At 45.2% G+C, this 248,891-nt stretch overlaps 9 protein-coding genes, 1 long non-coding RNA gene and 1 other non-coding gene across 17 annotated transcripts; 4 read left to right on the forward strand and 7 right to left on the reverse strand.

Annotated features, from left to right (window-relative positions):
• Nucleotides 1-268: 268 nt before the first annotated feature.
• Nucleotides 269-14,333, reverse strand: ATP6AP1 (ATPase H+ transporting accessory protein 1). The gene is made up of 10 exons (XM_020792930.3): nucleotides 14,042-14,333; nucleotides 11,620-11,746; nucleotides 10,319-10,393; nucleotides 8,040-8,233; nucleotides 7,404-7,444; nucleotides 4,878-4,963; nucleotides 4,030-4,265; nucleotides 2,869-2,916; nucleotides 1,829-2,063; nucleotides 269-1,109 (listed from the first exon to the last, which is right to left on the reverse strand). The coding sequence occupies exons 1-10, from the start codon at nucleotides 14,131-14,133 to the stop codon at nucleotides 900-902; spliced, it is 1,344 nt and encodes a 447-aa protein (XP_020648589.3). The 5' UTR covers nucleotides 14,134-14,333; the 3' UTR covers nucleotides 269-899.
• Nucleotides 14,289-27,389, forward strand: LOC110078606 (uncharacterized). The gene is made up of 3 exons (XR_012084094.2): nucleotides 14,289-14,418; nucleotides 17,319-17,384; nucleotides 27,042-27,389. It is a non-coding gene; the product is annotated as an uncharacterized LOC110078606 (long non-coding RNA).
• Nucleotides 19,432-34,125, reverse strand: TAFAZZIN (tafazzin, phospholipid-lysophospholipid transacylase). 4 transcript variants are annotated; one of them, XM_020792939.3, is made up of 11 exons: nucleotides 33,861-34,125; nucleotides 31,922-32,076; nucleotides 31,068-31,196; nucleotides 30,501-30,546; nucleotides 29,943-30,028; nucleotides 29,054-29,134; nucleotides 28,889-28,930; nucleotides 28,742-28,804; nucleotides 27,244-27,296; nucleotides 27,018-27,095; nucleotides 19,432-20,084 (listed from the first exon to the last, which is right to left on the reverse strand). In XM_020792939.3, the coding sequence occupies exons 2-11, from the start codon at nucleotides 32,028-32,030 to the stop codon at nucleotides 19,980-19,982; spliced, it is 792 nt and encodes a 263-aa protein (XP_020648598.1). In that variant the 5' UTR covers nucleotides 32,031-32,076; nucleotides 33,861-34,125; the 3' UTR covers nucleotides 19,432-19,979. The 4 variants fall into 4 exon arrangements, with proteins under 4 accessions (XP_020648598.1, XP_020648599.1, XP_072847523.1 ...); XM_020792940.3 differs by having other exon boundaries at nucleotides 31,950-32,076; nucleotides 33,861-34,074; XM_072991422.2 differs by having other exon boundaries at nucleotides 33,667-33,865.
• A 10,244-nt stretch (nucleotides 34,126-44,369) lies between these two features.
• On the forward strand, nucleotides 44,370-61,650 carry DNASE1L1 (deoxyribonuclease 1 like 1). Its single transcript, XM_072991421.2, has 9 exons — nucleotides 44,370-44,591; nucleotides 46,234-46,418; nucleotides 47,530-47,618; nucleotides 49,096-49,185; nucleotides 54,640-54,752; nucleotides 56,185-56,297; nucleotides 57,857-58,014; nucleotides 58,611-58,707; nucleotides 59,051-61,650. Exons 2-9 carry the CDS (start codon nucleotides 46,272-46,274, stop codon nucleotides 59,183-59,185), a joined length of 942 nt encoding a protein of 313 aa, XP_072847522.2. The 5' UTR covers nucleotides 44,370-44,591; nucleotides 46,234-46,271; the 3' UTR covers nucleotides 59,186-61,650.
• A 1,941-nt stretch (nucleotides 61,651-63,591) lies between these two features.
• On the forward strand, nucleotides 63,592-71,873 carry LOC110078652 (deoxyribonuclease-1-like). The gene is made up of 7 exons (XM_078384071.1): nucleotides 63,592-63,732; nucleotides 66,177-66,265; nucleotides 68,893-68,990; nucleotides 69,914-70,026; nucleotides 70,136-70,293; nucleotides 71,470-71,566; nucleotides 71,685-71,873. The coding sequence occupies exons 1-7, from the start codon at nucleotides 63,592-63,594 to the stop codon at nucleotides 71,757-71,759; spliced, it is 771 nt and encodes a 256-aa protein (XP_078240197.1). The 3' UTR covers nucleotides 71,760-71,873.
• Nucleotides 71,874-72,681: 808 nt separating this feature from the next.
• RPL10 (ribosomal protein L10) lies at nucleotides 72,682-76,451 on the reverse strand. The gene is made up of 6 exons (XM_020792941.3): nucleotides 76,268-76,451; nucleotides 74,559-74,617; nucleotides 74,209-74,316; nucleotides 73,985-74,123; nucleotides 73,500-73,662; nucleotides 72,682-72,916 (listed from the first exon to the last, which is right to left on the reverse strand). Exons 1-6 carry the CDS (start codon nucleotides 76,288-76,290, stop codon nucleotides 72,761-72,763), a joined length of 648 nt encoding a protein of 215 aa, XP_020648600.1. The 5' UTR covers nucleotides 76,291-76,451; the 3' UTR covers nucleotides 72,682-72,760.
• Nucleotides 73,799-73,932, reverse strand: LOC140705272 (small nucleolar RNA SNORA70). The gene has a single exon (XR_012084700.2). It is a non-coding gene; the product is annotated as a small nucleolar RNA SNORA70 (small nucleolar RNA).
• A 2,325-nt stretch (nucleotides 76,452-78,776) lies between the features above and the next one.
• Nucleotides 78,777-91,414, forward strand: IDH3G (isocitrate dehydrogenase (NAD(+)) 3 non-catalytic subunit gamma). The gene is made up of 14 exons (XM_072991423.2): nucleotides 78,777-78,934; nucleotides 79,922-79,963; nucleotides 80,558-80,569; nucleotides 81,170-81,267; nucleotides 81,928-82,040; nucleotides 83,516-83,576; nucleotides 83,953-84,085; nucleotides 85,069-85,202; nucleotides 85,728-85,830; nucleotides 86,353-86,499; nucleotides 89,043-89,137; nucleotides 89,427-89,487; nucleotides 90,359-90,454; nucleotides 91,189-91,414. The coding sequence occupies exons 1-14, from the start codon at nucleotides 78,863-78,865 to the stop codon at nucleotides 91,189-91,191; spliced, it is 1,170 nt and encodes a 389-aa protein (XP_072847524.2). The 5' UTR covers nucleotides 78,777-78,862; the 3' UTR covers nucleotides 91,192-91,414.
• A 918-nt stretch (nucleotides 91,415-92,332) lies between these two features.
• SRPK3 (SRSF protein kinase 3) lies at nucleotides 92,333-121,786 on the reverse strand. Its single transcript, XM_072991419.2, has 16 exons — nucleotides 121,655-121,786; nucleotides 120,985-121,072; nucleotides 118,392-118,528; nucleotides 117,708-117,816; nucleotides 115,936-116,023; nucleotides 114,497-114,584; nucleotides 113,013-113,119; nucleotides 112,428-112,593; nucleotides 110,339-110,364; nucleotides 104,987-105,140; nucleotides 102,932-103,210; nucleotides 101,416-101,513; nucleotides 99,809-99,916; nucleotides 97,437-97,506; nucleotides 96,775-96,867; nucleotides 92,333-95,118 (listed from the first exon to the last, which is right to left on the reverse strand). The coding sequence occupies exons 1-16, from the start codon at nucleotides 121,695-121,697 to the stop codon at nucleotides 94,934-94,936; spliced, it is 1,839 nt and encodes a 612-aa protein (XP_072847520.2). The 5' UTR covers nucleotides 121,698-121,786; the 3' UTR covers nucleotides 92,333-94,933.
• A 4,043-nt stretch (nucleotides 121,787-125,829) lies between these two features.
• On the reverse strand, nucleotides 125,830-200,920 carry PLXNB3 (plexin B3). Of its 4 annotated transcripts, none has more exons than XM_072991415.2 (35): nucleotides 200,780-200,920; nucleotides 193,721-193,820; nucleotides 187,761-188,849; nucleotides 187,457-187,636; nucleotides 167,125-167,250; nucleotides 166,207-166,307; nucleotides 165,418-165,550; nucleotides 164,259-164,415; nucleotides 161,742-161,850; nucleotides 160,995-161,106; nucleotides 160,291-160,419; nucleotides 158,296-158,506; nucleotides 157,491-157,663; nucleotides 156,385-156,536; nucleotides 154,718-154,823; nucleotides 154,091-154,221; nucleotides 153,729-153,905; nucleotides 151,976-152,174; nucleotides 151,621-151,860; nucleotides 150,777-150,938; nucleotides 147,379-147,527; nucleotides 147,144-147,244; nucleotides 146,674-146,891; nucleotides 145,791-145,969; nucleotides 144,935-145,001; nucleotides 144,008-144,329; nucleotides 143,118-143,221; nucleotides 142,762-142,849; nucleotides 141,429-141,598; nucleotides 139,154-139,314; nucleotides 138,843-138,990; nucleotides 132,831-132,895; nucleotides 130,570-130,645; nucleotides 126,916-126,990; nucleotides 125,830-126,683 (listed from the first exon to the last, which is right to left on the reverse strand). In XM_072991415.2, the coding sequence occupies exons 2-35, from the start codon at nucleotides 193,754-193,756 to the stop codon at nucleotides 126,579-126,581; spliced, it is 5,751 nt and encodes a 1,916-aa protein (XP_072847516.2). In that variant the 5' UTR covers nucleotides 193,757-193,820; nucleotides 200,780-200,920; the 3' UTR covers nucleotides 125,830-126,578. The 4 variants fall into 4 exon arrangements, with proteins under 4 accessions (XP_072847516.2, XP_072847517.2, XP_020648578.3 ...); XM_072991416.2 differs by lacking the exon at nucleotides 200,780-200,920 and adding an exon at nucleotides 200,059-200,156; XM_020792919.3 differs by lacking the exon at nucleotides 200,780-200,920 and adding an exon at nucleotides 196,662-196,781.
• Nucleotides 200,921-221,090: 20,170 nt separating this feature from the next.
• On the reverse strand, nucleotides 221,091-243,441 carry ABCD1 (ATP binding cassette subfamily D member 1). The gene is made up of 10 exons (XM_020792957.3): nucleotides 242,373-243,441; nucleotides 238,378-238,558; nucleotides 235,566-235,708; nucleotides 233,125-233,293; nucleotides 230,891-230,985; nucleotides 229,005-229,150; nucleotides 226,057-226,202; nucleotides 225,725-225,809; nucleotides 225,228-225,353; nucleotides 221,091-221,444 (listed from the first exon to the last, which is right to left on the reverse strand). Exons 1-10 carry the CDS (start codon nucleotides 243,309-243,311, stop codon nucleotides 221,237-221,239), a joined length of 2,238 nt encoding a protein of 745 aa, XP_020648616.2. The 5' UTR covers nucleotides 243,312-243,441; the 3' UTR covers nucleotides 221,091-221,236.
• Between the last annotated feature and the right edge of the window lie 5,450 nt (nucleotides 243,442-248,891).

Consider the following 248,891-nt stretch of genomic DNA (forward strand, 5'->3'; position numbering starts at 1 on the left):
GTTAAAAAATCATCATAGACATACGCTGCAAGCTAAACCACAAAACCCGGCATGCAACAAACATTGCCTATTATGATTTCTCTACTTGGGGCAATACACCATCAGAATTTATGGGATTTTTGTTACTCCAGCATGCCTAAACAAGAGCATTTCTGCAACTGAGTGGTAACTACTGCTTGGAGATTCAACACAAAGAGGTCACACATCTGTCCTACAAAAGAACAAGTTCCCAAGACTTCCTCTCCCACTCTCACAACTACATCACAGATCTCAGTAATTCAATTTTATTCATTCTTTTTCAAGTTGATGGAACAGTAGTTATAGGAAAGGAACCTTGCCCACCCCTCATCAGAAGCAGCAAAGTCCAAAATACTGAGTCACTGTAAACAGAACTATTCACAGGTATCACATAAATAAATAATAATGATGTGGGGAGAGAAGGACCACCTAGGATACAGCAGAAAGCCTGCAAAAACAGTTTCAGGTGAGAGGGTAAGAGAAGAACGGACACAGAGCAAACTGGTAGAGAATGTACAGCACATTAAAGGGAACAATTTTCAGTGGAAACTGAAGGATGGCAACATCCCTGAAGAGATCTGCCCTCAACATTGCAACATGCACAGGATCTGCATCTCTGGCCAGTAGGAAAATTACACCTCAATTGTATTTACAACCTATCCCACTGTAAAGGAAGTTTAGGCTAGAACAGCTAGAAATGATCAAAAGGGAAAGAAGATCAAGGAGTATTAGTAGGGAGGTGGAATTGGAAAACAGAAAGGGAAAAGACTGGGACCAAAAAAGATTTAATGCTTTGTACTGGGGTTGGGAGTGGTGAAGATGTCACTACAGATGGAATGGACAGAACAAGCCCAGCACTGTAAGGCTTCCAGGACAACGAGTTACTCCGTCTGGGGCACAGAGATGGTAGGCCCCTTGGGATCATCAAAGCGATCCATAGTCTTGAGGCTCATGACCATGTGGAGGCCGTAGGTGAAAATGGCCACGAGAAGCAGGGAGGTCAGCAAACCCATCCAGATTCCAGGAGAGAAGAAGCCCGCACAGTCACTGGCATAGGAGAATCTTTCACCCGTCACGTTGAAGCTCTGGATCTGGATTGGACAGCAAAGCATTAGTGACAGAAGCTCATTTCTGCCTCCTCTTCCTCCCCCAATCTGAATCGCAAACATATTTCACTATCCAGAACATGCAAAATTTGGATTTTTGGATGGAAGCGTCCTCCAACCATTACATAGGATTCTGGGACTGTAGACAACAAAAATAAATGTTCTACACAATGTGTTGTCACAGCACAGAATGACAACTAGAACTTGTTCAGGTGCCAGTTACAGAGCCTGTACCACAGATGATTTTGGCCCAGCGCCACATTCCATGGCTGAAAGAACATGTAAGATAAGGATCTGGTCCAAGGACAGAGTACAGAGGAACACACTGTTTGGAAAGCATGGCTGGATTCTCTTCCTTGGCAAATGGAGGCAACTCTGGATGGTTTGAGGGCCAATTTGCAGCCAGTTGTTGGAAAGTCACATCCAGTTTTATTTTCTGTGAATTGAACAATTCTTGTGAGACTGAGGAAAATCCTGCATGCCATGTAATTGCAACACCATCTCTTGTAGGGGCTTTCATGAGCAATAATTACTTCTGCTTTTTTTGCTTTTTCTTCTCTCTTTTTTTGGGAAGATTTATTCTTTGTGAGGGAAATAGCAATGTAGGTTGCATGCAGCACTTTGCTCAGCCCTGTCTTAGAATATTAAACCTTCTGCCAAGAGACAACCCACTAGTCTAAACTTCCCATAACACCACAACATACCTGAAAATTCAACATCTGCACCTTCCAGTGGTTGGCATTGCTGTTGGGTAGCAAGATGGCCCCTGAAGCTGGGTGACTGCTGACATGGGCACAACTGAAAGAATAGTTACTGGGGGCCGTGACCTGGGTAGCATTGAAGATTGCTGGTGGGTTTCGAGACCTGATGAACTCCACAGTCCGGAGGGTAAACCAGTGCCGTGCTGAAACTGGGTAGCGAAGGTTTGTCATGCGGAACCTGGAGCAGAAGGGGTGTAAAGATGGTGAAGTGCAGCAGTGGATAAAAGATAACCAGAAAGATTTTTTTAAAATCCTGTTAGGATCCTAGACACATTCATCTCATCCTCACTGCTCAGTGATTTCAAGATGCAGTTCCAGCATTTCTTCAGATCAACAGGGGTTACCCCATATCATGAAACACATCAAAACCCCAAATTTGGAAGTGTTGCTTTTATTTATTTTAACTACAACTCCCTAAATTTTTCCAGGCAGTATAGCCACTACTTGTGGTGGGAGAGCTGCCTATGCTAGCTGGGGGATTCTGGGATAGCAACCTTTTCAAACTCTGATAATAGCCACAGAAATAAGTCATGTCTCTTTTTTTGAAGGACTGGCAGACCCCGCTTAAGCTCATCATCACCAAATGCTACACTGACTCCATGAAGGGAAACAGAGCCTGCCTATCAATTCATTTGAGCCTGGGGCATGGAGTGCTGAGGGCTGTTCAGTGCTAAAGTACATAGGGAAGCAGAACTCAACTTCTTCCTTTCTAGAATATATAAAAAGTAACTCCTCGGCCTTGTAATGCAAAAATAATGATGGAAATAAAACTTCATGAACTAGTATGCTTTAAATAATTTGGTGGACAGCTACCTTTAATAAAATATTGGGAAAACATTACTTTTTTAAAAAACATGTCTAATCCATTAGCTATTTATCTCCCTCTTAAACCAATTTAGCAATTTGCCTCCCCAGATCCACAGAGATTGCCAGGTGATGACATCTGTTAACATAAGATCAGAACCTGCATCCATCGTACTTACCTGACTGTCAAGGGCTGCCCACCTACATTGGAATATTGAAGTACCAACCTACAATATGGAAATGAAAAAAATTAGTGTTCTGAAACAGTGATGCTCATCATGCTTAATTAGCTCTAGGAGGGCAATATTTTCTTCTCCACTTCCCCCACTTTTCTAAAGCTTCACCTGACATCAGTTCATAGGCAAAACTGCATGGGGCCTAGCTATGTGAGGGATTGTCTCTTTCATTATGAGCCTGCACTGTCTTCAAGATATTCAGGAGAGGTCCTCTTAAAAATACAGTGGTTTCAGAAGCCCACCTAAAAAGCACACATAAGAGGGCCTCCTGTGTGGCTCTCAGACTATGGAATAACCTCCCTTCTGAGTTGTGGTCTCTGCCTGACTTTAAATAGGGAGTAAAACCAGATCTTTTGTTAGGCATTTGATGTTTAACCTGCCCTGCTGCGTTGCTTTTAATCTGTATCCTTTTAAATATTAATTTTTAAAATGTACTTGCTTGATTTTTTTTGTAGTAGGTCTATATATTTTATTAACATTTCAGCTAAATGTTGGTTTAATTTCTTTTAAAGCTTGCAAGCCACCTTGAATGCTATCTTTTAGCAGAATGATGGGGTATAAACCTATTAAATAAATAAATAAAACTGTGGGAAGTCTAAACATGCCAGTTGACCATGCATATGTAGACACTGGCACATACGTACTGAGCTATGAACAGTCCCCCATGGTATTTAAACCACGATTGTAGTTCAGGAGAGTCTGGGAAGATAAGGTTGCAGGGGGAAATGCAGCTACTGCTGGATGAGACACAGAAATTATGTTCTTAGCGGCTTTTCGCCAAAGTGTCTGAAATGAAGGAGGCTGATCCAGTAATGTGAATAGTACTAGACTGGGAAAAGATAAGACAGGACTCGTATCCTCCGCATGCTGAGAAGCATGATCAGAATGACATCAAACAGAAGTAAATATATGCCAATTTGTACATACATAATTCATTCAGATCAGAATTTGACTGAATGTTTCTACCCAGCACATACGCAGTTTTACCTATAGCACCTCTGACTGTCAAGGACTCAGCTGACCCAGCTCATAAGACCACCTCAAACTTCTTTTCTTCCATCCCTACTGTCTACGGTCCATCCATCCTCCTCACCCTGTACTCACTCAGAAGCATTGGTATTCCAGCTGGAGTTCTCTACAGTGACGGAGGCACTGGCCCCAAATGTGAGGTTTGTAAGGTCATGCCACGTGTCATTGATTGCCACCGAAAAATTGCTGGCCCAGAAGAGTATCAGCGGGTTTCCAGTTTTAGGGAAACGGAGCGGCGCCACCACAGTCTCCTTTTGGAGCAGCTGTCTGCCTAGTCTCGCAGGGGCCAAATCAGACACATCCCGGACAACCTGGAGAAGAAATTATTTTACACACTGCACAGGCTGCCCTGTAGCCAAAATTCTTACAGACCTTAGTGCAAACAAAATTGCAACAGAGCTAAAACATTTGTGACCAAAAGCCCCCAAAAAAGTACTTTTAAAAAAGAGAAGGAAAAAAACTGAGGAGGAGGAAGAAAAAAAATGGGGACAGAGAAGAAACCACCTAACAGCCTTGCTCACAAGTGCAACAGACGCAATAAAGAATAAGGTCTAACCTTAACGCTCAGACTAGAGATGGATAACAAGATTCTTTGCTGCTGGTATGTAAATAATAAATAAACAGACACTAATAAAATCATTTCAACAAGATATTTGATATCTGTTGGCTTCTTACTTGAGCTTCTTAATCTTTGTAATTAACTTTAGCCTATTATATTCTAATTGGTTTTAATATTTATAATACATTCATATCACTTTTTTATAATACGTACTACCTTTTTAAAACTTGAGTTGAACAAATGAACTGATACACATGGAACAAATTACATCAATGACATGAGAGCTATATGTATTTCCTGGACTCAGAAAAAGACAGAGCGGGAATTGAACCACAGCTGCACAGGGATCAGAGCATCCACATACCCGCGAAGGCCGTAAAGCAGTCAGGATGGCTGTATAGGGAATGTCCTCTGACTGAAGGGCACTCAAGACTTGTCCCAGGATTTCATCTGTGTAGAGAACTCATGTTCAAGAGAGGGGAAAAATAGACAGAAGAGCTCCACCCCTTAAAGCTGTACCCACAGGACATGCCCATGAACAAACTTTTGTCTCAAGTGGGATCAGGTTGAGTCCCAGTCCCTTTTCCCCCTCTCCTCAAGCCAGTCCCAGCCTCACAGTACACTTTCTCATTTTCACACAGGACTGATGTTCCTTCTCAGAGAACCCTTAACTACTTCTCTTTCTGAGGGGGTGCAGACAAGGATTGAGCCTTACTCCTAAAAAATTGAGCTAGGAAGCTATAAATTGCAGGATGCATTGGCCAATTTGTCTGTATTCAATGGTGCAAAAATCAACTACCTATGATTTTAACTTTCATGTTCAGGTCCAAACTGAACATGGCAGCACCTCCAGAAAAGTTCAATGTGGAAGAGCATAGGACCATAATCAAGTGTCTGTTTCTCCAAGGGAAAGGTGCAAAGCAGATCCATGATGAAATGTCACAAACTATGGGTGACAGTGGCCCTTCATATGCAACAGTTAAATGTTGGGTTGTCAATTTTAAAATTGGCCATTTCGGTGCTGAAAGTGAGAAACCCAGTGGAAGAACTGTTTCTGTCTCTGTGCCTGCAAATGTGAAAGCCATGATCATGGAGGACCGCCGAATATCAGCCAAAAGTATTGCTATATTTCTGAGAATATCATGTGAGAGTGTTAGTGCCATTATCCACGACTTGGAAATGAGAAAGCTGGCAGCAAAGTGGATCCCGAAACTTTTGACAACCGAAGAAAAGAGGAAATGTGTGGAGTCATTGGTGGCTGTTTTGGGACATTTTGCAAGAAATGAGTCAGATTTCTTGGGCAAACTGGTAACTGGTGATGAGACATGGATCTACTGTTATGATCTGAGACAAACGAACAGTCTAAGGAATGGAGGCACAGTGGTTCCCCCAGGCCAAAGAAGTTCCGAGTGCAAAGGTCGGTGCAGAAGCAAATGGCAACAGTTTTTTGGGATAAGAAGGGAGTTCTGCTGGTGGACTACCTCCAACAGGGTTCAATCATCAATGTAAAATATTACTGTGCTTTCTTGATGAAGTTGAGGCAAAACATCAAGGAAAAACATTGAGGAAAGCTCTCCAAAGGTGTCATCCTGTTGCATGATGACACCTTCTCACACACTGCAGGTGAAACAATGACAGAACTGACCTGCTGAGGCTTTCAAGTGATGCCACATCCTCCCTATTCTCCCGACCTGGCTCCTTCTGACTATTATCTGTTCCCCAAACTCAAAAAACACCTAAAGGGACAACAACTTGGGAATGTTCTGGAGGCAACTAATGCTTCAAATGAATGGTTACACCAGCAGTCGGAAGAATTTTATTTGCAGGGACTTAAGAAGCTGCAGGACAGATGTTGCAAGTGCATTGACTTCCTGGGGGAATACATATGTAGAATAGTGTGGCAGTTACAGCTTCTTAGCTCAATTTTTTCTGGGAAAGGCTCAATACTTGTCAGCACCCCCTCGTACTGGGACACACCAATCAATCCAGTGACATGCAAATTATAGCATTCAGGAAATAAGAATCCATCCAGAAAGTGAAATACAAAGCCAACTTCCAAGTCAGCGTAACACCAACTGAACATTCACTCCAGTGAGCCCTCCAAATACAGTGGTGCCTCACTTAGCGATGTTAATTGGTTAAAAAAAAATCGCTATGGGAAAACATCGCTAAGCGAAACACCATTTCCCATAGGAATGCATTGAAAACCGGATAATCTGTTCCAATGGGAACGGATTACCGTCCTTAAGCGAAAATCGCCGTAGGAAACATCGCTAAGTGAAACGTGGTTCCCCCATTGGAATGCATTGAATAGGTTTTAATGCATTTCAATGGTTTTGACAGGTCCGTTTTCACTATTTTTAAAGTGTCTTAAAATGTTCAAAAACTGTATAAAATGCTTGGAATCGTTAGTGCACCTTGTAAAACCTTTGCTAACTTAATTTGGCTTTGTTCTGACTCTTTGTTAATTTTTGGTGAATTCCCCCCCCCATTGCAATGCATTGAACTGTAAGTTTGCAACAGTTCAATGCATTCCAATGGGGGGGAAAATTCACAAAAAATTAAAAATAGCGAAAACAGACATCGCTAAGCGAAACAGGGGGACCCAAACTGTCATCGCTATGCGAGGCATGGTCCTGAAGATCGCTAAGCGAAAATTGCCCATAGGGAACATCGTTAAACGAATCATAAAATGCTCCCAAAAAAACAATCGTTAAGCAAATTCTTCATTAAATGAAGCAATCGCTAAGAGAGGCACCACTGTATTCCAAATCGTGTCAGGAAGCAGAAATTTAGCCTGGCATGCCCATTACCATAAAAGGTCCTCAACACAATCATTATTCCAAATGCCTTTTCACCACTGAGTTACAAGTCCCATGCGGCTGCTCACCATTGCTGGTTAGAACTTCTTTCGGGGCCATCAAGCTAGAGCTGGAAAGGGAAGGGAGAGAGATATAGTACAGACAGAAACTGCTTTGTTAGCGTGTCTTAGATGTAAACCTAGACTTTGACCTAGTATCAATGTCTTCTTGACTGGAGAAGCAGGGCGTGGTTATTAGCATTTGAGAACTCACTGCCATCTCATTGCATAGAACAGAAGTCAATCTACACCCTTAGACATCCAGGACCAAGCAGAAGTGATCAAGGGGTTTTTGAAGGGGCAAAAGAAGCCTAACATTCTTGGGAACAGGCAGATTTAAAGCAAAAGGGTAGGGACACATCCCTAAACATTGGAAGGATCAAGAAGCCCAGACCAAGAGATATGGACAGACTAGAAAAAAACTGTAGGCACTTCACAATATGCCAAACCTGAGATCATAGGAAGCCTCAGGTTTCAAATTCAAGCAACCATGAAATATTATGAATAGTGCTTTTAAAGAAGCAGATTATTCATATTCTGTGTGCTATGCTCAACAGCACATTTTGGGTTTCAAATCCCCCTTGAAGACACAATTATACAACATCCCTGTTTGCACCCAGTGACAAAGCTTGAAGGTGGGCAATACAGTAAAGGCTGGTTACATACCCAGTGGTATACGGCAGCCGTATCAACAGCAGAGCAGGTAGGCTGGCATTGAGCCGCAGCTCCTGCAAGGTGTTCTGATCCACGTGAAGAGGCGAAATGCCCAGCTTGGCCTTCAAAAAGGCAGGGACCGCACTGGCTGCAAACCAATCCACGGAAGGCAGCACTAATGAGGAGGGAGCTGCATGTAGGGCATTCTGTTGGGAAGAGGGCAAAGAGTCAGAGCTATTGTCACAGGTTAGTAATTGGGCTCTCAGTGTTTTGCTCATCCTGCCATGCCCTTCTCCAACCTCCTACCTGCTCATGTTTTCAGTGCAAGAATGGGCAATGTGTAGCCCTTCAAACATTGTTAGATTCAGCTCTCTTTCCTCCTCACCACTGACTGCGCTCGCTAGGGCTGGTCAGTGCTGTAGCTGAACATGCACAAAATCATTAATTCTGCATCCTTGGTTCAGGCAGACTAACTTCATTGATGGGCAACTGTGAACAAGACTGGCTTAGTCTAAGCCCTTTTCCTGGCCTGCTTCAGACCCATATTCCAGATATTGCAGGGTTCAAGAGTATAACAGCTGAGAAGGTAGGGAGGGATGAGGTTTGGGCCTCTTGATAACCTTCAGTTTAGATTTCAGGTTTTTAGCATGCTGCATTGTCATTTTTTTTAATGGACATCATCACACCTCCAGACAAAGATTACAGAACTGTGCTTGCATTCTATGATCATGATTACAGCTATTTAAAAAAAAATCCATATTGCTTACATTTCATTAAAAAATGTTGCTTTCCAGAACAATGTTATTGGTATTTTGGAAACATATAACGGCAAATGCTCCCTGTAGAGCTTTCCCTCTCATCAAGCGAGTGCTATTCTATTTCGATGCTTCCAGATGGTGGTTTCTCCTGGCAGTAGCGTAACCAGCATAAAAGCAGGAAGGCAAGCTGCCAGCATTTCACCACTATTAACGACCAGAACAGCCTTCAAGAGTCCACAGATCAAAAAGGTAAGCAGCTCAGCTTTATCTATTGCCTCTGAATCCCAGGATATAATTGCATGTGATGATTAATCATTTCTATCTCTACAGAGAGAGTCTATAAAGCTATGAGTTAGATTTTTTTTGCTTTGCACTTTTGCAGCATTTAAGTGTCTTATCTATGGGGTTGACAAGTGGTACCCTCCAAGTTAAGTTTCATGACAATTGTAGCATAAAACATCTAGGCAGTGTCAGGATGTTTACTATTGGTCTTTCCACAGTATGTCATTTTAAAGTATTTTCAACAAAGATATTATGTTTTATGCTTCCTTTCGCAGTTCCCTTTCCTAAATAAGGGGGACTATGTGCCATGAATTATTTAGAAGAGCCAGTAACTAGATTTATTGGTTGTTGTAAATAAATTATTTCATCATTTTTAAATTTAATACAGAGGGGAGGTGAATGCCACAGGTGGAAAATTACAACACTAAAAAAGGTGTGCGCAAACTTTGCAGGCCTTACAGCTAACTGCTGGCATCTTCTCAATGCAACCTCACCCTTTACCCAACATGTAAAATCAGCTCAACTTTGTAAATACTAGTCTGTAGCCGTGAACCAAATGTAATCTAAAATTTATTCCACTGTCCCATCAAGGTGTTGAGGGAAGTAATTTGACCAGAGCCTAGAAACAACTAGTTATAAATAACGAGTGTACATAAATAGTTTTCTCCCAGAGGTTTTTTTTTATTACTATAGTAACTTAATAATAACCCCACTCCTTTTGCAGAGTGACTACTTTTTAGTTGGAGGAGCATGGCCTCCCTCTAAATGGCATCCAGATGTTGTTCTTCTAAACCAAAAGTAGCAATTTCTGTTACTTCAGAGAAATGAGAACAAAAGATGTTTGTATTTTTTAATGCAACTCTACAGCTCCTCTATAGATCCTAGGTAGTCCAACTTACTAGTTACTGCACTACATTGGTTCACCAGGCCTTTTGAAACTAAAAGGGAACCTTTCCTCTCCTGTAGTGCAACAGCTTGAACTTAAAAATTTTACCTTGTTTTCAGTCCTCTAGTAGCAGAGTAGCTACAGTGAAGAAGCCAAAATCATGCTCCAATGCATGCGACCAATGATGGAAAAGAGTTTTCACTGGCTGGATATGCATTTAAACTCATAATAACATTTTACATTCTGCTTTTTTGCACCCTCTTTTGATTATGCAGAAATGCTCTGGAATGTATCAAGACCGTTCATTATACAGATGGCAGGCAGGAAAAATCAGCAACTCATTTCAGCCCACAGATCTCACTCACCTCCAGGTTGGGGAAGGCGCTATCTGGCTTGTTTCCAAAAACCCCTCCATAGGCTGTGAAATCTTCAACACTGAGCTGAGAGAGAAGGCCAATTTTAGTACGAGTTTTTTAAAAAATTGAAACAGTCATCTTTCTGTGCTACATTTTCGCATTTCTTTCCATCTTGAGGATATGCAAGCTGTCTCAATTTTAGTTCAGACGTATAGATTGAATAAATGAAATACAACAGAGAATCTGAGGTGGTGAAGAGAGCTTTTGACAGCAAGCACTTCCTGGGTTCCAGCAGTCTCCAGATCAGAGATGAACCTTCACTCTATATTTCTTTTCTGATCACATCAAGACATAAGACATAAGAAATTTATTTGTCATTGCGCTCACAAGTGGGTACAACGAAATGAGGTGCTCTTCCCCAAGGTAAAAATGGACAACACTACAAAAAAAAAGTTAAAATATACACAACTTTCACCATCCAAATATAGATACCCCATTTTCTCTCAGCAATTAAAATCCACCAAAAACCTATGGCCCCGCATTTAAACTCAATACTGCACTTGGGTAAAAACTGTTCTTGAATCTGCTTGTCCTTGCTTTCAATACCCTGAATCTCCTTCCTGATGGTAATAGTTTAAAGAGCTGATATCCCGGATGAGAGGAGTCTTTCAGTATGTTAGATATCTTCCTATATCAGAAATTAATATAATTTTTTAAAAAATACACTCAAGATAGACTTTCAATCAGTGGAAAGCTTAATAAAGAGAGCATCAGAGAGTGCTATATGGAGACAGAATGAGGAAGTGAGAAACAGAGTCATGAGGTTTCCATCTCACATGACCAAGGCAAAGAAGCCGTTTCTTCTTTACTGCTATGAGTGCTCTGAAAATACTGGGACCTCCTGCTGAATCCCAGATGGGATGGGAAGGAGTCACTGGACAGAGAGCTCAATGGTAACATATTTAAAGGCCGAAAAAAATCTACCAGAACATCCTGAGAGCAGGCGTCACCAAGTGAGAGCTTTTTGGTTCAAAATCCTATCATCACCAGTGCAACGCATCTGAAGGGAGGCTGCCTTTGGGAGTATTTCCACACCACATGTTTATTCATCCACAGCAAAATAAATAAATATAATTAAGCCATGAATTCTTAGCCAAGGAATCTTGAGCACTGCTAGTTCTCTGAAGGGCCAGACGGACTTTCACAGATGAGGAATTCCTAGTTTTGTAGCAGAGGGGGAAGCTGTTTATTGAACTGAGGTTCAAATCTGTGGCCAGCAGTGTCCTTGGCCAAAGGAAAGAAATACTCACTTTCTCCTGAAGGAAGAGCAGCACATTGCGGGGCCCACTGTCTAATGCCGAATCCAACAAAGCTGCAAGTTGAGCTTCTGTAATCACATGCCCCTCATGTGGAATGGCTGAAGGGGACCACAAAGATCTGTTTCACAGAAGGAAATCAAGAAAAAGATCAAAAGGAAATAAATTTCTATTCGACAGCCACCCATAAGACCAACTTCATTTCCACATGTGTGTGACATACGTAGAAGTGTTTCAATCCACCATTCATTGCAGAAATCTCTCTAAATTTACTTCCTACAAAAGTCAATTAAGAACAAATTACAGAGTTCAAAGAGCTAGAGCAACTTCCCCGTGAGGAAAGGATACAGTGTTGGGGGCACAAAAAGTCAAGGAACAAGGGAATGGGACAATACAATAAAGTGTAAGAGCAGCATTAAAATTAAGCAGAGTTAAAATGTTACATTTTTATCAGCTGGATGGAAATGGAGACTGTTTGCTGTCCACATAAAGCAGAATAAAAATGATCTTGCCTCCTTCAAGAGGGAATTTCTGCATCAGAATGCTAGTATTGAAAACAACTTTCTCAAGAATTTGCCAACCGGTCATTTCTAAGATGATGGAACAAGGCATCCAGTGATGACAGTAATTTACAGGCAGGTTCCTGTAGAAGGAGATAGTCCTTTGGACGTAATGTCCTCAAACCATTTAAATATTTGTAGGTGAAACCTACAAAAGGGCACAGCAGTAGTACATTACAGGAGAGCCAATGCAGCACAGTGGATAAGGTGGAAGACTAGAACTTAGGAGACCAGAACTTAGGAGACCTGGGTTCCAAACCCCAGCTTGGCTATAGAAACACCTTTAAGAATAGCAAGGGCAAACCACACCCTGACTATATTCTTGAAGGCTTTCATTGCCGGTTGTTGTAACTGTAGGTTGTTGTAGGTTTTTCGGGCTCTTTGGCCATGTTCTGAAGGTTGTTGTTCCTAACGTTTTACCAGTCTCTGTGCTGGCATCTTCAGATGTCAGGAGTCAGAACTCTGTGCTCTGGTGCAGTTTGTGGGATGATTATTTATAGCTGTGGGATCAACTTTTTGTCCTTGTCAGGAGATTGGATGATCATGGTGATCAGGGTTTTTTTTTCCTTATGGGTGTATAGTTGTGCCAAGGAGGGAGATGATCTGTCACCGTGATTGATGGGTGTCGCTAGCGGAAAACACCCTGATCACCATAATCACCCAATCTCCTAGGAAGAAAAATCTTCAGATCATGGCCAAACAGCCGTAAAAACCTATAACACCCTGAATATTTTGCATAGGTTGAAAACCTCATTAGAGTAACTATAAGTTGGAAGCAACTTGACTGCAGAAAACAAGCAGCACATTACAGGATCTCTTGTTCAAAACCAAGACTCTACTTCTGTTAATGGATATGGGAAGGAGCAGAGATGAGAACCAGATGCCAAAGTCTTCTCATGGCCTCTGCTCCCAAATGTTTTGGTTCCTAAATATCTTAACAGAAAAAACACTTCTTTACCTGCCCACTTCTGGACAGCAAATCCCTTCTTTCTTAGTTCCTTTCAAGCGCTGTTTACAGTAGTAGAATCTCTGCTTTTCCGCTAAATTTCAAGGGTGGGGAAATTTTTGCCCTCTATATGTTCTTGACAATTAGCCATGCTGGTTGGAGCTGATGGGAAATGTAGGCCCAAAATTTCCCGCCCACCTTATTTAAACCTTCCAATAACCACTCACCCTTGTTCAGGCTGGTAAGAGTTATATTTTAAAAAATAACTTCCATAGATAGGATAAAGGCAAAATCAGAGATCACCCCAGTTTCCTCTACCATGCCAGAAACCTTACAATCAACCTAGTATTCCACACAATGTACATTTCTAGCCACTACCCTTTATTCCACACTATGCACCATGTTATCCAGACACCCTTTCATCTCCCCATACTCCAAAGCTTGTTCTGTAGCCCCAGCACTCTTCTGTAGCAGGAACACACAAATACACCCAATCATTCCTCAAATGCCTGATCCCAGCTCTGAATTCACTACCCAAGACTCAAATTAAGATCTTGAGTCAACAGTCCACCCTTTAAATATTCAATAAGTCAATGTAACAGGTCAACATACCACCCATTAGCCAAGGATGCACCACTTGTTAACCACGTCCCTCTAACGAGTGTACCTCCATGAGATACCTGTTCACCCAAACGTAAGGGCTGCATTAACACCTTCGTTTTAGGCCTATGCATCGAAACCTTCTTAAGTCGTAACGTGTGAATTAACTGACCCAAAATGACTGAAGAACTTTTAGGGGTCGATGATCTCTAACAGAAACAAGGTCTACCTTGGGGGATCTCTAAACCCCATATTCTGCGACCTTATTCCATATCCCATTCCCAGAGGGCAGCCCAAAAGCTCCGCGTACCTGTGGCTGGACCACGCCAGCAAAGGGACCTGCCCCGTCTGCGCGGCCACCAGGCCCAGCAGAAGAAAACCAGCCACTTCTCGCAACGCCATCTTCCTTCCTGTTCCTTTCGGAGACGGCCCTCCGGCTCCAGCTTTCCCGGCCCGCCCCAGCCAATCAGAACCCGAGGGGAAATCCTCCTGCAGGAGAGCTTGGGGCAGACGGCCAATTAGGGCACAAGGCAGGCTCAGCCAGAGCCAATCGGAACCGCCTTCAGGTAGTTCCCGCCTTCCTTCCTTCCTTCTCAAGGAACTCGCCCTCCCCCTAGTTCTGCAAAAGCGGCGTCCAAGGGAGCGGATGGGCGAGTTGACTCAGAGGAGGAGTCCCGGGGAGGTTCGGTAAGACTCCTCCCAGGTGAACGCGGGGGATCTCTCGCCCGGTCTGGGACGCGAAGGAAAGGTTTGGGACGTGGAGAAACCCAGTGTTTTCGCGGATGGGCGAACCTCCTCCTCTGCTCCCCAGGGAATGGAGATGGGGCGGCGGCGGAGACTTGCTGGAGGTCAGCCTTGGCTCAGCGCGGGTTGCTTGAGCACATGCAGGGGGAGGCATTTCCCCCCTCTCGCCAGAGGGCATTGCAGTGTTAGAGCACAAGTGTTATTTCCATGTTGCATTATATCTCGGGACACCAAGGTTTAAATTTCTCTACACCTCTGAAGCTTCTTGGGCCAGTCACAATTCTTCGGCCTGACTTATTTCACGGGACTACGGGGAAGATAAACAGGAGGGCGTCCTCCCCCCCCCTTGTAAACTGGCTTAAACTCTTTGGCAGACATGCAGGATATGAATTATTAAATACAACGTTCTGCAAATACCTTACTTGGATACCGCGATGCGCTCTGCATGTCGTTCCTCTTGAGGTAACGGTCCTCCAGGTGCTGCAGGACTGCAAAGCCTGTTGTCCCAGTAGAGTTATGCACCACCTGGCTCCGATACCCCCTTAGCCTATGTCTGCCTGTCTCCTTCCTTATGACCTACCCATTGGCCACAAACTTCCATATTGCTGCATGCCTCACTCTTATATTGTCAGGCCAACACCCTACAAAAACTTACACTGGTACAGAAATGGCATCCTCCCCCTCCCCCCGCTGCCCCTTAAAGCCATGGGAAGTTTCTCAGTCCATAACAAGCCAATGGGGAAGGTGGAGAAGCAGGGAATACAGTAGGTCCAAACACACAGGCCTGGTAGATGGACTCTTATGGAAAATATACTTATCTTTTGTTACTATGCTAAATAATGTGGGGTGGGTTTGTGGATTGCTATGCCACTGCTTCTTTACTTTAAATTTTGCATTAACCTTTAGAGAAATCTTTCTGTCCCTGTTCTAGTAAAAAGGGCAAAGGAAACCTTTCACTTATAGTATTTTATTTAATATGTGGGGTTCATCAGTGTAGAGAGGAAAGGGACTTTGAGAAGCAATTCATCATTTTATGTGATAACAGGAAGAGAAAGAGCAAATAAAAGGGATTGCTTTTTTGCTGAAAAAGCCCATGCCCTTAATCACGAGTAAATCTGCAACTATTTTGGGGAGCTGTTTATAATTCCTAAAAAGACAAGTGCACAGAATGGAGTGAGAGAGAACCCTGCTCTCTGTCTTGTCATCCCTTATGTCTCTAAAGCCTGTAAAGAGTATGTTTCTGGACTACAGTTCCCAGATTGGTTTTACTGGCTGAGGGGTTTTGAGAACTATAATTTTAAAAAGCCTAAATTTTACAAACTCAGTGTGTATAAGAGAAGGAAAGGAAATGGTTAAGGCTAGTGTTCCATGCTGCATGGAAATTCAGAAATAGGCCACTTAGATAATTGAGAATAGAGATGGCAACTTCCAGAGGTCTGTTGGCTACACATGCCTGATTCCAAACTCAGAGGACTAGTCTTATTTGATTTCACCTCTCCCCTTCCCCTTCCCCAAATATATTTCTTTTTAAAAGGCTTTGAAACATCCTCAGGGTCTCTCTCTCTCATGGACATATTTTTTTTACATTTTACTAATTTTTGGATGTGTGAGCCCCCTTGCCAGAGTGGGCACAAGAAGACTTCTAAAGCTTTTCTAAAATTTAAGGCTTAAAACAAACAGGACAGGGATACTGGGGGGATCATGTTTGGCCCCCTGGGCTACCCATGTGGGCTACACTTTGCCCATCCGTGCATGCTAAAAAGAATTGTGGTAGGCCAAAAATCTAGTTCCCAGGCCTGGCTGGAAATAATGACTAGGACAGAGGCAACACTGCTTTCTGACTGTACCCTAAAAATAGCTTCAGTCTGAGTCCTGTAAATCTCACAAGATCCAGAGTCACTTTAAAATGAAAGAAATAAATGAACACAAACCCTCCTAAAGCTTCTACCATGTGGTTCCAGCCTGCCAAGTTACAGAGGGCAACTCTGGAAGTTGTCTTCTCTGTATACATGTGTTTGGCATTGGTCATGAAGCTGTGCAGTGTGAAGCTTGGCAAAACCCTCTCCCTAGGCTTGCTGTTTCCTATCTAATAATTGTGGCTTCACAGGAAGAGAGGATGGCAGAGGCTACATTTCTCACCTAGGAGAAAATCCACTATGGTTAAGTGTGGAAGTCTACTGAACAACCACAAAACTATTCAGCAGTTCACTTAGATATTAAAATAGTCCTGCCCTGTCATGGCAAAGGAGGAAGAAGGGAGCAAAAGGAGAACTCAGTGGCTCTGCTTGCTGCTGGCTTTAGTCACACCTTCTGTCCTACCAGTCCTGTTGCAACCCTCCCTTAAGGCTTAACTATACAGAGCCTTCAGGGTCTTCACCCGAAAGAGTTAAGATCCATAGAAGTAATAATTGGCTGTTACACATTAACAGTAATTGGGCTCCAAAGATGGGAAGTAGTATTAAGCCTGCAGTTTTTGGGAAAGCATACAGTTGAACAGAAGAAAAAGCGCTGGAGAACTCTATTCCCTCCAGTCTGGTACAGAGTAAGTAACATACACCTTGGTAATCTAAACAATGACTCCTCTTTAGGACTGTACACCAGGTATGAACAATTTTGGCAGGTCCAGAGGATGATTTTCTGCCCCCCCAACCCTCGGCAAGGGGAAGCACAAACTGCCAAAATATGGGAAAATAAAAACGAAGTGTCTAGAAGTCAATTTCCAGTTTTGAAAAATGGGTAGAATTACAGAATAATGGAGTTAGAAGGGACCACTGGGTCCAACCCCCTGCTTGATGCAGGAATCCAAATCAAAGTATATCTGACAAACAGTTCTCTCTCTTCAGATTACCAAACTCTGTGGAGTGATCAAAGATGAAGCACCACTCTTGAAGCCTTCCAGGAGCACAAAGGTTACCTTTTTCTGACAATTAGAAAAAGCTGGGGGGGGGTATTCCAGGAGGCCCCATGCTTTGCCTATTCCTGCTGTATGCTGATGGTCACGAGAGGTGAATCATTCCATGACTAAAGAGAGATTACTTTATCAGTCCTCTGGTGGAACTGGGCAAAGATTCTCGTATGCCTTCAGAAATCTGTGACCTGCTGAACCAGTGAATTCATTGTTGCTTCTTTAACTATGTATCATATATGCACAGCTAATAGTGTATCTCTGCTTTGTTTCATTTTGAATTATTTGAACAGGAATACAGTAACTGTAAATGGCATGCGCTCAGTTGCAGCTTTTACTGGGGTGTTGATTATTTTTGACATACTGTACTTGCCTGCAGTACAAAATGGGGAGACCCACCAGGACAAATTCACCTGTGTCCCTGGTTTATATAATCAACCACACTTTTTATTTAATAAATAGCTACTCAGCACTGGGTTCTCTTCTCCGTAGGATTCAATAGTCCACATAAATCATTCTTCATAGGTAAGTCTGTCATGTTTGTAGCTGAGGGCTTTTACTGACACTTCCGAAGAACAAAACTGACTCAGGAGGAGCCCTGCGGATTATCTGTTCTCTGCAAGGCATTGCTTTAGTGCCTCGTTCTTCCCACATGGGACGTTCATGGGGTGCGAAAGAAAAAACATGGATTGAGGCCAATTCTATGTTTAAGCGGGGAGAAGGAATGTTTCTGCATCTTACTATTTTTAATTTTACGCTCAAAATGCACAAGGCCATGGCCCTGTACTTCAGCCTTCTACCCTCACTCCACTCTTGATAATAAAAGGAACAGACCTAAGACAAGACACAATCCTAATAGACTATTGTAACATGAGATCATCTTGGCTAGCCCCTGTAAGACATTTCAGAAATATAATAAGTGAAGTCCCCACCCCATGCCTCAGAAGGCTTCCTACATGAAACCCTCCTTAAAAAGAATGGAACCTGCATCGCCACAAATAGGTTTCAAGAAGGCAAGAAAAGGGACTTTGTTATCCTGTAGCTTCGTTTCACTTAAGCTTGCAGAGGACAGCCAAGGCGAATTCTAGTTGTCTTCCACTCTGCCATGCTTTCAGGCACCAAGAGGTTGTCCCTCTGAGGTGGCTATCTTTATTTGCTGTGCTTTAGACCAAGACCCTTGTCTGCTTTGTCTTAGTGATTTGTATGAGATTTACTGCAACTTGTTCTCCCCTCATGTCATAAATCCTGGGACGAAAGGTCATCAAGAATCACTGTCCCTCTAACAGCAGTAGCCAAGGATACTCTGTGCATGTGATGCTCAGTTCCTCACAGAGAGCTGCAAAAGGTGGTGTTGGACTACCATTCTTAAGATTTTTCACCATTTGCTATGGAGTCTGTGGTGTCGGCCCAGGTCATGAATATTCATATGCTATCTGCATGGACCAATGAGAGTGCTGGAGAGGCGGAGTCACAAGATGCAAGATTCTCTGCAGGATCAGGTGGAGATTAGATAGGAGTTTTAGGAAGTTTGGGGTGGATAGAGAGAGGTTGGTGGTTGAGGGTGGATGAAGTGGGATGTTTTGTTAAGAGTTAAAGAATTTGTACCTTCATCACCCGAATTAATAACAACTATTTGGTTCTATTTAAAGGGACATATTGCATAGACCACTATTATTAATAATACATAATGTTGTAATCAACTGGTGGCAGCTGAAAGACACGTAGTTTGTGCCCTGTGTTTGGTGAAACAATCGAGGGCCAGGTGGGAATGTGACAGGAGTCCAACACTACCTGGTAGGAAACGTGTTCCCCACCTCTTCATCAAGGAGATACACAATTCAATGGGGTGCCTTACCTCATTTGGGCAAAATGTCTACTGTACGGCACAAGGAAGGCCTTTTCTCTGCCACTGTAAACTGAAGCGTCTTGCCAGAAAAAGAGACTTGCCATGCCCCTGTGGATGTACACATTGCTGCACAAAGTTAAAATATGTGCAAAAAACCAGCCTCGGCTTTGAACACACATACACACTCCAGTCTCCACAGAGCGCAGCAGGGTTTGGAATAATTTATTGGAAAAGTGCCAAGTATAAAAATCACCCACAGGTCAGTATTCTACAAAAGAGATGGTCACAGAAACACCACACACCCTTTTGCAAGCGGAGGATGAGAGGCTAATGCGGAGGAGAATCACAGCAAAGGGTGGACCTTTTCAGACCCTCTAGTTCCTCCCCTGTCTTCTGGGCACATATCACCAAATTGCAGCTCCAACACCACTCGGCTCTGGCAACAGGGACTTCCTTAGACAGAAACAGGTCCAAGTCCTTCCCTCTTGGAGACAAGCGTAACCACAGAGCAAGCTCTTGGAATGTGAGGATCAACAAACATAGAGGGAAGTGCTTTTGTCCAATCCTCTGCATGTGACAATGCCAATTCACTTGCGGTATGGCTTGAGCCGTAGGTGGAGGAGTGGGTTCATTTCACTCAAGAGCTGAGGTTACGGGTAGTCCATGCTGCAACCTCTTCCCCTCGCCATGTCCCAGGACTGCACACTCTCTTGTGTCTCACTGGGATGGCCTCCAAGGCTCACCTGAGCCCCATCACTCGCCCTGCAGCTTGAAAGTCTGATGGAGCCTCTCAGCCTGATCCTTCAGCGTCTGGATCTCCTCCTGAATAAAATCAGTCAATGCTTTCCGCATCTCTACCTGCAAGGAGGAGGAGGAGTCATGAGCAACAGGGTCATACAAAATACACAGACAGAGTACACTGGGGGAGGGGTAGTTGTGCTAGCATGTTGTAGTAGCACCTTAAAACTTAACAAGTTTTATTTCACCTGAGTTTTCATGTGGGCTGTAGCATACTTTAGAAGATGTGGGCTGCACACAAATGGACAGGCCTAAGGCCAATACTTAAACATAGTTTTGTACCCCAAATGTGGCCTATAAAATGATTTTTCCCCCAAGCCAATTCACAAAACAGACAGGAGGACAAATTCTGAACTGAATTCAGATTCATTCTCAGTTGAATTTATCTCTTTTGCAGCTGGGATATTCTTCAGCTTTTCTTATTAGTCTTTTTAGTCTCACTGCCCCCTTTCCCACCATTTGGTAGCATGGCTCCAAGTTCACAATTTTTTAATAGACCACAGTCCCACGCCTCTGAATACTTCTGAGAGAGGCCGCCATAAGAAACAAGCTGGGGACAAAATCTTAGTGAGAGAAATCTGGTCTTTACCCATCACAGCAGCAGCCCTTGTTTTGTTGAGGACTGCTGGGAGGTGTATGTGACAAACCCAGACCTACTGGGATCTATCACACAGTTACTAAGCTGCCACCAACCATTCCCTATAATAAGTCACACAGACCAGGGATGGATTTTTAAACAACAAAAGAATAAGGTTTATTTTAAATACAAACAGGGTAAATAAAACAATCAGGTGAATAAAATAAAGTAACGTGGCTTATTCTCACACACACAAGCATACAGTTTGGTTCACCTAGAACCTTTAACTTAAAGCACAGACCCTGAACCCATCAGTTCTGGCTAACCCACAGACCCCTGAACCTTTCAGGCTGGTACTCTGACACACAGTAGTACCCTGTCAGACACCCAGACTCCCACAACAGCTTCTTCTTCCCCAGCTGCTGCTTCGTCCCAACCCAGTGTCTCACAGTCTGTCTCAGCATCTCCTTTCACCACACAGGCATCACATATTTATACAGTACAGCCCCTCCTCCTGATGTCCCGCCTTCCACTCCCCATAGGATGGAACTTTCCCTCCAAACCCATGACAGACAGGTAACATCAGTGCTGTTATGTAACACCTCCCCTCTTTATAAGTTGTTTTGTAGGGGGAAAGCTAAGGTGCTTTTCACCAAAAAAACAACCTTGATAAAACATACAACAACAGTTATACATTCAATACCATATAATACTTACTTATTCTTACACTCTAAGTTAACCATAGCAATTATGCATTTAAACATTTACCATATACATTACATCAATTTACCTTTATTCATACAAACCAATTTAAAACCAGGTACATTTTAACTTTTTGTTTTCATTATATACATATAGTCCATGTTCTTTCGCCGTCTTCAGTCTTCAGGTCTTCTTGATAAGGCGTCAGCAACACAGTTCACTGACCCTCTGACCACCTTCACTTCAAAGTCATAGTCCTGTAGGTTTAAAGCCCACCTCATAAGTTTGCTATTGTGGGTTTTCATTGTCTTTAACCATTGCAATGGTGAATGGTCAGTACACAGAACAAAATGTCTTCCCCAGATGTAAGGCTTGGCCTTCTGGATCGCGTAGACTATGGCCAAACACTCCTTCTCCACGGTTGCCAAATGTCTCTCACCTTTTTGAAGTTTCCTACTCAGGTAGGACACTGGATGCTGGTCACCATTCTCATCCTCTTGGCACAGAACTGCTCCTACCCCGCTGTTAGACGCATCGGTGTAGATGATGAACTCCCTGTCGAAGTCTGGAGCACGCAGGACAGGATAGTTGATTAACGCCTTCTTCAACCTCTGGAACGCCGCCTCACAGTCGCTGGTCCACGGGATGCGGTCATCAGCCTTCTTCCTCGTCAGATCGGTCAGCGGAGCCGCAATCTCGCTAAACCTCGGGATGAACTTTCTGTAGTAGCCCACCAACCCAAGAAATGATTTGACTTTTCTCTTGGTGGTGGGTCTAGGCCAATCACGAACTGCTTCTATTTTGGCCTCCAGGGGTTTTATCACTCCTCCCCCTACCATGTGCCCCAAGTATTTTATTTCTGGGCTACCCAGCTGACACTTGCTGGCCTTTACTGTTAGCCCTGCTGCACTTAACCTCTGCAGCACTAACTCCAGGTGTATCAGGTGATCTTCCCAGGTATTACTGAAGATCCCTATGTCATCAATGTAGGCCACTGTAAAGTCACTGAGCCCTGCCAAGGTCTGGTCCATCAGCCTTTGGAATGTGGCTGGTGCATTTCTGAGACCAAAGCTCAGGACTCGAAACTCATAGAGACCAAAAGGGCTGCAAAAGGCAGTCTTTTCTTGATCCCTGGGATCAATTCTTAATTGCCAATATCCCTTTACCAGGTCCAATGATGAGATGAACCGACAACCCCCTATGGTTTCAATCAGGTTGTCTAGCCTGGGCATTGGGTAGGCATCAGGAGTGGTTACACGGTTTAATTTCCTGTAATCGACACAAAACCTAATGCTCCCATCAGGCTTGTCCACCAGGACTATCGGAGAGGACCAAGGGCTAGAAGAGGGGACGATTATGTTCTCCCTCAGCATCTCGTCCAGCTCCTTCCGCACCTTGTCCCTATAGGGTCCCGTTACTCGGTATGGGGATACTGCCTGCGGGGGTGCATCCCCTGTGTGGATCCGATGCATCACTCCCTTCACTATCCCCGGCTTGTTGGAAAACACCTGTTGATATTTACTAAGCAGCATTTTTAGTTCTTGCTGCTGGTCTTGGGTGAGTGCAGGACTGATCTTTACCTCCTCTGGGTTGTATTTTACTTCCCCTCTACCCTCCCAGAAGGGTAATTCAGCTTCCTCACTCTCAGCTGCTTTTATCGCGAATAAAACCCTCTGTTCCCCTCGGTAGTAGGGTTTTAGGGCATTAACATGAACCACCCTCCTTGCTTGGTTCTCCTCCTGCTCTATAAGGTAGTTCAGGTCTGACATCTTGTAAATGACCCTATATGGTCCTGCCCATTTGAGCTGCAGTTTATTCTCTCTGCAGGGCCTAAGCCAGAGCACTTCCTCCCCCGGGTCAAAGTGCCTCTCTCTAGCTTTGCGGTCATACCATGTTTTCTGTTTGACCTTCTGCGCTTGCAGGTTTTCTGCTGCCAGCTCTAGATTTCGCTTTAGGTCATTCATCAAGGTGTCTATGTAAGTCACAACGTCTTGTGGGTCATCCTGGGTGATCTGCTCCCAATTTTGTTTGATCAAATCAAGGGGCCCTTTCACCCGTCTCCCAAATAGAAGTTCAAATGGACTAAACCCGGTACTGGCTTGTGGCACTGATCGATAAGCAAACAAAAGGGATTGCAGCTTCTGGTCCCAATTGTTTGGATTCTCTGCCAAGTAAGCCCTAATCATGCGCATTAGAGTCCCATTGAACTTCTCAGTTAACCCATTGCTTTCAGGATGATAAGCAGTGGTTTCCTTGTGCTTAATTCCACAGATCTGCCATAAGCGTTTCATGAGCTTTGATGTGAACGATGCGCCCAAATCTGTGATTATCTCTGAGGCAAATCCCATCCTGGACATATACCCCACCAAAGCATCGGCCACTGTGTTAGTTTCAATGTTAGTCAGGGGTATGGCTTCAGGATACCTTGTGGCATGGTCCACAATTGTTAGGATGAACCTGTTCCCCCTCTTTGTGGCCTTGGGCAAAGGTCCCACAATATCCACCCCTATGCATTTAAACGGAGTGTCAATCACAGGCAAAGGGCACAACTTTGCTTTGGTCCTATCGCGGTTATTCCCCTGCCTTTGACACACATCACATTGTTTACAGAACTCCCTGATCTGTTTCCCTATGTCAGGCCAGTAGAAATTCTGTGTGATTCTCTGCTGTGTCTTGTTGACCCCTAAGTGTGCAGCAAACATGTCAGAGTGCCCCCTTTGTAAGATCATGGGGCGATACTTTTCAGGTACCACCAGCTGACTTCTGATCCCATCTCCCCCTTTTGAGATATTCCTCAGGGTTTCTCTATATAAAATCCCCTTTTTCTCCAGAAATCTCACTGGGGTCTCAGGTGTTAGCTGGGCGTCAGTCACCTGTTCAAAACACTTTTGGAGAGTGGCGTCTGCCTTTTGCTCCTGTCCAAATCTGCTGTCTGTGGTTAAGGTTTCCACCACAGCTTCTGAACTTCCCCCACCTGCTTCCGTCTCTGGCTCATCATTACCCCCCTGAACTGTCCCTGTGGTGGCTTGTGAGCGTGTAATCACTAGCACCCGTTTCACATGTTCAGCCAGGTCATTTCCCACGAGCACGGCTGCTGGCAGAGTCGATGAAATCGCTATCCGCCAATCTCCCCTCCAGCCTTGAAAGTTGACAGGTACCTCTGCTACTGGCAGAGAGATTATCTGCCCCTCAATCCCTGCCACCTTCATGCTCTCATTTGGGATTATAAACTCCCTAGGAATAATATCTGGATGGCACAGGGTTACCTGGGAACAAGTGTCCCGCAGCCCCCTATACTGACGGTCAAGTATTCCTACGTCCACCCCGGCTGTCTCAAACAACTGAGAATCTGTTTTTACCAGCAAGCAGCGCTTTACCTCCCCAAGAGGACCATTTTCCTCAGCCTGATCAGCATAGGTAGCTGTTCCAGACTGAGTAGTCATGGCAACAGGCTCCCTCTGTGACAATGAGCTTTGCTCTTTCTGGACACAGAACACAGCTTTTGGCTTGGTTCCACTAGACTCCTGAGGCACCATTCCTTTTAGCTTCTTTAATTTCTCACAATCTGAGATTAGATGACCCTTTCCCTGACAGAAATAACATTTTCTGGTGTATTTTGATTCCCTCTCATCATGTTTTGGTTTTCCCTCCAAAATCTGAGGTCTTTGTTTCATGTCTGAGGGCTTCCCTTCACCATGGGCCCCTCCCCCTTGCTGGCTTTTCCCTGGTCCCTGAGAGTACTTGCTGTAGGTTTCTTTGGGTTTACCCACAGATTTCCCCTCACCCAAGGGCTTTCTTATTTGGGAGATAAAATCTGCGATCTCTGCGGCTGCTGCCACAGATTTCGGTTTCCTTTCCCTCACCTGGAATTTCAATTCCCCATGCAGGACTGAATAGAACTGTTCCAGGGCTATCAAGTCTTTAAGCTGTTCATAGGTCTCTGTTCCCTCCTGCGACAGCCATTTCTCAAGCAGCCTCACCAATTGGGCCCCCACTTGGGTAAAAGTCTGTTCTGGCTCCTTGGTAAGGGACCTGAACCTTTGTCTCAGCTGCTCTGCATTTATCCCATGTCTTGCAAACACCAGTTTTTTGAACTCTGCAAAATCTTTCATCAGTTCCTCAGGCATCTCGGCATAAACTTCAGCAAGGCTACCACTGATTAAAGATCGCATGATGGTCATCTTCTCAGTTTCCCTCACTGAGAAGTCCACAAACGCTCTTTCCACTAAGGAAAAGAACACCTCAGGACAATCTCCCTTGTGGTACACAGGGAATTTCTTCAGGTCAGCCTTAGACAATTGGCCTCCCTCAGAATCCTTATTGTTATTATTGTTCTGGTTCATCATTTCCAGTTTTCTTAATTCAAACGCCATTCTTTCTTTTTCCAGAGCAATTTTCTCTCTCTCTAATCTTTCTTCTTTTTCCAATTGCCTCATCCTCAGTTCATGCTGTTGGGCTATGAGCAATTTTCTGAGTTCTGGGTCCTGCTCTCCTGTGCTGTCACCTTGCACTGAGCCAAATTCATCCTCAGAACCTTGGTCAATCTGGGGGTCTTTCACTTCACTCATGTCTGCTACTTGGCTTCGAGTCAAGGGCATAATCCCCCCTCAGAACAGGCTGCTTTAAAAAGTCAAGCCTCAGAATAAAACGACCACTTTTTTTCCTTTTTGCCTCAGAACCAGCTCCCCCTAGAGATTGCTGCTGTTCTTCAGCACTAAATTGCAACAGTATCGAGTCAGAGCCTACCCCCCTCTGCTGGGCCTCTCAGCTGGCAAGCTAGCTCGCTGTTGCTATGCAGTTTTGCCTCAGCGTTTTCCCGCCAAAACTAGGCTGCCTCAGAGCACCTTAATCTAAGTCTCCCCAGTTGGCACGTTCTTCTACTAGCGCACCTCCCCGTGAGGTACACCTAGAAGATTACCTACGCGCCTCAGACTGTCCCTGACTAGACCCCCCTTGCTCTGGGCACACTTGCCAAGGCTTTGCTGGACCGCTGGACAACTGGACCAGTCGTATCCCACACGCTGGACACCAATCAATGTGACAAACCCAGACCTACTGGGATCTATCACACAGTTACTAAGCTGCCACCAACCATTCCCTATAATAAGTCACACAGACCAGGGATGGATTTTTAAACAACAAAAGAATAAGGTTTATTTTAAATACAAACAGGGTAAATAAAACAATCAGGTGAATAAAATAAAGTAACGTGGCTTATTCTCACACACACAAGCATACAGTTTGGTTCACCTAGAACCTTTAACTTAAAGCACAGACCCTGAACCCATCAGTTCTGGCTAACCCACAGACCCCTGAACCTTTCAGGCTGGTACTCTGACACACAGTAGTACCCTGTCAGACACCCAGACTCCCACAACAGCTTCTTCTTCCCCAGCTGCTGCTTCGTCCCAACCCAGTGTCTCACAGTCTGTCTCAGCATCTCCTTTCACCACACAGGCATCACATATTTATACAGTACAGCCCCTCCTCCTGATGTCCCGCCTTCCACTCCCCATAGGATGGAACTTTCCCTCCAAACCCATGACAGACAGGTAACATCAGTGCTGTTATGTAACAGTGTAGTCCAACAATACCTGGAGGACTGCACTTCGCTTGCGCCTGCTGTAGAGCTTGTTGCCTAGAAGTTAATCTAGCCTACCCCTTTTCTTGCTGTACTTAGGAAGCCCCTGGTGCTCCTCCACCTCTGAACTCACCGCTGACTTGTTCTCTGCCCGCAGGCGTTCCAGTAAAGGCCGGGCAGTGAATGGTTTCCCAATCAACACCGTGATCTTCTGCAACGGGACAAGAAGTCAGCATTAGCAAAGCTGGAGATCACTTATTTCTCTTGCATAACTCCTCAATCCTTTTTGCTGCTTGGAAGCCCCTGGCCAGTTCTTTCTGCAACACTAGTAACTCCTTACCCTGTTTGAAAACACTTACCTGTCCAATACGGGGTATATAAGGGGGTGCATTGGGGAGGACATCGTTCATCCCTAGGGCAATTGAAAAACATGAATGTCAGTCCGGACCCCAACTACATAAAAACCTCTAATAAAAATACCAACAATGATAGCAAACTGGAACAAGATTCCTCTGCATCTTAATGGCTGGACTGAAGGGATCATTTTGGCAGGGCTCAAGTGAAGGGCTTGTGGTAATAAATCCACAGCATTTAATGTTGTTTATACCAGCTGCTACACAGCACTGTGGGTTCAACAGCTTATGTGAAAGGCTGCCATTTATAGTATCACAACATGTTCCTAAAAATGAAATTAGAGGTAATCTTTAATGTCTCACATCAGTTTTGAGGGATGCACACTTTCTATTCAATGATGACATTGTCCTTCTGAAACAGGTAGCTTATAACTTTCCTCACCGCAATGACAGGCTAGACAAATAAAGCTGCAGATGGGCTGCAACATTCCAGCTCCTACCTAGTATCATCAATACGGAGAGCCCATTAAACCTAAAAGCCTAATTTGCTCACTCTGGGCTAAATCAAGTAAAGGAGGAAAAAAGAAGACAAGAGGCTTCTTAAAAAGTCAAGAGCTCCAAAAATGGAGCTCTGGTGGAGCCTTCAGAACCTGGAGGGAAGACAGAGAAGCTTCTCTCAACACCAAGTTTTAACTACATCTGCCTCTAAAAGCAGATGGGAGGACTTCGTCGTACCAGAATTCCCTTCTGTGCAAAGTGAGAACAAGATACCATCATTGTATTTCAGAACTTTCCCCCAAACATTGCATTTCAGTACTCTCATCAAATTATTTCTGAGAAACCAAACAGTGAAAATCCTGTTGGCAGAGCAGCACCAGACAAAGAGGATGACATCATCAGCCACAGCTGGACTGCACCCATTTGGAGCAATAAAAAGCTTCCTAGAGCCCCACCACCCCAGTTTCAGGAACCCCTAGGGATCCCTCTTGTCTTTTGAGACCGGTGGAACAAAAGAGGGAATGATTTAAAGTCAGAAAATCACCATCATGTTTGTTTCCCCTCCTATTCCTGAAGGCTGTCCCAGGATAAAAGTGATTTCCAGAGAGCTCCAAAATGGGAGAGGGGTCTCTAGGAAACATTTTATTGCCTCTAAACAGTTGTGGTGTGGTCATGACTGAAGATGTCATCCTCACTGCATGGTGTAAAGTTGTGCAACAAGATTTCAGCCAGTGATCTGGCAACCAAGTTGAAGAGCTAACTTGCATCAAATTCTGCCAGCCTTCCATGTACACACTCCAATTGTTAGCTTTGATTTCAAAGCCAGTGTAGCAGTGGCTGGCAAAAGTGACCACTGGCATAATTAATCTCTCTATACAGCTAGTAAAGGAAGTGGAACCCTGTCCCACACATTGAGTCTGATATCTCTAAATCACATGGACCATCATGGTCATTGGCACTTGTCTACTGTCAGACTCTGTTCTCCCCCTTTTGATTCAGGTCTCACCTAGATGCCAGAGTGGCACTATAATAGGGTGCAGGCGGCACTCTGCCAGAAGACGCCCAACACCTGGAGGAAATGAAAGGGAAGGGGTATTAGAGAGGATCAGCTGCCCAACTATGCACCTTTCTTCGTCAAAAAAAAGGTACCTACCCCATTTGAAGCGCACAAACTCCTGGGTCATGTTTACTTTCCCTACAAGAGAAAGAGAGAAAAATTAGAGGGATTGGGTGTAAGGTTCTGCCCACAACGTCTTAGGGAACACCATTCTGGCACACACACATGCTTACAGAATCACTTCCAAGCACTGCGACCTACCTTCTGGGAATACATGCACCCAATCTCCATTGTTAAGTTTGTCAAGGATGTAGTCCATGCCTTTTTGATAGACCCCATCTCCTACAAAGAAGAACATACATATTAGGGACTGTTCCATCACACGTGTGGTGCAAGGTCCTCTCTCTAACCAGGTGTCAAAACAATGAGGAGCATCTGGCTTTCAAGCTGACCTACAGTCCTACAGTCGCTCACCACTGACCATGCTGGGTGGGTCTGATGTGAGCTGTAGGATTATACATCTGAATTAAGGAATTTTGCCTGCTATTATACAGAATAACTTGCCTGATTCAAGTAGGAGATTCTATATCATAAAAGTGTGGCAAATTGTTAGGGTTTTTGTTGCCAGAAACAGGAGGCCCATAGAGGTTTTCCTGTCTTATGCCCCTACAAAATTTGTTTGGTTTGGGGTGGTATGAATGGTGGGAGTCAGATCCTACTCAAATGTGTTGGACTGGTCCTGATCTGTAAATACGAAGGTTTCCCATCTTGACTTAAGTCTACTCAAACAGCTCAAACCAGTCTTTGCATCCCCTGCCTGAAAATATATATATATATATTTAAAAGCAGCTACAGTTTGCCTGGAAGAGATCTACTTATATAGTCTTTTTTATCAGCAAAGAAATTGAGAAACCTTGAAGGATCTTTAGAACTCTATTTGCTCCTTACGTGATAGATGGCAGGGTAGGAACCTGTGGCTGAGAAAGGGAATATCCAGTGCTTTCCCACTCTCCCAACATAAACAAACAGTAGAGATCTTGAAGAAATGACTTCTCAGACCCAGAACTGAGTCCTGCTATCCAAGCCCCAGCCCTGTGTGGACAGCTACCTAATTCCTGTTCCCCAACATCTATTCAGCAAACCTACTTACCACGACAGACAGGAACACATTGCCCAAGACTGAAGAAACGAGAATGCAACTCCTTGGTGAAACAGATATCAGCAGCTGTTGGGGTCCTAGGGAGTTCAAAAGGCATTCATGATACAAAACACTAGCTGTTCCTTTGCAGTCCCAGCCTTGCAGGCCAAACTGAATACTGTACTGGCAGAGACCTGAGAACTTAAAAACAATGGCTCATTCCTTCCTCTTAGGGCAGTGGTCCCCAACCTTTTTAACCCCACGGATCAGCTGGGGAAGGCAGGGCACCCCCCTGCGCTTGTGTGCATGCGCGAAGGAGTGTGCACGCTCATGTGCATGCACAAAGGGCAGTGCAGTGCTCGTGCAGGGGCACACTCATGTGCATGCACAAAGGGTGGTGCAGCGCTTGTGCGGGCACAGGTTCAAATGGGCTGTGGGGGGGAGTGTGTGCGGGAGGGGGAGGTCTCTCTCCGCAGCTCAGTCCGGCTCAGGCCACGGACCAGCACCAGGCCACGGACCAGGGGTTGGGGACCTCTGTCTTAGGGAATAGCCACTCTTTCTCATACTTACCATCGCATCTTCTGCAAGTTCCAGACGTGCCTTAATTTCAGGATTCCTGTGGGAGACAGCAAAATAATGAGGGAAATCTAAACCAAATCACAATAAATCCATAAAAAGGGAGAACCAATGAGATCTAGCAATTAGAATGTTCAACAAGAACCATGGAATTGCTGTTTCAAAACCCCACTCGGTAACAAAGCTCAATGGGAGACCTCAGGCCAGTCAGTGTCTCTCAGCTTAATCTACCCGGCAGCACTGATGTGAGGCTAAAAACGGTTGGGCTGGTGAATAAAACATGAATGCCACTTTAAGCCTCTTGGAAAAAAAGGTGGAGTAGAAATGAAACAAATAAATAAAATGTTGTCTATAAATGAGGCATGGGACTTGCACTTCTAATCCTTAACAACAGTAAATTAAGCCTTCTTGATGCAGGTTCCCAGCTGGGGGTGGGGGGCTGAAGTACTTCCTCTTGTCCACTGGGGTTCTAGACCCTGGCCCAGTCCCTCCAAAGCAAGGCAAAGTAATACTATCCTACTCCACCCACCAGGGAGAAGCACTGCCCTCCCAATGCCATACCCCACAGGTGTGGATCATCCATACAGGACTGATGATTGCAGACAGTGAGCAGAGGGGTGCCTGGCTCCCGTTTCTCTATCAGCTCATACAGGACTTCTTTGTTATGGATGTTCAGCTGGTTCACACACCCTGAAAAAAGATTAGCAAATAGGAGAACTCTGTAGGCATCAAAAGCAGAAAAAAGGTGTGCAGGGCATGGGGAGTTTCTAGGATCCAATTCAGTTTGGAGCAAAGATGAAACCAGCACATTCATTTCCCTTCTTGTACCTATTAATATTCATACTTAACATTCATATAAGGTGTTTGAGAGTCTGCAGCATTTCACATAGCCCTATGCCAGAGCTTGGAAAGGTAACTTTATTTAATATAACTTCCAAAATCCCTCAGGCAGTCCAGCTATTGATCGTGCTGGCTGGTCAAATCTTGGAGCTGCAGTTCAAAAAAGTAACTTTTGCAAGCTCTGGATGTACTAGCCTATCCAGTTTCTTATTGTCAACACTGACTGGCAGTGATTAACCACAGTTTCAGGCAGGGATCTTTCCAGACCAGCCTGGAAGCTAAACCTGAGGTCTTTTGTATGCAAAACACATCCTCCACCACTGAACTAACCTCTGACAGCTGCCCTACATACACTGTCATCTTGTAGCCTGGAAAAAACACTGTAAGGTAAAACAGGGCAGGAAAGATGATGGAAGAGTGAAACCAGATGCATTCAGCTGGCACTCTGAGAACTGGGTAAATCCCTAGGAAAACTGAAAGAGCTCCCCAAGTTCTGGCTGAATCGACTCTGGTTTTAAGCTTTTGCCTGAGACATAGCAGCCTTCATGCAGAACATGAAGGTTAGTTGTACTCACTGGTCCAGAAGCAGCTGTAGGTACCCACCAATCCCATGACCACCCTGCTGGCCAAGGTCCAGGGTAGATGTGGAGCCTGGGGAAAGGGCCATTTTACCTCAAGGGGCATCTTCCCATTCCAGGCAATCCTTCGGAGGCCTTAGTGCCAGCCCTTCCTGACAAACAAGCAAACAAACAAAACGTCAGAGTGCTTTTCAATCCATCAATCTTCGTACAGCTCACCAAATCCGTACAGCTCACCAAATTTGCCCAGGCTAGATGCCTTCCATGTGAAGAAATCAGACCCAACCAACAGCTGGCACCACACACCCTCAGACACGCCTGCACCTACGGATTGTCACAACATTTTTTAAGACTGTGCTACATTTTTGCCAAGAGCTGGCACACCCTATTCTTTTTTATCCTCCTCCCACCAGGATCATCTTTCTTCTTCTCAAATAAGCTAATCATAATCAGAATTAAGTAGAAGCATGCTGTGGTAAGAATGTAAAGGAAATACAATCAAACCTACCCACCCCCACATAGGCCACTATTATTAAAATAATATATGCACTGTAGAAACCATTATTAATTCCATCCCAATGAAAGCTATTGCCAAAGAGCTTCAGTTGCATGAATCCACTCCACCCCAGAAAACCTGGTATGAAGCAACAGAAGAGTGGTAAAGACCAAGCACCCAGTAAAAGTATTTTTTTGGACTACAACTTACAGAAACCCTAAGATGCTTGGAGTTGCAGTCTAAATATATCTTGTCCAAGATTTGTAAAAATGATTAAGGCAGCAAACTTTTTACAAAATATATGAAATTAAATATATAGTGAATGAAAGCTGGGGAAGCAGAAAATTGTCAGAGAATATCGACAATACACCAATTTATTCATAACCGCCCCCCACTTCTTTAGATTGTTGATTTGGACTTCCTATCTGTGTATAAAAGCATTACAGATTCCTGAACAATTCGGTTGTTATGAATTTTAGGTAGCAAGTGGAACCCTCTGCCCTCAGCCTTTTCCTACGCCCTCAGCTCAGATTGCCCTGCTTTCTCTTACAAGAAAGATAAATGGCCTCACAACCTTTATCAATTGCTTCTGTGTGCTTTGCTCAAGATATCAATAATCAGCAATCCGTCATGGGGGGGGGGAATCTGGAGGTTCACATTTTCTACAGAACTGCACATTTTCACTTTGCATGACTGATAATGGAACAAAACATATATTGTTTTAGAAATGTGCACACTCCCAGAGATTCCAGTTAGGCTTCATCAAACACAACTGGAATCTGGCAATATGATCAATGAGACTGGGAGAGGACCAGAAAGCAGCTACATCTTTCTATATGTAGCTGCAGAACTGCTGAAAAGACAGGCTGGGATTCCAGCTGTCAACTGGTAAGTCTAAGAGGGCTTCTATTTCTTTCCCTTTGTGCAAGCAAACCACTGCACTTCTATATTGTGTGTCAGGACTGACTTACAGCAACCCTAACAAGGCTTTCGAAGTTTGTGAGATATTTAAGGAGAGGCTTTACCAGTCTACCCCATCCTTGAGTTTCCATGGTTGAGTGGTCTCTGCATCTCACCATCTGCTACATCATACTGGTTCTTTGCAAGATATATGATCTATTCCCAGACCTATGACTTCCCTTACATCACTTTGCAATGCACTTATTATTCTGCTGAACCATAAGGTGTTGCAGTTGCTACCCTTCACCAACTCAACAGGTGAAGCTTCTCCCATCTCTGTACCTACATGTCCTCAGAAACGCTTCCTGTTTGAACTTCTGCCCGCCGTGCAAGAGTGACAGCCAGGGAAACCCAGTAAACGCACCCAAGACTCCACATGCTGCAGCTCTGTACAGTCCGCCCCCTCCCCAGCTATGTCCCGACCCTTTTCTCCCCGTTTACGTAAATCTCAAGCAGTCCTACGTTACACCCCTTACTCACTAGTCGTCTTCGATGCTGCCGTCAAGCGCGCCTGCCTTCCATCGGCTGTTGCAGGAAAAGGTGCAAAGTGCCTTTTTCACCCACTGCCTGCCAACAAGCACCCCCGTTTTGCAATCTCTCCTCCCACGAAAAAATGTTTTCAAGTAACATTTAATAAGAGTCAAAGGCCCCCACGAGAACACAGGCCCAAACTGTCGCAAAAGCTTGCTGGAATAACGCACTTCCGGTCCTGCCCACGAAAGTAGGAAGACATTAGGCGGGACAGGTGGAGTTTCCGGTAAACATTGAAGACGCTCTGTTGGGCCAGCAGCGAATACCGGAAGAGAGGCGCTCCGTCCTTTGGTAGCTCTATGGTAAAAGCTTTTACGGCTTTCGAATTTGCATCCGAAATTATAGTTTGGGAAACCACGGTGTTGAAAATAAAAGAGATGGATTGGAACTAAATCACGTTATTGTTTTTGATACAGAAACTTTATGTAGGTCCAAACAGCACCTATTTAGGACATTTAAAATTTGTCGCTTTTCATTCCTCTTTCACGCGTTTTATCTGAATCAAGAGAAAGTCTTGCAGAACTTTTAATGACTAACAAATTTTTGTTGGGGGGGGGAGGTCAAAAACAAAAATGGGTGAGGCTGTGTTCATCCCCAGGAGCAAACAAAATTCGCAGGTAGGCAATAACGGTCTTGGGATCAACAGTATATGCACAAAATATGAAAGCTTCCAAGCTCCATAAACTCTTTATCAGGCCAGCTGGTAGAAATGTAGCATTGGGAATAGAAATCCAGATACATGGCCAAGTGTTTCAAGTCTGTGAGAAGGATGGCAGAATAGACAATGTCCGTGCCAGAGTGACATCCCTCATCCATGGAGCAAGTGGGGAGCTCAAGATCCCCTTCAACAGAGGCGCAAGAACCGAGCAACAAAGGAAAACTGCTAGTGACGAGGATGGAGGAAGTCATGGAACAGAGACCTTTGGGTAACGTGGGTGGCATATAAATTAAATAAACAGAGAAGTTGAAAGGTCTAGGAGAGGAAATGAGGAGCCCAGAACAGGGAATGAGGGACAAAAAACCAGAGAGGCCAGGTCAAAAAGGGGTGGTGTCAGAGAGTGAGTTGGAAAAGGGGTAAAAGAAAGGAGGAGGAGGAGGTGGTGAGGAGTGGCAGGAAGGGAGAGGAAGAAAAAGGTTGGTGGAAGAGGGGGATGCTGAAACACATAGATGTGGTAAGAACCTTCTCCCAGGATGGGAATGGATCTGGTTAGAAGATGGACAAAGAAATGGGAACGGCTCATGGTGCCCGGAGAAGAGGCTGAGAGGAGATGGAGGGAAGCGTTCTTATTGGGGTGAGAAAGAGGCTCGAGAATGAGCAAGAAAGATCAGGCAGGAGAGAGCTTGGCTGGGTAAGGAAAGGAGACAGAGGGGTAGTTGGCAGTGGCCCTCAGAAACAACAACACCCGAGACCCCAACATTTGGGAATACTCAGGAGCAGGATTCGACAGGTCTATGCCAAGGGCATCTGGAGGGAATGGAGTGCCCTTGCTGTCCATTCCACAATATGCCATATGGATGGGCTTTTCCTTGGCGAAAGGTTTTGAACTGTTGGACTTTAAGGTTTCAAACCCATTTTGGAAACCAGAAGCTAATCCCTTCCTCACACCATTATGTGAAGAAGAGAAGTTACATATTCCTGTCACTATTGAAAGTTTTCTAGACATACCTATAATAAATCCTGTTGGTACAATCCATGGTTGAGAGTCGTGTGTTGCCGGGCTAAACATGGAAGTAAAGGGAAGAAACCCTTCTCAAGGTTAACAAACCTTCACAAAGTCCTGGTGAACTGTGCGTTCATACAAAATTTCCATCATTTGAAATAATCTGGCCATTATCAAAGTCTCCTTTCTTTTTCAAAAGCTGTTGCTGACGTCTACACCTTTGACAATCCAGGTGGCAGCAAGAAGTCAACTTAGAAATACTGGGGTCCCTGAATGATCCATCACATGAACTAGGACAGCTGAAAAGATATGTGTGTTGCAAAATTTTTTATTTAAACAAATTTACCACCATGCTCACAAACTCCATGGCTGTAGAGAAACTGTTCTTTAGCAAGGGACGGATGCTGGAGACCAAAAATGGCCCCTGTTCATGAGATGATGATGTTGTAGAAAAGCCTCTCATTCTTGAATGACACATATTACCTCTGGTGTCCTGTTCTTTTCCCTTGTTCTCCACATGCCCTGCCTTTGGAAGAACCATTTCCATATTGCTTCATCTGATGAGACATTCACAAACTTAAGTCACATTACCCTTGGGCAGTGGTCTGGGAACAGGGGTAAATTACCCCAAATGGGGTAAAAGTGAAAATCCTGGGGGTAATGAGCAGAGTGCCACCCCCACCCCCTGCAGCCCAACCTCAAACTGTAAGCCACCTCTCCCTTTTACTTCCTTGGTTGCAGCAGGGCACTTGTAAATCCGTTCATTCAGAGATTGGCAATAAGCCTGCTTGATTGCTTACAGCTGTGGAATAGCCCCGGGCAGTCAACAAATCTGGGGCTTGTGAATGACTGCTTCCACCAGAGATGACAGCAAGCAAGCAGGAGGAGGGAAAGGATCCAGTTAATGAGGGATGGAAGGTGCGAGAGACTAAGGGCTTTATCAAGCTTATTTAAATGGATGGAGAAAATGGATGGAGGGTGGGTGGGCGGATGTGTGTGTGTGTATGTATGTGTGTGTGTGTGAGAGAGAAACTGACTCAAAACTGAAAAAAGGAATAGGCAAGGCCTGAATTAAGGTGGGAAAAAAGAGTGGCTTCATCTAGCTTGTTTAAATATTTGGAGAAAAATCGAGGGGGTAATGTCGGCTTATATAAATTTTTTGGGGGGTAAAAGATAAAAAAGTTCCCTGATCCCTGCCCTTGGGTATCACAAAGAATTCTGGGATGTGTTGAAGGCTTCGTCGTCAGGAATAGCTCTGCATAGGTAACCTGTAGTCCAGGCAGAAAGAGGGGCAGCTTACCTTGAAAGGTGAGCCGCATTTAAGGCATCCCTGTAATCTGAGAGTCTGCTCTAGAATCCGCAGCTATCTTACTTTATATTCTTCTGAACCCCTAGTTCAGTTTGTCCCTGGTAGCCTCCTAGTGTACCCCTATGGTAGGGCCAGTCCTGGGTACACTCAGCTGATGGCAAGGCCGATTAGCCATTGAGTTTCGTTGTTGCTCTCTGCGAACTGACAGCATTGCATTTGTACTCATGTGGGTAAGGCATTTTTCAGGGCAGGCTGCCTCACCACTGCTCCTTGTGGACTGCATGCTAAGATCCTGTGTGTTTGAAAACTGCTACTGTAGAACACGACTTCTGAAACTAGCCAGAGTAACTACCTGTTGCCAGCAAAAAAAAAACAACAAAAAACTTTTCATGTGTTAGTTTTCTCCATTGTCATTTAAGAAACGATTGTTTTGTGGACCTCCCTATAGTCCAAGTAAAGACCATTCTGAGACCTACTGCCAGAGAGTGAGAGAGGAGGGGAAATATAGCATCTTGGCTTTTTTTAAGTGCAAGAAGTATTATTTGCCTGCAGAAGGTCCTCAGTTCAATCCTGAATATATCCAGATATACATGACTCCTGCATGAGACTCTGAAAAATTGTTGCTATTCATAGTCCTGGGTTAAATAGACAAAACAGTCTGTTTTGGTGTAACTTAAGCCTGCTTCAAAAGGCCATCCTCTGCTGTACAGCAGGAGATAATAAATTTGATCCACCTCACAGGACTGTTGGAAGGTGTTCTGAGATAAAATATGAAGAGATTCAAATACTTTCAAAGTGTATTCTTGAAGGCTTGCAAGGCTGGGATCCAATGGTTTTTGTAGGTTTTTCAGGCTATCTGGCCGTGTTCTTCAGGTTTTTCAACTTACAAAGTGGTCTATAAATGCTATCTATTACTATTATTATTTGTCTGTGTACTGTAGCAATCATGTCATCAACTCTCCTCCTGGATTTGCATTTTTCTCTGTGTATTTGTTTGTTTTTACTAAAATTGTGTTTATAGCACATTTCTCTGTTTAAATTACACTACATGTTGAATAACAAAACTAAACAAAAGGCCACAAGAAATGAAGCAAACAATTGAAATACATTATAGCACAAGATGGAACAGTTGGAGGGCAAGGCAGTAGCTAACCCCTGGGGGAAAATCCCTCTCAGAACATCAGATTGTAATTAAGCAAAGAGAAGAATACCAGGATGTTGAAAGGTGAGTTTTTCTGGGCAAGGAGTTCCCCCAAAGATGGTGCCACTGCAGAAAACTCTATTCTGCATTCAGACCAATTTTACCTCATAAAAGAAGACACCCCCCCCCCCCCAAAGCAGGGTTGGAATTAACCTCATAGGATGGGGAGGAATATATGGGACAAGGTGTGCCTTTGGGGTGGCTTCTTCTCCATTCCAGCCAAAATCTTGTGTACGGAAGCAATCAGACAGCCGGTTTCATCTTATATCGATCAACACTGGTGACTCAGGAGCAGTCTCTACTGCACCTGAGAGTGCAGAAAGCTGTAGAGGAGCAAAGTGAGCCCCATAGCTTGTGCTGCTCTATTGACAGCTAGCCCTCGCACCCCATCTGCAACCTGAAGCAGCCACCTCACCATGGCCAGTGGTAAAAATGGGTCTGAGAGGGCACAGGCCATTTTGGTCTGAGGTAAAAAAATAACCACCACCATCTTTAACTTGGCTTAGAAACTAGATGCCACCCCTGATTTAAAAACAAAATGATTATTTGCCTTATTTTATATGGTTCTATGAGTTGGAACTATTGTATTTTCAGATCCAGGTAAAACACACTGAACTTTCTAGTTTTCTTGGAGGGTGGCATACCTGGTGCTTCAATGCTTTTTATTCATGTCAGCAAAGATGTATTTCACAATGGAATAATGGCAATCCCGCCACATCAGTTTCAAGGAACATTGCCCAACTGTTCCTTGAACTGCAAAGAATATTGTGTTTGGATTTATTCATATCTCCATTCACATCTTTGCTGGCCATATTTACATTGGCCATTTCTATTAATATCAGTGGTTAACAAAGCAGGGCCCCTAAGTGTTCTTGAAATCCCCACTGTCTGTGTGTGCGCGTCTGTGCATGTGTGTGTGTCCCCATCTCTTCCTCCTCCCTTTTAACTCCCTTTCCCCTCGGGATGGACAGCATTCTGGCAGAGATGCCTTCAAATCCACCCTTAGGTTCACAATATTCCATAATCTGAAAACAGCTACTGAAATGGTCCTCTCTTCGATCTCCATCATTTGTAACTCTAGAAGTGATGGGATTGAGAGGAGGACCTCAGCAGATCCTAAGACCTGAGAATGGTTGAATGGGGAGATACACTTCATCAAATAGCCTGGATCCAAACTGTATAGGTCTTTTTAGGTCATAACCAGCACTTTGAATTGACCTGGGAAATGGACTGGTAGCTAATGAAGCTGCAGGAACAAGGTAATCAAAAGCTTCCTGTAATGTACACCAATTAAAACTGTTTTGCACCAGCTGAAGTTTGTGAACAATCTTTGAAGGAAGTCCCACACAGAATGTTTTACATAATCCAAGTGAGATGTAAGTGGGGTATGCTGCTTGCAATAGTCAGGGCTTATGGGAGTTGTAATTCAAGAACTTTTGGGTCTCAAGACTGGGAACCACTTATTCACAAGGACAGCAAAATAAAGTGGGATTACATTTGTCCCTGCACTAATTCTCCACTGGGGGTGGGAGGAGAAAAAAGAACCAGGGGTGGTGAAAGCTGGCCATATGTTTTGTAGCCATGGTGTTTTTTAAGTAGCCTTTCTTCCAAGATTCCGCATCTCAACAGAACAAGTGCTGTCACGGTCCCTGTTAACAAAGACAAGACCACCTTGATCCATAGCCTTGACTGGCAAGTATGAACGTTCACCTTCCTCATTACACTGCCAAGCAACACTCATTCATCAGCCAGAATGGGTAGCACTTCAGGGCTAAGCTAGTGCATCCCACAACAAAAATCCTACAGTCTAACAGAGCAGTATATACAGTGGTACCTCGCTAGACAATGTTAATCTGTTCCCTTGAAATCGCTGTCTTGTGAAAACATCATCTAGCAAAAAGCGTTTCCCCATTGGAATGCATTGAAACCCATTTAATACATTCCAATGGGGGGAAATCGTCATCGTCCAGCGATTGCCCATAGGAAAGCCATTTTCCGAAGCACCAATCAGCTGTTAAAATCACTGTCTTGCAAAGCATCGGTCCCGAAAACACCAGTTTTGTGAGCACCGATCAGCTGTAACATGAGCGGAAATGGGTCTTGAAAAAATACCCATCTTTTGAAGCATGGACTGAATCATCGTATAGCGAAAATCACCCATAGGAAAACCCATTTTGCGAATCGCTATAGCAATCGCAAAAAGTCATCGTCTAGCAAAAAAAAAAAAAAACATTCTGCAGGGTACCACTGTAGTATCTTATATTTCCATGACCCTTCTCCCTACACACCAGCACTTAGAAATAGAAATAACTCTTTTGCCTGCCTGTCAAGTTACTGCATTTAATTGTGTGCCTTTTTATTCCAGCATGCTGAAGTATATGGATTTGTTGATTTTTATTCACTTCAGACCAGTTAAAGAGGGACTGGTGTTGTCTAGTCACAAAGGGTGCCTTGGGATACAATGAAACCTGTGTGAATCCTGAAGGTGAGAACAAAAAAAGAGAAGGAAGCAGTATGAGGAGTGAAGCAGTCACAATTCCTGCTTTACTGGTTTGAGATAAGATTTAATGTAAGGTGGAAAACCAGGAGAGGGATTGAGAGAGAGAGAGAGAGAGAGGGAGGGAGAGAGAGATGGAAATTCTTGTTTTAATTAACACTGCTTACAATATAGTGATCTGGACATGAAAGACAAAACCAACGCCCATATTCAGAGAGCTTCCTATTTATGCCATTTAATTGTGTGCTACCTTTGACATGGGAGATGACTGTTTTGTTTTGTTTTGCTTTGTAAGGAAGTAGGTTTTGCTAACAAATGGATTGCCTTCTGGGGACTGACAGCCCCAGACATTTTGGTGCATGAGATGCAGCAGTAATGGGTGCTTCTTTCCCCAAATTCATGGTCCATAGTACCAAAGGGCGTCCAGGTTGTTTTAACCACTGAGGCAAACAACAGCAGCAGCAGCATTTCAAACTTTTTAAAAAATAATAACACTAATAAATTATTAGCTAACAATTTGCTAACTTTTCAGGATGCCAAAGATCTATAGCTTGAGGCAGCCACTTCACTCTAGCTAATGATAGGGCCAGCTCTCATTGCTTCATTCCCCCCCCCCATCCTGAAGCCAGCATACCCAACACACACCACTGTCTACCAGTCTATCTGTACATTTTCCATTCCCTACCTAAGAATTGACTGGGCGAAAGGAAAGAGAAACACTGTTACTTTTTAAAAAGTGGCTACTAACTATTGCAAAGGAGCATTTCAGTTTAAACATGTTTATAAGGGAATAAAATTAGGGAGGTTGTGGGCACAGGGGTGGCCCTTTAGCATCTGGGAAGGTCTGTAATTGCCCCCCAGATCTTTGAAGGCTGCCCTTACTTGTCAAGAGATGGGAGGAAAACATCAATTCAAGAGAAACTTGATCCCACAAGGGGATGGAAGGAGTCCGGAAAACCTCATCTTGGGATATTGCTTTTACACAGATCTTGATGATACAGCACCTGGTCACTTCCCTGCTTCTCCTTTCCTTCAATCTCTGCAGTGCTCAGCCTGAAGAAGGTTCCTGCCAGATGTGAAAGCTTCCCTGTTTTAACATGTTAGAACTCCAATAAAGGTATTGTTTTTGGACTTTGTACAAGGACAATGAGTCTTTTTTTCAGTTGGTGTGACCCACCAAAATTGGGATGGGTGGGTGGGTGGATGGATGGATGGATTTACTGATTTACCACCCATCTAGCAGCAAGCCACTCCTCTAGGCAGTTTACAAAAGTCAAACACAAACCCACAACATAAACCCCAAATTATACATACAGTGACAATAACCTGAAGGATCGCCTCCTTCCACATGAACCTACCTGGCAGTTAAGATCTAGCCAGGGGGCCCTTTTGAAAGAGCCGTCCCTCAAGGAGGCAAGAGGGGTGGCTTGTAAACAAAGGGCCTTTTTGGCAGCTGCCCCAGACTATGGAATGCCCTCACAATTGAATTTCGTCTGTCTGGCGCCGACGCTGATGACATTTTGGCGTCAGGTCAAAACCTTCCTGTTCCAGAAGGCTTTTAATTGAAATAATATCAACTGTGGGTCCTGATGGCAATTTTTAGAGTACGTATTTTAATTATATTTTAATTGTCTTATCTTTTTATTGTATTTTAATTGTTGTAAGCCACCCAGAGACCTTTGGGTAGTGTGGGCGGCATATAAGTTAAATAATAAATAAATAAATAAAATAACAAAATGAGACATAAGCATAATATAGCAAAACACACACACTGGGTGGCAACAGCTAAATAAATAAATACAAAAACCCAAGACAGGTCAGGAACTCTCTCATTCTCTCATACGGGAAGGATATTCTGGAATTCCTCTTTGAATAACATCATTTTGACCTGATGCCTGAAGGACAGAAGGGGAGGGGGAGCTTGGCATACATCAACAGGGAGTGAGTTCCACAATGCTGTGGCCATCGCCGAGAAGGCCCAGTTCCTGATGCTCATTTTCTAGGCCTCCCTCGGGGTCTGCGTAGAAAATCTTAGAGAGAGATGTTCCAACAAGTCCCAAAGTCCCAAACCACTTAAGACCTTATAAGTTAAAATTAGCACTTTGAATCTGGCACAAAAACATACAGTGAGCCAATGCCGGCTGGTATCTTCTGGCAGCTTCCCATGAACCTGAGAATTTCTGTAGGCTGGCAGCCTGAGAGACAGAGTATAAATGAGTTTTATCCTGTCTCCATCAAGCTCTGTGGTGCATGGGATAACTCACTTTGGGTTTATTGGATTATACAACATGCCACAAGTATAGCCTATATATTGCTGTTTGCTATAACAGGCTGGATGCTAAGTGGACCATATGGGTGACTTAAGAGGACTGAGCAAATATTCAGGATAAAACCATGTAATTTGGGAGTGCTGATATTCTGTGCAAAGACAGGAATGGTCCAGATACCTCTTTTATGCAATGTACTCTATCTGTCTATCTGTCTGTCTGTCTGTCTGTCCGTCCGTCCGTCCATCCGTCCGTCCGTCCGTCCGTCCGCCCGCCCGTAAGGAATAGGAGCATGACTGATAAATGAGCATAATATGTCTGCACAAATCATAAATGCTGGGAGGCTTCAGCAGCCAATCCAAATTTTAATACACATATTAATGAAGGTCCTGTCTCGTTAGACCATGCATTTGGGCTAGCATTTGAGTTCATGCTCCCATGAAAATACCTGGAGGTATCCATCGTAGGAGGTGACATTTCCACATGTGGACTATATGCATGGAGCATTGAGCGCATCTCCCACGTGGAGGCGCTGCTTCATAAAGTCAGACTCTGCCTCAACCTGCCTGTGGGTAGGGCTGAGCAGTTTCCCAGAAGACATGCATGGAACAGCACTCCTCTCTGTGTATATGTTGTTATGTTTGGTAGGAAATTTTGCTCCTTGGTTGTAGTGACAGTTTCATCCTAGCAAGATGTGGCCCATAATCCTGGCGGTAGAATAGCGGGACATGTCTGGCTCGCTCGTGTGTGTCTGTGTTGTGGGGGTGTCAGGCAGGTACATTGAAACCATACCTCCCTTGAAGCAAGGTGGGGCAGCTGCTTCAGGCAGTAGATTTTAACTGTCAAGAAATACTGTATCGGCTTGTTAGCTCCTTACTAAGGCTTATTGTGCTTTTACTGCTACGACTGAGGAGATGTGCGGGTGGTAGTGGGTATCTCACAAAATAACTGGCCTGGCTTTAGGTAACACGCATCGCGACTCACAAGGGGGGGGGGAGAGAAGGGGGCATTTGCTGCTCCACAAATTACTTGAGCTAACCTTTCTCCTCAGGAAGTCTTTGCTTTAGTGATTACTGACTAGTTGTTTTTTTTAATGGATTGCTGTGCCTTGTTGCTTCGCATGTGTGTTGGTGTTGCTTTTGTTTACCGTTTTAGTGTGGCACTCGAGTCTTTCGTATTATTTGTATACTTCCTGTTTTTAGCTTTTAAACATCGTCTTCTACTTGATGCAAGCCACTTTGGGTCCTTTTTTTAAAGAAAAAAAATGCGAAATGCGGGGTAAAAGTATGTGAAGGAAAGAAATGTTTAAATAAATAAGCCTTATCACCGCTGACCCTGATGCTCTTTCTGCACAAGCTCAGGAAGGCTTCACCCACCACGGGCTAGACTGGGTGGCTGGCTCGGAGCCTTATCGGGGGATCAGGGCCCTGCATGGCACCTCTCCGGTTTCCCCTACAAGTCGTGGGCGGGCGGCTGAGTTTCGATCTTCCAGTCCAGCAGCAGCAGCAGCAGAAGTAGCCGGGAAGAAGCCTCGGGTCTCTTCGGGACGCGGTGCTGGGGCGTCCTGCAGAGGGAAGTGGAAAACACGGAAGGAGGCGACTGGAAAAAAACACGAAAAAAAACCGGGGGGGGGGACACAGAGCGCGAGCGCCCTTTCCTTGTTGCTGTCTCTGTCTGGTGTGTCATGGCAGACCCGAGTCACCGGCCAGGATCCGTCCCGATCTTTCTCCCGGAGCCCGCAGCCTGTGAGTAGCCAGGGGCCGGGGTGGGGGGTGGGGGTCTCTGAAGCAGCGTTTCTGTGGATCAAGGACGCCCCTCCTCGTTTTCTCCCGGCAGGTTGAATAACGGTCCGAAGTACATCCTGCAGTAATGCCCACATAAACATGGCTAGGATCGGAGTAGGAGCCTCCCTGAATTCAAGCAGGCTTCCTTCTGAGTAAACAGGACAGGGCTGCCAAAGTTCTTGGATTTAATTGGAAGGTTGTTCTATCAATAGATTTTGGCAACTATCCGATACGCACTCAGGCGCGCACACGCACGCACCCACGCCCACCCACACCCTAATCAACTAACTGGGCGGGTGATCGAGCTTGGTGAAGAAAATATATCCGGGGGGGGGGTCGTTTCTGATCATCAGCGCAGCGACTTGTTGAACGTCTGGTGCGATTTCAACGGGTGCTGTGGGTACACTTGGAGACTCTGTCCCCGGTGCTGTTATTAAGCTTTCTTTCATATGTTGCTGGTCATCGTCTGGTGATTTCTGTTCCTTGGTTCCTTAAAAAAAATGCAGTGCTTGCTCTTTAGATATGTAGTTCCTCTTTGAAATAACACCCACTGGTTTCACGGTTGCAGTCCTGAATTACAGACCGATCTGTGCAGGTAGGGTGGCCCTTTAAATGGGAACCAAAAGTGTGTGTGTGTTGTTGTTTTTTAATTAAAGGCTTTTTTAAAAAAAAATTGCATTTCAAAAGTTATATTTATTTACTGTAACTGAGAGGGAAGTGTCCTTCTTACAGAACCCCCAGCCAGCATGATAAGAGGCTATGGAAAGGAGAGGTCAGAAATGTGTTGGAAGGCTAGAGGTTTACCATCCCTACCATATCTGAGATGCACATTTTCCAAGTCACTCTTTCCAGTCCTTAAGATCAGCAGGAATGGCTCCATGTTTGAAGGGATCTGGGCCCAAGTGTCCCTTTGCTCTGTTAGTAAGCCCTGGAAGGTTTACCTAACTGCAGAAGGTATGCTTCACACTCCACGGGGTTAGAGGTGTGATATCTGTCTGCCATTTCAATTTCCCACAAAGCTAAATTCAAATATCTCCTCCACTATAGTCAGCCAGTTTGTTAGGGATGAGAGAAATGTATTCTGAGGCCTACAGCTGAACAGAGGTTCTCAGGGCTTTTCAGATCAAACTACAGTATACATTAAATCAAATGTGTTCCCACACTTCATTACATAATTTTATTTTATTTTTATTTTTATTGGAAAATGCGGCAAAGGGCCACATGCAGAATGAAGAGGTTAACTGTCTCCCTACACTCATTGTCCTGAAGAAAATGGACTTATTTTCCGCACACATCCTGAAGCTACTAACTCAGGTTGAAAGGGAAAATGCCAGTGATGCTCCACCCGAAATTTACTGAGGACTGTTGGCACATGGAGTATTAACCATCATGCTTTTCACTGATTTTAACCATCATGCTTTTTTCTGCTCTTCAGTTTGTGCCCGTCTTTATTTAGAAGGACTTCTCTGTATATTTAGCCTAGCCCAGAGGTCTCACTCTGGGTGTCCATTGTTGCAAACAGTTCATATGCCTTTTTCCCACCACCACCAGCTCCCAAATCAACCTGAGTAACCATTTTTCTCTCTTTTATTAATTTGCCTAGAATATATTTGTGGAAAGAATCGAACAGGAGTCCTCAGGATGGTGCCCTTCTCCCACCTTCTGCCCATCTTGCTGCTGTGGCTGCTGTGCCCTGCCGGAGCCCCTGTCCGGATCTGCGCCTTCAACACTCAGCGTTTTGCCCAAGGGAAAGCCGAAAAAGCCAACGTCATGGACGTTCTTGTCAAGGTAGAGTGTCAGATCTGTGGACAAGCTGGGTCTACAGGGAGTGGAAGAAAAGGAAGAGGGAAGAGACTTTCGTTCCCCAGCAAAACCTGATTGCTGTAGGGATCCTTCCTGAACACAGCAGAGCTGCTCCTATCAAGCGAACGATGTCAACAGACAACCTGAAAAACAGGAGGAGGAAACCTTTGGACCTCCAGCCTCTTGGGTTGGGGGAGGCAGTCAGTCGATCTCTTACCATTGGTCAGGCTCAGTGAGGTTTAAGGCTTATCTCTCAAGTGAGGTTGATGGGAACTGTAGGCCAAAAGTATCCAGAAGCCCCAAAGTTCCTCACTTCTCCTCTAATGCCTGTGGAAGAAATAGACAGGACTGCTTAAGAGCAGAAGGTATGATTTCAGGCCAAGGATTCTCAGTGCCACCGGTTGAAAACCAACGCGCAGTTAGTTTTGTACTTTTCCCTCCTGAATGGATACTTTTTCTGGCAAAAGAGAAGAAGACAGAATTCGCAGGGAGAAACATGTGAAGGTTAAGAATTCTACACCTCCTCCTTTCTCTCCCCCCTCCCCCGCTTGGCTTTATTTCTGGTGCCAGAGTGTAAACAGGGCAGGGAGGGCCAGCCTCATGTGGCCTGGGAGGCTCCCCAGTCTGGCTCGTGGCATTTTCCTGCCACCCCGTGGCACACTTTTTAGTCCTTTCCAGCACACTGGAGGGAAAGGCTTAAACCTCTCTATGCCGTGTGCTGTGATAGGGATTAAAATGAAGGCTTTCTGACTCTTCTTCTGATCTTTGTGGTTTGGGGTTTAAATAAAACTCCCTTCCCAGGGCAGAATAGCAGGTGAAGGAAGTATCAGCAACACTTCCCTCCCTTTTCACCAACTGTCCTGTTGAAATTAGTTCCCCACCAAACTCTCTTCACCCTCAGCCCAAGTGAGCCGAAGCTGCATTTTAAAAGGCCTTTTAGGTGTCTGCCTCCATCATCTATCCTGACCTTCTGGCAATGCAAAGGCCTGTGGGTGGCTTCCACTGGGAGGAGAAATCTGAAAGGAAAACAAAACGGGTCCAGATGCACAACGAAGGCCCCTCTGCCTGCTTCTTTCTCTTTCTATGCACTCCACAGATCCTGTCTCGTTGCGATATCGCTGTCCTGCAAGAGGTCATGGATGCGAAAGGAAAGGCAGTTCCTGCCCTGGTGGATGCCCTGAATCGGTGAGTGTGAGGAATGTGGGAGAAACGCGACCCCTGACAAAGGGACCGTCTTGCAAAGACAAGGCTGACCCAAGACATTTTGCTGGCCAAACATCCCACAGCCCGAGACTTGGCATACAGTGTATAGTAGTAACAAAGTAACTGACAAATCAACAGCGAACTGTTGATTTGTCAGTTATTTTGTTAACTGACAAATCATTCGCCTTCAGCAGTTCGCTGTCTTTTCACCTCACCTAAAATCTCTCTCAGGGCCCCAACTACACATTATAGTACTCCTGTTTTTGTGTTGAGTTGCATATGCTTGAAATCCAGTTAAAAATCTCCAACTTCATGATGTATATCTAAGAGTGTGTTTTAAACACCCATGTGGCGTTTGTGTACATGCTGGTGTTGTTTTTTTTTTAAATTTGTTTTAGCACGTGTGACTGCCTGCGTCAGATTAAATTGTGTCCATGAATTTTTTGGTCCCAGGTTCGAACTACCTAGGGGGGAAAATACTGTATTTAAAAAGGCAATTTAGAGCACTGGTAAAGAATTCTCTACACAAGGACAAACACAGCACAACACAATGGCCATACAGAAGAACAATAACAACTTTCGTACATGATGACTCTTAAAGAGGCAGAGGAAAAATCGGGACTTGGAGGGCCAAAGTGCTACGTTGAGTATAAATACAATGATTGTGGTAGACTGACATACCACACAGAAATACAGTCAGACATCAAGTTATCTCATCACAACACACATGCTGAGACAAAGACGAGGTGACATTAAATCAATTTCTAAAAATCCCAAACCAGCTCCCAATTTATTTCAACAGTGTAGTCACACCCTTAGTAAAGGGTGAGTAGGAATTTGAAAAGTGTGCATGTCATAATGGGAAAGGTAGATCATTAGGACAGAAGTTGGACGGCTCCCTATGAGAGCCGAGTGGAGCTGACCCAGACGTTTTTAGTGACTGAGCTGGAAAACAAGTGAAATGGACACATGTGGGGGAGCATCAACAAAAACAGCAACCAAGGGGCACTGGCTATCCTCCTGCTCAAACCTCATTGTAATGAATGAAAGCAATGGAAATCAACAGCAAGGTTCCTTCTAATTTCTTCTTCCCCTCTGTCGGAGGGGCAGGGTAAGGAAGAAAATGTTTCTGTAAAAGACTATTAGGAAAGTGCTGATGTGCTAAACCTTTCAGAAAAAAATTAAAATAATTGAAAGCTTCCTCCCAAAAAAGAGGAAGAGAGAGGAGAGGGCAAAGAAGGTGTTTTGTTGTTGTTTTCATTGTTATATTAAGAGAGGTAGGCCAAATAGGGTCACTTGAGGTGCATATACCATATGGCTGCAAGGATCACACCATGGCATACTAGACCTCTCCTCGACCTTAAGCAACCATATTGAGCCCGATCTGTCCTTATATATATTCATTTCCCTTTCAAATGAAGTTAATTGAATTAATTTGAATGGTCTCTTCTCCTGTCAGGTTTGAGGGGGATTATGATGCTTATAGCTACCTCACCAGCCCTCTGCTGGGCCGCAGTAACTATCAAGAACGCTATGTTTTTGTGTACAGGTGAGTGCTCCCTCTTTCCCCCTTATTTTAGCTATTGCTCCCATTGACTAGCCTTTATATGCTGCTCATTAGTTCTCAAATCACTGTGGTATAACATCTCAGATATGAATACTATAAATAGGTCAGTGATATTACAAACACCCTGCATTTAGGAGAGCAGGGGCTGAAAGTGTTGTGGGGGGGGGGTAGACTGCCCAGAAACCATATCACACCTTACTTCATTTAAAACAAAGACATCGTATTACCTGCACATTATCGTTTATTTTAATTAACAGTCAGTCTCATCCATATCACAGCTTTGCTACCTGCTTTCCTAATTTGGGGTGGATGACTCTGGTTTATACCACTCTGAGGAATGCCCCTGCTCCCAACAAATCCAGGAACGAGCAGATGTTTATTTCCATTTTTCAAAAAGAACATTTCCCTCCAAAACAAGGTGTGGAGGGGGTGAGCTTTGTTTATAGGATCATTGCATTCCCTGGAAACTTCTGGAGGGCCAAATCCCTCCTTTTTTCCACCAACATTTTTGGGGTGATTTGAGCCCCCTGGGGGGTTCCATGAGCTGTAGCTTACAAGCCATGTGAGCTCTCACTCCTGCCCTACTTGATGTTTGAAAGACTTTCTTAAAAGTGGTATGAAACTCCTTCACTCTGCCTGGTAGTAAGGCTGGCCCTACATTTATAATAGTATTTAATGCATATGTTCTGCTATTGGCACCTTATATGTGAAAACTGAACGAGTAAACAAGTTTCAGCAGAATACTATACAAATTAATAATAAAACTAACACTAGGCGATTGTAATTTTGCTTTTCCTGCTGTGGAGTTTCTCTACCAGTTACCGATATTTTAATTTTTGTATCCTGAGAAATGGCAACTTCCAGGTGCAGCAAACTGTGCTTGTGATTTACATTTAGCTCTTGGAATCCCCCCACTACTACCCTCGATGTAGAGAGTGATGCAACGAAGAACCAACCACATGTATCATCATGATCAGAATGACTGCAAAAAAATGAGGAAGCAGTTCTTATGTTTTAGACACCATGTGAATTGATTTGTGCCCTATTCCCTGGAATGGGGAACATACAACTGTCCAGAAGCGGATGGACTCCAATTCCCATCAGCTCTAGCCAGCATAGCCAAGAGTCAGAGAAGTGATGAGGTTTGTAGTATAATAGTATCTGGAAGGCCAGAGCTTCCCCCCTAGCGCCAAGGGAGTCCTTGCTGAAGCCTGTGGGGCAATCACTGTCAGGCACTTCGTATCACCGTGTTCTGCTACCACAATCTACATCAGAGGTCTCCAAACTTCTCTGTGTGAGGGCCACATCATATATTTTACACATTTTTGAGGGCTGAAGGAGGGAAGGGAGACTCAAGCAAGGACAGCAGGGGTGGAGGATTGCTTAGATCAGGCTTTGCTCCTCTTCCTATCCCCACTTAGGCATTGAAAGAGGAGGGAAAGGGGACACAAGTGATTCCTGACCCCCACTGTCTTTGGGTCCCCCTTCCCTCCTCTTCCTATGCCCAGGCTGGATAAAAAGACAAGGCAGGCCAGATGTGGCTCATGGGCCGTAGTTTGGAGACTCCTGATCTATGTAATGCCTGAATTCTGTAGTCAATATTCAACAGATAGCACAATCACACTCAAGCAATACCATTCTCCTCTTTCTTCCTTCTAGAATAAAGACTATCCCATTACTTCCTCGCTTTATGGATTCCTTAACTTTCACTTCCTTCATGCCTGCATCCTTCCTATAACTCTCCCTGGGAAAAGGATTTACACAATTCCTCCAGAAGAGGGAAACATAAGATACTGCATCAGCATTTTGGCCTTATTACAAACTGCTTGAAGTCTCTAAAAATAGCACTTAAAACCTGCCCTGTTTTTGAGATTTTAGGGGGCGAATACAAATATTACCTACCCTTGGTTTTGGGTTTCTTTCTTTCTTTCTTTCTTTCTTTCTTTCTTTCTTTCTTTCTTTCTTTCTTTCTTTCTTTCTTTCTTTCTTTCTTTCTTTCTTTCTTTCTTTCTTTCTTGCTCATGAGCCACCTAAAAAAGTGAAACTGACAGCACATTACTGAAGGAATACAGTAGGACCCTTATATTTGTGGGAGATTGGTTCCAACTCCCACAGATACTGAAAAACATGGAAGATAGTGAACACTATGATCATCGTTGTTTAGTTGTTCAGTCGTGTCCGACTCTTCATGACCCCATGGACCAGAGCACGCCAGGCCCTCCTGTCTTCCACTGCCTCCCGGAGTTGGGTCAAATTCATATTGGTTGCTTCGATGACACTGTCCAACCATCTCGTCCTCTGTCGTCCCCTTCTCCTCTTGCCTTCACACTTTCCTAACATCAAGGTCTTTTCCAAGGATTCTTCTCTTCTCATGAGATGGCCAAAGTATTGGAGCCTCAGCTTCAGGATCTGTCCTTCCAGTGAGCACTCAGGGTTGATTTCCTTTAGAATTGATAGGTTTGTTCTCCTTGCAGTCCAGGGGACTCTCAAGAGTCTCCTCCAGCACCACAGTTCAAAAGCATCAATTCTTCGGCAGTCAGCTTTCTTTATGGTCCAGCTCTCACTTCCATACGTCACTACAGGGAAAACCATAGCTTTGACTATGCGGACTTTTGTTGGCAATATGATGTCTCTGCTTTTTAGGATGCTGTCAAGGTTTGCCATCGCTTTCCTCCCAAGAGGCAGGTGTCTTTTAATTTCATGGCTGCTGTTTCCATCTGCAGTAAAATCTGTCACTGCCTCCATATCTTCCCCTTCTATTTGCCAGGAGGTGATGGGACCAGTGGCCATGATCTTAGGTTTTTTTTGATGTTGAGCTTCAGACCGTTTTTTGCACTCTCCTCTTTCACCCTCATTACAAGGTTCCTTAATTCCTCTTCACTTTCTGCCATCAGAGTGGTATCATCTGCATATCGGAGGTTGTTGATATTTCTTCCGGCAATCTTAATTCCAGTTTGGGATTCCTCCAGTCCAGCCTTTCGCATGATGTATTCTGCATATAAGTTAAATAAGCAGGGAGACAATATACAACCTTGTCGTAATCCCTTCCCAATTTTGAACCAATCATTTGTTCCATATCCAGTTCTAACTGTTGCTTCCTGTCCCACGTATAGGTTTCTCAGGAGATAGATAAGGTGGGGAGGCACTCCCATTTCTTTAAGGACTTGCCGTAGTTTGCTGTGGTGCACACAGTCAAAGGCTCTTGCATAGTCGATGAAGCAGAAGTAGATGTTTTTCTGGAACTCTCTGGCTTTCTCTATAATTCAGCGCAGGTTAGCAAGTTGGTCTCTGGTTCCTCTGTCCCTTCAGAATCCAGCTTGTACTTCTGGGAGTTCTCGGTCCACATACTGCTGAAGCCTACCTTGGAGGATTTTGAGCATAACCTTGCTAGCGTGTGAAATGAGTGCAATTGTACGGTAGTTGGAGCATTCTTTGGCACTGCCCTTCTTTGGAATTGGGATGTAGACTGATCTTTTCCAGTCCTCTGGCCACTGTTGAGTTTTCCAAACTTGCTGGCATATTGAATGTAGCACCTTAACAGCATCATCTTTTAAGATTTTAAATAGTTCAACTGGAATGCCATCACCTCCACTGGCCTTGTTGTTAGCCAAGCTTTCTAAGGCCCACTTGACTTCACTCTCCAGGATGTCTGGCTCAAGGTCAGCAACTACATTATCTGGGTCGTCTGGGATATCCAAATCTTTCTGGTATAATTCCTCTGTGTATTCTTGTCACCTCTTCCTGATGTCTTCTGCTTCTGTTAGGTCCCTACCATTTTTGTTCTTTATCATGTCCATCTTTGCACAAAATGCTATGAGAAGCTGATGATCAGAGCCACAATCAGCTCCAGGTCTTGTTTTTGCTGACTGTATAGAGCTTCTCCATCTTTGGCTGCAGAGAATATAATCAATCTGATTTCGGTATTGCCCATCTGGTGATTTCCATATATAGAGTCGCCTCTTGTGTTGTTGGAAAAGAGTGTTTGTGATGACCAGCTTGTTCTCTTGACAAAACACTATTAGCCCTTGCCCTGCTTCATTTTGAACTCCCAGGCCAAAATTTCTTGTTGTTCCTTTTATCTCTTGACTCCCGACTTTAGCATTCCAGTCCCATAGAATGAGAAGAACATCTTTCTTTGGTGTCAGTTCTAGAAGGTGTTGTAAATCTTCATAAAACTGGTCAGTTTCAGTCTCCTCAGCATTGGTGGTTGGAGCATAAACTTGGATTACTGTGATGTTGAAAGGTCTGCCTTGGATTCGTATTGACATCATTCTATCATTTTGAGATTATATCCCATTACAGCTTTTCCCACTCTTTTGTTGACTATGAGGGCTACTCCATTCCTTCTACAGGATTCTTGCCCAAAATAGTAGATATGATAATCATCTGAATTGAATTCGTCCATTCCTGTCCATTTTAGTTCACTGACGCCCAGGATGTCAATGTTTATTCTTGCCATCTCCTGTATGACCACCTCCAGCTTACCAAGGTTCACAGATCTTACATTCCAGGTTCCTATGAAGTATTTTTCTTTGCAGCATCGGACTTTCCTTTCACTACCAGGCACGTCCACAGCTGAGCGTCCTTTCGGCTTTGGCCCAACCACTTCATTAGCTCTGGAGCTACTTGTACTTGTCCTCCACTCTTCCTCAGTAGCATGTTGGACGCCTTCCGACCTGAGGGGCTCATCTTCCAGCGTCATATCTTTTAGCCTTTTGTTTCTGATCATGGGATGTTCTTGGCAAAGATACTGGAGTGGCATTGCCAATTTCTACTCCAGGTGGATTACGTTTAGTCAGAACTCTCCACTATGACCTGTCCGTCTTGGGTGTCCCTGCACGGCATAGCCCATAGCTTCCCTGAGTTACTCAAGCCCCTTCGCCACGACAAGTCAGCAATCCGTGAAGGGATTGATCATAGTGAATACTATATATAGCATTGTCTCTTGCTACCTCTAGTGGCCCATTCTGGTGACTTCATCTTTAGAAATGTATATTTCTAGGATTTTTTAAAAATATATTTTTAATATTTTCAAACAGTGAATGAGTGAATCAGCAGATACTGATCCCGCGGATAAGGGGTCCTATTGTATATATTCTAAGACGTGAAAATGTTGGGTATGTGTTTGCTGCAAAAAAACCCACCAACAAATATCTAATATTAGTATCCTCTTTGCTGTCCAATATTCAAAGCTTTTTAAAAGGCAAATTGCAAAAGCTGATGTGAGGGGCTGAAAATTAAAGGGATTAGAGTACGCGGAAAAGCAGAGAATTTTACCTGTTGCACTGTTGCTGGAAGGCTGAAGGGAAACCTTTCTCCTTTGAAGCCGATATTAGCTTTGGAGCATCATCCCCCATTGGTTGTTAATGCCGTACGTTCAGTTCCTTCCAGAGGTCAGATCCTTCTCTGTTTACCTCTGGCTTTCCTTTCCCAAAGGAACAAGAAGACACGGATGCTGGATTCTTATAAATATGAAGACAACCATCCTGACCGCCCTGATGTCTTTGCACGAGAGCCCTTCATTGTGCGCTTCAGTCTGCCCACCAAAGGTGAGCACTCAGGGAACGTCAGGATTTCTGACTCTACTTGTACCAAAGGACAGGCTGGATCTGCAGATAGGAGAGAAGCAACACTTTTTGCTAGGAAGCCCCATTTCAAATACTATTCCTAACGCACCCCCTTCACAGTGTTCTGCACCAGAGGCTGCCATATGTTTAAACATTCAATAAACCATAGTGATCCCAACCATTTGCAAGGCACAAAATGGCTGCCCTGGGAGCCTGTCTAGTCATAAAGGACAAGTTACAGACTGTAGAAACTGCCTATAAAACATGGGTTAGTTCCGAGCACCAAACGCCAAACCTTTTATTTGATCCGACAAGGTCGAACAAAATAGCTGTTTCACAGAGGGAAGGTACAGGAAGGAATCTGAGACACTCAGAGGCTCAGAAACACACCTGAGAAACTCAATATAAGACCAAGATTGAGATCTAAGCCCCACATACCAAACAATATTCCCCTCAAAGTATGGCATCATACTTAGTTTGCGGAAGTGAAACTGGTGAAGGTCAGAGAAACAGACAAACCCCCATCTGTCCCAGAAACACAAACATGTGCAGAAATAAGCAAAGCACTCCACAGAATTGAAAACACAGACACCCCAGTATGGGAAGGGCTGAAGACAGCCAGAAAAGAAGAAAACTAAATAAGAGATGGATCCACTCCCTAAAAGAACCACAATGTCAAGAGCTGAACAAGGCTGTTGAGGACAAGACACTGGGGCGGTTGCTCATTCATAGGGGCTGCCATAGGTTGGAGACGACGACACATGACAACAACAGTACCACCAGATTTCCCTCTCCCCCTTTAATTAAGAAAAAGAATATGTTTCAGCATGTTTTTCTACCTGTGAACAGACCACATTGGCCTTGGACTCCCCATTCCTTTCTCTTCCTCTTTTGCATGGCAGAGGAGAAAACTATAGAAGCACTGTTGTTGTTGTTGTTGTTGTGGTGGTGGTGGTGGTAGTGGTGGTGGTGGTGGTGGTTTTAAGAAATGGTCCTCTTTATATCTGAATTCAAGGAATGGTAGTTCATAGGTAGTTCATATCAACCATGCCCCGAAACCTGATGCACAGTTAGCACTTGCAAGAAGCAAATGGCGTAATTTGTGGTGGATTCTTATGGGCAATTAATGAGCCCCTGCTTGGATTTTCAGGTGTGCACCAAGACATCAGGTGGATGCATGGCTAAAATATTTGCTAGTGGCTAGCAAAAAAAAAAAAGGCTTTAAATCCCTCTGTCTCCCTTCCACAGACCTAACTACACAACCAGATGTTGGCCTATGTTTAGTGAAACCAAACCTGTAGCAAACTGTGGTTTCAGTCATCTTAAATTATTCTTAAACCCATGAGGTCGTGTTGAGTCTAGCCAGGCTTTTATGACCCTTGTGGTGATTTTTTTCCACTTCTGTTCCCTCAAGAGCTTCCAGAACTGGTGCTGATCCCACAGCATACAATGCCCTCGAAAGCCGAAACTGAAATTGATGCTCTCTATGATGTCTTCCTCAATGTGCACGCACGCTGGGGCATCGAGGTATGGCACGGAGTGATGAAAGGAGGTAATAAGCTGAAGAGAATAATTAGCTCATTTCTCCTGTCAGTTCTTAAGGATAAAGGAACACAAAGCATGACTTCCAGGGTTGGTTAACTCAGGTATATTTGAAGGTATATATTGAACAAAATGTAGTCCTTGAGCTACCAAGGTCTCAGGTTGTTAACTTTTTCAGGGGAAGAGAAATGTTATGGATTATTATGATCAAAAATTAACAAATGAGCAATGCAGGTGGAACAGTGCCAGATCATTTTGTGATATATACAACCCATTCTGGTTAAAGTACTGGCAGCAGCATAGATGTCCAACTGAGTGCTTTAGAGTAGCATAAAACATATTACAGTAATCCAGTCTGAAGGTTGTTACTTGAATTACTGGGGCTAGCAGTTCCATCTCATGTCTGTAACCAGTTAACTACATGGCTTTAGATAAGTCATTAGCTCTCAACTCCAGGTATTCTGTCAACAATATGAGTAATAATATAGACCAGTGCTGCAGGATTCTTGCAAGAACTAGAAGATAATGGAGATGAAGCCTTTTGAATATCCAAAAAGCAGAATAAAAATACTAAATATATAATTCATTATGTAACAACAATGTCCAGCATCCTCTTGCAGAGTTCCAGTGGCTAAGAGGGAGCGACATCACCAGCAACAGCAAACTGCTGCTAATTAAAGAGTTCTTTTCTTGATTTCAGGTCTGTATAACTTCATCTTGTTGCACACGAGTCACACACACCTCAAAATCAAGAAAGGGACTCTTTAATTAGTAGCAGTCTGCCACTGCCAATGATGTCTGAAAATGAAGTCATTCCTGCTGCACCTTCAGAGCTCCTCAAGGGATTACTGGCTAGTGTCTGGGTGAGGATCAGGCAGCAGAACGGCCCTAAGGCAGCAGATTTGGAGTGTCATGAAAGGGTAGTAAGCTGTTCACTATTTACACTGTTATTATTGCGCTTGGTGGGAAGCAGGAAAGTAAGAGGTATTTGAGACATGCCGCAGAAGCCTGTGCTGCAGGGTCAGAAGACCAAGCAGTCATAAGATCGAATCCACGTGACGGAGTGGGTGCCCGTCGCTTGTCCCAGCTCCCGCCAACCTAGCGGTTCGAAAGCATGCAAATGCGAGTAGATAAATAGGTACCATCTCGGTGGGAAGGTAAACAGCGTTCCGTGTCTAAATCACACTGGCCATGTGACCACGGAAAGATTGTCTTCGGACAAACGCTGGCTCTATGGCTTGAAGAGCGGGATGAGCGCCGCCCCCTAGAGTCGGACACGACTGGACAAAAATTGTCAAGGGGAACCTTTACCTTTTACTGCCTCCAATAGTAAAGTGGCTTGATTACCTTTGAACATTGTACACCTTGACGTGAATGAGCATGTGTTAGTGGAAGGAATTTGCAGTTCTTCAGAGAGGAAAAAAATGTGTTTGTCTGACCCTGACACATACCTGGTATAACTTTCCTATGACCTGTGGAATAACCCACCGATCTTATTGCTCATGTATAGAACACCTAATGGACTTCCACTGCTCACCCCACAGGACATGATTTTCTTGGGCGATTTTAATGCTGATTGTGGCTATGTGGCCAAAAAACGATGGGGAAATATCCGGCTGCGTCAGAAACCTGGCTTTCATTGGCTCATTGGGGACAAAGCTGACACGACTGTTCGAGAGAACACCCGCTGTGCCTATGACAGGTAGGATCATGAATCTGCCAATGCAAGACTTTGGGGCAGAGGTCCAGGGCCTTACTCGTGTCATGAGAGGGGGGGGCTCCCAAATGCATCAGGGCTAGCTTGCTTCCAAAGAAGGGGTACAGTATGCCTATTAAGTCTATGCAAAAAAGGAAAACTTTGAGTCCTCCATGCATTTTGGATGACAACTCTTAGAAGGCTGGCCAGTATGGCCAATGTTAAGGGCTACGACTCATTGGCAGAGCCTCCTCTCTACATGTTGAATGTCTTAGCTCCAATTCCCAGCACCTCTAGCCATAAGTGGTAAAGATTCTTGCTTGGAAATCTTGGAGAGCAGCTGCCAATCAGTGTCAACAATGCTGGGTAAGATAAATCAATGGTTTAATCAAGTATAATGCACCTGTCTATTTCTGACGATGATGGGAGTCATCGCCTGTGATACCTGGGAAGACCAGATACTCATCACTGGCCCATGTAGCATCTAAAATTACCTATGTCACGGTGTCATGAGATCTAGGAACCCAGGCGTGGCTTTGGGGGAAACATGCATGATCCACTTTGCTATCACCCCTGTTTTATGTTTCCTCATCCCTAAACAGGATTGTGGTGCATGGTGAGCGGTGCCTGGATGCCATTGTACCTGGTTCAGCTCAAGCCTTTGATTTCCCCAAGGAATTTGGACTTTCGGAGGCAGAGGTACTGAGGGCTTCTTGCCACTCCCAGTTTATACATGCACAGTCATTTTCCTTTGAAGAATGACTCAATTTGTTTGTTTAATGAACTTAAGTCCTTCTTTTCATTATAAAATAAATGTGAGGTGCTTGCAAAAGACTTAATACAATAAATAAACAGACCTGTCAAGGTCAAAGGGATGACACTCAAAACAAATTGAGATCATTGATTAGGACTGTTTTCATACCATATTTATATTATCTTATACTATATACTCTGTGAGCAGAGGATGGAAACCAGACTCTTTGTCATTTCCTAACACTCTCTTTCTCTCTCTCTCTCTCTCTTTCTCCTTCCACTCTTTCAGGCTTTGGAGGTTAGCGACCATTATCCAGTAGAGGTAGAACTGTACTCATCCTGCTGGAGACTCCAGCCAACCAATTTAGGTGTTCTCGTCCTGCTAGCCTTGGCCATAGTCTCTGGTACAAAGTATGAGATCTGAAGCTCTTCTGATCCTGGGGATCCAGATACTTGTGGCTGTGCTGGTCTTGCAACAATGGAGGTGTAGGATCACCAAGAGGATATACTTCACTGGAGCAATCAATGGCTTAAAGATATTAGGTGCTTCCCAATGGACTACACCTACGGGTAACATTCAGAAGGCATCATATGCAATGATGTCACCTTTCCCCCCTTAATTGTCTTTCTTTTAAGAAGAAAGGAAAGAACATTGGGGAAATTTCTGAGGGTTGGACATCATGACTTGGACCTTGCATACAAGTCTGTGAATGTGGCATTGTGTCATCACACAGTTTGAAAGGACATACAATGCAAGTTTCCAGATTTTGAGAACTATCAGGTCTACGTTGAGGTTCCTTATGTGGTATACATCTGAACTGCAGAAAGCTTTCTCTGCTCTGCCCCTGCTGACTCCTGCAAAATGATAGTTGTTTGTCATCTGGATGGTTTCACCAGTGGAAACCAGCAGGCACCTGATTTGAAATACTGAGGATCACAGCAGATCAAAGTGTATTTTCTCTGCAATGTCCTTGCACCCTCAGTCTTGGGCCTGAAGATAGTGCACAAAGCAGCTGGCCCCCGCTGTTCAATGCAGAGGGGAAGGCGGCTGGGCCAAGAGAAGACAGCTTGCCTAGGGCTGCTTGGTGAGCGTTGGGCCAGGGATTTCACAGTTCACACTCCTAGATGCTACGCTATACATTTCTAATGCTCCTGCAGTCCAGTCACAGCAACCACCTTGTGGATGCCAGATACAGAAGAAAACAATATATTGTTATTATTGAGTGCCCCTGTTGCCAAGAGCAAATGTAAGTCTCACCACGGCTGGCTCACGGTTTCAGGGCTGGCGCTGCCATTTGGAAGAGTGAGGCAGCCATCTCAGGCAGCAAAATCGATCAGTGTCATGAAAGGATTCCTGCTGAGAAGTAGGAGGGGCTGTTGTAAGATTATCTTTCTCAGATGCCAAAATAATGGGACTGTCCATTTGCTATTCCATGTCAGGCAACCAAGTGCCTTCTTTTTATTTATTTGCTTTGGGAGGGGGGGCTGCCACTCATGACTGGACTGCAGCCCTTGCTTGGCAACCTTACAAAGGTGTTGTCTGTGTGTTTTCAAGTTAGTTTGCAATATTGAGGCTCCAAAGACAAGCTTTGGTTATGATATGGCACTCCCATCAGAGAGCGATGCCACAGCAGCTCCGTACATGGTTTGCATTACAAAGGTACTGAGTTCAATCCTTGGCATCTCCAGATAGGGCTGGAAAAACTGCTTTTATCCAGGGAAAGTCAGAACAATAGCCATCCAAGGGCTTGATTACATGTGTGTGGGTGGGTGGGGGAAACTGGGTTTGAATTGGGTTTAGCATGTCTGAAATCAATTTTTAAAAATTCTGACTCCACAACACTTTTTTTTATTTTTTATTTTGCCCAAGCAACATGTTTTTTGGGTTGGTTGTTTTTTTTTTTTGGTTGGAAAGGAAGGTATTTTACTCAGCTGCAAGAGGGCCATTTATTTTAAATTGCTTGCGATATAATTTTATTTTGAATTATTTTGGCATATTGAAATGCCTCTGTGGGTGTAAATTGTGTCTGTGGGAATTTGTCAAGTAATAGATGCGAGGATCATGGGTATTGGGCTGCAGAAAAACCTTGTAGTCCAATATGAAAAGGAAGCCAGCAGAGAGAGAAAAGTTGTGTGGGGGAAAGCACTATCTCTTTAACAAGTCGAAAAGCTGCCAATCTTGTAAATTTTTCTGGTGTGTCTTCTGTTTAGCCACCCTTGTCATCTGCCAGTTGTAAGTCTCCCTGCATGTGTGTAGGGCTGCAGGGAGAGCTTGGACTCTGATCTGTTTTTAAAATGTTTCTATCTGTCATACTGAACTAGTGCTATGTCAGATTGCAATCAAGCAATCAAGCAATCAAAAATGTCACAGCAGCAACATCTAGTGGCTATGAGAGGCAGCCAGTGTGAGGACAGATGGGCACAGAACAAAGCCTCAAATGCAGTTATTCTAAAAGCCCATGTAGTTCCCTCAACCGATATATAACACAGTTTTAAAAGTCATTAAAGGGTTTCCCAAGAGGATGGACACATCAACCCAAAAACCACATGACTACCATGTGTCTTTAAACCTATTTCAAACTGTCTCCCCTTTCATTTCATAGTGTAACCATACCTTTAGGCAGCTATTTCAGAATCACCCTAATGTGCTAATTTTCTGTATGCAAGAAGGGAATATTTGGATTTTTTAGAGGAGAATTACATGATGTGCAGTCCCCTGCCTGCATTTTAGAGCAAAGAGAAAGTCTCAGAAATGCAGGGTGTTGCTTTTTTTCCTTTGGATGTAGGAATAATCTTTAGAAACTGACGTCTCCAAACCTCCAAAATTATCCATGACAGATGCTTTCCTGCTTAAAAGAAAAACCATTTTCCCAATCTCTGATTCTCCCACTACCTAAGAGCTATTTTGGAAAAACTATTTATAAAGTTAGCTAGCTGGATAGTTTAGTGGTTTAGGTATCTGGCTGTAGAGCCAGAAGTTGGCAGTTTGCTTCCCCTCTGTGCTTCCTGTGAGTAGAGCCAGCCTGTGTGGGTTTGGGCAAGCTGCACAGTTCCAGGACACCCCTGTAAGAAAGGAATGATCCACCACTTCTGAGTATTCTCTACCTGAAAAACCCTAAAAAGGTTTGCCATTAATCAGAATTGATTTGATGGTACATCGTAATTATTATTATCATTATTATTTATAAAGTTTACGAGTAACCTAGATCTACCTCTCCCTAGTCTTCAGTGGTGAGGGTTGAATAATTTACTGTTCTTAAAAGTGGTATCATTTCACATCATGCTCTGTAGGGTTCTTCTAAAAGTTATGTGCTCATACATACCATTTTTTCTGAACAGCAGAAGAGTTTGTTTCAAAGGGGAAAAAACAGTAAAGGCTGTAAAAATATGAACCTAGAATGGGAAGTGTTCACCAAAAAAAAAAAAAAAAAAAAAAAAAAAAGGATGTCTAGGTAACTGAAGTTCATGTTCCTCTTCAACTACAGGCACCTATAAAGAGGAGTGAATATGGACAAGACACATTAGCAGAATCCCTGTGTTGTTTAATGAGAATGCAGAATTCTGTGATTTTTTTTTTCTGGAACACTGTGATGTATTTCTGGTGCTCAGTACCTGTTTGTGCCTTTCTGCTTTCACTGTTGCCTGTAGGCATTTCAGACAAATGTAATTCAGTCAAAGTTAATCACTGTTAAAGTGGATTAATTTCATCTCTCTCTCTCTCTCTCTCTCTCTCTCTCTCTCTGTGTGTGTGTGTGTGTGTGTATGAGAGAGAGAGAGAGAGAGAGAGAGATTGTCCTTGCTGAAATTTTGAAGCATCGTTTGAGCTGCTCTAACCAAAGTACTGATTTGAAATTTAGAACATGAGATCATCTAATTATCTTTGCTTTGTGCTTTTTCCCAGTGGTAATTCCTCAATTCTATTTATGGGTGCTTATTGCCACCATTATGTACTGTTTTAAACCAGGAATGTTTTACAAACTGTCCTTCTTTGAATGGTTGTTGTGGGTTTTTCAGGCTCTTTGGCCGTGTTCTGAAGGTTATTCTTCCTAACGTTTCACCAGTCTCTGTGGCCGGCATCTTCAGAGAACAGGAATCACATGCTGGTGTTTTTCCTGTCCTCTGAAGATGCCGGCCACAGAGACTGGCGAAACATTAGGAAGAACAACCTTCAGAACACGGACAAAGAGCTCGAAAAACCCACAACAACCATTAGATCCCGGCTATGAAAGCCTTCGCGAATACTTCTTTGAATGCTTAGACTATTTTTAAAAATCACCAACAGAAAATCCAACATGTCTCCTACGAAATTCCTCAAAAGGATCCTCCATGATGCATATAATTTACACATCCAGAAACACTAGTGTCATCTCAGCTGTACTATGTTTAATGCTCTCAAGACGGAAATATTTTTTGCAAGATCAATAAAAGAATGAGCTGATAAAAGAGAACTGGCATGTGTGGTTTTTATAGGACCTTTGACAACACTATCCTTCCAGAACATTTCTGAGAGCATACATATAGAGAAACATAACTCATGCTGGTGATTTGTTTTTTTTGGACAGATCTAGAAATACGCTAGAATCTAATGAGGCATGGGAAGAGGAAGTGAGTCTCTGCCTTCCCTTCTCCCAGAGCAAGTGATCACGCTGGGGCAGCCCAGCACTTTCTTTGCTGGACTGTCACACATCAGGCTCAACAAAACAGCACAAAGGCCTGTATCCTCTCCTGCCTGGCTGCTGATACAGCAGTGTAGTTCTCTCAGCAAGCATTTCCCCTCCTGGTTAGATGGATATGAACATGCAAACATTTATTCATCTAGGAATCCTAGGCATGACACACACCGCCATCTTGCTGCTTCTCCTGGCAGGTGGACTGCTGACAGCTTCGACCTTCAAAATCTGTGCTTTCAACATCCGCAGCTTTGGGAGAGCCAAAGCATCGAACCGGAAGGTCATGGGAACTCTTGTCCAGGTGAGTCCGCAAATGATCTGGATAGAAAAAAAGGAATGCTTCATTGGTTCAAAGCGGGGTTCCCAACCTGGCTTGGAAACTCTACAGGGAGCTGGAGTGGTGAGTGAATTGGGCTAGGGCGAGTCTCCACTGAGTCGTGAAATTCACTAGATGATCGTAGACCAGTCATTCATTCTCCTTCTAAAATGCCAGACTGGGTTGTCGTGAGGATAAAGTGGGAGGGAGGAGAGCCCTGTATCTGAAACTAATGAGAAAGTGGAGTATAAATGTAATGAATGAAAAAAAAATGGATGAGAGATTGGAGGACAGTTGCAAAGGCACTGCATGCACACAGATACATATCCCCATGCAGGAGCTGCAGACGTGGTTCTTAGGTGGTTCTGCAGGAGATTATAAATACAACATACAAAAGGCAGGGGAAAAATAGTCCAGTAGATCCATGATACAAGGTTGCATAGGAACCTGTAACAAAACTTCTTTTGAGCAAGGATGATGTGTCAATTGAGATTAAGTGTGAGTCACAACAACAACGACATCATCATCATCATCATCATCATCATCATCATCATCATCATCATCATCATCATCATCATCATCATACTCTCTTTCCCCTAAAATAAGACCTAACCTGAAAATAACAACAGCAGCAACGCCTTGGTATAGCACACAGACCACACTTGATCTAGATGGACTGATATCAGGCTCTCTATATAAAGCATTTTAAGAAATATTATTTTTATGCAAAGGAAATTGTACCTTTGAGAATGGCCTGCTTAATTCTTTATCGCCACTACTCTGGATACAGCACCTCTGAGTCAATCACAGCCACTGCAAAAGAATAATTCCAAATGACCTGACATGCCTAGGATGGGGTGGTGTTAGTGACGGGGCAGGGCTTTTCCTAAGAAGACCCTGTGCCACGCCGAGCAATTAAGACCACCGGGTGCACAGGTGCAAACTGCAAATTCTATCTACCTGAGTTCAAAGCACGTTTTACATCCCTACCCCCAGAAAGAACAAGGAGTGGGTGATACCTTTTATTGGATCATACCTTGGGCCATACACCCCTACAGTATCTTCTGTACTGCTGAAAGAGATTAGAGAATATGCATCTTCCCCAATTACAGAAACAAGAAAATGGTAGTTTTTTTGAGGTTAACAAATTGATTTTAGTGTGAGTTGTTGTGGATACAGTCCACTTCTTCAGGTGCTTGCTTGAGTTTAAAGGAGTGGATTACTGTACATCTACTAAAGATTACATTGAAATGTATGTGTTAGTCTCACAATATTTCTGTTTTTGCCTTGTTCAAGCTTTTGCTGAAACAGGCCAATAGGGCTATGGCTGAAATCTTCCCCAATTGGACTTAGATGTCCTATGAAATGTGGCTGCCTCTCAAAAGGACTGTGCCATTCGAAGTGGTTTAGAGCACGGAGGAGCCACCAGTACTGCCTATTGACATCAAGGGTTGACCCCAAGGTTCAATAAGTGAGTAGCGTGGCTCAAAGCGATGCCACTGCACTTGTACCTTTAATAACTGTCTGATGAAAACGATGAACCAGGGAGACTTTTTACAGGGAGATGGTGAGGGTGAGCTTTAAAAACAAGAGCCTGCCCTGGTGCATCCCATGTCTGCAAATGTAATTAGTAAATTGGTTGACAGGTAGAGCAATCCTCTGGGGGTGGGGAGGAGAGAGGAAGAACACATCCCAACTGTTTACAGTGTTTTGTCTGATGGCTAATATGTTTTCGTAGAAAGAGGGAATAATTGTGCAATAGACAGAGGGAGAGGTGTGAGCTTCCTAGTATTCCTCTCAGAAATATAATCACTCACAGCCTGCAGGTTTCATGGACACGTGCTTGACAGCACTTAAAACAAGAAGATTGGTTGCTCTAGGGACACAAGGATGAGGAAATTAGGCTCTCTTTAGACACCCAATTTTTCATCTGCTCAGAGACTGTGTGAGAAGCCACACACATAATTTAAGGTGGTTCACTGTGGACATGGAACACCAGTCTCCTTCAGAATTTAGAGAAAATAATACCAAACTTCTCCTCTTGACTACATAACAGGGCAGCAAGCCAGTTCTCATACACGTTTCTCAAGCGACATGGTCTGTGTGCTCAGTGCTCTTTCCTGGGCTGAAGGCAGTTGTTTGTTTGCTGCTGATATGTTCAGGTGGTCGCCGAATATATGTGTAGAAAAGAAAGCAGCATGCACAAGTCTGTAATTTCAAGCTACTGTAAGTAACTTTTTAAAAAATTCTTCCTCCAAATGTTTCAGAGTAAGTTTCTGAGACCTCAAGTGCTAGTTAATGAGAAAGAAATGTGCTCTGGGGAACTTGTAGCTATTCTCATTTGTAGATCTCTGTACCTCTACTGCATAGCAAAAAGAAATTTTACCAGAAATTCAGAACTCTGCAATACATGGCTGTTCTATTACCAGATTCTTTCTCGCTGTGATATCTCTGCTGTGCAAGAGGTGCGGGACGCCAGGGGCTCAGCTATTCGGATACTGCTTCGGGAGTTGAACAGGTACTAGCTGATACTTCCAAACACAAGCTCAGTCTGTGTGTGCAGGAGCACAACGGGCAGAACCACTTCAGACTGCAATGTTGGCCTCCCGCTGCTATGAGCACATGAAGAAAAGGGCTGAAATACAGGGCTGTATTAGGAATACAGGGTCTACTTGACAAAGCCTTCCCCAACCTGGTGCCCTCCAAATCTTTGGGATTTTCATTCCCATAGCCCTTCTCCATTGGTTATCATCTGAGTCTTGTGGGATTTTCAGTTCAAAACATTTGGGGGCACCAGGCTAGGGAAGGTTGGGTTTGTTTGTATTCATGGATGGGTTGAGGGGGTGGGGTAGGGCTAAAGAAACATTTCCCACCTGTGGTCAGAAGCTGTGTGTTCCTATCTTCCATTCTCTTAATTTTGCCACCCTTTTCTCAAATACCACTTGCCATTAGGTAATGACGTGATTTCAACAACAACAACAAACTGAGTATGTAGAGGATGCACAATGTTAGTTATTTTATTTTTATAATTATTTCTATGCATACTATAGTCATATAATTTAGTCTTACATTCTTACTGCCAGGAACGGTGTTTCATGGCTTTCCTGCCTCAGATGCTAAAATAATTTGAGGCACCTTCGGGTCTGATGCACATTGATTAGGAGAGGAGGACACCATTTGCTGTTCCTTCTCGAGCTAGAGAATCCCCTGGGCCAGGACTCCAGACACTTCTTTGCATGCACAAACCAGCCATTGATTTGCACTTCCATTATCTTGGAGGACACACAGTGTGTAGGCAAAATGGCATGATGACTTTCTTTCATGGGCAGGCATGATTCTTCTCATCACTACCACCATCTAGAGAGCAAGAGGCTGGGGAGAGGCAGCTACAAGGAGCAGATGGTCTTTGTGTATCGGTAAGATTTGAAAGTGATATCCAGTGTAGTGTATTGGATACAGTGACAGACCAAGACTCAGGAGGCCTGGGTTCAAATCCCCATTTGGCCAAGGAATGTGGAATTAGTAAAACTACTCCTTAAATGTCTCCCTTACCTTTAAAGCCCTATTACGGTTGCTATAAATCAGTACAGAGCTGGAGGGATTCCCTGGTAAGACATAGGTAAAGGTAAAGGTTCCCCTTGACAATTTTTGTCCAGTTGTGTTCGACTCTAGGGGGCGGTGCTCATCCCCGTTTCCAAGCCATAGAGCCAGCGTTTGTCCGAAGACAATCTTCCGTGGTCAGATGGCCAGTGCGACTTAGACACGGAACGCTGTTACCTTCCCACCGAAGTGGTCCCTATTTATCTACTCACATTTGCATGCTTTCGAACCGCTAGGTTGGCGGGAGCTGGGACAAGTGACGGGAGCTCACTCCGTCGCATGGATTTGATCTTACGACTGCTTGGTCTTCTGACCCTGCAGCACAGGCTTCTGCGGTTTAGCCCGCAGCGCCACCACGTCCCAGGTTCTGGCAGACATAGTTTTATATTAATTATATTTATACCTCTTTCCCACCCTGTCCTCTGAAGTTAATGTCATACTTGTAGGACAAACTTTTTATGGACTGTGAGTCGGTAACTCTTAACCCTCCAGAAGTCAAATGAACTGGTTACTTAAGCAGCCATTTGAAGATGGGTTTCAAATATCAAGTATAAAAGCCAACGTTTGTGAGGGAACTGCTGAGTGTCACAGCAATACAGATGAAGCACCCCGTCCTAGCTCCCCCATAGGTTCCCCTCGGGGCTGAACCATCTTGAAGTCCTGGGAGGGCCTCACTTGATATGACATTACCGATAATAACTAAATCCTTCCACACAGAAAACACAGTTGTCAGACCAAAGGCTAGGATAGTTTGTAGAAAAATAATTATTATTTCCATGGAGGAACACCCAAATTATGGGATTCACACAGCTGCAGCCTCTGAAATGGTATGAACCTCTACACAAGTTTATTGTCTCCGTAAGTGCAACCTTCAGTCTTGTCTTGTGGGATTAGAGTCCTGGTTAAGAGGGCTGGGTAGGTGAGTTTCAATGTATTAACCCTCATCCAGTCCATTATCAGATCCAGACATGAGTTCAGCACAGAAACTGCCTCACCTGGATTGGTGGAAAACAAGAGGTAGAGTTGAGTGTCGTCAGCATATTGCTGACTCCTCAGCCCAAACCTCCTGAGGACCTCTCCCAGCGGTTCCATGTAGATGTTAAATACTGTAATACTGCCACTACCACCAATAGCCATACGGTATGCTTACAGAGAATTCCCAGTGTGGTGTAGTGGATAGAGTGACAAACTACAACTCTGGACAACAGGGTGCAAGTTCCCACTCAGCCATGAAAACTCAATGGGCGAGTGGAAACTGGTAAAACCACTCCTTAAATACTGTATCTTGCTTACCTTCAAAACCCTATTAGGGTTGCTATAAGTTCACAGCACAGAACACACACACACACAGGCTTATAACATCCAGATCTCTTCACATCTTTTTAAGATCTCTTAAGATCTCTTGTATATACAGCGGACAAAAATATGAAGGAGAGAAGCTTTCTAGGGGGAAGTTTTCCCGGATTTCTTATGCTTAATTTTTCCAACTATGAAAGCCCCTTGGACACACACTGATTTTCCTGCCTATGGTTTTCTCATTGACAGGAAGGATATTGTGTCGGTTATTGACTGGTGCCAATTGGGGGACTCTGAAGCCTTTGTTAGGGCACCCTTTGCTGCCCGCTTCCATTCTTCATACACAGGTAAGGCCTCTGTGCAGTGGGTCTCCAAGAGGTTGTTCTGGATACAGGTCCACAGATTGTTAACAAAACAAGGAGCTGAGTCATGTTTGAAAGCCTGCGGGATGCATCAGTTGGGTACAATTGATACCAATTTTAAGGACTGAACTCTGGTGATTCTCATACATAGAACATTCCTAGTCCCTGAAGGCATTATGAGAATGGTAATGAATACATATCATTGAAAATAAATTGGTGGGAACTACTTCTGCTGTTTGTAATCATCTGCTCTATTGACCCTACTAACTTCAGGAAGATTACATGGAATGTTGTAGCAGTGTAGGGTTATCGGTAGAACTGTTGTACATTTTTACCTGCAATCTTGGAATTCTGGCTTAAAAAAACATTAAATTCAACAATCTGTGCAAGGGGTCAGTCTGAAATATCTTCTCCAGGGTGTCAGGGGGAGCTGCAGTGTTATGCTAGCATACTTTGTCCAGACTGCATGTCATTACATCTATAGAACAACCCTATCTGTCTATATTAGAATAATATATTTTGGGTTCCACCTTGTGGCCATCCATGAATCCGTATGAACCATTTTTTTTAGCCAAGTTTCCCTTTTTGTTATTTTTTTCTGTTGTTCTACCTGTTTGATAGAAGAAAGTGCAATGTGGGATATGTCAGCCTTGCCTGAGCCATAACCACATCTCTGATACACTAATCTATTCCACTTCTGAAATTTCAACAGGCATTTCCAACATTTTCTGTCAATCACATTTTCCCAGCCAGTAGGACTAGAAACCCATTTGGTAAAAAGCAAACAGTGCTACAGCCACTGCGTGTGCATGCAGGCATCCACCCATAAATATATTTACAACAATTAGAGATGGGAAAATTCTACTGCACTCTCCCAATGTTTGACCCACTATCGTTCACAATAACAGCCATCCTAGAGTTTGTCCTACTCCTACATCATGCCAGTCCACGAGAAGCTGCCCATGAGCTAGACCTGCTGTTTGGAGTGTGCATGGAACTGATGGAAAAGTGGAAAACGGAGGTACCTTACTGGGGGAGGGGGAGGGGGGAGAGAAGTTGCTAACTAGACAAAAACAGGGAAGAGAATATTCACCCATACTTCTTCTCTCCCCTTGATCCCATCTGATCAGAATGTGATGGTGCTGGGTGATCTCAATGCTGCTAGTGCCTACGTCCCGGCAAGTGCTTGGGCTAGAATCCGTCTGCGTAATAACCCTGCCTTCCACTGGCTTATCAGTGATGCAGTGGACACCACAGTCAGCCACCGGACTTGCTGTGCCTATGACAGGTACTGGTGGTACATTTTCCGTTTCAGCCACCTACTTTTTTCAAAGATGACTTCTTTTGCACCCAGGAAAAAAAACAGTCCTTTTATCCCTAATGTTTGGGATGGGAGGACATGTGTAGCCCTCCACATCTTGCTGAAATAGTGTCCCTTTTTACATTGGCCAGGCTGAACACTCTTGTTGGAAATTGGAATCCAACAGCATTTGGAGGGTCATGAGTTGTCCGGCACTGGGCAAGATTCTAAAATAAACTTGTGTGCCATGGTATTGTCCGTAGTCACTCACGTGCCTGCTGCCTTCCCCCTGCTATGAAGTGTTTTGCTCCCTGTTGGGGTGCAGATAGCAATGCAATAGTAGAAAGACAGGAAGACCACTGTTGATTACAGCAGGCAGCTCACACGGTCCTACAGCTTTTATTCAGTTTGATTCCAAAGCTCTACTTGCTATGGCAGAGTTCAGCAAGATGGCTAGAAAGGCGTTTTCCTGATCACACCAGAAAGGGTTGTTTTAACAGGAGCTATCTCCCTTAAATAAGGGACATAGTGGCGCTGCGGGTTAAACCACAGAAGCCTCTGTGCTGCAAGGTCAGAAGACCTACAGTCGTAAGATCAAATCCATGTGACGGAGTGAGCTCCCGTTGCTTGTCCCAGCTCCCGCCAACCTAGTGGTTCGAAGCATGTAAATGCGAGTAGATAAATAGGTACCACCACGGTGGGAAGGTAATAGTGTCCCGTGTCTAGTCATGCTGGCCACGTGACCACAGAAGATTGTCTTGGGACAAACACTAGCTCAATGGGTTGGAAATGGATATGAGCGCCGCCCCCTAGAGTTGGACATGACTGGACAAAATTGTCAAGGGAAACTTTTACCTTTACCTCCCTTAAAATGATGCTTGTGTCATTTCCGCAAGTCCTATCTGAAAAGAGTAACACTAGGGCTGGACCAAGAAAGATGCAGCTTGGGCATGGATCGTGGTGAGGCTGGAGTGCATTTCCCCATGTCTTCTGATTGCTGGGAAGCATCACACAGGACTGCTCCACAAGTACAGTAGTCCAGAATGCAATCTATTTCTATGTGTGATTGCATTCAAAGACTGACTCCTTGGAATTACAAGCAGGTGGTGGTGGGGAAGTCAGAAGGGAGCCCCACCATCCACATCCAATGATTTCTTCTCCTAGGATCATAGTCCACGGGGAAGAGCTACTTGCTGCTGTTGTGCCCGGATCAGCCAAACCTTTCAACTTCACAGAGGTACTTCGACTAACTGAAGAAGAGGTGGGTGAAATCTGGCTCCTTTCTTGACAAGCCAAAGAAACAGTATCTGCAGCACAAGCTGTAGGCCTGACCAAAGTAGCAAGAAGCCTGGATAACCATTACTCTCTCATTTCTACAGGCTCTTGAAGTCAGTGACCACTACCCTGTAGAGGTGAACCTGCAGCTTTCTCCTAAGGCTCAACGAGAGCTCTAAGCCTTTAACAGTCTTATTCATTGAAACTAAAGGTGAAGCAAAGGGAACTTGTAAAAAAATCCCATTTTTGTCTGCTCTGCAGTTTTACAAACTAACACTCTTTATGTGGCATAATATTGCATGGATTGCAACAAACTTCTTCAGATATTGTTGTTTTAAATAGCACATTTCTAGCCCAGTTATAAAATTTGAGTCATTTAAGCATTTAAAGTGACTTTTCCTATCAAAGTTGCACTCAAAGCACGTTAAATTTTATTTTACAAGCAATAGTTGGCTTAAATGTCTCCAGTGGTTCAGACTTCAGGACCTGTGTATCTTGTCCCCTTCCCAAAATCAAGGTTATGTCAGATCAAGTCACCTAATTGTGAAACCCAATATGGATCTGCAGCTAAGTTGGGGTTTCCGCTGCTTCATCCCGATCCTCAAAGTCTCACTGTGCTGTGAAGGCAGGATCTTCCTCAGCTCTCAGATGCATCTTCTCCTGGCTCTGGGGTATGGAACTTCTCTGGGCTACAAACCATTAAAAGATCATCAGAGGGGGGACCAAGAAAGGAGCGAGAGGGGTATGTGTATGGGCTGGAATGGGACTTGCATTGCAGGCAGCATGAATTGAGAACTCCTGAATCAATCCACAGCCTCTGTGTGAGCACTGTTTACGATTTCAGATTGTGAATCAAGCTTGTGAATCAAATTGCAGCAAAGCTGAATCATTCTGATTCAACTCTCCAATATAGCCACTCCCTCTGACGTAATAATTGGCTTTGCAACCAACTAAACCTTTTGTGCAAATCTATTCTTTCTCCCTTTTGCAAACTTGACACATCAGGCTGAACCCAACTGTCTGGAATCAACATAGATTTTTTTTTCTGTGTTGATTTTAGATAACAGACCCAAACTCCAACGCTAACAATGACACAGCAAATTAGACAGATCTGTTTATTCTCATGACTCTTCCTTCAAACATAAAACTGAACAAAGCAGCCTACAGACTGATCAGGCACTCATGCAGCATGAAGGGCCCGCCACTTGTCCAGAGGGCCCCTGTTGGGGATGTATTTAACACCACAGCCGTCCGGAATGAGGCGCTTCTCAGCCACCATTTCCTCAAATTTGTCGGCGTTGAATTTGGTGAAGCCCCATTTCTTGGAAATGTGGATCTGGAAAGAAATGGAGAGAGAAGAGAGGATTGACCCAAGATACTTGTTAGAAGAAGTATCTGGGCATATGTATCCCTACAATGTGCTACTACTGCATATCAGCCTGTGCCCACTTAACCAAGAATGAGATCACATACTTGTCCCTATGTGCTATTTAACAGTAACCTAGAATGACACGCGAGTATGGAAAATTCATATAGATCAGTGGGGGATAAGAAAAGAGCCTCCAAGAATGTGAAGATGGCAAACACATTTGGGTGCCCCCTGGGCAGTGACAGCACCCTTCCACTTGATCCTTCCACTTCCTTGACATGAACAAGGAAGAAGTGGTTCCTAAACTTAGGCCCCCGTACGTTCTAGACTATAACTCTCAGAAGCCCTGGCTATACTGGTTAAGTCCTCCGGGAACTGCAACCCAAGATCATTTGCTTGGGAACCATTGACATAGATCTTTCTGCCTGGGATTAAATTACTGTAAAATCAGCAAAATAATCATATGGTATCACTATTGAATTTGGACATTTAAATCTTGCATTAAAAATAATCATACATTAAAGACCAAGGCATAATGAATACACGCTACCTTCTGGCGACCAGGGAACTTGAATTTGGCTCTGCGCAGCGCTTCAATTACATGCTCCTTGTTCTGCACTTTGGTACGAATGGACATGATGACCTGCCCAATGTGGACACGGGCCACAGTGCCCTGAGGCTTACCAAAGGCTCCTCGCATCCCAGTCTGGAGCCTAGAGAAAAACCAAGACGTAAACCTTTAATGTACAAGGAGTGAATTATGCTGGTATACCATTAGTCAAGGCCTCTTACCAGAATGTCTGGAAACAGAGGCCAAGACAGCCACATCTCTACTTCACTCAGAGACAAAAGTGTTCCCAAGGTCCCTTAAGATGCTCTGTACGAGGCACGGAGCACGTACACAACCAAGGGGTTTGCTGTGCGCAGCCAGTGCACACCAGCCACTGATAGCAGCAGGGGTTGGTCGGCTTAATTGACTGCGTCCTCTCTCATGGACACCCCCCCCCCAAGCTGGGTCTCTAGCACATTCCTTACCTATCAGCTCCAGCACATGATAACATCTTGTTGATACGAATAACATGGAAAGGATGCAGGCGTACACGGATGTGAAAGCCATCCTTGCCGCAACTTTTCACCATGTACTTGTTGGCACAGATACGGGCAGCCTCCAGAGCTGTGGAGAGAGGTGCAGCGTGAAGGCAGCAGAACACAAAAGCACCGTTAACAGCAGCCTGTACACACCATGACCTGTTCCTTACCTTCAGATGACAGCTGCTCATATTCATCAGATACCATGTGTCCACACAGTGGGAATTCATCAACCTTAGCCTTCTTTCTGCCCAGATCAAAAATCCTGATCTTGGGATCTGAAGGGAAAGTAATTCAATTAGGAATTGCTACATGAGAACCAAAAGCCTAAGCTGTGTACTCTGAAATTCCCTAAGGAAGTTATTGGCCAAAAAAAATGCCACCTTGGCTAAGCTATTGTGTCTTAACAGGCGATACCACTACAGGTTAAACTTCACATTGCCTTCAATTTCATGTCACAAATGCAACCCCACAAACACCCTAAAGCAATTCATAGCAGCAAGGAACAATGTCTACATACCAGGAACGCCCCTGCAGAAGCGGGACTTGGGGTAAGGCTTGTTTTTACAGTATCGATAGCTAAAGGAAAAACACACATTGTTGAGTAAGGGGTTTTTTTTATGACAATAACAATAAACTAACAAATAAAAGACCAAATTCCATCTCCTCATCTTCCACCCAGCACTATCAGAATGCACATTCTGCCCAAATAATCACAATAATCTTAGAGAACAGCAGAGATGGAAAGGACACTATAGATGGAGTCCAGCCCCTCTCAAACAGGCTCAGTGGGAAATTGATCTTGCAACCTCTGGCACTACAGCCAGATGCCTAAGCCACTGAGTTATCCAGCAGTTCTCATTACTGCCTCTACAGAATACAATCTTCTGTATTGAAGAGAAAGTCTGCAACTGTCAGCAAGTGAGTGAGGATCTGAAATAGAGATCCCTCATGTTTTGCAAAAAAAAAAAAAAGCGAGCATATGAACGTTGCTAACCTTAGAAACACTTCATACTAGAACTAGAAAGATAGACAGTTCCATACCACAACAAGACACTATATTTCTAATATCTATTAATTTTTCAATTTGGAATAGTAAATGCTTTGTAACATGTGATTTCTTGTTGTTTTAGCCTAACAAAAGAGTGATTAAATACAAATTTACTGCAAATCATAAAAGAATTGAGAAATAATTCTTTATTTATTGTTGGAGGCATGACAAAATTCACTCCTCCCACTATTTTATCTGAACTTCATTTTGACCTAGTAACACTTTTAAGTTCACTGTGGTACAGTATGGAAACACTTTACACACGCTCTAAGAGAATCTCATTATAATATCTACAAACAAGAGCTAATTGAGGACTATATAAAGGACTTTTAAGTCCTTCCTTCCTATAGGACCCTGAATCAAATTCTACTGGTCAGCAAATAGCCAATACTATATGTCAGTTTAAGGCTGAATTTTGATAGCTAAATTTCAGAAGCAGCAATGGTTACATCTACTGTATGTTCCTAAGAGTGAACAGTTGTGTGTGCTATCTAGCGGGTTGGATTCATGATTTGTCTTTTGTAGACACGGTACAACTTATTTGGGTCCTCATTCTGCCTCCCAGCATTTCCAGGAGGCTGGAGATGCTTTAAGTGGGTAGGAAGGGAAGAAAAAGTAATATAGGCTTGTCTCCATATCCTGCCTGCCGGCTTCCCGGAGACACTTTTGGAAACAGGACAACAGACCAGACAGCTGGAACAAAACAGGCCATCTCTTAAATAAACATGGAGTTCTTGCCCTGAATCGCTAGATCAGGCTGCACAGTGGCAATCCCTCAAAGCCACCTTGATAACATAGTAAGCCGCAACTAAAGAGCAGATTACTCTAAATGTAGCTCTTCTCACTCCCAGCAAGGAGTGGCGAATGAGATCCTGGGGGCCACTCACAGCCACCTCATTAGACAGCAACGGCAACCACCGAACAGAGGGACCCCATTTGGCTCACTGGGATCAGTAATTAACTAATCATTCTTAGATTACAATCCTGGTGTGCAGCAAAATCAGGCGACCCAGGAGAAAGGCTGCCTCCCCCTTTCCTTAAGGAACCCTCTCTCCCTAGCCTCGTTATAGGCAAGGGAGCCGCGTCGCCCTTCCGCCCTCCCCAACCCACACGGCTGCCAACCACGCTCTCTTTGCCCCGATCCGGCGTCTCTCAATTCTCCGGGGCGGCAAACTCACCAACGCGCGGGGCGGCGGCCCATGGTTGCGGGTCTGAAAGAGAAGGGAGCGTAAAGAGTCAGTTACTGGTACGAAAAAAATAACACAGGGGGAAATCTCGGGCCCCACTGCTCCTAGGCAGGCCTGGGCCTAGCAGCCGCCATCTCACACATGCACTCACCTCGCCGAGCGGAAAGAAAGGGCCGAGGCGCCTGCGCGCCGTTTATCAATGGTGCCACTCTAGGACACACAGAACCATAGATGTTGGCCTACGCGAGAACCCAGGGACGGAGGGGCCACGAAGAGCCTGAATCATAAATACAAAAAGTAGAATGGTACGACATGCTCTTTGCTTCCGAGTTAATTTGGGAAGGAGAGGGTCGTTTTCATCGGCGGTGTTAGCAGTAGTGCAATCAGCGTCGTTTTTGATGTAACCACAGGAACTTTTTATGGGCAGAAAGTAAAAAAATCAATAACGGATCCTCGTAATTTCATACGATTTTTTTATGTGGGATCTTCGCCAAATCACCATCGAACCGTAAATCTTATATGTACCTGCAGACAACACCACAAAAATCATGGATTCTTCATCACTTTGCAGTGGCTCAAAATATGGATCCGAGTCGCAGATCGTCATGATTTTATATGATTTTTAGATGGAATCTGCCCTGAACCACTGTAAGGTCACAGATCCAATTTGCACCCACAGACTACACCAAACAAACCATGAGTTCTTCTGTGCTTGGCTTTACATTGGTGCAAAAATTTGGTTATCAGACACGGATTCTCATGGATTCTATATTTTCCTGTAATATACTCTCCAAATCATGTCCAATCATAGCCCCATCTGCACATGAAGATTATAACACAGAAATCATGGGTCCCCCACTGCATGGATTTCCAGTGGTACAAAAATGTATCCAAAGCACGGATCCTCATGAATCTACATGATTTTTATGTGGGATCTGCCCCCAAACCACTGCCAAATATTAAGTCCTATTTGTACTCACAGGCTACAACATGAAAGATTGTGGGTCCTTCAGAGCCTGCCACTGCAGTGGGGCAAAAACATGGATCTGTAGCAGAATTCCTCAAGGGTCCAAATGATTTTGATGTAAGATCATCCTGAAGCCACTATCAATCTACGCCCACAGCCTACAACACAGAAATTATGGGTCCAGTGTATGGCTTTGGAGTAGGAGAAAGACATAGATCCAAGCCATGGATCCTCATGGAGTCACATTTTTATTTGGGATCTGCCTCTTTGCACTGATCCCAGGTATTGGCAGGAAGCACACCATCATGTGCTTTATGACTATTGTGTTTCTGTGCACATCTCAGGCTGACATAAAGAATGTCAGAAAGAACAAGATGAGGTTCCCTCCCATTCCCCGTCAAAAGGCTGGAAAGACAGTTGCACCTTTCTTCAAGACTAGACCACTAGGTGGGTTAGACCTGACTAAGGGTGTTCAATGTGGGCCGCAGAAATCAGCAGGCTTTTTTTTCAAAAACAAGTCACACCCTCTAATAATGGATCTTCCCTAATGCATGGAATGTGATATGGGATAGATCCAGATCTGGAAAGTCTCCACCTTTCAAACAGAGACAAGAGACCTGAAGGTACCTGGAGGCTGGCTACTTGGGAGGCCATCTCTGGTCCTTGGTCCTCCTGGTGGGAAAAACAAGGGGATGCCTCCTCAGCCCAGCCCAGATATCCAGGATCAACCCTTGCTTTCTCAGGAACCTTCATTCTGGGAGATGCTGGGAATGAAACTTCCAAATGTGCTAGTAGTGAACATGAAAAGAGAAGGGCAAAGTGGTTGAGAAGGGAAGCAATGAGCTGGTTTGTGTTAAGTGAACATTTACTTCACCTATAGAATTAATTTAATAATTGTACGTATAATAGCCAATGATGTGCAATAAATGGTGTTTGATGTGTAAATGTGGTGATTTGCATGCATTTTACAGTAATTCCTGTGTATGATGGACCCACTGAATCTGAAATGCCATGGGGTCCCCCACGGTCTAAATCTGGCCCTGTTCAGTAGAAAGGCAGGGCTCTTTCTGAATTCAAAGTCTGGAAATAATGATTGGTTAGTGCTAAACAGATACTGTAATTACTTCAGTCCAGAAAGGGTCCCTTTCAGTCAAACAAACTACTCATGCACACAGAGGCTCACTGCTCAAAACCTCTGAACTTTCTTGCAGAAGGGATTTTGATCTTTACAGCCTCAGGCAACCTCTCTGGGGCAGAAATCAAGTGCATCACCGGGACAATCATCAATAGGGAGTGAAGCCGGCTGTAACAAACAGAAAAAGCAGAGCTGTCGAATGATGCCTCATTAACTGTCATTTAAGATTAAGACGTCTTCGTCTTTTTTATTTGTATTTGTACGTTTTACTTTTATTTTGTTTTTAACCTGTAAGACCTTCCTAAGACTTCCTCCGAACATCCTCTCCTTCCTACGGAATAGGAAACCTAGGTAGGAAGTGCCTTCTTCTGCACGCGCGGGCTCCCCTCTCGCGAGATTTCATGCCCAGTCTCGCGGTGCTTGGATCAGCTTTCCCGGATTCCACGCGCAGACCCCCCTCCCCTCCCGCAAAGGCGCCTCAAGGATGGCAGGCTCCGTGGTTTGGAGTATTACTACTAGGCGGCTTTGGAGGCCGGTCTTGCTGGCCCCTCGCTCGGTGAGTAGAGAGGACCTGTTGTGGTTGCGATGTTGTTGACCTCTGTGACGAAGGGGAAAAAAAGGAGGAGGCGTGGGTTTCCTTTTGTGGGGGCAGAGGAAGAGGGGGAAAACAACCCCGTCTATGGTGCTTTTGATTGGCTAAGAAGCCATTTGTAGGTGGGCCGAAGTGAGCAAAAGCGTTTTCCCATTGGCTTGGCGGTGCGTCGAGGGTGTGCCATTTTGGATGTGGGCGGGATTAGTGGTGTTAGAAATGCCTTTGGTTGGACAACAGCTTGAGTAGGCGTGACTGAAAGTTTTGAGCTAACAAGGGTCGGCGTTGAGCAGTCTGGTTCCTTGGGGAGCGTTTGACCCTCAGGCTCCAGTGGCTGAGGGCTTGGGAGCCGCAGCTCCCATCATCCTCCAGCGTTGGTTATGCCGGCTAGAGGCGATGGGGTTTGCAGTCCCAACAGCATCTGGAGGGCCACACGTTTCCTACCCCAGCCCAGGTTGCTACCTGGATGCCTCTTCCTTCTATACTTCTGTGACATCTGCAAGCTTTCCTGTGGCTTAATTTTTTTCTGTACCAATAACACATTCAGCTGATTAATTTTCCAGTGATATTAAAACTCCTGTTCCATGCAGAGTGGAAAGAAAATCACGTGTTTTTCTGTAGAAATGCATAAAGGGTCCATTGGAAATACAAAATGGTGGTCTTCCTTTTAGGATGTGGTGGAATTGGGAATTTACTAGACCATGTTCATGGCTTGGGAATGTGGGGGAATGCCAAATGTTGCTGGACTACAACTCCCACCCATCCCTACCATTGGCTATGCAGGTTAGGACAGATGGGAATGGTATTTGAACAACCTCTGAGGGACCTCACATTCCCTAGCCCAGGGCTTGCTTAGTCTCAGCTGAATTCCACACACTTTTCTAAAACAATGATTTCCGGATTCCTTATTATTTTAAAATCTAGCACGTGCTTTGTTTCTCGTTTTCCTCACAGGTGCAACCTCTAGCAGATGGCAACCGCAGGAATGTGGCTTCGGTTTGTATAACTAACACTTGTCCTTTGCCCTGGAAAAATAATGTAGGGTAGTTCTGGTGTCCTGTGCTGTATTACTGCCATCATCCCTGGCCCAAACTTAACAACATTTTGCTGCCTGAGGCAAAAGGCAAGGCAGCCTACTTATCTGGCATGAGAGGTAATGTGATCATGAAGGTGATTTTCCTCAGGAAGCAGGCTAGTTGGGGGGAAATCAGGACATTTTTCTTTGGCACATACAGCACCCTCGTTCAGTAGAGGAGGAGCATCGGGGAAGTCTAGTTGGAAGAGCTGGGAGGCTCCTTTTGCTGCCCTCTGTATATGCTCTATGAAGCAGTTGTCTCATTTACTCAAATAAGGTCTGACCTTTCCACCACTTCCCTGCTTGCAAGTTCTTTGTTTTATATGACCAAACTGCTACCTACTCTTCTACCCTTTGGATGGAAGAGGCTGTAAAATCAGGTTCTAATACAATGTCACATGGGTGGTTTAAGTAGATGTCCTTTTGGTTAAGGCTGCATTTTCTATGTTTCTGTCTAAAGTTTCCTTTTTTTCTTCTCTCTTCCCTCATATATGTTCCTGTCACATCGCCTACAGCAACAGATCATTGTAAGTAGTATGTCAATGAAGTTTCAGCTTGGGGGGGCAGAACCACTTGGTTCATCTGTCTTTTTTATTTATTTTTTATGTGGGTGCAAAAATTCCAAGTTGGATAGGAAGGGGGATGGCTGGTTCTGTATTTCATGTCAATGGTTTCTGTACTGAGGGTGAGAAATAGGTTTGACTTAAAAGCTGCAGGCCCAAATAAAGAGGCCGAGCACATGCATTTTGATATAAATCAGTGAAAAAAAATATATTTTCTGAGGAAGAACTGGAAGGGACTCTTGTGCCAAAGGAGTGTAGGTTAGTCTTGGTGGTACTGTTGGTGCCACAAGTTGCTGCGGGTTTGATAGAGGCTGCAGGTAGTGCATTCCAGAGTCTGGGGAGAAGTAGGGATTTCCTCAAATGGCTTTTTAAAATCCATCACTATAAATTTTTCCATGCATTGTGCAACATCCTGTGAGACCTTCCAATGAATTTCCCCCCCTGCTTTTCTGCTAAAGAACCTATGGATTAGCAGGGACATGTGGTAATCCTTGAAGGCCAAGAGGAGGAGAAAATGCTGGACTTCTGTTCCAGTCTGCCCATGCTGTTCCTTTTTCTTTGCAGCCTCCTCCTGCCAAGTATGGGGGACGCCACACTGTGACCATGATCCCTGGAGATGGGATTGGACCAGAGCTTATGCTTCATGTCAAGGAGTTATTTAGGTAGAAACGCCATCTCTTTTCCCTTTCCAGAGCTTATTCCTTTATTATTTATGACGTATGTATATGCCCCATCTTACTTTCAGAGAGCTCAAAGCAACATACAGTAGTACCTTGGTTTACGAAATTAATCCGTCATGCAGATTAATTAATCCATCATGCGGATTACGTAATGCAGAAATTATGTAAACTGGATCACAGATTGCCGTAGCAACGGAGGCGGCACTAGAAACCTCCAGGCGCGATGCGTCCTTTTCGTACAGTGAAGAAAAACCCCATAAAAATAGTAAACCAAGGCATTATTTCTTACGAATTTCAGCTTCTAAACCAAAAATTATGTAAACTGAGGCACATGTAAACCGAGGTACTACTGTACATGTCCCTTCTCCTCTCTGCTTTATCCTCACACCACCCCTGTGAGGTAGACCAGGCTGACCTGTTGGCCAAAAATCACCTGATGAATGTTGTGGTTCGGTGGGGACTAAAGCCTGTTTCTCCCAAGTCTCAGGCTGACATTCTTACCAGTAACCCACACTGGCTTAGAGCTAAAGACAGCCTGACTGATGGGACCTGCACGCTAACCCAGGAAGACCCTATTTTATCGCCAGAGCACAGGCTGGGAATTACAAGGACTGATGTAGGCCTCTCTTGTCTCTACCCTAGGCATGCATGTGTGCCTGTGGACTTTGAGGAAGTTCTGGTGAGCTCAGAGGCATGCGAAGAGGACATAAAGAATGCCCTCATGGCCATCCGACGTAATCGTGTAGCCCTAAAAGGTATCCCCCCCCCCCCCCCGTAGCATAACTGTGCAAGGAGAATGGATCCTGTATTGAAGGGAAGCTAACTAAACATTATCTATTAATTCAGTCATGGTCAAAAAAATAAAGCTAGATCTACCGATAGATTTCTGGAGATCTGCAGGGGTTAAGCAAGCATTTCTTACCAATCAGGGTTTAACAATAGCAGCAACAAAATGATTCCCCTTCCACTCTGTACTGCTGATTCGAAGAGAAGAGGAAGTGTTAGTGTTAATTTGGAAGCAGTATGAATTTTGTTCAGTTCTGTTACAAAACAAATATCTGGGCTCACATCTTCTTAATTCTAAGTGTATAGCTTTTTAAAATATAGCTGCCTCTGATCTCAGTGGGGTTTTTTACTTTTACTTTTTAAATTAAGTAGATCCTTCAAATTTGGAGTTTGCCCTTCTCTGTGTTTCTTCTAAGGAAGAACTGGAAGGGGCTCCTGTGCCAAAGGAGCATAGGTTAGACTTGGTGGTACTGTTGCTGCCCCAAGCTGCTGGGGGATTGATACAGGCTGCAGGGAGTGCATTCCAGAGGCTGCAAGGCGGGGGGAGTGGGGATTTCCTTAAGTCTTAGCTTCCAAAAGTGGGAATAAAGAGCCACAATTGTCTTCCCATTTCAATTGTTTTAAGACTGAACCTGCTGTCTTAGAGGCATGAGTAGCTGTCTGCCAGCCCTGGTGGTGGGCTATGTTTTGCCTTTCCCTTTACAGTGTGGCTTGGCTCTCTTTGTTTGGTGGCTCAGAGCTGTCAGTCATGCAGATCCTGTGGTGCATCGCTCCTTGTTCACGCTTACTTTCTCCTAGTGGTATCTGGTGATGTTCATAGTGATGGTTTAGCACTAGAGTAAGTTGGTGCATGTATGGGGAGATTTTGCCATGGGACGTGGAAATTGGAGGCAATGGCTGTCTCTGGCCTTCAGTGTCATAATTCCATGATTGACACTTGGGGGAGGAAGTCAATAAGGCTGTGATTTATTTTCCATTGTCTGTTGGATGCTAGACATCTAGGGCTTTCTTTTGCTCTTTCATTCTTTTTCTGTTCAACCTCGAACAAGCACATTCCAGGTTTTGCTGTAAGAATATTTGAAGAAATTTTCTCCAGAAGTTCCTGGTTTGTTTTTCATACTTAAAAAAAAATCAAGAAAAACAGAACTTTCAATGCAGCCTTGGAGGAATTGCACTGCTTATCGTACTTACATATGGAGGGATGGAGACTGAGAAAAAGCAAGGTGCCCATTGTCTCTCTGAGGGACTTTTGTGGACAGTATGAAATTCTGGATCTAGACTTCCAAGACTTAATATTCTGGCTGCAAGGGCAAAGGAGAGCTATCATAGGTTGTAAGACTCTCCCATGATCTGCATGCTGTACTTATCATATCCAGGATGTAGTGCTCTCTTGATGTTTCTCTTATTCTGTCTCTTACTGTTTCTTTTTAAAATGAATTTACAGGAAACATAGAAACAAACCATAACCTGCCACCTTCCCACAAGTCCCGGAACAACATTCTGCGGTAAGATGAGGGAGTCTAAACCCAAAGGCCAGATAAAACTTGGGAACTGGTTCAAGGTTTAAGCCCTAGTTTGTCAGGATTGGCAGTAGGGAGCCAGCAAGGCTTCTGTGTAAAGGCAGACAGGCGCCTTAGCTTTTGCTCCTGTCTGCAGCCCAGCCTGGCAGCCTACCTGCTTTGGCTCAGGATGCCAGAACAGCTCACTTCCAATGACCCAGGCCAGCTTGCCATCAGATACAGGGTGTTCTTGTAATTGAGCAATACTGGAGAGAAGGGGAGGGCTCAGAGAACAGGGGAGGTAGGAGTGCTTTTTGAAATATTTTGGGGGAGGCAACATCCAGGCTGCACAACATCCCCTTTTCTTTTTCTGCCTTCACAGCACCAATCTGGATCTCTTTGCTAATGTGATCCATTGCAAGAGCCTTCCAGGAGTAGCAACTAGGCACCATAACATAGACATTCTCATTGTCCGGGAGAACACAGAGGGAGAGTACAGCAGCTTGGAGCACGAGGTATGGATTAGCAGAGGAAGCCACCTTCCCCCTTTCTTCCTGCCCCTTAGCCCGGCATCTCATCCGTATTTGCAGCAAGACCCAGGCTGCTTCCTGTTTGGGTGGGTCTGTCTTGCTTTGGAAGCACCTTGTGCATGTGCTCTCCTGTTTGGTTCCCAGCAAATCTGAGTGGATTGTTGGTTAGCTGGAGTGCATAGATGTACAGCAGGGTAGGGAGTTTTCTTTGGGCCCAGGGCCAGAATTCTTGCTTAGGGAGGATCATTCCATCTGTGGGTGCGGAAAAGGGCACAAGACACGGCCAAAGCAAGTGGTGTAGAATACAGCAGGCTGTGAATTAAACAGCTTTACATAGTGTTCTGTTTTAAATTCTGTCTTAGATGGGAAACTGGAAGCCAAGGGCTCAGCCTTCTGTTCATCATATCCCCCGATCCAACCTTTCATGATAGAGTACCTCCTGTTGCTTTCCCTGATACAAGCCAAGATACAAGCAGAAGACTTTTTAATCTCTTTCCAGAGTGTTTGGGTAGAGATTTGCCTCAATATACCGTAGTTATTCACAGGCAACAGCACAAGGCAATGTAGCTGAGCCCCCCCCCCCCCCAATCCTGGCATGTGGTTCTGGTACGAGAGTCATTGGCTTTTATGCTGGCTTATTTGGGTGTGAGATGATCGGGGATAGCTTATAATGACTCTTCAGTAAACGATATGGCCATTGTTGGAAACATGACAGTCTGAAGTAGGTTGAATTTATTTATTATTATTTATTATTTATTTGATTTGTATCCCGCTCATCTGGTAACACAGTACCACTCTGAGCGGCTCTGAAGGGATAACTATGCCCAGAAGGTTAGTGTCCCCTGAGTCAGGGTATGTGCTGTCCTTGCAGTAGACCCCATTTCCTTCGCAGTCCCCATTTCTTCCTTGGCACCTGCCTTGAAAGTTTAGAACTGAGGAACAAACACTGAGGATGCCCCTCCCCACAGAGCGTCTCTGGTGTCGTGGAGAGCCTGAAGATCATCACCAAGGTCAAGTCACTACGCATTGCAGAGTATGCCTTCAAGTTGGCGCATGAAGCTGGGCGGAAGAAGGTGACAGCTGTCCATAAGGCCAACATCATGTAGGTCACAGGAATGGATATGTGTGTGGCAGTGGATTTTGGGTACTGCTGGTGGTAAGCCAATGTGGTTATGGAGGGGAGGTGCATTCTCTGCTTCAATGAGGGCCACAGCTTTTGGCAAGGAGAGCCAGGCCTAACTTTAGGCAGTGCGAGGGCGGCACAAAAATGCAGCAACTGGTGAGTTCTGTAATTCATTTTCTGCCTCATGTGACAAAATAACTTGCTTGGCTCTTAAGTATCGTCTACCGTGGCTGTAGCAGGTTGTGGGGAGGGTACCCTGTGCTCTTCTCCCTCAGGCATCCCAGTATTTTGGGTTTGTTAGCAAATGCACAGCAGTCTGCACACAGCAATGGCTGCTCTGCCTTGGGCTACCTTTCCTTCTAGCTGAAGGAGCAGAGTAGTGGAGGAGAGGAACTGACTCTGCTGCTTTCAGCGGCACTACAGATACCTGCTACCGATGGCCTCTTTGCTGCACACAGGCCATCCACTTCACCTGATCTGCCCTCTCTTTCTCCTCCCTTAAAGGAAGCTGGGCGATGGTCTCTTTCTGCAGTGCTGCAAAGAGGTGGCAGCTGGCTATCCAAACATCACCTTTGAAAGCATGATTGTTGACAACACTACCATGCAGGTAACCTGACCTTAGTCCAGTCTCATGTCCAACTGAGGTTTCAGAAACAAAACTCTTCACGTCTTCTGTCAAGACAAGTCATAGGTTTAGCCGTGTGGCAGAGCACCTCACAGCTTCCTGGTGAACATCCTTCAAACTTCCTTGCTTGCTTTTCCAAATTTCCTCAAGGTGTACTGCCCCCTTCTCTATGCAGATTCCATTTGCTTCAAGGTAATCCGTACAAACTGCACAGTCCCAAAGCAGCCCCAGAAGAGGGCAGTGGTAAAGCATATTGTAGCTCCAGCATTCACAGATGTGCATGAAAAGAAGATAGGTTTTTAATGTACATTTTGGATACAGTTGGCTGGATAGCTTAGTGAGTTAGGCATCTAGCTGCAGAGCCAGAGGTTGGGAGTTCAATTCTCCACTATGCCTCCAGGGAGAAGAGTTTGTTTGTTTGTATAGACCTGAAGCACATTACCATTCTGGGGATGTTAATGGCTGCTGTCACTTTTTCACTCACTGCTTTCTCTGAATTCCTAGCTGGTGTCCCGCCCGCAGCAGTTTGATGTCATGGTTATGCCTAACCTCTATGGCAACATCGTCAACAACGTCTGTGCTGGGTTGGTTGGGGGGCCAGGCTTGGTGCCCGGAGCCAATTATGGCCGCGACTATGCAGTTTTTGAAACGGTGAGCCCTAAAAACATTGTGGGGTCCATTGGGAATACAGTAGGGTCTTGACTTGAGAACTTAATCCGTATTGGAAGGTGGTTCTCAAGTCAAAAAGTTCTCAGGTCAAATCTGCATTTCCCATAGGAATGCATTGAAAACCATTTGATCCGTATCTGCTCTTTTCCGTCCATAGAAACTAATGGGAAGCTGCTATTCTGCCTTCGACCACTAGAGGGGGATATTTTGTTTCTTTTTTTCTTAGGTCAAGAAAGGTTCAGGGAAGGCAGGGAAAAGACAGTCCAGGCAGGACAGTACCAGGCAGTCCGAAGACTGTCTCCCAATCCACTCTCTAAACGCTGGGAGGAGTGAGGAAGCAGACAGGCACCCTTTTCACTGGCCAACAGTTAACTGAAAGTTCACATTTTGCACTTTCCCTGCCTCCCATGTGGTTTTTTTCAGTTCTTAACTCAAATCTAAGTACTTAAGTCAAGTCAATATTTTCCTATGAGAGCGGTTCTTAAGTCAAAATGTTCTTAACTCAAGCCGTTCTTAAGTCAAGACCCCACTGTATGACAAGGCAGCTGCCACAAAGAGGAGTGCATATTTTCTACAGGTGGGTTGGTGCACAGTTAATACTTGGGGTGCTCTTTTGCTGCTATTAACTGGATAGGTCAGCAAGCTGGTTATCTGGTTACAGAGCCAGAGGTCATATGTTTGGTTCCTCTGGCCTGCTTGTAGAAAAGTCACCCTGTGTCACTTTGGGCAAGCAACACAGACCCAGAGAATCTCCAGAGGATAGAGCTGGTAAACCACTTCCGAGTACAGTACCTTATATCTAGAAAACCCTGCAAACGGTCATGGTAAGTTAGAATAGACTTGATGTCAGACAGTTATAAACAGATAAGGAGAAGACCGCAGGATTACCTATCTCCCCTTTTATAACCAAACTACCCATTTGCCTTCACTGTGCCTAAGAGGGGCACTGTCATCAATGGGAACCAGGGTGAAAGTCACCCAGAATTCCATTTCTATCACAGTTTGAAACTAGAGATGAGCCCAGATTTAAAAATGAGTCATGAAATTCATTTTAAAAATTGCTAATTTGTTGATTCGCATTGGTACAAATCAGGATAAATATGACTCATTGAATTTTAGTGAAGTTTTTATTTGTCAGTTCGTTTGGCTGTAAAACAGCCCCCCCTCAGGCACCCAGAGACACCACCAATGCAGGGATGCTTCTTCTAACTGTCCTCTACAACTCCTCCAAGTTTGGTGAAGATTGGGTTTTTCCAAGCCAGCTGCTAAAGGGCACTTTCGGGGGGGGGACCCACTTTGTGGATATATAATTTGGATGTCTGAAACCCAATCTTCACCAAAGTTGGAAGGATTGTAGAAGAAAGTCAGTAGGAACTTATCTGTCATTTTGTTGTCTCTAGGTGCTGGGGGGGGCACCTTCCAGGGTCTACTTGTGGGTATATAACTCAGACGTGTGAAACCCAAACATCACCAAAATTGCAAGGCTTGTAGAGGACAGTCAATAGAAGCTTCTTGGTGATTTTTGGTGTCTCTTGTTCCTTGAGAGGCCGTTTTATAGGGTTTTTAAGTTTTAAAAAATTGACAAATCGATTTGCCAGTTCATCAGAAAAAAATTGTAAATTCGTAATTCATTGACCTTGACAAATCACGTATCAGAATGAATCACCATATTTCTGATTCATCCCCATCTCTATTTGAAACCAGCCATGTTTGACTTGGGCCAGAGGCCAACAGCGTGATAGAGGGACATTATTTTGAAGCTGGGACATGTAGTACCCTATAGTGATGTGCTTTGATTTTTAGGTCTCACAGGGACTAGTTTGTGGATGCCACTTTTTTGCTGCCCAGCGTGAAGAGCTACTGATAATTATTTATACTATACTATCGCAGAACAAGGATTTTGCATTCTCAGGTTTGAAAAGAAAAGCAGATGGGGCCTTGCTGTAAAAAAACTTGCATATTAACATGATTGTGTGGGGAGAACCAAGGGGGAAAATTGACAGCTAGTTGGGATTTATGACATAGGAAGCAAATATGCATTAAAAAAACAAACAAATCCAAGTGCTCCAAATTATTTCTTGCAATACCCGAGTGGCTGAAGAGGGCATAATGGTGGTTTTTCCCGCTCTCATGGGTGCAGCTGGCTGCGTGTTGGATCAGGTCACTCCCTCTCCTCAATGAGACCCTGCAAGTCAGGGGTGGGCAAAATGTAGTCCTTGAGATGTTTCTGGGCTGCTGTTGCCACCAGCCCTAGCTGGTGGTGAAGAATCCTGGGAGTTGTAGTCCAGTGACATCTGGACATTTTGCCCAAAAGGAGCCACTCAACTGGAGGAAGGATTCCTGAGGCACCGGCTGAGAGTTCTAGCTATGACAGAGCCTAGGAGCTCTCAAACTGAACAATACTTGGACAAAATGCAGGATAAGGGGGAGAGATGGTGGATGCGTGCGGGGTGGAGACCAATTCAAGCTTTACTCTACTGGTCATATACTGTAATTGTTACAGTCGATCTTTCCCTCTTTTTCAGGCCACACGCAATACGGGCAAGAGCATTGCCGGCAAGAACATTGCCAACCCCACAGCCATGCTGCTTGCCGGTTGTATGATGTTGGACCATCTCAAGTATGTGCCTGGGCTCTTTCTCCTCCCTTAATGGAAGCTACAGCTTAATACTACCCCCTCGGACCCAGCTACCCTGGTTTAGTAAAAGGGAGAGCCATCATGGCGTAGCACGTGGAGGTGTAGGAAGATCTGGCTCCCAATCCCAGCTTACCCAGAAAATTTGCCGGGTGACCCTCAGCTGAGAATTGGTGCACCACATCTTGCAGGGTTGGTTTGAGGATAAACTGTGGGAACTGCACACATGGCTCTGGGCTGCTTTTTCACCCTTTGGTTCTCTTGTTCATTACAGATTGCACAGCCATGCCTCTGTGATTCGTAAGGCAGTCCTGGCTTCCATGGATGACCCAGATGTAAGTTGTTTTCCTCCTCCTGGTCTGATGGAGAATCAAGATATTTGACCATATGATAAAGGATTTCAGTTAGTAGCCACTCGGTGTTCTTCCCTGTGTTTTCCAAATGAGCATAAGGTTTTCAACCATGAAACATCTTGAGCTAGTTGCATGTTTCATTCTGTTGCGAATCCAAAACATGTCATTGCAGTGCATGACATAATTTGGACATTGTAAAAAAATCCTAGAAAAATCCTGATGGATGCAGCCATTGGCAAATGCACTCTTTGAATCTCTCCAAGCACATCTTGTTGAGCACATACTACTGCGGGTAGAACAGATAAAGGTCAGAAGGTATCTGTTAGAATAGTGTTCTGAACATTTCTGTGCTACTGGTAAATTATCTACGGTACATACTTGAGGTGGTTTTACACTTTTCTTTGTGGAAGCTGTGACAGTCAAGATATTTAATTTAATGGTAGGCCTGTTGCTTGCCAGAATACTGGAGTCCTTTGGGGCAAGGGAGACAGTCAATACTTCTGGTGGGGTTTACAACAGTGGTTGACAGGTAGGAACCCACTATTGAATCACAGTCTGACTTAGTGGGTTGCAACAGCCACTTTACAGCTATGTGAGGAAACAAAATCAAGAAGTAGCTGCTTAACTGTCTGCTTTGGCATAAGGAGAATCCCAGTTCTGTAAACGTTGACAATCATTGTATTTTCAGCTTCAGCTCCCATTGCCTCCTTATCCTTGCCTAGGGTTGCAGGGAGTTACAGACCAACATCATACAGTGAACTGGAGGCTCTTCTCGCCTTTAACCAGGATGAACTCTTTCAATGGGCAACTGTGGTTGCGCCTGGTTTCTTGTAACTTCTTTTTTTCTTTCCAGACCCACACTCCAGATATTGGGGGCCAGGGCACCACCTCAGCAGCTGTTCAGTCAATCCTGAAACAGATTGGGAAAGCTAACCCTAGCCTGACACAGGTGAGATGGGTTAGAGGTCAGTCAGGTTTGGACCTCCTCATCCTATTTTATCTTTCAGGTTTTTTTAAAATTGTATCTAAATGCCTAACAGTTATGTATACTGTATCACCACACCATGAGTCCCCTTTAGCATGAAGGCATGTACTATATAACTTTCTTAGCCTGTCTAGAATATAGGAAGTGCTATTTAAAAGGTCAGTCTCATCCTGCTTCTCTGTATTGGCAGTTCTTAACTTTAGGCACTGGTTGTGAGGCAGGATATGGGACAGGAAGGAGAGACTGCAGGATTTAAGCAGCTTTTTTCTTCTTGTTCTGTGTGAAAACCAAGGGTTAGTCTGCAAAGCATTATAGCTGATGCAGAGACCAGCTTGAAACTTCATCAGCCTATAGTACAGGCTTCCCCTTAATAAAAGGGGAATTCTCTAGGAATCTATAAGGCTAAATTATGCAGAGAATGGCAGGGAGTCATGAGATACAGACAAAACTCTCACTCCCTCCCTTCCCTGCAGCCATTACCCCTCTTAAAGAGGCTGCTGCTGTTGCTTCTTTGCTGTCTTTCATTTCCATGTAGTCTGTTATCTTCTTCAAGCTCTTAAATGATCTGTCTCTCATCTTTTCTTTCACTACTTCTGCTAAGCCAAATGAAAGAAAAATAATTCTCCACTGACTCGGAGGTTGTGATGTGTCCAGGAGTACACAAATATTATTTTAAAAACTCTCTTCTTTTTTTAAAGTGACATCCTGGAGCCTGAGAAACAGGAGCAATGCAGCTTCCTCCTCCAGCTGCCAGTGAAAGAAACAACTGCCCCTACCTCGTGGGAGATGTAGGAGAGCCCTGATGTCTGTGCATGGAGGCGGCCCTTTCCATTCTCAATTAAGCACAGCCTCTCTATCTTCTCTGTACAGAGCATGCAAGTGGGCAGTTCCTCCCCAGATTAAATAAATGTAAATGTGAGATGAGGTCTGTGGCTTCTCTCTTTTGCTTTTAGGCATAAAACTGGGAGGGAAATGAATTAATATCAGGGCAGGGTTTGGATTAGGAAGCCTGCTGTTTCTTTTTGGGAAGGAGCTAGTGAGTTATACTGGACAAACCCACACTCACAGACTACATGTTAACAGCAACCAAGTTCAAGAGCCAGGAGTTCCTAGTGTGTGGAAGGAAACTGGCTGGTTCTAGCATAACACTCTAAAATGAGTGTTAGAAGAAAATGGTCTAAACTACTCAATGATATGATTAATTTTTTGGAAACTAACCTGTAGTCATTCAGCTGTGGTCACACAGTGATAGAAAAAAAACAGCAACATCACAAACTGTTCCTCTAGAGTAGTCATTCTCAAACTTTTTTTTAAACCACAGCCATAAACACAGTATGAAAGAAATGCAGGCTGAATTAGGATTATGTAAATTGCATAATGACCCTTATAAAATAGTGTGTGAAGAATTGTTTCCAGTCTGTGTCCCCCTTCAAATATGCCAGGAAATCACCGCCATGCCCAGAGCTAAAATCTTGACCTCTAATCCAGCAAGGAAAAGCTGCGCACGAAGCCAGCTTCTGTGACTGAAGGTGACCTGGAACCATTGCTTTTAAGCTCCTTGGCTGTTGGAGCCTTTTCTTTTGAATGAGATGCTGACATTCTCAGCTTGCTGAATTCCAGATGTTCATTATAGTGAGCAGAGTGAAAACATAGCAAATAGGGAAGAAAACAAAAGAGAAGAATTGCAAGCACTTCATGGAGGGGAAGCAGAAAACTCCTAAACTCCTTCTCACTGCAAGAGTTAAAGAGCTGCCCTGGAACACACTTTTTTGGGGGGGGCTTTCTTAATATATCCAAGGTTTTCTTAAAGGTCCTTTTGCCCTGAGAGAGGAGGCGGCGGCATGAATTATTGCAAATTTTTAATGAAAAGTCTTTAAATTCAATCCCTGCAACAGCATGGGGGTAGGGTTCAGAATACACACACACACACACACACACACTCACTCACTCCCCCAACACAGCATACACAGGCCACACTTCAAACGAAGGCCATGGCTTCCTGATGAACTACAGTGCAAGGAAATGCTCCCGTCTCACTCTCTTGCCACCTTGTTCTTCTCTGACGACAACTATGGTTTAAAGACACTCCTCTGGGTCATAATGCACCCAGATGGTTCCATGCCAAAGATGCTTCAACACCTTGCCCCCTTGCCCACTTACATGCTGAGACTGGAGCACACAGCTGGAATGACTGACTGCTCAGGCATCCCTGGAGTGCAGTTTGGAGTGAGACAGACTTAGTTCCCATGGAAAGCAATTTAGCTAAAATTCAACTAGGTCCAACCCAGTGTCTTTGGGATAGAAGTGAAGGTTCTGGATTTTAAGCTTGTCTCCAGGCATTTTCTTAATCTTCTTTGTCTTTGTTAGAGTTGGAATTTTATTCCTTTTTGGGGTGGAGAGACTATAGAGCAATGGCTGCCAAATGTGGTCCCTAGCTGCTGTCTGGCTTCCACTCCCAGAAGGATACACAGTATGGCAGATGGTCAACAATTCTGGGAGTTACAGTCCAACAACATCTGCAGACCCAAGACTCATTGCCCAGGGAACTCCTCAAAAGGCACAAAGTAGCTTGGACAGTTTACTCCTCTAAGCCAAGCTTTCCGGAGCAGCTGTTTTTCCTGCTTTAAAGAAAAGGAAAACTTCACTATAGATCATTAAAATGTCAAACATAAATGGAAGAGGAGGGGTGTAGTGGCCATTCAAGGTTACTACAATTCTTGCCGTCCCTAAACATATCTACCAGATGGAGAAAAAGCGGAGGGTAATCACACAAACTCACACGCTACATTCCCTCTCCACCTGCATATAGGGTAAGGTATAGAATCCATTATGCCAATACCCAGGGCAGAGGTGGGCAAAACCATTGGTTCCCTGGATTCCAGACCTACTGAGGACTTTTTAAGAAGAGTCCAGACAATTACTGCTCCTTATGGCAATTTCTCCTTGGAAGTAAATAACAGGTTGTGGGGGTCCCCCCAGTGGACACAAGCTTCTGATTGATAAAAATAAAAATAAAATTGTAGGAAATGCAGCATATGGTGGATTCCAGAGGAGTGGCAAAAGTGGCCCCTAGATCCACAGCTTAGTTCTGTCCCATGAGGGTTACTGTAATTTATATCTCCTACCATCTGAAAAACTGAGGAAAAAGTGGATTGATAAAGGAAACTGAGGCAATACTGTAAAAGAAAAGTAAATCAGAACTAGAAACAAGGGATGAAGAAGCTCCTTCTTTTACAAAAATGTTTTCTTCATAATAATAACAGCTAGGAAAAAATAGTTTTTTTTGAAACTGAGATTCTCAGAATACCAAATTGCAAGCAGTTACTTGTAATTCAGCCCCTGACTAGTGTAAAACAGGCATACAAGGAACTGCAGCATAACCTAATATCTATTTACATGGCAGCAGGGAACAGGACACACCAGTGCTCACAGGGTGAAGGAATGGCCACATTCTGTCAGGCCCTGTTTTCTCTGCTCCTTGTCACAATTCTTGTAAAATTCCTCCTAGCCACTGTCTGCTGTTCCCGCTACATGAGGCACTGGGGGCTGACAGCCACTTGGGAACTGGAATCCCTCCTGCCACACTATCTATATACTATTTCTCCTGCTTCCTCCACAGGCCTGTCCCTCCCAGTAGCTGCATGACTGAACACACATGCCAAGGTCACATCGTGTTGCATAAAATGCATACGCCCACACAGTCTTTACTCAAGAAAGGCCAGGTTTCCTTGGCATAGACATTTGGACAAGAGAGAGTGTGGGAAGGAAGGGTAACAGACTCAGGCAAACTCCAGAAGAGCTGTGCACTCAAAGAGATACCATCTGCTCCTTCCAACATCTCGCCTCAAACGTTCACACACGCCTCGCACTTCACCTTGGAAACCCTGAAGAGCCACACATTTCAACGCTACCTGGTTCACACAAACACATACGGAACACATTTCCTTTCCAACAACTCTGCATCATTCACTTTCTTGCCGCCTGGGATTTAGAAGGGTGGGGGCCATTTCCCTTCTGCTTTTCAGAACAAGGATGGGGTGGGTGTGTTCTGCAAGGAGTCCCAGGACTAATTAAAATGAGTCAAACAGCAGGGGGTCAAGGGCAGAAGGGAAGGTGGCCACTGAGAAGTCGATGAAGGCAGCCTCTTGGGAGGAAAACAAGGAGTGAGGGGGTCACGGTTATCCTCTGGTAGTGTTTCAGAAGCAGCCACAACATGATTCCCGTCCATGTTCCAGTGTAACTAGCCGGAGAGAGAACAGCCTCCCAACATCACATCCTGAGAAGCCCTCTAGTGAGGGAGAGGAACATGGGGAAAACAAAAACTGCCCCCCTCCACCCCACTAGCAGGACCTAGTCCCCCCCCCCACGCCAGGGAATTCCACGTGAGCTACCGTCCCCTTCCTTCGGCAACCAGTCAGTCAGTCTGGATGTCATCTGGCATTGTTAGGAGTTGAGCCACGGGTGTTCCAAACACTGGGCGGCTGTCGCCCGCTCGTCTGGGAGGAATTCCATCATGGGCAAGAGGAAGTCTGTGAACTGGGCGGCTTGCTCAAGGGGCCACTCGTATTTCTCCACCAAGACGTCGTACAGGCCCCAGTGCTTCAAGTTCTTAATGTGACGCAGTTCTCCTGTAGAAGGCAGGCAAGCAAAAGGAAACATTGGGACAATGCTTCGTTCAACCAGGAAGAAGCATTAGGGGAGGCTGAAAATCGGTCAATCTGAATATGTTCAGCGAATTCACATGATCTCTCCTATTCTCCTAATTATATTGAGGGGCAAAGAGTTATTTAAGGCCCTGAAGCCCCATTCTCTCAGCATCTTCTTCAGAAAACACTACCCATAGATTTTCAAAGATACCTTTACACCCAAATTGCTCTTTAAAAAGTAAAAACAACGAAGCAGAGACCTGTGCCTGATAAGATATTCTATGCATGATCATATCTCTTTAAAAAAGAAAAAAGCAACAACTGGAAAATAAGGGTCTGTGCCACTCAAGAGCCAGCCTCGTCTACCAAAGTTTGTTGTACTCAGGCAACACTGAGACATCTCCAGCTTGCCCATCCTTCCAGACAGGCCATGCCCCTATTAACTGTCCCCCTTTACGGTGTTGATCCACAAGAGGAGACACACTTTGCATGGCGAGTTTGCTGTGTTCTCCTTTCTACATCCTGAGAAAGGGGGCTGTCCCTTTTTTTAATACACAAGAGAACACAAAAGTGTGCATGAAAGAAGGAAAAATTAAAATGCACTGCTTTGCTTTTATTTCCTTTTTCCTTTTGGCCAGACTCATTTTTGTTTCCTACACACTTGCCTTTGGCATTATCCTGCCTTTCCGCTACCCCCACCAAGAGGATTATGCAGAAATGAATGAGGCCCCCAAACCAGGAATAATGCATCCCTCATTTCTAGTTGTGCAGAAATGAGCACGGCTTTCTCTGCACTAAACAAAAAATGTTCCTAGAACTTCAAACATGGCAAAAGGTATTCGCCAAGTTAACTTATTAGGGACTTTGTAACACATTAGGGCTAACAGCAGTACTCAGAGGACTTTGCTGCACTACCATTACTCGTTACTTTAGTCATCAGCACTTAAGTGTGGTGTATACTTTGTTTTTTTTTTTTTAAAGGAGGAAAACAAGGGTCCTGTGCCACTGAAGAGGCATTAGAGGCCTTTTTCTGGTGCTTCAGTGATGACCCCTGTCACACTCAAGGCACCATGGGAGACAACCTACCCCTCTTCCTGTGGTGCCTAGAGTGGCCTGTCACTCTGTTGATGAGGGACTCTGGGAGTGTGGACAATGGCTTCCTGCATTTTCCGGAATGTGATTCAAAATGGTCACGGCAGCAAGAGACAGTGTCCCACAAGGCCCCGAGTGTGTGTTAGAGGCGGTTAAAACAGGGGGGGGGGGGTAGCCCTAGTTCTGTCCTTCTCAAGGGCGAAAGCATTTATAAAAACAGATAAAGCTTTTATGGCACGATCGCCTGAGGGTGCAGAAACACTAGCCTTCGTATCACCACATTAACGTTACTTTTGACACGAAAGAATAGGTTGGTGGAGTGAGTTCCATATTAACCAGGATGGCAAACACGGGCTACACACCGTGCTTTAAAGGCCACGAAGTTTACGGATTTTCAAGCTTTACCTCTGGTTTTGTTCACCAAAAATCTCTTTCTCTCATATACACACCAAGGCCTCACAACTCTACTCCCCCACACAGGCTTTGAACCCATGTCTCCTCAGAACCACATCCTCCAATAAAGGATCTTTGCACTTCCCAACTTACCTCGTCGGTTGAAGTACTCACGGGAATAACGCCCTGACAGAGCAAAGTGTGGTGGGATGTCACCCAGTAACTCAATGATATGGGCAATATGATCTGAAAGGGGAGAAACAGCCATGGTTCTGAGCTTTAAACACGTTACACCTCACAGCCATGGGAGGAACTTCTGTTTTAGAGCTCCTGCTCTGAGCACCGTCCCCGGACCTTGCCTCCCAACTGATCTTGGACATATAGCAGCAAAATGAGGAAGTGGAAAGGGCTGGGCCCAAGCCAAAAGGCACAATGGGTCCATTCTCAGTAATGAGCCCTGTGGTGCAGTGGTTAAACTACAATATTGCAGTTGAACCTCTACTCACAACCTGAGTTTGATCCCAACAGGCTCAGGCAGCTGGCTCAAGGTTGACTCAGCCTTCCATCCTTCTGAGATCAGAAAAATGAGTACTCAGCTCATGGGGGGGGGGGAATGTTCCTGGTTTAATTACGCTGTAAACTGCCCAGAGAGTGCTTTAAGCACTAAGGGGTGGTATATCAGTCAAAACAATCAGTCAATCAATAATGGTCTGCAAAAAGATGTTAGGGGATGATGGATGAAGGGTTATTTGAGGGTTGGCCAGGCTTCATATGCACTTCCACCCTGATTGGTTCAACAAGCTGGAACTCTCTACCTTCATCCCTGGTATAATCCTCGCCGGAGTGCGGTTCAAAGAGGTAATCGCCCGTGGCCAGCTCAAACGCCTGCCAAAGAAAGTAGGGAATTACTCAGGGTGGAGGCTGCAACTTTATTCATGGGAATCAATTAAGAGAACTCTTCTCTTCCCAGAGCTCACTTTATCATGATTAGAGATGTCCTCCTCGGGCACTAGACTCTAAGGGGCGCAAACAGAGGGTAAGGGTTGGGGGACAGAGACATGTGGCTTGCTTGCCGTACATCCCCCCAAATGATATTTTTTAAAAATCAAATTGTAAAAAATCCAGATTTTTAAAATTTAAATCACGATTTAAATAAATCTGGCTTAAATCAAATCCACCTTGTCTGCAGTTTCCAGTTACTAATGAAGTGCAAGGCAAGCTCTTGCTTCTTCCCCATGGCCCATCATGTTTTTTTAAAGAACCAACCAGTGTTAATTGCAGAAATCCTCAGTGGCTCATGAACAATGGGACACATTAGGTGGGGATCCATCTTGCACGCCAACACCAGTTGCTGGCAAATAGGAGTCACTGCAAGCATACCACAGTCAGGGCAGCAAAGAAGTCCAAGTAACAGGCCAGGTGGGTTGAGTTCTGTAAAAGTTTTTGGGGTGGTCTTATTCAACTAGCCATAGCAGCAAACAGCTGAAGCGACCCTGCCACCCTACCTCACCACTGAAGAAAAACTGTGACTGACATCTGAAATATATGCGATTACATACCAGTTCAAAGAGGTGATCGGCAGTTCCCAGCCCAAACACCTGCCATGATACACCCAAACTCAATTGCAAGAGCACCCAGAGAGCTATTCTCAGGGTGTGACACTTAAGCTGACGTCCTCTGTGAGCTGGTTGTCAATACTGTGTGGCTATTCTGAGAAGTCTTCTTCAGGGAGGCGTGTATTTGTCAGAAGATGGTGGACCGACAAGCCCATACTTTTTTCTTTTGAGAGCTTTAATCCAACCTTAGAAGAAAATGCCTCTAACTTCACTATAAGCAACTGCATCAAAATGACTCAGTCATATGATAAAACCATCACCAAGGAGATATTTTAAGGAGGCCAGTTTTTGGAGGATGTTGAGGACTGAAATACCACTTTCAAGTATGTCTCCCAGACATACCTGCCAGTGGTCTGAAATCAACCTGAAAGTAACCTTCTGAAGGGAGTGAGGTTTTAATACAAACCTTCCTCTGTCATACTACTTTATTTTTATATATATTTATATATATTTATTTTATATATATTTATATATATATGCCGCCCACTCTACTCAGAAATCTCTGGGCGGCTTACGACAATTAAAATTCAATACAATAAAAGATAAAATGATTAAAATACAATTAAAATACAATTAAAATTGCCATCATCAGGACCCACAGTTGATGTTATTTCAATTAAAAGCCTTCTGGAACAGGAAGGTTTTGACCTGGCGCCGAAATGTCATCAACGTCGGCGCCAGACGAATTTCAGTCAGGAGGGCGTTCCATAGTCTGGGGGTAGCTGCCGAGAAGGCCCTTTGTCTACAAGCCACCCCTCTTACCTCCTTGAGGGACGGCTCTTTCAAAAGAGCCCTCTGGCTAGATCTTAACTGCCGGGTAGGCTCACATGGAAAGAGGCGGTCATTCAAGTGTGTGGCTATTACATTAGAAAAGGGATTATCAATAAAGGAAGAGCACATTTCACCACCAAACAAGTAACTTAATTCATTTAGCTTCATTTAGCGTAAGAATAAGAAAGAAATCTTTCAAAGCATGAAGGAAATGTGAGGTAACTGACAATTTAACAAACAGAAGCTGTTTCATTGTTGTGAGAAACAAATGTCAGATTTTAAAATTTGCTTGGACATTTTAAAAAATGGCAGCACTATTTTCACTGTCTCTAAAATATGATGGGTAGCAAGGGCTGAAGCTCATCTTCATTGTGCTGAATTTTCAGAGATCACCTTGTTGCTTTCTAAGGCTCAGCACAAGGTTGATGAAATCCCTCTCCCACATCTTACAAAACTTACTTTTTTCAATTGTCCAAGTCCCTCAACCAATAGCACCACTGACTTTGTTTGGTGGTAGATTCTAAAAGTTACAGTCCCCCAAAATAACTTTTCCCAGTTCCAGATAACGACCCTCTCTCATGATGTACAATTGAGAACTAGGATTTCAAGGCTATTTTAATGTAAAACTCCAGAGAAAAGTGAATCAAGTGAGGGGACACCCATTTTGCTTCTTTTCTCAGGACAAAACGCAGTGTGTTCCCTGCCAATGTGAATATACTTTGAGTTAAAAGGCTAACCCTAAGTAATGAAATAAAAAGACAGCAACTATAGGACCCAGGAAAAGAGTTCCTTGAACATACCATACATGCTGTGCTCCAGATATCAGCTGGAGTACTATAGATGGCACCAATGAGGACCTCCAGTGCTCGATACTGGCGAGTCTGAATATCCTCTGTAAAATGTTTATGCTGAAAAAAATTAAGAACAAGACAAAAACTCCTCTCACACAGGCATGGAAAACAGTGGAGTCTAAGCGTCTTCCGAATGCAACGCCCTGACAAGCAACAGCCTTCAAATAGCCACTGGGGGTGGGTGGGTGTCAAACTAGAACATGCTTCCTCTGTGGTGAAATACATGCTGTTCCTTGTGCTCATCTCTTTCATTTATAATGCTTTATTTTTGTGATTACTCACTGAGGAATAAAAGCAGGCTGAATCTCTAAGCCTGACCGCATGCTTACAATTACATTCCTCAGAGAAAAAATGCGACTCTCAGTGAGGCAACCCAAAACTTTGACTCCCTCTGAGGTAATTCAAAAGCATCTCCCCATCACAATGGCCTCGGTCAGAGCGTGTGTGTGTGTAAATCCCCACGGAACTGAGGAAGCCTGTCTGATTTCACCGTCTACCTCAGCAAAGGCATTCCCCCTCCCAGTGAAGCCAGCCTGCCTCTGACAAGACACCACCCTTTCAACTGCCACAGCCACCTGGGCTGCCTTGTAGTTCTGACATTCAAAAATGAAGAGATACAGATACACACACTTCCTCTCTCTCTTAGACTTTATTATCAGATGGGGATTTGTTCTGTGGTTTGGCCCACCCTGGGAATGGGCCAGTTTGCTCCTTTTCCTGGTGACCACATGACATACAAGCTATTGTGAACCAGCCCATCCCTGCTCTTTTACTTGTTTGAGTAAACACAAGCTTTATTTTTTTTACCTGTATGAAAGTACCATAGCCAAAGTAAAGTAAAGGGCTTTCAAGGTGAGATATTTAAGTATTCTTAGAACTGCCACCCCTTCCCACAAGTTTCCATGGCTGAACATAGATTCGAACCCAGATCTCCTAAGTCCAAGTCTGTCACTGCATCCACTATACCATATCTGGCAAGAACAACATTTAACTACTGTATTATACCATATGGTGTATAATAAATTAATGCTGTTCTTGCCAGAAAGATCAGAAATCCAATACTCTCTCTCACCTATGAAGTTCATCAGGTTAACCTGCCTCAGGTTTCTCACCTTGAACCTATCCAGCCTCACAATGACATGGTGGGACTCGAGTAGCATTCCCCATATACATCTACTGACCAAACTTGTTAAAGGAATGGTGATGTACCAATGAAGTTAATGAGTAATAAAATAATGATTTATTTTCTTCTAAGCTCTGAAAAAAAATTGATTTCCTTCCTGCAGTATTTCTGATGCACTGTTCTCTTTTCTTTAAGGATGGTAGAAGACAAAGAGGGTGATTTTGCTCTGTAACTTCGAAGTTCACAGCTGAACCTCTACAGGGCACTCTGAAAGCTTTCTTTTCCATCCATTAGATTAGACACTTCTCAATTCTCTCCCAGGTCAGCTGATAGGTCACCCCGCTGCAATACAACTCCCATTTCCTTCTCCCTATAGGCAGCCCTACCCACACTCTTCCCTATTTTACTGGGGTGGGGAAAAGAGCATACTCACCACCCAGCAGGCATTCCCCAGATCTGCTATCTTCACTCTGATCTTGTCTGCATTTTGGGGTTCCAAAGGGTTCACCAGGAATTGAGAGGTACCAAAAGCTGTTGAGCCAGTAAAGATTGGGAGAGCAGTATTAAAAACGCACATATATACAAAGAAATATCCATTGCATGCAGCAATAGTCCCATCCACCCTTGATCTGAAAAGTCTAGACATGCAACACACAGTAATGGCAAGAGTAGAAAACATTGTGTCCCCTCCTTGCCGCCAATCCCTCCACACTAAAAAGTACTAAAACCAATAAAACTAGCTGATAATTTGCGTAAACAAGATGTCTGCATTTCCTTCTTGCCTGTGAAGGCAAACAAAAACCATCTGACGGAAGGATAAGGACTTTAAGCACCAAAGAGACCAGTGATGAAGTTTTGGATGTTGCGTAAGATCAAATGAACTGGGAAGAAAGTTCTGTGAAATGTTATGGGGTTGGAAATCACCATCATTGCATCATTTGAGCCATGGCTCAGTCCCAGAAGGAGCCACGGTGTATCTGAAATTCTCATAAAGAATGTTCTTGACTTCAGACCACAGAGGTTATGAGTGGCCATTTCCGCTCAGTATTTGAGCTCAGGTTGTAGTGGGTCATTCCGATGTGTACACAAAGCAGGCTGCCTATGTCTCTGAATTATGGGGCTTCTCTGGCCAGCCATTCACTTCCAGTCATGCTCAGAGAGGGTTGGGTAGATCCATCCAGGCTCCAAAAGGTGATTGGCTCTTTCCAACTGCCCCCAAAGTTAGAATGTCCTTGGCGGAAGAAGACTCCAAAAGATAACTGGTGCAGAAAAAATGTCTTTGGTGGAAGGTGGGCAATTCTGACTTTTTAAGCACTATATAATTAAACCTTTTGAAATACAGTAGTGCCCTGCATGACGATAATCCAGTCCATAGAAATCGCTGTTTAGCGAAATCATCTTGCGAAAACTGTTTTCCCATTGGAATGCATTGAAACCCGTCGTTTTCTGAAGATCGCCCACAGGGCAGCCATTTTGTAAAGCGCCGATCAGATGTTAAAATGGCTGTCCTGCGAAGCATCGGTCCTGAAAACATAGGGAAGCCATTTTGCAAAGCCGACGATCAGCTGTAAAAATTGTCTTATGAAAAAAACAGTCCGCGAAGCACAGACCAAATCATCGTCCAGGGAAAATCGCCCACTGAAATCACTGTTTTGTGAATTGCTATAGCGATCGCAAAACCTCGTCATGCAGATTTGTCATTTTGCGAGGTCGTCATCTAGCAAGGTACTACTGTACATGCCTCTGCTACCACAGTTTAAACTCTGGAACAAGGCGTGCCTCTGCTATCACAACGGAAGGCATCTCAGGGCAGGCAGGAGCCTTCTACAGGAAGTGGAGTTGCACATGCAGAGACAGCAGGTCAGGGCTGTGGTGGAATGTTTCATCCTGCACGGTTCCTGAACTCCCTTGCCCTGGGGTGGTTAAGAGACAGGAAGACCAATACTTACTGCTAGGGGAAAGAAGCCCTCCGCGTTCTCGCTGGTTAGAAGTGCTCGACATGGCTGAGCCGGAGAAGAGGGACCCTGAGAAGCCGGAGGTTGCAGACTCTGGGCTGAAATGGCGGCTGGCAGTGCCAGGCGGAGAGTGCCCGTTGCAGCTGTCGTAGGCGTTGTGCGTGTAGAAGCCAGAAGATGATGTCAAGCTTTGGGGGCTGCAGGCTAAAGAGCCCCCCGTGGGATCTGACCCTCCAATGGTGGAGATTGGGATGGGGGCTCCACCATGCAGCTCTATGGAAGAAGAAATAAGAGGACTTAGGTTTCTCACGCAGCGCCCCAATTGTGTGGAGTGAAAACGCAAAAAACCTCACTGGCCAAGATGGCACAACAAAGGTACAGGCCTGAATGGTTCTCCAAGGAAGGGGCAGGAGCTGCCTGTCCAACAGGCAACCTACACCCTACTTAAATAATACAGATTGAAAAAAATATATAAAAAAACACGTTTATATACCCCACAAAAGATGCAAAGTGCTTTTCTTGCTATGGCCCTAACTCACACTGAGACTTTCCGCTTGGGTCTGGAGGATGTTCTACTTCAAACCAAAGGTGGGCTCACCTCACTAAAAGTTCTTCGAGGCCAGGGGGAGCGGAATGGGGCGGGACAACTTCTAGTTTGGGGAGGGTCTTGAGGATCATGTCCCAGCAGGTGGTGTTGTGGTCACAGAATAAAGCCAAATCCATGTAGGCTGCCGTAAGGGCAGCAAACCAGGCATACTAAACGTTCCTAGTCTGCAAACCAGAGCTCCTGTTCCATGCGAAACTTTCCAGGACTGCAAGTCAACATGCGCAACATTCATTAAAGCTGTAGGTTAGAAGGTTCTTAACAGCATAGATTAAAATTAAGGCTTTTTAAAAATCTAATTGATTTAAATTTTTAAATGTTCTTTTGATTTAAATCCTTAAAAATTCTGATTTTTAAAATGTCAATTGTAATTTATATCAATTTAAAATTTAAAATCAATGTGATTTAATCCAAATCCACCCCGATTCAGAACATTAAATTGTTTTGTTTTGTTTTTTGAAAAAAAAAGTATGGTCTTCCTTACAGTGGTGAATTTCAGTGGTGTTAAAACAGAATTAAGACAAATTTATGGCAGACTGAAGCTGTCAATGGCTGGAATATCACAGTGACTCTGATATAACCTCCAGAATCAGAGAAATTGTGCCTTTTACTTAGAGCTGTTCTGCAGTACACGGGAAGGTGCTCATGTGCTTATGTCTGACCTGTGGACTTCCCATAAAGTTACCTTGATTGGGCAGGGTGTGAACAGAGTGCTTGACTAGAACAGCCTTTACGATGATTCACTATGGATTTTATGTTTAGACATAGGTTTACAGACTGCATGAGAACTTGACCCAGAACGTGACACTGGGAAAACACATGAGTTTTCTTGCTTGCACCAGCTGTACAAGCACTGGCATAACTGCTTTTGAAAACATGTGCCAATACAGCTGAAGTCTGATGTGATGGAGCATACAAATCATTCAGTGTTATCTTTTCCTCACCTCTTGTAAGAAGATTGCTGCCATTTTATGAATGGTTTTAAAACAGTGGCGAGGAGGGATATATTCAGACATTAGTACATAGATGGTTTTCATACCATAACTCTTTGAATGAGCGCTTGTAGAACATTTAGAACCATCTCCCCCTGCAACAGATTCCCATGGTACAAAAAAAAAAACACATCCAAGGTTGCCCTTCCTACATACATGCACAACGGACATCAAGAGGGCTAAACAAAGTATTCTTATTATCTTGTTGCCTATGACAAGCCATCAAGAGAGCAAAGCACGGCAGTGAAACTTACAACGGTGGCCAATGCCAGGGCAATGCCCAGGAAACCAACCAAAAGCAGAGCAATGTGGAAAGGTACACAAACCCTAGTTTGTAAACAGGGCACAAAGGGGCGTGAAGGCAAGTGAGTAAATGGTGGGGGTGGGGTGGAACGAGCTTCTCCGTGCGTAGGCTTGTCTAGGGACCGGTGACTATCTATGGCCAAAACTCACCTGGGCTCATGGCTGACTCGCCGGCATCGCCCGCTGCCACGGCCGACAGGTCTTCCAGTTGCTGAAGGTCCCGAAGCCGTTCGGCCAGGAGCTGGCTCTGCCTTTTCTGCTTCCTCTTCAGCTTCTTCCGCTTGTTCTTCGAAAGCTTGCCATTCTTGGGAGATGAGAGGGCCCCAGGTCACAACCCTGCTACTCACAATCCCGGGGCAGTCTGAGGTGGGTGGGAGTGGGAAGAGCATGCCAAAGAGCGACATGCAAGCTCAGGACCTCCGGGTGCAGGCGAGGGGCCAAACGAGAAGGGGGCAAACCAAGGGGTATCCCCCAGAAACAAACGGGGCTCTCAAGGGTAAGAATGCCCTACAAAAACAAAGGTGTGAGGCACATCAAAACACACAAGGGGCAAGAGCGTAAAACTGTGTGAAAACAAATGAGGGGGCAAAGAGAAAAAAGGAATCTTAGCCTCTACTGCTCCGCACCCCACCCCACCCCACCTGTGGGGCAATGCATGTTACATAGCGGTACATGTATAGATACTGTATAGGTTTTATGAGTCAACGGCTGGAAAACCAAGGCCTAATTCTAAGTAAAGTGGACAACTTGAGCCTGGGATGTTCCACTGCAGATTGCAGATGGGAGCTCATACGACTACAATCCCTCCTTCCCTAGAGGAGTCCTCTACTTCCTGAGATGCAGGCAGAGATTATGTGCAGTGAACACTTATTTGGTGCAGAGGAACATTTCAATCACACGAGCCCCCACTTGGAATCTGAAGTGGTACAGCCCGGACACAGCTTGGCCCCTTCACTGAGTGTTGGACCTTAATGTGGCTTCTTTGTTCAAGGTTCCTGCCAAAACAAAAACAAAAAAAAGGTCACAGGTAAAAGTAGAAAGGCAGGGAGAGGTGAGCCATGCACACTTCAGGACTATAAAACAAGCTCGGGTCTAATGCTAGCCCAACTGGAGAAAGCAAGAGTTCGCTTCAAGCTGAATTTCAAAAAGTTACTTTTTTGGCCTGTATCTGCCAAATTCTGGAATTTGTGGTCCAAAAACGTAACTTTTCTCAAAGAACACTATTTCGGGATGTCAAGAAACCAATCCACATTTCAAGTACTGTGAGCTTCAGCATCCTTGCTGATGCCGAAACAGATTCTGGGGCAAACTGTATGGATCCTACAGCATGTCAACCACTGCAGAAGGCCGGAAAATGTCTCAGGCCAGCCCTTGCTTGTAGGGCTAAAGCAAAAACAGGCACAGCAGCAAAGGAACAACGTACAGAAACAAGGGCGTGCTCGATGACAGAAGTTTGAACTCCGGAGAACACACACAAGGCATGAAGAGCGTGCAACTGGGAATGAGAAAACAAAAAACCATAATGGTTGTGCAAGGGGGCATGAACTTGCGCTTGCACAAGCAAAACATGGATTCATAGATGGATACAAAGGTGATGCATATCTGTGTGCATGTACATATGGTATCAAGGCGTGAAAGCCCAAGGATATGAGTATTAAAAGAAAAAACTCAAGAAAAACTGCAGCATGGGCACATGAAATATGACCCCCTTGGATTCTGGTAAGCCGCACAATTTGACCACAGCACTAGCTGCCACTGATGCAAGAGAACAGAAGGGACAACTAGGGTGCATGAGCAGTAGGAACTGAACTAGAAATGATGGGACCGTAGAAGGAAGATCCTTAAGAGGATCATAAAGATTTATCTGCTCTTTGGTCAACATGCAAGCCTATCAATCTGTACCATATGCAAGCATCCATTCACCTTTACATATCCGGCTCCAAGCATCTTATCAAAGTTGGGCATCTTGAAAAATGGGCCACAGATCCACATGTACAGAATAACGCAGAGGCCATGGGCCCAAAGACTGCCACATGAGCCAAAGAGACTCCACCTTGGGGCAACATTTTGCATTCTCATGAACCTGCTGGGAGTATCAGCAGCATCTATCCTTGCAATGTCTTTGGTGGCATTTATTAAAAAGGAATTTATTCTCAGCAATTTTTTTTTTAATGGATTACTAGAATCGCCCATGATTTTCATAGGGTTTAGATGAGCAAACTGGTTTAGTATCTTGAGAAAAACTGGGTTCATCCCTGCCAGGTCTGTTTTGTGGTGATGATCATTTTTATATGATCATCACCTGAAAGAGAGTATAGGGTTAAAGAGAAAAGTAACTTCAGAGGACCCTGTTCGGCTGGCAAAAGCAGGCTTGCAAATGCAAGTGGAAAGATGAAGTGAGACATCTTCACACAACCCCCGACCTTCTCTGGTGCTCTGGGCAGAATGAGAGGAATAGTCCTGGTTGGTGGCAGTGGGAACTCTATGAGTGGTGTTAGGACTGCAGCTTTGCTTTTCCATACTTGTTGTCAGAACTGGGCAAAAGACATGATGGGAATCTACTGGTGTATCTTTGAGTAATTTGTAGTAGCCCTACAAGGGTTCCTCACCACCCCCACCATGCTTCCCTCCCACCTTTCTAAATTAGGCTACTGAACTGAAAAATCAGGAACCAGGGTGGATTTGATTTAAAATCTAAAAATGGATTTTTTTAATGATTCAAGTAACAACATTGACTTTTATTTAAATTATGATTTAAATCCATTTACATTTTTTTAATTTTTTTTTAAAAATTACTAATAATTTTTTAAATCTGCCCTGCTAGGAACAGTCTCCTACATGAAAAAAATGTTGGGTTTGGCTCAGTTCTGATACTGAAAAGCTTAGCATGTGCTGAGGGACATTCCCTTTTTCTTATTTCTACATTCTGCACGTTGGTGGCCTTCTGCAGTTCAAAAAAGACCCCAGAAGCCAGATATCTGCCTGCCTCTTGCTTTACATCAGCAAAGTAGTAACAGGAAGCAGAAAAAAACTGTCTTTTTCAGCCTGCCCCACTGAAACTTGACTATTTGTGCTAAGTGTATGACATATTAAGCAGTAATGTATTTGCCACCAAAATGCCAAAGTGTGACTGGCAGGGGGGAGCAATGTTGAGGCTGCCTATTTTCAAGAAGGGTGACTGATAGGCCTCATGATACCGCAAGACCTAGCACAACAGAGGCTATACGGACAGCTGCTCCCTAACCAAAGCCTCTTCTTTGGTGATGTTGAAGTTACCCGAGTTACACAGGCAGCTTTTCGCAGTGTTTGGCTGCTCAAACATTCCGGCTTCCTTCCTGGCTTTAAGCACCCAAGCTACAAGTCAACCCTTGTCAACCTTTTTTTTTTGGCCATGGCCTTAAACATATAAAAGAAATATAGGCCAAATCAGGATTGTAAAAGTTGCACAACAAACATTACAAAGTGGTGCATGAAGAAGGGTGTTTCTAGTCTGTGGCCTCCTTCAAAGGCGCCAGCCCCCCCCCCAGGGGACCCTATGCCCCCAGCTGAGAATAGTTACTATAAGTGGTGAAGAGGTATTGTGTGGCCTACTATGGCCACAAAGGGGAGGAAGCTCATTAGCCATTGCTTGGTCCAAACAAAGGTTCTGGGAACCACAGGAGATCTTCTGCTGATGGATGATAGTCTGGGCCTCTAGCCTAGGCAAGCAGGCTATGAGCCGGCTATGGCAAGAGGAAAGGGATCTAGATAGGCTTTAGACAAGGTAGCTTACCCAACTGTGGCAACAATGTGTTAGCCAAGGGAGGGAACCACTGGTCTTACAGATGTTTTGGCTCCCTGCAGCATGGCTAGAGATGAAAGGACTGTGGGAGCGATGGCCTCAAACATCTGGAGGGTCATAGGTTCCCAACCCCTGGACTAGGTGACTCTCCCCCACAACAAGGAGTACCAACTTTCCTCTCCGCTCCACTTTTGCCTTTGCTCTGTCTTCGGGAGTTAAGAGGCAAAGAGTCTGACAGGTTTTCTAGACTCCACAAAACTATAACGGATGTGTAAAGTATGGTCTTCAAGGTGTTGTTTGAGCGCATGTCCCAGCAGTTCTCTACCACTGGCTGTACCTGCTAGAACTGATGGGAGTTGCAGTCCAACCACATCTGGACCCAGTCGCCTTGCATCCTTTTGAGGAGAAAGGCGAGGCAAAAATACTTTAAATCAATCAATCAATCTGGAAGGCCACCCTTCCACTCGTATTACAAGATACCAGAGAGACTCTTCAAACCATGTGGGAAACCAAACTGTTTTGTCGTTTAACTGACACAGATTATTCAAAGGGCAAAATCTGGACTCCTCGGGGCATGGATGCACAGTAAACCTGAAACCAATGGCTGCAGCTGGACTGCTTTTTAAGTTTCACTATGGTATGGCCAGAATAGTGTGGCTGTGCATGGGGTGGGGTGGGGGGTTCACTGCACAAATGAACAGACATGCACAGAGAAGAGGACGTGAGCACACTGGGATAAGAAGAAAGCTTCTGTATGCATCAGTGATGCAAATGGAGATGCAAATTTGGAAAAGCAGTTGAGAGCCGATTCCTGGAACAAGGCCCAATGCAGGAATGTGGGAAGCTAGTTTGCACAGTTGTGTTGATCCTCTGGGGGGGGGGGGCAGTGGCAGGGAATGTCCGTTTCACACACATCAGTGGGTCAATGCAGAATGGGCTGGATCCAGACTATACTGTGTATGTTATCTGCTTTCAAGTTGGAACCAAATTATAGTGACCCTAATAGGACTCTAAACTAGCTGAACTTAAATCCTGCTGAGACTTAATTCGACAAAATGATTTTGTCTGACAGCCAGTCACTTCTCCTGTGCCGGCCAGGCGGGACATGGAAAGAAGGACAGTGGGGAACTTGTTGCTCTCTGGATCCATACCGGACACTACACCCCATCATCCCTTCCCACTGGCCACGCTGGATGGAGTTGACAGCAGATACAAGTCCAACAATATCTGGAGGCTGATGCATTCTACACCCTGATATACAGGAAGCATCCCACCACCACCATTTTTGCTATTTGAAGAACCTCAACTGAGGATAATATATAGAGCCATCTGCATTTATAGGCTTTACAACTGTTCAGTGTCCCCCTCCCTGTGTACAGACACATCTGTTCAATGTATAAAAAAATCGTAATGTTGCATCTGTGCTACCTGAAAAAAGGGCTTCGCTGGCTGTAAAAAAAAAAGTTTGTCCCTTGGTGGACTGTTGGTGAAAGTAGTTGCGGCCACAAGCCTTGGACTCAAATGACAAAATAAGGGGAAGACCTCTCCATCCACACAAGACTGAGGAAGGGAGGTAACTATCAGTCAACCAAGACCAGCCTCACAATGCAAGCAAGTTTTCAAAATCCAGGCAATTCAAAACATCATTCTTCCACTGTCCCTGGATCCGGGGATGGGGTGGGGGGGGGTGTAGAGAGGCACCAGGGGTTGGGGAGACTTACCAGGCTTTCCTGGGGTGCAGAGCTGACTGAGGGAAGAAGAGCACAGATGGAGTGGGGGAGAGAGAAAGAGACAGAAATGATTCCCAGAATCAAACAGCCAGGAAGTCCAAAGCAAACAAACATCAACCAGTAACACTAAGAAAAGACAGGGCAAGTGAGGAAGAGAACCAAGTAAATTTCAGTTCTCCAGTTCAGTTCTCCAGCTATCAAGCCATTTATTGTCTTCTCGGCACCTCTTTTGTCCCAGAGTTCAGACAGAAAAGGCTTGTCACTGTCCCCAACATGGAATTATTGGGGGATAATCCTTTTGGCAATCCTTTACAGAATGTTAACCTGATCAAGTAGATCTTGCAAGACAGAAGGCCTCTAGCAGGCTTCAGTCCTCTGAGGGTTCATTAATGCTTTTAGATCTTGGCGGCAAAATTCAGGTGAATTTCACACAAACCATTCACAGTATGGACACCCCCCCCTTCTAGCAATAAGTTAGTCACTGCCCTATCTTCCAGCCTTTAAGTCAGGCCTGGGGCAATAAAATGGCAGAACATTTAGAGGACAACACAGAGAGTACCTAACTCACTAAGCTATCCAGCTCACTCTAAAGGTAAAGGTTCCCCTTGACAATTTTTGTCCAGTCATGTTCGACTCTAGGGGGCGGTGCTCATCTCTGTTTCCAAGCCATAGAGCCAGCGTTTTGTCCAAAGACAATCTTCCGTGGTCACATGGCCAGTGCGACTTAGACACGGAATGCTGTTACCTTCCCACCGAGGTGGTCCCTATTGATCTACTTGCATTTACATGCTTTCGAACTGCTAGATTGGCAGGAGCTGGGACAAGCGACGGGAGCTCACTCTGTCGCGTGGATTCGATCTTACAACTGCTTGGTCTTCTGACCCTGCAGCACAGGCTTCTGCGGTTTAGCCCTTCCCTTTAATTCTCCGGTCTAAATGCATCAAATGCCTATCTCTCATTCCCACCCTCCACCACAGAGAAAAGAGAAGACTACAGTGATCAACAACTTCAGAAGGCCTCAGACCACAAGTAGGGAAAACCAGGAGAACTGCTGTGCACATGTACATGGGTGCGGGGAGGAGAGAGACTCGTCTTCCGTTTTTCCCTTCTTGTTGCCTTCAGCCATGCCGACACAACACATCACGCAGCCAGCTATTCCCCTTCCCGGCCCACTTTCCATCTCCATTCCTGAAGATCAGGCACCAGAATCCCTCAGGCCAGTTCTGACTCCTTCATAGGGAACAGCCGGGCCTTCCATTTTTCAAATCAGAGGCAAAAAGGGGATATGGAAGAAGTGATGAAGAAATGGCATTTACTGACAAGTTGGGCGGTGATGTGTGTACCTGTGTGTGTACTTATTTCCCGCTGACATTTTACAGTAGTCTCCTCATGAAAACCAAGGGGACTACTCATCACATGATATACTCTTCTCTTGCAGTTCACACCACTCGACTCTCTTCTGTCTCACATCACCAACAGGTCAATCAATGCCCTCTCTGTGGCTGTGTTATGATTTGTCAAAAATCTTCTGGACAATTTAAGTTCCTCAATGTCACTGGACACCGATTGTCTGATTTCCCTAGTTCTGTCCATGTTCCTAGAAACACAATTCTAAACAATATCGGCATTCTAGTGCATCTGATGCCTACCCACTGCTCACCCACTCACTGGGAATCTGGTAGTTTTAGTATTAGTCACAGATCCGCAAACTTGAACCCTTCACGATCTTGCAGAAATGGTTGCTTGTGAGCAACGTTCCCTCTAATTTTCTGTCTTGCTGTGTGGGGGCCTCGCTCTGTGCGTGTGTGTGTGGGCTCAGCGGGGCTTCATTTGAAATAGGAAGTAAACAAACTGGTTGCCGGCTGACTGTGTGCGGCCTCGATGGCACTCTGGGTGAGCGCTCATGTGCGCGGCTTAGAGATAATATTGCTTGTGAGCGACAATTTCTAATTTCTTCCCCTGCTAAATCTTGTCTGGTCCAGCTAGTGCTGACCGAAGAACAGATCCACTTGTTAATCCTTCCTATACCGCATATATCTCTAAAGATTAAAAAAGCATGGGTAGGATGATAAGTGCTTACCTGCAGAGCCAGAGGGAGGAGGCCCACCTGCCTGTTGCCAGACAGTGGCCTCAGCTGCCAGGCGCCGCACATAACTCTCGTCTACACACAGCAGGATATTCTCTGGCTTGATGTCTGTGTGGATTATTTTGCACTTTGTGTGGAGGTAGTCGAGGCCCTGCAACACCTGGGAAGGGAGATGCAGACTCAAGGTGAGGAATAAATACAGGGTCCTTCATTTTTCATTTCAAGAAACTGTGGTACTGGTTACTCTGGGGCTTCACATAGTGTTGGCAGTGTTTGTTAACTTAAGTGGGCACTCAGGTTCCAGCGCTCTCTAGAGAAGAAAATGCATGTGTGCAGCAGCCTCGAGGCCTTTGACTGGCACACGGTGCAAAAGCAGGCTAGGCCTACTATAAACACCGGTGATGTTAATGCTGATTAAAATGGGGCAACTGATCAAAACTGGCAGTGGACCACTGTGATGATATCCTGAGATACAGATATATAATCTATGTCTAGGTAGATAAATAAGAAAGTGAAGAACAATTTTGGGTGTACAAGTTCATCCCCCAAGAAACCATTATAACAAAAATCCATCTTTACCTGACGTAGGATGCTCTTGACACAAGGTATAGGAAGCCCTTGGTAGTTGGACTTGATGATCCATTTCAACAGCTGGTGCCCTAAAACTTCCAGGACCATACAGACGTCTGGGTAGGTTCCAAATTAAGGAGAGATAAGAGCTACTGGAGTGACTGTGAACAATGTCATCACAACCTTGTCTACTATCTTTTTACCTCTCGTTATTTGTGAATAATTTTAAAAATGGGTCTAATTGGGGCAAAAGGAGAGGGAAAGAGTAGTGTCATTGTTCTGATGAATACAAGATTTTGAGGCACCTGGATGTTGAATACGGGTCTCTATGGACACCACACTTCTTGTTGAGTAAGTGTAAGATGTGCACTGTGTTGGCAAAGGAAGGGAAGACTTTCTGCAGGGAATTACTGTCTGTTTGTCATCACTCCCTTTATAACTCAACAGGGCAGACAGAATATGAGTGGACGGGGGAAACACACCATGTAGAATGTGGAAAAAAATGACTCTTCCTTAAAAGGCATAAAACGATAAAGCAGGAACATTGTAGGTGTTGATTTTTTTCTCCAGGATACTTAAAACAATGTACAAGGTTATTTCCTCTCCTCCTTTTTCAAATCCTTAAAATTATCACATGAGGTAGGTCAGGCTGAGAGGGTACAACCGGCTCAAGATCCCACTATGAGTTTCATGTCTGAATAAGGATCTGAATCTGGTTCTCCATCTTCCTAGTCTGACTATATGACCACTACACCCCCCCCACTCCATTCATTTTATCTTTCAGGAGGCCATGTGTGAAAATCAAGGAACATACTTGCCCACCGCCTTCTTTAACATTCTCGAAAAGAAGGTTCACCATCAGATTTATCTTAGATTCCGGCCAAAAGGTGTCTCTGATGTTGCACACTCACAGCAAATGATATTCCATGCCCCCTTGGTCTGAATGAGGCTTGCTGAGGATGAGGAGTAATAGTTGCAGCCTTAGGTGACTGATGAAACACTGCTCCCGGCCAAGCCCAGCCCTAGCTGCGAACATGTCAGTGTTTCCCTAACCATAATGAAATCCTTGTGTGGCTTATGAACACCTGTGTCTTTTCATTAGTCACCTAAGGCTGCAGCTATTTCTCCTCATCCTCAACAGGCCTCATTAAGACCAACAGCTCAACACTGGTCTCCCCAGACAGACTGCAGGACTGAAAGTTTCCCTGTAGAAAAATTATTCTGGACTAAATGTTGGTGAGAAGATTTCTCCTGGTAAACTATTTTTCTATTTCCACGGAGAAGCTGGGTTAGGTTTTTTTGTTTTTTGCTTGCTGAGAAAATGTTCACCCATTGTCTCACCAGCAGTTAGAGATGAAAGTTTGTCTAGAGCAGTTCAGTAACATCCAAGGCAGATAGATAGAGAAACAAGTTATCTTGTTATTGGAACAAGAGTGGACCCCAATATTATCTGAACAGAAGTAGCAGCAGTGGTTTCATAAGCAAAAGGATACGGACACCGTTGATTCCTGAGATCTTGAAGTCATCAATCAATTGGACAATATTCTCACGCTTCGGGTCACTGGGATCGGAGTCTCGTACCTGGAAGGTGAAAAGGAGAATGCAAAGTAAGAAACTGAGGCGATAGCAAATGGAAGCATCTTAGACCAGGGTCAGCTACTAGAAGCCCCAGGGCCCAAACTGCCATGCTGTAGATCTAAACCTATAGATGAGAGAGATGCAGAAAAGTGGCATCCACAGTAGCAAAAAGAACATGCTGGCAGGTGACTTCCCTACATGAAGACATTTAGCATTTCAAGGGGACACTGTGACTAGAAACTCTGCTGGCTCCAACATGCGGGATATCAATATACAATGAACTGTCTTAAAGTGTGTAATGACTGTCCCTCAGGTTCAATATGAAGTTGTAGAGCTCCTGAAGGGTTGTGTGTGTTTTATTTATTTTAAGGATTTGAATCCTGTCTTTCTAACAAACCCTCAAGGTGACTTACAACCAAAATAAAAGCAATCGATAATAAGAACAAGACTAGTTTCAATAAAAACTCAGGGCAATCAAGGAAGAACTTCCGAAGCTTAAAAAAAAGACACAGCACACAAAATGGTGACCAGCAAAAGCTTGGTGGAAAGAAAACATTCTTTGTTTCCCTTTCCAAACTAGGTGGAGTAATCCTTGGCAAACTGTTCCGAACCCTTGGTACCATGACTGAAAAGCCACTCTCTCAGGCAGTCATCTACCTCAGCCTTTCTCAATCTTTTTTTGGCCATGCCCATAAACACAATACGGAAGAAATATAGGCCCAATCAGGATTGTATAAGTCACATGATGAACTTTAGAAGGTGATGTATGAAGAACTGTTTCCAGTCTGTGGCCACTTTCAAATGTGCTAGGACTCCCCCACCCCCCCACCCCAATTGAGAATGGCTGATCTATCCTATTTCTGACATCAAGAGGATTTACACACTCTAGAGCTAGCATGGGAGAGAGTTGCCCACCCTTGTTCTGGAGATGTCACCATTAGATTTACATACATGGCTACTTTTACAGCACAAATTGCATTTGACAGCAAAAAGAGGGACAGATGGCTGTCAGACTTCATATTAAACAAAACAATAGCGGATCCACCCCAGTGAATAATGTGAACCAAAGCATATCCTGGATTAGACCCAGAGAGTGGCGTTTGGCACCCAAACTGAGTCCTGGAGTATCTGAATGAGTAAGAAGTGCTTTGAGGCATGCACAGTTTGTATTTCCCTCATTAGAGGACACTGACATGCTAAGAAGAAGAAGATGCAAGAGGAGAAAGAGCCACACTGCCCAAAATAAACAGGTTTGCAGGCACCCCCGGATCCCCATTACTTCCCTTTTTAGGAACTAACCACTGCAATCATTCCAGGATCTGAGGGGAGCAGAGTGGAAAGGCACAAAACTCACACATTTTAGCAGCTTTATCTCATCCACCGCCGTCTCTGTATAGTGCACCGCACTCTTCACCACTTTGAGAGCTACAAAACGCTTTCGCCTGAGGAAGGGAATGAGGGAGGGGACTGAGTTATTCCTAGCTTTCCTCTGCCACCTCCATTTAAAAAATACTTACCAGATTTTTTGCTCCATAAGACCCACTTTCCTCCCCCCCAAAAAAGTGGGGGGGGGGGGAGTCTGTGCATCTTATGGAGCGAAGCTGGCAATTTCTCCCCCACTGGCCCCATGGGGGGAGCCTCACAAGGTTCCGAGTGAGCCTTCCAGGACCCTTGCGAGGCTCCCCCCACCCCCCATGGGGCCAGCAGGGGTGAAATCACCAGCTTCCGGGACCTTTTCTGAGCCTGTGGGAGGGTGGGGGGAGCCTCACAAGGGTCCTGGAACAGACCCTAGGACCCTTTGGAGGCTCACCCTGCCCCCCTGCCGGGCCAGAGGGGGTGAAATCGCCCCCTTCTGGGACTCTTCTGAAGCTTCCCAAGCCTCAAAGGAATCCCAGAAGGTGGCGATTTCACCCCCTCTGGCCCGGCGGGGGGGCAGGGTGAGCCTCCAAAGGGTCCTAGGGTGTGTTCCAGGACCCTTTAGAGACTCACCCTTCCCCCCCCCCCCAGGCCAGAGGGGAGGAAATTGCCACCTTCTGGGACTCTTTTGAGGCTTGGGAAGCTTCAGAAGAGTCCCTGAAGGTGGCGATTTTGCCCCCTCTGGCCCCCCCGGGAGCGAGGGTGAGCCTCCAAAGGGTCCTAGGGTGTGTTCCATAAGACAGACCTCTCCATAAGTCTCACCAAATTTTTAGGAGAAGAAAACAGATTTTTATTTTCCTGTTTTCTTCTCCTAAAAATTTGGTGCGTCTTATGGAGGTGCGTCTTATGGAGCAAAAAATACGGTACTTTCCACTTCGTAATTCCAGCAGCATTCTCAAGATGGCTCTTGGTGAAAAAATATATAGTAATTTAGGAGTTTATTGTCTCTCCCCCCCCCCCCCCGCCTCCCAAAGTATTAAACAACTTCATAAAAGCAAAACAGACTCCTCAGTAGCCCAAACAGTAAAAGCAACAGCACCCACCATTGCTATAAGACACGTGGCTATGTTGCCTACTCCATGCTTGACCCAAGCATCCCCAGAGGCATCCCAGATTCTCATGGGTTGATTCAAGGTGTGTGAACACAGGGCCACATATCCATTTGCACACACAGCCAACTTTCCATATCCACAATCAAAGAGCAGTCAGGAGAGCTGAGTTTCCTCTCCTACCCCAGGGTTTCCCTTGACTCTACAGGTTAACACCGTAGAATAAAGCCTTCATTAGTGTTGATGAAACTGTGTTGAAATAACTAATTACAAGCAAATATCTCTAGTTCTGTGCACCTGCTCTAGATTCTGTTTTCCAGTCTCATCACTCTTGGACTAAGGCCTCACTGCACACAATGAATGGTCTGAAAGGGGTCAAAGGGGCTTTTGTGTCTACTAAAGTTCTCAGAACAGGGAAGGCCATCATTAACATAGCAGCTCTCAACCATTCCTCTCTTCCTTATTCTGGATCTGTATGACGTACCAGTCTCTTTCTCTATGCTCCTATTTCCTCTCTCTGCAAAACAAAATGAAACTTTCTCTGTGTGCATCCTGATCATTGCAAACATACAACTGTTTAGGAAGTTAATTCTCCTTCCTTTTTCTGTAGGGAGTCAGAAAAATAAGGGTGTATATTCTCTGACCTTTGCCCAATACTCACTGAATGTCCCAACAAAGCCAGACGGTAGAAAAGTGCCCCCAGCCGAGTTTCCGCACCACATGGTAGCGCCCATTGAACAGGTCCCCAATCTTTACTGGGTAATACCCACCTGGAAGGAGACGAGCAGAACTAATTAATGACATCAGTTAACTAAGTTGTGGCATTTGGAGAAGCAGTACCCACACACTACTTACTGAATCATAATTAAAGCCATCCAGTGCTACATATGAGCAATTCATTAAAAAGATATTCATCATTATTACTTAGCGCAGAGGTGAACTTTCCTTTTGAGGAAAGACTGAAAGAACTGGGCATGTTTAGGCTTGAGAAAAGAAAACTGAGGGGAGAGATGATAGCACTTTTCAAATACTTGAAAGGCTGTCATACAGAGGGGCAAGATCTCAGTCATCCCAGAGTGCAGGACACACAACAATGGGCTCAAGTTACAGGAAGCCAGATTTCGGCTGAATATCTGGAAAAACTTCCTAACTGTTAGAGCGGTACAACAATGGAACCAGTTACCTTGGGAGTTGATGAATGCTCCAACACTGGAGGCATTCAAGAGAAATTTAGACAACCATCTGCCAGATATCCTTTGATTTGTATTCCTGCTTTGACAAGGGGTTGGATTTGATGGCCTGATAGCCCCTTCCAACTTCACGATTCTATGGTTCTATGAATTACCTCGGCAGTAATCTCGAGGGTCCTCTTGTTCTTCATCATCAGACCCCAACAGCCCTCCTCCAATTGCGGCAGGGAGAGGCAGGGGAGGTATTGGTGGCGTACGTGGAACATCATCTGAGCATGAGGGACTCAGTGGCCTGGAAATGGAAGGCCAGCAGAGAGGGAGAAGCAGGAAGAGAGGGAAGAGAGAAAAGTCATCAGAAGCTACAGTATATTATTTTTTTCGTTTTACATTTATCTTATTCCTGTTGTGAAAGACAACCACTCACAGACATTCTTTACCTGTTTCTAATTGACAGCTCTCTCTAGAGAGAAAGAACCACAGTTATTACACACATAAGCTTAAATACATGTGACCTCATTTCCTCATATTCCTTCCGCTACCTTTAACTCTCTTACTTCCCTGAAATCTAGTGAAGACCATAAGCGTTTTGAGACAGGAACCTATCTTTTTTGGTTTGTACTGCTTCGCAAAGTATATCAAGGGTACAATCATCCATCAAGAAATACCATCATCCTCTTTTAGCAATACTTGGTACCTACCTATTACCTTCCACCGCCTCCTCTTCTGTTTCTCCCATTTTAACTGATATACAGGGGAGAGATTCACACTGGCCAATTAGAAACTGAAATTATTTTTTGGCAGAGCGCTATGGCTCTGGATCTTCTACTCCCTGAACAAGGAAAGGTCCTGTGCTTTAGTTCTCTCCCTCCCCTATAGGGGAAAGACAGGATTCCTCAGAGGAAAGTTTCCAGATCTGGATCTGAGCTGCTGATTCTGGGGTGAATGCCAGGCTGGAGCGGCAGATCCCTGGGATGGAGGCCGAAGACTATCCCAAGCAGACATATGCTGGTGCCTGGGCACCTTATCTGTTCCACATGCTCCCCTCGTTAGTAAAAGAGGAATTAATACCTTCTGAGCTCACAACCCTCCATCCCGTCAAAGCCCAAATGTGCACAGAGACAAGAGGCGGACAGACGGGGGGTTAAAAATAGCCTCACAGCCCCCGGCAGCTGCTGCCCAGGATGGGAATGGAATCTGGAATGGGAGGGGGGGATGGGATTGGCGAGAGAAAGCAACAAGCCCTGGCTGGTTTTGGCCTAGCTTCTCTGAGGTGGTAATCCTATGTTGGGATCACAGGACTTCAAACTGCAGGTGTGGACTCGTGTGACTGGATGATGCTTCGCACAAGAAACATCCTCTGTGTAAAGAGCATCAACTCTCAGGCAAAAGAGTTGCAGCACAGTTCCTTTCTGAACATCCTGGCTTCCTATGTGGAGGATGCTGGATGGGTGGGCACCTGGAATATCCAGTACTGCATACAAACCACTTCAAGTTTTTGATGCTAACAGCACTTTTAAAACTAAGTAATCTTCCATGGGCAAGTACTATTGCTCCAGTATTATTATGTACAATGACAGCAAGCTACTGACCAGCTCAAGCCTATTTTAAGAGGAGTGGGGTTTGAAATATGTTTTGCCATCCATGGGGAGGCCCAAGAAAAGTAGGCCTCCTCCCTCTTCCCCCACCGCCTAAAAAAGATCCAAGGCTTGAATTTGACCCAAAACGTACTAAGGTTTTCCCTGCCAAATCGGACTAGTCAGCGACCACCATAAGAGATGGAACGTTTATTAGGTAGATAAATGCACTCATTTGAAACACCCGTAGCCATTAGTCTGTGTCAGTCACCACGGTGAGAAAGGTATCTGATCTATATTTGCAAACCAGGGCCTCTCACACCCTTACCCATTATCAGTTAAGGACAGAAATCTGGTGGTTAAGTAAGTCCACATCATCATGCACCTGGATTACCTTGATTCTTACCTTTCATCTTTCTATGCACTCCTGAAGCAAAGCACAGCACGAAAGCTCATGTTACTGCTATTGAGGTATGATCAACCTTTTTTTTTCCTCACAAGAGGCCCAGGCCTGCTATGCATTCATACCATCTCAAAACCTATCTGCCACCAAGTATATGAACTGACCTCACTGAACGCAGCCTGTCTGATGACTCAAAAGTCTTGTTTTCGGTATTATATCTGGGACACTCTCTTTTCAATTGCCAGTCATGCTGCTTTTAACTTAAAAATCTGCATGGTTAAAATGGGGAGGGGGGTTGTCACTCTGCTGGAATCGGGTCCACTCTGCAAAACACTAGTGGGTTTCCCCTGAGTTTGTTGTTTGTACCTCCTAGATTTCTCAATGGCAAATAACTGGCCAATGAATACAACACCCAAGGGAACAGAATTACATTTCAGGCAGTAGGGAGATGCTTAACCCATTCCCATAGGGCCATCATCACCCAGCAAAGAACATGCGTGTATGAATCAGTCCTAAGAAAACCATCGCGGGCTCCATAAATGCATCAGCGCTTCTTCTGCAGCTGTTCCCTCAGTCTCCCCCCACCCCGCCCCATCCCGAGACCATGCTGGCTCCCTACAGCGGGGGGATCAGGGCAGAGCGTTAAAATTTATTTTGCAGGAGGAGTTCGTCCCTTCGCTCAGGGGAGACCCTCTCCGGCGTCCAGACCCCCCTCCCCCCTCCACGTCCAGGCTGGGACCCTCACTCCCGATCTCCCCCCCCCCGACTCACCCCGTGGGGGTCTCGTTCTCCAAAGGCGGAGGGGGCGGCGCCTTCTCCTTCTTATGCTTCTTCTTCTTGCCCCGGCCGTTCGCCGGGCCTGAGGTTTGAGGTGGGGGGGGAGAGAAAGGGCGGGAGAAGAATGAATGCGGGGTGTGGTGGGGTTGGGTGGGCACAAAGCCTCTCCTTGCAAAAGTTTCCTGGGCGTACTTTTACCCACGGCAGCAGGCAGTCTCTGCAAGAAGCCGCCACACCACCCCCCCCCCCCGCCTCTTCCTCTGCACCTGCTAGAAACCCCCCCCTCCATCCCTCCCCGGAAAACCTCCAACTTCTCTCCGCAGACCCAAAAGTTCTCTCACGCGCGCCACCCCACACAAAAAAAAACTTTCCAGGTAGCTCGTGGCGCAGTGGTTAAAACGCTGTACTGCAGCTAAAAACTGTGCTCACGACCTGGGGTTCAAATCCCAGGTAGCCGGCTCAAGGTTGACTCAGCCTTCCATCCTTCCGAGGTCGGTAAAATGAGTACCCAGCTTGCTGGGGGGGCAATGTGTAGCCTGTATAATTAAAAATTGTAAACCGCCCGGAGAGTGCTTGTAGCGCTATGGGGCGGTATATAAGTCCAATAAATAAATAAATAAATAAATAGCTGCGTCGCCACGCGCTCCGCCCCCCCCCAACTCACCTTTCTTGCTGTTCATGGCCCCTCCAGCCCCCGTGAGCTCCATCTAGGCTCCAAGGAAGCGCGCGCCCCCCCCGTTGCGCCTGCGCAGCCCGGCCCCTTCCCAACTGCAGGAGCTGTTTCTGCTCCACCACGTGAGGCTGGAAGGGTGGAGACTGGACTCCTCTCCCGCCTCCTCCTCCTCCTCCCTCTCCCTGCTGGCCGCCGGGTCTTTCCCCCCCCAACCACCCCGCTCCGTGCCTCTTTTGCACCAGCTTTCGCCCCCCCCCGGCCTTTGAGGAAAAGCGAGCTGGACCGGGAGGAGGGGAGCAAAAGAGGACTCGCCGCCATTTGGATTTACGTAGAGCAGGTCACGAACAATTAAACCTGCACTGTTTTAAAAGTGCAAGTGAGCTGGGGTCGCAGTGTTCATCATCTTCTGTACCAACCAAGATGAGAGAGATTTGTTGTTGTTTAGTCGTTCAGTCGTGGCCGAGTCTTCGTGACCCCACGGACCACAGCGCGCCAGACCCTCCTGTCTTCCACTGCCTCCCGGAGTTGGGTCAAATTCATGTGGGTAGCTTTGATGACACTGTCCAACCATCTCATCCTCGGTCGTTCCCTTCTCCTCCTGCCTTCACACTCTCCCAAAATCAAGGTCTTTTCCAGGGAGTCTTCTCTTCTCATGAGATGGCCAAAGTATTGGATCCTCAGCTTCAGGATCTGTCCTTCCAGTGAGCACTGAGGGTTGATTTCCTTCAGAATGGATAGGTTTGTTCTCCTTGCAGTCCAGGGGACTCTGAAGAGCCTTCCCCAGCACCACAATTCAAAGGCATCAATTCTTTGGCGGTCAGCCTTCTTTACTGTCCAGCTCTCACCTCCATACATCGCTACTGGAAAAAAACCATAGCTTTGACTATGCAGACCTTTGTCAGCAAAGTGATGTCTCTGCTTTTTAAGATGCTGTCAAGGTTTGTCATTGCTTTCCTCCCAAGAAGCAGGTGTCTTTTAATTTCGTGGCTGCTGTCACCATCTGCAGTGATCATGGAGCCCAGGAAAGTAAAATTTGTCACTGCCTCCATATCTTCCCGTTCTATTTGCCAGGAGGTGACGGGATCAGTGGCCATGATCTTAGTATTTTTGATGTTGAGCTTCAGACCATTTTTTGCGCTTTTAAATAGTTCAGCTGGAATGCCATCACCTCCACTGGCCTTGTTGTTAGCCATGCTTTCTAAAGCCCACTTGACTTCACTCTCCAGGATGTCTGGCTGAAGCTCAGGAAACTCACTATCTGGGTTGTCAGGGCCCAAATCTTTCTGGTATAATTCCTCTGTGTATTCTTGCCACTTCTTCTTGATGTCTTCTGTTTCTGTGAGGTGCCTACCATTTTTGTCTTTATCATGTCCATCTTTGCACAAAATGTTCCTTTAATATCTCCAGTTTTCTTGAACAGATCTCTGGTTTTTCCCCTTCTATTATTTTCCTCTATTTCTTTGCACTGGGATTTGGTTTAGCTTATACCTGATTAGGCCAGTGGTTTTTCCTACTTTCTTCAGTTTAAGCTTGAGTTTTGCTGTATGAAGCTGATGATCAGAGCCATAATTATCTCCAGGTCTTGTTGAGAGAGATAGAGAGCCTATTGTTTTGCATAGGATATTGCACTAGATAGCCTAATATATCTCTACTTTTACACGCTCAAACCACTTAATGCATGTTGTACTTTGAAGACCTCCCTCCCCATCGCTTTGTAAAGTAACTGAGAGGGACAGCCCTGCCTGCCTTAAGGCAGTTACCGGTATCAGATTTTAGGCGTCATCATGAGTAAGGAGCCAGTTGTTTTATTTGCATCTTTGCGCTGAAGATGGGATATGGTGCTTCTGAAGCTTTTCTGTTTTCTATGCCGGCATATCTTGTCTGGGTTTGAGTATTAGGCACCTTGGCTTCGCTGCATGAAGGGGACACCATTTGCTCTTTGACCAACCTTGGTTGCCACAGGTTACACTGTGGGGAGAGCCTGGAGGTTTACTTAGAGCAAGGGTGAGCAAAATGGGTGTTTCGGGTACCACAACTCCCATCATTCTCATCCATTAGCTGTTTTGTATAAAGCTGGTGGGCGCTGTAGTCCAGCAAGGGCCGAAGCTTTGGCTTTCCTGATCGGTGTTCGCCTCATGAACTAGCCTTTGCTTCCTTCAACTTTAGTGCTTCCGCTCTTTTCTTCATCTGAGAAAAAAGTGGAAGCAGTGTATTATTTCTCCCTCCCCTCTCTCCACGCCTCTCTGTAGGTGAGCAAGTGTGTACAGTATATGTTTTGTGCTTGGATAAATGCACACAATAAAACAGTTAAGTTATTTGCAGAATTTTTTGTGTTGAAACTATGTGTCTTGAGCCCCTGAAACATTTATAATAAGAGCTTTCTGAATATTTATCCTTAAAAAATGCCAACCATATATAAAAATCTAAACACACACACACACACACACACACGGTTATTTTTAGATTTAAAATGCCAACCATATATAAATCTAAACACAGACACACAGACACAGACACAGACACAGACACACACACACACACACACACACACACACACACACACACACACACGGTTTTTTTTAGATTTCTCACTTTTCTTTCTACCCGTACCAGCATTTCAAAGCAATTAATTGCAAATGGCCATTCATATCATTAATAACAGGTTGCATTACGAAACTTAACCAGATCTACCACACTGCCTGTGACTTTTCAGCTGTTAAAGCAAAGCAGAATGCATTTGCTGAAGCCTGACTGATGAAACTGAAGCAACCAGAGTCATGCTGTAGGAGTCAGACCAAAAGAGTAAAGGTGTAAGGCTGAGGAGAGGAATGTGTGGCACTTCAGATCTGTTAGACTGCATCTCCCAGTACCCCTCACTTCACCATTGGTTATGCTGGCTAAAACTGCTTAGAGTTCCTGTACGGCAGTATCTGGAGGGCTGCTAACCTCTAATCCAGGATGTGGATATCAGCAATTAAATGAACCAGGACCAAAGGTGGCTCATATGATGAATGCTGTGTGCTGTTGCTAATCTGAAGCCAAGCAAGTGATGTCTTGTTAACATATTTCAAGGAATATCACTCCCTTCAAAAAAATAAGCTGCTGGCCAAGGACAGAGCTAAGCACTGTGCTCTTCAAATCCCTTTCATACAGTCACAGTATTACAGATGTCTGGCATCTCTTCAACCCAGTAGTCTCAAATGGAAAAAAAACAACAACACCTGATAATGCAGCCTGCAGGAAAGCAATCGCAAAAACCTCATTGTTAAGCGGATTTGTCGTGGAGCGGGGTAATCATTAAGCAGGGCACCACTGTACATCATTCAGTGGAGGTGAAACAGCCACTGCAGGTAGCAGATTTTGGGTATCGTGAAAGGACAGCAAATTGTTATTTGTTAATTATTATTGTATTTTTATTGCCAGGAAAGAGGAAAAGTGCCAATGGGATTTTCTACCCCAGGTACCAAAAGAATTTGGCTGAATTTATGTAGGGCATACAGTATGGGTGGTGGTGGCCAATGCTATTTGCTGCTCTGTCTCAGGCAGCAAAATGTCTTGGGATAGTCCCACCTGGAGCACTGCTACTTAGCTTTTATGAGCCCACTAAGAGAAGACAATGCCTTTAAGCAATTCTTCTGCCCAAGCCCATCTATCTTGGAAAAACCCTTGTACTAATGGAGACAGGCCCACACCTTTGGTCAAATGAAATCCTGACAAGCTTCCACCGCTGATATACATGTTTGACCCTCCAGATCTTGTCAGAGCACAACTCCCATCAGTCCTAGACAATATAGGGCCACGGTAAGGGACCACAGACACTGTGATCTAAAAACATGTAAAGGAACATCGGTAACTTTGTGCATTAAAATAATCAGCATATACTATACCTATAAACTGAAGTTGGAGCTACATGGCAGGTTCAAGGCAGAATCAGCTCTGAATGTAGTCAGAAGTACAGAGGGATATGGGTCAAACAAAGCCTCACTTACTTGAAACCATCCTACCTTAACTCTGAGACCACTCATTTATTTGTCTTCACCAATTCCCCCTTCTTAGCAATGCCAGCATTTAACTAGAAAGCAGAAGTCACCTTGCTGAAGTGCAGCCTTTCCTCCCTTCTTCTTCCTCTGTTCTCTTCAGTTCCATGAGTAAGTCTGACAACTGTATTTTTCTGAAAACTGTTTTTTTTTTAATTCTTCAAAAGTTCAGTAAAATAAATACAATCCTGGAGCACAAAGCTCCCATATATACATAAAATTGGGAGGGGGGAATAGATGGGGAGGGTTAAAAGAGAGACTAGTTAAGAGTCCATTTGTACCAGAGAAGCTGAAAGGTGGTGTGACCACCCCAGTATTAGTGCATTATTGGTCAAGATCTTTGGGGTGGAAGAGATAAATCCCCAAATCTCAGAAGATGCAGTAATCAGGAAGGAGCTGCCTTTACCCCACTCCCCGCCAAAGGTGGGAGGCTGTAACTGGCACGCTCCTCAAACAGCGACAGAAATAAATACACCTTTTTATTTACAAAGCCAGTGTATCAGACTGGAGGATTCCCTTTGCAGCCAGTTTTTTTTAAGAAAACAGAGAGCGAGAAGTGGGGAAGGGGGAGAGAGAGGAAGAGCAGGAGGAAGGGAGGAAAGGAGAGAGAGAGAGTGCACTGAGTGCGAGAAAGCTCGGCAGCATCTATGCAGTTAAGGCACTGGGAGTGGGGTGATGTGTGCGCACCAGCACAAAACAATGGAGAGTAGGGAACTTGATGAATGGAGCAACCTGGCCTCCTTAGGGAACAGCTGCAGAATGCAGTGAATTGGGAAATGAGCCTCGTGGAACTCAATAGGATTTACTTCTGAGTAAACACATTTAGGATTGCACAGTTAAATCGTGTTGAGTCTGGGCAGGTAGCAGATCGAGGAATGTCACAAGTCAGTCACTTTGTTCTCTACAAGAGCCGCGATTTGCTGCAGTCGATATGCTAGTTGCATCTTCTGGCCCAGTGGGTCCTCTTCTAGGGCACTGATTATCTGTTAAAAAAAGGCACACAAAACGAATATAACACTCAACTGGTGCCTGCCGTATGCAGAAAATGTTGTCATGTCCCTCTCCATGTCTTCCCACCCCAGCAGTCAGTCTCTAAAAAGTGAATGGGTTACAACAGAGGACTAAACCTTCACCCTTCTCCTACAGCTGTTTGCTTAATTCTTCCCCCATTGTCTTATGTGCCCCCTACAATTATTAAGGAATTTTTCAACACACCTGATCATAGTACTTGTTAATGTAGTTGTAAAGTTCTTGCAGGGCCACCAGGCAATTGAGGTCAGAGGAATATTTCTGTCAAAATAAGATGATGGGGGAAAATATATTAATTTTATTTTTTTTAAAAATCAAAATATAATTGTCCTTGTATTTTATACATTTATACATTATATGATGCACATACCAAATTCATAAAACTTGCCAATTGCTTTTCAGGCCTTCTGACACATGCTCATAATCCTCTAACTAACTGATTATTTGTATATGTTTTACAAATTGCAGAACTGAGGACACACTACTTTTGAGCTCAAAGCACAACTTTTTATTTCAGTATTTTAGTTCATTTTTAACATATTTTCATCTGTGGAACATGAAGGCTTGCACAGTCCGTGAATTTATAGTTGATCTTCAAAACAGTACTGCTCACTTACGGGCTGGAAATGTTATATATATTTTTTAATCTTGTAGTGGTAAGCGCTCTTCCATTGTTACAGCTAATGAAGACTTATCGTAGAACAATCCTGTTCACGTCTACAGGGTCTTAAACCTGGATAACTACTCATGGAGCTGTAACCTTAATCGGTTAACGGTTGGAGGAAAACAATGTCTTCCCTTCTTCCTCCCTCTCCAGCACCCCTGACATTTTATCTTGGAAAAGAGCAACTGTGGTCCTTGAGATGTTAGACTGAAATTCCCATAATCCTTCACCCACTCCTGCTCCTATTGGGAAACCACCATGGTGTCAAGCCAAAAAGAAGCATTCAAGCCTAGTAAACTCTCAGTCAGACTAGATTTCTGTATGAAGTTGTTTTGCTTTTGTTAAGACAAAGAGTAACATTTGATTATTTGATCCCCTGCCTATATGCAGGAAGAGGTTCAACTTTCTCAGTAACAATTAGACCAGAAAAAAACAAAAAACAAAGAAAGGGCCGGTGTGGTCCTGAAGATTACACAAATGCAAGAGTAGATGATACCTTTTATTGGACTACTAAGAAATTAAGCAAACAGTAAGCTTTCATGCATGAAATCCACTTCTTCAGGTTCTAAGCACGTCCCATTTCTGAATGGTGCAGGCACACCTACTGCATACATCAGTACCACTTAGTAACTTTTAAATATAACCATATACATTGGAATTTAGCAATTCTATAAATACATAGTTAATGTATTTTCTTACATATAGCAAAGCCTAGTGTATCGTTTCTTCCAGTAAACTATGGGAAGTGGCCATTGTTTAAAAACCTAGAGATCAAGTATCCATAGTAAATGGTATCATAAAACAATAAAAGGTTCCTTCTTGACCTCATGAAGGGTAATAACATCACTTAGGAAGGCAAACAGATGCAAAAGGAATGTTGGAGATATCCTAGGAAAAGCTTTTCAAAGAAATACAAATCAAATTAATTTTTATGACCCTTTGCATGTATTTTCTAGATATGTATTACTTCTGTGCCTTTTGTGTCTTTGGATGCTCCTTAAACAGCTTGTTGTGTGTATTTGACTGTCTCTACTGTGTGTGTTTAGTCGTTTAGTCGTGTCCGACTCTTCGTGACCCCATGGACCAGAGCACGCCAGGCCCTCCTGTCTTCTACTGCCTCCCGGAGTTGTGTCAGGTTCATGTTGGTTGCTTCGCAGACACTGTCCAGCCATCTCATCCTTGGTCGTCCCCTTCTCCTCTTGCCATCACACCTTCCTAACATCAAGGTTTTTTCCAAGGACTCTTTTCTTCTCATGAGATGGCCAAAGTACTGGAGCCTCAGCTTCAGGATCTGTCCTTCAAGTGAGCATTCAGGGTTGTCTGTCTCTGCTAGCTAGCACAATAACATGCTTTCCTAAACCTCAATTTGCCTCATTGCAGATTCTTAAAAGTCTCTATATGACCACCAGCAGCTCTTAATAAGTAGCTCTTTCTGTTTCTGCATTGATTTCAAAGTGTTAATGATGACATATAAAGCCCTGAACAGTTTAGGACCTCAATATCTAGTGAAACGCCTTCTCCCACCTAGATCTACTTGAATCACTCACTTTAGCCAGGGTGGGTGGCTGAGGGGCCTAACGCTGAGGGAGGCCCGGAGAGAAAGAACAAGAAATTCGGCCTTCTCAGCAGTGGCTCCTCACCTTTGGAACAGTCTCCCTCTGGAAATTCGTCTGCCCCCCTTGCTGGGTGTTTTTAAGAGCAAACTCAAGACCTGACTCTTTAGGCAGGCCTTCCTTCCTGTCAATACCTAACTTTATCCACTGCTATCTCTTGTTGTATTATTGTTGTTGTGCTATTTTATATTGTTATTATTTGTACTGTTGTTAGCCGCCCAGAGTAGACTTCGGTCTGGATGGGTGGGGTATAAATTAAATAAATAAAAAAATTAAAAATTAATAGCTGGTTTAGCTTCCAATGCAAACAGCATTAATGACTGCTACCCTTTAAATTCCTCCTATAGAAGTGAATGGGATACACATAATTGCTTCTGGAGAAAAGTGTGCCATTGCTAGTGGAGATACTGTTGCTGTATTTCCAAGCCTCACTGTTGAGATTCCCACAAGGATATAAGTGTCAGCCTCAACACATGACCCTGTCATCAGTTCATGATGGATATTTTGCTAAAAGATGGTAATTAAACAGTTGGAGTAAGATTATTGAAATAAGGAACGACACATTCAGTATATGGGCCTTCAGCTATTAAAACACCCTCAAATCATAAGATCTTATCCAATTCACTTTTTTAAGGCAAACTAGTATTTCTAATCAAATGATTTTAAAGTGTTTTAATAGCATTTAATAATCTAATATTATTTTAAATGTCAGTTTTTAATTGTATGTTAAGCTTTCCATTGCTTTAAATAGTTTTGTAAGCTGCCTTGAGTCCCAATGCTGGAAGAAAGGTTGAATATAAATAAAATAAATAAATTACATAAAATGTTACACAGAAAAGCAATATAGAGAAGTTATGATTAATTCTTTCATTTTAAAAAAAAAAAAAACACAAGATGAAAGGAACCTGTGTTAACTCCAGAGCTACTTACATGGGTAGAGGCTGGCTTCAGGAAAACCCTGGCCCTGAGTCAGCAATGAAAGGGACACGTTCATAGCAATACCCAGGATACAGCTTTTAGTAAACACTGGCTGAAGTGCTATTGTGCAGATATGTAAAGGGCGTAACATTTAGACATCAAGTGCCTAAAGTTAAGAAACTGGCACCGATATCTGTTGCACACAGAGCCACACAATTCAGTATGCAACAAATAATGTCTACGAATATTTCTTTAACAAATGGTAATTTGCAGCTAAAAGTCAACATCACTAGCATAAAGGCACAACAGATTTCAGCCACTAACATAAATCAAAGGTCGAATTTTACACCAATATGCCCAGGGTTTTCAAGCCCTTTTCTAACAGCCTACTGGACTGGAGAATAAGCTCTAAGTTTCAGAAGACTGGCATGTGGCGCACAAATCCTTGTAAAAGCAGCCCTTGTTCAGTTCATTGTTTTGAATCCACACACCCCGCAGGACTGATTGCATCACGGCCTAGACATCGTTAGAAATGCTGAATGTATGGAAATTCCAATGAAAAGGTCAACTCATTTGGTGTGTGTGTGTGTGTGTGTGTGAGAGAGAGAGAGAGAGAGAGAGAGAGAGAGAGAGGCATTCCCTTACCCCAGAGAGTTCTGTCAGGGCTGAATTCATCTCTTGGTAGCTGGCAGGAACAGTTTGTCGAATATCAGCATAATACCTGGTCACAAAAAGCAGAGAGTGGTGGAGAGAAAAGAAAGATTAGCAACAGCTTAGACGGAGGAATGAAAAATAAGGGCCAGACAAGATAGCACCCAGGACTACACATGTACTCACAATCATTTACCCCTTAAAGCATCTTTAGGCTCTGAAATGCAATCTTAATTTTTTAAAAGATGCAATCTGAGTTTGTGCTCTGAGAGTGGTAAAATATATATGTGTAAATTATTTGAAAAAAATCTCCTTATTCTTTTTTTTTCTGTCACAAGCAACATTTCTCAGTAAATCAAGACTGCCAAAATGTTCATAAATTCTGAGCCAGACATGTAGGAGTGGTAACAAACAGGTCGGAGATCTGAGAGGAGGGATCCTGTCCTTATTGTTTTGTTGTAACATATCCCTTCACCAGACGCCTTTCATTCACGCAATGCTCAGTCAAGGAAAGCCCTGGGAATCCTTGCTCTAAGTGAGTGGTGGCAGTTACTCAGTAATGAGGAAATCTTCTCGGCTGATAGAGCTAACTACATTAAGAAAGGAAAGGAGTTAGTGGCCAGCCATTCCAGAAGGTGCCAACACGGGAGGAGACCAAATCTGCTAGTTATCTTCTTCAGAAAATCTATATTTCACCTTCTGGGCCCAATATTTTAGGACGGATGGGTCAGTGAGTTGTGTATTTGGCTGCGGGGTCAGAGGTCAGAGGCTGGGCATTTGATTCCCCACTGTGCCTCCTTTGAAGTAGAGCCAGCCTGTGTGGCCTTGGGCAAGCTGCACAGTCCCAGGATGCCCCCAGAAGAAGGGAACGGTAAAGCACTTCTGGGTATCCTATACCTAGAAAATCCTGGAAGGGTTCACCATAAGTCAGAAAAAAACCCCTAAAGGATGAGAATCCAAAAGCAGCTAATGGAGACAGAATACACTCAACGTTGCAAGGTGCTGACAGACCGTTGGGAGAAGGGAAGGACAGAAAGCTTGGCATGTGGCAGGAGTAGAAAAGAGCATCTTCGGAGCAGGCTTGGTTGGCTGGAACCCTGATTAGAAGCACTTCACAGGGTTGTTTTGTTGCAAGTCTCGTGTTATACCAAATAAGCAAAGAACATAACATTTCAATAAGGAGTAAGCATGTGGCTTCGGGCCATATGTAACCTCCTCAGACCCCTAGCATCCTGCCCTTCGCCACCAATTTCTGTGATTTAAAAAAAAGCCATTTAGGGCAGTGGTCTCCAACCTTGGGCCTCCAGATGTTCTTGGACTACAGCTCCCAGAAGCCTTCATCACCACCTCTGCTGGCCAGGCTTTCTGGGAGGTGAAGTCCAAGAACATCTGGAGGCCCAAGGTTGGGGGGACGCTGATTTAGTGGGTTGATAGGCAATTCCACTGTTTTGGAGGCTTACACCTTTTTAAGCATGTGAGAACCTTTTTTGAAAACTAGAAGTATATTTGGGGGGGGGGCAGTGGGAACATCTCCTGGTGTAAAAGGGGTGGTGGTGGTGAAATTCCTCCCTGTCCCCTGGAGCACAGACTTTTTTAAAATCAACACATTTGGGATATTTTTAGAGATGGTAGAGGTAGTCAGAGAATAGATTTTGCCTCCCATGCCTGGAGAAGAGGGTTGCATGCAGCCTCAGACCTCTGGAAATTCCTCACCTATCTTAAACTTTCTTTATCTAGTATAGAGGAATGGGTGTCATTGTTTTATATGAGCATACTGTTAATCAACATGGGGTGGACCCCTAGGTTTCCTTATTGTAACAAAAGAGTGGCCCTTTCAATTCCTCTGACACATACCTAGGCATAAAATGTGTGACCACAATTACTGAGGGGTGAACATTTATTTATGAATTAATGGTTTTAAAGTATACATATGTGGTTGGGAAGGTGCAACTTTGCATATATAATGATTTTGCAGGACTCTGATCTACAAAGCAGAAGCCAGCTTCTTTAGGGCATTTTCATTTTAAAAAAGAGAGACTGTTTCTTGACATTATGGCTGTTAAGACATGCTTGAACATTTATGGGCAGTAACTGAAATCTTTGAGAGCACATTAGGGGGCTGAACCAGATTTTCAGTTGTTGGGGAAGAAACATCTCAGCTTCTTGTTTTCAGCACATGCAGTTTTCCTCATCCACAGTTTTTATTTAGCTTTTAAAACACACGCACACACACACACACACACACACACACTTACTTCTCCACCATCTGTTTGTAATGTGGGATTTCCCTGGCATAGAGCAGTTTGTTGACCGGTGAATCCTAAGAGAGAAAAAGCAAATAAATGTAACGACGGAATGATCAAAAATGTTTTTTGGAAGAAAAAAAAGATACACAAACACAATAAAACTCAGACATTCTACCTCTGTGACTTGGTATGGTATGAGGACTGTTGATTTAATTGTCAAGCCTGAAAGCCAAGAGTTTGCAGGTGCCACTTTGGATTTGCTCCCCAGGTGGATCTGGGCATCTCCACATGTGGATTCAAAGTCAAATTGTTGAACATGAAGCTATTTAACAGAGTAACTGCAGGAGTTTTCTTAATAAATGGTATAAATCCTGCCTCCACCTTTCTTGGAGAAAGGACAGGATACAAAGGAAAAAAATAAACATTATGGACACTCCTATTCTAAAAATAGCTTGAGGTAGGACACAGGAGATTTGTTGTTATGCAAAGCACAGCCTTTTTCTACAGTAGCTCTGGCACTGTGGAACTTTTCTCTTGGTCTTTAGAATTCATTTCCAAGACTTCCTTGCATTCAACAAAACTGGAATCATCGTGGTTGCAGTTGATAAAACTGGAATCATTCAAAGTGTGAACATTCATACCCTTCACAATTACCTTGCTTTTAAAAAATAATTGCATCCAAGGCAATTGGTTTCTTGCCATGACTATTCTGTTAGAAAAAGAACCAAAAAGAGACATGGAGGAGGCTTAACTGAAGCCTAGTTCTCACTGAAGCAATACATTTGTGCCTGGACAATACCACTTCCAACTGCAGGTGGGGCTCGTGTGACAGAACTGTTCTCTGTACCAATTTTTATTTTTTAAATCTCAAAAAAAAAAAAGTGTACAAGAGCAGATGATCTCAAGGAGAAGGATTTGAGTGTAGCCTTTCTCCTGACACACCAGCTCTCTTTGTGCAGGATTTTGCTATTGTTTTGTACGGAGGAGTGTTTGGTTGCAAAAGTTCTTTTTTGTAATCTGAAGCCTGCTCATAGCCACAGATTTAGTCCTTTACTGATGAAAGAAACAAGGGAAGGTCAGTTTTGCGCAGGACAGAGGCCTGTGCCTCATGTTGCCTAAATCCATCTAGAAACATACCAGGCAGCCTACTGTAGTCAGAACAAAAGGCTCAGCTATGATGAGTAAATACACTGGTTGCCCAACCTGGCAAGTTCTCCCTGCCTTTGAGCAGGTAAAGGCATTTCACAAATGCCTTTAGGGAAAAGAGCACCTGCTAGTCTGAATGACTCAAGTGGTGTAAACAAATGAAGCAGGTTATTTTTTGCTGAACAAGGAAGTCTTTTTGTTTGTCAACATAGAAAAGACTTCCCCATCCAACAAGGAATAACCTATGGAAGACAAGACACAGGAATAAACAACTCACTTCAGAAAATTTCTGATATACAGTAGCTATAGACCATTTCCAAGAGGAGTTAAACCTGGCAATGACTATTAGCGGTGATAATTAGCAGAATCACAGGCGCAATATACATCTGCGTAACTGGCGTTTGAGAACACACCAGGAGAACCATCTTTTTGACCCACTGGTTCTGAGCTTCTCAAAGGTGTTGGGGACAGAACTGGCACTGGAAACAGAACAGTAGTTCCCTGAGGGAGCTCAGTCTGTTCCAGCCACGCCATTCTTGTGCTCTTAACCACTGTTTGTGCAGAATGGAACAGACCCAGATGACCTCAGTTCAGATCCAGAACAATTTCTAACTAACATATGCTTCATGATCAAAACCATGCGAGATCAGGTTTCCCCTCTGAAATCAGGCAGGCTCCCAATGCATGATGTTTCCACTGCCAGTTACCTATTTGCTTGCCCAAGTATTTTCCTGATTACCAATCTGCCCAGTCACCCCTGGTCAGTTTAATGATTTTCATGAAATGTTTTATTGCTGCCTTGTTGCTTTATTACTTGACTTTGTTGTATTTCTTGGCCTTTGCTGCTTGGATTAGAGAAAGATTAGAGCTTAGCCAAATCAGTTATTCCATGGTTTTCATCTTATTCTGCAAAAAGACCCAGAAGGTAACGGCAGGGACTGTTTATCACCATCCTCTGCCCCAGAATTGGTTTGTGGAGTTCCTCAAGGTTTGGTTTTCACACCAGTGTCGGAGATCATCGGTACCTCTGGAGTTGCGTGTCATCAATTCTCTGACACCTGACTATAGCTTTCATTAACTAAGCAACTAGAGACAACTGTGACAGTCCTTAGACACTGTCTGGAGACTGTAGTCAAATGGCTGAAGGTCAACAAACGGAGGCTGAATCAAGACAAGACAGAAGTGGTGCTGGTCACACGGCAATCAACAAATCTAGTTGCCACTTCTTAGGTGACCGATGGGCTAGAGATTCCCCTTGCACACCAGGTAAGGAGGCTCAGGTATTTTATTAGACCCTGTCCACCTCTAGAAAAAAAATGCTGGCCAGGTCAGCTTTTTATTACTTGTGCTTTGTTTGGAAATAACCTCTGATGTGGAGAGGACTGATGTGACTACACTGAGCCATGCTGCTGTAACCCAGACTATGAGGCTGCCCTTGAAGACCACTCAGACATTTCCATTGGTACACTAGGGGGTGGCAAAGCTACGAAGAGATGCCTTATGCCACAACCACACAACAGCTATCCTGTGCAGCTACACTAGCGGCCAGAGGTATTCCAAGTTCAATTCAAGGTACTGGCTATTACCTTTAAAGACCTACACAGCTGGGGCTGCATACCTACTGGACTGCGTCTACACATACAAGCTCCTGCGTCTACACATACAAGTTGTCCAACACTGGCATTTTGAAGGTACCAACTATCAAAGCTGTCCAACCTGGATGTAGCAGGAAGACATTCCTTGATGTTGTCACCTCTGTGTTCTGAACCATCCTTCCAGAGTCCCTGCAGAATATGACATCTTTGCAGGGGATGTAAGGCAGAATTGTTTTGGCTTCTCTTTTAGCTGGATTTCCACCACTTAGTGGTGATGCACTTCCTGAGTTTTTAAAGACTGTTACATCTATTATATGCTTTAACATATGGAATGCTCTCCCTTGGGAGATAAGGCTGTTCCCCTCCCTTTCGTCCTTTCACTGACAGTTGAAGAACCCATCTTTACAAGCAGGCTTTTAACAATTATAATTGAGGCCCTGAATGCCACTTTTAAGTGAAGATAGTTTCTAATGTTTGCCTGCTTTTAATTATTCAATTGTATTTTAATTTATGTATTGCTTAATTGCTTTTTTTAATGCTTTAACTTACTGTATTATGTTTTTAATTCTATTCTTTTAATATTATGAGCCGCCTTGGGTTCCCTTATTGGGAAAAAGGCAGCCTATCAATCAATCAATCAATCAATCAATCAATCAATCAATCAATCAATCAATCAATCAAACAAACAAACAAACAAACAAACAAACAAACAAACAAACAAACAACGTACTATGTTGTTTTAAACCACGTTCTACACCATTCTGGGTGTCCGTGGACAGAACAGCAAACAAATGAAAATAACAAATCAGCAACTATTCCAATATTGTAAATTGCTTTGAGATTTTTGAAATAAAACAACAGTACAGAAGGGTTCAATCAAATAAACTGGAAAATACAGGGAAAACAAAGAATGCTCTGTCGTATTTTTTTCTACAAAGTTGGCTTAAGGGGTAAAAGGCATCACTCATCCAACAGACAGTGTTGATTGTCTGATTCAGACATCAGGGCCTCCCCCTCAGGGAACCCGTGTGATGATGAGGAACCTTTCCATCATCCCTCCCAGCCCCTTAGCTGACAACTCCTTTAGCACTCATCACCTTGAAAAAAGGACAAGTTCAGGAACTGCATCTCAGGAAGACACTCCTGAAAAGTGACTCCAGGCATAACACTGGAAGCCGGAAAAGAGGGGCTAAGAAGAGGCTGCACCAAACCCCTTATTAAAGAGCAAAACCAAACCTGCCCATATCTCCAGAAGAGATCGCATCATGAGAGGAACTCCTAGACCAGAAAAGAAAAAAGTGTGGGAGAACTGCCAGACCTGAAAGGAAGCAACAGCAGGTTGCTTGGTCCGGTCTGACCAGTTCAACATGTTGTAACCTGGGACTGAAAGATCATCATCAGTACAAGGAGAAGAAAAAAGCCAGTTGCCCCCAGTGTTGCAGGGTGTCAGCCTAGGCACACTTCTAAAGCTTTTGGGCTCCATGGGCAAATCAAAGTACAGTGATTTATTCAAAAGGCATCCAGCAAACACTGTTTTTCCGATGGACTCGTCATTTGCATGCAACTCAGGTAGCAGCCAAGGAGAGGGCAACAGAACAAAGAAGCCTGGAACCTTTAATATTAAAGAAGAGAAAGAAAAACATCCCAGAGGTACTTGTATGTTTACTGAATGCAGAACACTTGCTAAAATCCTGTTGAAGTTGGCATGATGTATAAAGTTATACCTGCAGAGCTGTGCAGGGCATTATACCTGAGCAGTCTGCATTGCAGACCGACTGTGCTGCACACCTGCAGAATCTCCATCTTGAGTATCATTTCTGCCTTGGCAGGATTTCCCTTACTACCCGTGTAATTTAAAGTTACACATGCAGAGATGGACAATAGGATTTCAGCCACTGTTTAATGTTTGACATGCTGCAGAGTTGATGAGACTTTTCTGGAGGAAGTAAAAACTTTATTGATTAACTGATCCATATATTCTGTTCCATTTCTAACCTTCCCAATACAAGGAACCAAATCAACTTACAAAATCCCCTATGGGAGGGTTTTTCACAAACACTGAAAGACTGAGCTTGCAAGTGTACTTTCGGTCAATCTGTTTTATGATTAAATACTGTCCCATATTATATTTTATTGTTTTAATCACATTGTTTATGGTTTAGCATGCTGATACCTTTTAGTGAAGGATGGCGCATGAGCAAATAGACACATGTTTCCATTGCAGTTAAGTTGCCATGAGAATAGCAACCGGACTAACAAAGTGGGGCTTTGATTGAGCCATGTCTCAAGCTAAAACCTACTTTTTAAAAAGTGTGTGTATAAATAATGTCAACAGACATGAACAGAGTTTCCTTTCTTTTCACCCTTCAAAAACAGAAACGAAGGTCCCACAATTCTCAGATTATGGTAGCAGTGGATAGAACACAAAGAGATGCTTGGACAAGGTTTTTTTAAATTCCACACAAAGATCTTCACAATTTCAGATTATGTTCAATAAGAAAAAATAAGAAAGTTTTGATGTATGGGTAACTATTTTTCTCTTCTGAAAGATGCTGGTCAGCAAAGAGTAGAATGGGTTTTCCCGTTCTGTTCCCTGAGCGATTGAGTTATTCTATTAAGCTGCTCTGTAAACAGTTTGTTTCAAGCCTCTTTGGTAGGGGACATCTGTTTAATCCTTGTTCCTTGGTTATTATGTTAGATTGTCAAACTGATGGTTTAAACCTTGAACTAGGCAAAGACATTTTGGTGAAACAGCTAGGAAATCGGCCTGGCTACTGAACAAAGGACTCAATCCCCAGGGAAAGATTTCCCTGCATAATCCACACTGAAGTGAATCAGAGGGGGCAAGAGAGAACTTCTGAGTAGACTGTGGCCTAGGGATTCTGCCCATCTTCAATGTTATTGCCCTGAAAGGCGTCTAAAATTCCTTGTTTGATTTTACCTCACAGTAGGATTAAGCTTTGATGATGGCAACAAGGTTAATATGAGAATCAAATTGCTAGAAGATCCTATTTTAAGACACAGGAAGCGTCCCACTGCCTTGTTTTATGGTGATGGGTCATGATCAGCCTAATCAACCAGTTCAATATGATCCACTCATACATTGGCAGCAATGGCTCTCCAGGGCTTCAGACAGAAGTCTTTCCATGCCCTGCCTAGAGATCACAGAGACTGAGCACACGCCACACCACTAAATTATGGGACCTCAAAGCCTGGGGGACTAACACATACACATAAGCCCTTAACCCAGTGTCTGACATGCACACCGATAGAGACTTACCCTACCAACTTTGTGCTCTGCAGTTGTGCAAGCATCAATGAAAGTCTGAGCAATGACACTCAGGTTGGCATCCACGTTGTCAGAGACACGCACGTCAAAGATGAACTGTGGGTTCTTAAGTGTGTTTACCCAGAAGCGTAGCAGCAGACTAGGGGCGGGTGGGAGAGAAAACAATTTCAAATTGGGTGACTTGCTATAGCTTTTGTATTGACCAATATTTTGTCCCCACAACCGCCAACCCCAAGTCTCAGCTCAACCCCACCACCATCACCATCCATTTCTCTTTGAGGCTGCCTTATTCATCATCCCACCTGTTGGTTTTCCAGATGTGCAGAGTCTCTGGCTCAGTGACCCCGTGCCGTGCCGCCAGCTCATCCAATAAGTCAAACAGATACTTGACAGCAATGGGTACTGGGCGGTTAACACTCAGCACAGCCTGGAAGGCATCATCCACAAACTTCTGTAGCGTCCCCTTTGAAGAATGAATGGGAGAAAGAGAGGAGGATTAGAGATCCATCAGTTTCTCCAAGAAGCACCTGTTTAAGTGGCAAGGTGCACTATCTGCACCCATTATTATAGGATCCCATTACCAATAGATCCATCCATGTCCAATAATCTTTCTTCCAAAGGCATAATGTCAGAAGGGTCTCCCCCTCTTCCTTGATACAACTTTAAGTCAAACGAGGCTCTCATCCATAGGAAGAGAGAGAGAAAAAATCTGATCCTGTCCCCAGAACAACTGAAGGCAGACATACGTTTATTTTAGAATTGGTTCCAGTATTGTGTAATGCAATGGCCCTGTACTTCAAACACTAAGCAGAATTTGAGGGCTTGACTTGCAATGTTTTAAGCAGGTCTACTACCATCATGCCTTTTTTTTAAACAGTAAAAAAAATGAACTGATTTAAGGGGCTTGGAAAGATCATCTCCAACTGCTGTAGGGTGAGACATGGACAATCCAAACAAGTTTTAACCTGCTCAGTCACTGAAATACAAACAACTCTTGCCAACTGCTACAATTACTGTTTAGTTTGGGAGCCGTCCATACATAGCTATTTGTTTCACCCCACTCTAGACCTCTCAAATTACACCAGAACAAAGCCCTGATCCAGCCTAAGGGTTCAGCTAAGTATAGTTCCAAGGTAAATATCTACAGGAACTGCCAAATAGTGCGGGCGTATGACAGAGTTTGTTTTTCAACTGTATCATTTTGGAGGATGGGAGAGAGAAGGCTTTCTGCCGAATACATCAGGCCATCTGAAGTAGCAGTTTTCAAACTTCACCCCTCAAGGAGATCTTTGCTTGTTGAGCAAACCTATGTTTTGCAGAAGATCCTGGGAAATATTCTATTCTAAGAGCAGTCCTACTGGACCAAACCAGCAATCTGTTTTCACGCTAAGGGGAACAGGTCGTATGCATAGCACCACCTCCCTACTTATATTGCTATTGCCTGTGATCCTAGAGACAGGATGTAACCTTCCTGACAAGCTACCATTAACAGTCTAATCCACCATGAAGTTGTCTGATGCCCTGCTAAGGCTATCCAAGTTCATGACTAGCACATCTTACGGTAGCAAATCCCAAGGTTTCTTTCAGAACTATGTGGGGAAAAAACACCTTCCTTTACCTGTCCTGCATCTCCCACTACATACAGTATGTGAGCTGAACTGGATGACTCTGGTTTCTAACAGAGGGCAAAAGTTCTTCCTATTCACATCCTTCAAACTGTGCATACTTTAGTACCTCTCCATCATCTCCCTGCATTCTCAACCTTTCTTCAAAGCTAAAACTCTGAAACGTTTTCTGACAGGGTACTTGCGCCACACCCAGATCATTTGGTTGCTATTTTCCAGACCTTCTCCAGCTCTGAAATACTCTTTTTGAAGTGTGGTCATCCAGCAGGACTACATACTGTGGTTACATCACAGACCCCAAAATCACATCATATTTGTGAATGGTGGGTTGCATTTGTCATTTAAATGTCTGTTCTCTAGTTGAGGGAAGTCCTTTGGAGCTCTTTCTGGTCCTTATCTGTTTAGATCTCTCTCAATGATTTAATGGCATTAGCAGTCCTGTCCACTTCACTACTCACCCCAACTACAAATCATTCATGGCTATGTAGAAAAGCATAGGTCTTAGCACAGGTTCATCGCTCCATTGTAAGAACTGATCCTCTACTTCAGAGTTTTTGCCTTCCGTTCTGCTGTCATATTTCTCTGACACTCTGGCTACCATGTTGCCTCAGCCATTTTTAGGTGAGGGGTTTTGTCCACAGCTTTTTGAGAGACAAAGTAGGCACGGTTTCACAGTTTTACTTTAAATACTTGTAAACCACAGTCAAGGCCACAGAGCTCTGACCAAGCCCCTTATGTGAAGACCCGATGCAGACTGAAAGTACACCTTGAACACACCCCAGAAGCTAGAAGGTTCCTGAGGGAGAGAGGAAATGGTAGCTGAGAGGCTGGTGTTTCATTTCTTCTCTTCTCTTCTTAATAGGCTACTCAGGAATCCCAAACCGGGAGCCACTGCTTTAGAGAACTCGCCTATTTGAGGACTGAGGGGTGGGCGAACCGGCCTCTCTTTTACCTTCATGGAAAGCAAACGGGTGAGGTAGATCTCTGGGATAGCCTTGGCACGCTCTCGTAGGCTGCTGCGCCGGTCTTGTTGCTGCTTGGTGGGCTCAGGTTCTTCAGAAGGTTTCACCAGGTGCCAAAGGTGCACGCCACCCTCCTCGCCATCCTCTAGCATTGGGGTATCTAAGAAGGATAGGACAGGATGGGCAAAAATGTGATTTTTACCATTTTACCAGGCTGCCCTGAATGTCATCGTAAGTTCTGTGGGCATCTGACACCTGCAGTAGCTTCTGGTTCCTCAATGTGGGCTTCCTCTCACAGTGAAGAAAAGAATAATATGGAGACCTATAGGAAAGGAGGAAGCAGAGCCTCCATTGCAGCCTCAAAGGTCATCTACTGAAAAAGACGAAGGGCCCAGTCCAGTGCCTCAAGAGAAGATAATTTTTTTTTCGGGGCAGTTTGTACCAGAGCAACGGCTACCCTACAAAGCAGAGACTGTAACTGTGTAATGTGGAATCACAATTGTTTCCACAGACACAAAGCCTTCCTTTGTTTCCATAGAAACAAACAAAGAAGTACAAGGTCATCACAGCAGTAAATGAAAACCTAAGATCATGTAGAGAAGGAATGAAAATAAAAACAGGGCTTTTGCCCAACATGGAGTGGGACTCTCTCTCTCTCTCTCTCTCTCTCTCTCTCTCTCTCCACTCAAATAGTTTCTGTGCTTCCCTGAGGTTACCATTTTCTCTGTTTCTGGCCCTGCACTCATTGCGGCCACTCCCACAGTGCTTCACAAACATGCACAGATGTTTGGAGGCCCTTGGTCTGAACAGGGGGAAGGCCCTTGGTACTGCTGCTTGGACCATGAGCTGGCCCTGCAAATACCAATTTATGCTAGACTAAAACAATACTGGAACAACAATATGTATGCAAATAAGATACAGAAGCTAACCACAACAACGTGCATGGCTATTAATGAGAAAAAGAGGAAAAATTTTAAAAACTGAAATTAGGGATTTCGAAGCATGTAATTTTACAATCTCTTGCTCTGGAGATTTTCCATTATTACATTAAGACAGCTAATTTAAGGGCCCCTTCACATATTAGAAACGTATTCCCCACCTCTGATACTCTCTGGGATGAACAGTGTATGTCCCCGCCCCATCTTCCAAAATTCAGGTGGCTGCTGGCTAAGGATGAGGGGAACCCCCGAACCAAAACTATGAGAGGGTACTCATTGTGGAAGGCCATCCGGCAGAGAAAAACACAAGAAGAGGAAGAGCCCAAGGCAGCTGTGGTTTGGGGGGAAAGGGCAGAGAAAGAGGAGGAGAGAGACACTGACTTACTTTCTCCAGAGAAGAAGTTCTGGCCTGTACCTTGGGAGATGTCATTGTGAAGGCGCGGAATGAGGCCAACGGTGGCCCCATCCGGAACCTGAAGGCGAAAAGAGGAAATGAAAGAAACAAGCAATAAGCAAACATGGGGACGCATGTCCAAAGTAGTGAGAAATTCTTCAGGAAAGTCTCTTCAAAACAGAAAGACTCCTTTTATGGTTAAAAACAAAGAGACGGCTCCTTGTATACCAAACTTTTGGCAGAGACAAGACATGGAAAGGACTCTATCGCAGCTGAAATGTTTCTTGCTCAGTCAGTTTATAACCTCTTTCCACCTTATTCCAGCCCAGTTCCATCTTATCCCAGACCTTGTAATGTTGTAGAGTGTTGAGCCTTTTCCACTGATTCTGTGTGACGGATGTCAGATCCTCATCAGAAAGCGTCAAGTGCCCAGCAACACCCGAGCGCCACTCTGAAAAAGGGAGGAATGGCGGATCAGGGTCCTACACTTTATTTTTACGTACCACTATTCCCCACCCCATCCCTGCCAAACAAGACCACGTGGCAAAGCTTGACAATGAAGCCTTTTAGAATGAATTAGCAGTAGGACTGGGTGAAGAAAAAAAAAAGAATAATGAATGTGATAATGGCAGCCAGATTAGAAATTGTGAAAAAAATTTAGAAATCTAAATATCTAAAGGAGAATAATTTTTCCAATATATGGCAAGACTTGAATTTTGTATTATTGAAACAGGAAGGACAATTACCCAAACAAGATATCTATCTATCTATCTATCTATCTATCTATCTATCTATCTATCTATCTATCTATCTATCTATCTATCTATCTATCTATCTGTCTGTCTGTCTGTCTGTCTGTCTGTCTGTCTGTCTGTCTGTCTATCTAGACGGACGGACGGACGGACGGACGGACGGACGGACGGACAGACAGACAGACAGACAGACAGACAGACAGACAGATCTGTCTATCTAGATCGATCGCGACCGCCCGCCCGACAGCTAGATAGTTAGACAGACAGACAGACAGACAGATAGATATTGAAAGGGATATGGTTTGAAATAAATAGATCTCTATTGGTCTCTATATTTAGTTATTGTATGATTTTCCCCCTGTTTTGTATGTATATTGTTTAACCTTTAATTACAAAAATAAAATAAATAAAAATAAAAGGATGAATTAGCCATCCCCAATAAATCTGGAACCTTCCAGATGGGGAAGAGAGAAGACAATCCTTACCTAAGTCCAAGGTGTGCACAGAGGGGCGTTGGGAGAAAGGCACGCCCTTGTAGACCTGATCCAGGATCTTCTCCTTGACCTGGGTGATGGTGTCTGTGTCGAGGACACGGGCAGGGATGCGCTGCGTCTCGGACCCACCACCAGGGCCAACCCCCCGCACCAGAACCATCAAGGTGAGGGGCCGGTACTCCACGTCTTCTCTCAGCAGCCTCCCATCGTTCAGTGTCCGTTTGGCCTTGCCTGTCACAACATCCACTGGGCCCTTGTCCACCTGGTACTTGATGGCACGGAAGAGCATGTACAGTGGCTCACCAGCTACCTCCTTTGCCAGGGGAAGAAAAGAGAGAGAGAGAGGAAGAATGAAGCCCTCGGCTCCAAAATTCCAACAACACCAACTCTCCTAAATGCCTAACTTGTAGCCACACAGCTTGGTTTGGGGCAGGAAAACCAGATATACTTCTCCAAATTCTGAGGATAGGTAGGGTAAAAATGGAATGAATGAATGAGTGAATGAATGAACACATGAATGAATGATCACATGAATGAACCTTTACTTATATAATAGCGGACTGTTACTCTATTCTAAACAGAGGTATGTTTGATAGAATGCTGTTCGGATTTTCCTTCTTTAGAGCACCCACATTTCTCAGGTAAGTTCTGGCTGACACAGTTGTGAGAAAACAGGGTTTATCAAGAACCTCCCCCATGAAGCCTCAACATGTAGGCAAGAACAGTAAATAAGAGAGGAAACACTAGCAAAAGTGTCTTAAGGCATCAATTAGGCAGGGCTGAGCCTGTTCTCCTTGTACCACAATTTTTATATTTGATCAGACTTTGTCTCTGTTTGTCTCCTCTCCCCTGTATGCACGTGCACAAACCTAACTTGGAGCTAAACACACACAATCCAGATAACACAGCAGAGCTTACCCTAAGATAAGAGTAGAGACAGATGGACATCCAGTTGGTCAGGAGTTTCTCCACAATGGTCTCTGTCCTGCAGATTTGTTTTGGAGATAAATACAATTGCTTCAGTGAGATCTGGTCCTTCCCTCCAGCTTCAACCTAGAATGGGGCCATTCACCCTCTGTTCACATGAGATGCCAGCGTATGAATTACCCACAGTACCTGAAAACTCTGTTTTGCAAATCAGATATGGGGTTTAAGAAGTAGTGTTTCAGTAGAATGATTCTGACATCAACACTTCTGGTTATCTTATACAGATCCATTCTTCGGATTGACAAAAGACTGTTCCCCACAAAAAATAAAATCAGGGTGACAAAAGTATGCCTTTGGGCACATGCAGAAAATTTAATCCTAAACTCAGGGAAGTAGCTTCTGCTTATACGTAATTAAATCCTTCATATATAAATTTAGACAGGAGGAAAGAGATTGGGGCACTTTTATAAAAAAACCAAAGTTTTGGGGGGATTAAAAAATATATTGTACTGTTAGGGTTTTTCTTTGTTTGCTTGTTTTGCTATTTGTGAGTTTCATTAAGACTTATGTATCAGTAAAAAAATGTTATCTGCTTTGATACCTGTTTGTCAGCCAACCACAGGATCAATTCTGGACAGGAAAATAAAATTCTTGCTGTTTGGCAAGAATTCTTGTTTCTGCCAAGAGGGAACCCCTTTGCAGACGGTGGCATAAATAGCTACTGAAAACATATTGGAACAAAGACATCTCTTCCCACCCAATAATCTTTCACGCTTTTATCTCCAGCACCCCCACAACGGTTCCTCTGACACTGGCAAGCCAAGCCCCTGAAACCCTTGGGCCCTACCTGCGCAGCATGAGCTTGGCATTGCGGGAAACGCAGTGGGCAGCGAGATCACTCAGCAGGGTCTGCATGATGTCCGTCAGGTACTCCAGGCGCCCATGAAGAGCCAAAGAGAGGAGCGAGGCTGTGTGGCATCGATCCCTCTGCGAGAAGGTGGGCTGCACTTCTAGTGTTCGGATCAACTGGGTGGCGGAAAGGGAAAGAAGAACTGAGTTAGAAGATGCCTAAAAGTCCAACCCCCTGCTCAATGCAGGAATTCAAATCAAATCTGACCGACGGCCACCCGTTCCCCACCACCCTCTATAAAGTTCCAAATTATATTGGACTTATACTTTCTGTTTCCAAATCCAATGAAGGAGGAGGCATTCAGCAACAGATTTCCCCTTAAACCCAGGTCCTCCTCCTCCTCCTCCTCTCTCTCTCTCTCTCTCTCTCTCTCTCTCTCCTTCCACCCACTGCCCTGAGGGACTTAATATGCATCCTTTTCAGAAGGGATGGGGAACATGTGCCCCTCCCCTGAGTTGTCTGATTGAAAGTCCCATCATTCTTCACCACTGGCTATGCCAGCAAAGGCTGATGGGAGGTGCAGTCCAACAACATCTTGAGGGCTAGACGTTTCTGATCTTTGCAGTACAGCCAACAAGCTTGTCTCCCACCCATTTAGAAATTTCTTAAGGTGACGGGACAGCTCTTTAGATAGTAACCCAGCATCCCTTCATACATACACCTATGGACACAAATAAACACATACACCTATGGACACAAATCACAAGCTTCAATCTCGCCCCTTCAGTCTGTCCCAGCTCTCCAAACTGTCAGGAAATGTATCCTTTCATCCCAGCTGTTTCCCCAGAATCAACCCTCTCCTCTTCCCCAGAGGGCCCACCGTCAGCAGGAAGACTTTGCTATTCAGCAGATTGGAAAGCTGCCCCAGGCCCTGCTCCACCGTGGCCCGGCGGCCCTCCGGCAGGTCCAGCGTACGCCGCAGCGGAACATCTCCCTGAGCCGGGAAGAAGACACGCTGGGTGTAGGTATTGTAGTCCAGGAATGGGATCCCGGAGCCCTCCAGCTCCCCGCTGAGGTCAGTCATTTCTGTCATTAGATCTGCAGCAAGCAGAGGGTTTGGGTTTGAAGGAAGAGAAGAGGTGAAAAGGACAAGAACGGATGAGGAAGAACAGGGGAGCGAACAACATCCAGCCATTCATATATATATACATTTTGCCCCTCAGATAGCTTGGAGTGGACAACTTCCAACATCTCCCATGGGGGGGCGGGGAGGAGAGATAGTGGCATTCTGACACATCTGGCGCTCCTCAGGTTGGGAAAGGCTAGGCAAACCCCATTCCCATTTCCTACCAGTGAATTCCTTGCGGCACTGGTCCCCCACGCTGATCTCCATGTTCTCCAGCTGGACCAACACTTTTTTGTAGTCCCTCAAGGCTTGCTTGCTCTTCCGCCTGGCAGGAAGGGGAAGAAGAGAGATACCACGGAGTTCTATGTAGTGGCAAAGGCGGAGGGAAAAGAAAAGGCAAGAAAGTTGCCTCTCTCCACGTATCCCTCCCCCTCTCAAATAATCACCATGTGTGCTTACCTGTACATCAGGATGAGGAGCAACACCACAAAGACCAGCACTGCTGCCCCCACCCCTAACCCAATTTGGGCCTCAGGGGGGAAACGGGATGGGGGCTCTGTGTCATAGCGAACCCGGCCAAGATCCAGACGTAAGTTTCCCATTTGTACCTGCAGCGAGACAGCAAAAGGCAGATTCTAAGGAAACAGGCATGACTGTCTGTAGCAACAAAAACAACAACAACAACAACTAAGTCTTGGGCCACCTCACAAGCTATTAAATAAATAAATAAATAAATAAATAAATAAATAAATAAATCAATCAATCAATCAATCAATCAATCAATCAATCAATCAATCAATCAATCAATCAATCAATCAATCAATCAATCAATCAATCAATCAATCTGTTGGAGCGTAGGCCTATGGAAGCCAATCCCTTCTTCTTCCACTGATACATGAAAGGCTGTGTAGGTGAGGCCTAAGTGGTCAGCAGAACCGGACTGCCACAAGAAACACTGTATCAGCTTCAACACCCTGCATTCTGTCTGCCTGTTAAAGTTCAGTCGAGCTAGATTGGTCAGTATTTAAATGGGAGGCCACCAGGGACCTCCAAGCTGGCCCAGGAAAGACTCCTGCCTGAAATCTTGGACAGCGACTGCTGCCAATCAGAGCTGCCAATGCTGGGTTAAGATGGACTCACTATATGGTGGCAGCTTCTTATGTTCCAATATACACATGGCTACACCAGGCTGAAGAACTGGAGACTCCCTACTAATTTACTCAAGTTAATCCTTCAGGTCAGCCTTCTCAACCTGATGCCCCCCAGACTGATTGGTGAAAAACACCCCAAGGCAGCCGGCCTGCCAGGCCTGGAAAGGCTCGCCTAGTCTACACACTCTAAACTTGCCAATACCCAGCCATAGCTGAAAGGGGAGAATAAGAGAAGATTCAGTAGTGAGCACCTTTTGCCTCCTGGTTTTCAATATGGGAAAAAGTGGCAGCAAAAGGAGCCAGGTCAGGGCTGGAAGCCTAACTGTATAGGGCAAGAGCTTACGTCACATACAGTAGTCTTTCTACTATAAAAGAAACATCTGCCTTCACCAGGACCTGCGTTAGTGGTTTCATTCCCCTTTGTTTCTGTAGCAGTCTGGCAGTCTATGTGCTACTCATCATTTCTGCCCAATGAGCCTGAATATAAGTGTGTATGAATAATATAATAATAATTATGTGTATGACACACAGCCACAGTTTGATTTTATTATACCAAACCCTATTAAAAGATCGCTGTGGGGAGTGGGGAATGGAGTGGGGGAGGACAGCTCTTTCTGCAAGTCCAGTTCAAGCACCCAGTTTCTCTTTCTTCCTGAAGTATCTGAAGCACATTTTTGTGTATGTGTGCGCGGGCTTGCTTTTAATTATCATATAAAAGCACTGTGGAATAATGCTTCACAAGGGCTGGACAAAGGTTGGGCAACTCCAAGAAAGGATTCCAATTTTTGCTGCATGATCTGGAATATTGGTGCTTGCTCTCGTGACCCCCAAAAAGTTCACATTCCAAAATAACTAAAGTTGCATGTGCACGAATGCAAACACAGTGGCTGTCTTTAAATGGGGTGTTGGGGGGGGTGAGGACATATGGGAGTGGAGTTTAGAATCCTGGGATGAATTTTTGCTATTCGTAAGGGCTTGGCTACACAGCTTGGCTGGAGTGGGCTGGTGCAGGGTAAACAGGATTTCTAGGAGTTCCAATATGCCATTTGGTGTGATCCTTGCAACCCTATTCAGTCCGCATCAGCCCATTGTCAACTTGCCAATATTCTGAAGTTGATTAAGAAAAGAACCATTTTGGGATATTTGCAGTTTAAACCCTGCCTCAGCTCTGTGAAAGGGCTGAGGAAGGGTTAAAAACTTTTTTTTGTTTTTGTTTACTATGCTAGGGCAGCATACTATGCACCACTTTTATATACATATATAAGTGGTGCATAGTATGCAGATGGGATCGCTCTATTTTGGTTCATTTCGAGCACATATATAAGTGGGGCATAGTATGTTGCCCCAGCATAGTAAACAAAAACAAAAAAAGTTTATATATATATATATGATTTTTGTTTGCCCTTCTCTTAAAGGTCCACTAATGATAATTGGACATTGAAACCAGCTGGCATATTAAAGCAGGAAGGTCACTTTGGTCTGATCCCAGAGATTGCATGTGCTCGAAATGAACCAAAATAGAGCAATCCCATCTGCACCAAAAAAAGGAAAAAAGCTTTGGGTAGGAACACTCTGGGGGCAGGCTGGTTCACTCCAGCAAATACGTCATCTGATTGCCATCTTTAGGAGCAAACCAGCCTATCCCCGCAGCTGATCAAACAGTGGGCTAAATGCCCATGTAGTCACTCTCTAAGTTAACCTTAGGGTTGCTCTGGGCACTGATCACCCTACCAACTATGCCCTGACTGCATGATGCCCAGAGTTCACAAACCCTGGGTTTAGTAATCCTAATCCCAAACTTCCATCAGATAATGTGGCCTGGATCAGGAAAAGAAAGGAGCTGGACAGAGGACCACACAACTCAGTTCCTTATTCCCTTTGTATTTACTGAAAGGGTTGTAAAACAAACCCCTTTATCTCTAAGGATATATTGTCACAACACACAGAGATCTATTTAACAGCCCTCTTCCTAGGGAACTACAGTTTTCTCTGTGTAGCACAGACAAAGATGTTGGGACTCTCTATACCACCCCAAAAATATTAACTACTAACAAACGTTTCAGTGCTGTTTCTCATTACACAAAGTGGGCTGCATCACCACCACCAAACAATAAAACTACATTTAAAAGAAAGAAAGGATGACAGTGAAGACAAATGTAAGTCCATGGCCATTTGTATTGTGCAGAACTGCAGTTTCTGTGCCTGCTTCATGGGTGGAGTGAGAAACCTGGCCTGCAGCAGCAATGGTGATGATGGCATCATTTGTCATTATGCAAACTACAAGGGTGTTGCTTGTATACTTGATGGAAGTTGTGTGCCTACCAAGAGAGAGTTTCACCCACACAACATCTATGACTACTTTGAAAACCTTCACAATTTTTCAGGGGAGAACTTCTCCTACATGGAGAAACAGCTGTGAGGGGCTGAGTAGGACCACATCTAATTTCTGTATACACTGGATGAATAGCTCAGTGAGTTAGGTCTCCAGCTCCAGTGGGAGAAGAGCCAGCCTGCATGGCTTTGGACAAGATGACAGAGTCCCAGGGCGCCCCCAGAAGAAAGGAAGGGTAAACCACTTCTGAGTATTCTCTATCTGGAAAACTCTGAAAGGGGTCATCATAAGTCAGAACTGGCTTGATGGCACACTATCATCATCATCATCCAAAATATATATCCATTCCCATTAACTCATTTCTTGATACTCACAATGAATTCTGGCAGCACAGAAGAAGCATTAAGTGGTTGTGGGGGCTTCAGCGGGGGTTCACAGTACAAATTGGTACGTGTGAGGGTCTTGACGGTACAGATGCTGTTGCCGATGATAACCTTAACCTCATTCTTGCTGATGCCAAGGTTCAAGCCTTCTCCCTGTAGGGGCACAGAAGGGAAAACAAGTCGGTGGTATAATTTCTTGCATGCATGTAGAAACTGAAGCAACATTATGCTAACATTAACTTACAGTCCTTTAGCTTTTACTTTTACACTGTGATGGAAATACAAAGCCAGCTTTCCCCAACCTGATGTCCAATGTACGGGAGTTGTCAATGCACCTCAGTGAGGAGGAGTTACCTCTACTGCACTTTCAATAAATTCAAGGGGAGGGGCCATCACTTTGGTGGGAAGTATAATAGTGTACAGTATATAGCTCAGGAGGGATCAGGGTAGATGGAAGTGAGATGAGTACCGATAATTTCCACAATAGTAAAGCGTTCTGTTTAGTAACAATGTTAGTCTATCACAGCATACCAGCAAAATTAAAGGGGGGAAAGGAAATTAAAAAAAACACATAATATTGTAGCATTTGAAAGACCAACAGCCTTATTTCAGTATGATTTACTTCTACTGTGTCTGAAAAAAGGGGATTTTGATCCACAAAACCTTTTGATCCATTAAAGTGACATAATATTTTGCCTCCCCTCCCCCTACTTTCATTTCACAAAGTATCATTGTTTTAAGAAACACATGATTATTCTTACATCCGATGAAGCTGTTCCCCCATTTTCAGGGCATCGCTGCTGTCCTGAGTCTGCCTCCCCACTCCTCCACTCACCTCTATATCCAAAATGTTGCCAGGTTTGAGACTAAAAGGACGCCCAGTGGACTCCCGACCTGGCCAGCGCAGGTGGGGATTAGGGTTGTAGGAGAACTCCTGACCCCGGCTAGCGTTGCTGAAAGGGACACGGAGCCCATCCAACTCAAAAAGAAGGTGGCGGAAGCGAGCGCCGGGTGGCACTGCCGGTGACGGGCAGAGAAGAAGCGTGGATGAATTGATGCAGCACGTTTCCCAGCACTGTGAAGAGAGAAGACCAAGGGTTTGTGAGGAAGCGCAGCAGCCGGTGAGAAAGTCTCAAGAACTGCCCCCGTCCCCGAAGTCCAAATGTTTTCTTCCCCCTGCCTGCACTCACCTCCAGCAAGTCTCCCACCTCAGCACAAGGGCGTGAGGTAGCTGAGATCAGTGGGACCAGTGAACCCTTTAGGGAGTCACAGGCTCGTCTTTTCCGGCGGCCTCTACTGACTGTCTTCTCCGGCTCCAGAAGAGCTTTGATGAGTGGCTCCTGCACCACATCCAAATGGGTGCCTTCCACGTGGATGATCCGTCCACCCCTGGGGAATCCGAGCATCCAAGAAGGTGAGAAGTGGCTACAGCAACAGGGACAGGCCTGCGTCATGCCCTTATGCCAGCCATCAGTTTGCTGCAGGCACAGGGCCAGGCCTAACTAAACCCTCGAAATCTCCAGACAAAAGGGGCTGCAAATCTCAGAATTCCTGAGCTGAGTTATGCAGCACAATCGTTGGCTTTCGGATTTGTGGAGTTACAAGCCGATACATCAGCAGGACACCTGGTTAAGGAAAGCGGCACTCTGCTCCCTGTACACCCTGGCATAATCTGAACTCTGTCCCCCTCTTCTGAAGTTCTCATCAGCTTTGTTTCGCTGTTAATTCTTCCTTTCCCTCACAATCTCAGCCATCCCAACGTCTCCTACATCGGTTTGGCTTCCCCTGCTGGCCCTTTTGTGTGGAAATTCCCACCCACTCATCTTCAACACCTTTGACGGGTTGTTTTGTTCTTGTTTTAATTAATAGCTGATTTGGGGGCGGGGGGGCTTGAGTGATGTACAGGTGTGCGGCTTTGATTTTTCACTACGGCGATCAGAAGACAGGCTGGGGCAGCCCCTGGTGAATTCTGGGAGCTGTACTGAAAAAAGAAATATCTGAACATCCTGTGCCTAGTGGTGTAATAGAACAATGGGCTAGGACTCAGGTAACCTGGGCTCAAATTCCCACTTGGTCACGGAAACTGACTGGAGGGTGGGCAGTGGTGAACCACTCCTTGAACATCTCCCATACGCCAACCCAAATAGGTTTTGCAAGTTGGAAGCGGCTTGAAGACATGTAACTAATAGGAGTGGGAGGTTAGTAATTATTTGGATTGGAAGGGCAGAGGGAAGAAAAGTGAAACCCTTCCTCTCTCCCTGCAGGCCACAATCCTGATCTGACTTGTTCCCCTTCCTTCTAGCAGCACTATCTTTATAGGTAAGCAACCCTCAAGATTATTTGTATATAGGACATATCTCATTTGGTATGCCAGACTATAGGCTCCCAGGGCAAGGACCTGCCATATCTTTCCATGTACATAAAGATTTGTAACACTACTGATGCAGTGTTCAGTTCGTTAAATAAGCTGAATAACTGAAAAGATGCTTCTTGACTGTAAAACAGGAATCAGGAAGCTGTGGGGGCCCCCAGATGTGGTTAGATTACATTTTTCATCAGCCCTTACAAATTTGGCCAATGGTAAGAGATTATGAGAGTTGTAGTTAAGCAATCTTTGGGGGAGGCATAGGGTTTTTTTTGTCTCTGGTATAAAAGATGCCCCCAACCACAGGCTTACAGGTTTTACAATTATTTTCAATTACAATGTTTATAAAAGCTGAAAACAGGAATCATATTAGATACGGCAGCCCCCTCTTTTCTCTCACAGACAGGAGAAAATGTCTTTTTAAAGACAGTATCTGCTATAACACAAGCATCTATGCTTTTTTTTCTGCAGAGTTATTGTTCTAAGTCATGCAAGTTATCACTGACCAATTACAGTAACAACTATTTCTTTAATTAGGCAACATATGTCACTGCTCTCCCTGCCCGGTAGCCTTTTACCCATGGAAGCTGGTCGAAGGGAAAGCCCCCGTGAGCTGGGGGTTGGGTGTATAAAGGAAGGGCTTCCCCTGGAGTTGGCGTCGAACCCCACCATACTGGACCCAGACTGATGCTTGCTGGGGTTTGGAACTGGCGCTGGTGAGGCACACGATGGCATCTGGTTCCACAGGCTCCTTGCTGTTGGGTGAGAGACAGCAACAAGATCAAATGAAGGCTTGGATTAAGACTACAAACACACACACACACACACACACACACACACAGAAGAAAGAAAGAAAGAAAGAAAGAAAGGAAGGAAGGAAGGAAGGAAGGAAGGAAGGAAGGAAGGAAGGAAGGAAGGAAGGAAGGCCATTCCCACTCACAGGATGCAAGGCAGTTCTCCCACATAGGCAGCAATTTCGGTGCCCGTCAGAAGCTCCTCCCCAATGATGGTGATGCGGGTACCTCCAACCATGGGGCCAAGTTTGGGGTGCAGATCAAGAAGGGTGGGGTCCTGGGGAGACAAGCACAGATTAGGGTGGCAGGCAGTTCCCAAGGCCAGCCCAAGACATTTGGAAAGGCCAATTGCCCGTCCAAGTCAAAAGCACATATATATCCAAAGCTAGCCAAAGTGTTTTGGCACCCGAGGCACAACATTCTATGAACGCCTCCCTGCCTCTACCATCCCTGGCAGTAAAAGAAGCAACCGCCATGCATTAAATACCTAGCAATACGCCGCCCTGTCATGACGCTCAGAATTTGGCACCTGCCTCATTCTGCCTAATGGTACAGCCAGCCCTGCCCTCAGAACTGGACCTCACCTTCTTCTAAGCTCACTCACCACCCTGTTGGTACTGACAGTGATGCAGGAAAAAGTCAGTATCATGGAATCAGGGGAAGAAAAACACGCCTACCTCTGCTCTCCCGCTCCCTAGTTCCAAAGCCAAGGCTTCCTCTAGACCTGCCTTAGGACAGTCTTACACTCACTTTGTCCTTGTTCGATCACTGACCTGATAGGTGAAGTGGCTCACAGAAACTCCTGGTGGACGGTCTCCTACAGTGATCTCAACGGGGCCAGATAATCCTCGCCTTCCAGGGGAGACATCGCACACAATCCTGAAGGGAATGGCAGACAGGACGGATTATCGGGGAGCTTGCACAATGCCTGCCAGTTTTTGTCAAAATTCCAAGCACGCTGTTGCAAAGTTGCTAGCACTTGTGCCAATCAGTATCATAAAGCTGCCATGGGAAAAATGAAGTCTACAGGCTGCATGTAGCCTCCAGCACCCTTGGGAATCCATGGACAAAAAAAGCTTTATTAAAAAAATCTTTAGTGCCCTCTGTGGGCATGGGACAATTTTGCCATGTTTTGAAAATTCAAGTGCCCCCATACTTCAAATTATTATTATTTTTTAAAACTACTTGACCATCAGATTGCAGAAATGTTTTTCAGTTAAATAAATTTTCCGATTAAATCACTGTAGCAACTTGTAGAGTACATTAATGCTGCATTGTTTTTTTTAATTAAAAAAAACAATGTTCAAATTAGACATTTTATATCCCTATACCTTCTTCTTGCAAGCTGCCAGCAAATTTGAATAATGGTATCCACTCTTGCTGAGCAACGTGGAGAGGGGGGATCTGCTGCTTGGGTAACAGCCTATCCTCCATATAACTTTACTCAGGCTTCATGCTCTGGAGAGAACACTCCTCGATTCAGAGCATGTTACCATAGTCTCTCGAGACTGAAGGATGCCTATGATGAGATCACTCATCCTTGCATTACAATATCAGAGAAAGGTGGATTTATTATGCTTTTGATCTGCTGTGGTTAATGAATTCAAATTGGACATGAGGGGTTAAAGCTACAGGCTTGGTCTGTGGCTCCAGGACAAATGTTCAGTTTTATTCCCAGACCTTCTCTTGAAAAAATGGAAGAATTATTAGGGGCCTGTCTCACAGGGATGATGTGAAGGGATGGCACACACATGACAGGTCTTCAGAAACCCTAGAAAAATGGTTCGCACCCTTTTTTGAGTCATGAGCCCCTTTTATAATAGCCAAGCGACTTGTGACCCCCACATCATATTTGCATAATATCTTTCATGGGGTAAAATCCTCCCTTCCCAGAAAGTAGAGGTTTCTTTCTCCTCCTAAAGGGCCTGTTTCTTAAACATACACTTAGACACACTAACTTTAACATCCCGCACCAGAAGGTCAAGGAATAAATTTTCTAACAAGAGCTCTATAACAAATAGGTGTCCTGTGACACACACCCCAGAAAACACTTTGCCATTCCATTGGGGGTCATTAGGGAAACATCGCACTAGAAGTTCTTCTTTAAAAGGAAAAGACAACATATCTGGAGTTTTTAAATTTGGAAATGACCAAATATAATATAATAAAAGGAGAAAACACGGAAGTTGATTGCCAGTAGATTCATGATATAAACACAAAAATACCCCTTCATGGAACATGAGAGTCACTGAGATGGGGAATGTTGACCCTCCAGAGGTTTTAAACCAACCCTTCCCTCTGGCCCTGCTGTTTGGACCTGATTGGAGTTTTAAGGAAAACCTTCTGAAGGGCCAAATTTTCTCTACCCTGGTGGAAACAATGCTGTAACTGGCTACCACAAACAAAAATAAGTAGACCCATTTGTTAGAGGACCCCTTACCGAGTAGACACTAGGTAAAGGGCTGGATCAGGAACACATGGTAGTCCAGCAACCTTCACGGTTTGGGCGACATCCTCAAAGCGATGACCCAGGTTGGATCCGACCACCGTGAGAGAGACACCTCCCTCCAAGGGTCCACTGAGGGGATAGATCTAGTAAAGAAGAATACAGCAGGTAAAGCTCTCAGCTAGCTCTTCCTTCCACAAAATAAAAATACAAATTATAAAAGGCTGGACAAATGTTAGGCTAGCAGAATCTACAGCTTTTAAAATGCAAGTACTCTGAGGTACTAACCAAAGCTAAGATTTTTTAAAAAAGGTATAAGCAGAAAGATATGTGTGAAGAATTAAGGAACAAGGCTACTTCTGAGTATATTATCTGGTGAAGAAGTTGTGATCAGTCCAGTTCACAAATTTTGTCACACAAAAATCCACTCCTGGACATTCCCTGTATTTTGCTGATCATTACAGAATTACAGAAATCTTCGCTCATCTACTGTAAATTTCCAGAGATCTACCAGTTGATCCCAATCTATCTTCTCTGCGTTATGCAGGATCTAGTTCACTATGAGAGCTTGTGCAGACAGCAGCCTATTTCGCCAGACACTTGAGAGAATGGGAAAACAGTAGTTATGCACGCCCGCGCGTGCGTGTACACACACACACACACACACACACACACACACACACACACACACACACACACACACACACACACACACACACACACACACACACACACACACACACACACACCAGTCAAGGCCCAGTTCTCAATGGTAAACTTATGCATCGGTTGCACAACCTCTGAGTTTAAGGAGAAGATCAAGTTTCATGAACACTCCCTTCATACAAGGAAGCCCCAAACCAAACCTTGAATACAGAACACTAGATGTCAAGGTGAAGTCCTGCCTGAGACCTGAAGTGAAATAGCTTAGACTCTGGTCTCCAAGTTTGTACAGCTAGGTCTGGGTTTGCTTCCCAGCTCACACTCTATACACAAACTTGGGAAAGGGAGAAGACCCTTCCCTCCACCCCCCATGTGCCCCCCCCCCCATTGGATGGGTAGGCAATTAGACTAGCGAGACCAACTGTATCGATTCTCACCGAGTGAATGACTGGCGATGGGCAGGCGGCCATACCACTTCTTGAGGGGCACAGTTCTTCATGGATGCAACCCGGTGCCTCTCCCCGCTGGCACCAGATGCAGCGGAAATTCTGGGGGGCGGCCTTGCAGCGGCTGCAATCGGAACGGCCAGCAGAGCAATCGTACAAAGTCACTAATGGGGCAAGACGGGGTGGAAAAGCAAAAAGATCAGGCAGGTGAAGGCTACATTTAAACCAGGCTGGTGAGACTCCCCCCCCCTTTCTGTCCTAGACACAACTCATCCCTATCCATGGAGAGCTGGGAGATGCCAGACGGCTGTCCTTTCTGACTGTAAATGGTAATGAAGCTGGGGTAGCAGCAGCCAGAAGGCATACTCAAGCTTCAGTGGACCTTTGCGTTACATAAGTTTACACTTTTGCACCCAAATTCGTATGTACTGCTCCATAGACTCTGCACATTTTTAAAGTGATCCTTTAGTATGCAGTGTTTGATGCTATGCATACTAAACGGCTTCAGTAATATGGGAAAAGGCAGACAAGTACAGTATGCACAGGTACACACAGAGCACCCTGTCCCCCAAACAATGGAAATCTCTCTCCCCCTGAGCTTTTAGAATACCATCAGAAGCTGTCTGCATACTTTCAGGTGTACCTTTATAGCCACAGAACCTAAACACTTGCTTTTATCTTTAAACTTAAATTCTCATGCAATTCAAAGTTGCATCCTGCCCTGCTTTAGTACTTCAGCTCACACACAGGCCAGTTCACAGCATCGAAAATATAACCACTCTATGCCATCCCTTACCGTGCAGATCTCCGCGGCTGTCAAGGCGTTGGTCACCTCCCACCGTGACGTAGAGAGGAACATGTAGCTCTGGGACAGGTTGAGTGTAGCTGTAGGCATGGGGCAGACACTGCACACGATGGGATATTCCCCTCTCTCCTTCCTCCAGGGATGCAAGGACGGGAACTGGCGTTCCCTCCACCTCCAGGACACAGAAGAGGGTCACCGGGCCCTGGGGAGGAAAAGGGCAGAAGAATACAAAGCTCTGCATTAATCTGCCCTTTAACCCTCAGTCCTGCCATTAAGTCTGATCAGCTGTAACCTCAACCACCTCCCAATTATTTTCCCTACTACCCCTTCCCCAAATGTTGTGAAGCCCCCTGGGCAGAGACTCCATAACTCATATGCTCTTTCTGGAGACCACCCAGTTGTTAAGGAGGGATGGGGTCCCTTGTGCTCTCTAGCACAGATTAGAATGGTTACTAAACTCCCAGAATCCCCAGGGCAAGTGGGCAGTGAGCACGGTAGCTGGGATGTTCTGGGAAATGTAGTCTAAAAAGTCTTTTTTCTCCTTGCTGTTCTCCAGATATTCTGGATTAGTGCTTCCACAGTCTCTTCCTACCAGCAGCCCTGGTGACTGGGGCTTCCAGGAATTGGTCCAAAATATCCCGAGGTTCCCAACTACTGTTATTGGGACTACCTCAAACAGGAACAGGAAACACTTCTCGAGCTCAAGCACACTATTCTACAAAATTGCAGCTCAATTATCAAGCATATTTCAGATCCACCAGGCATCTATTTCAATTTTCACAGTTTCCCCCACAAAGCCTTGAGGGCAACCACATGGCCAAATACTATGGAATTTGCTCCACATAAAATGGGTGAATAATAATAATAATAATAATAATAATAATAATAATAATAATAATAATAATAATAATAATAATAATAATAATAATAATAATAATAATAATAATAATAACAACAACAACAACAACAACAACAACAACAACATTTGTTGTTATTATTATTATTATTATTATTATTATTGTTATTGTTGTTGTTGTTGTTGTTGTTGTTGTTGTTGTTATTATTATTATTATTATTATTATTATTATTATTATTATTATTATTATTATTATTATTATTATTATTATTATTATACTGTCTGCATAAGGTTGATTTGGTCTAGCTCAATTGCTGCCAAACTGGCTTTTCGTTTTAAGCTAATCTGAAGTAGTTTATCTCACCAGAGATCAGTAATTCCTGCATGCGTTACTTGAAAGCAAGCGAAGGTAATAAAAAACTGATGAGTTGTGGGAAGGAGGTGATCCCAAATGGAATCATCCTGAGCTGTGGAACAAGGAATAACTCTAAGTTAAGAATTATAATCAATATAACAAGGACTACAATGGCTCAGGGTTCTTTAGGGGAAGGTATAATAGCTGTCAATATATGCATTTATGAATACAGTGGTGCCTAGCATAGCGAGGTTAATCCGTTCCGGATTAACCTTCGCTATAGCGAAACATCGCTGTGCGGAAATAAAAAAGCCATAGAAACGCATTGAACTTTGTTCAATGCGTTCCTATGGCTTGAAAACTCACCGCTGTGCGAGGTTCTTCCATAGCGCCGCCATTTTTGCGCCCTCGGTAAGCGAGGGCAGGGTGCGAAAATGCGGCGCGGACCTTCCGGCGGCCATTTTGAAACCGCCGATCAGCTGTTCTCCTCCGCTTCGTTATGCGATATTCGCTAAGCGAATCGCTTAGCGAATATCGCAAAGCGAAAAATCACCATAGGGGCCATCGCTGAGCGAATGCTCTAGCGATGGCCCAGAGCGCCTCGTTAAGCGATTTCATCACTCAGCGAGGCGCTCGTTAAGCGAGGCACCACTGTATATGAAGTATATTCATATATTCACGGCTGATGTCCCAAGGCCAGAAGGCTTGTCTTCTCAAGCCTGATTTCCCCCTCATACCTTCATCCCTATCTAGGCCTTTAAACCTACTTGCTTACCACCAACAAGTGCAGGTTCCAAGCGAACAAGTTCAGTGGCATTTCCACCCCAACAGGAATCAGATATTCTTCTCCAGAGTAGCCCACACTGGGGCACGCAGCTGAACCACGGGGCTCCTCAGTGAGCGCCTAGGAGACAAGGTGCTGTTAAAAGCAGTTGCATTTATCTGCCCCTTCTTCCCCTTCTTCCTTTTGTTCTGGATCACGGCTATAAAACAAAGATGGGCAAAGCGTGGCTGGCAGGCCACATCTGCCCCCCACTCAATGGCCCCACCCAACTCCCCATTTCTAAAAAATCCAAATTACTCAGAAACATCCTGGTATGTCCCCTAAGGGTGTGTGAAGCAGCAATTTTGTCACAATCACCCTCACATGTGCTGAGCTCATGCTTCCACTCATACAGCTGCTTTAGAGCAGTGGTTCTTAACCTTGGTTACTCAGGTGTTTTTGAACTGCAACTCCCAGAAACCCCAGCCAGCACAGTTGGTGGTGAAGGCTTCTGGGAGTTGCAGTCCAAAAACACCTGAGTAATCCAAGGTTAAGAACCACTGCTTTAGAGTATGGCTTGGTTTGTTTCAAAACTGGAAGCAATGACCTGTCCCCCACAATATTTCACTTAGAGATAGCAAAAAATCAAATCAAGTAAAATATGGTGAAATGATGGTTCCCACCCTTCCTTACAAAAAAAAGTGGAAACAGCTCACCTTCTGATTATAGACAAGCCCCTCTCCATCTGGGCAGGGTCCTTTAGGAACACAGCGGTGACTGGAGGGGCACCAGTGGCACATCCAAGGGCTGTCCACACACGTGCCGCACCTATGAGAGGACGTGGCCAAACAAAAGGACCTTAAAGAGGGCTGCATGTGACCACCAAGCACCGAAAAGAGAGGCAGGACTTCTTTATAAAATCCAGCATCCTAAAAATCACAGCTTTGCCGCATTGTTTTTTTAAAGCAAGCAGGTTTGTAGGTTAAGCAGGGGTGGGAAACATGTGACCTGCTAGGGACTTCCTGGCTATTTTTAAACCTTCAATTGTGTGCGTGTGTGTTTGTGTGCGTATGTTTGAGACTGAAACAGAAAGAGAGGGAGAGACCCCAACTCCAGGAACGGCAGTAAGGTTCTCAGTGTTCACAGGCTAGGGGTCTAACTAGTTCTTCTCTCTTGCTCACAACGAACAGAAGATAAATTATGCACAGGAAGCAAAAAAAAATAAAAAAAAAAAAGTTGGATATTTTAGACATACAGTAAGTTCCAGAACTTGCTTTTTTTAGTGTAAACATTTATCCTTTCGGGGCAAAAACTATAAAGAATCCTCCCTTCCATGTAATGGTTCTTGTAAGGCCATGATGTTCTCTGCTCCAGTCTTAGTAAACAAACATTTTGTAAATACTTCATCAACAGCTACTGCTGACACCTCCACCTCCCTCCATCCCTATTAGACATTTCCTCACGGGGTAGTATCAGCAAGCTGGCTCACGGCATTACAGTCATAAAAGGAAAATCCCATGGAGGTCACCACCACATCCCGGAACATCAGTGCTAATGCCACAGTCACGTGATCTGGGGAAGGAAAAGAAGAGAGCAATGAGGCATACTTGGGAACAAGAAAGAGTTCCCCATATAGCAAGGTGGGCGATGCACTCCACGCATTGCTTCTTGACACCGGCAACATGCACAAACCAATGGGTTCTTTACTCCCCTCACTGTTTAAGACTACTGTGCTCTGAGTGCCTCTGAATCTGTCTGTCTGGTGCAAGCATTTCATAGTTGCTAAGCAACAGGGAAGCACTTTCTCCCACCAAACCCACAAAGGCCACCCAGCCTGGAATTTATCTGGAATCTGACAAAAACAATACAGGCACTCTCAGGCCTAAAGCAAAATAATAATAATAATAAAATCCAAATGGCATGCGATTTCATCCAGCTCTCTCATCACAGGAGGAAAAAATATCATAAATGTCACTTCAGTGAGAGTTTAGGACTCTTTCCAAGCACTTTGTAAAAACACAGCTCCCCCAGTGCCTCCTAAGAAAAAGAATACCTTAGAGGAGTAAATCCCTACAGTAATCCTACTCTGACTCCCACAGCACATACTCAAGGTCACTTCACACAGATTACTTGTTTCATATATTTTAAGTGTCTAAAGAAGTGGGGAATGTGTGCCTTTCCAGATGTTGCTAGACCAGCATTTACTGCCACTGGGTATGCTACTTAGGGCTGAGAAGCGTTTCAGTGCATAAGTAACTGGAGTGGACCATGCGTTGCCCAATCAAATCTAAAGAAAGGTAACTATATTATTATTATTATTATTATTATTATTATTATTATTATTATTATTATTATTATTATTATTATTATTATTATTATTATTATTATTATTATTATTATTATTATTATTATTACTACTACTACTACTACTACTACTACTACTACTACTACTACTACTACTACTACTATGACTTATAGCCATCCTCCCAAGGCTTCTTATGTATAACTATTCAAAACTGGATTCTCAGTCCCTTCCTCTGGTGGTACTCAAGGGTCTGCAGGTTGCCAAGGCCTGCCCAGGTAGCAGGACGTGAAACCCCACCAGTCACACAGGTTTTGGGTGATTTCATCAGACCCTTCTCCCAGGAGGCACAGTGGGGATTCAAACTCTTGACCCCAGACATGCCAGCCCACTGAGCTATATGACAAACATAAGGGCTGGAATCCTGGTGGCAAACATGGAGCATAAGGGCTCCCCAGGGACAATGCTCCAGATTTTTCCTGATGCTCCTTAATTTCAGTTACGGAACCCAGAGATTGCCCCATTGGAGACAACAGAGGTTTCTGGATTCCTTTTGTGCAAGCAGAGGGGAAGGAAGAGCCATATATGAAACTGAGCATTCAGGCCACGATTCCGTAACAACAGACACTAGCCAAGGTAAATACTTTTGCCTGCAAGAGTACTCAAGACTGGTTTTTCCCCCTCAGTTTTTGCACACCCTTGTCATTTGACAATTCTAATCTCTTAGGAGTGATACGGAGCACAGAATTAAACCAGCAAGGAATAAATGGTTCCCTGCCAACTTTTCAAATGGCAGTTACTGGACCGCTTCAAATAGCAATCTGAGCTGCAGATATTCAGCATGAAATAATGGCTGAAATTTAGTAATATGTCACAAATAGAGCAGGCCCTTTGAATCAATGGAACTTACGGAGGAGTTGATTCAGTACATCCCCAAGGATTCAATGGGTCTACTCTTGTTGTAACCTACTATTAGATTTCGGCCACTGTTTATCTTCTTGGAGTAGCAATGGCATGCTGAAGGGGAGGGTTCTAAGCAAGGTGATTCCATGGCAGCCCCCCATCACGCTGGATACACCATTTGTTGGTAACAGAGTCTTTCACCACTGCTGCTACCATCTCTGTGGCACTACTTGGGGGTCTTCTCATTTGCAGGGCCCCAGGTGTCCACTCCAAAGGGCTGGTGTCAACATTGCATTTGGAGGCATGGAATATGTTTTAATCCTGTACTTGTTGCAAGGAGGAGTTACAAGGCACAGAAGCAAGGGCTGCTGAAATGTGGGTAACCTCACTTAGAGCAAATGTTGGATTAACTCATCTGGAAGGAATGAGGGCCAAACGACACATTTTTTCTTATCACAGCGGCCACTTTCATTTTGACGGACAAGCCATCCTTTCCACCCTAGCAGAAGCAGTCCTCCCTGCAGTGTCAGGAGTCAGGCGGGGCCTGATCTAGATCACGCTTCTAAACTATATTGGTCACAGCATCCATCTCCCACAGGAAATACATTACTTTTGGCAGCAAACACAGAGCTTTAAAAATTTCATTTTTAGGGTTACGATATGCAGAATCCTCCAGCCTAGAGGGCTTTTTTAAGCTATTCATTTTTCTATTGCTCTTAAGCTAGGGGCAACAAGCAACTCTAAGCCCAGTTTCATAGATACTTCTCATGCTCACCTTTGCCCTCTTGGGTGGGTGGCACCTGCTGGGGAACAGGGGAGAGGCAGTGAACCCAGGAGTCTTCTAGCTGGGCTGGGCTGTCTTGGGTACCAAAGGCACAATGGTAGTGTTCTCCTTCGGCTAGTCCAGGGAGACGAGGGACCAGCATAGAGACCTAGTTAGGGCGGGAGACATATATTTCTGATGACTACTTTTTATGTGGTTTCACATCTTGGTGATTATATTTTAGATTTACCAAGTGGGCTACTTTGGATGGAAAAGCAGGTTATACATTTTGCGTTAATTAATTCTGAGGAGCCAGTGAAGACCTTGCTTGCTTGCTTAATTTCTAGGCCCATCTTCTCCTTGTGAATGGACCCAAGGCGGCACACAATGTTTAAAACAAGTTAGGCTACTACTACAATGAATGACAGAGTTAAAAATAATCACACATAACATAATAATTAAAAAGATTTTCCAAACATTTTATTAAAAAACACTTAAAAGAACACATGCCCATCATCCAAGAGAGACTCAGCTTTTAAAAGCTCCCTAAAAAATAGGTCTTTAATTTTTGCCAATGAAAAGGGAGGACAAGTCTAACTTCCCAAGCCCTTCCCCTTTCTTTGTACAAACTTTATAGCTGCATAGGTAATATTAAATAGGCAATGGATGAGTCTGGCACAGATTGCAGGTGGTAATCCTTTTTTAGCCCAAGGGGATAAATTTCTATTTGGTAATGGTCTTGGGGACTGAATTCTGGCAGTGGGTGGAAACAAAGCAAAGTGGGCCAACCAAATATAATTGTGACCAATTTGTCCACCAAGCATAATGAAACACATTCAATTCTATGTATGTCTACTAAGAGGTAACCCCAATACATCCTCTTCCAAATTAAATTACATGCAACACTTTCCCAGGCTTTAAAAAGATTAATGTAAGAACAAGGATGGGAAATGTGCAGCTTTCCGGATGTTGTTGGACTGTAACTTCCATTGCCATGCACCACTGGAGGTGCAACTTCTGGAAGGCCACCTGTTCCCCACCTTTATAGCAGAAGATGCTTGAGGACACATATGGACCCAAGTTGGGCTAAATCTAGCTTTCAAGCAGGTAGTGCTCCATCTCTCCCTTAAATCACAATAAATCCATATCTCATCCTTCCATCTTTATTCACCTTGGTCTGTTCTCCTCGACTCTGATTGGCTGGCAACATTTGTTCCACTCTCAGACACTGGCTCTCAGTTCCGTAGCTCCACAGCCAGTGATTGGACATCTCATGGCGTTCACATTCCAACTTACGGGTGCACCTGCCAATCAGCCAGTCATGTTAGAGATGGAGAAAAAAGAGCACAGACACTTTCTTTTCCTTCACATCCACGCTGTTCCCCTAATAGCCACGCACCCAGTGGTGTAACGGGGCCAGGGTATGCCTGGTGAAAGCCTCCAGACTTTCTGAATAGGTGGGACCCATGATATCACCATCATCTTTGAAGTGCAGAGCTGGAAAGGACCTTATGGATCATCAAATTCAGCCCGTCAAGGAGGTGCAGTGGGGAATTGAACTCCCATCCTCCGGCTCTGAAGCCAGATGCCTAAACCACTGAGCTATCCAGCAGTTCTAATCTGCTACTCCCCTCAGGTTTACCTGTTTCCTCTATGTTTAGCTGCCATCCTCAGAGTAGCGGGGAGAGAAATGGATTTTCCAAGGAACTGCACACTGTTACAAGCTAATCTTGTTGTCATCCAAACAATGTGTACTGCTTTGGTTTTGAATAGACAACTCAGCCATCAACTTTGCAAAAGCCCTGCTCCTCACTTATCGAGACAGTCTGATCCACTTGCCTACAGTTTTGGGCTCTCTTACAAACAGAATGGCTATATCTCTAATAAGGGGGATTTGCTGTGGAGACTTTCATAATGACCATGTGCAATTCCAAATTTACAACTACATGGCTCCACTCACCTGCTCTGCAGGACACACCACCCACAAAAGGGATCTCGGATATGCAGACATGAGGCACAGTCCAGGGAATTAGAGCATTCAGAAACTGGAATCTTAGAGACCTAGGTTGGAAAGACAGTCAGTAATTAGCAGATAGTTCCTTTTGTCTTCAAGCAAAAAGAAAAGTTGTATTTTGTACTGAAAACAGGAATCACCACAGAATCTATGGTGATCTGATTTACTTTTTCCAGTGATTAACTGTGTAAACTGCAGATTTACCATAAAGTCAATCTTGGGGTTTTTTTTGTTTGCTTTTGGGTAGAATTCAGAATTTTGCAGGTGCAGAAGAAAGACAGTAATGAAGAAATAATGGCAAAAGTTGGGGGTGGCAAGATTTGTGAGGTTAATATAATGGTGAGACCTGACACACCCAGGCCTCTACAGATGGTCTTCTCTTATACCTCCAGTCAATACAAACAAACCCATCAATATCCTGCACAGGAAGGGAAGAAAAGACCATGCAATAGAATTCGGCAAACTCTGTTGGTTTTGAACAATAGATCTGAACCCTGTAAAGCAGGGATATGGAATGTGCACTTCTCAAGATATTGCTGAACGACTGCTCTCATCACCTCTCAGCTCTGAAGGCTGGCTAGGACTGAAGAGAGCTGCAGCCCAAAAACATCTGGAGGTCCACACATTCCCAATTCCTGCTGAAGTCCACAGAAATGCAAGTGACCAGACACAGCCACTTGGTACATTTTCCCCATCAAAAGTAATTCCACATAGGTGGGGAAAAACAGCAAAAAACCAACCGGTTTCCCATGAAACCAGACATAGTGAAGATCTTGCATCCTTCACCCAGCCAAACTGAAGATGACAAAGAGCAGTGCTGAAGGTAGTAAGGAGAGGGAGACATTAAGACCCATGGTGACTCACCTGCGATGAAGTCATCACATACAGGTGGGCCCCACTAACATCTAGCAGGAGGTCTGGGTTGACTGGAGAGCGCTGGCCAGTGGGGACCGTGCTATAGACCTGTGTCATGGAGCCATTCAGATAAACCTAAACAAATAGGACCATCGTTAGTTATTATAACCTGTTTAGCACATACATATTTCTGGTATAGCTCAGTATGTTGGAGCTCTTAGCAGTGGAGCCAGGAATCAGGAGCACCTACTAGAAGAGAGACCAGCTGAGATCATCCAGAGCAGTTGTGGCTGATAGGATTACATGTTCCACTACCTTTAAGGCCTCGGGCAAACTGCATCAGAAGGATGGAAAAATAAACCACTTCTGAATATCATAAACCCAGAAAACCTTATGAAGTTTACAAGAAACCAATATAATCTTGATGGCACATAATTATTATTAGTTCATACACTTCCATACATGTCTGCAAACCTAAATAATTCAAGGGGCAGTCAATGGTTGTTATTCTCTGTTAGAAGGCTGTGGAACATCTGAACCCTTCCAGATATTCTTGGATTATAATATTCTTCTGCTGCAAAAAATTTGGTTCATTATGAAGAAAGATGGAAAGCGTAGTTCAGCAACATCTAGAGAGCCCAAGTGTCCTATTCCTGTTTTGTTAGGTCCCAGTTCCACTGAAATATAAGCTAGACCAAGTGTATATCTGCATAACACAGTCGTTTGATATCACTTTAACTACCATACTCTGTCTTATGCAACACGAAATTTATAGACTGTTGAAAAAAATACTCTCAATTCACTATTGGGAAGCACTCTAGAACTTCATAAGAGGGACTCCTCAACACACTAAGTCCCAAGATTCCATAAGATGCCAATTAAAATTGCATTTAAATGGATATCAAACTGCCATAACTATGTAATGCAGATATACGCCAGGTATTCAGAGAACAAACAAACAAACAAACAGCTCTGATGTTTCATGGGACTGAGGAAAATGGAACAATGAGTTTTTCAAAACTGGCAACCAATCCAGAGGCTGCCCTCAAAGTTAATTATGTAAATCTATTTACACACAGGTGCTTATTTCCACAGAAGATAGCTCGGTCTTCCAGGCTTGTTCAGAAGCCAGCATTTGCTTTTATGTAAACATGTGAATTGGAATGCCCGTGCATTAATTTAATGTTTTGTAGAAGGGTACCGAACAACAGGAAATAATCAAAGAGGATCAGCGATATTAAGTTCATTCAGATAAAAGTGAATAGTTGTGCATCCCACTCTCACCTCGCCTCACCGTGATAAAAATATAAAGTAAGAGTACATCCTATGCTGCCTTTTAATGGTACCCCAGCACCTGATGCCTGGGGCAGCTGCCTCACCCCAACCTAATGATAGGTCTAGCCCTTCTGGTAGTGTGGGAAAAACAACACAAATTGAGGTCATGAGAGAGGACTTCAGAAGCGTCTTCCCTTCAGACAGTTTCAGCCTCTGCCTGCAGGGTTTTTTTGTTTTTTGTTTTTTTGTTTTTTGTTTTGGTTATTTTGAAGGAGGAGAAGGAGCGCAACCTAGAATCCAGTTCAGGTGACAGGCAAAGGAAAGCCACCCAAATGTTCTCAGTGGACTCAATGTACTACTGTAGCTCCTAGATTTCCTCACCAATTGTTACGCTACCTACAGAGATGGTGTGAGCTGCAGTGCCACATCTGAAAGTCTGCCCACTCATAGTTATTGTTTAAAACTCAGTTTCAGATTATTCATGTAAACTTTAAATTAAAATGAAGGTGGTGCTGGCTATTGAAATGTCGCAGCTACTATTGTAACTTTGCCCTTTATAGCATTTTTATAGAATTAATTTTTGTTATATAAGCCACTCAATGTTATATATTGAGAAAGCTTTGCCCTAAAAAGCAGCCTTTAAAATACTGTAAATAAGATGGCTAGACAGGCAGACACTCCACAGAAACAGAGTGTCACTTCATAGACATTTCACGCAGGCTGCAGTCCTGTGTGTGTTATGTGCAGTCCTACTCAAACCCTAAACCTAAGTTCAGTTCCTTACTGTGCATCACAGAAAACCTAGCCTGGGTAGCCTTGGGCACAGTTGCACAATCCCGAGATGTCCCCAGGAGAAAGAAATGGAAAGCCGCTTCTGAGTACTTTCTACCTCAAAAACTCTGAAAAAGGCCACCATCAATCACAGTTGACTTGATGGCACACTGTTGTTATTACTATTTATTTACCAGTTCTACCCCCCACCCACTACATGTCCATAGCTGAGGAAGAATTTGAATCTAGTCTCCTGAATCCTAGTTCCCAACTCCATCCAATACACCACACTGGGTATATACACACTCACTTGAGAGTACGCCCTGCTGAACTCATTTCTGAATAGACATATAAAGAACTGTAATGTTTAGGATGCAGTTCTAAGCACACTTAGCAGTAACCCCTGCTTAACACAGGGATTCATTTGCATGAAATTGGCATGAAATGTGGAAATGTGCACGACATTCTGCTGCTGCAAATAGGATGCATAACAGTGCCGAGTATATAAATACTTGGCAGAGACGTCGCATAGAGTTAGATCATATGTTTATACTAGTACAAATGTACAGAAGCCAAAAAGTATACAAACAGCTAATATCATCTGCTATACAAAATTAGGACTGCCTGCTCCAAAACAAAGGCATAGCTACACAGACATCTAAGACCTGGATTCCATCCTCCTAGCTTGGCTGCCATCATCACGACGGCTGGAGAAAAGATGGGTTTCCCCAGGAACTATGTGTTGATATGAGACTCATCTGTTATAATCCAAACTACACTGTGGTAGCTTCTCTTTCAATTAAGATCTATTACCTTCACAAATGACCTGTCCCTGGTGGAGACAAGAACTGCTAGTTTATGGACCAACACAGCTGTCTGCATTTTTTACTCTACTTGGGATAAGTGGGCTATGTGACCTGTCATGGTGATAGATAGGTGAAAGGTCTTTGACTGCCCTCCCTGTGTGAGCAGCACGTGAGAGTTCAAAAGAACTATCCTAAGTAGTTTTGCTCAAAAGTAAATAAGATGATGTTCAGTAGGATTTATTATTTAGTAAATGTGTTCAGGATTTCAATCAGAGAGCAGGCCTGGTAGGTGGGGTTCGTCAGCCCTGGAAGGTAGCCCATCTAAGAGAAGGAAAACTCCGATTTCAAACCTCCACTGCCTTGTGGCTACAGTATATCCACTTATGAGAAAAGGCTTCAGGAGTTAACTTAGAGGCAAAATCTGGAGCTAGAGTCCCGGAGGCAGTTTGTTTCGTTCTGCCAACTCCTGCGACATCGTTGGAACCAGTTGTATTGGCTTTTGCCTTTCCACTGGACTATTTCAGCGATGTGGAGAGGGGGGATTTGCTGTTTGGGTAACAGCCTATCCTCCATATTATTTTACCCAGGCCTTGTGCTCTGGAGAGGACACTCCAGCTTCGCATACAGTGTTGAAACAACATGGGAAGTAGCAGTTACCGGTTATCTTCAGTGTGGAAGGGATTGTCACTCTCGAATTGGCCTTCTCAGTCATGCTAGATGCTGTTCCAAGTCCTCCATACAGAGCATGTTACCACAGTCTTTCGAGACTGAAGGATGCCTAATGAAATGGATATTTCAATGGCCTGAAGTAAATATAAACTCCAGGCTGGGCACAAAAAAGAAAATAAACTGCTCAGCTACCTGGAAAAAAACCTTGTATTACTGCTTATATTCCTCCAAGCTTCTCCTGTATCTCTCAGCCAGAAGGTTGTTTCTTAAATACCAAACTTCAGCTAGGCCATGTAGAGGGATTCATTTCAAAACAAACTCAGTCTTTGCGTTTACTATTTTAAAAACAAAAACTCTTCAACATGAAACCACAAGGAAAGTGGAAAGGACACCAAAGGAACACCAAGAAGATGAGGTAGAGGTTGGACATTAAAGGCTAAACAAAAGAGACAGACTTTCAAATGCTGCCTGAAAACGTGCAAGGCAGGTGGTGGATGAGTTCCAGAAAAAGGAAACAGCAAGAGGGAAAACAGAATAACATCTAAGAGAAAGAACTGAGATCTGCTGGACAAAACAATAAAAAGGAAAGAAGGGGAGAAGAAAAACTAAGAGGAAGAAACCCAAAGACTCAAATGAACAAAGGGAGTGCAACAGGAAGAGGAGGATAATGAAGAAAGAACACAAGCAAAACGAGATGTTGTGTGTGTGTGTGTGTGTGGGGGGGGGGAGATTTGAGAACACCAGAAAGAGGAGAAAGCTGAGAAGGAGTCAACAACAGAAAGAAGAAATTTCTTATCATCAAGCCAGGAAAGAGAAACCACAATGATACGGCCTTTTTGGGTGGGCAGGTGGTAGCAATGTTTAAAAGCACAAGCCCTACAAATTCTGGACTGCCAGAACAAATCTTGCCCACTGTTTTGTGATGCTTAGACAGATGATGAGAGAACATGGCAAAATCCAGCCTTTCTCCTGTGGTAAGAGCTGAGGATCTTTCTGAAATGATACTGTGCTATGTGGTATAGTGGTTAGTGGTTAAAATAGTGTCAGAGAAACTTACTTTCTAACCCTCCCTTAGCTACGAGGCCCATTGAATACCCTTCAGCCAGATCCTACATACTGTATTTCAGTGTAACCTCCCCTGCAAGAAGGTTGTGTTAAGGATAAAATAGGAAAAGGAAGAATATTGGATTACTTGTGTGACAGGAAAAACAGTAACGATGCTGGTGACCTGCCTGCCAAGACATAACGAAGGAGTTTCTTTTAAAACGTAATTTTCTGAGCTCTTGAGCAGGAAAAAGAATCATGAAATGATTTCATTTTCACCTTTTCACCCACTGCAGGTGATGCTGTCCTTTCCCTTCAGCGTTGCCTGGGGGCCGTACTGCAATGGATGCAGGAGAACGGACTGAGGCTGAATCCGGATAAGACGGAAGTTCTGAGGGTGGGTGCTCCCATGGTAGGTGGCTTGGGTGGCTCTCTCACATTTGGGGGGACCACCTTGGCCGCGAAGAGTGGGGTCCGCAGCCTCGGCATATATTTGGACCCGACGCTCACCATGGAAACTCAGGTGGCGTCGGTAGTCCGCACTGCATTTTTCCATCTTTGGCGGATTGCCCGGCTGCGACCCTATCTCGACATGGGGGCGCTTACTACCTTGGTGCATGCGCTCGTAATCTCAAGATTAGATCACTGTAACGCTCTCTACGTGGGGCTGCCTTTGAGGCTGACACGGAAACTTCAGGTGGTGCAGAATGCAGCAGCCAGGCTCCTTACAGGAGTGAGAAAATATCAACACATCTCTCCAACGCTGGCTGCATTGCATTGGCTACCCATCTGTTTCCGTGTCAACTTCAAAGTTTTAATGCTTACTTATAAGGCCCGAAACGGTTTAGGACCTCGATATTTGGCGGAACGCCTCCTCCCAACAAGGTCTACCCAGATCACCCGCGCGAGTCAGGAGGTGAGGCTGAGGAGCCTGACGCCGAGAGAGGCCCGGAAGGAGAAGACACTAAACCGGGCCTTCTCGGCGGTGGCTCCTCGCCTCTGGAACAATCTCCCTCTGGCGATTCGCGTGGCCCCCACGCTGAGCACCTTTAAAACCCAATTAAAAACATGGCTGTTTATTCAGGCCTTCCCTCCAGCCAACTCTTGATTTTTTTCTTACTTTCCCTTTTTATTTTTACTGCTGTTCTTGTCTGATTATTATGTATTTGTCTATGCTTTATTATTTGATTTTATATTTGGAAGCCGCCTAGAGTGGTCCAGTGGGCCAGATAGGCGGGGTATAAATTAAATAAATAAACAAATAAATAAATAAATGAGCTTCTCAGACAAAGGGTGGCATGAAAATATAATTTAAAAAGTGTAACACATGTTCTGAGTGAGAAGCACAGCACAGCTGTGGTACCAATCCCTGTCATCCCCTCTCCCAGGTGTATGCTGGGAGTGGGGCTCAGGCTCACACATCTTGTCACAGAGGGAGAAAAGTACAAAGTCTCCTGCCGGTCAGGGAATGACTACCGTATTTCCCCGAAAATAAGGCAGGAACTTATATTATTGTTTTTTCTTAAAAACACTGTAGGGTATATTTTCAGGAGATTTTTTTTCATGTACAATGGACCTGGGCAAAGTGCACATACAGCCCGCAAGCCACTCCTGTCCGGCCCACCTGTGGCCGCTGAGTGAGCCATAGGTCCGGCTCCATTCACCCAGCACGACAGTAAGCAAAACTTGTGAGATCTGACGCTGGGATCCTGCGAGTTTTGACTGTTACTCTTGAGCCACAGGCTACGGCTCAAGAGGCCGGAAGCGATTCTTGTGCAGGCGACAGAGGACAGGTGAATCAGCGCAGTGTCTGGGTTTTTTGGTTTGGCCCCCGAACGCAGTTCAGATTTTTCATGTGGGCCCCTATAGAAATTAATTGCCCACCCCGATTTACAACAATCTACAGCACATTTATTCAAATACAGTCATGTCATCTTCTTCTGGTTGCTGCACAAAGGCGGAGGGCAGGGTTTCATTTAACTGGGACATATTTTTCAGGTTGGGCTTATATTACGAGCATCCTGAAAAATCATACTAGGGTTTACTTTCAGGTTAGGTCTTATTTTCAGGGGAACAGGGGAGATGGGAGATTATCCTATACTGATGTGGAGCTTTCTGCACATTTGGCACCAGTCAAAATCACTGCTATTGTTTACCCAGAAACATCTGATTAACCTGTAAAGTGCACTACAAGTATCCACGCAGCAGAGGGTCAAATTAGGTATATTTCTTCCCCTAGAACAGCGATGGCGAACCTATGGTTCATCCCGATAGCTTGCGGGCATGCAAGCTGTAAGTCGCCAGATCACTCCTTCCCCCTCTGCAGACAAAACAGAGAAGGCAGCTGCAGCCATGGTGCTGATGACCCGAGAGGCGGCAGGCCAGAATCCAGAGCAGCTGATGCTGGTGGTGGATCAGGATTGGGGTCTCAAGGCGCCTCCATGCCCAGGATTCCCCCTTCCACCACCACTTCCGGTTCCGCCCCTGCCACAGCCCGCTGGGGGGTTTTTAGTTTTTTTCCCCCCAGTTTAGGCACTCAGGTCCAAAAAGGTTCGCCGCCACTGCCCTAGAACATTATATCCTCCTCCACCACTATCCGTGCCCTCTGCCCCACCAGACCCTAATTTCTGCTCCACTTACACAAGGACATAACACTGAATGGGCAAGACCTGGTCACTTCTGAATTACTCCGCCTTACTTAATTTGATCTAGCATATTCTTTCTTTCTTTGTATCTGAGCATTGCACGATTTAAAATAATGGATGCATATGAAGGATAGGTAAAATTAAAAACAAATTAAAATGTTGAGATAATTAGACTAATTTTGACCAGAAGCAGGCTACTTCAATAGTATTAGCTTGTTCATTTGCTCAATCTTCTTCTGTACATGTGGCGGGGCATGAATTGCCTGCACTTAAATGCTGCATTGACTGAATTTCTCCACAGCCATAGAAAGCTGTCTTGTATCCAAGTAGCCCTATTATACCTGATCATTCTTTGATCTTCCTACTGATTCAGACCTAGCACTAAAACTATTAATTCTGAAAAATAATAATTTATTTTATTTATTTATTTTTATTTATTTATTCTATTTATACCCCGCCTATCTGGTCATTTCAACCACTCAAGGCGGCTTACAACATAAAAACATAACAAATATAAGAAAAATTATAACAATTAAATAATTCTGCAAGATGGGAAAAATACAAAATAAATCAAATAGAGAGAGAAGGGAAGAGGGTCAGGAATTAACTGGGGGGAAGGCCTTTTTAAAGAGGTGTCGACCATAAGGGTATCAGTCTGAAGGAAATAATACTGAACCATCACACCATGCTCCACTGAAGCTGTCACACACACACATATAGTGTGATCAGGACACAGCCCACCACTGCTTGAAGGGAGGGATATAGGCTGTTGCACAAGTTAGAAACTGAGACAAAACAATGAAAACAAACGGACATGTTACTTACCTGTAAACATGGTTCTTCATGTGGATCTCTATGAATACACAATAGTGGGTTAAGACAGCGCCTGCGCTGGCCTCTTGGAATCTTCTAAAGCTACAGTGGTGCCTCGCTTAGCGATTGCCTCGTTTAACGATGTATTCGCTTAGCGATGAGGTTTTTGGAGCGATTTTACGCTCCGTTTAACAATGTTTCCTATGGGGAAAATTCGCATAGCGATTTTCGGGACCTTGCCTCGCTTAGCGATGACAGTTTTAGGTCCCCTGTTTTGCTTAGTGGTGTTCCGTTTTCGCTATTTTTAAAGTGTCTTAAAAGGTTCAAAAATGGTTTTAAATGTTTGGGTTCGTTAGTGCACCTTCTAAAACGTGTGCAAACTTAATTTGGCTTTGTTCTGACTCTTCGTTAATTTTTGGTGAATTTTCCCCCCATTGAAATGCATTGAACCTAAGTTTGACAGCTGTCAAACCTGCAGTTCAATGCTTTCCAATGGGGGGGAAAATTCACCAAAAATTAACGAAGAGTCAGAAACTGTTTTAAATGCTTGGATTCGTTAGAGCACCTTGTAAAACGTAGGCTTCAATGTATTCCAATGGGGGATACATTGTTTCGCTTAGCGATGTTTCCTATGGCCATTTTCGCTTAAGGACGGTAATCCGTTCCCATTGGAACGGATTAACCAGTTTTCAATGCATCTCTATGGGAAAACGTGTTTCGCTTAGCGATGTTTTCCCATAGCAATGTTTTTTTTAACCAATTAACATCGTTAAGCGAGGCACCACTGTATAGGGAAAGATACAATGTTTGAGTTGCCCTGTATTGCGCACGCTCCGCCCGCCAAACCCGTTCCTTCCGCCCACCACATAGTCGGAGTTGGACTCGACCATACAGTAACGGACAGTGGGGAGGTTGGGCAGGTTGTATGTATTCATAGAGATACACTAGAAGAACCATGTTTACAGGTAAGTAACCTGTCCTTCTTCAACGTGGTCTCTATGAATCCACACTAGTGGGTGGCTAGCAAGCTCACTTACCGGAGGGAGGGCCGTCACTGCAGAAGTGAAGTAAGCACTGCTGTCCCAAACTTGGTCTCATTCTTGGCCCGGAGGTCCAGTCTGTAATGTGTAACAAAAGTAGACACATTGGACCAAGTTGCTGCTCTGCAGATGTCAGGGATGTCAACTCCTCGCAGCAGGGCCGTGGATGTAGCAACAGCTCTGGTGGAATGAGCTCTGAGACCTTCAGGGAGAGGCTTGTTCTGCAATTCATAGGCCAGAGAAATGGTGGAAACCAACCATCTGGATAGAGTAGAAGAAGAGGCAGCGGAACCTTTATGCTGGCCGTAGAAACAGAGAAATAGTCTTTGAACTTTCCTAAAGTCTTTAGTTCTAGTAACATAATAAGCTAACGCTCTTCGAACATCTAAAGAATGGAGCATGCGCTCAACATCGGTAACTGGGTCAGGAAACAAGGTTGGTAATACTAAAGGCTGGTTAACGTGGAACTCGGAAACCACTTTAGGGAGGAAAGAAACATCCGGGTGTAGTGCCACCTTGTCCTTGAAGAACTGTAGGTATGGGGAGTCTGAACGAAGTGCTGCCAATTCACTAGCTCTACGAGCAGAAGTGATGGCAACCAGGAATAAAATCTTAAATAAGAGTAGCCGAAGGTCACAGGAAGCCATAAGTTCAAATGGATGGCGACCCTTGAAGAAAGCCTTTAGTGTGGGATGCGAAAACCACCTGGATGATTCAGAGCCTTGTGGCTGAAAGGCAACAATGGCTGAGGTGCAAACCTTTAATGTAGACTTGGAAAGTCCTAGGTCAAACAGATGCCGAAGATAGAGGAGGAGCGTAGACAAGGCCACAGGTGAAGATTGCAACCTGCGCTCCTTAGTAAATTTGAGAAAGTTTTGCCACTTGTATTTGTAGAGTATCTTAGTGGCTGGCTTCCTTGCCTTGTTAATAACCTCTGTTATCGATGGGAAATCCTCCACGCTGTCAAGTGGAGCGATTCCAGGTCCGGATGAAGGATGTTCCTGGCGTCCTGAGTGATCAGGTGTGGAAGAAGAGGTAACCTTACGTTGTCCACTCCTGACTGTAGGAGCATGGAGAACCATGGTTGTCGTGGCCACCAAGGAGCAATGAAGATCACCTCCGCTTCCATCTGAAGTGTCCTGATTAGGGCTCTTTGAATGATGGGTATCGGTGGAAAGAGGTAGAGGAGGCTCTTGTTCCATGGGATCATAAAGACATCCCCTAGTGACCCTTCGCCCCTTCCCACACGGGAAGCATACTTGTGGCACTTCTTGTTGGATGGTGTCGCAAACATGTCTATGGATGGATGTCCCCACTTGTGGCACAGACTGAGGAACACCTTCTGATCGAGTTCCCACTCGTGAGATTGAAACGAGCGTCGGGTCAACTCGTCTGCCAACTGATTGTCCGTCGTGGATACATGGATGGCCACTGGGAAGATGTGTTGATGGTAGCACCACTCCCATAGATGAACTGCCAGAAGCAGAAGGGACTTCGACCGAGTTCCTCCCTGCTTGTTCACATAGAACATGGTTGCAGTGTTGTCTGTGACAACCTGTACTGCTCTGCCCTTCACCAAGGGGAGAAATGCTCTGAGCACCTTCATCACGGCTATCAGCTCCAGATGACTGATGTGGAGCGAGGCCTCTTGAGGGGACCAAAGAGCATGAATCTGATGTCCCTCGCAGTGGGCTCCCCAACCCAGGGGACTGGCATCTGTTGTAACCTGCCGAGTCAACTGGAGGGGTCGAAAAGGTCGGCCTATGAGGAGATGCGGTAGGAAAGTCCACCACTGAAGTTGTTCTGCTAGCTCTGGTGTGACTGTTAGGCGCTTGTGCTGACTGTCCTGTAGAGGATTGAATAGAGCAAGTAGCCAAGACTGAAGGGAGCGCATCTTGAGGCGAGCGTGGGACAAGGCACAAGTTGTTGATGCCATGAAACCCAGAAGATGTTGTGCGTGTCTTGCTGCCACTCTGCCCTGGGGCTTGAACTTCTGAACTGCCTTTCTTATTTTTTATATGCACTCTGGTAGTAGGAACATAACATGCATGGACTGAGTCCAGTCTTGCCCTGATGTAGTCCATCACTTGAGATGGTTCCAAGTGAGACTTTTCGTAGTTTATCGACAGGCCTAGCACTCGTAGAGTGTGCAGAACATATTGAGTGTCCTTGATTGCTCATGCCTTGGATCTGGACACTATCAGCCAGTCGTCGATATAAGGGTAGATCTGTATCCCTTGCAGACGGAGGTAAGCTGCCACGGGGGCCATCCATTTGGTGAAGGTCCTGGGAGCTGTTGAAAGGCCGAATGGAAGAGCCACATATTGGTAAATGGTGTCCATTAAGATTAGGCGCAGACATTTCCTGTACTTCTGATGGATGGTGATGTGGAAATACGCATCTTTTAGATCCACCACAACAAACCAGTCTCCTTTCTTCAACAGGTGAATGATTGCTTCTAAGGTGACCATCCTGAAACGGCATGGTTTGAGGTAGGTATTTAGTTCCCTCAGAGTCCAGAATTGGTCTTAGGCCACCGTCCTTCTTGGGTACCGTGAAGTACCGGGAGTAAAACCCGTTTTGTATGTCTCTGCTTGGTACCTTCTGGATGGCTTGTTTTGCAAGAAGGGTGAGAATCTCTTCTTCTAGGATGGGATCGAACGATGTGGGCTTGACCCATCCTAGAGGAGGCAATTCTATAAACTCCAGCCGGTAGCCTGAGCTTATAATATTTAAGACCCAGGAGTCTTGTGTTATCTTGAGCCAGTTGTGAAGATGAGGAGACAGGCATGTTGTGTGGTCTGTAATGGAGATGGTTCTGGTGAAGTCAAAGATATTGTTTGGACTTCCTTCCAGATGTCTTGTACGACTGTCACTTGGTTGATTGGGGCTTAAAAGTAGAGGTGGAAGAGGAAGCTTGGGAGGACCTTAGCTGACCCTGGTTCCGGAAGGGACGGTAGGTGGACGGTGTAGATTGTTGATATGGTTGTTGAGAATATTTCGAACGCCACTGGAACCTGGAGGTTCGAGGTTGTTGCTGGATAGAATAAGACTTTGCAGTCTTTTTACTCTTGTGTAAGTTCTCTGGGTTTTCGTCAGTTTTTTCACTGAATAAGTCAGAAGCATCAAAGGGTAGGTTCTCAACCCTGATTCTGATATCCTCCATGATATTTGCTGATCTGAGCCAAGCATGGGTGATGATAGATGCAAAGTTTCTGGCAGTGGCATCAGCAATGTGTCGGGATGCCAAATGTTGATGTTTGGACACAGTTAATGCTTTAGCGTGAGCGTTGAGGCATATCTGTCTGATATCCTCTGGTGCGACTTGTAAAGCTGGTAGAACTCTTGCCCAGAGCTGCTTCTGATACGCTCCCATGGCTACCAAATAATTGATTGCCCTTAAGACAAAGGTGGTCATGGTGTATAGTCGACGTCCCAACACTTCCAATTTCCTACCCTACGCCTCTTTTAGGAGACGGTTTTCTTTTCGGTGGCATAAGCTAATAGAAGCAGAAAACCGGGAAATAGAAAGGGTCCGGTAGGCACGTGGCACCTCAGCGGGTGGTAAATAGGCTCCAATTATCCAATTTAAAGAGTACTTGTGCTATCGCCAGAGGCAGAAGAGAAGTCAAAGCGATCTCTAGTCAGGGCAACAGAGATAAGAAGGTCGAAAAGCCAAGTCCAGGTCAAAAACACGAAGAAGAAATAAGTTTTAAACACAGCTCTAACTGAGAGGTTCCAACTCCACTGGCGGAAAAAATGGAACTGGGGTTTGGCGGACAGAGTGTGCGCAATACAGGGCAACTCAAACATTGTATCTTTCCCTATAGCTCTAGAAGATTCCGAGAGGCCAGTGCAGGCGCTGTCTTAACCCATTAGTGTGGATTCATAGAGACCACGTTGAATAACAAGCTCTACCAGCCAAATCAAGTGCCCACCAAAATATTCATGGAAAAAGATGAGGTCTACTTGCAATTAGGTTTACATTGTGTAATCAACGTGGGGAAAACCCACTGAAATTAACTCCAGCACAAAAAGTGGGACACGTGTGAGCCTAGTCGGGCTGTCAGAGCAATCCAAAAGTAACTGGGAAGGAGGACAGGAGAGGAAGCCTTATTTGGCAAACTTTAAGGAGCAGAGCAGCTAGAAAGAAAATTGGTGTAATTTTAATCCAAAGAGCAGCTGACATACATTTCATTCTGTTATAAGATGTGTCTTTGATGGAAGAGGGGGACTTTTGATCCAATGGTCCGAAGCTACTTTCTATCACCCGTTCTATCACTGGGATGACCTCTTTTTTTGCCACACTGCTGGTGGAATGAGAAGAATAATAGAGGTTTCCATGTCCCCTCAGACAGAGTGACAGTTGTGACAGGGAGCAAAGAAGGAGGCCTGCCAAACCCTCCATTTCCTTCTCCTCCTCACTAGAACTGTAGGATCACAGCCCTAAAACTGAAAACCTTGAGTCTCTGCAGTGACTTAACAAAGAAAGAAGACAGAAAAGAATTAAATGGACACTTCAGGAGAAAGAAGCACAGAAATATCACCCGCAGTAATAAGAGAGAGTGGTTTTACAGAGCTAAGTTTAAGGCAGTTTTTTTTTAAAAAAATATCCAGACAGAAATAGCAACAAACACAAGGAGAAATATTTTAAAAGCAAAATCCAGAAGATCAAGGGGAAAAAAAAAACCCAGCAGCATTGAAATGATAATGAACGGCAGAAGAATGACTAAGAGGATCAAAAGGCCAGAGCCTTGAGGAATTCTACTTGAAAGAGGAAAATAAGAAAAGAAGCCAGCAACTACTGGCTATTTGAATGAAGTTGGTGGTGCTTTTATGCAAACTGTCTTGGGAGTGAAAAACAGAGGAAGAGTCAGTCTCTCTACCAAAAAGCAGAGACCTTTGATCCTGAAGTAATCAGATCAGGATAAGCCACATTTTACACAGAACCAAAGCCACACCAGAAAAAAAAATAATTTGGGGGAGATGTGCCCCAAAGAATATACTGCAACTGAAAGCCAGGGGGGAGCGGGGGGACGGGATGAAAAGGATAGCGGAAAACATTTTGTAAGAGTGCCTGCTGGCCCTTCGAGCCATCCCTCACCAGGCACAGGACGCACATGTGTGGCATCCTCACATTTCTGGAAACCCCAACAATGGAGAGGATTGTGCAGGTGGCCAGACCTCAGCCAGCTGGGAATGAGGACATGGGTGTGGAAACAAGCCAGTGGCAGGCTGCTGAGGCGGGAGAAAAAGAGCCGCCCTCCATTTATTGTGGCCTTAAAATAAGACAGAGGGCAGGAGGGCTCATGGACAGCAGTGCCAGCTGTACCAAGTGGCCCGCCTTGCTCTCCCACAGAACTGGCCAGGTCCCAAATGCCTGGCTCTAAAGGGCCCGACAACAGGTCAGGCAGCGTCCATGGAGATCACCCCACATTCCTGGCTCTAATGACCCCTCAGAGCCAAGCACTGGAGGCGGCCCGTCTGGCTCTGAGGCCAAGCGAGGAGGACAGAACAATTTACAGCTCCTGGTGGTGCTGGTGGCTCACTTTGATGTATGCCCATCTGTTCTGAAAGAACAGAAATGGATGCGGGGGGGGGGGGGAGGCGCTCATGGACCACGACTGAGGGCTCTCCATCCTTATCACAACCCATTCAGTCCCTGAACCCCACACGGCTCAATCTCAGGATCCTTTGAGTGGCAAGGGTGGATTTGATTTAAATCAAATTGATTTAAATCATAATTTAAATCATAATTTAATAAGCATTTTATTTTTTAAAAAACTGATTTAAATAAACAAATTAAAAATTAGATTTAAATACTGTAAATAAATTAAAATCCGATTTTTTTGTATAAATAGGATTTTAAAATTTAAATTGATATTTTAGATTTCAATCGGATTATTTTTTAAAATTTAAACTGGATTTTTAAAACAGAAAATACTTACTGACTAGTGATTTAAACTGTGATTTAAATAAAATCCACTCTGCATGGGAGATCCTTCTGTGATTGCTTAAAGCAGGGGTCTCCAAACTACGGCCAGCCATTTTATCCAGTCCAGTGGGTGGGCGGGCTTAGGTGCGTGGATGTGCGTGCATGCGTGCAGGAGTGCGTATGCGCATACAAACGTGTGTGTTTAGCCCTCAAAAATCCAGAACATATATATGCTGGGGCCCTCACTCTGAAAAGTTTGGAGACCCCTGTTTTAAAGCAAGGGAGGAAGGACTAGCTTGTGTTTCTCTGCTTTGTTTCCCATCAGATCCCTATGATCCATCAAAGAAAACCCAGTGAAAGAAGATCCCCCAAGAGAAGCCCTGTACAGTATTAAGAATGAAAAGGTGCTGAGATAAGGAATTTGAATACCTAGATGAAGTTCACAATCCTGCCCACTAACACAAAAACCCAGTCCTTGTTCCTCTAAACTTTCTTCATCTCAGTGATATAATTTAAGCTGCAAGTGTTCAACAACAGGCAGTCAGAAATCATTGCTGGTCCATCGCAAATCACCCACAGGCCTACCCCCTTCAAATTTACCTTTTGCCCACCCTCGTTTGACGCACTGCAAAATGGCCGAGGGCAGTCTCAAAGACAAGTGCCCTCCATGGCCCACTCTATTCTCCCGGCTTTAAGCATAAGACCAGCTGTGCTGGATTAAACTGAAGGCTTATTTAACCTAGGCTTTGACTCGTGCAATGGCTAACCAGATGCCAAGCAGGGGGTATGAGAAAATAGCACCTCCCAACTCATGTTCCCTCACTACTGACATTTGGAAGGGAAATACTGCTGGCAATAAATCTGCATCATGACAAGTAGCCAGGGGAAGCTCCATTCTCTCTATGCTTACATTTACATTATACATTTGCACCAATTTCAGTTGAAACAGAAACATCATGCTCAGAAAGCAGTCCATAAGGAGGGAGAGTGGGCACTTAAGCACTATGGGCAGGTTTCTATGAATCTTGTTGAGTTCCAGGCCTGCTTCAGAGGTTTCAGTTGTCAGCTTATTTCTACATATCCAGTACACACATAAAACTGTGCTATATGCTGTCAAACCACTCCTTGATCTAGCCCAGTAACTGTTGGAACAATAGCAATCTTGCATGCACTAACACTAGGTATCGAGGAAGGTTATAGCCTAATGTGATTGTCCTTTGCCACTAATTTAATTGGTAAAGTTATTTTCACACCTCTGGCATTTGAGGCAAGCCACTGTCCCCTCTTCCTGGCTGTTGTTGTTGTTTGCTTCCTTTGTTTTGCTGATAGCCTCCTTTCCTCTTCCTCTAGCCACCCTCCAAGCAGCAAGCATGCAAGGTCTCCTGCATGCTAAAGACTCCACTTCCCCACTTTTTTCTTCTGACTGTAACTACAGATGGTAAGTGTAAGTAAATAAATATTTTCCTACTTTAAATGCTTCTAGGGCAATGTTCCTTCTAATACGTGTTTGTGCGTGCATGGACAGAGCTCCATCTGCACTACTCACCAGCAGCCAATTTGTTTACTTCTGCTTCTGGATGAAACCCCGCCTGCACACGGGGTGAGGCTCCTGAGCAGCCAGACAGAAAATTACAGGGAACATTGATTTCTTTTTTCACCATACAAAGTGCTAGTTTACGTGCAAACCAGGGAAGGTGTTGTTTGATGAGACTGGGCTGATCTTGCCATTTTGTGTTGTTGTTTCTGCCTTATACTCTGCTAATTAAATGAATAACCAGATTTTCCCAATAACAGCTTCTGTGTCTGGTAGCCACTTTCTAGGGGCCTCAAACAGAGGTCTTCCTGAGTAGCTACTACCTGAATTCCTTCCACAGTCAGACTAGATTAGGCAACTTTTTTTACATGAAAAGCATGAACTATACCACCATGTTAGGGTCCCTTCCCGAGTAAAGGCCAGCTTGAACAAATAAAAGTTGACACACTCAATATCTTAGATTTTTGAGGCATACTTCACTTAAGTAGAGCAAGAGGGGATCTGTGGAATACACATGTTAACCTATAGAGCTATGTGGGTAGGATTAACCCTAAGTTTGAGTAACCTTATAGCTCAAGGCCTTGGCTGCAGAGGAATTCCAACCCATTAGGAAAGCAAAGCCACGTGGCTGAAAGAGCTTCCCAGAGGGTCACAGTGCTTACACAACATTTTTTCCCACAACCTGACATGTTCTGCTATAATTCAGCAAGAGGGGATTTTAGCCTGGCTAGGAAAGGCTGGTACGGGATACAACGTTGCTTCAGTTCTAACTGCGCCTGGGAGAGAGTAGTGTATGAAGATACTGTACAAAGAAGGAATGACTGGACAGTAAATACAGGAATGCTGGGGCTACAAGCTGCAAGTTAAGGGCCTGTTCAGACAGTGGGATTTGGAGCCGCCTGGTTCACACTTAAAATGTTCTTTTTCTTCAGTGCCACTGATTTTGTATCTCTCACCTGAGTGATCCTTCTGGTCACACTGGAGATTTTATTCCCCTGCGAGAAGGGTCCACACAAGTCTTTGGATGACTGGTTTATGCATGTGTAAGTGTACCTGGTTGACTCATGAGTTATTTTACTCGTGAGTAAGGAGGAGGTGGGAGGGGAGCAAGCTTGCGGTTGTGGTACTTGCGCAAGGGGGGAAATGTTGGCGCGATGCCTTTTCTAGCAGCCCTCATTCAGCCGCCTGCAGTGGCTTTCTTTTGTTATTATTGTTAAATAAATCAAGCGGCGCATTGAAAGAACAATGCATCAATCTTGGATAGCATTAGAATTAAACAGAATACATGCCCTAGCACTGTGCCAGAAAGGTGCTGAAAAAAAAGCTCTGAAAAAGGCAGGAGGGATTGACCCAAGTAGGAACACATGTGGATACCATCATTTGGTTCAAACCAGATCAGACCAACAGTGATCCATAAACTAGTCTGGACTGGTCCTAAGATAAAGCGAGATCATTCAGGAATTCACAAGCACCGATTTCAAAATCAGCAAGGACAATATTTGACAAAAAGGGGCATGGAGAGCAAACAGCCCTCTCGCTTTTAAGTCTACATTGGTTCTAGAATGGGAAAGAAAAGGCACATTGTTTTTAGACTATTAATTCTGGAGATAGAAATATACCACTTGCTTGTTCCTCTCCAAATAATTACCAGCATTTGTTTGGAAAATTGTAACATTTTCTCACATGCTTCCTTCATTATTTGCAAAAAGGCATTTTATATTTGTTTTTTTATGGTGCATGGAATTCTTTGATGGACTAGTTCAGCAAGTCCATGTAAAGGGCAGATTAATCAAGAAAATATAATTTCATCAATGGACAACCCTAAAGAAAAACTATTGGCAGAATTTGGCAGAACTAAAGATCCTCCACATGATTCAATTCTGGGTGTCAGAAACAATTCTGCCAGAACTAAAAAGGGATAGTCAAAACTTTATGGTACAGAAAGGTCTCCTCTTACTTTCCTTCTCTGAGGAGATCAGAATTTCTTTTGGGCTCCCTCCCCTTTGACACATGTCTGCTCATTATATTCTTCTTTTTCTAAAAAAAATCCTCTACAGCTAGCTTTTCCTTCACCAAAGGGCACAAGTGCATTGGTTATCGAAGTCATCTAAAGGGAAAGAAATACAAAATTCTTTTCTAGCACAAGCAGCAGGATGGCATTATTGGGCACATTGCAACAGATGTGAGGCATGACCTGGAAGAGAGGGAGGGGCTGCCTGCCTACAAGGAGGTGTTAGCACAGCATACATGAAACCTGCTATCTTAAATTTCATGAGATACTCAGTTTAAGCAAAGCAAACAAAGAACAGCAGCAGCAAAAAACAAGCCCCAACCCTTCCTACAAGCAAGCTGGGCCAAACTAGCTCTCTCTGTCGAAGTCATGACTAGTGCTTAATTAGGGGGGAAGTGGAGTCACAAAAATATTCTGCACCAAGTGGAATTTATAGGAAATGTATTCTCGAAGGCTTTCACGGCCGGGATCTGATGGTTGTTGCAGGTTTTTCGGGCTGTTTGGCCGTGATATGGAGAACTTCCAGAACACGGCCAAACAGCCCAAAACACCTACAACAACCATATACAGAAATCTTTTCAGCACACATACTCCAGCACTTTTTTTTAAAGTGTTAAAACTGTGCTCCACTTTTACTCAAATTCTGCATATTAAAAGCTAAATTCTGCAATCTAAATATTAAGCAATTTAAACAAATCTATGTAGATTTCTTTTAGCCTGCCAGATGTTGAACTTGCTTCAAGGAGACAGAAGGTTTTTTGGAGGCTAATCCATGACCGGTCCTCTGCAAAAAAAAATCGACTGTGAATTCTGGTAGGCTTTTTTTCAAATGACCAGTAGCCTAGAGCCTATGTGTTCTATTTAGAACATCTGCACCAGAACCATAATCAGACGTTTTGGAACTGTAACTTGCTGAAACACGGCTCCTGCTGGGGAAGAGATGTCATCCGCTCTACCTGAGGCAGGGAACCTTTGACACTTTAGATGTTTGGATTGCATCCTCCCACATCACCTTTGGCCCTGCTTGGGTTGCTGATGGGAGACTAAAACGACTCCTCTTTCAGGAACAGAAATCAAAGCAAGAGTCACTGACTTAACACTGAGGCCTAGCAACATGTCACATGTAAACAAATCACAGCACCCATCTCTACTTTTTATTTTACTTCAAGAAGAAGTGCTTTGGGAAGAAGAGTGGAGGAGTACAAATAGGCAGGCCCTTCAGCCAGTTCCCTCTGGGTCTGCTTCTCAGGTCTTCCCTCTTTTGGGAAGGTGACACCCCAAACTGCCTTCTCCAAGAGGGTGGGAATAAAAGGTTGTCAGAATTTGGTTCTATGTGTTCACATGCATTGTATAGTTTGGCCCAAAGACTCACAAATGTATCCTTCAGAAACAACCGTCACTCCATGAATGATGTACCTCCTTCACGTGGATTCCCCATATGGGAAAATTTTTTTAAAAAAGCATGAAACACACTCATGCAGAAAATGAGATATGACTCGAAATAAATTTAGATGGAACAGAACACCAATACATAATTTAATATGCACACATAGGCTCAGGAGCTATCAAATGCACTGGCAACCAGGCTGAAGCATTGGGAAGAAAAAAAATATACAGCAGTCTTCTCCAACCTGGAGTTCTTTGGATACGCGAAACTACAACTACCATCTGCTTGGACAACAACAGTGTTGGTTGGTAGGATTTGTAGTTCCCCTTAGTTGGGGAGCTCTGGGTTGGCAAAGACTGGGATCTAGCACACAGGCAAGAATGCAACTGCCGCAACCCCCTCCCTTATTACCTTATGGAGCTGCCCGAGGCCATCTCCCAAGAAGGCAATGGTATGACCCGCTTCTTCCATGGCAGCCACTGCTGTCAATCTTGGCAATGTCGTCAGGAGCGCTTCAGCCACCACTGGTTTCCGGCTAGCGATGGGACTAGGGGTGTGTTCATCTCCGCAAGGGTAAGCCTCGGGGGACTCCTGAAAAAATGAACGAAATGAAAAACAAGAAGGTTGGGATGCAGCTACTGGCAAGATAAGAGAGTCAACTCTCTCCCCCCCCCAATAAAACCCAGGCTGCACCTCCCCGTCCTCTTTCTCTCACCTTGGGTAGGGAGTTGCAGCGGGAGTTCACGCCATACTCAATGGCAGCCTCCTCCTCCTTTGTCTCGCCTATTCCAGCCAAGGTGTAACACAGCTGCCGCGTCCGCTCCAGGGCCGCGTTCACCTCAGTCAAGCTGTAGGAACACAGCGCCGTCCGTGCCGTCGGAGACGCGGTGGAGCCCTGCCCGGCGGCTAAGACAACAAAGAGTGTTTTCCCTTTCCCGCCAAAACCAGAGGCCAGATACATTGCTTGAGCCAGGTTGTAAACGGTCCCTCTGGCATCTCGGCACTCCAGAGGAAGCTCGACGTAGGAATAGAGGTTGGTGTCCTCCAGGCAGCTCCGGGAGAGGTAGGCCCGATACTCCATTTGGGCCTTTGCTCCGCGCCGAGTGAACAGGAAGTAGACGTAGCCGTCGGAAGCAAAGGCACCCACGTAGCTATTGTTGTAGTCGGAGAACACCAGCTTGCCCATCCCTTCGTTGGAGAAAGCTTGAGGTCCTTCCAGCTGCCGGATGGTGAACGGAGGAATCCCTCCCGAGAGCTTGGCCGTCAGCCCTCGACCCACAAAGAGCAAATCGCGCCCACCGTGCCGACCCACCAACCCCACCGTCGACACTCGGGGCTCATTGGCTGCCACAAACTGGTTGTCACCAGGGTCCTCGGGGCGGTACAGCACTTTGTTGATGTCCGCGAGGGATCGCTTCTCGCACACTCCCTGGAAGAGCTGCCCACAAACCACCAGCTCCCCGGCTTGCTCGTTGGGTAACAGCAGCTTATTGGAGTTGTCTGTGAGCTGGGCCTGCGGACACTCTTGAACGTCACGGAAAGGCAGACAGTCGGGACTGTCCTGGGCCGGCCCCGTGCGTACTTTCCTCACCAGTCCCACCTCCGGGCTCAGTTGGTACAAGGCATTCACGGCGCCCACATACAATGTCCCCGTGTTCTGAGCTTGGGCCAAGTGATTGAAGGTAGAGTTCGGGACAGAGAAGGATGGGAAGGAGGGGGACCGTGCAGCTGAGTGAAGCGGCAGCAGGGGGGTTAAGGTGACCATCAGGCACAGCAGCAGGCTGCCTAGGAACATGGCCCAATCCTGGACAAAAGGAGGAGAAGAGAGACGATGTGACTGGCACTCAGCACACACAAAAAAATCCTAAGCAATCCATTGCAGACCCCAGGAGACACAAAAATCTCCCGGCTTCTAGTGGGAGTGGGGCAAACATAGGGCCAAGTTACTTTTTTGGGATCACAGCTCTCGGAATCCCACAGTCCGTGTGGACACATATCATGCGGGCTGTGGGATACTCGGAGCTGTAGTCCAAAGAAAGTAACTTTCCCCACACTTGGGATGGAAGTGAGGATTCAAATGATGCTCACACTGCCCTACCATTCCTATTTACCAGTAGTCCTGGTGGTTCTGCAAGCCCGACTCATCCCAAATGCAGTCATACGAACACCACATTCTAGGCACTATATTGGGACGTTTGTATCCCTCAGATGAGTTTGGACTGCAACTCCCATAATCCCTCTCTTTTTTTCCTATGCTAGCAAGTTCTGATGGGAGTTGTAGGCCAGAAACATTCAAAAGGCCTCCGTTGTCTAGCCCTGTACATTATATACCACCTCTCATACTATATGTCATAAAAACAAACATTTTGCGTACAATAAGTTTACAAATTCCATTTGAATGCAGTATATAATGACAGACCAAACTACTGCTGACTTTCTTCCATTGCCATGTTCAGACCACTAACCTCTCGCCCGCTAACGTTCCCGAATCTTTCTTTCCTCCAGACCTTTATTTAGTCCAGGACTGCTGGAGATTTTCTCAACCTCTTATTTTCTGAGACCAATAGTTCCCCGCCTTGGGTCACTAAATGTTCTTAGACTAAAACTCCCAGAAATCTGGGCCAGCACAGCTAGTGGTAAATTCTTCTGGGAGTTTTAGTCCAAGAACATCTGGAGACCCAACACTGGAAACCACTATGGGAGACCAAAATTATCCTCATTTCTCATATCCTCAAGTCTTCCTCCAGTTGAAGAAGCTTCCCATGACCATGCAGGAGGTCGGAAACCCACAGCCTTCCACATGATACTAGACTGGAAACCAGGATGGCCAGCACATGGTGGAGTCCCAGAAGTTCCCCACACAGTTAAAAGTGCATAATAGTAACTCACTTCATAGAGACTTTTTTTTTTTTTTTGCTTTCCATGCTGTTTCTAAAATGTGTTAACGCTGATCCATGTTCTGGCAGGCCCTGGGCAATAATTCACACCACAGACATACAACATACAGTCTCCCTGAAGGATAGTGGATTCTGTTGAAGCTCTGTATTTACCCCATCCCTTTACTGGGGCAAAATGAGCCTATTCTGGTGAACCTGGCAGAGACACAGTAGGGAGTTGCTTTTTGGAGCAAATACGCCAAGCTGACAGGACTCCTTTAACTATTTACTTGTGGATACTTCTCATGACTGGTAAGGTTAGAACTTTACAAAGAAGCCTCCAGAAATATATTACAGACCTATATTGGATTGTTGCTAGATAATTTTTTTCTTTGTTTTTTATAGTGTGCCATTAACTTTGCATTGTTGTCTTGGTTGTTTGTTTGTTACTCGTGTTATTTTTGTTGTTGTTCATTGCCCAAAGTAGTACTTGATCGGATGGTATAAACATTCAATAAATAAATAACTCACACGCAGTTTTTGCACAGCAAATGACTGAGATCAGGAAATCACGATGCTAGACATGCAAAAGTTATGCCCTTGATAGGGTCCCATTCACCTTGGCCATAACGCCTGTAACAGAGCCTGCTTCCCCTCTGCCCTGGATGTAATCCATGCCACATTCCAAGAGGAGATGCTGATCTGTGTCTTGCATCTGGCTTTCATTGCCAGGAAATGGTAAATGTTACACAAGGAGTCTGGGCAAGCATCCGTTCCCTCCTCACCCTTCCCTAAGACCAGCAGAACCAGACCATCTTGTGGACAAAATAAGAGCCATTCTGCCAAATGGATGACATTTCAAGAAGACAAAGGAAGATTTCTTTCCACTCGGGCCAGCCCTATGCTTAGGACTACAGATGGGATCCTGGTTACTATCAATGAATATGCATAGGGAACCCGAGAACGAAAAGTCTGCATGTCTCTGCAGCAAAAGAAGTGTGATCTTGTTTTACAACAGAGCCGTCCCTAGTCAGCACTGCTAGTAGCAAGGAATGATGTGAGTTGCAGTCCAAGAACATCTGGAAGGGCCACAAGCTCTCCGGGGCAAAGCCTTACTTGTGGAGTTCCTTTAGGGCAAAACCCCAAGTTCTGCTACATTTCTTTCACCTTCCTGGCCTCTCTGGTCCCTCTGCTCTTCGCCTTCAATGGTCACTCCTCAAAATCCCAGTCCTTAATCCCACCCATTAAAGGAGGCTAGTTAAGATTCTCCTTCTCCCACTATTTCCCACAACAAGCCTCAGCATCTGCCCTCTGCCCTTACAAACTATCTTCCACCAGGGATTCACAAGACATTTTCATGTCCGGGGGAAAGTCCTAATGCCACACCCCGTCCACGTAGATCCACAACTTTAGGAACTCATGCCCAATATCTAGGCCCCAATTCCTGCCTTGGCTGCTCCTGCCCTTCATGGCACCATGAGAAGTTACGTTCCTTTGACAGCCTTGCCCACGGTAGCCCCATTGAGGGGATGGAAGACAGATGACGAGCGACCCTGAAGAGGAAGTGGAGGGAGGGGCGACTTTCTCTCAAGCAGCTTTCACCTTGGACGTGAGCTCTATCTCCCCCCCCCCACGCGCTTTTCCGACACTGACTGGGATTTAGCTGTCCAGAGAAGGCCGATTAAGCCTCGTCCCATTGGAATTAATCCCCCCACCTCGGCTGGCGAGGTCACTGCTCAGACACCAGACACAAAAGAGGAGGGAGAGGGGGTGGGCTTGAATGGCACACAGATGATTTCAGTTTCACTGCCCACCCTTTAGTTTCACACATACTGTACACACATTGTACTTCTTATTAAGTTTACTCATTTCAAGAGACCTGCAAAGACGACAACTACAGAAATGCACGATAAAGAGCAAGCAGAGTGTAGGGGATGTGATCAATGAAGCCTCTCACATTATTGTTGGCAGGGGGAAGAGGAAGAAGGGGAAAAAACAAAGAAGACAGAAGTCGACAGAAGTAAGAAAAAAAAAAGGACATCCCACACAATTTGTTGGTTTACCTACTTAATTCAGGAATTAGAAGGGCCATTTAAAAATGGTGTTGGCTAGCCACCCTGAGGACCATCTTTTTAGTGCAAAGATAGGATAAAAAGATAATTAATTAATTAATTAATTAATTAATTAATTAAAGCCTATTTGGGCAAGAGGTGTGAGCCTTGTGAGGTCACCTGCACATGGGCAGGAGGAGTTTTAAAATGAGGATGAATGTGCAAAGAGAGGAATGCTTCCAGCAAAGAGACAGCAAATTTGCAAGGCTTTCTGCCTTCACCTCCACCCAGAGAGGCAGAAGCCAACAGGAAGAGGGCACTTAGGAGGGAGGGTAAAAATCCCCACCCCCTGCAGCCCATCTCTGCTCCAATTCCCCTGACACAGCTGTGGCCTCGACAGACAGATGTGGAGGTGTTTATTTCCCAACCCCCTTCCCTAACAGCAGAATTCCCAACTCAGCATCTCTCTCTCTCTCTCTCTCTCTCTCTCTCTCTCTCTCTCTCTCTCTCTCTCTCTCTCTCTCTCTCTCTCTCTCTCTCTCTCTCTCTCTCACACACACACACACACACACACACACACACACACACACACACACACACACACACACACACACACACACACACACAGACACACACACACACACACACACACACACACACACACACAAAACTATCAACCTTTCAAGTCTCATTGCCCAGCAAAGGGAACCATCTGCCTCCTGGGGGGGAGAAGGGAGTGGAAGAAGAACGCCAGGCACGCAACATCCTGGACAGAAATCAAACCTTCTGTCTCTTTCCCTACACCTCACATCCACCCCCTCCCCTGATACTACCAGCACTTCATATCCCCCACCCCCACCTGAGGCAGGGAGGGCAGGCAGGATGTGATGGAGACCATGAGATCCTACAGTAACCCCTCCCCCAGGCTATCCCTCCCAGCAACAGCTGGAAGGAGGTAGAGGCAGCGGTGTGGCAACAGACCCCACCATATACACACAGATGCATGTGCCTGCACAACCACACACGCACGCACACAAAAACACAAATCCCTAGGCGGGATGAGAGAGGCACAGGCATAGACAATGGCACAGGGTGGGGCTGTTAAAGAAACAAAAGACACCCTCTTCTTACTTCCAGGAAAAAACCAACATAAACAGCAAACAAATAAATAAATAAATCCCGGAATCTTGGCTCCCCATTGCACAATATACCTTCTGGCACACCAGGGCAAGCTAGGGTTTGTTTGTTTACCAATTTAAAAAAAAATCAAGCGTTTCAGCCACAAGACCTCCACATCCTTACTAGTGTAATAATTTACTAAGGCTAGACCAAATGTCCCAAAATGTGCAAGCTTTCAAAATACACAGATCTCTTCAGGGGGAAATGTGTTACAAACAGCAGCGCAGATGGGAACCGCAAGTTGAACCCGAAGTCATGACGGCTGCATAGCCTCTTGGGGCGGAAGCTCAAAGCAGTTAGCCACAAATATGGGCACGGGCCCCAGGATGTAACAAAAGCATATCGAGGGATTGCATCTTGTACCCGTACCTGCCAACATCTAGTACATGCCAGAGAATGATGTCACCTCCACAGAGTTCAGTGCTCCAAAGAAACCCAGTTAACTCCTGCCAGGTCTCCTCCGCCAAGCCAGGCCAGAAGCTCGAGTCTCCCCATCGGTTCCTGCCTCCCTGATTGAATCCCACTTTGCTCCCGGACCTGCTTCGCCCCCTGACACCTGTGGTGCTTACCGGCGGGTTGCGCTGGGGGCATTTCAGCTCCCACATGGTCGTGTCAGGCAGGAGCCGCAGCCGCAGCAGCAGCAGCAGCAGTCAGACGCCACGGACATCCCTAGGGGTGGAAGAAGGCGATAAGACAGCGTGTGAGTTGACATGGAGGGGGTGGGGGGGTTAGATGGCGATCCAAGGCTGCCATCAATGGCTGCTGTGATCCGTTCCCCCCACCCCATCAAAGCCCCCACTGTTTCCATCTCGGCTGTGCCATCACAGAGCCACACGGGGCTCAAGGGGCCCATTGATCCCACAGCAATAAGAGTCCTCACAGCATTTTAGACACATGACCCTGGCACCCCCCCCCAGAGAAAAAGATAAAGAGGGCAGAGGGAAGGGGAGGCGGTGGGTGCAAAACGGACGGCGCTGCTGGAGTAAAAAGAAGGCAGCTATTACAAGCCAGGGTATCAGCTGATCGGATGAGTACGGGACAGAGATGGAGGGGGGGGGACAAGACAGGTCAGGACTTGTGTCTTGCCTTGGGTGGGGAACAGAGGGATCCCTTGTAATTTGTTTGCACACAGTTATTGATTAATTAGCTGGCTGGATAGCTCAGTGTTTTAGGTACAGTATCTGGCTGGGGAGCCAGAGGTTGGGAATTCGATTTCCCCACTCTCCCTCCCGGGAGAAGGGTCGGCCTGGGTGGCCTTGGGGGCAAGCTGCAGAGCTGACCCCCAGAGGACTCTCTACCCTGAAAAGGGTTGCCAGAAGTACAAATGGTCTTGATGGCACATGGTGATGATGATGGAGAGGATGATTAATTGGAGAGGGCAGAAAGAGATACAAATGTATGGGCATGGCCTTTCCTGATTTGCTAGGATCTAATGAGACCTATTCATGTTATGTTTGGGTTTTGAAGTGGAGGGGGGGGGAAATCACAGAGTAGAACAGCAGTGGCCCAAAGTATTTTAAGAAAGGCAGAACCCATTTCCAAATTTAGATTTCCAAACGTTGCTGGCCATTGTGCTGGGCAGAGAAGCCCTCTTAGTTGCAACAAGACATTGCACACGGTTTGAGGTGATATATGGAGGTCCCAACCTACTAATACGGAGGGGTGCAATCTATGAGAATGTTCTCCGGCACAAGAATTTGTTGCAGTGAACTCCTCCGGATTCTTTTGACAGAGCTGCCCAGAGGTTGGCAAACGTACTTTTCAGGATCCTCATCAGGCTGGTTTAGGGATTTGGAGAACAGTCATTTTTCAAAGCTCTTGCAGCTGGCACAGCAGTTTCCAGCAAACTAGGATTAGATTTTTGTCCATCTGAAACCCTGCTGCCAAGAATGCCTCATTGCAAAAGTACTTCTGGAGCGTGAAAGGGAGCTCGGCCTGACTGAGCAAACCTCTGGCTGGATTCTGAGCTTATCCTACCAATACCCCACACAGACTCAATGCTGGCCAGCAACGATCCTGCTAATCCTTGCTGGGTCCCGACACCCTCTTCCAACCTCAATCCCAAGAAGCAGCTCTCTCATCCCAGCAATTATTATATCTAACCCCCCCCATACACACACATACACAACATACACATATGGTCCCCATAATCACAGCATGACCGCAAATCCATTAAAACCCCACCGATCCTTCTTTGCTAACTCTAGGGAGGCTGCAGAATCTGGGACATTTAGCCGGAGTAGTGACAGGTGGGACATCCCCTGAAAGGGAGGGGGGTGCAAGGTTCAGGATACAACCCATGAGAGCGGTGGGAGAAGCGGAGGACGTTCTGAGAACCAAACTGATATTCTGCATACCCAAAATACAGATATATTTTATATTTTGTACACACTCGTATCTACACCATATCTTCTTCCAAAGGTTCAGGGAGAAGGATTTGAGGTGTTGCTTCATATAGGTCTCCCCAGGAATCTGAGCCCTCCTATTTTGGCTCCCAGCTTTCCCGCCCCCCCCACCGCTCTGCCCAGCAAAATTTAAAACAGGCCAGCATCACACCCCTGGACAAAACCCTTGTCCCGCACATCTGTTTCCTCCCCCCTCAGGGCTCCCAGCTAGAGCCCCGAGTCAAGGGTGGCCTCCCTTCAGCTGGAAGAGGCAGAGGCAGGGAAGGTGTCAGGGTCAGCAAGAAGCTGCAGTTCCTTGGCGGGCGCCCAGCACAGCCACCCCCACAGCGGGAAGCAGGCGTGGGGAGGGCTATGCCAGTCTAGGGGCTGCTCAATGCCCCTTTTGTCTGCCTTGGGATGGAGGGGCAGGGACAGAGCCACCTCTGATAAGAGTCGAGGGGAGAAGGAGAGAGTCTGGCTCCGGGATCTCTTCCCGAGCATGCTTAACCCCACAAAGACCAAAGCAAGCCCAACATGGGCAGAGAAAAAGGAAATGCTTCTAGGTGGGGTAACCGGGCACCCCCCCCTCTCTCTCTGTCCTTGTTCTGGAGGTACACCTCCATACTCCCTGCTGAGCCTTAGCCATCAAAGAGATATACTGTAGGAAAGTGGAAGTGGGGGTGGTGGGGTGCGGTGGGGGAGGAGAGGCTGTGTAAGGCAGGGAGACTGAGGGCCGGGGGGGGGGGGGAGGAGGAAGTCCATGGGTTTTTGAGTCCCTTCCAAGGTAGCAACTTCTGGGGTAGGAAAGTGCTCTGGGGACTGAAAGCGAGTGTCAAAGCAAGTCAGAGCGTGAAGAGGGGGGGGAAAAGACATAGGAGAAAATGTGGGGCAGACGTGAAGGGAAGGCAGCCAACAGGGGAGGGCTGGTACCTTGCCATGAACCGCTTGCTCTCCTAGCTCCGTAGGCTTCAGATGCACAGCAGAACTCTCCCTGGCGCTGCCTCCCAAAAACCTGCCACAACACATATGACCACACAGATAGACCACCACAGTGCACGCCTATGCGTTTTGGTTCTATTCAAGCAGCACCGTCGCAAACAAACCCACACCGACCACAGTGACCTACCAACTTTCCACACAGCGCCACTAAGTGCCCTCTCAATCCACCGCTGTGGATCCTCGCCTGCCGGAGCCACGGGGGACTCTGTGCGCACACCTGTTTCGGTGGGAAAGCCAGCTCCAGCTCCACCCTCAAGGTGTCTGTCTGGTGCTGTCGCCTTTTCCACAGGTTTCTAGGCTGGGCTGCGGCTGACACACACACACACGGAAGCCCAACCCAACAAGCCTTGCTTGTGCCCACAAGATCAAAAAGCGTGGGTGGCCTCTGGTAATTCTTCATGCATAGCAGCAGCAGCAGCAGTGAAGTGGGGCCGGGAACCACCAGCGCAGGTCCCTACAGAAAGGGAGCAAACCACTAGAAGTGCAGCAAGAATGGATGCAAGGAAGAAACTGTGGACGGGTGTGGGGGGGTGCATGTGGGCGTGACAGAGAGGAATCTGGAGAGACCACAAGAAAGGGATCTCTCATAGTAGGATCACAGGCCTGACCCCCCCCCACACCATCCCACCCTTTGGAAATGCCCCCCACCCTCCAAAACACCACACTGTATAGGAGTAAAGAGAGATACTGTAGAGATAATCACAGTGTTTGTTATATAATCCAGGCAGACATTAAGCACTATTTGCTCATCTATAGCAAACAGTCCCATTAAGGGGAGACAGGCACTAATCCCCCCCTACGCTGTTTGAAGGGAGGAGGGGCAGACGTGAACAACACTGCTAGGGGATTAGGATCATGTGATGCCACGGCTCTTCCTCCTCCCTTCCAGCAACCCCATCCTTTTTAGCTCCTTACCCACGGACACACAGCCTAAAGCCTCTGGGGAGGAAGAAGACGGTTGTGGTGGCTGCGGGACACCCCTCTCCCTCTCCCTCCTCGTCTTGCCTGCCCCCTCCCCGGGCACAAACACCACTCCGTTCTGAAAAGACGAAGCAACTCGCAGACACCCACACTGTGTGACAGGGAGGCAGCCAGGCGTGTTGGGGCTTGTTCCAGAGTCAACAGCAGCAAGCTTAGGGGGTGAGGAGACGGACACCCACCTCCCCAAGGCAACTTGCCCTACAAGGCCTCTTATAATCATACAACGCCTTCTCCCGTACTTATCCAGCCCCTGTCTTCTGATTCTTGAAGTAACTTTCTGAAAACACCCAGCCAGCATAGCCAGTGACCCTGTTGGCTGTGGGATACTGCGAACCCGTCATAAATAAGAGCAACTTTCTAAATGTTATCTGAAACATCCACCCACCCACCCAACTGCTCTATAAAGTAATCTCCATGGGTAGATTCCCTTCAGATCACAGGGGACATGGGAGGGGGGCTTGAGGGGAAAGTATGCTGAAAGGATTGGCAAAATCAGCCTGAGGTGATTGTTAGCACAGTGACTCCATGAACATGACAAATGGTGGGTGGGTGTGGTACTTTCTCCACACAGGCTCACTCCCTACTATTTCACCATCCTCATTCCATAGCATTTGTTGACTGGTTGGTAAAATGTGTACAGTACCAGAACTTGTCTACATAATTTATTAAAGTAAACTAATAAATGCTTTAACAATAGAAGAACTGTGCGCAGGTTCTGACACAGCCTGATGCCGTCTCTGCTGGAATCTACGGCACAGACAACATTTACACCACATTTAATCTGGGATAAAAGGATCATCCAAAATATTTTAACTTCATTGTTTTTAATCAAGCACGGAGATTTTATTAAGCTGCCTGTTTAGTAAAAAGTGGAACCAACACCTCGCCCTCCCATTAACATGCCAGAAACAGAGGAAGCCACCAGCACCACAAGATTAGTGTTGTCTGCAGTGAGAGAAGTAGACATGACACCATCTTTCCTTGATCGAGTACTTTACAACCATGATCCACTACAACTCCCATCACTCCAAGCTAATTTTGCTGCTGTGGTAGGTTGGTGCTGTAGTCCGACACATCTGCAGGACATAACGCCCGGTAGATTGTGCTCATCGTAAAAGTTGTCATGGCTGCCATCCTCAAGACAGGCAGGCAGGCAATTATGCTGAAATATATCTCGACATAGACAAGCATACAGCCATAAACACTGGTTCAAGATTTCCCAGGCATTTCATTTTCCAGCACCAAGGGGTACTGTGTCCCAAGTTACACATGCACTGCAGCTAAAAGCAGAGGGAACATCGGTGGATGATGTTGGGATCCCTATGAAATAAAAAGTCCACAGCCTCGCAAGCCCTGGCTCGACTCTAAGCACTGCATGACAACAGTTTTCTGTGATTTCAAACAGGGGACTGGAAGTGGGACCCTTTTTGCATGAAAAACACGCACTTTACTACAAAGCTACAACCCCTCTTTACCTTATTTCAGCCGGAACACTAGCCCCCTTCCACCCATGTTCACACAAAAAGCCCTCAGTAACGAAATCTTTGTGTTCAAGGGATCTGCCTCATGTGTATTTCACACCTAGAACTATTAGAGAGGGAACTTAATTCAATCTATGACTTGGTTAGAGAAAACAAAACAGTGCTTATCTTGTGTTTCACTTTTACTTGTTTTAAATTGTTGGTGAAACTTAAGCGCCTCTGGATACACCAATCCTTTCTATTTCTCTAGAGCTCTACAATGGTAAGGTAAATGCACTCTGCACTTTCTCAGGGACACCTCCGTCTCTTTTTACTCTCCCATTTGTCACTCAGCCTGAACTCTGGCACTGCCAGGAGACGCCAGAACACTGAGCTTGGGCACAAATTAAACCCTAGGGAAGAGGCCCTTCTACTAATGAATCAGACATGCCCCTACCCTCTCTAGGAGGAATAAGCACCACTAAGCTCAGCAAAGGATGAAGAAGCTGGCATTCAAGGAGGGACCCTTCCTCAAATTTCTCACTGACACTAAGAGTCCCTTTTCTTAAGCGACTAGATAGGCAAGGGCATAAACAGAAGCAAGCTGAGAACCCACCAACAACAACCTGCTTGCCCCAAACAACCCATCTTTAGGGTTTCTTTCCTCCAGAAGATCAACCAAATGGCGGCAGGTCAGCAGTCCTACAAATTAATGCCCTGGTGGGAGACAACCTGGAATGTATTCTCAGGTCGGTATGGCACATTCCTTGCTCTGTCCAACAAGGGCTTGGCCGGGCATGCCCAAGACTCTGCCTCCGCTTTCCATGCTTCCATAAAAGTAATCACAATGGCCTCGAAGTCCACACCCTGCCCCTGTGCACCTGTTTCCCAAGACTTCTCTGGAGAATCTTTCAGTCAACCCATAAAAAACTGCAGACCAAGAGAACAAAGCATCGTGCTTTTGGTGCCAGGGTCCCTTTGAGAAAGGTGAAGGCAGAACCCGGAGAGAGCTGAAACATCCCCTCGGCTTTCACACACCCCCTCCCCACCCCATCTTTCTTCTTCCAACCTCCCAAGTCTTACCACCATTCTCACGTCCTCCTTCACTTTTCCCACATCCTAGCTCAGCCGCACCCGCCCTTCCAGCGCATTTGTTTCCCCTTTCTTAAAACAACAACAGCTATCAAGAACTAGGGAGTACAAAGGAGGAGGGCAGAGAGCAGATAACAAGTGATGGGTGGAGGAATCCAAAAGTGGGATCGGGCTGAAAGGACAAGAAGGGGAGAGGTCGCCGGGGGCGGGGGGGGGAATAAAAAGACGTGGTGACAGAAGCTGAAGGGGCAAAGGCGTGCGGAGCGCTGGAATGACCCGAGAGAGAGAGAGAGAGAGAGAGAGAGAGAAGAGGGAGGGAGAAGCAGGCAAGAAAAGAGGAATCGGGGTGTGGGTCATGCTAGGGAGACTGGAGGCAGTACAGACGTTTTGCAAAGGAAAAGGGACTTGCTGGAAAGGCAAGAAGGCGCAGGAGCGTCCCTGAGGTGGGATCCTGGGGCAAGGAGAGGAGAAGCGCCCTGGGGAGAAAGGGGCGCGCGGGCTGGTAGTTCTTAGGGAAGGAGCAACAGGGGGAGGGGGTTGGCCCCAGGCACCCACAGCGATGGGAGGGAGAGGAGGAAAGAAATCAAGATGTCAGAAAGAGATCAGAACCGGACGCGGGGGCGGGGAGATGCGGCCCGACCCCAAAACATCGGCTCCGGAAGCCCCTCTCCCTCCACACCCCTTTTGTTTTTGCTCCACTGATGCGCTTTACCTGGCGAGCCAAGTTAAGAAGGAACTTCAGTCGCCCGCGGCCGCTCCGCGCAGCCCGCCAGCCACTCCCGGGGCAGCGGCACCGATTGTACCCGCGGCCACTCCCCCACAATGCACCGCTGCCAACTCCGAAGTGACTCCCTTCTCTTCTCCCGCGGCCGGTTTTCCAAGCCAACCCGCCCCCTCCCAAAGGCCCGTCGGGCGCTGGAGGCTCCAAAGCGCCCCCTGCCGCCCGAAGCGAGCTCAACTCAAGCCCGGCTTTCCCACCCACGGAAACTCCTTGCTTAGATTTTTCTTCTTCCAGAAACGGAATCAAACCAGATGAGGTCCGAGCCGGAAAACGAACAGCCGGTGCCCGCTTAGAGATGCCTCCATGCCATCCAGTGTGGAAAGCGGGGCCATACCCTTCCTTCCCACCCACCCCCTGCAAAGTCGGGTCCCGAAGAATCGCGGCTGCCACCTGTTCCTTTATAATTTGTATGGCGCACATTCGAGCAGGCGAAACTCAGATTTTTAACTAGAACAAACCCAGTTTCCTGATGGTTGTGCCTGATCCGGTATCGGGGGGGGGGGTAAAGCGCTGCAAAGGGAGCCTTGGGGCAAGAGAGGGTCCAAAACGCGCGCAAACACCCCGCGCCGTGAGGCAGAGCGGGGGCGACGTTCCCTCAGCTGGGAAAAAGATAGCAAATGGCTGTTTCATGTGTCTGGATTTCTGCACTGCCAGAAGTATGGAGGTCTTTGAGGGACCTTCAGCCTCGTGGGACCGAAAAAATTGGGGCTGACATTTGGACGTAAAAACCGACGACTTGAAGAACTGTTTGTCTGTTGGGAGGGCACGGAGTACGATTTGTGGTACTGCCTCAGGCTGCAAAATGCCGGGACGACAAGGGAAAAGGCTGGCCGGCCCTAGCAGATTCTGCAGATCCATCTGCTAACTGGAGAAGGGCTGCCCTAGAGCCCTGGTTTCCACCCTTGGGTAACCCAGGTGTTCTTGGACTACAACTCCCAGAAGCCTCAGGCAGAAAACCTGGTGGTAGAGGCTTCTGGGAGTTGCAGTCCAGGAACACCTGGACTACCCAAGATGGGGAACTTCTGCCCTAGAGGAAACACAAATAGGGCAATTCACCTAGAAGCAAGGGACTCTCTGCCTGCCCCAGTTCCTGTGAAGATGTGGATCAAGTCCATCTTTGGGAGAAGATGGCCACGCTGGCTGGGGCGTGTGTGTGTGTTAGTCGTAGCCCAAGAAAGGAACTTTTTCAGGGTCTGCCTGCTGTTGCCCCCTGGCCTGGCCCGACCACATTGCCGACAAAAGGCCCCTCACAGACTAAAGCTTCAACCACTGTGGCAGGTCCCCTCACAGGACCTCTATTTTAGGCCCCTCTTTACTTTCTGGGTGGTTTTAGTACGCTGGATACCCGGAGGAGAACCATCTAGGGAGCAGGAGCAGAACATGCATCAGAGACTCACTTGTTTGCCCTAAAACCGATCAAAACTCTTGGTCAACTCTGTTTGACATACATTTACTGGATAGGTTAGGATGAAAGGACAGCAAAGATCAGCATAAAATAAACTTAAGTGTATATGCTGCCTCACAAAAATGTCATCCATTTATTTGCATAATTTTATTTCGTCCTTCCTCATATTAAAACTTAAAAAGGCTATGTAGGGATAATAAGAGCTTATTACCATATGGGAATGTAAGCTATTTCCCAATGTTCTGCTTACTAATTAATTTGTATTTTTATTGGTCACACAATGTCCAGTCATTCTTGTACTTGATTTATTCTTGCCTTTCTCCACTGGCACATGCAAAGGCTGGACTCAGTTGTCTGTAATTTCCAACACTGAGTTAGGGCTTGTCTAAACAATCTCAATGGAGTGGACTGGATCTGACTGAATGGGATGCGATCCTTATATCCAAATGGCATGAACACCTCAAAACATCTTATTTGCTCTGGCTCTATTAAGGAGGCAAAGTGTGTGTGTGTGTGTGTGTGGATCTCCATCCTTGCCCTCTCCTGTCTCCTCTCCCTTCTGTGAAGATTTCATTAAAAAAAATTAAGGTAAAGGTAAAGGTAAAGGTTCCCCTTAACAATTTGTCCTGTCGTGTCCGACTCTAGGGGGTGGTGCTAATCTCTGTTTCCAACCCATAGAGCCAACGTTTGTCCGAAGACAATATTCTGTGGTCACTTGGCCAGCGCGACTAGACACAGAATGCCATTACCTTCCCACCATGGTGGTACCTATTTATCTACTCGCATTTTGCATGTTTGAACTGCTAGGTTGGCGGGAGCTGGGACAAGCGACGGGGGCTCACTCCGTCGCGTGGATTTGATCTTACGACTGCAGGTCTTCTGACCTTGCAGCACAGAGGCTTCTGTGGTTTAGCCCACAGTGCCACCACATCCCTTAAAAAGAAAAATTAAAAATTAAGCAATGCCCTAATTGTTTGGTTTTTTTAAATTGTCTTTTGCTTCCTCACTTTTATGGAGGTAAAGAGAAAGGAAGTTTTTAATTTCTCTATTTATTTTCCCAATTTCCATATATCATTAAATGGTTAAGATGTCTGTTTAATCCACTAATGATACGGGGATACTGAAACGAGTGGGAAAATTAAAGCAGCAAGCTTGCTTTGGTTCAATCCCAGCAATGACAACGTGCTGGAAAGAACCCAAAGGGAGCAATCCTAGCCCAACCATAAAAGTAGTAATTCGTGACAGGAACCCAGAAAGGTGCAGGTAGCAATGATCTGGGACGGGTTGGTTCACTCCCACAATTACATCTGATCATCAGAAAAAGCAACCAACCAGTCCTTCCCCACAGCAGACCAAAGAGCAGGACATGTGCCTGTCTGATCGTACCTTTAACTACCCAAGTTTGCATTGCTTGAAATTTGACTTCATGACTAGCAGCAGCTGCTAGTCATGAAGTGTATGTAATTAAATGATTTATTTTATTTCAAATTAAAAAGTCAGGCTTCCCCTCAGTGATTCATTTAAAATGATTAGTGATTAATTTAATATGATTACCAATTCATTTACAATGATCAGTGCTTTATTTAAGATGAAAAGGAGAGGTTTTCCTTTAGAGACTGGCTATCCGAGAGGGGGTTTGAACAGGAGAGTTGAGCTTTACTGCTTTGACTGTGGTTTTAGTGTTGATTTTATTTACCATTTTTAGTGCGGTGCTTGTTTGATTCTTTTAAATATTTGTCTATTTAACATTTTAAACTTTTAAATAATAGTCTTTGAATGATGTAAGCCACTTTAGGTCCTTTTTAAGGAAAAAGGTGGGGTAAAGATATTTTAAATAAATAAATTTAAATGGTGTAAAAGCACAGCTGAATGTTTGAACTGCCTCTAGTTAAAAGCAGACTGGCTAGAATTATATTAAATATCTGCTTTCAGTATGATTGGTGGAATGCTGTAGTTCCCCAAAACACTATCTGAGTGTTTATGAGCTGCATTTAAAACACTTATTGCACAGGATCTCAGAGTTCACGCTACAATCTTTGAATTTTGAAATTTTGTATCTGTTTTCAGTATATTTTGTACTGATGTTACTTTGGTCAAGTTGCACTGTACTGCCCTGTTACATTTTTTATGCTGCTGCATAAAACTAATAGGATGAAAGACTGCATAACACTTTGAATATAAACGTAAGCCTTGTAGTACAAGCATAGGGAATCTCCGTGCTGGATATGAGTTGTTATGGGGTTCTCTCTCAGTCCCCACTTCCTCTGCCCATGGAGAGATAAGCCTCTTGTTACCAGTAGCTGTTTCCTGCTACAAGGCGAGATGGCTGCATGAAATGGAAGGGGGGGGTCAGAACTAGGTACTGTCACCATTCATAGTAAGGAATGAACACATGGAGACAAAGGAGATGGCAAGGCGAGGCATGGACAAGAGACGATGGTAGTCCAGCAGCAGAGGCAAAGTTCCTTCTGGAGCAGAAAAGTGGCAGTTTCTGCCAATCAACCCTCTTGTCCTTATAACAGAAGTATCTGCCTCACGCCATTTAATGATAAAGTTGGTCCTGCGCTAGTAACACTGATTCAGAGAGAGTCCTGCCTCTCTGGTTTTCTTCTTCTTTTCTCTCTGTTGTCTCCTGGCAGTTAGTTACTGTAGTCTGTTAAGGTCTGTTACTAGAAGCAGTCAGTCATGTTTCTTCAGTTTGTTGTTTGACCTGTTCAATAGTAAGTAATGGAATCTTATATTCTTTTACATACTAATGTCTTAGTGTGAGTTAATGAGACTGTACATGGCAGTTACATAGTAAGAAAAGGGGTGGACTAATGTGGGGGACTTGAAGCTATTCTGCTCTGTGAATCCCTGCACTTCTGCTGCACATATATAGGACTTTAACCAACATCCAAATCTCTGCAACAAGTTCAACTGCACACCCACCTGGCTTCTGTACCTGGAATGGCAGGACCTGCCTCCTTGGCCCTGGGTGGAAAAATAGCTTGGGAAGCCCAGAATGACAGAAAGTAAAGTGGAGACATCCCCACGTATAGCATAGTATCGGTGTGAATCTGCCACCAAAGAAAGATGTACAGCGGTTGCATTCAGAGGGCCCTCATGACTACTGAATTATGCGAACTGAACCTGAGGCAAAGTTTTCTAATTCTACTGATGTCAATGATGAAGTCTTGGGATGTTAAGAAAATAAGTTTATTACACTTTTAAAACTGTTCAGCATGTGTCAGCCAAAGCAATCTGTGGTCTTTTCCAGGGGCGATAATTTCGTAGGGAGTGGTGAAGATGGAGATGGGAGAAATTGGAAAGAGATGAAACCCAGAAGGGCAGCAAGGAAGGAATCAGAAAAGATTTATCAAGTGTAAAGATGTGTCCCTGGAGACAAAGACCGAGATCATCCACACTCTTGTGTTCCTGATCAGTATGCACAGGTTTGAATGCTGGACAGTCAAGAAAGCTGGCAGGAAAACAAATTGATTTGTTTGAAATGTGGCGCTGGAGGAGAACTTTGTTTGATGCCATGGACTGCCAGAAAGATGAACAAGTGGGTCCTAGAGCATATCCAGCCTGAACTGAAAAATTATGAAACTGAGTCTGCCCTACTTGAGAAGACAAGATTCTCTGAAAAACACAGTAATGCTGAGAAAGGTTGAAGGCAGCAGGGGAAGGGGAAGGCCAAATATGAGCTGGATTGACTCTTAAATGAACCCACGAACTGTACAGGAGCTGAGCAGGGCTGCTGAGGATACGATAGTTTGAAGATCACTTATTCATAGGATCACCATAAATTGGGAGATGACTTAGCAGCAGGTAACAATGACAATAAAGATCTATTTGCTTCCCAGTTCCTCTAAACTTTACCCCCCCCCCAAAAAAGCAGCCAATAAGGCCCTAATCTGAGAAAGGCAGGGCGGAGTGTGGGTGTGGCTTTCTCCCTGTGTTCTTTTCTTTCCAAAAATCCCATCCCTCAAGCTTTTGAAAATTTGGGGGAAAGCAAACATGATTTTAAAGGGTTGGGGGTTGGGCATGGGGAAATCCCTGTGTTGCAGTCACAGTCCAGATTGAATAGACCATGAGATGGTCAGTCCTAACCACAGGATTAAGAATGTGTGAGTTTGTCCATAAGATGCAGAGACAGCCAGACTCTCTACTCCTAACGGAGAACTAAACGTCTCATCAATTGTACAGATAAAAAGGGAACTGAGAAATAATTCAGGACCACTACAACAAGATGTTTGGGCTCACATGCTAGTCAAAATTAAACTGGAATATTAAATTAGGCTATGCTGTACTCAGCAGCTATATTTTGGAAATTCCCCTTTTTTCAACCATGAAGATTCCTGGCACCAAGCCGACGTGTGATGCAGGAGATCTATGACAGGATCTTGAATTGATGTTTTGAAAGCTTCAGATTGCCACCACGGACTCTAAATATTGTAGAAGAAGTAACACTGGGAGAGGATGGGTTTACAGTTTAACGCTTCATTCCACCCTCATGGTGTTTTCATGATGCAAGTTACAATCTTCCTGGACCTGAGTTAAAACAAGCAATGCTATGACTTGTTAAAGGCTGTAGGAAAAGAGGAAAACTCAACATGAAATGGATTGATTCAGTAAAGGAAGTCACAGACTAGAGTTCACAAAACTTCATCATGGCTGTTAGGGCCTTTTGGAAATCCAGAAATGATAACATTGCAGTAAATTGGAAGCAGCGTGGCAGCTCGTAAAAACAACAGGAAGGCCTAAGAGACCCTGGTCTGAAATCCAGTTGCTTAGCACAGTCAGTTTCGCTCAAGTAGGCCCATTGAATCAGCAGGGATTTGAATCAGTAAGTCACAATGAAAGTAAACTAATTTGAATCAATGGAATTTATACAGGGATTGACTCATCAGACACCCTCCCCCCACTGATTCAGTAGCCCAACTCTTGTGTCACTTATGTTAAGCAACAGGATTTCAGCCATTGAGTCCCTAAAACAGAAGTATGAGATAGCTTGTGGACCAATTGTCTGCCTCCAGCACCCAAGCGATGGTGGATCACTCCCTAGAAATGTGTGAAAATAAAGGTAAAAGTGTAGTTTACTGAGCATCCACTTTTAAAATAAAATCTGTAACTCCTTGTAAAGCTTCTATTACCAACCAGCATGTAAGAAAACTTACAGGGGGAGCTTAATTGGTATCCAAAAGCCTTAATAGGTGTCATCACCTCTGCCTTCTTCATCTGTCAAAGATAAAACGGAGTTCCCTCTGTTCTAACAAATGGAAGGGATTCTCTTGAGGGTCTGCCAATACCCAGTGGATTAAGCCAGAAATAGTCCAAGCTTGATGGCTTACATACCCTTTCCTTTACTAGGAAACTCTCTGCTACATGAACCCAGCAAAAGGCCTTCAAGCTGGAATGTTTCAAAGAAGGAACTAAACTTTATTATCTCTCAAAAGAAACAATGTAAGAAATTCATCAACTTAGTGCAAGATAGAAAAATCACAGAGAAAGCTATCTGGGTACAACCGAACAATTACAAAATTGGTGTAAGAAATAAGGAAGTGCATGTAAGCATTTCTGGATGCTCACGAGGAGAAGGAAATTGCACCATTGTGCTAAGGGAAAGGTCTCTGCTGCTGGTCTTAAAACCCAGGCATGCTCATAAAGGGAGAGGCGGTTTCTGAGCTAGCTTGGACCCAAGCTGTTTATGGCTTTATAGGGGAAAACCACACTTGGAAATTGCGCCTGGAAACAGACTGGCAGCCCGTGGAGCTGCTGTAACAGGGGTTAGGTGATCCCTGTGACCAGTTAACAATATGGCTCCAGCGTTTCGGACCTGCTGAAGTTTCCAAACGCTTTCCAAAGGGAGTGCCACGTAGAGTGTGTTGCAGTAATCCAACTGGGACGTGACAAAAGTAGGGGTCACCACGGCCACACTAGACATCTCAAGGAACAGGCCTAGCTGGCGCACTACTTCTAACTGTGCAAAGGCACTCCCGGCTACTGCCAAACCCCCGGGCTTTAGCCCCTCTGCCAGCAAATCTCAAAAGCAGCCCCTAGAATCACCTGCCCCTGCAACCGAGAAATGCACATCCACCTTTTAGGCAGCCCTGGCCTTCCAATGTCAAGCTGAGGTAGTATATGGGGGAGAACACAGCACAGATTTCCTGGCAAGCATATACTGTACTGCCTTTTTGAGTACTATCAGGACAAAGCAACATGCCTGAAACAAAAACAACTTTTGTTTGCTTGAGAATCGGAGCTGGATACGCATACCTACACACAACTGGATTGTGAAAGCAAGAAAAGCAGGCATCATCAGGAACATCCAGCTGACTAGGCTTGGTTCACAGCAGCTACTTATACAACCGGGATGAAGCCACCCTGCGCGGTGATTAAAGATCAGCAAGCTGAAGTGAAGTGTATTTGCTGAAGGCAGCATGTGTGAGAAAGCTTGAAAGTGGAGCAAGTTGGAAAAGACAGTAAGGTAACTCCCCTTGCAAGATATGTCCTGCCTGCTGTTCAGTTTGATGGGCTGTTTCATCCCAAATGCCCAGAATTATGCTTTTAGTATGAATATAAAGCCAGAGCTTGAAAACAAGGATCGGAATATATAAAGCATGCTCAGGGAGTACATGGTCCTTGTGATGCTGAGATGTGATTCAAATCAGCCCTCACTGGTCTTGTTAGTCAAGGCGAATGGAAGGTGTCGTGTAAGAGCATCTGGAATGCACATGTTCTCCAACCACAGGCTCTGCATTAAACCAATCTACAAACACTAGGAAAAGTGTGCTTTGCAAGAGGAAGGAAAACCACCTACGACCACAGCCTGAAGAAAAAGAGCCCTACCCTTATGGGATTTCACTGTTCGTTCAGTTAGACGGAAATATAAATCATTTTCTTCCTTCTGCAGACATAATGCACCTGACATTCCTGGTGCAAGCCTGGACTCTCACACATCACTTACAATTCCTCTTCAATGTTGTCACTTCTGTTTGGGTTGAATTTGAAATCAAGCATCTGTCTAGAAAGCACCCAAAGTGATAATCTAGCAGTTGAGTATGGGAAGGCTTGCCAAGGCAGGAGAACTGCATGAAGTAAAAGCCAGTCATGGTATATGATAACACAGGTATTTATGCATAATTATAAACTAGAGAGTACTGATTAGTTTTTATAACGGCCTAGACAAGAGTTGGGAATATTCTGTCACCCTACCTACCTACCTACCTACCTACCTACCTACCTACCTACCTACCTACCTACCTACCTACCTACCTACCTACCTACCTACCTACCTACCTACCTACCTACCTACCTACCTACCTACCTACCTACCTACCTTCTGGTAGCCTGAGTTTGAGACAAGGCAGAAAATTTACTATCAGCTGACTCCCAAGGGCCAATCCTGGCACACGAGGCCATATTAAACCCTGCCTTAACTCAGCACTATCTTGCTTTGCCCTTCATTCGGAGATGAAGGAACCATTTTGGAATGGGAAACAGCACTTGTACTTGTCTTCAATTAAAAGTTACATATTACAAGCTCCTGGAAGACAAAACAAAGAAACATTGCAACTTCACTGACAATTTTCCCTTGGTTTCCTAGTACAGCTACATAGGCCTGCCCAACCAGATCTGCCCTGGTCTCTGTGTGAGATGGGTGCCCAGAGCTTCTACTGGTTGAACATAATTCTGCTTCTGGTTGAACATAATTCCCCTCATAACCATGGCCTGCTGGTATTGAGGCCTTCTGGGTTGTCTCGTTAAGAGGCAGTGGACAATACTGACAAGGCCCTTTGAGATCTGTGTAACCTGGTGTGACACTGAGAAATGTTGGCCAGGCTCCTCTTTTTGTTTTTTCCAGTGTCTGTCTTGGATCCTGGCCCCTGTTTCGCCACCTGAGCTGAGTGCTCTAGGTGCACCCTGGGCAAGGCTTGCCATCTCAAGCTAGCCTGCTTTACAAGGTTGTCGCGTGGCTAAAAGGAAATGGGGAGCCCTGCATCCTACTCAGGGCCAGGGGACCTGTGGTGCTCCAGATAATTGTTGGAGCTGGACTTTAGTTCCCCTCAGCCTGAACTAGCCTCCCCACTGGTGAGAGATGACGAGAGGTATAGTTCTTCATTCCAGTAGCGATGTATGGAAGTGAGCGCTGGACCATAAAGAAAGCTGACTGCCGAAGAATTGATGCTTTTGAACTGTGGTGCTGGAGGAGGCTCTTGAGAGTCCCCTGGACTGCAAGGAGAACAAACCTATCCGTTCTGAAGGAAATCAACTCTGAGTGCTCACTGGAAGGACAGATCCTGAAGCCGAGGCTCCAATTCTTTGTCCATCTCATGACAAGAGAAGACTCCCTGGAAAAGACCTTGATGTTGGGAAAGTGTGAAGGCAAGAGGAAAAGGGGATGACAGAGGATGAGATGGTTGGACGGTGTCATCAAAGCGACCAACATGAATTTGACACAACTCTGGGAGGCAGTGGAAGACAGGAGGGCCTGGCATGCTCTGGTCCATGGGGTCACGAAGAGTCGGACACCACTAAAAGACTAAACAGCAAAAATAGTTCTTCAATATCTGGAGGACTAAAGGTGCTGGGTTGCCTGTGGTTTTGACAACACATCCGGTTCTGGCCTATTGATTGCTTTAGGATTCAACTCTTGAATGCATCTGCTTTCAGCCCAGTACGTTGACAGGTGAACTGGTATGGACTGTGTGGGGAAGCTGGTACCTCTGCTGAAATTAACACTTCAGCAGGGGCCTCAAGTGGGTCCTTCTCTGGCCCTGATCCTCTACCTGGACATCTTTGATTGTTGATATGCCTACTCTGGGCATGTAAGGACTGATGACAAGAGCAAGGAAAAGAATCAATGTTCTCCATTTGACTTGCCCTCTCCTTCTGTGTAATGTTGTGGTAGAATAACCAGCGATGAGAGAGGCAAGAAGAGAATGTGATACTATTTATTGTCATCATCTCTACTTTGTGCCTCTCTTCTGTGTATTTTTTACCCTTATGTGACCAAATAGCAACTGTTTTAATTACTTTTTTTTGGCAAGTCATTTTGATAGATATGCATTCTTTATTCTGATTTGGGTGGATTGTGAACTTTTTTAGTCTATGGTAAGACATATTGACTAGAAAATAAAGATGTTTTGTGGTATGGAATGGGTTGTGACAATTGTAATATTTTAAGGGAGAGGTAAAACTCCTGCTAGGCATATCTAAAATCAGTTTGTTTGTTTTTTAATTGCAGTCTGTTTCCTTTTCTTCTTAAATCAAATATTTGTAACCAAACTTTAAGTTTATTAATTCTCTAATACATTTCATTGAAACTAGTTTAATGAGAACTCTGTGTGTGTGTGTGTGTGTGTGTGTGTGTGTGTGTGTGTGTGTGTGTGTGTCACATTTTGTAATTTTTATAAATTGTGGCAGTTTTAAGGCCACAATCTTAAACAAACTCCAAAATTCCTTATTAAGTTATATTCTTAAGACCACCTGGCTGTGACTTTTAGAATAAGACTACAGCTGAGATTTATAAGCCAGTTAAGCTGGAACTCTTATATTATAAAATAGCTTGGATTATATCCAAGTATTTTGGTTTAACTAGTTTATAGATCAGCTGTGTTATAGACTATCCAATCCATTCTAATTTGTTGTCTATAAATAAGCAGATTGATTGTGTTGCGATGTTGGGACAGACCACAGAATCATGGCTATCCTAGCTAGATGAGGTCAAAGAAACACAGGAAAGGGGGTTGAAACTACCTTCTCACTTACCTTTGAATGTCAGGAACTTGGGGTTCAAGTCCCTACTCAGGTTTGCCTCTAATCAAAAGAAGATACGGGACCATCCTGACTTGAAGTGAATTTCCATGGCTGAACAGGATTTGACCTGGGATATCCTGAGCCCAGAGAGTCACTGTGGTTTACTGGACTGAGTATTAGACTAGGACTAAAGGGACATGAGTTCAACCATGGATACTCACTGTGGGTGGCCATGGTAAGCTCCTCCTTGAACATCTCACATGCCTCCAAAAATTAATAAATATAATTATTTAAATAAAATATAAAATAATTAAATAAAATCCCTTTTAAAATGTCAGTCTGTAATTACTGGAATACTAGATTACCATAACATGGTATGTGTTAAGCCAACACCTGCTTCCAGAAGTCTTTTTATTAATATTTGCTTTAGGCAAAAAAGTGTAATGAGACTCATATTCGCTTCCATTTACATTAAGTAGCTGCCATGGGAAAAAGGAACTGAAAAAAAAATGCTTTCAGCATTCTGGAAGAATTGGTTTGTTCTTCCGGCTCCCTGGTATCATTTGTTGAAAACAGATATACAGAACTGCATAAAACTACTTACAGGGCAATCAGTGTTCAGTCGGATGTAGTATTTCTACTCCAGAAGCATGGGGCCCACATGCATGCGCGTGTGCAAAACACGGAATAGCAACATGGGCCAGTTTTATGCATGTTGTTGACTTCAGCATTAAAAGTTGTAGCCTAACAGTCATTTGTCAAAGGTCCTTAATGTACCTCCTATTCAGTTTCCTCCTAAGTAGCAAGCTGGCCCCACCTTTTGCTTTTCCTTCCACAAGCAGGTGAAGACCTTTCTCTTAAGACAAGCTTTCTCTTAATGACCGGCTGAGTGTGGGTTTTTAAATGGATTGTTGTGCCTTCCTGCTTCGAATGTGTTTGATGTTGCTTCTGTCTGCCATCTTTTAGTGTGGTATTTATTTGGTCCTTTTTTAGTATTTATATACTCGTTATTTTTAGCTTTAAATATTGTCTTCAAATGATGTAAGCCACCTTGGGCCCTTCTTGAGGAGAAAGGTGGGACAAAAATATTATCAGGAAATAAAGAAAGTTGCAAGCTGCCATTAAAGCAGCGGTCAGGGTTAAGTCGTAGGCAGCAGCTGTTGGATAGGGAAGAACAGCTCACTCTTTCCACTGAAGTGGAAGATCTGAAATGGATTACTTACAGAGGCCTTTCAGAATGAGGGCCACCGGCTGCGGATGTGTGTTCTGCTTTATAAAGCTCTGCAGAGCTTCGTAGATGCAGCTGGTGGGCAGGGGTGTGGGCCAAGTTTTCCGTCCCAAGCCTCAAGTTCAAGCTTCAAGTCATTTGCCCAGCCCCACGGGACTTGAGATTCAGACCCAAAGATTCTTACTGTGCATGCGCCACCCAGTTCATAGGCTGGTGCATGTGCAGAGACCGTGGGTCGCCCTTACCTGCCACCCGCTGCCATGGCCCACCAGCACTCACCACCACCGTCTTCAGAGGAAGCAGGCCCGGCCTCCCTTCAGGAGCCGGCTGCTGCCTCCGCCCATGCAGGTGCCACCCAGCTAGCTGATAGCCCAGTGCATGCGCAGAGGGCAGGGCTGTGGCTCCAGGAGCAGAAGCTAGACCTGCTGCCTCTGAAGAGGGTGATGGGGGCGGCCACAGGTAGGGACACCTATCAGGACTCAACAGTGCAACTTGGACAAATGGATCTGAGTTGCAAGTTCACTTGTAAGTCCCCCCCCCAAACCCCTGAGTTGAGTATGAGTTAAGTCGCCAGTGGGACTTAAATTGGACTTGACAGTAACTGGCAACTCACGGGTCCCCATCCTTGGTGGGTGGTTATCATAGAAGCAATCCTTCACCTAAGTGCAGCACATTCCCTACAACTAGCTTGCACAAACAACAACAGCAACTATGTGTCGTCCAGTCAGTTTTGACACGGCAAGCCTTCCCAGGATTTTCTGCATTTGGAGTACACTCAGAAGTAGTTTACCATTCCCTGGTAAACTACTTACAAACCCTTGGCTCAGCAGCCCACGACTCAGTTCCCTGAGCTATCCAACCCACAGTGTTGCATTCAACCCAGATGAAATCAAGAAGATTTAGACTGATACGTGCCTGAGTATGTCAGGAACATTCGCAAATACATTTCTACCAGACCTGAGTGAAGTGTGGGAACCATCTCGGGCCAGACTCTGGACAATTTAAAAAGCATGTATTAATTAATGTTTGATGGGGCTTACTCTTTTACAAGCATTTTTTAAGGCTGCAACCTCAGCATCCCTTAATGAGTTAATCAATTCTTTTAACTGTGGAGATGGAAAGAAGTGCTTGAGGGATCTTCTGCCTCCAGTATAAAATGCTTTGGTTGACTTAGACATTTTGCTGCTCTGTCTCAAGCAGCAAAATGTGTTGGGCTGGGCCTGAGTTTTATGCATATCTACACTTGGAAGTAAGTCCTATACATTGAATGGGCTTCCTCTTTGACAAACATGTTTAAGGTTGCAACTCGCAATCTCAGCATCTCTTCCTTGAATTTTTCGACTTATGCTAAAGAAAGAAAAAGCTTGTACTGTTTTTAAAAAAATTAAGGCAGCTATATTTCAAAACTGGATTGTCAAGACATAAACCTGCTTCTGTCTGCCAGTAATGAATGCAAGAGTGCTGGGAGAGGCTGAGAAGCCCTTGGGTGCTTGTTTAATTTGATGTAATTTATTGAACTAATTTACGGTACTTTTTACAAAATTAAAGGTTATTAAGACAAGACACAGATCAGTAAAGATTATTTAAACAGCAGACTGAATCCAGTGCTACTTTCAAGGAGAACAGACCAACTGAAATGAAAAACAATCTTTTAGTCACCAGCAGTGATTGATTTAAATTGCTTTTCTCTGGTTGGGGCAAATATTGGGTGTTGCCAAGGGAACAAATACATTATTTTCTTTTGCTTAGGTTTTTATAATTTCCTATTGATTTCAAATCCGTTGGAGTGTGTCGTGTTCTGTCAAGTTGGAACAAAGTTAGAGGCAGGAACTACACATTTGCAGTTAGCTCGTAACAAGCTTTTTCCGGCGAGTTATCTATACATCGGAGCAAAACCACTTGAAACACACAATTTTAATACGTTTTATGTGGCTCAGTGGCGGCAGCAGTCGCTGAGAAGTGTGTGGGCAGCAGTGGCAGTGTCTCCCTGGTTGTTGCTGCCGCCACCACAACCACCACTGTAGTCCTCAGCTGTGGCTGCACAAGCCTGGCAGACCACAGAAGAAGCCCTCTTGCACTTTAAAATAGTGTGTATCGCTGAAAGTGCAGTGGGGGCTCATGTCATGTGAAGCAATGAGAGCCATGCCAGATCCCACCTGGTTTTTAGTTGCAGCTGTGGTGACCCAAATAAGGCTTTAGCAGCATCTTTAAGGGGTGGTTTTATTCGTTCCACGCACACCCCGACTTTCCATGACCTAGCAGGAATTTCGACCCAGGTCTCCTGAGTCTGTCACTCTATCCACTATACCACACTAGGCCCCTTCTAATCATATCCTCTTCAGCTCCTCCATCATATTTTTACTAAATAAATTTCTGGCAGGAGTATAAAGAGCGGCTATTTCCTTCCTAGTCAGGGTTTGCATTTTCCGTTGCTCCTCCTTTTCACCTCTCTTCTCACAAGTATAACAGGGCCTTGTTGGAGGGCTTCTGCCCTTTAGAAAAGGCAGCATCCTTTTGCACAGATCAAAAGGTCCCTGAGGCTGAGCTTTCACCTGGACTCTCACCTACCCAGGAGCCTCTCGCTGAGTCTTTTTTACTTCCTGAAGCTATTAACAGATCTCATGGCTGCCAATGCCAGAGGTTTCCTTGGTGGGAAAATGCCCAAGCCTACAGAAACGTATCACACACAGGTGGGAAGAAGAGTAGTAGCTCTCCTACATGTGCTGCTCACTGCGCGTCGAGGGGAAAGACGAGGATCACCTGCCCTAAGGTTTTCTCCTGGAAATGTGGGAAGGCGCACACTGAACAGTGAGAACACCCCTCCTCATGCCCACACCAATTCTGGAAACTGAGGAAAAGGGGATATAATCCCTCATGGCTGAATGGATTGAGTAATAAAGCTGCAGGAGCCTTCTTCAGCTTGCCTCCCTCCATCTCTTCTGACATATAATTCCCAAATTTCTTGACCCTGGCCCTGCTAATGGGGGGCCGATGGAAGCTGTAGGCCAAAACAGCTGGAGTGGCCTAAGTTGGGGAAAGCTGGACTGTGAGAGACAAGGGAATTGATGAATGCTGGAACCTATGTCTGGAGGTGCAGAAGTACAGTAGGGGCATGGCATCCATGGGGGATCAGTTTCAAGGTCCCAACCTGCCACAGATGCTGGTAAATGCTGAAGTATCCGATGATACATATTGCATAAATAGGTCTTCCTGGGCTTTTTATTTAGTATTTTCAGCCAGTGGATAAGTGAATCAGCAGATATAGATCCCGCAGACAGGGTGCTCCTACTATATTCTCTTAGTGTTTAAGATCTGAGCAATATTATCTTAAGACCCCTGTCTGGAGCTAACAAACTTCTTTTCTCATTTCCGACGGCGCCTAGGCTTGTCAGAGAGCGGGCAGCAGCTACATACCGAGCACTGAATTTGGAATCAAACAGACAGCGCTTTGTGATCTAGAATATTTTATTATCATCATCTGAATATACCTGACTTTTGCCAGTGTCGAAGGCACTGTGAGGACAGGAGACACAGGGTGGCGAGGATGGCAGTTCTGCATGTACAAAACAACAGAGAAAGTCTTTCTTGCATAGTTTATAAAATTCTGACATCAGAGGTGGCTGTTGGGGTTTGCCTTGTTCCACTATGAGCCTCTCCAGTTTGACACACGTTCCACTTCCCTGAACACTCTTTGGCTTTTCTTTCTTTCTTTCTTTCTTTCTTTCTTTCTTTCTTTCTTTCTTTCTTTCTTTCTTTCTTTCTTTCTTTCTTTCTTTCTTTCTTTCTTTCTTTCTTTCTTTCTTTTTCTCCTGCCCTCCCCGCCCCCATCCATAATGCAATAAAACTGCACTATTTGCCTGTTGTGTTTTTAGCCCAAAAAAGGGCATACAGTGGATACCAGGCTGGAAAGATGGCTCAAATGGATTCAACAACATATTTTTAAAAATATGTCATAGAATGCCCAGACAGAGACAGACATACTGCAATTAAATAAATTAGCAACTTCTACAATAAAGTGGAGGTGGGGAGTCAAACCCTCTCTATCCACAGCTTGAACTTATTACAAAAACCTCCTCTGCTCACATGTATGTAGATAAAGTATCAGACCTCTTAGAGAATGGTGATGCAAAGATTTTATTCTAATAAAACAATGGTGTAGGTTTGCAATTCCCCCTTAATTGCTTGACTTAATATTTTTGGCTTCAGCAGTTAACCTTAACGGGGCTTTGCCTGTGCAGCAGAATGTGAGAAGATAGGAGAAGCTACTGGAGGGAGGGAGACATGTTTTTGAATGCATGTCACACATACACAAACTACCTGCAAGAGAAAACTAGCATATCGGGGAGAAAAGCTTTTGTTCAAGATTGCTCTTCGCTGTACTATACCCTTACTTCTCAAAACTGCAGGGAAGTCCTTCCTCTGCTTAAAAAAAATCTTAGAGGAACAGTGTTTAAAATCTCAACATCTCCTTACATTCTGAAACAAAATGGTCACTTCTACTTAATCAGTATACCAGCACCTCATTCTTTGGCATCTAATCCACATGTGGCACTCAGCAACGTTGGAGTAAAGTGGTGCAAGTGGGACTGGAATAACTCCATCCCAAAGCCACAACTGGTTGGAGATGTGGCCCCTGCATTTCTCCTAATGGCCACCGATTGTCCACTGAGTGAACATAAAGCAAATTCACCACTGTACAACCTGGAGGTACCCAGTTCAGGCTAGCATTTTCATCCTTATGGCACTTCTTATGTTCATATATGTGTGTGTGTGTGTGTGTGTGCACGCATGCATATACACACAGGGGTATCACAAGTATGGGGATCAGCAACCACCTCAAGCGACAGAGAAAGATGTTGGAGCAGATGCACAAGCAGAGGGAAGAGAAGCGAACAAGGCTGGCCTGGACAGATTTTATACAAAAAAACAAAAAACAAAAAAACCGCAACAGTGTTAACCACTCACAGGATTAAAGTTCTGGGAATTTTGGATAGATTTGGCAGCTCCAGCATAACCCAGGGCCCTAAAGTGTGCCAACACCTACTGTGTGTCAATGGGTTTAAGGTTCCTGTGGAGGGCATGGGTTGGGGTCCTCTTCATAACTGGGCCAAGGGACTGAACCCTTGGCTATCCAAGCCTGCCCCATCTCCCAAAACAGAAACACTTTCAATATATATACTTTGGACAACAGGAAACAACAACAGGACAGGAACAGGCAACAAAGCATTGCAGGCATCACTTCGGAGACGCTAAGACGTACATTCTGTGTGTCTGATTTCTTTTGGGGACCGACACTGTCCTCCAGAAGGAACATGCAATCTGGGGGGGGGGGCACAGCTTTTTCCAAAACAGAGATGGGTCACTTGGAGGGAGAAAATAGGGTACCAGATGCCACACCAGTGGAAAAGCACCAAGGAGCCAGCTGTAAGGTGGGTGGGTGGGACTCAGGGCAGGAAGATGCCAGATCATGCCTTCACAAACTGTTAACCCCCTTCTGGGGCTTCCCAAACATGGGACCTCAGGATGTTCTTGGGCTGCAATACCCAGAAGCCCTTGCCTGCACCGCCCAGTCTCTGGACTTCTAGGAGTCATGTAACCCTTGAACATCTGAATTTTGGAAACCGATGCACAGGGCTGCAAAGCATCCCAGCAGCTGTGGACAAGGAGCGGGGACAGAAAAGCACCTCTAGGTTTGTCTTGCCTGATTTGGACAGCAAAATCAGAGGGACTGCCCAGCTTCTAGCAGGCCAAACTGGGTGATGCAGACAGTACCTGGTTTGAAGGGGCCCTTGGCAAAGACACTATTGGTAGGCCCTCTGGCTAGTGACCTGCATCTTTTCGGTGGCTACGATTGCACCTGCCATGTAAAGCTCCCCCAGGGCCCTGGGGTGGTGCTACATGAGATGTCCACAAACTGGGAGAACAAAGCGGGCACCATTGCAGAGGTCTCTGCTGCCGAGGCTGCTCCTGCCAGATGGTCCAAGCATTGCGAGGTGAGGAACTACTGGGCGTTTCCCTAGAGAAGAGAAAGGGGACCGCAGTTTGCTTGTTCCTGTTTCTCTTTCTCCTAAAGTGAGGGCTGGCACCAGAACGAAGGGTGTTCAGAAGAAGTAGCCACAGTGGGAAGTAGAGGGAATGGGAGAGGAAGGAAACAGGCAGAGGCAGAAACAGAGTCTTGGGCAGGGGGGTGAGTCAGATTCTGATCTCAACCACACCAGCTGCCTGCTTGGGACTTTAAAAAAAATGTGATAAGCAAATGCTCATTTCCAGTGCAAACGAGCACATATTCTGAGGAGCTCGCTGGTTTGTTACTTCACTAAGGAAAAGTGGCAGGGAGTCTTCAAACAGCCGAGGTGGTGGCAGCCACTTTCAACTGGGCTCAGATTATAGATGCATATATTAAACGGAAGCATCTGCAGGCATTAACAGCTGAAGAGAGAGCAATCATCCATCCGTTCCTCTCCGTCCCATTAGGAACTCTCCCAATCACAGTGGCAAGAGGCAAAGAGACCCAGGGGCGTAACGGAGAGCCAAGTTGCTGCCTTCCTCTTATGTGGAGGCAAGCTGTAAAGCTGAATCGACCAACTGGGTGACCCTCATTTGGACAGAAAAATGCACTCCTACAACTGGCTTTATGCAGGGGATACTGTATTCCAATTTAAAACAAGCCTTGAAATTGGGTATGCTGACATCAACCGTTCCAAATGGAAGAGTAAGAAGATGCCACAGGCCATCCTGCTGCAGTCTCTTGAGGGCCTTCCCTTTTTTGGCCACCCTGTCAGTATCACTGGTTTGGCAAGAGATGCTGACTTCCCTGAAGATACAAGCTCCTCAACCTTACTGTACCTCCACCCACCTCACCAGTGAAGAGTTAGTCAAGTCCCAGAAGTCCTCCAGAGGGCCTTCCTATTTTAAACAGCACTTTGGCTGTGCAAGGGTGTCCCAGTCACCCAGCACTGTGGTTTTCAGATCTTCCTACCTTGGAGTAACTGAGCTTACTGGCTGCGGAAGCCGTGGGGGGGGGTTTCAGCTGTGGGATCCCTGCGGAGGGCAAAGAAGTCTCGGTTTCAACAAAGTACACCCTCCCAGTTTGCATGGAGTGCTAGAAGATCTGGATTATGGCACCCAAGAATGAGGGGGTTGAAAGTGAAACAGATCTGCGGGATGACTGATCAATGGAGACACGTTGTCTCCTGGCCAGCTGGTCTTGCCTCACCCATCTCCTCCTCCTTAAGTTTCTGAGGAACACCAAGGTTTTTACAGGACTCAGCCAAAATCTACTAGCCTGCCAAAAAGCCTCCCGTTGTCATTTCACAAAAGAGCCTCCCCCACTTCCTCCCCAAGGAGGCACATTTCCCTCGAATGGCACTCTTGGGACCGGAGGTTCTGGGCCTGGCACTGCCCAAACGAGTGCAGCAGCTCAACCATGGAGACAAGGAAGGGACGGAAAGGAAAGAGTTACAAGAGCTACATTCATGGCTTTGGTTCATAGAAAATATTTGTGCGGCTGGTTTTGTGAAGAAAGGAGACCGAGTGTTGCAGCTGAAGCCCCTAGGCTCATGAGGTGGCTGAGATGGCTCACCCCAAGACATCAGCGACCACAGAGGACAACAGAGACTGGCAGTGGAGGTGCAGCACAATTCACACCTGTGAGGAGTTTTCGAGTGATGATCTCTTGGGGTAATCAGGCACTGTGGGTTCGGGAGGTAATCTCCCACAGGGACGGGCAGACGTCAAAACACTTGGCAGTATGGGGCGACCCCTTCCCTCCTTCCCTCCCTCGAGGCCTACCACGAGGCAAGGGAGTGTCAGAGGCGGCTATTAAAGTGCACAGGGAATGGGTGCCACCAGTAAGCAGTCCCCCGGCTGGGACAAAAAGCGGACAACTCCTTCATTCGCAGGGAGGATCGCTGGCTCTCTGAGACGAGAGCACGGCAGCCGGGAATCCCTCTGAGAGCTCCTGGCTGAGGAAGGGGATGGGGGTGCCTCAGGGTGCTCCCCCCCATCCATCTCAGACCTGTCCCACTGCCTCAGAGGCGGTGTCTTCGCCCAGGATTTGACAGAGTTCGCTGAGGCGGTGCTGCATTTCGGGCACCCCAGCCAGTTGCTGCTCCAGGCGTTGCTTCTCCTCCCGCAGGGACAGGCGGGCCGCGGGGTCCAATTTTTCAAAACGCCAACCCCCTTCTCCATCAAACTGCAGGAGATGGGTGTGGTACTTCCTGAAAAGAAAATGGCAGGGTGTTGTGGCTGTTTTTTAAGAGGGAGAGGGAGGGACGGAGGAAGGGAGGGAAGTCCACTGACCTTCTGTGCCAGCTGTCGTCCTTCACTCCAGGCCTTCTGCAGCTGCCTTTCTGCCTCAGTCTCGGCCTCTCCACCCACCCACCCGCCCCACCTCCGCTCTGCAGTGGCCACCTTATTCTTTTAGGTCCAGCCGGGGCCCTGTGTGTGGGTGGGGTTGGCATCCCTGGCTCCCCACAGGGAGGGGAGTTTTCCACTGAGATGTTTCTGGGGGAGGCAGGAACAAAGCAGCTCTCAGTCTCCAGGGATGAGGCCGCAACGCCCTCCCCCACCCGCACAGCTTCCTGCTGGGGACGTGACTCCCTGCTCGGGAGAGCAGCCAGGGACCAGAGGGGCTGATGGAAGCAGGGAGAGATATCAGGAGAAGAGGAAGCCTTTGGAGCGCAGGGAGGAGGGCAGCGGGCAGCAGGCCCAACAGCTGCTGGCTTCAAAACAGAACTGGCGTCCCGTCCCCTTCCCGACAGGCACAGGAAGGAAGAACTCAGCAGGTGCATCCTCTCCTGTCAGAAAGCATGGCTCCTTCAAGGAGGTCTTCGGGATATCTGCAGTCAAGGGACTCCCTTGCAAGGAGGTCCCAGGAAAAACTCCTGGGCTGCCCAGCCTTCAGCCTAAAGGGCAGCAGACTGGAGGGGCAGTCTATAGCAGCCTCTGCTGGTCAGCAGGGCAAATGGCAGGAGGTTTCCTACTTCTGCAGGCTCAGCAGGAACTCTCTGCCTTGGCTAACTAAGGGCTTGACCACATGTGAGAAAAGAACCCCAGTTGTACTGACTCATTTCAACCCTCTGTTGTACCGATACACTTTTTCTGCATCACATAGTATATACATCGGTGAGAGCATTTACATTGTTTTTAACTTGTGTGGATTCATTTATTTCTGTTTGAACCGTTATAGCAGGCTACACTACTCTTTAATATTATACGGATTCATTTTCTCTAGTGTTTTTTGTGGCAATCAGCCTCTCCCTTATCCTTTAAAAAAATCACAAAAGGTAATATATCAATTAAGTGGTAGGAGTCTTCTCTCCTCCTCCCCTTTTCCCTTCTCTCCTTTACTCACTCATCCCCTTTTCCTTATTTCCCTACATATCTCTTCTTCTCAGTTCTTGGCTTTAATTTTTCTTTTCCCTTTTGAACAGTGCCAGCAGGAGGAAGCGGGTTTTAAAAGACTTGCAAAGTACTGTGAAGAGCAGGGTTTAAAAAAAAGGCAACTCTCTTTTCTTTACAATTCAAAGAAGGAAATCTCAAGCCCTCCTTCACTCACAAAGGCAAGGGGGAGGGAGAAGGCTGTGTCCTTCTAAGCAATGTATTAATTTTTTTGTGACAGCGGCTACTAGTGATTTATCAATATCCCTTCAAGTGTTTTTTAAAGGTACAAGCACAGTAGCCACACCATGAAGTGGCCACAGCGCCTAGAAATTGACCCCTTTGCAAAGGAAATAAATCAACAGCAATTGAAACAATAAGGAATGGAACAATTTATCATTGGTACAATTTAAAATGATTCTCTTGGTGAGAGGGAGATTGATTGCCAGAGCAAATGAATTGATGCTGGCCATATGTCGTGTAATGGCCAAATTGGTGTAACTGGAGTTCTTCTGGCAGGTGTGCTAAAGCCCTGAGCTGAGAGGAGGCAGGGAGTTGGGAAAAAAACTGCAGATATGCTAGTTTTAAAAAATGGCAGCCACCTTGCTGGAAGGAGGTAAGGGGGTGATCATTTGGCTCTTACCACAGTCAAGATAAATGTAACTGAGGGCCGGATTAGGAACATCATAGCCTTAAGCTGACTCAGATGGTTGGTCTGTCTACCCTTGTAGTATCAGCTCAGACTGGCAGCATCAATTTCTCTGGGGATTTCAAGCAGGATTCTTTCCTACCCAAAGACTGAAAAAGGCCAGGCTTTCTTAGTTTCCAAAATGAGATGAAAACAGATCTATCCAGAGTAATTAAGGTTACTGGAAGAGGGAGATACTTCTTCCTGGCACTGAATCCGGAGCACGGGGTAGTTCTCTGGCATATTATAATGAGAGCCCAGAAGCAGCTGAGTAATAGAGAGGGCCCTTCCAGCACAGAGACAGTGTGTTGCAATGACTGGAGCGCTGGACAGGAGAGCCAGGTTAAGTCCCCAACTGGCCATGACATTCACAGGAGGACCTTGGGTTAGGCACTTGCTTTCTCTCTCTCTCTCTCTCTCTCTCTCTCTCTCTCTCTGTGTGTGTGTGTGTGTGTGTGTGTGTGTGTGTGTGTGTGTGTGTGTGTGTGTGTATGTGTCTGTTCTGCTCCATGGGGCTATTTGGAAGGTCAAGCAGAGAGAAAGAGGAGGACAGCCACATATACTTCACTGATGGAAAAGAGGAATGTAAGTATACCTGATAAATAAATAAAACAAATACATGTCCCTTTCTAATACTTCCCATTCCTCCTCCAAGTCCCCTGCTGGGGTAGGAAAAAAAAAGGGGATGGTGGCTGAGTTCCAGACAGGCAAAGCCAGCACACAGATTCCACTCGTTAGTGGTAAGAGTCTATTTTCGGGGAAGAAGAGACACACCACGGAATCCCTTAAGAGGCCTTCGGCAAGACTTCTTCTAGCTCTCCTCCTGGCCCCTCAAAGGCTCAACATATGAGCGAGTGGGTGGCTGATCCCACAAGATGTGGAGTTGGAGCAGAGAAAGGCAGAGTAAGACTGAGTCTGTGGCAACCAACTGATCCTAACTAGCCACAGAGCCGTAGAGCTGTGCATAAGAAAAGGATCTTTGAAGAAGGTCCAGGGGAGCATATAGCATAAAGAGGCTGCCGTTATTGGGAGCCAGTGAACACAAAACTGAAATAGGAAGCCTTGAGTAAGGGTGGGATATGTATGTAACAAAGATACTGATTTAAAAAAAGGAGAGGAAAAGGTCCTTTTAGCAAGGGCCGGTGAACCAGGAAGGAAGGTCCATTGGCAGACTGGGATATCCATGGGGGATCAATTGCAAGCCTCCCACAGATGCTGAAAAACATGGAAGTATTGAATGCTATACATTACATGGCCTCTGGCTCCCTCTAGTGGCCAGGTCTGGCAAATGCACTTTGGATATATCTCTAGAGAGAGAGAGCGCACACCAGAGAGCGAGTGAGAGTGAGTGAGTGAGTATTTTCAGGCAGTGGATAAGTGAATCAGTGGATATTGATCCTGTGGATGGTTGGGGCCCTACTGTAATATGGCAAAGCCGTATTTCAGTTAACTAGGGGAGGGATGTAGGAGGAGAGATGAACAGAGAGAGCGCCAGGTGTGACAGCACATTTTGGCCTCTCTTCCTTTTTTAAAGTGTCCACTTCTAGGTCATTGCCCTTGGATCACTTTTTCCTCTAATCATTTCTGTCTCTGTCAAAGAAACAATCTCTTTTTGCTTCTCCTTTTTTTTAATGCAGAGGAGGGCCAGCCATGGAGGTGCCTCCTTACTGGGCATGTTAAACACACGGAAGTCAGCTCTAGGGGCTTCCACGCCCACATCTGATTCCCTGGCCCCTAATCTAATTTTCTCCTGATTCAAGTCTTGGAACAACAACGGACGTGTTTTTCCTTTTTTCCTTACCATAAAACCTCTTCAGTGATTACTCCTAGTTCAAAGACGTGTGCTCATTTTACAAACCTGCTGCATCCTCACATCGTTACCAGAAGGATAGCATTCCGGTCTGAAGGACATGGGGACAGGATCAAGACGTACCATAGCGAAGGTCGATGGGTGATGGAGAGCAGTGCTATCCCGGCATCCTTTGCTGCTTGGAAGATCTTGCCTTCTACATCGATACTGACCGCACTGGTGCATTCATCCAGCAGAGCGTATTTTGGCCTAGGAGGATGAAGCAGGTCCATGTGAGAGACCCAGTTTGAGTCTGTCTTGCCCGTTCAGTCTACCCAGATCACACACACCCTCCTGTTTTGCTGCTATGCTGTCTCACTTCCTTTTCTTTCCCTCGTCTCGCTCAGTCTGTTCTTCTTCTACCCTTTGGCTGTGATCCTGACCACGTCCCTTTTCTGTTGCCCTGGTAAACTTCCCAGACTAACCCCTGGGCCTAGCTTTAGTTCTCCTTTTTTGCTGGGAGAAAAGAGATGTGGTGTGATCAGCAAGTTCAGGAAGACTCCTGCCTCCCCGCAGGGAAATCTGCGGTTCAACTGATTGGAGGAAGAACAAAAGGGAAAGAAAAACGACCAGACACTAACCTGTGGTAGAACATCCGAGCCATCCCCATTCGCTGTTTCTCGCCACCTGAGAGCACGTCCTTCCAGTCGCTGACTGCTTCCCAGCCTGGCTCCACCCACAAATAGGAAAAAAAGAAAAAAGAAGAAGAGAGATTTCCATGGCCACACAGTCTCCGGGTGATGGCTCAAGCCCTGGCAAGCCCCTCACTGGCCCATCCACTTCCTGCTTCATGTATAACTAGAGAGTAGCACGTTCAAATATGTTGCGAACCAGCTGTCTCCCCTACGTTCATGGGGATTTCCTTCTTCTTTGCCCGACCGGGACATGGCCTGCTGCTTCCAGTGGTACTTACCTCCCTCTCGCTGCACAATATAGATCAGGTTGACAATGCGTAATATACGCTCAAGGTCAGCATCCGTCTTTCCTTTCTGTGCCATATCCTCTGCTGTGTCTGGGTAGATGACCTGGTCCCGCAGGGTGCCCACAGACATGTATGGCCTGCAATTGAAACAATTGAAAATTGAAACACCAAGCAGATACGCTTACATAATCAAAAGACAATATTTAAAGCTAAAACAGTAAGTATACAAATATTAAAAAGGAACAAACAAGTACCACTCTGAGAGATGGTAACCCTACGTAGTACTCAAAACCCAGTCAGAGCAGTAACGCGTAACAATCCATCTACAAGCCACACTCCTGTAGCCAGCCACTCAGGGAAGGCTTGTTTGAAGGGAAAGGTCTTTGCCTGCTTGCGGAAGGACAGCAAAGATGCGGGCCAGCCTGGCCTCCAGTGGGAGGGAGTTTCAAAGTCTGGGAGCAGCAAAAGAGAAGCCCCTCTCCTGGGTCCCCACCAGACACACTTCTGAAGGTGGGGGGGACCAAGAGAAAGGCCTCCCCGATGATCCTAACACCTGAGCCGGCTTCATAATGGGAGACACAATCTTTGAGATAGCTTGGACCCAGGCCATTTAGGGCTCTAGAAGTTAAAGCCAACACTTTGAATTTTGCCCAGAAACAGCCAGTGGAGCTGTCCCTCTATTTCTTGAACTGCCTTTTGATGGACCAGGGACACCTCTGTTTTGTCTGGATTAAGTTTTATTCACTCCCATCCAGCCCATGACTGATACCAGACACTGATCTAGACCCGAAATAACTTCCCTGGATTTAGATGGGCAAGGAGTTGGGTATCATCAGGATATTGGTGACACCAAACCCCAAAACTCTTGGATAATCTCTCCCAGTGATTTCACGTTGATGTTAGGAGACAAAAAGAGATCCCCATGGGGCCTCACAGGTTGGTGGCCAGGGTGTCGAACAGGAATCCTGTCCCCAGCACTGCCTCTTCTGAGCTCTCTCCTCCAGGAAGGACTGGAGCCACCATAAAACAGGGCCCCTAAGTCCCATTCCACAGACAGAGGTCAGGAGGATACCATGGTCAATAGTATTGAAAGCCACTGAGAGATCCAGCAGAACCAACAAGGGACACAAGACTCTCTATCCAGTTCCTGGCATAGGTCATTTACAGGACATTTGAAAAGATTCAAAGCTCCCCCCCCACATACTGTTTGAAACCCTATAGAGCAGTGGTCCCCAACCTTGGGCCTCCAGATGTTCTTGGACTACAACTCCCAAAAGCCTTCACTACCACTTCTGCTGGCCAGGATTTTTGGGCCAAGTCCCAGAACATCTGGAGGCCCAAGGTTGGGGACCACTGCTATAGAGCACTTACGAGATGTGTTAATTTATGGCAGTTTGCTTCCAAAAGTTACACCGTTTGCGTAACTGCACAACAGGATTTCACCACTATGTTTCAGTAATGCTTTCAGCAGCCCATTCAAGTGGGTCAGAGTCGTGATCTTTGTATTACAGATGGAGAGGGTGGTCAGGCACCCACACGTCAGCCTCTTTGCCAGCATGACTAATAACAAAAGATGAGCATGACTTAATGACCGGCTGCAAGAAGGGTTTGAAAACAGATTGCTGTGCCTTTCGGCTTTGAATGCTTTTGGTGTTGCTTTCATTAGCGGTGGTCTTTGTTGGATCCTTTTTAGTGTTCGTATATTGTCTTTTAATGATGTACACTGCCTTGGGTCCTTTTAAAGGAGAAAGGTAGGGTAAGCAAATATTTTAAATAAATAAACAAATATGGCTACCTGTTTGGAATTTGCCAGCAAGGGCCATAGTTCTGTCTCATTCTTTTCCCCAAAGATAAAAAATGATTAACATTCTGAGTAGCAGCATGTACACAAGCATCTAAATTTCCACAGCACTGCTGATTTTAAATGATTCCTCACACAACACTTGGAACAGAAGTTAGGAATCCTACCCTTCTGATTTCATTATGCTGGAGCCTGAAAAGTTTTTGTACAAGTAATTTGTTCCCATTACTCATAAGAGACTTTAAAAAGTAGTTAGTTCACTGTTGTCGTTCGTTGACTTCAGAAAATATTATGTCATTTTTTGCTTTTACCATATTTTCATTACTTAAACAAGAGTAACTTAGATCGAATGAGAGAACAGAGTAAAACTTCCACAATCCCTACCAAAATGTCTCTCATCGTCTCTACTTTCAATGGCCTTAAAGGAGCTGGAAAATCCATTTGTTACACCAGGACAAATAGTAACTTCATTCCCATAACTGTTGAAATGTGACATTTTCATGTCTTTGTTATTGAGAGGTAACTCATTATAACAAATGATGTTACTTGTAACTTATTTCTTCTAAGAATCATAGAATAATGGACTTGGAAGGAGCCTATAAGGCATCGAGTCCAACCTCCTTCCCAAGGCAGGAATATAAATCAAATCAAAGCAGATCTGACAGATGGTTGTCCGATTTTCTCTTGAATGCTTCCAGTGTTGGAGCACTCACCACCTCTCACATCACCTAATCAGTTCCATTGTTGTACTGCTCTAACAATTATGAAGTTTTTTTTTCCTGATATTCAGCCTGAATCTGGTTTCGGGAATGATCAAGAACAGATCCTGCACCTCCTCTGTATGACTCCCTGTCGAGTATTTGAAAATTGTTATCAGATCTCCCCTTGTTCTTTTTTTTCTCAAGGTTAAACATGTCCATTTCTTTCAGTGTTCCCTCATAGGGCTTGGTTTCCAGTCTCTTGATCACCATTGTTGCTCTCTTCTGAACTTGCTCCAGTTTGGTGGCATCCTTCTTAAAGTGTAGCGTCCAGAACTGGATACGGTACTAGTCTAGATGAGGCCTAACCAGTGCTGAACAGATCTGTATTACAGAGTACCTCTCTCTCCCATTCCTTCCCTGCAAAAGCCTGCTTATACCTCTGTGGAATGTAGAACATACGATGGGGGGGTGGTTTGTAGAGGACACCTTCGTAGGTCGGCCAGAGCCCCCCTAGGATCCGGAATAGGGAGCTCTTCCCGCAGCCATTGGGGCCTGTGATCAACAGGTGCATTCCCTCCTCCACCTGCAAGGGGGCAGCAGAAAGACAGAAAGAAGGACTGATCACCCTGGCTCCTCTTGGCCTTTGAACCAATGCCCTCCATTTCTAGGAATCCTAATAATATGCCCAAGAACATATGGCAGGAGTTTGTCTCTGTGACCTTAACAGCCCTCTCGGGCAATATGCCAGCTGACTTTATCCATCTGGGGCCATAAGAGTGGCCTCTGAACCATGTCAGTTCACTACCTCTCTCCCTATCTGGTTCTATATTCCTGTCACATTTCCAACCCTTTTTGCACAGAGATAATGGCCAGAAGGCAGCGATCAAGGCCTTATTCCTGTGCCCAATCCACGTCTTGCCTCTCACCTCCACCCCCTCATCTGACTTTGTAACAGGCATGTGCATCGCCATCCCCCACCCACTCACACCCCCTAGCGCTGCTGCTAGATATCTCTTGCCCACTGGCCCTCAGCCTACAAAAAGCTTACAGATCCCACCACAGCCTTCTCCATGCTTCTATCACCCTTCCATCTGGAAGGGAGATAGAAGCATGGAGTCCATGTGAAACAGCACTCTGCTCCAGAAACCATTTTCAATATCCGTGCCCTGCCAGAGGATAGAACCAGGGTAGAATGTGGACATTTTACCCACAGAAATTTCAACTGACTGGAAAAGGAGGCCTGTTTTGCTCCTGTGCTTTGACGAGAAGTCTGGAGGGGATTGTCTCTTGTGGGCTTGAGAGCCGTCTTGTTAGCTGACACCTGCAATTCCCTGGACACCAGGTAGCTCTTAACAGCCAGCTGGTAACCTTACTCCGGTAGGAGTAACAATGTCCCCCACACAGTGTGGAAACTAAAGCACATTGCTTCCTGGTCAGAGGCAAGACTACTATGCAGTGTGAAACCCTGAATGTTTTACTTTCAGGAGACCTTAAATATTGCTCTCTCTCTCTCTCTCTCTCTCTCTCTCTCTCTCTCTCTCTCTCTCTCTCTGTGTGTGTGTGTGTGTGTGTTACATGCCATCAAGTCAGAACCAATGTATAGCAATCCTAATAGAGCTCTGAAGTTATTTTAGGTGTTAAAACAGTGGTTTTACCAGTTCCACACACCCCCAAGTGAATTTCTGTGGCTGAGCAAGGATTTGAACCCAGGTCTCCTGAGTCCTACACCATCACTGAGATATTGCTACTAGAGATGAGCACTAAGTGCACAGCTGCTGCACATTTCTTTCCCCCACTCCCCTCCCCAGCAACTCAACTCACCAGCTGGCACACGCTGCTCCCTCCTCCCTATCCTGAGATCTTCCAGTCTGGGCAGGAGCCTGGACTTTCCTTCTCCACCTCCTCTAGCAGTTGGCCACTCAGATAAGGAGGTGGGGCAGGGATTCCTGCACTGCTGCCTTTTGAGTGGGCAGCTGCTGGAGGAGGTAGAGAAGGGAAGTCCAGGTTCCTGCCCAGACTGGAAGATCGCATGACAGGGAGGGAGCAGCGTGTGCCAGCTGGTGAGTGGAGGTGCTGGCGAGGGGAGTGGGGGAAAGGAATGTGTAGCAGCTGTGCTGCCATGCAGATGACTTATGATGAAGGCACATGAAGTACTTTGTGCCCATCTCTTATGCTGGTTCTGAAGGCTTCCACACTCTTATACTACCTTCTTTGCTGGGTAAAAAAGTGTGCCTTTCTTTACCGCCCTTTGTAGCCAACACACAGGAGGACACTGAGCCACTTGCCCTACTGGATCCAGCCTCTGTTTGTCTTGACTACTTACACGGATATTGAGGCTGCCGACTACTACATCTCCTGTGGGAGTGATGATAGGGATGTTTTCGCAGATAATTCCATTATCCACATCAACAACACGCCCTGTAAGCAAGAAGGGGTGGAGGTGAGATGAGGGATAGGGGAAGGGGAGGAAGAGACTGGGCACCAAATCCACAATGAAAGACAGTGCTCTCTTGTGGAACCTTATGAATTCTTGGTTAGTTTTAAGCTCGCAATCCAAGCTTTTTAAATTTTGGGTTGAAAGGTGAGACTATAAATCCAACTCACCCAAACACACAACACACACCAAACTAAAATTAGAAGTGCGGCCTTTGGCTTAAAAGTGTGAATGTGAGCAGCCAGGTTAACAACCGCCAACAGAGAGCAAACAGCACAAGAACTGCCTCAAACAGATGGAGGGAAGGGCAGAGAATGAGAGGGAGAGGTGAAAGGAGAGAAGGTCCATTTGGGAGAGCTGAAGAAGCTGAAGAGCAGCGGGGGGGGGGGGGAGGAAGAGGGAGAGACAGAGAGAGAGAAAGAGAGAGACACAACATTGGAAAAAAAGAACAAGAACAGACACAGAGCAGCAGAAACTAAAAGAGACTGAAAGAGGTGGGTTTAACTGGAAAAGTTGTTCTGCATATGGTCATCTGTGCCTGGAAGATGGGTGAAGCACAGAGATCACAGGAAAGGGCTTTCTGTCAGAAAGAGAGCCTGGTACTCAAACAGAGAAGGGCAGCTGACAACATCAGCAAATCATCAAAAGTGGTTTGGGATTTTTCTTCGATTTTGCCCACAGTTCAAAGTGGTAAACTAATGGTATCAAGTATTTTAACACATAGGACCTCTGTATCCGCGGGACTGGTATCCAAGGTTTCACTTTCCCAAGGTTTACCGAAGCCCTATCTATATACAACACACAAGAATAGCCCTTTGTGGCCTTTGTCCCACTTCCTTGTACTGTATGAACTTTGAGAGTTCATATATCTGTGGTTTCAGGTATTCATGGTAAATTGTGGAACTGATTCCCCGCAAATATGGGGGACCAGGGCCTGGTGTGCTCTGGTCCATGGGGTCATGAAGAGTCGGACTAAACAACAACTGTACAAAGAAACTGAAATATCTATTATGGACAATTTCCAGTCTGCTTGCCCTCAAGAATAACCGTACACGACACAGCCTAGAGAGGGTTAGAAAAGATATGCAAGGTTCAAACAGGCCTAGGGCATGGGGGGAAATTCCATCTCAATGTTTTGGTAGAGATACCTAGTAGTCAGTGAGGTGTCCTACTTATCTCTGAGCATTACCAGCACAGATTGCAGATGCCCACCTGCCTGCATACACCTCCATACAAAAAATATGTGCAAAATTTAAATTCCTCTACACAGGAAACCAAATGCCAAAAGACATGTTTCAGTTAATCGTCTTTGTCACACGGTATTTTTCTTTTCCTTCCCTTTTTCTTTTTAGTTATTGTGTCCATTCAAAAGAGTAGAGAAAATTAAGCACTAGGATCTAATTTAATTATTTTTTGTTCACAGAAAAGGGAGAAGAGCAGCTAAACAGAGAAGATGCCAGTGTTCTAAGCACAGAGAATTTTGTTTGTTTGTGGTTTGTATTGCGTCATCTTCTAGGAGATTTCCTCTGCAGTCTAGGGTGGTACAGCCCAGACAAAGGCAGACCACTGAAAAGGAGGTCTTTTGTCACCTACTGAATATCCAGGGGAGTGACTGATCAGGATTATCAGCCAAAGTGGACCAGGCACCAAACAAAGACTCGACAAATGAGCAAAGCTGAGAAGATGCTACCATTCAACCCAGGGGCGAGCAACTGGTGGTGGTGCTCCAGATGTTCTTGGAGACTGCAGCCTCCAGTATCCATCGCCACGGGCTACAATGGTTACGGCTGATGGGAGCTGCAGTCCAATGACATCCAGAGGGCCACACTTTGCTTATTCTGGGTTAACAGGTCCTGTATGTGGGCCACCTAGCTCCTTCTGGATGTCTACAGCCAGATCCTATGCATGCTGGTTGAGAAAAAAAATCCCACTAGGGATGTACTCCTCAGTGAGTGGGCAGAAGAATACAACTTTACTTTGATTCCTGCTTGTGCCACCATTTGATGCTACTGACGTTACAGGTGCCCCCCTATCTAGCGGGGTGCGTCCAGCAGTTTCCAAGCACCAGCAAGAGGCCAGTGGGCCACATCAGCCAGATGTACTTTGAAGGTGGAGAGCCTTACCTCGTATTTGGAGCGGTCCTTCTACACGCACGCCATGCCGCATCACTGTCCCAGCATGAGCCTGCTTTTCCTCAAGCTCTCCAGGACGCCGGAAGTTGCAAGATGTCACATCTTCAAACACTTGGAACATCTCATATACTCGTGCAGTGTATCCAGCCAACTCAGTCACCTGCCACAGGAAGGAAAAATTGAAGCATCCTGCTGTATGAGCCTGCATAATTAAATTGTAAACCACACAGAAAAGGCTTTTTAAGAACTATGGGGCAGTATTTAAGCAGCATGCTTGGTCTTTTTTTCCTGCCAGAAAAGAAAGTCAGATCTTGACTCATCTAGGCTTCTGCCCAAGAAGAAGTGATATTCTGTGCTGTTTTCACCCATGACATACAGTACCCAGAATTACTGCAGAACTTTGCAGTGGTCCAATAACATCTTTCAAAGCATGTTTTTGATCTCTACATAACAAATGACATGTCAAGAAATAAACAGGTCAGTACAGTATCTGTAGAAGAACACGAGTGAAAAGGATCAGATATATAGTCTCGAGTAGGCAGACCCAGAGCGCAAGATGATGTAAACTGGTATCACTCTGATCTTCAGATGTATTTAAATGGGAGTAGTAGGAGTTCTACCAAAGAGCTATCAGGGCATCCTGTAATACAAAAAAGCTGGAACAAGCCTGTCATTTAATTAAAATACGTGTAACAGCTTAAAGCAGGGATGGAGAACATCTAGCCACCAAGTATTATTAAACTACAACTCCCGACTACTGGCTACAGCCACTCATTCTCCCAGCCCCAATTTAAAATCAGCCCCACCTTAATCTAGTAACAATAAAACTGAATATATGTCTCTAAGCAGCTCAGCTTTCTTTCTTTTAAAATCCAGTTTCTGTTCTTTATTACTCAAAGACAGACTTAAAAAAATTTATGGCTACTGCCAGGTGAAATCTCAAGGGACGTACGAGGAGAAATTCCAGCAATGGGGATTTTGTACCTGCAGAAGCAGAATTATACAGCTCAAGAAAATATTTAATCTGCACACCTCAATATTTAATTTGCATAATCTTTATGTGCCCAAGATAGCCGCATAGCTCAGTGAGTTAGGTACCTGGCTGCATAGCCAGTCGTTGCGAGTTTGATTCCCCACTGTCCCTCCCGGAACAAGAGCCAGCCTGTGTGGCCTTGGGCAAGATGCACAGTCCCAGGAATGACCCCAGGGAATGGTTAGCCACTTCTGAGTGTACTTAGAAAACTCCGATAAGGTTCACCGTAGGTCAGAATGGGCTTGACAGCACATGTGGGGAATTTTTTAGGAATAGCACTGCTATGGGACAGGCTTGGAATTGCTAACTAGGACTGTTTAGTTGTAGGAATGAATGAAGCCATTTTGAACAGAGTTAAAAAAATAGCAGTGCAGAGGCTGCTGCTGAGCACAGGAAGAAAAATTTCTCTTAAGAGAGACCCCATGCTTATCTCTGTTCTGAAATACAGTGGTGCCTTGCTTAGCGACATTAATCCGTTCCAGAAAAAACGTCGCTAAGCGATTTAATCACTAAGCGATTTTTAAAAGCCCATAGAAATGCACTAAAACTTGTTTAACGCATTCCTATGGGCTTTAAAACTAACCTTATGCGAAGATCCTCCATTGCGGCGGCCATTTTTGGTGCCTCTAAAGCGAGGCAACACAGCGGGTGGTCATTTTGTTTTCCGGTGGCCATTTTGAAACCGCCGATCAGCTGGCCGAAAATGGGGGCTTTGCGGTGATCCCTTCCCTGCGATCATCGCATAGCGATTTTTCCCCATGGGGCCATCACTAAGCGATTGCTCTGACAATGGCCAAAACGCCATCGCTAAGGAATTTCATCACTCAATGGAGCGATCGCTAAGCGAAGCACCACTGTAGGTTCCTATGGAGTTTAATGGGACTTACTCCCAAGTATGCAAACACAGCATGCACAGGAGGGCAGAGTTGGATGTGTTGCTTCATAGTGTTTAGGCTGTTACAGATCAGTATCAGCCCCATAAATTAGTGGTGAATAGCTCTGAGTCAAAGGTCACATGTGTGGGTGATGGAAAACACCGCTGCCTAAAAAGGCAGACTCTAAGGCATTACAAGGAATCTGGCAGTTGATGTCTGAAAGTTTTGATTGCAGGTTTCCCATGACCTGACTGGGTCTCCTCCACGGCCTCCACAAAAGTGCATCTTCAGGAATAACATAACATTGTGACTTATTGTTCCCTTCCTTTAATAAACAGAGACACCCAATGCCTCCAAGTCATCTCGAGTGTTTGGTTCAGTCTTCCTCGCTCCTGGAGCTGCTGAGAAGTACTGGAGTACGCATCCCATCATCCCCAGCCAGTAGCTGGGGACCACGGGAGCTGTACTCCCAACACCTCTGGAGGGCTCCAAGCTGGAGAAGGCTGGCTGAGTGGTATTCGCACCTCTTTGTAGGAGGACATGACCCTCTCGGTTGCATCCGCCGCTGCCATCAGCAGATTCCGGGCGGTGGTGAAGGCTTCTGTCCTTAAGCTCACCAGCTCCTGCTCCTCCATTTCCAAAGCAGCTTGCTTCACTGCCTCCGAGTCTGGCAAGAGACAAGGTTGTGGGAGGGAAGAAGACAGATTAGGGTACACAACTCTCTGGGAGCAACCTCTCTCTCTCTTTACTCCTGGTAGCGTAGCTCTACCTCTCTTTTTGGGGTGGGATCTGCCAGGAATCCCTGCCTCCCAATGCCTGGATGTGTGAGAGCCTGTCTTGACACAGATTGGGGCTAGGGAGCCTATTGCCTTTCACTGCTGTTAGACGGCAGCTCCTGTGATTCCCCACCTTTGGCTATGCTGGGTCGGCTGGAGGGAAATCGCCGGCCAGTGTCATCTGGATGGCCACACATCCCCTCTCCCTGGTATTGAGTGCAGCCTCCTTTTATAATAACAGATGGGAATGCTTCTGGGACAGGGTGGCACAGCTGGAGCAAAACTCTGCTAAAGTGATTTGTTTTTAGGCTCCAGTTTTTGCTGTGAAAGCAAAAACTGGGCAGCTATCGGTGTTTAACAGGAGTCATGGTGCACAACGAGGAAGATTGACTCAGCCTAGGGAGTAATCCCTGCATGAAGAACCCTAACATGAGCAAAGGCTTCTGAAACCTGTTCCACCCGGCATCTTCCACAGGGATTGGCAGAACCTCTCCTCTGAAACACATGGGGAGTAATGTGCTCTGAAACCCCAGCAGAGGATGCTTGAATTCCCCAGCAAAGGACCCGTGCAATTATCACTTGTATCTCCCTCAAAACTCTTCCCCTACACATCTGATATATATACAAGGGACAAACTCTGAGACTGCCTTGCTGCTCTTCTTATAAGATGGAAGGGAAGGAGGACCAGTTGGAAAGAAGAAGAGAATTTAAACAGCTCTGTGCCTGTGTCCTTGCTTAATGCAGCAAGAGGCTACTGGCCAAACTATACATTGGAGAAAATTCATCCTTAGAAGGTGATATTCCTTTGCTCCTGAAAGCATTTGAGTGTCCCAGGAAGAGCTTTTTTCACTTCACCTGACTGGTTTGCAAATTGACTTGTCTTTTTTAAAAAAAATACAGCTGTGCTGACAAGTCTGATTTCTGTGTCTGAAATGCTAACCTGATTTCAGCTCTGATGGGTTATTATCAACAATGGATAGTTTGGCCCCAAGAGATGATAAAAAAAAAAACAAGGTGCCAGCATTTCTTAGCAACAACGTCAACAGCAGAGGCCGGGTGAGAAGTGCCTGTGGGGCTTGGGGTTGCTCCCTCGATCTCTAGTTACCTCGTTAGCCAGGCATGTTGCAGAGATTGGAGCAACTAAGACCGTCCTCAGAGCTTCAGAAAAAGGAGAAAGGAACAAGGGTGGAGAGCGCTCAGAAACCCACGGTGGAAAGGGGCAGGGAGCGGGGGGATAAAAAGGGAAATACTAGAACAGCCTGCTGCAACTCGGGTCCACCATTTGTAAGGGCAGCAGACAGAGCTCTAGAAAGTCAGCACAAGGTGGCCTCTGCCTCAAGCAAGAAGGCCAGTCCCCTGGTCCTCCTGGCCTCTTCCCAGGGCCAGCCTTTCTCTAAAAGGACTCCAAGATGTACTCGTCGTTTCCTTGGCCAAGGCAGGTATATAGTCTGAGGCACACGCAGGGACCCTGCCTCCTCTGAGTTGCGGCTGACCTTAAACCCTCTTGGCTAAGAGCAGACCTTGGCAAAGACCCAAGTCTAGCCTTGCCATTCTCTAAACTGCAGCTTCAAGAGGAGGCGAAGCAGCAGCAGCAGCAGATGGGCCGCTGGGGGACTTAACCCTTGTCCCACCCCCTGCTTTCCCCTTGTAATCCCCTTAACCCCCTTTTCCTCCTCTAACTATCCATCTGGTGCTTTGGCTGCGCATCCAGCGTGTACTTTGGAAGAGTGGTTGGGGTGAGAGAGGCGCCAAAGAAAAATAACGGGAGGGTTAAGAATTCGAACCCACTCGCCTTCAAATAGTGCCCTCATCCTGTTGCTTTGGATGTGTTCGATGACGACACAGGTTTCGACCCTGGTTTCTAACAAATGTTCCCTTCTACTTCAAAAATACCAGCAATCCTGTTGTTCAGAGAGAGTGCTCCTCCTCAAAGGCGTTCAACAGTAAACAAACTGGCAGTGGCTGGTGCTATGTGACTTCATTCCACTTTTCTCCTTCCACACTATAGCACCTTCCGTGCATGAAAGTTTGTCAAGACTTGCAGATGCAGGTCTGAAGAGGAGGTGTCAGAGTTCCACTCTGCCTGGCCCGTTTGACCCGGCTAAGCCTCTGAGCAAGGTGACAGCCGGCACTTTGAATTGTTAACCTGATAACATCCTTAACAATTCCACACTGACAGAACTTTGACATGCTATTTCACTAACTATCAAGATATGAACTCCTCCTCCCCTTTTTAAAAACGATTCACTGTAATTGTTTCAAAGTCCACACACAAAATCAAGCAGTTTCATAGAAGTAGTACAAATATTCATGTAGGTTCATGCATGATCTTTGATAACCATTTTGTGCCTGTTTTTGTAGTGGACAGGAAGCCATGTTAGTCTATTCAAGCAAAAAAACAGAAGGAATCTCATAGTTCCTTATAAACTAGTAAGGTAAAGTTGGCACACATTTATTAAGCCTCAGGGTGTCACAAAGCTACTTCCCCCCGCCTCTATTTTGTTCTAGGGGACGTGTCTCCCATTTGCTCCATCCGAATTACAAGAGTGGGTCTCCTTACCTGTCTCAGAGTAGCCTGTGGCCGTGATAATTGGCACAGCCACCATGACCAGCCCAGCAGCGCTCCACACGTACTTCATGAGGAACTGTTCCAGCATGACATACCAGAGCCTCTCGAGGAGCAACACGTTGATCTGGGAGGCCAGATCCTGGTAGCAGCGCCGTAGAAGGGACAGCTCCACCTGGAAGGGGCAGTGGGGAGCGGAGGGGGGAAAACGAGAGAGAGAGTTCTAGAACTGCTGGGACTCATGGCATGTTTAGAGAAGGGATACAGAGGCAGCTTGTGAATTGTGGCATAGGTTTGCCACATCTCAACATTTAGAGGATGGATGCTTAGGATTGGAAGTATTCATTTCTCCCTCCCCAACTTCACTGTTAACAGGACAACCTTCCTCATCCTGGAAATGTTTCATAATTCAACTGCTAGCAGGTGCCCAAGAATGCTAGGGCTTGTAATCCAAGACATTTAGAGGATGCCTGGTTGGAGAGCAAGGCAGGGAACCTTTGGCCCTCCACATGTTTTCAACCACAGCTTCTACAGTCCCTTCCCACCACCGGCCATGCAGGCTGGGGTTTCTGGGAACGGGGTCCAGCAATTCTCGGGTACCCATCTTCCATGGCCACTGTGCTTGCCCCAAGACCTCCAAGGAGGGAATGCCTCAAACGGAGATTGGCTCGTCACTTTAGCTCCACTCCACTTGCTTAATTTGATGTAAAAAGCAGCCTGGTCTCAAAAGCATAGCACTATAGTTCTCTTGCATCAGAAGCAGGATCCTCTGTTGTGCTCAAAAGCTGGAAAAGGCGGGCGCCCCCAACTCTGGAATCAACTCTGCACATTCCGGCCTTTAGCAGCAGCAGCTTGGTCTTTAGACAACAACGTTTTGATAGATGCCAATAAACGCTTCACTTATTGATTTCTATTAATGGAGCTAATTAGTAGCAGCAGAAGAGCAGGGGCTTGTGAAAACATACATGGGCCTGTTGCTGGTCATCACATGATGTTGTAATATCCCTGAATATGTGAATTGGATTTAAGAGCATTCTGCTCCCATTCAGAGCTAGAAAGGCAGTCAAGAGAGAGAAAAGGCTATCAAAACAAAGGGAGGGGTGTTTTCGAGAAAACTAAGCAGAGAAGAAATCTGCACTTCTGTTGCTCTAACACAGTAATCTGTGTAAATTCTTGGAATCTCGGTGGGACTTGCTTCCCTGTGGTTAGAAACTGAGGACCGTGACCCTTGTAGTACAATCTGATGGGTATCTTCTCAGAAGTAAGTGTACAATGGGGATTAGTTTTAGATTCAGAATATAGCTAAGAGAATTTAATCCTGCCTTCCCCAACTCAGTGCCCTCCAGATGTGAGTCATAGCTCCCCTCATCTTTCAGCTGGCTGGGGATGATGGGCATGGCAATTCACTAGATCTGAAGGGCCATGAGTTGCTGAAGGCTGTGTTAGGAGCCTCTTGCTGCAGTCATTAAAGTTCAGCCATGCAGTGAAGCCTCTGCTCACAACCAGAGTTCAATCCTGGGCTCTAGTAGCCAGCTGGAGGTTGATTCAGCCGTCCATCCTTCTCAGGTTGGTACGTTGAGTATTTAGCTCATGGGGGTGGGGGGGAGGCAATGTGTAGCCTGCATAATTAAATTGTGAATGGCCCAGAGAGTGCTTAAATACTATGGGGCAGTATACAAGCTGCACACTTTGTTTTTTACTCCCTTTCACATCATCCCTAATAGAAGCCAGGTACCTGGGTATCATCTTCCCTCCTGCTGGAATCACCAAGGATTCAGCTAGAAGGGCAACTTCTCCACTTTCTGCTATGTCTAGTCCAGAACTAAGAAAGAAAAAGTGCTACAGCTGAACCTGTTGCTGACAAACTGAACTGAACCTAAGGAGCCTCCATTTCTGAGGCAGCCCTAACGGATACATCTGCTATAAAACCAAACCAATTACTAATGTCATGCAAATGAGCCTTTCACTATGCTGGCTCGGGGATGAAGCCACACTGTTATTTGCATCACATCCAATGACGACCAAAGTGAGCTTTGAATTTAATGCTAGAAGTTCAGGTTGTTTTGCCACGCTTTCTAGCACTGTTCCAACTGCTTTGTCTGTGAGATCAAGAAGCGGCTCTGTTCCCCCACCTCCATACTACAAGCCCTGCTGGCCTCACATAGACCATTGGTTCACTAACTGTGTTAAATGGCAGTGAGACTCCACTGGGACTGGGCTGGCTTGGTTGTGTAACCCTGTGCTAAGGTCACACTGTAGATTGAGAGAGTTAGGCCAAAGACTCCTGGTGCAGCCGGAACAGGATTTCTCCTTCCTCACTAAGCACAGCCGTTAGGGCAACTGATAGATGAAAGAGAAGCAGGAACAGGGGAGGGGGCATTATATCATCTGGGTGGTGTCCATGTAAGCACAAGAAACATTCTTGTCCACATTTTTACCTAGTGCATCTCCATCTCCCCAATCTACTGTGCAAGACTGGAAAGGGACCCCCCCCTCTCTTAAGCTGAAGGCCAACCAAAGGGGAGGCTGGAGTGAGGGGGACAAATCAATACGTTGCACATGCACACAAAGGTCCCTCTGGAAATTAAGATATAAGAGCTACAATGAAAGAAGAACTAAAATTAAAACTATTAAAACTGTGATTGCCATCATTAACATCATTAAAAACTAAAATTAAGATAAAAGAAATAAAATTAAGGTATCAAAACTAAATATCAGAACTGGTAACAAAATCAGAACTTAGGAAAGTTCCTTTTTTAATACTGTATATATATGGGCCATGGTGGTTGAGAGACTCTGGCACTGTAGTCTAAAAAAGGATTCCCCCCCCCCGGCTCTGAACAGAACGCAGCCTGCTGCTATATAGACAAATATTGTCATGACTAATACCAGTCATGGGACGTTATCTAGCTTCTTTCTGAAGAGCAACTTTTCCACTAAACATTTTTTGTAATGTGTGTCTGTGTGTGCTGCCCTTTTGTCTGTGTGTTTTGCTTCTAGGAAGAGGCTGAGAGCACAGAAAGAGAGAGAGAGGAGGAAGAGGCGAGGAAGGAGGTACAAGTTTGAATGTGACCTAACATTACTCTTAATTCTGGCCAATTGCCAGAAGTGGGGAGACAGGCCTTGAAATGCAATTGACGCAGCTAGATTGGAACAAAGGGAAGAGGACCATGACATGTGTAGCAGAAATGACTGGCCATACATCAGACACCCCTTTCAGTACAAACAGCCTCCCTTCCTTCTCCTCTGCCACCCTCTGAAGCAGACACAGAAAGAACTCAGGCATCCTGAAGTGTGAATCTATTGCTAGATCCCACTGCCTTTCCAGAGCTGGGGGTCTGAATGGCCAAGATATGAATACATGTAACTGTACACATATACACACATATAAAAGCACACACCCGCTGCCCTTCAAAACCCTCAGCTGTCAAAGGAATGCAGGAACCTTTAAGTGCTACCCCAGTGCCAAACTTGGAAGGGCCTGGGGCTGTTTTGATGGTTCAGGCAGAAGTCAGGCATGAGCAACAGAAACCAAAGAGGGTTTCAACAAGAAATCAGGAAGCTGCTACCAGAGTGGGAGCTAGTTACTAAACAATTAGAGATTCCAAGCTGGGTAAATACAGGTCAAGGCCGCTCCTTTGCGCAGGGCAGATTCAAGGAAAAGGACTACAAAGCAACAAGGAGTAAACAAAGGTACCGGCTCATGTAACTTCTTTGGAATCAGTTTCAATTCAACCTGGCGACTCTTAGTAAAGACCAGTGGCCCCCATTATAATAATTTAGTTATTTTTAAAAAATAGAGAGGAACTGGCAAGACAAAGGGAGAGCGGAGAGTAAAAAAACACAAACACCCTTCTTGATTTCCCCGATAGTTCCACATCCACACTATAGCTCTGTACTTCGAAGCCCCGAAGTCATCCTGGCAACCCACCAATGACAACCCTACCTTTGTCCTCAAACACCTTGGTATCCCGCACCGCTCAGTTTACCTTGTGACCTCCATAGAAGGCAATCTCTTCAGAGTTGGCCACCACTCGGGAATGCATGTACCGCAGCTCTCCTTTCCGGCGGGCTTCCTCGGCCACCAGCTGTCCAAACTTTGGCGAACAGGCACGCAACACCTTGGCAGTGATGCCGACCGCTAGCCCGGCGATTACTGAGGGCCAGGCTGTGTCAGCCCCTTTGGATCTGGCTGAACTGACAAGGGTATAGGAAGTCACAATGAGATCAAGCACGGGCTTGGTCAGGTTCGAATAGAGGTGGGCCACAGAGCTTGCAAAGGCCACCAGATCTTCCGTGAGAGACTGGTCTGGGTTGCGCAGGCGTCCGTCCATGTTGCTGACCCGGTAATAGGTCTGGCCCTCAAAGTACAGCTGATAGGCATGGTCCACTAACCGCCCACGGAAGGCCAGGCTCAGCTGCCCCTCCAGGTAGCGAATGGCACTGTTGACAAAGGTGGCTGGGAGGGCGATGAGCAGCCACTTGAAAAGCTGCCATGCAAAGTCTCGTGGGTTCTTGCGGACGATGCAGCGGGCCAAGCGCCCATCGAGCTGGGCCACATAGACGGAGAGGAAGGTGCGGCTGGCGAGGGCAGCTGAGTGCAAGGCCAGGAGTCCGGTCTCCTGGCACAGCAGCCCAGGGAACAGCAGCCGCAGGAGGCGCAAGAGGCGAAGGAAGAACACCTTGTTGACCCCAGGCTGCGATGCGGCCGCCTCTTCTAGGGCCCCCCATTTGGCCGACGGCTCACCAGGGTGAGGGGGTCTCGTTGGGTTAGAGTTGACCCGGAGGTCTGAGCTCGCCCACTGCCGCCGCAAGATGGGGTACAGCTTCTTGGCGCCATACGCTGCCACCAGCAATGCCACGGCTGCCCTTTTGGCCGTGACCCCCTGGGCCAACCGTGTTGCCACTTTTGCTGTGGCAGTTGGCATGATGCCCCCAGGGCGGGGAGGGGGGGCACTGCCCCTCTCTTCCTACTTTCCCCCTGTCTGTCCTTCTCTTTCTTCTTCCTTTGCCTCTTCCAGCTCCAGTATCACCACCACCACCACCACCACCACCACCTCCACCTCCGCCTGGCTGCTGGCAGCACTGACTCGCCACCGAGTCCGCGCTTATCCCACAACGCCCAGCCCTTAAACTGACAGGATAGGAGGAGACTGAGGAATGCCCATCCCTTCTCGATCATAGAGAAAAGCCTCAGGCCATCATAGAGAGGACGTAGCGGGGGGGGGGGGAGGAACCAGGTCGTTCCCCGGGGTGACCGCTAGATGGCTCACGATAAGACTTTAAAAGAGCACATAAGACAAAAAAAAAAAAAAAAAAAAGATAGAGTTGACCACGGGAATATTGTTCAGCCTTCTTTCGAGTGCGCCGGGTTTTTTTTTTCCTTCATCACCTTATGCTGGGGACCCTAACGCCAAGGTTAAGTCTTAGGGACGGGAATGGAACTTCCTATGAACTAGTAAATATGTACAGGAGTTTGTTTTAAAGCTGGAGGCTAAATTCCTTTTTAAAGAAATAATGCTTTGTTTGGCTGGAACTGGCACACCCATTATAATCATTCCTGGAACTGGGTGTCAAAATCATGGCTTTCTTAATAGCTGGACGCTGAGCAGCAGAATGACTAGCATCCTGAGGACCGTAATTTTACCTCTTGATTGACACCGAGAGAGTTGTTTGTGTGTTTTGGCTTTTATATATATATTTATTTGGTGAGCGTGCGTGCACTGTAAATTAAAGAGTGGGTGGAATTGCTTTTCTGAATCATAGTAAGGCCCTCCATTTTCTACAAAGGTGAGGACTGTGTGGATTTCCTGATACATTTTTCAGGCTGCAATGGTGGGTGAAAGAGATACAGATAAATACTTGTTGGGTGTTTGCTTGAGACAGTTTTGCTACTCCTGTGGCCCACAAGCAGCCTATACCCTGGATATGTATGTGCTGTCCTGGCATTCAATTCAGGGTAAGGAAATGGTTGTCCATTTTTAGTGAAACAGATCTACAAGAAATAGGCAGTAAAAAAAACTAATTAAGGGTCATTATAATAAATGAGTGTGTACAGAACTAGTGTTACAGAGATTAAAATTAGACTCTGGCCTGATTCTTATCACTGGTTTATCTGGTTTTACTCATAGCTGTACTTTCTTGATCTGAAGGTGCTAAAGGCCACTTTCATAGGAATAAGCTATAATCCTCTGAACCTATATACCAGCCCCACTATTCTGAAGTGGCCTCACTAGCTTCATCAAATTGCCTGTGAAACCCTCCTACTATTCCAATATTTGCAGTTAAGCCCAGGGATAGTTCAGTTCACATCATTTGCACCCCAAGTGCCAGATGTTCATTTCTGGTTCCTCAAAACAGCAAGGATCACATTACACCCTATTTTATAGCACACTTTTATGTGAGGCAGGCTGTTATGTCAAGCTCCCTCCTATTAAAACCAAAGGTATTTATTATACTGTATTTATAACATGTTTCTCAAGTAGACCTGATCACAGCAAGATTTAATAAGCATTAATCTCAGAGCATGTACACCTGACTGGCACTGGATGAAATCATGTACCTTCACATCCTCAGTTGCACCAGAGTAGTTGCACCTAATGACTCAAAGCTGCTTGGTGAATAAATTCCTCCACAAATTCTGTTGGTTAAAATGGGCCTACTCAGCATAGGTCAGAACTAGAGTTGGCCCATTTGAATCAATGGAACTTATAGAGGAGTTGACTTATCAAATCCTCACTGATTTGATGGGCCTACTCTAGTGTGCTAAGCAACAAGATGTCAGCCCTTATGCCACTGATGGTCATTCTGCCACCCTTTGGGCACTGTGTAGTCTCCTGCTGCCACTGTAGCTTCTGAATCCAAGTAGCTGTTCTGACTGGAGAACGGAGGCATTGAAGGTAATGTGTGCAAGCAAGCTATATCTGCTATTTTAAGAACTGGTGGCAGTTTCCTCTTTCATGTTTATACAAAGGAGACCAAGGGAGGTGTTGCATCCCGAGCCAAAAAGAGCGCTGGGGACAGGCAGCTCATCTTCAAGAGCATGGAAAGTGTCTGACTGCTATGAAACCAGTAGTAGAACAAGGGTCAAGGGTTTCCTAGGCAGAGAGCACTCCAAAATGATTTCCTATTTCCTACTCTGTGGAGGCAAACACTCTGGAAAGTAGAGAGAGATGGTCCTCAGAAGACGAGAGCCCTTTGAAACCCAACCTTGGGTCCCCAGATGTTCTTGGATTAAAACCCCCAGAAGCCTTCACCACTAGCTGTGCTGGGGCAGGATTTCTAGGAGCTGTAGTCCAAGAACATCTGGGGACCCCAGGTTGGGGACCACTGTTTTAAAATATTGTCTCCTTCTTCCTGTCCCACTCCCTTTTCTTTTGCTAACATGTGATCTGGTAATCTTTCAGGCTCCCAAATACTGTATTAACAATATTTTGTTAATATTCAAAAATATTAACCAAAAATATTTTTTGTTACACATCTTGAAAACACTTTTAACGCCGCTTTCTCCCTGAAAATGGCCCTCGCTTTGGACTGTTAAGACGTGGGTTTGGAGGGCTTTCAGAAGGAAAAGGGAATAATTCGGGAGGGGGCGTGAATTAATTTGTAGTTTTCTTGGTCTTTTCGGAGGCGACTCGGTCAGCTGCACACGGGAACCTGAAATCTCGTTCGAGAATCATAGAAGCTACAGCCCATCATATTCTATCGCGTGGTAATCCACAGCGTCGGCATGGCATTTTTCATAGAGATTAGAAGTACGAGAGGTGCACGACTGGTTCTAACTTCCGGAATTAAGTTTAAAACACCCTTGGTTGTTATTCCATAGGCAATTATCTAAAACCTGTGGTAGCGTCTTAATACTGACAATTTAGATAATATTTACAATGATTTTTTTCTCCTACCCAACATACAGAATAACTGGCGTACAATAATCTCTTGATAAATCTGAAAGGGAACTATAGGCCTTCCTCCCTCCCGACCCGATAGCGGTGACATCACTTCCGGAGAGTTTTCTCCGTGCGAATCCAACGCACTATAGAGATAGTAAAAAAGAGTGATGCATTAATGTGTTCGCCTTAGTTTATTTCTTGTTCTACTTTGAACACTACCTATTATATACGGTCCCGCAGAATAGTATGGAGTGGAAAGTAATTCCACATCCAAATCTCTGCTATACTCTAACGTATTTCTCCGCATTCTTTGCCTCATTGTTCTTTGTTTTGAGAAGAAGCTTCGCACTTACTTTTGAACTCCTTTGTTTTTTTGTTTTATATTCTCGCCTTTCTATATTTGTTTCCTTTTTTTCTCTTCCTCTTTTAAGAAGGGCGAAATTACTCCTGCTCAAAGGAGATTGTGGAGAATCACCACCACGTACAGCTTTAGTGTATTTGCAGCTTACCAGCTTCATGTTTTCGCCAGCAAAAAAGTGGAAGCAAAAGCAGAAGTTAATGCTTTTTACACGTCATGAAGGAAAAAAGTGTCCTTTTTGAATTACAAAGAAAAGAAACAAAAAAGGCACCCTTGCATCTCAAGATACATGGATTGGGGGAGGGGATAAACAACACATTTTATACTGCAATCTTATACATGTCTATGTAAAGGTAAAGGTTCCCCTTGACATTTAGTCCAGCCATGTCTGACTCTAGGGCACAGTGCTCATCCCTGTTTCCAAGCCATAGAACCTGTGGTTTCGGTGGTCACAGGGCCAGTGCGACTAGACACGTAAACTTCCCACCAAGGTGGTACCTATTTTTCGTTTGTTTAGTCGTTTAGTCGTGTCCGACTCTTCGTGACCCCATGGACCAGAGCATGCTGGGCCCTCCTGTCTTCCACTGCTTCCCGTAGTTGTGTCAATTTCATGTTGGTTGCTTCGCAGACACTGTCCAGCCATCTCATCCTCTGTCGTCCCCTTCTCCTCTTGCCATCACACTTTCCTAACATCTAGGTCTTTTCCAAGGAGTCTTCTCTTCTCATGAGATGGCCAAAGTACTGGTACCTATTTATCTACTCCCATTTTTGCATGCTTTTGAACTGCTAGGTTGGCGGGAGCTGGGACAAGCGACGGGAGCTCACTGTGAAGTCTTCTGAGCTTGCAGCACAGAGGCTTCTGTGGTTCCGCCTGTCTGTCTCATGCTTTTCCCCTACCTTGGTTTGGAAAGGACTCTTGCGATTGGGTTAGTGGGCCAGCCTGGAGAACAAATCCCAGGCATGTGTGTATGAATTGCAACCTCATAGTGCAGTATAGGTCAGACATATTATCTCCACATTGGTTTACGGAGGAAACTGAGGCAGGGGAAACGTCAGAAAAATCTTCTAATATCATTTACTGTTAATATCCACATGCAGCACAGTTGGGTGGGTGTATTCAAGATGAGACTACTGTATTTTACAACAACCCTGTAATGTGATCTATGGTGTCAGTGTATCGTGCTGCTAATGTAATCTAGTGTGATACATACATTAAAAACCGTCCATGAAACATGTTCCACGGACACAGGTTTTTTATTCTAACACTAACGTCACCTGTTTTACAAGTAGTACAGTTTTGTCAATCCTTTCACTTGAAAACTGCCCACCTACAGTAATGCTTCGTTACTACAGCAGCTGCTTTGTATACAGCAGGGGTTTTAAACTCAATTTACCTGGGGGCCGCTAGAGACAGAGTCTGGGTGAGGCTGGGCCGCATCAGATTTTCCGCCAAGTGGAGCAAGAGCCTGAGGAAGCCGCCCAGGAGTTTCCTTAGCTGATAGACAGGTGGGCTGGCTGGCAGGCTACAGTTCTGGATGGAGGGTGCAAGAGGTGCTGTCTTGGGAGAGAGCCGGCGAGCGAGGCAAGGCTTTTTTTTACTCTTGACAGCAGAGGATGTGTGGGTGCTTTGGGGGGGCAGGCAAGGCGAGGGCCACAAACTATCATCTGGGGGGCAGCAAATGGCCCCCGGGCCGCATGTTTGAGACCCCTGGTATACAGTAAGTCCCCAGAGAAGCAGTATCCATCCCTAGCTTTCCCAACAAGTAGACAGCGGCCATGTTATGGGAAAGGACTATGATATAAAATATCAGAAAGACGTGCCAGTTGGGAACAGTAGACAATGTTTGGATACACATAGTGTGAGCTTGGATAACAATGCTAAAGTTGGGCTATTAATTCCCAGTTCCTTATTGTCCTGGTAAAGCCAAGACATGTGACCCTCTCTGACTTACACGGATGCCCTTAAAAAGATTTATGCAGCTCAGTTGCAGCCGTTCCCTATTCAGGCTGCAAACCTTCAAGTGCAATTGACCTGGCAACAATAAATCCCACTGACCCCAAGGGTCTTAATTGCGAAGAAGCATTCTAGGAGGTTGTGTTTAACACTGCAGACATGTTCCAACACTATGCTATATACCGAGTTCAACAGGATTTAATCCCAGTGAGACGTTTACAGAATATTGCTGCAACAACAGGCTGAAACAGAAATTCCCTATTAAATGAGAACTTCGGAAGTGTGTGCACAATTCCAGTTTAGAGAC

The sequence above is a fragment of the Pogona vitticeps genome, chromosome 2, assembly GCF_051106095.1.
Source record: "Pogona vitticeps strain Pit_001003342236 chromosome 2, PviZW2.1, whole genome shotgun sequence".
Classification (NCBI taxonomy): Eukaryota; Metazoa; Chordata; class Lepidosauria; order Squamata; family Agamidae; genus Pogona; species Pogona vitticeps.

Excerpts from the sequence above, each read along its gene's own strand:
- ATP6AP1 (XM_020792930.3), bottom strand. The coding sequence starts at position 14,133 with ATGGCGTTGCGAGAAGTGGCTGGTTTTCTTCTGCTGGGCCTGGTGGCC. Across the intron at positions 7,445-8,039 it reads CGGCTGCCGTATACCACTGG|CTCTAGCTTGATGGCCCCGA; the intron begins GTATGTAACCAG and ends TTCCCTTTCCAG. Across the intron at positions 1,110-1,828 it reads TGCAGATGTTGAATTTTCAG|ATCCAGAGCTTCAACGTGAC; the intron begins GTATGTTGTGGT and ends TGTCCAATCCAG.
- TAFAZZIN (XM_020792939.3), bottom strand. The coding sequence starts at position 32,030 with ATGCCCCTTGAGGTAAAATGGCCCTTTCCCCAGGCTCCACATCTACCC. Across the intron at positions 27,297-28,741 it reads AGTGCCACTCTGGCATCTAG|GGATGAACGATGTCCTCCCC; the intron begins GTGAGACCTGAA and ends CAATTGCCCTAG. Across the intron at positions 27,096-27,243 it reads ATATACCCCGTATTGGACAG|AAGATCACGGTGTTGATTGG; the intron begins GTAAGTGTTTTC and ends GTCCCGTTGCAG.
- DNASE1L1 (XM_072991421.2), top strand. The coding sequence starts at position 46,272 with ATGGTGCCCTTCTCCCACCTTCTGCCCATCTTGCTGCTGTGGCTGCTG. Across the intron at positions 56,298-57,856 it reads ACGCACGCTGGGGCATCGAG|GACATGATTTTCTTGGGCGA; the intron begins GTATGGCACGGA and ends CTCACCCCACAG. Across the intron at positions 58,708-59,050 it reads TTGGACTTTCGGAGGCAGAG|GCTTTGGAGGTTAGCGACCA; the intron begins GTACTGAGGGCT and ends CCACTCTTTCAG.
- LOC110078652 (XM_078384071.1), top strand. The coding sequence starts at position 63,592 with ATGACACACACCGCCATCTTGCTGCTTCTCCTGGCAGGTGGACTGCTG. Across the intron at positions 63,733-66,176 it reads TCATGGGAACTCTTGTCCAG|ATTCTTTCTCGCTGTGATAT; the intron begins GTGAGTCCGCAA and ends TTCTATTACCAG. Across the intron at positions 66,266-68,892 it reads CTGCTTCGGGAGTTGAACAG|GAAGGATATTGTGTCGGTTA; the intron begins GTACTAGCTGAT and ends TCTCATTGACAG.
- RPL10 (XM_020792941.3), bottom strand. The coding sequence starts at position 76,290 with ATGGGCCGCCGCCCCGCGCGTTG. Across the intron at positions 74,618-76,267 it reads GGCCGCCGCCCCGCGCGTTG|CTATCGATACTGTAAAAACA; the intron begins GTGAGTTTGCCG and ends TTTTTCCTTTAG. Across the intron at positions 74,124-74,208 it reads TGAGCAGCTGTCATCTGAAG|CTCTGGAGGCTGCCCGTATC; the intron begins GTAAGGAACAGG and ends CTCTCTCCACAG.
- IDH3G (XM_072991423.2), top strand. The coding sequence starts at position 78,863 with ATGGCAGGCTCCGTGGTTTGGAGTATTACTACTAGGCGGCTTTGGAGG. Across the intron at positions 84,086-85,068 it reads ACAGCAGCTTGGAGCACGAG|AGCGTCTCTGGTGTCGTGGA; the intron begins GTATGGATTAGC and ends CCCTCCCCACAG. Across the intron at positions 86,500-89,042 it reads ACTATGCAGTTTTTGAAACG|GCCACACGCAATACGGGCAA; the intron begins GTGAGCCCTAAA and ends CCTCTTTTTCAG.
- SRPK3 (XM_072991419.2), bottom strand. The coding sequence starts at position 121,697 with ATGGAGCTCACGGGGGCTGGAGGGGCCATGAACAGCAAGAAAG. Across the intron at positions 103,211-104,986 it reads CGAGTCAGCCATGAGCCCAG|AGCTGCATGGTGGAGCCCCC; the intron begins GTGAGTTTTGGC and ends CTTCTTCCATAG. Across the intron at positions 95,119-96,774 it reads TGAGTACTTCAACCGACGAG|GAGAACTGCGTCACATTAAG; the intron begins GTAAGTTGGGAA and ends TGCCTTCTACAG.
- PLXNB3 (XM_072991415.2), bottom strand. The coding sequence starts at position 193,756 with ATGTGGGAGCTGAAATGCCCCCAGCGCAACCCGCCG. Across the intron at positions 141,599-142,761 it reads GAACTTCTTCTCTGGAGAAA|ATACCCCAATGCTAGAGGAT; the intron begins GTAAGTCAGTGT and ends TATCCTTCTTAG. Across the intron at positions 126,991-130,569 it reads CCCTGACAGAACTCTCTGGG|AAATATTCCTCTGACCTCAA; the intron begins GTAAGGGAATGC and ends TTATTTTGACAG.
- ABCD1 (XM_020792957.3), bottom strand. The coding sequence starts at position 243,311 with ATGCCAACTGCCACAGCAAAAGTGGCAACACGGTTGGCCCAGGGGGTC. Across the intron at positions 235,709-238,377 it reads CACAGGCTACTCTGAGACAG|ACTCGGAGGCAGTGAAGCAA; the intron begins GTAAGGAGACCC and ends GTCTCTTGCCAG. Across the intron at positions 230,986-233,124 it reads AGGACCGCTCCAAATACGAG|GGCGTGTTGTTGATGTGGAT; the intron begins GTAAGGCTCTCC and ends TCTTGCTTACAG.